Genomic DNA, 288,358 nt, shown 5'->3' with positions numbered 1-288,358 from the left:
ATGATTTAGCTACAGAAATACAAGAAATTGGATATTACCTAAATGGCTCCCCAAAGTGAATTGGTTAAATAAATGATAATATGTTTATACACTAGAATTATATGTAGACAGTAAAGATATTGTTGTAGAAATATAAGTATTGACACGAAAAGATGCTCACATTGTATTGTTAAGTGAAAAGCAAGTCATAAAAGAATATGACAGTAAGATTCCATTTTTTGTAAAAAATATGCATTTATGTAAAGCAATGTCTGAAATTTAATAGTGTTACCTCTGGGAATTGTGATTATAGGTTATTTTTCTTTTTTGTATATCTACATTTTCTTCACTCCCCTAATCTCCTGGTCTAGTGACCCTATCAAAGGATGATCCGTGTTTTTATGGGTCATACTGACTACTGCTTATTTCCTAGAAAACTTAATCTAGGAGCTCCCTTTTCTGGCCTCTTTCTGCCTCATCCAACCTTTCTGATTGCCCACCTAGCCAGCCAGGGCTCCGTCTCAAAGTTCTCCTACCCTCAGAGAAGCATCTTTCTGGCTCTTCTCTTGGCACAGCCCTTGGATTTAGCGTGACTTGCGTCCTAAAAGGTACCTGCCATACTGTTGTTGTTAGGTGCTGTTGAGTCAGGAGTCAGTTCCGACTCATAGACCCTATGTACAACAGAACGAAACACTGCCTCATCCAGCGTTATCCTCACAATCACTATGCTTGAGACCATCATTGTAGTCACTGCGTCAATCCATCTCCTTGAGGGTCTTCCTCTCTTTCACTGCCTGACACACTAGTTGACTGCTTTCTTCTGTTCCTCTCTCCCACTTCACTCACTCCTTTCCTATTTTCCCTCCCTCCTAAGGCGGAAAGATATCTCCTTTGGTTCCTAAACTCTCAATTTATAAATCACCAAACTTGTGCCCTGAGCCTTCCCTCGTTCAACTGTCTCACGTTGAGTACGCTAACATTTGTTGAGTACATTAGAGGGACTGTTGGTTCTTTTTGCCTAACACCCCTTTCCCAACTCCCTCTTCCAGTAAGAAACACTTTCCTGACTATAGACATGTGATGTCTTGTGGACAGTTTATTCATGTATTGGGACATGATACAAGTTGGCCAATCAGATCCCTTTCTGGTTAAACTCCTTTCACTCAAAAGCTGCAAAGAGAAGTGTCTATAATATGCCTGTGGTGATGTCTGCCATTATGTGTGAAATCTAGTCTGAGAGAATCAAGCTCACATACAGAAAAGAGAGATGTATGAGAGAAACAGTCCAGGTGGTATTTGGTCCCTCGATCCAGCTGTACTAATTTCATCACTACTCTGAGTTGATTATGAATACCTGTCACTTCCAACCAAGTGTTCTAATGTAACTATACCAGACCTCCCAGGACCACCATGATTTAATGTGGTCCTTTGTACTCCTCCCTCAGAAATCTGTTTTATCCATTGCCGTAATCTTAACATCCAGCTCTTTGCAGGTGACAGAAGTGCTGGGCTGGGAATAAAGAGACTTGGGATCTACTTCTGGTTCTGCTAGCAAAAGCTGTGTGAGGTTGAGGAAATTTCCCCTTTTCTGTTCGGGTTTGATTTTCTCAACTATAAAAGTAGGGCACTGAGTTACATGGGGTCTAAAATTTCTTTTAGCTCTAACATTTAATAATTTTATGATTTCAAATCCTGCATCTCCAGGCTGACTTCTCCAGAGCTCTGGACCTATGTCTTCTTGCTAAGCATTTCCAATTGCACATTCCACCATCATCTCAAATTGAACAGCTCTGAAACCAGTCATGCTTTCCTGCACAGCTTGGTCTTTGTCTCTGCCAGTGGGACCACTGTTCTTCCAGACACCAAGATCCAAATATTCAGAATGATTTTTAACTGCTTACATATTTTTACATGTATACGTAAGTGGTCACAAATTACTGTTAATTCTTCCTTTAAAAATTCTTGTAGTTACCTTGATTTGAGTTTTTATTGCCATTTGTTAAGATTTTCTAGATCTATCTCAATATATGTCTCTGTCATTTCTATATATCTGTATCTGTTCTTCTATCTACATCTATACATATCTATCTCTATATCCGTATCTGAATCACCTCTATCCCAAGTTTCAGGTCCATATCTTCAAATGTATAGTGAACATTTCTACCTGGATATCACTCAGGCATCTCAAACTCATTATCATCTCCTCCAATGTCCACTTCTCCTTGTGCATTACGGGATTGGGTAGAGCTATCACCGTGCACTCGATTCCTCAGCTGTAAACCCTGGACATAACCTTAAGTCTTCCTTGGTCCTAACTGTCCCCTCTAGTCCCATCAACTCTACCTCAGAAATGGCTCTCAAACCTTCTCCCACTCCCTTGCACTACCCTCAAATAGCCCAAGTATGAGTTTTTGTTATCTCTCACCTAAAGTACTGCCAGGGCCTCTTAACAACTCTCCTTCATATCAATTCTCACCCTGCCCTACCCATTTTTTACATTAATGCTGGAGTATTTTTTCCAGTGCACTACACCAACCAAGTCCATCTACTGCTTGGCAATTGTCAAGGCTTTTTTTTATTATCCCTTTCCTACAGGATCAAGCCCAAATGTCTTAGCATGGCCTGAAATGATAAAAAGAGGATGCTCTAAGATAGATAGGAAGTGTCTAGAAATTATTTCAGATGGTTTCAAATAAAGCTCCCAAGGGAATTATTTGTTGAGCACAGATCCATTAAGACATAAGAAAACACGGAGAGTGGTGCATTTAAAGAAAATCAAGTTTCAGAATGACCTCAGTCTTGAAAAAAATGCAAAAAAAGTGCACTTCGGTATTGGCTTCTAGTAGGAGGACCAGATTCCTCTCCTCCTTGATTTCCTCCACTCTTCTTCCTCCTCTAATGAAGATGCACAGGGTCAAAGACTGGACCACAGGTGTGGTTGCTTTTCTCTCCTAGGTTCTGTCTATGGGTGGTTTCACTGGGTTGGCAAATTGGATAAGCCTGCAGTGTTCCTCCTGCTGGGATGGGCTCTGGATCAGGGCTGCTCTGGGGTTTAGTGCCCAAAGCCTCTGCACCGTGCTCCCTCTCCTTCCCTGGGCTGGAGTGTTCAGGATTGCCCTTCTTCCATGGTGACAGCTCCAGGGCCTGAGGATGGCTTTACCTGGAAAGGAGAAGGTTGCCGAGCAAAGCCAATGGAGACCTGGCTCAGCTCTGCACTGGAGTTTGGGACAAAGTCCCAACTGGGCACAAAGGGCCTTTTTGCCTAATTTTGTCCTCTGTGCTTGTATGTCCTGTAGGGACTGTCTCTGGGCAAGTGTTGCCTCCTTAAGCAGGGCTTAGGAGATTATACCTGGGGCATTTATGTCTCTAGAAGTACCCATGAGTATTCCATTCTGATCTGGCTCTAAACTCTCATGATTAATTTTAGCCATACAAAGAAAGACGAACAAGGAGAGGACAGGCACATATTTTCTGGCAGATGGTATCTTGGAACAGACGACAGAGGGAAGACAGGTCAGTCAACTCCTACTGAAAGGAAAAATTCAGCTTCTTCTAAGACAGCAATATTCATTCTTGGAAGTATAGAACAAATGTGGTTAGAAGGAATTTGGATGTAAAAATAGGATTGAGTGGTAAGAGAGCAATTTATTGCTTTTGAAACAAAAATTTTTAATGTTAAAAATGTTTTAACTTTAAATGTAAAGAACATTTTGAAATTGAAATGTAGAAAGCAGGAAAGCCACTTACATTCTCACCATCCAAAGATAAATCTTTGTTAAAGATTATGCCTGATTCCTCCCATCTGACTTCAAATTTGCATTGTGATTACTTTTCTATTTATTTTATAAGTTACAGTTTAATATGCACAAAATTTTATTTTCTGCTTTTTACATTAACATTACAGAATAATCATGTTTATATTTTATTACACAGCTCTTATAAACCCTCACTAATTCAATAAATACTTGTTGAGCATATATCAAGTAGGTACAATGCCCCAGGCATGGGCTGGTCACAGTGAGGGGTTCTTTCCTCATTGCATTTAGGATCGAGCACAAGCAAGCCTGCAGGTACTGCAGGTACTAGAGAGTGTGATAAGAGCAAAAGAGAGGGAAATACAGAATCTGGGGCACTTAAGAAGCTTCCTGAAGGGGTAGATGTCTAAGCTGAGTACTAGCTAAGAATTGGCCAGGCAAAGAATATGGGGAAGAGAGTTTCCTAAGGTCTGTTCCTGTGCTTAGGTGCCCTCGAGTGACTTCTGACTCATAGTGACCTATGTACAACAGAATGAAACACTGCCTGGTCCTGCATCATCCCTACACTCGTTGCTATGTTTGAGCCCATTTTTGCAGCCACTGTGTCAATCCATCTCATTGAGGGTCTTCCTCTTCTTTGATGACCTGTCATTTTACGAAGTGTAATATCCTTCTCCAGGGACTAGTACTTCCTGATAACATGTCCAAGGTGTGTGAGACAAAGTCTCACCCACCTCACTTCTAAGGAACATTCTGGCAGTACTTCTTCCAAGACAGATTTGTTTGTTCTTCTGGCAGTCCATGGTATATTTAATATTCTTCGCCAACACCATAATTCAAAGGCAGCAATTCTTCAGTCTTCCTTATTCATTGTCCAGCTTTCACATGCATATGAGGCTATTGAAAATACCATTGCTTGGGTCAGGTGCACCTTAGTCCTCAAAGTGACGTCTTTTTTTTTTTTTTTTTAACACTTTAAAGAGGTCTTTTGTAGTAGATTTGCCCAATGCGGCACGTCATTTGATTTCTAGACTGCTGCTTCCATGGGCATTGATTGTGGATCCAAGTAAAAAGAAATTCTTTACAACTTCAATATTTTCTCTGTTTCTCATGATGTTGCTTATTGGTCCAGTTGTGAGGATTTTTGTTTTCTTTATGTTGAGGTGTAATTCATACTGAAGGCTGTAGTCTTTGATCTTCATCAGTAAGTGCTTCTAGTCCTCTTTGCTTTTAGCAAGCAATGTTGTGTCATCTGCATATCACAGGTTGTTAATGAGCCTTCCTCTAATCCTGATGCCATCTTCTTCTTCATGCAGTCCAGCTGCGGGGATTATTTGCTCTGCATACAGATTGAATACGTATGGTGAAAGGATACAATCCTGACACACACCTTTCCTGATTTTAAACCACACACTATCTCCTTATTCTGTTTGAACGGCTGCCTCTTGGCCTATGTACAGGTTCCTCATGAGCACAATTAAGTGTTCTGGAATTCCCATTCTTCACAATGTTATCCGTAATTTGTTATGATCCACACTGTCAAATGCCTTTGTGTAGGCAATAAAGTACAGGTAAACATCTTTCTGGTATTCTCTGCTTTCAGCCAAGATCCATCTGACATAAGCAATGATGTCCCTATTTCCAAGTCCTCTTCTGATTCTGGCTTGAATTTCTGGCAGTTCACTGCTGATGTACTGTTGCAGCTGTTTTTTAATTATCTTCAGCAAAATTTTAGTTGCCTGTGATATTAATGATATTTTTGGATAATTTCCACATTCTGTTGGATCACCCTTCTTTGGAAAGGACACAGATATGGATCTCTTCCCGTCAGTTGGCCAGGTAGCTGTTTTCCAAATTTCTTAGCATAGACGAGTGAGTGCTTCCAGTGCTGCATCTGTTTGTTGAAACATCTCAATTAGTATTTCGTCAATTCCTGGAGCCTGTTTTTCGCCAGTGCCTCCAGGGCAGTTTGGATCTCTTTCTTCAGTACCACTGGTTCTTGATCATATGCTACCTCCTAAAATGGTCTAAAAGAGAGCAAGAGCATGAGAAACTGAATGAAATTTTATCTAGCAAGCATCTAGAGGTCTGGGGTGAGCAGGGGGCAGGCCCCACAAGAGGATAAAGCAAGAGCTGAAGTTGTTGTGGTAGCAGGGGCTGGGTCATTACGGCCCTGTCAGTCTTATTAGCTGTTCTGTGGAGTCCAAACACTATTTTGAGGATAATGGGAGTGTGGAAGGGCTTTAAGCAAAGGAATGATATGTTAGGTCTGTATTTTAGAAAGATCACTTAGGCTATACTATGAAGGACAAATTGGAAGGGGATAAGCATAGTATCAAGGAGACCAGTTAGGAAACTCAGCAGTAATCCAGATGAGAGCTGATGGATTTCTGAATGAGAAAAATGGCAGTGGAGATTGAGAGAAGCCCATGGATTCAACAAACAACTGTTTGAGAATTTGGAATAACAAGACTTGGGGAGTCCTTGAGATAGAGAATGCAGGAAGCTTAGCAAGGGAGAGATGATGAGCTCTGCTTTGGATATGTTGAGTTTGAGGTGCTTGGGGTTACCCAATTGGAAATGCCAAGTAGGCAATTCCTTCTTGGAACACTGTCTTCTCTTGGCAGTCATGACACCATACCCTTCAGCTTCCCTTCTTCATGGTCTTCTTTTCCCTGTCTCTCTAGCTGGCTCCCTATCTTCTGCCTGATTTTTCAATAATGAGGGCCCTGGGCTCCAGCCTGAGCCCTCTTCTCCTTCTACATACTCTCTAGGTGAATTCATCCAGATGCTAGGGCTTTTTGTTGGCTGACAGTTCTTCACTTCACATTTCCAGCTCTAACCTCTTCCCTGAGCTCCAGACTTATGCATACAACTTCTACCTTGTCCCTTTCATTAGGATGTTGAATAAGCATCTCCAACTTAATTCTCATCCTCTTTCCCTCTAACTCTCTCTCCCCTAGTGTTCTTCATCGCAGTAAGTAGCTGAGGTTTCACCCTTCATTCTCCACACCCAATCAGTAAGTCCTGACAGCTTAGCCTCTAAAATATACACCCACTCCTCATTTCTCGACATGGTTAGGTTCCAAAGACCAGTTCTTTATGTGAAAATCAGCATTATGCAAATGGAAGATGACCATATCAGATCACAAAACAGAGGATGAAAACATCATTACATAACTGCCAAACCACTGAGAATCAAGGCTCAGCCAAGATGACACATAACCTTAACCATCACAGCCAATGTTACTCTAGCCCCATACTTTGGCATTCGTTATTGGCATATGTCATTAATGCACAAAATAGTTGGATAGTAGAATAGTTGGTTGGAGAAAGCCTTCCCCTGGAGCAGATGCCCTGAATTTGGACTTATAGCCTAGCCTACTAGGCTGTGAGAAAATAAATTTCTGTTTGTTAAAATCATCCACTTGTGGTATTTCTGTTACACCAGCACTAGATGACTAAGACAATGAGAAATGGTTGAATTAGTGTATGTTCTGCTGTGTATATTTTCAACAACACCAAAAATTAAAATAAATTATTAAAAAAGAAATGAAGTTCTGATATATGCTACAATATAGATGAACCTTGAAAATATGCTTACTGAAATAGGTCAGTCACAAAAGGACGTATATTGTATGATCCCACTTATATGAAATACCTGGAATAGGCTGTTCTATATTCTAGAATGGACGTACTGCATTGGGCAAATATGCTGCAAAAGACCTCTTTAAAGTGTTGAAAAGAAAAGAGGTCACTTTGAGGACTAAGGTGCACTTGACCCAAGCCATGATATTTTCGATTGCCTCATATGCATGTGAAGCTGGACAATGAAGGAAGACCGAAGAATTGATGCCTTTGAATTATGGTGTTAGTGAAGAATATTGCATATATCATGGACTGCCAGAAGAATGAACAAGTCTGTTTTGGCAGAAATACAGCCAGAGTACTCCTTGTAAGCAAGGATGGCGAAACTTCATCACATGTACTTTGGTCATGTTATCAGAAGTGACCAGTCCCTGGAGGATGACATCATGCTTGGTAAAGTAGAGAATCAGTGAAAAAGAGAAAGACACTTGATAAGATGAGTTGACACAGTGGCAGCAACAATGGGCCCAACCATGATTGTGAAGATGGCGCAAGACCAGACAGTGTTTTATTCTGTTGTACATAGGGTCGCTATAAGTTGGAACTGACTTGGCAGCACACAACGACGACAACAACAACAAGAATAGGCTAGTGTGTAGAGATGGAAGTTTGAGTGGTTACCAAGGGCAGGGAGCGGAAAGGGAAGACACAATGCTTAGAGGACACTGAGCTTCTTTTAAGGGTGAAGGAAAAATTTGGAAATGGTTACTGGTGATGGTTCAGCAACATGTTTAAAGTCATTGAACTGTTTATGTGAAGATTGTTGAAATGGCAAATATATTGTTACCTGTATATGTATTTTATATATTTACAACAATAAAAAAAATTATATAAAAAGAGAGAAAAGAAGCTCTGATACATGTCATGACATGGATGCACCTTGAAAACATTATGCTTAGTGAAATAAGTCAGACACAATAGAACAAATATTGTGTAATCCCACTTACATGAATTAGCTAGGTAAATCCATTCAGACAAAGAAAGATTAAAACAAAAACAAAAACATTGCCATCGAGTTGATTCCAGCTCATAGCAACCCAACTTATAGCAATCCTATAGGACAGAGTAGAACTGCCCTGTAGAGTTTCCAAGGAGTGCCTGGTGGATTTCAACTGCCAACCTTTTGGTTAGCAGCCATAGCACTTAACCACTACACCACCAGGATATCTGAAGGAAGATTAGTAGTTAACAAAGGTTGAGGGGAGAAGAGAATGGGGAATTAAAAAAAAAAAAAAACTTATTGTGATATGGACCAAGGTCGGGAGACTATAGCCCAGGGGCCAAATCTGGCTCACCATTGGTTTTTGTAAAGTTTTATTGAAACACAGCCACACCCATTCATTTTAGATGTATTACCTATGACTGCTTTTGCACTACGATGGCAGAGATGAATAGTTGTGACAGAGACCATATGGCCCACAAAGCCTAGAATATTCACTATTGGCTCTTTACAGAAAAAGTTTTCGGACCCCCGGTATAGACCACAACACCCTACAGGATCTAGCCCCTGCCTACCTCTCTGACATCATTTTCACCTATCACCACCGCCCCCCCCCTTCCTCAAGACCTTCTAGCCATAAAGGCTTTCTCTCTATTCCTTGAGCAGGTTAAACCTCCAAGTCCATTTTTTTTTTTTTTTTTTTTTCCACCAAAGCACCTTTGAACTTGCTTTTCCATCTTCTGGAAAGCTCTCTCTTCAGATTTTGGCATGACTAACTCCTTCTCAACATTCAAATCCAATTCAAATGTTATCTCTTCAGAAAGGCCTTCCCCCACCTCAACTAATATAGTATCAGTGATGGTTTTGTATTATATCAACTTGGCTGAGCTGGAACGATAATCCCCAAAATTCCCTTCAATGTACACTTCCAGGTTAGAGTGAGCCAAAAACAAATTTGTGCAACATTGGGAAGTCAAAGTGAGGTGGCAACCATTGCTCTCTGCATATCACTGTGGTTAGATGCGGAAGAGACAGAGACAGAGGTGCTGGAGGAGTTCAGCTTGTCCGTGTACTTCCCACTCCATGTCCAGTTATTCTTTCCCACTGCCAGTTCTGCCCACCACCAGGAGTAGAGGAAACAGCCTTCCACAGATTTCTCCACTACCCTTCTCATGGACCCACTCCTGGCTGGGCATGTCTGGCATCAGAGGGGCTGGTGAGTGACTCTCCTCTGATCCTCCAATGCCCCCTTTAGGATTTTTGCTTCCCTAGCTTTCCCCACAATTTTGTAACTTCTTGTTCTTGCAATAAATTCCCTATTTTATAATACTCACAGTGGCTCTGCTTCCTGATGTAACTATGATCAATGCAGTCTCCTTGGCTCCCAGTCACATTATCCATTACTCTGTTAGCACTCACCACCACATGGAATGATCTTGTTTGCTTCTATATTGCTTGTCTTTACTATACTGTTAAGTGCTCCAAGAGTAGGCACTTGATCTACCTTGTTCCTGAGAATGGTTACAGGCAAATAGCAGGTGTTCATTCTGTAGAGTGAGTGAGTGAATGAATAGAAAGATCCAATACACAGGGGAGTGATCTGGGCAGTAGATAAAGGTGCTGGAGTCACTGAAGTCATGGGAGCTGATGGGAGTGTGAGAAGACCAACAAAACGGAGCATCAAAGAATCCTGAAGAGGGCCCCCAATGGAGACCAACAAGATGCAGCCAAAGAGGTAGGAGGCAGCTCAATGAGTATGATGCATGAAGGGCAAGGAAGAGGAACATCTCCACGTGGGGAGACGGGGCCAAAGGCTGCTGAAGTTGGATTTAGCAATAAAGAGGTCATTGGGTCACTTGAAGCTTTTTCAGGGAAGTGGTGGGGACAAACGTCACACTACCATGGGTTAAGGAGAAAGCCAGGGTGAGGGAGGAAAGACAGTGAGTGTAAGTGCTTCCAAGCAGGTGGCTGTGAATGGGAGAAGGAAGCGAGGGCAGCAGCTGGAGGGCAATGTTGCTTCAACACGATTGACACTTGAACATCATAAACACTGATGGGAAGGTAAAAAATGGAATAAGGTGGCGGGGGGGGGGGGTGGTCCTAATTGCAATAGGGATGTTCTGAGAAGGGAGGATAGATGCCTGTGGGACTCCCATTGAAGATGGAGCCCAGAAGGAAAGTAGAGGTTTAGAGTGAAGAGGGGACAGCTCTCCTGTTTTGACTGGAAGGAAGACCTGAGACCAGATGAGAGGGTGAAGGCAGCCTTGTCATCCAGGGGTTGGAGTGTGAGGGACTCCACTCCACTACTTGCCTCTCACTGGGCAAGCAAAGGCAAGGCCATCTGTTTAGAGGGCTAGGACAGTGGAGGGAGAAAGTTTTTCAGCACAAGAAATGTCCCATTAGTACCTTAGATTCATACAAGGAGGTATGAATGTCCCAAGTCCAGGCTTGTACCTTGGACCAGAATGCCCATGCTGGTTGCCTTCACGAGGCCTTGAAATTGTTAATTCCCATCTGGAGTTGTTAGCCATGGGGAGTTTCCTTCTCTAAGACCATTTCTTAAGCTCTGCTGAACCTCTCCCCCTGCCTCCCTCTGGGAGCAGCTGAGGGGCCCCGTTCCTGCCCTTCCCTGACCTGTTCAATCCCTAAAGAGGACAGTATTTTCACAGGTGGCCCCTGCTTTAAGAAGCCCCATTATAAGAAGACTCTGGCTTTTTAAACTGGGGCCGATAAAAGAAGTTGCCAAGAGGTTCCTTGAAGCAATGACCTCCCTACTTAGTGCTTTAAAGCTTATTTTTACATCTTGCAGGAGAGATTATGAGCTGGGGGGCTCGAGAACTCTGGGAGGCAAAAGACCCTGAGGGTGACAGAGCCCTGGCTCTGGCTCAGAGGCCCCATCAGCTGGTAGAGGCAGCAGCTCACGGAGGGACTGAAGTCTGGGGAAATCAGATTCACAGATTCCAAGTGTCTAAGCCCAGCTATTGGGCAAAGCAAGGTCCATCTGGATTAGAACTGTTTGTTTTCCACAAGCCCAGGCCCAGCCTGGCTCAGTGTGAGGTCTGGGCCAGCTGAAGCCATGTGAGGCAGCCCATTCCCCTGTGTCTGGTAAGGATGAGCAGGCATGGGCAGAGGGTAATGGGGGTGAGGGTAGAGTGTAGAGGTGACTATGGGGAAATGGGCCTGGAGAGGTGTCAGTCCCTGTGATACTAAGGATCTTCTGCATAATTGAAAAATTATCCCATCTTTCACATTCATTCATTTGCTCATTCATTCTTTCCTCAAACCTTTATTGAGCACCTCCACAGGCCAGCTTCATTGCCTGGGACTAAATAAGTGACTGAAGTAGGTCTGGCCGCAGCCCTCCTGCGACTTACATTCTGGTAGGGGAGACAGACATTAAAAAAATAATCAGGTCAGTATGTAATTACTAATGGTGAAAGAGTTGGGAAAGAAAGAACAGTGGTCCGTGAGACTACATAACACTGTACCAGACAACATTTCTTGTGCTCCTTAGGGTTTTCACTGGCTAATTTTCAGAAGCAGATCACCAGGCCTTTCTTCCTAGTTTCTTAGCCTGGAAGCTGGGCTGAAACCTGTCCACTATGGATGACCCTGCTGGTATTTGAAATGCCAGTGGCACAGCTTCCAGCTTCATAGCAACACTCAAGCCACCTAAGTACCACAAATTGACAGATGCTATGGGAGCGGGAAATGTTGGCAAGATGCACACATAAAAAGAATAAAAAATGTAATGTGCTCCCTCAATTTGCATACTACTTCAAGGTTCAAAAAGTCATTTCCTAGACATTAGCTACTGTGAGAATTATATTCTATTTTCACTTCAAAGATGAGGAGGCTGAGGTTCAAGAAGGTTGACTTTGCTAAGGTTACGTAGCCAGTAAGTGGAGAAGCTGGCCCCAGCCCTCAGAAGCAATGTCTGTCCCTTTGAAATTTTCCATAGCTGCAGGAGGAGAACAGTGAGATTACAGGACAAGGGAAGAGGCAGCACTTGTGGAAAGGGAGTAGTAAGAAATCAGGCTGAGCATGAATTGGAGCCAAAAATTGGAAGGTTTGGAAGGCAAGGCCAAGGAGGCAAGATTTCTTTGGAGATCCCCAGAAGGCTTTTGAGCAGAGGCGGGACCCAGGTAAATGCTGGGAATCTTGTTTGGTGCTGGAATGCAGGATGAGTTGGAGAGAGTGGAGAAAGAAGAGGCAGGGCCACCAGTCCTAAGGCTGTTGTGGTTTAGGCAACCAACAGTCAAACGTGATTCCGGGGGTGCAAAGGGGATGAAGAAGGAGTAGAGGTGAGGCGTTGCTAGCAGAGGCCACAGCAGGAATTGCTGAGCCATGAGCTGAGTGTGTTGGGGCGAGGAGTGAATCCCAGAGGATTCTAAGGGTGTGAGCTTGGACTACTGATATATTGGTGTCAGGTGGGGCTGTTGGGTCACTTTGGCCATGCCGAGGCTGAGGTGCTAAGAGGACACTCTCCAGGGAAGCCAAGTAAAGTATTGGAAAGTTTCCCCTGGGACTCAGAAGAGATGAGCTCTGGAGTTAACTAGCTTATGGTTGTGACGTAATCACCAATTAACTGATCATTCCATAAGTAAAATGCCGCCTCTGTGAATTTCCACACTTCCCAGTCAAACTCTAAAACCTCAGTCTCTTTGAATTCTGGTTTGTCATTCCTGAGGTCAACCCCACCCTTGACTATCAGCGATGACAACATTAGTCAATCGTTTATTCTTCACATATTCTACCCCCTTCTTTTAGCCAACTCTGGATAGAAACATACAGAGAAACTCACCTCTAAATCCCTACCTGATGTATCCCTCAAGCTTCTCTAAGGTTCCCTTGCAACCTCAAGAAACGTTCCAGGGTCCAGTCCTTCTGTGTTCTCAAGAACACATTAGCTTGTGTTTTTTGCCCATTCTCGTGCTCCTGCTGGAATGCCTGTTCTCCTTGTCCTATCTCAGCTTTCCCAGGTGGGCAGCCAAACATTCCAGTAGGTTGAAAGCTACAAGGCTATATGAACCCTGCCCATTTTCAAGGCCCAACCCAAGTTTCACCTCCTCCAGGAGCTCTTTCATGGCCAGCTCCCCCAACAAGGCCAGCATGGTGTTGACTCTACATCATATGGACTGTTTGAATTGCATACAACATTTGCCCAATAACCTAGAACTTGGTTCTGTTTGGCCTGTTTATGTTACTCTGTGTTTATTTCACGCATGTAGACTGTGTTAGGATAAGTCAGACTCCAGCGTAGTGACAAATTCACTCTGAAATCTCAATGACTGCACATAATGCAAGTTTATTTCTTGTTCATGCTACATGTCCACTGTGGCTTGGAAGGCAGGATTCTCTGCTCCTTATGGTGGCTTGAGGACCCAAACTGATGGTAACTTGATGTCTTATAGCTTCACCATCTGGAATGGTACTGTCCAGTAGAATTTTGTGCAACGATGAAAATGTCCTGTATCTGCATTGCCTAGTACATTAGCTACTAGCCATATGTTGTTATTGAGAACTTGAAATATGGCTAGGATGACCAAGGAACTGAATTTTAAATTTGATTTAATTTTAATTAATTTAAATTGTCACATGTGGCTAGTGGCCACCATGCTGGACAGGACAAATCTATAACATGAGATCTCTGAGTTCACCTTCTAAGTAAGCATCAACAGGAGAGAGACTGTGGAGAATTCCCACTTGCTGTTTTGCCCTGCCCTTTAGGGTCGCTATGAGTTGGAATCGACTTGAAGGCACTGGGTTTTTTCTCTGTTCAGGAGTCTTTGGGCGGTGCAAAGGTTAAGTGCTCAGCTACTAAATGAAAGGCTGGTGGTTTGAGTCTATGCAAAGGCGCCTTAAAAGGAAGGCCTGGTGGTCTACCTCTGAAAGATCACAGCCTTTGAAAACCCTATGGAGCCAGTTCTATTGTGAAACACAGGGGTGGCCGTGAGTAAGAACCAACTTGACAGCAACTAGTCTGGTTTTTTTTGGTTTTCTATGTTCAGCCAAGAAATAATTATCAGTCAGAACTAGTCCCTAGGTCCCGCTTAACAGCAAGGGGGCTGGAAAATGTGGGGAAACTCATGAATATTCAGAAAGCAACAAGTAGCTTTGCCACAGAACTCTTTCAGATACAGCCAAAGCTTCCTGAGGCTAAGATGCATGAGATTTTGGGGGGACTTGGAGGCATACTGAGATGCATGGGGAGGGAGAGAAGGGAGGGGCTGAGATAGAGCAGGGGGTTTATGGCTTAGAGATGCAGAGGCCAGTCAAGAGAGGGCAGCCAGCTGGGTCAAGAGACCTGGTGTCTGTTCTCAGTGAAGTGAGAAGGGGCAGACAGGATACGCTACCTGCCCTGGGGGAACAGTGACCTTGGTTGGCAAACATCTAGCTTTTCATTCTGGGTCTCTGGGAAGGGAAGAGCTAAGAGCTGCCAAAGGTCTGTTCTCAGAGCCCTTGGAAGGGAAGGGCCCCCACAGGGCTTTCGGTTGTTAAATGGCCTTGGCTTGTCCCTCCATGAGGTGAGTCACCAAGCTGCTGAGGGATGAGCAGTGAGGCTATAACCCACATGAGGTCATCTGGGCCACACTTCCTGGCCAGGTCAGGAGGTTTTCCAAGGGCAGTGAGTTAGGGGGTCATGCCCTGGACTGCAATAGGGCAATATCCACTGAGAAGGGGTAGAGACAGGTGGGGTGGGGTGCTGTCAGGCTCAGAGGCAACTCAGCCACAGAAGGAAACTGAGGCCCAGAGAGAGGTCCCCAGGCCACTCAGGGAGCTAATGGTAAAATGATGACTATTGTCCAGGGCTCCATTACCAGGCCCTTTCTACTCCATTCAGGTAGGGGTCCCTTGAGGCAGGACCAGCGCTGCCCTGATTTTATCTTAACGGTCTCAAGGTTGGTGCCTGGTCCAGCTGTTTTTATTTTTCCTAAGACCCATATAACTCAGACTCTGCTCTCTTCTGATTTAAATCCTTGCTGCTGTTAGAATCCATTTCTTTTCCTGTCATCCCCCCAGGACAGAAGACAAAGCTCCAAATGGCAGTGAAAAGCCAACAGGAGCAAACAAAATGTTTTATCTGAGCCTGTAGGCTGGAAAGCGAGAAAGCCTCTGCTTTCCTCAAAATATAAATCTGCATTTTCAAGAAAGGTAAAGTGGGAGAAATTGTTAACTCTACGAAGTATTTTTCATTGTAAAGAAGACTTTACCAGAGAATTCCATTAAAGCAAGGAGTTCCCTGGTGTACTTTGTATGGAATATGATGCACAATGCTTCTAATTGAATAAGCAACTAGTTATTAACAACTACCATCTATGAGGCATCAAGAGTTTTTAAAATACAGCAACCAGTTAAAGGTAGGCTTATCTGTGGCTCCCTCAAACTCTACCAAAACCCAAACCAGTGCCGCCAAGTTGATTCCGATTCATAGTGACTCTGTAGGACAGAGTAGAACTGCCCCATATGGTTTATGAGTTGAAATCAACTCGACGGCAATGGGTTTAATCTTTAGGGAAGCATACTGCCACATCTTTCTCCTTCAGAGTGGCTGTTGAGTTCGAACCACCGAGCTTTGGGTTAGCAGCCGAGCGCTTTAACCACTGTGCCATCAGGGCTCGTTCTTCAAGCACTAGGGAGCCCAAAATGAGTTTGAAGTATGTTAGCCTCCAATCTGCCTAGACAAGTAGAATTTCACCTCCATCGTACAAAGGGAAAACCGATGGTGGAGTAAGATATTGGAGCCAAGGCTTGGGAGATGACCTGCCCTATCTCTGCACTGCACAAGGGAGAAAGAGTTTGGAATCTGAGCAACTGCAGAGCTTATTCCATGTCGAATCTTCCTGTGCTACCCCCAGTGTGTCCTGATGGCTTGGGCTGCTTGCGAAGTAGTTAGGTCCCACTGTGGAAGAGGCCGGTGTGCATTCCAGAAGGAAACCCTCTTTCCCTCTTTCTAATGTTGTTCAGGGATTTACCACAGCCCAAATGGACTCTCCCTCTGCTGGTATCTGTGGCAGATGGTATTTTCCAAAGATTTTCAAATATCTCTCAAGCCGCATGCTCTTCTACAGTGTAACCTTGCCCCGCCCCCCAACAGGGGTGGAGTCTAATTCCCCATTCCTGGTCTCTTGGTAGGCTTTGATTGCTTTGACATACTCTAATGTCACTGATGCTGTGTGACTTTTGAGACTGGGTCATAAAAGTTGACGCAGCTTCTACCTGTTCTCTGTAACGAGTTTGCTTGAAATCCTAATAGCCACGGAAAAGAATCCAAATATCTTCAGGCCACCATGTTGTGAGGAAGTCAAGCCACATAGAGAGGCCACATGGTGGCTGGTCCTGGCCCAGGTGCCAGACCTGTGAGTGAAGGAGCTTTCAGGTGATTCCAGCCTCAGCTACCAAGTTGCCCCAGGACTTCAGGTCTGCCCAGCTGAAGCACTATAGAGCACAGGCAAGCCATCCCTACTAGGCCCTTTCCAAGTCCTCACCCACAGAATCCGTAAGCATAATAAAATGGTTGTTTTAAACCATGAAGTTATGGAGGGATCTGCTATGCAGCCACAATAACTGGAATGATACCCTATTCTGAGGTCTAGTGGCACCTAGTATTTCCCTCCATAGCACTCACTGCAATGGTAATTAATAAACTATTCAATTACTTGTTTAATAATTCTATTTCCCATTCAACTGTAAGTGCCAGGAGGGCAGTGTTGATATCAGGCCCATCCCTATAACTCTGGGGCTTCGACTGGGGAGATGCTTGGTGAGTATTTGGTGGATGACTGATCCGAACCCTGTCCTCAGGTTGACCCCCAAACTTGACCTCAGAATGACTCTGGCCTTGGATTCAGACTGACTGTAACCTTGGCCACAGAACAACCCCTAATTTTGGCATCAAAGATCTAACCATGGTCCTTTCCAGAGCCCAAAGCCTAGCTTCAGACTGACTCCTGAACTTGACCTCAGAATGACCCCAGACCCTGACTCGGGCTGAATCCTGACCTCACCATGGCCTGGATGATCTGGGGCACCCCTCCCCCCATCCCTTTCCTGGCTCATCTTGCCTTCAGCCCACATATTCCTCCCACATTGCTCTTTTTTCTGTTGCTTGAGGGTGTAAACACTCTTTTTGCTAGTAATTCCTACTTTCCCTTTCAGTCTTGCTTAAATGTCACTTCCTTAAGGGTTGGCTAATTTAAATGAGACCCCGTTATAATGGCTCCTAACATTTCGTCCTTTATAACTACATATATGTTTGTTATTATCTGCTTGATGTCTTTTCTTCCTCTAGATTGTAAGCTCCCTTTCGTGAGTACAGGGACTGTGTTTAAAACAAACTCACTACTCTACACACAGTGCCTTGCCCAGTACAGGGCCTGGCACCTAATAAAAAAACAGTTGCCATCGAGTTTATTCCAACACAGTTGTGTCGGTGTAGAACTGTGCCCCATAGGGTTTTCAATGCCTGATTTCTTTTGGAAGTAGAGTGCCAAGCCTTTCTTCTCAAGCACCTCTGGGTGGACTTGAACCTCCAACCTTTCAGTTAGCAGCAAAACTGCACTACCCAGAGGCTCCTGGCACATAATAAGGACCTGATAATTGTGGGATGAATGAATGAACCAATGAATGGGTATTGCATCTTTTAGGAAACCTCTATATTCCCTCTCCTGCCACAGTGGAGTTCACATTCTTTCTCTGTTCTCTTGGGGCCCTGTGGACAGCCCGATGTGGGCTCTCACCCATGAACTGGGGTATTTGTGCCCATGCCTCTCACCACCAGCATGTGGCCTCCTTCAGCTCTCACACATACAGGCCCTGACGGTTCAATAAACGTCAGCTGAACTGTTGAACCAAACCAATTCCTTCTCCCCAGCCTCCTCTCTGGTCTCCTTCTCGACTGATTCATGTGAGGGGCCGTCAGGACGAGCGCTTCAAACAGAGAAGAAACATATGAAGAAGCCGAGAATAGGCGGTAGGAGACAGGCGAGACATCCATCTCCTCCTACCCGCGCGCCTCATCGCCTCTGCCCCCCCTCCTCACCCCCCCTTCACCCTCCCCCCCACCCAGCGTTTCAGGCAGTCAAAAGTTCAGGCTCCACGTTTTCTGGAAGAGGGAGGGAAATCTGTGTGTGGGGGATAAAAAAAAGTCCCCAAACTCAAATCACGCACACAGAACAACAAGCCGTAAAACAGAACACCATTGGGAGAAGATGGAGTCACATGGTGGGAATCTGTGGATTGCAGGGGGAGGCGGCACTTGAGAAAACGCAGCCTCCTCAATGGGAACCAGATGGGCTGAGCGTTCTTGCCGTCTTAAATAGAATCCCAGACTCAAAGCACCAGGAGGGAGCTGGGCTGGGGGTGCCCTCTGCTTGGCCCCTTCGTGTGCAGAGGGGAAATGGAGGCAGAAAGAGGCTGGAACAGGCCCGGAGGCCATGGCAGAGCCACTTCCAGACCCTGGCCCTCCCGGCCCTGGATCAGTGCTGGCCTCACCCTGCTCCCCTGGCTCCCAACAGCCAGCACTCTGCCAGTATCTCCAAATTAGAAGCATATCGAGAAGCAATACTGTCATTCCCTGCTTTTCTGCCCTTTCTTCCAGTTCTTTCACTTTAGAGTACAATTTTAGAGGTGCCAGGAAGTTCCCTTTGTTCCCAAACCCCCACTCTCCCTCCAGTTCCATTAACAGAATGCACGGTAACGGTAATACCTAGGGGCAGGCACTGCGCTGGGTGATTTACAGCTATTTTCATTTACCTTTGAGGGAGGTGTGAGGACATTAGTGACTGGTAGAATTCTCACCTTCCATGCGGCAAATGCCTCTCACGCACAGCCACCATCCGTCTGTCAGTGGAGGCTTTGGTGTTGTTGTGATGCTGACAGGTTTCATTCGGCAGAGCTTGTAGACTAAGACGGACTAGGAAGAAAGGCCTGGAGATCCACTTCTGCCAGTAAAAACCTTATGGATCACAACAGTCCAAGTCCCGATCAATCGTGGGATGGCAAAGGACTGGGCAGAGATTCCTTCTGTTGTACAGGGGGTCGCCATAAGTTGGGGTGGACTCAGCGGCAGCCAACAACAGCAAGGGAGGTGTTGGTCTATCAGTTCAGTAACCCATAAGGATGGGATGCAGGATCAGAGGTGAGACTGGAGCTGTTGGGACCAGATATTGCATTTTGCTTCTCATTGACATCTTAGGATTTAGGATATTAGCCAAAGACTCCTGTAGTAACAAAAGCATTAAATAAAGCAGACCCTTAGGGGATCAGTGATAAGGACGTTCATTCCCTTGTGTCCAAGGAGACAAGAGCTTCACTGACCCCTCCCCTTCCTAGCCCCTCTTAGAAACAGATCCTTATGTTAACTCTCCAGGGTCTTACACCGGCCCCCCGCAGGCTGTGTGCTGAACAGCTCCAGGGGCACATTCACATGGGTGGTGATATGAATGCCAACCTGGCCTCCCCACCAAGCTTCCCTGATGCCCATCCACACAGGACACAGGACCTCAGGCCCCCCCCCCCGCCCCAGGGTATGGTGAGGAATCCCTGCTTGTCCGGGCTTTGGAGGTGGCTATGGGGTTCTGGGATGTTCACTACTGGGAGGACTACAAATTGAGGGTCCACTTACTCTAAAATTTGGCCTGCCACAAGGATGGAAATCCTTTCTTTCTAATTCCTCCTGGGGCTAGTGTTGTCTCCAACAATCAATTAATCAATCAATCGCCTGACCAGCAGTGGCCCAGTACCCTGGGTGTGACCTGACTTGTAGGCGACTATGAGCTCGCTACATTGTTACAGGACAGACACTCCTGAAGAAACAATGCAGAAAGGCCAGAGAGGAAAAGGGTCAGGAGTGCCTGGGGGCTGATGTGGCCACAGTACATGGAACAAGAAAGAAAACTGGGAGACAGGAGACTGGAGAAGAGACCCGCTCAGGACGGGTCTGGAAGGCCAAGGCAAGGAGTTGGATTTCATTCAAGTGTGATGGGGAATCTTTGAAAGGCTTTAAGCAGTGTGACTAGTTTACATTTTCGAAATAACACTCTGGTTAGAATGAATTAGAGGGAATAGAAGTTGGAGCAGAACATCAAGAGCAGCTACTGCGGGGGTCCAGGCAAGTGAAGAGAGTGGCCTGGACCAGGGCAGCCAGCCAGATGGAGAGAAGTGCATGGCTCTGAGCGTGTGTTGGAAGGAAAGTTGGCTGGGCTTCTTGAGGAATTAGATGTTGGGGATGAAGGGCAGGGAGTGTCCTGAGTTTTGGGCCTGAAGCACAGGATAGCTGGAGGGCCCATTCACTTGGATGGAAGATCTGCCTTCTTCCCTAACTCTCCCATCCCTGACTGCCTCAACCCGTGACTTCAGCAAGTGAGTAACATGTGCTGTGGCCTCTCTCTGCTCTCTCCCTTGCAAAGCAGATGGCGAGAGAAGGAAGGAGGCCAAGACTCAGCGGCTGTGATTGTACTTTCCACTTTTAGCACAGCAGTTGGGAGCCCATGGCCTTGCCATCGCTTGCCTCCCACTCCTAGTGCTCCTAGCTCTGCTCTAAATCAAATTCAGCTCAGTATTATTTACTGAGCGCCTACTGTGGCTTTACCATGTGAAGGTCAGTGTGAGCTAAATGGAGAAGGAGCGCATGTGGTCCAGCCTCTGTGGTATGGAGAGAGCCAGGGGCACAGACAGAAGCGTGCCCAGCAGCCAGGGAAGCCTTCCTGGAGGAGGGAGGTTTTGGCTTGGGCATGAAGGATGGATATGAGCTGGGTGGAGGAGAGACAGGGAGGGGGGTCCCCATGAAATTACTTTCATAGTGGAAAAAGAGAGACCTAAAAAGCTGTGGACACTTATTTGACGTCAAACAGTGGGAACTGGAGGCAGAGCCAGCTTTTCTGACGAACTTCTGAGGCAGAGAAAGGCCAGCTCCAACTCCCCAGCACACACACACACACACACACACACACACACACACACACACACACCCCTCAGGTTCCACTTCCAGGAGGCCCCACCTTGCCACTTCTGGTCCCTAACCTCATCCTTAACATCTCCCTCTTCTCTGATGAGGTGGAAAGAAGGAAGACTGAGAGGCCGTTTTGTCCATTTCCTGGCCTGACCATCCTAAATCACCGCAGAGAGATCTTTGCAGACCAGTGATTTGCTTATCTTTACTACCTACAGGAGGGTCTGAATCTCCTCACATAGCAGGTCAGCTTGTCCATCCCCCTAGAAAGCTTCCGTGGGTCTCAAAGTATGGACCCAGGACAAGCAACATCAGCAAACCCTGGAAACTTGTTAGAAATGCAAACTCTCAGGCCCCTCTCCAGACCTACTAAATCAGAAACTACAAGGTGAGGCCCTGCGATCTCCATCCTAACAGGCCCTCGCTCATGTCTGAGAACCACTGCTGTCCTGGGCCAACACTTCCCAAGGCCAATGAGCTGGTGCTCCTCTGCTGCTCCCTCTGAGAGAAAGCACTGACACAGGCCCTCCAGGGTCTACCCCTGCCTCCTCCCCAGAAGTCATTTCCGCCCATATGGACTTTTTAGCTCTTTAAGTTTATGGCCCACTTCCACCGCCACCCAGTGCCGTGGGAGTGGAGACCAGGTGGCAGCATCTGCCTCCTTCCCGCCCTCCCCACACCCCTCACCCCAGCCTGGCCTTCCACATCCGTGAAGCATCCTCAGGGGAGCAACGGCATCACCAGAGAACATGCCTGAGCAGCTGAAGAAATGAGTTGGCTTGTGAAAAGGAAAGTGCAAAACCCAGTGTTCCCATTCCAGTTGAGTTCATCTGGCTCCAATTTTTACCCCAGAACCTTGTCCCCAGCAGTGGAGGGACACTCCAAACATACTCCTCCATGGTCCCTTTTGATTACAGATAAAAGGCTGCATATGCCTTCCAGACACAAAATCAGTTTTCTGCTGGCTCCTGGGTTGGGACAGCCTCATTACCCCAGGGAGCTGGTAGGACAATGTTATACCCAGTTAGGGGCCTCGATGTTTTCTTTGGCATCTGTGGGTGGTGCAAATGACTAATGTGCTCAGCTGCTAACAAAAAGGTTGGAGGTTCGAGTCTATCCAGAGGCACCTCGGAAGAAAGACCTGACGATCTACTTCTGAAAAAGCAGCCATTGAAACCCTACGGGCCACAGTTCTCCTCTGACACCCATGGGGTCGCCATGAGTCAGAGTCGACGTGACTGCAACTGATATGGTTTGATATGTCTTCTTTAAAACTCCAAGCAAGATCCACCCCTGAACAGATACCTCCTTCATGGAGTCCTCTCTGGGGGCAGAACCCTGTGAGGGGGCACTGGGTGGGTGGGGGGAGCTGCTTCCTGCCAGTTAGGCCCCTCCTCCCTTGTGAACATTTGGATAAATATCACATTTTGTATATCATTTTTTGCATTGCCTTAGTCATTCTCTTGTTTTTCTCTCAACAAGGGAGAGTGGACTCCACTTTCATGAACCTATGCTTGCTTCAACTGGGCAAACCAGGGTGGGGGTGGTGTTTGGTGCTGCACTGCACAGGGCCAGAGAGGAGGGGCATGATCCAGCCTCCTCACAGGAGCTGGCAGAGAAGGCTGTGTGTGAGCATGTGCGTGCTAACTGCCTACTGACAGATTGGCAGCAACAGAGAACCAGGAGGTCTTGCCCAAGTTTTGTCACCAATAGTCTGTGTGATGCTGGGGTAGTCCATTAGCCTTTCTGGGCCTCGGTTACTCATCCAACCAGTAGACACAAGATGAGGTCTGCCTCCCCCACAGGACCATTGTGGGTATCCAATGAGCTACTGTCTAAAACAGCATCAAAAACGTTGATGGCTATATAAAGTAAGGCAACGTAGTTACTAGCAGAGTCACACCGCCTCTTCCTCGAGGGTGGAAACTGTGACTTTCCCATGTTTCCTATTCCCCAAAGAACCTGGAACAACCCATGACAGGTGGTCAATCAATACTTGTTGAATGGATGAAATAGAAGACATGGTCTCTGTCTCCACGGAATTGAAGATCTAGCTGGGAGCTGGTGATGGGAATGAGAAACACACAATGGAAGAAACTTAATAAGAGTAGAGAGAGGCCCTTGTGAGCTCAGGCACCTCTAATTCAGAATTTGTGATGCTTTCACAAGGGCAGAGAGGAATTGGACCCTACTGATGGGAACATGTGCTAAACAAACTCCTAGTGGGAACAAGATAATAACGAGCTATGGGATCCCGAGCACAGGTCAGGTTCCAGATGGCAGAGGGAGCGCTGCACTCTTTGGCAACCCTGAATTGCATGAGTGCAGTCAGCGTGCCAATCATCCATGAACTCTGACCTCACCATGAAACTGCCAATACCTTTCCTTGACCGTAGTTTTAATGGCCGCTCAGGGTGACTTCATGTATTTAAGGAACATAAAATTTTATTTTGTTAGAACGAAACCATTACTGACCTCCCTCTGCCTCCTCCCAAGCAGCTCAGATACTGGTTTCTGAGTTTTCAAATACGGCTAGTGAAAAAGAGCATGCAACCAACTTACCTCCCCTGGAAGAAGAGAGGTGGGCTCCTGCTACAGTAATCAGGAGTCCCCTTGGACCTGGCAGAGAGCTGCTGGTCTGATGGGGATCCTGGGCAAGCCATTGTCCCTTCCTGGGCCACAGTGTCCTCAACAAACTGAGAGGGTTGGACCAAAAGAGCCTCAAGGTAGGGGCCTGCCATGCTGGTCATCCAGGGTTCTTGATGGAGGAGTGCCCCAGTCCTGGAGTTGTGTAAGAACTGGATGGCCCCTCTGCTGGCTGCAGCCGAGGGAAGGTGGACTCACAGGCTGGAGACAGAAGCAGTCCAGGTTGTCTTGCCCATTCCTCCTGGCCTTAGATGGTTGGACCAAGTTTCCAGTGGGGACTGGCCTCAGGCAGAGGTAGTGGCCAATTTAGCACTGCCAAACCAGGATGTGAGAGAGGAGGAGGCAGGTGCTGGGTGGGCGCAGGAGAGGGAGTACTATCTAATTTACGGGCTAGGAGTCTGCAGAAGGCCAGGCCCTAGGCCACCTTGCCCCTCTGGGAAAGTGACTTCTGGCATCCTCCTCCGTGAAGTACCTATCCTCACCCTGGGTTAGGGCAGAAACAGGGGTAAGAGGGCCAAGAGAAAGTGCAAGGGGACAAAATCTTGCTGTGGTCCTGAGGGAAGAGTTTGATCTTCCTCTGGAGGACAGCGTCCTGGGAAGGAAACATGCCTTGGTGAATGAGTGGAGGCTGGGTTAGATTTTAGTTTTTCCTCACCTCCTGGGAGGGCACCTTTGTACCATGAACAAGCTGCAAGACAAGACTTTCTGAGAGACCCTGACTTAGACTGTTTTCCAATTCTCCCTCTGTAGCATCTTCCTCTTCTCCTTTCTCTTCTTACCCTCCTCCCCCTGGAGGAGGCTCTGCTGGCATTGGTTAGCATTCTATCCACACCTATCCAGAAAGCTATTGCTGGTCCCAGCCCCAGGTGCAGCATGGCCATGTGGCTTCAGCCATGGACTGCAGCTTGGTGCCTTGCATCTCCTGGCCTACATACTTTGGGTATTCCCTGGGGTTTGGGCTTCAATGTCCAACACTCCCTGCAAAAGGAAGGCTTAGGACTTGGCTATAGCCCTGTCCCCAGTTTGGGGGACAATTTCTGAACCCTGAATAACTGGGAAAGAAGTCTAGAGATGAACTGCTTCTTACTCATTCAGTCTGGCTCACTTGCACTCCCTCATCAAGAGACGAGAGCCCCTGCTGTGTCCTGTCCCACCCGAGCTGAACACTCCCTGTAGGTTAGGGGTAGGGACGTTTACATCTATGTCTCTTACTTAATCCTTACACAGCCCTGAGACATAGGTGTTGTTATCCTCATGTCATGAGTGAGAAAACCAAGACTAGAAGAACTAGCAACTTCCTCGCAGCAAGAATGTGAACCAGGCTTTGAGCCCACACTTGTTCTTCGCCAGAGTCCCGGCTCTTTCCTCCACCCTCCTGACACCTGATATGGCCTCTTCACTCCACAGCAGACCTGAAGCTGGCCTCAGGACCCAGGATCCCAGAAAGAGGCTGGGCAGAGGGTCTTGCCCCAGGCTGTAGACCTAGAGGGATGCTGGGCATTGTTGGTGGAAGTGGGGTGGGTCTAGACCCAGCCTCACTCCAGCGGATAGCACTGCTGACTTGCAGGGTCTGTGTGGAGAAGTGGGGTGGGGGAAGAAGAAGAGGGTGTTCTACCCTAGATCTGGTCTTCCTGTCATTTCTTTTGCCACTTTCTGGCTGAGATTCTGGGCAAGTCTCTTCATATATCTTCACATCTCAGTTTCCTCATCAGTAAAGTGGGACTAATAATAACTGAAGGTTGCTGTGAGCATTAAATAATATATTCTAACATAATACAGTATATGCTAAGTGCACTCTGGTGGTGTAGTGGTTAAGAGCTATGGCTGCTAACCCAAAGATGGAATCCACCAGGCACTCCTTGGAAACTCTATTGGCTGTTCTACTCTGTCCTATAGGGTAGCTATTGAGTTGTAACCCATTCAACAGCAACTTTTTTTTGGGGGGGGGGGGCTTTTTTAAGCGCACATAGTAGGTGAACTGTTTCATTCCAGTGAGTGCTATTACCTGCAAGCCCCTGCCACTTTCCTTTCCTACCTGTCACACATTCGACTCACCTTGCCAAGCTCAGTTAAATTCCTTCTCAACCCTCTTGGAAAAGTCATTTTCCCCTGATTTCCATTCTATCAGCTTGCTGACAGCTTTCCTGTGTGGTTTATCATGGTCTGACTTGTGTAATCAGTTGTGTGCGATATGTCTGCCCTTCTAGGCAGGGAAACCCCTGAGGACAGGGGGCGTGCTTACCTAACTTGTTGGCTTCTCTTTGGCTCAGGTAGAGACAGCCCACTCTGCCTCCCTCTTCCACAGTCAGGCTTCTCCCAGGGGAGACCTCTTCTCTCAGTGCTCCGCTTCCTCATGGCCCCATTCCCTGGCCCCTGCAACCACGTCCTTGCCTATGAAGAGGTTACCAATGCCCCAATTGCTATTCTTTATTTTACTGCCTGTCTACACCTGACACTGTGGACTGCTCCCTTTTTCTAGAAATGGATTTCCTCTTTGATATCTATGTCACCACTTTCCCAGTTTTTTTCCTTCCCCTGGCTACTCTTTCTCTAGCCTTCATAGCAAAGAGGCAAAGATGGGTATTCCTAATACTTCAAGGTGATTCCAGCTCAGGGAAGTTCTGAGAAAGGTCTTGCTGTATGGAACTAACTCTCGTCCTGATCTTCTGCCTGGCCATCCTTCTGCCACATCTACATGTGCTTAAGTTTTGTTGCTGCTAAATAAAGATTTCTGAAATGACACTAAGAAGGCAGACGCAATCATACTGAACAATCAAATACAAACTGAAGGACAAAAGTAAAGTCTGTGTTTATATTCCTATAACGGCAGAGATGGTGATGTGTTCTCCAAACCCTTTTCCTCTGCTCCCTGGGCAAGACATCCCAGTCTTCCCTGGGGAGAGGTGGGGCCTGGTGACTAAGATGTGGCCAATGGGTTATGAGCAGACATGATGTATGTCATTTCAGACCTGGCCCTCAGAATCTCTCCCACAGTCTCCCACCCTCTCTGAAAATGGACAGTCCATTAGAGAACTCAGGAGCCTACAGGTTGTGTAGATTCCAGGTACCTGAGTCACACTGGGAGGACAGTCACACACCAGCAATACCTGCATTGGACTGCTACCCAAAAACCCATTGCGGTCGAGTCAATTCCAACTCATAGCAGGCCTCCAGGTCAGAGTAGAACTGCCCCATACAGTATCCAAGGAGCGCCGACCTTTTGGTTAGCAGACACTATTTGAACTGCCGACCTTTTGGTTAGCAGCCACTATTCCACCAGGGTTTCCTGGACTGCTACAGGAGGCAGAAATAAACTCACTGTGTTAAGCCATTTAAATGTGGGAGTTACTCATTAGCACAGTTAGCCTACCCTGATTTATACAACTCCACAAATATTTATGTAGCTTACATAGATATATACAGTAAGAATATATAAATAAATAGCTAAAGAAATCAAGATGGGGCAGAACAGATTGGGGAAGTAAGGTAAAATCAGGAGTCAAAGGAAATAGAAAGGTCTGGCAAATCCTACAGAAGTCAATTAAGAAGGATAATAATACTCCAATTGAAAAAAAGGGACAGAGGCTCTGAACAGGTACCTTACAAACGAGTTAACTACAAGAAAAATAAATATATGAAAAGATGCTTCTGAGTAGTTAGGGAAATGCAAATTAAAGGAACAATGAGATACCTCTTCAGCTTGGCAAAACTTAATCTGTGACGGAGCACAATGTTGGCGAGGACAAGGAGAAACGGAACTCTTGTAAATTTCTTGATGGGAGTGTAAATTGCTACAATTTCCTTGGAGAGCAACTTGATAATATCTAGTGAAGCTAAAGGTGTACGTTCTGTCTACCCAGCTCTTCCGTAGAAACTCTTACACATAAGCACGACTGATACAGACAGGCTGCTAATTTGGCTCCAAGCTTGCTAGCAGCAGAAGCAAAGAGGAGCAGAGGATTATTTACAAATTCTCAATGCCTATATAATAAAAATATAGACCCATGGCTCTGGCTTCTTGGCTGTGAGGTCAGAGAAAATTTTCTCTGTAGATTGCTCTTGGGAGCAATACATATTTAATAGACAAGATCTTAGGCAACATCCCCTTAATCCAACAACAAAAATTTCACACAATTTACTAAGTTTCAAACCACATATACAGTTATATGAAACTTACCATTGGCTGTAGGGATGGAATGCAAGCTGAGGACCAAAAGGTAGTTCTGTAACAGCAATTACAGGAGGGCTCAGAGCGATGTGGCCCAAGTATGAGCTCTCCGATGGCTTAGGATGGCCAGATTTGGTTCAGGGATGAGCTTTGTAGTATCACCAGGATCCTCACCCAGCCCTGATGATTATTTCTCCAAACGAAGTTTTTGAACAGAGCTGAGTAGCAGAGAGTTCAGTGTACAATTTCAGGCAAACAATTGAAACGAAAATATTCTCTGTTGTTGATTTAAGGCATGACCTTGAGCTCTGCTGATCACATAGGCAAGAAGGTTGCTATATTTTGATGGAAATTAAGGAGCCTTCAACAGGAGCCCTGGTGGCACAATAGTTAAGCTCTGGGCTGTTAACTGAAAGTTTGGTGGTTCAAAGCCAGCCAGTGGCTCTATAGGAGAAAGACCTAGAGATCTGCTCTCATCAAGATTATGGTCTAGAAAACCCTATGAGGCAGTTCTGCTCTGTCATTTGGGGCCATTATGGGTCAGAATTGACTCAACAGCACCCAACAACACCAGGAACAGTGTCTGGACAGACAACCTCCTAATCCAGAGGTGTGTGAAGAGAATATACATTCAAAAAGGCTGTGGTTGGCTCCTAATCACAAAATTTTGATAGGCGCTTCCTTGTAGCCCAGAGAAAAATAAACAGTGATCTCTACACAAGTTGTACTAAAAATCCAGGCACATGGAGCTCTATCTTCTATTCTTCTCTGTGAGAATACTGGTGGCCTTCTGAACGGTCAGCAGTTCGAATCCGCCAGGCCCTCCTTGGAAACTCTGTGGGGCAATTCTACTCTGTCCTATAGGGTCGCTATGAATCGGAATCAACTCAACGGCAATGGTTTACTGACTTTTAGTTCGGAACGGTCTGGTATATGGGCCCAAATGCACAGCTTTGATGGTTCATGAGGGTAAAGCTTGGAGCAGCTAGAGGAGTGAGTACTTGTCATGTCTCAGCCCAGCCTTGCTGCTCAGTGACTATGACAAAAGATCACATCCCAGAGAGAAAGGAAGGGTCTAGAAGTCAGTCCTGATCTCTCCTGTTTCATAGGGGACCCTCTTTGTCAGATGTGATTCCCAGGGAGATGTGGTGGTCATCATGGCTCTCAGGACACATTTGAGTAACACTAAAACCATACCATTTGCCCAGAAGTAGTTTTTGCCTGGGGCTCTGAGGCCAGGACAGTGTGATATACACTGGAAAGAACCCCATTGCCATCAAGTCGATTCCAACTCATAGCTATCCTATAGGACAGAGTAGAACTGCCTCAAAGAGTTTCCAAGGAGCACCCAGTGGATTCGAACTGCAACCTTTTGGTTAGCAGCCGTAGCACTTAACCTCTAAGCCACCAGGAGAGAGCAGATGGTTTTCAACAGCGACCTCTGTTGGGTAGGATGGTGTCATGGGGATCAGTGAGGGAAATCCTTGTCATTACAAATTTGAAGCTTACAAAAGAGAAGGCTGCCAATTCTTGCTAAGCTTGAAAGCAGCAGGCTGGTATGGCTGGTCCTTACAGAGCAGAGAAGTTGCCCCTTCAGTGAGGAAAAAGCCCCTGCTTTGGGTCCATCCTGCGGTTACTCACCTAGGAAATGGAACAGACAGTTTGCAGGCTGATAGCTTAGGGAAAAGTTAAAGAGCTCTGGGAGCAAAGAGGCCCTTCAGTGCCTTTTCTCAACTCTAGGAGAAAAAAAAAAAAAAAAATTTTTTTTTTTTTTTTCTCTTTAATCAATGACATTCCCAAGTGTAAAGGAGGCTGTAGGGGCTCCCCTTGCCAGTTCTGTGTACCCACACCCCAGCTTCGCTCCTGAGAGATTATGCCTTTGGAGGTCTACCCTTGGGTCACTGGAAGGGCTGAGTATTTCAATTCCCCTGGGGAAGACTAGCGTGAATGTTTGCAGGGTGCAGGACTATGACATCTCAGCTTCCTGTCTTGTCTGCAGCTTATACTCCAGAGTCCTCAGTGGGATCAGGCAGAGGCTGGGACTCCATCTGAAATCACAACCTTGCTTAGCATCTTCCTGTTCCCATCGGGCCTCCCCTACTCCTTCATTGTTTTCTCCTGGGAGCATTCCTTCCTCTTCTCAGGGTCTGCTTCTGGGTGATAAAGGTCCACCAAGGGGCTTCTCTGGGGGTGATGCAAAACAGGGGAGACACAGGGCTCTGGGGTTAGAAAATGTTTCTTTCTTGGGCTTGTACTGCTTTGTGTTCCCTGCACCCCATTCCTCCCACTGTGCCTGGGTTTTTCATGACCAAGTCCAGGACCTCCTCCAAGACAGTGGCTAGTGTTCTGGCACTGGGGTGACTGAGATGCAATGCCTTCTGGCCCCCAGGCTTCCTTTGAAGTGTTCCTCTGGGGCTGCCCTGGTTGACTTGCCAGGGAGTTTTGACTTCCCAGGGAGCCTCATAAAATAGGAATTTTATAAGCAGAGTCTCTGCTGCTCAGGTCAGGGCGGTCAGACTGCAATCAAGCAGTCCCCATCAGAGGTATGTGACCACCTCTGGAGAGGCAACAGTGGCCATGTGTCCACCCAGTCATAGGTGGCCCATGCCAGCCTTCCCAACCACCTGACTTGATCTGACTTGCTAGGTCACCCAGAGTCACCCTGTGGTGTTTAAGCATGGAAGGGTCCCCTTTCTGAGCCCTCTACAATGCCTATGTCTCAGAGAAGGCGATTATTGCATCACCAATGACACCAGCCCCTTGGCTGAACTGTGAGCCCATTTCCCATCAACATATGCCATGGGCTGCTGTTGAGCAATCATGTATAAGTTGGATTGGATGGCCCCTTTCAGCCAAGATGACTTTCCCAGAGGCGTGGCCCATGGCAAGCAGCCTTCCTAAGGCAGCGGGCCCCGGATGGGCCCAGTGGGCCTGCATGAGAAAGGCATCTGCATTTCCAGCATCTGCGTCAATCCTAGTTGTTGTGGCAATCAGGGCTGTGCTGGAATTATGGGAGGCTCAGCAGGTTTTTTTCAGCAGGCTCTCCAGGTGGGACCCTGTGCCTGAGGAGCTGCCCCTGAGCCATCGCAAAGGAAAGCAGACTCTGAAATTGGTCATGTCAAGAGCCTTCTCAGATGGGCGCAAATAGGAAGGTCCATGTTCTCCAGGGGTGGCCCAGCTACCAGCCCCAACAGGTCACCTTGTCATGCAGTGGCCAGCAAAAGCCCCCAACCCAGGGTTCTTATGAAGAGAGAAGAGCATCAGCTTGGAGAGACAGGGCTGGGTCTGGGACTCCATATGCTGCAGCCCCCACTCCCCATTCTAAGAGAGTGCTTTTAACTCTTCCCTGCCCCTGAACATGCACATCTCTCCTCCTTATGTCCAGAGGAAACAGTGACCCTCATGTTCTCCACAGCTCCATTCCTTTCTGCTCTGAGAGCCTGCCACCCAGCCCCCTGCCCACCCTGTACTTTCTTCCTTCTCAGTTTGTGGTACCAGGTCAGTTATTGTTCCCACTCCCCAGCTCCATCCTCTCTGGGATCTCCCCTATCCTCAAAACTCTGCCTTCTCCGTGGCTTCACTGCAAACTGCTTTCTCCTTCCCAACACACAGGTGTCTGCTCCCCCCCTCCGCCTGCTAAGATCTGGCCTCACTCTGTCCCCTTACCTACCAAAAAGGCTCTCACCAAGATCATTCTGGGGCCTTCTCTGCCAGCCATGGTCACGGAGCCATCTCAGCCTTCAGTACATTCCACACCGTGGAACGTGCCCCACTTTGTGACACTACCTTCTCCCTGCTCCCTCCTCCCTCTGCAGTGTCCTCTTTGTCCCTTTGCAGGCCTTTCTTCCTGAGTTCATCTCCAGGGACAGGCTGAGCCTCTCTTCACTCCACACTCTCCCTGGACGATCATGGCTACGCCCTGCACCAGCGACCATCTCTGTGCCAAAAACTCCCAGGCACTCTCTCTTGAGCTCCCCATCTGTATCTCTACAGACATTGTCTTAGTCATCTAGTGCTGCTATAACAGAAATACTGCAAGTGGATGGTTTTAACAAAGAGAGATTTATTTTCACACAGTCTGGTAGGCTAGAAGTCCAAATTCAGGGTGTCAGCTCCAGGGGAAGGCTCTCTCTCTCTCTGTCGGTTGTGTAGGAAGGCCTTTCTCATCAATCTTCCCTTAGACTAGGAGCTTCTCAGCACAGGAACTCTGAGTCTAAAGGACGCGTTTTGCTCCCGGCACTGCTTTCTTGGTTGTATGAGGTCCCCCTCTCTGCTTGCTTCCCTTTTCTTTTATCTCTTGTAGGATAAAAGGTGGTGCAGGCCACACTCCCTTTACATTGGATCAGGAACATGACCTTAGTAAGCTTGTTACAATCCCACCCTAACCCTCTTTAGCAGAAAATTACAGTCACAAAATGGAGGACGACCACATAATACTGGCCTAACCAAGCTGACACATATTTCTGGGGAACACAATTTAATCCACGACAGACTCTCCCAGGAGTATGGAAGCATCTTAGCCAACTCACTTGCACAAAGCTGGACCCATTTTCTTCCTCCTTTTCTCCCAAACCTGCTCTTCTTCAGGTAAACCCATCACCTTTCCCTTCAACCTACTCCTTCTCCCACAAAATCTCCCTGCTCAGCAAATAGCATCACCAGTGACTTTGTTGCTCAAGCCAGAAGCCTGGGCATTGCCCCCACCTCCTTCCCTTCTCTTTTTAATTCTGCACTGAGACCTGTTGATTTTCCCTAAGTGTTACTTGTCATGTCTGCCCCATCTCTCTGTGGCCAAGGCCTGGGCTGGTTCAGGCCTCATTATCAACTTCCAGTCTCCATCCAGAATGCTTTTGACTCTGCTTGCCAGGAGCAGGACGCATGCCAGTGGAGGGAGAAGGGAGCAGGACTGGGAAGTGCCATGAGCCCAGGCCCCTCCAGGAGGACTGGAGTCAGGCTGGACTCAGGTGAAGGCCCATAGCCTGTCTGGAGCAATGTGAACCCTCACTCAGGAGCCTCCCACCCAGGGCAGACTCAGTCCTGGAGGCATCTTCACTCCCATGACCACACGAAGCTACATTCTTGGGGGCTTGACTGGAGGACTGAGCAGGGAAATTTCCAACCTTGAGTGACTTGTTGAGTGAATGTGTGCTCCTTCCATGGAGCTCCTGGCAGCCCCGCGTGCCTCCCCAAGAGGTAGAAATCTCTTTCCTGCCCACCTTACCCACAGGTTTCCCCTTAGCAACACCCCCTCTTTGACCATTGCCCCCTGTGCCAGACATAGGAAGCTGAGCCACTCTGACTTCTCCAAATTGATCGTTTTAGAAATTCTGAACCACCCTTGCCCAACTCCCAAATGCCCAACTCCCTGAGAAAAGGCCATGCTCTCCTGCATACCCAAGTGAACAAAGTTAACGCAGCTAGGAGGGGAGTGGTCCCACCCTGAGACTTCCTGTATTCCCCTGCCCCCCAGGAGGGGGTGCCTATTGCAGTTTATCTTGGGGAAACTACCTCCCTCCAAAAAAATCCCTCTGATTTGTTGTGGAGGCAAAGGAACTCTGAACAGTTCCTTATTTCTCTGGGGCAAACTCTTACAAGATAAGATGTTCCACAGTCTTATCAACTGTCCTCACTAGCACCTCAGAGTAAATGGAGTTATCAGATCTTTCCCCGAGCACAGTGGCTGAGTGTGTGTATGTGTGCGCATGTGCGTGCGAGTGTAAGCAAGTGGAGAGGCAGGGTGAGCACCTGAGATCTGCAGGTTAAAGGGTGCACTAGGGGCACATTGGAGCGAAGTCCTGGGGCCTCATGGGCTTCTGGAACCCAGCATGGTGGCCTGTGCTAGCCTGGGGGAGGGGCGGGAGGCCAGTGGGAGAGAGGCTTTCAGACTTTAAGGGAACGTAAATTTTACCCCAGGCTACTTTCTCTGGGATTTATTTCTTGGTGAACTTGAGACTTTGCCTAATTACGTTTGGGTCTTTTTCAAAGCACATAAATTGCATCCAGTTCTTCTGCCTCCTTCTTAGGAATAAATTGTCCCTGTGCAAGGGGGGATCTGGGGGAGAGAGTGAGACTTTATTAATTCGACACAGAACTCTGGTCCCCTGCCCTCCCCTTCTGCCCCCCATTGAATAATAAAATAATGAAGATTTGACTTGGACCAGGATGTGTGGATAAATATATTGGTGACATGAATGGAAATGGATTTATTACATAAACAGGAGACTTCATCAATTTAAACCTGGCCTCCTTTCAATGGGCATAAATTACATTTTTTTTCCTACCAGTTGCTGTTTTTTTTTTTTTAAGAAACTGGATTTATCGGAACTGAGATTTCACTAATTTATTTCACGGAGCCTCATGCTTACTCTTTCTGCCCAACTCATTAAAGGCAGGTCTGCTTCCATTCTGAGTCTCCCTCACCCCAGCCCACATGCAGCCCTGTGGCCTGCTCAGAGGTTGGGGTGGGGGTGGAGAGCAGACTGTCTCAGTCTGGTCCTGGGAGCCCCGTGGTTCTGTTGCCTCTAGAAGCCCCCAACTCACCTTAGGAAGAGTGCAATAGGATGTCCAGACTTAGACACAGAAGCAGTGGAAGACTTTGCCTGTCCTCCAGGAGGACAGAGGGACCTGGCCCTGACCGGTCCCAGAACAAGTCAGCAGACAAGTGGCAGGGAGATTCTGCAAAGAGGAATGAAGGAAGAGGTTCAAGGGGCAAAGAGTGGAAGAGGTGGGATGAGACTGTGCTGGAGGTGCTTGGCTGGGATTCTAGGTGAGGGTGAGTGGCAGTATAGGGAGTACTAGAAGGTTCCATCAAAGACTAGTAGCAGAATGCACATGGAATAATGATTGATGTTTACTTAGCGGTTCATGGCTCAGTTTGTATGGTTCCTCTCCCCTCTCTTCCTTCCCATCTCCTACCGTTGTCTCTTAGCAAAATGGGGATTTGGATCTGTACCAGCTAAAATATATGGTTGGAGCAGGGGAGATGGCTTGAAACTTTCCTATAGTGGAAGATAGGATCTTTGGGCTCTGACTTGGCTCTTTCCACATTTTTGCTGGCATGTCAAGGCTACTTCCAGCTTGGGATTTCCATTTAAGGAGTCTCATACCTGCCTCTCCCCAGGCATCTTCCCTCGAACCTGGACAGTGCTGAAAGTCTTGGACATTTTCATTCAATAAAAGTGGTAAGAAGCTCAATATGTTGACAGTCCTGGGGTATATGTATGAGAAAGAAGTATGGCTGTTATTTTATTTAGAGAAGCTGAAGAGAGCAATGCGTTACTCAAAGAGGTGAATAATGGAGGGGATTTGGGGTACCACAAGAACCAGCTGATGAGAGATTTCTGTTCTCTGGGCCTTCCTGACACCCCTGATTTTCTCACCCTGTAAAGAGAAGAGTGCTGCCTCAGCAGTGCTGGCCTTCTGACTAGTTTAGAGGGAAGGCTGTTGTTGTTAGTTGCCATTGAGTCAGTTTAGATCCATGGGGACCCCACTTGTACCAAGTAGAACTGCTCCATGGGATTTTCAAGGTTGCTACCTTTAAGAAGCAGATTGCTAGGCCTGTCTTCCTAGGTGCCTCATGGTGGGTTCAAATCACTAACCTTTTGGCTAGTGGTAGAGCACTTAACTTTTTGTGCCACCTAGGGAGTCCAGAAAGGAGGCTAGAGAGAGGGAAGAGACTGCTTCCACCCAAACCCTCATCCTGTCACTCATCCCACCTATCTCACCAGCCCCAGGGTTGGCAGGGGGACTAGTTTCAGCTCTGCAAGCTGTCATTCACCAGGCCTGCTGTCTGCCACAGGTGTTTCTAATAAGGGCTCCTTCAGGCTTGCTTCATCCAGGAGGATGTTTACAAGAAGGTCTGATGAGAAATTGTCTCCAAATGCCGTCTTGTAAGCAAGACATTGGTGGTGGTGGTGGTGGCGGGGGGTGGGGGGGGGTAGACTATATGCCTTAGGCTGTAAGTAAGCAGGGCTCCTGGAATGGGGCCTGGCCAGTGCTCCTTCCACCCTCCAGTCCTCTTGGCCAGGACTGGCAGGCTGGGGCCTGGGCAGGTCTGGGCCCACTGCCAAGGGTGGTGAGCGCCATGGGGGTTGGGTTTCAATAAACAAGAGCAATAATGTTGGAAGAATGTCCATAATAAACAGACTGGGGCATCCCAAACCTTAAGGCCTTTTCTTTGACCCTGTGATCTGACTTAAGCCCCTCCCCTACAGGTTGGGGGGTGGGGCAGACAATCACAGACTTTATTATCATTGTAGGGAACAATCAGCACATCATCAAAGAGCATCTTCCTGGAGAAGCCAAGAGAAGGAAGGGAGGGATCCCGTATCTAAAGCATCACGCAGAAAATTCGCCAGTGTTATTAAACCCTCTGAGAAGAAATTAGGGGATGGATAGCAGGGTCAGCAAACTTTTTCTGTAAAGGGCCAGATAGTAAATGTTTTCGGCTTTGAGAGCTACACAGTGTGTTGAAACTACTCAACTCTGCCATTGTAGTCTGAAAACAGCCATAGACACTAGGTAAATGAATGGGCATAGCTGGACTTGATCCTCTAACAGTAGTTTGCTGACCCCTGATATATTGGATCAAATGAGTTCCAGAGAGATGAAGTGACCAGCTGAAATCACATAGCCTGTTGGCAACTGAGCAGGACAATCACCCAGGCTCCTGACCCCTCTGCCTGCAGGCTGCACAGACTGCCTTGACCTGCACTTGGCCACCAGGCAGTTGTGCCCCATGTGGGAGGTCAGTACGTTCATAGTTGGAGAGGAATTTGAAACAGAGTCAACATAGGGACACAAAACAGAAGGAGGAATGTAGCTGGGCTGAGCCTTTGTTGCTGGGCAAGGGCTTCTGGTACCTTCCCCTGAGTTGTAGAAATAGGACATAAAGAAGAACATCAAGGATCCAGGTCTGGGGTGCTGCTGCCAGCTGAGTCTGGAGACATTTCCTCTTCGAATGCCATCCGTGTGTGTGCTGGCTTGTGTGGGGTCACAGGGTGTCTGAGGTGAGGCTGTATTAGAGAATAAGGATGCAGTCGAACATGGGTAGTCTTTGAGGATGGAATTGTAGGCTCTCCCAGTTGTGGGTGAGGTTGATGAGGACAGAGTGAGGTTAGGTTTGGGGATGTTTTGTGGCAGGTTGGTATGTTGTGAGGATACATGGTCAGTGTGTGTCAGGATTTGAAGGTCCAGTGTAGATGGGGTTTAATGTGGCTGGAGATCAGTGACTGTGTGGGCTTGGGGTTGCCACCAGGGTGCCCTCCTGAGTAAGTGGAGGGACAGTGAGATATGGCCTTGAGTGTTCAATTTGCAGCCAGATTGGGAGTTCGTGTAGCTTTGGTTTTGGGTTCAGCATGTTTTTGTTGGATAGACTTGGGTTGGGGATAAGGCATGGATGGGATTTGAGGGTCAGTGTACAGCTGAGATAGGGCCACTCTGAGATTAAGTTTAGTGGATCAATCTTCGGTTGGGGCTGAATATGAGTAGGAGTTTTGGGGTTAGGGCGTGGCCTTGTTTGGGGTCAGAATATCTGGTTTAGGGGGAATCTCTCTGTGGCTGTGATTGAGGTTGTTGTGTGGCTGAGGCATATGGGTCAGTGAGTGTTTAGCTCAGGGCATCTATGCCCGTAGCTCTAATTGGGTAGTGAGAGTCCATATGAGGTTTGAGATAGGAGCGACAGACAAGGATTAGGACTGGGGTTCAGCAGGGATTGGAGAGCTGGTGGCCAGCACCCTCTGGGGTTTGGTGGACAAATTCTGCCGTTGAGTTAAGAGGGTTAGTACATGTACTGTTTGGAACTGCGGAGTTGGTGTGTCTTAAGAACTTGGCCCATGAGTGACTGTGTTCAGAGATGAATGTGTAGCTGGGCTAAATATTCGACTGTGGGAGTATGTGGCCAGGGATAAAATGGAAGCATCAGTGTGTGGTCAGAATTGGGGGTGGGTGTGATTTAGGGTCACTTGTGGTTGAAGATTCAAGGACTAGTTGGACTTGCAATGTGTGGGTGTTTGGTCATTGCACTATTAGGTTTGAGGGTCAGGGTGAGGCCAGCTTGGGAGGTCAGGGTGTTGGGGGATTAGAGGGTCATTAAGAGTTTCAGTTGGAGGAGTTAGAGTGTGGTTCAAGTCAGGGGTGGGGATGAATGTGTGGTCACTCAGGGAAGGCTCCCAAAGGAACAGAGCCCCATGAACATAGACTCGAATGCTGACTCAGAAATGGCTGAGGATTTGGGCTCTGGGTTCCACATGTGGTGGGGTTTAGAGGTCATTGTGTGACTATGAAGGAGAGAATGGGTCACAGGAGTGGGGTGGAAAGAGTGTTTGTGGGGAGTCAGCACCTTGTTGGAATGGAGAGTTTTGGGTGTGGACTTCTAAAACTGGGGTTCTTAGGGCACACAGAAGCCAGGGGATATTCAGGGTGGAGACTTGCTTGAATATTTGGGCAAAAACATTGCAGCAAAAGCTACTGTTATGCTGCCCATCCCCCTCAGCGCTCACATACCTTATACGCTGACAACTCTCTGCTGCAGCCCCTGTGAATCTGCCCAGGGTGTTCTTTGGCTGTGGGAGCAGGTCAGGAATGCCTGGAGTTCATGCCCCCAGCGATAGCCCAACACTCACGACAGGCTAGGGTTGGTGGATATGTACCCCACCTTCAGGTCCTCAGCAAGACTGAGCCCTTTCTGACGGTGGTCCTCTACTCATTAATGCATTCCATATGGGCTTTGCCCCTACCCCACCCAATGCCCACCCCAACCCACGCTTCCTGGCATCACCTGCCAAGTAAATGGCCTCACATCCTTGTCTCAGGGTCAGCTACTGGGGGAATGGGCCTAAGAGAAACATTTTTATAAGAAATAAATCATATATTATGGAGGATGAATTATCATGAATTTTCAAGATCAAGCAAAAAACTTGATTGTGAGTATATGTCTCAGGCAGTGTGGGCACCCTCGCTTACCTCACAAAGAGGGGATCTAATCTGGGAAGGCTCGAGCTGTGCAGGTTAGGGTCTGTGTGGCTCTGCATGGAGGTGTGACAGCCGCCACACTGGGGCTTGCCTGGGGTGGAGGGTTAGAGTAGAATCTTGTGAGCCAGGGTGCCGCTGATGCTCAGTGACTGTGGGAATTGTGGGCATGGAAGCCAGAGAGCCAATTGCTGCTCTACAGTCAAGGCCCTGGCAGGAAACACATGCAAACTCAAACGGTGACTGGGGAGGGTTTAATAAAGGGACAGTGACCTGGGAGCTGTAACCAGCCTAGGCTGGAGGGAGTAGGGGCCATAGGTGGAAGAACATGGCCAAGCTGAGGCTAGCAAGGTGGGAGCTATCCTTCAATACCCAGCCTGCACTTCCCACTGGCCAAACCAGATAGCAGCTGGAACCAGCTGGAAGCCAGAGGACAAGGGAGCCCCAGTGCAGTCCCTGGAGGTCAGCTCCCCAGGCACAGACAGGGCAGGAAAGTGGAGCGGGACTCTGGACAGGCAAACGGAGGGCATAGTTGTACACTTGGGTTTGAAGTCAGCATGTGGCCTGGACAGCAGAAAGCAGAGAGCTCTTGGGTTTTAGGTTCATGGTGTTGTTTCTTGTATTGTACACCAGCACGTGACTGAGGTGGCTTGGCTTTAGGGTTCAGTTGTACCAGTGTGATCCATGTCCTGATGACTTTGTGGGGATTAATATATAGCTGCTGGGGGTGGGGAATCAATACGTAGCTGCTAGGGGTGGCCAGAGTGCCCCAGTCTCGGTCATTATGTGGTGGGTGGGAAAATGAAAGCATGTTTGGGTTGGGGCAGATCAGCAGGTAACTGATGTTGGGAACCAGTATTTGTCCATTTGGGGCAGTCAGTATTTGCCTGATGGTGAGGTTGTGTAACTGGTCTGGGGATATAACACGTCATCGAAGTCAGGGCAGGGAGCAGGATTTATCTAAGGGGGCTCTTAGGGCTGCTGCTCATCCACGTAGCACCTTCGTGCTGGTTAAAAAAAGTCCCTGCTCTGGGTGGATGCAGCCCTGCACCAAAGGGCCAGACATGGTGGCCAGAGCAGGCTGGATTCCTACCCCCATGTGTCCTCTCACCTGGGAGCCTTTGGGCAGTGACCAACCTGCACAACTACACACTGCATCCCTGGTGGTGGCTGGGGTCTCTGGGGAAGTAGGATCCTCCCTGACACAGCCTCAGCAATGCCTGCAGCCTCCAGCCCCTCCCCAGCCTTCTCCTCCAGCTGTCCTGCTCTTCCAAGGGGAGGCTGAACAGGTTTCTGCAGTATGAGTCCCTACACCCTGAGCAGCTTGGGAGCTGGCTTCCTGGAGTGAGGGTCAGGGTCAGGGTTCGAGTCCTGGCCACATCGTATATGTGTCAGAATGAGCAATGCCTTTTTAGGTCACATATACTTTGGACTTCAACACTGCTTTATGTAGGCCGTAAAATTAATAGGTGGGAACTAGATTTATGGGCCCCGCTGGGCTGTTCTTTGCTTGTTAGGTTAAACACACTGATTTCCTGGTACAAAAGTGCTTGTTAAAATAATCTCCCCCAGCATGTTCAGAGGGGACATATCTGTCTTGTTGGGGGGATGGGAGAAGACTGTGGCGCCCCATCCCTGTCTCCCCTGCTGGCCCACCTGTCAGGGCCTCCCCCGCCCCCAGCTGTGTGTGTGATGGAATGAATGATGATGCTTCTGGGTGGGGGGCAGTTCAGGGAAGGAATGCATCTCTGTGCGGACAACGCCAGAGCCAGATGCACACTCTCATCAGCCTCCACCCACCCAGAAGAGCCACTAGTCTTTGTTCCAGCCCTATCTTGAGAGGGAAAGCTTGAAGCATGGGAAGGCATGTGTGGGGGAGGCTTGGTGTTGTTGGAGAGGAGTGGGAGGGTGTCCTAACTGCTGCTTCTGAAGACTTAACACAGTCCAGAAATGGAAGCAGGGAGGAGATACGGCCCTGCTGCCCGAGCATCTTCCAGGTCTACGTGCCTTCTGGTGACGCCATGCTTGCAGATACTCCAGGCTCTGCTCTGCATCCCTCTCGCCTCTCCGGCATCTCCCACAGTGCCGCCCCAGGGAGCAAGACTCTCCCCTACCCTTCTTCCCCTGGGGTTGTGACTGTGGGAAGGAGGAGTGGGTTATGCACAGCATACATGTAGGGAACTTCTGATAAGAACTGGGCTGCTCATAGACGTTGGGGGCAGAGCTGGGGTGGGTGGGGTTGGTAGGGGAGGCTTGAGTGGACTTGATCCAATCGAGGGCACCACAGTGTTTCCAGCAGCTCCAGGGACACACCTACCATGCTGGAAGAAAGGCCCAGGCTAAGTCAACTTCAGAAAAGTGGTTGGCAGTAAGTAGGCCCACGAGGTGCTTGCTGAACAGCAGCAGAGTTGTTGGAGTGCCCCAAATTGTCTAGTTCCTTGTTCAAACCGAGCTCATTGTGAAACCCTCTGAAGACCATACCTCTCAGGCCTCTATCATATCCCAGTGCCAACTGGTTCCATTGAGTTCAGGGGCACTCACTCAGCTCTTTTCGCACCCTCCTCTCCTCAGGCTTTTGTAGGCTCACAGCTGCCAAGCCTCCATGCCTTGTAAATGCTCCTCTCTCAGGCTGGAACTGCAGCCCCCGCACCCCCCCTACCACCACTGTCAACCAACCTGGTTAGCCTTGGAAGTTCACTTAATGCCCCCACCTCTGGGCTCCCATTGAATTTCGTATTTTATATTTGCCGTCATTTTGGCAAAGCACCTGACCTACTCCAGGTCTGATTCTTTACATGCCTTCTCCCATTTAATCCTCATGAGGAAGATATTACACTCAGTTATACAGAGACAGAAAAATGGAGACTCTGAGACAGCAATGAACTTACCCAAGGCCACCCAGCTAGTAAGTGGAAGACCCAGGACTTGGCCTTGGGTTTGTAGACTTCAGTCAGGCTGCTGCCTTGTCTGTACTTACCTCCATCATTAAAAAAAAAAAAACAAAAAAAAAAACATCATTATAGGGTATTAAATAGCTCATTGGTGAACTTTTCTCCATCAGGTAGTTGGGCTCCTGGGGGCAGGGATGATGTCTAGATTGCTTTTGCATCCCTAGCGCCCAGCACAATGTTTAATGCACAACTAGAAATTTAGTAAATACTTATGGGTTGAAGTTTGATGTTATGTCTACAGAGTTTAGGTCTGGAGTTAGGCTGCGTGGGATAAGAGTCCAGGGCTTTCTGGCTCTGTGACCTTGAGCAAGTTACTAAACCCTTCTCATGTGTAAAATGAGGCTAATAATGCTCCGTACTTCGTAGAGTTGTTGTGAGGGTTAAATGAGATCCTCTGTATGAAATGTTTACAACACTGCCAGGCACATAATAAGAGCTCAGTTACTCCTGTTTTCATCAAGGCCCTAATCTACTTGTTCCCTTCTTGTTCTGAAATACTGCCACCTGCTGGTGGGTTCCAGGTGCATCGACCACATTCCTTCAGTACCTGGAGCAGCTGAGGGCCCCAGCTGGCTCTCCCCACTCCATTTCCCCATGTTACCATCCTCCTTCCCTCCACAACAAGTCATGTGCCTCCTCTTCTCCCAAACTCTGCACAACAGCACCTCCTGCTGCGTGCTTCCTTGATTACCAACCCCACACACCAGTAGCGCAGGATTACCACTGGCTTTTCCACTCTGTCCTGCTATCCCCTATTCCTTTGGCTGCATGGATTTTGGAGCAAGAAAGATGTGGATCTGGAGCCCTGTGTCAAGGCTTACTGTGTAAAATGGGACAAGTTACTGACGCTCTCTGAGCTTAATGGTTGAAGGACCCCCAACAAATAGTAGCTACTGCTATTATTCATCTGCCCCCTTTGACTCAAGCGTGACCCAGGCATCATCCCTGTCTCCAGGCACTGGTTGCCTTCTGGTCCCCAAGTGCACACACCCTCTTGGCAGGTTCTGAGGAGTTCTCCTTGCCAATAACCAAGAGAGAAGAGAACAACATGCATGCAAGGAAGGAAGCTATCGCAAAGGTTAAAGCCCATTGTCACGGTCACACAGAAGGCCCCCGTTCCCCACTCGCTTGGCTCCTTTCTTGCTCCCCATATGTTTCATCTTAGGCTTGCTCAGAAGGGGCCCAGACTTTCTTGTCTCCCCTGACCACACCCCATGCTCTCCCAAAGCAACAAGTTGGAGGAGCTTGGCTTGCCCCAAATCCTCCTGGAGGGGGATCTCATGGGGATTGATCTGTAAACGTGGAAGCTGGATCACAAAGTCCTCCAAGGTCTTTTCTAGCTCTGGCATGCTTTGCATCTGAGTCAATCATTCTTTGACTTAACGACTTCCAAATGTCTGCTTGGGAGAACTGGCCTTTGCACCAGTAGCTGACACTGAGCACCACCTCACAGAGACCCAAGAAAACCTACTGGGCCCCTAAGATGGTAACTAGTTGCCCTAATTTTCATGGAAGACTGGCTTTTCCATTCAAATACAATCCAAGAAGGTCTGAAGAGGAGAAATAATTCAGATTTAGACTCTGAGTGGGAGAGACAGGCTTGACAATAAGGCATACAACGTGTTCTTCCCATTGCTTATCTCCAACATGAGCATGGCACTCAACCATGATGGCAGACCTGAACAGGCCCCTTTGCCCTAAAATGTACCCCCATACCTGAATTCTCACTATTGGTTCCTCTTCTTTGGGTTTGGCATTCTCCTCTAGAAGTTTGTCTTAATCCCAGCCTTGCTTCAAGAGGAATGGTACATTTTGTTTCCCAGACCATCACAGGCAGACTAAGGGTCCCTCAAGAGGCAGAAGGCAGTGGGGAGGGGCTCCAAGGGTGAGAGACTGGGAAGCAGACGTTGAGACAGCCTTCCTGTGGGGCCAAGGCTGCCCACAGGCTGGCGGATTAGAAGGGGTATTTGGTGAGTCCACAACCAGCCCGCGGCGGGGAGCTTCGCTCAGACTTTGTAGGCCATCCAATGGCCTCTTTCAAAACAGGATTTTGATGAGTTAAGTGTAAATGAATCAGAAACACATGGGTTGGATTTCCCTCCAAATGCAGTGGGGTTTGAATACAGCCCAGGGAGGGAAGAGGGGGTCTGCGGAGGGAAGACGTGGCTTAATCAAACAGGCCTTTTCTTTTTTCTGTTAACTTTTGCCACCACTGCTTATTGGCTCCTGTTCGCTACCATCCCCCCCCTCCCCACCTCATCCCCAGGGGTGGGAGACCCAGGTCTTTGCTGCCTGCGCCCAGCAGAGGACCCAGGCCAGCCCTGCCGGCGTCAGACTCAGGGGGAGCTGGACGCTCCTAGACTCCCTCCGGCTGCCGTCCAGGATGCCTGGCGGAGGCAGCTGGAAGGATTTCCTCTGGAGACAGTGCCTCTCTGTCCATGCTCGTCTTCTGAGGTGGGGGCACCCAGGGAGGAGAGGACGGGGCAATGAGGGTGCTAGATGCCAGTCTGGGTGGCACACTTGGGTTCACAGGGACTAGATCCTGGTCTTAGAATGCTATGTCTCATGAAGAGGCAAGTTTTCAGACAAGACTGTGTCTTTATCTATTTAAATCACACGTATTATTTTATTTCTTCATTATAAGCATCATACTCCTTTTTGGAAGGAGCCCTGGTACAGTGGTTAAGTACTTGGCTGCTAACTGAAAGGTCGATGGTTCAACCTTCCAGCCGCTCTGTGGGAGAAAGATGTGGCAGTCTGCTTCCGTAAAGATTATAGACTTGGAAACCCTATGGGCAATTCTACCCTGTCCTATAGGGTTGCTATGAGTCATAACCGACTCGATGACAACAGGTTTTGGATTGGACTCCTTTTTGGGAGGGTTATAAATCTTAAAACCACAGAGAAGCAAAATAAAAGCTACCTATAACCCCCCTCAGGAGTAATGTTGTTAACATTTTTATAAAGCTTCTTCAGGGCCTGTGTTGTGTGTTTTTCTAAAAAACCACAGATTTGGACCCAAGTAGGTTAGAGACAGTAGGGTAGTGGGTAGAGCTTTGTGTCTAGGGTGGACTGTTGTTGTTGTTGGGTGCTGTCAGGTCAATTCTGACTCATAGTGACCCTATATTACAGAGTAGCACTGCCCCATAGGGTTTTAAAGGCTGTAATCTTAGTTATCTAGTACTGCTATAACAGAAATACCACAAGTGGATGGCTTTAACAAGCAGAAATTTATTATCTCACAGTTTGAGAGGCTAGAATCTGAATTCAGGGCACCAGCTCTAGGGGAAGGCTTTTTCTTTCTGTCAGCTCTGGTGGAAGGTTCTTGCCTCCTTTCAACATCTGTGGACCCAACTTTCCTTGGAAATCTCCATGTGTCTTGGCATCAATCTTACCCTGGGTCTAGGAGGTTCTCAGCGCAGGGACCCTGAGCCCAAACAATGTGCTCCATTCCTGGCTCTTCTTTCTTGGTGGTAGTAAAATTTTGCTGAAGATAACTTAAAAACAGTTGCAGCAATACATTGACAAGGAACTTCCAGAAATTCAAGCCAGATTCAGAAGAGGATGTGGAACCAGGGATATGATTGCTGATGTCAGATGGATCCTGGCTGAAAGCAGAGAATACCAGAAAGATGTTTACTTGTATTTTACTGACTACGAAAAGGCGTTCAACTGTGTGGATCATGGCAAATTATGGATAACATCGTGAAAAATGGGAATTCCAGAACAGTTAATTGTGCTCATGCAGAACCTGTACATGGACCAAGAGGCAGTCGTTCAAACAGAACAAGGGGATACTGCACAGTTTAAAATTAGGAAAGGTGTGTGTCAGGATTGTATCCTTTCACCATACTTATTCAATCTGTATGCTGGGCAAATAATCTGAGAAGCTGGACTATATGGAGAAAAATGTGGTGTCAAGATTGGTGGAAGACTCGTTAACAACCTGCGATATGCAGATGACATAACCTTGCTTGCTGAAAGTGATGAGGACTTGAAGCACTTACTGATGAGAATCCAAGGCTACGGCCTTCAGTATGAATTACACCTCAACATAAAAAAAAAAAAAAAAAAATCCTCACAACTGGACTAATAAGCAGCATCATGATAAATGGAGAAAAGATTAAAGTTGTCAAGGATTTCATTTTACTTGGATCCATAATCAACGCCCATTGAAACAGCAGTCAAGAAATCAATCAACGTGTTGCATTGGGCAAATCTGCTGCAAAAGACCTCTTTAAAGCATTGAAAAGCAAAGAGGTCACTTTGAGGACTAAGGTGCACCTGACTCAAGCCATGGTATTTTCAATCGCCTCATGTGCATGTGAAACCTGGACAAAGAATAAGAAAGACCAAAGAAGAATTGATGCCTTTGAGTTATGGTGTTGGTGAAGAATATTGAATGTATCATGGACTGTTAGAAGAACGAGTAAGTCTGTCTTGGAAGAGATATAGCAAGAGTACTCCTTGGAAGTGAGGATGGTGAGATTGCATCTCACGTACTTTGGACATGTTATCAGGAGGGACCAGTCCCTGGAGAAGGACATCATGCTTGGTAAGTTAGGAGATCAGCCAAAAAGAAGAAGACCCTCAATGAGATGGATTGACACATGGCTGCAACAATGGGCTAAAACATAGCAATGACTGTGAGGATGGCACAAGACTGGGAAGCATTTTGTTCCGTTGTACATAGGGTCGCTATGAGTCAGAACCGACTCCACAGCACCTAACAACAATCTACATGAGCAGACTGCCAGCCCTTTCCTCCCACAGAGAGTTGGTGGATTTGTACCACCAAACTTTTGGTTAGCAGCCACGCTTAACCATTGCCACTAGAGCTCCTTTAGGGTAGATTATCTGGGTTCAAATCCCGGCTCCATCACTTGCTGCATCAATTTCCTAAACCCCACGTTCCTTAGCTCCATTCAATGATAATAACAACAGTCATTGCCAGGATTCAGGTAGATAATACATAGAGAACACTTAGAGGAGCACCTGAGCATAGTAAACCAGAAACCAAACCTGTCGCGGTTGAATCAATTCCCACTCATAGGACAGAATAGAATTGCCCCATAGGGTTTCCAGGGAGCGGCTGGTAGATTTGAACTGCCAACCTTTTGGTTAGCAGCCAAACTCTTAACCACTGCGCCACCAGGGCTCTGCGCCCCTCAGTAATTGTTACCTATTCTTGTTTCTATTTTTAATCCTCTTTTTCTCTTAAATATATGACTTAAATATATCCACGTCATTAATATTCTTTATAATATGATTTTAGATGGCAGCATTCTTGTCATAGGTTATTCATACAATTTTTTACTTTAAATGTCTATAACAAGTAACACTGTGATGAACATTCTTCTTCATGTTACAAAGGTACCAACTCAAGTTTGAGTTTTTTCCCACTCACGTTTCTTTTTGTATAAGTTGATTTGCATGGAGAAAATTGACTTGGAGAATATTAATGCTTATGAACGTGGAGGAGAAATAGATTTCTATTCCTATAGTTTTGCCTTTATCAGAATGCCAAATAAATGAAATCATATAGTATGTAGCATTTTGTGTCTGGCTTTTTTCACTTTGCATAATATTTTTTAGATTCCTCCATGTTGTTGCATGTATCACTGCCGTGCCCCTTTTTATTTCTGTGTAGTATGCCATAACATGGATATAAGATAATTTGTTTATTCACTACTTGATAAATTTTGGATTTTTTCCAATTTCAGGCTATTATGAATAAAGGTCCTAAAAAACATTTATATACTGATCCCTGGGTGGACATATGTTTTCATTACCCTTGGGTAAATGTCTATGAATAGTATTGCTGAGTCATCTGTATGTTTAACTTTGTAAGAAATTGCCAAATGGGCTGTACAGGCAAAGGAGGCTGAACTATTTTACATTTCCATCAGCTAGGTACAAGGGTTCCTATTACATTCCTCAGGAGTAGTTGATATTATCAGTTTTTAAAGTTGTTAAAAATTTCATTTTACTTGGATCCACAATTAACGCCCATGAAAGCAGCAGTCAAAAAGATCAAACAATGGGCAAACCTGCTGCAAAAGACCTCTTTAAAATGATAAAAAGTAAAGATATCACTTCGAGAACTAAAGTGCACCTGAACCAAACACAGTATTTTCAATTGCCTCATATGCATATGAAAGCTGGACAATGAATAAGGAAGACCGAAGAAGAATTGATGCACTTGAATTAAGGTGTTGGCAAAGAATATTGAATATACCATGGACTTCCAGAAGAATGAACAAATCTGTCTTGGAAGAAATACAGCCAGAATGCTCCTTAGAAGCAAAGATGGCAAGATTTTGTCTTGAGTACTTTGGACATGTTATAAGGAGGGACCAGTCTCTGGAGAAGGACATCATGCTGGTAAAGTAGAGGGTCAGCAAAAAAGAGGAAGGGCCTCAATGAGATGGATTGACACAGTGGCTGCAGCAATGTGTTCCAATATAGCACGAATTGTGAGGATGGTATAGAATTGGGCAGCATTTCATTCTGGTGTACATAAGATTGCTATGAGTAGGAGCCAACTCAACGGCACCCAGCGACAACAACCATAGGGGTTTAGCAATATCACATTGTGGTTTTAAGTTATGTTTTCCTAGTGATTAATGAAGTTGAACATCGTTTCATTTGTTTATTTGCTATCTATACATCTTCTTTTTTTAAGTGTTTGTTTAACTGATTTGCACACTTTTAAATTGAGTCAATTGTCTTCTTATTAAGTGGTAAGAGTTCTTTAGATATTCTGGGTGCAAGTTATTCACATGTGTTTTGTAAATATTTTCTCGAAGTCTGTGGCTTATCTTTTTGTTTTCTTAACTGTGTTTTTTAAAGAACAGAATTTCTAATTCTGATGAAGTCCAACTTATCATTTTTCCCCGTTTTTTCTTGTGCTTTTGAGGTCTTAGGTAAGAAGTCTTTGTCCAACCCCAGTAACCCCGTCACTAAGATTTTCTCCAAAGTATTTTCTAGAAGTTTTGTTGTTTTAGGATTTACATTTAGGTCAATGATCCTTTTTGACTTAAATTTTGTATGGAGTGAAGAGACACAGGATGAAGTTTTTGTTTTGTTTTTTTGCACATGGATGTTCAATTATTTTAGCCCCATTTGTTGAAAAGATCATCATTTCTCTAATAATTACCCTTGACCTTTTGTCAAGAATCAATTAACCACATATGTGAGCGTTTATTTTTGGACTGTATTCTGTTCCATTGGTCTAAGTATCTCTTTTACTACACTGTCTGGATTACTGCAGCTTTATGGTAAGTCTTGAAATAAGATAGTATGAGTCTTTCAACTTTGTTCTTCTTTTTCAAAATTATTCTGGCTATTCTAGTTTCTTTCCTTTTTCATAAAAAAATTTAGGATTAGCTCGTCAGCTACTACCAAAAGGCTACTTGGATTTTCATTGGGATTGCATTGAAACTACAGGTAAATTTTGGAAACTTTTTGGTGTCCAGTCTTTTGACCATACTGTGTCTAGATTTTATTGGTTTAGGTTTTTTTGTTGTTGTTGTTGTTATTTTTCCTCTGAGCATCTTGGAGCTGTGGTTTGTTGTCCTTCAATAATTTTGGAAAATTTCTCAACTACTATATCTTTGAATATTTCTTCTTGCCAGCTTTGCCTCTCTTCTCTTTCTGGGACTCCAATTTGATACTGCTCTATAATTTCTGTGTCTTTAAAAAAAATTTTTTTCCTCTTTGTGGTTCAGTTTGGATAATGTCTACTAACTTATATTCAAGTTCAATTGATCTTTTTTTCTTTTGTGTCTAGTTTGCTGATAAGCCTGTCAAAGGAATTCTTCACCTCTGATATTTTTTTCATAGTCATTTGACCTTTTTTTTTTTAACTTTTCATCTTTCTTCTGAAATTCTCCATCTGTTTAATTATGTTGCTCATCTTTTCCACTAGATTCTTTAACATACAAAGCACAGTTATTTTAAGATACTATTGATAGCACCAACATATGAGTCAGCTCTGGGTCTGGTTCTGTTGATTGCTTTATTCCTTGACAATTTTTTTTTTTTTAAACTTGCTTGCTGACAATTTTTTTTTTAAACTGGTTTAAAAAAAAAAAAGACTTTTTTGTTTTTTGTGTGTGTATCTTGTAATTTCTGGTTGAATGTTAGACATTATACATACAAGAATAGCAGAGACTGAGATAAATAGTACTTACACTCTGAAATGGGTATACCTATTTTTCTGTGAGACATTAGTGAGGGAGGGGGTTGAGTCAATCTAGTCAACAGTTGAACTAGATTTGAGTTTTGTTGTTGTTATAGTTACTTTCTCCACATTACAGCATGCAAATTCCTCCAACAGAGGGCTGCTGCTACCTTGTGTGGCCAACTCTTTGTTCTGTGCTCTGCCAAAGTGAAACTGTTTATGTGTTCTGTCTCTCCTCCGATGGGCCAGTGACTTTTTGAAGTCCAATTCACCTGGTTGCCTATTACATCAGTTCTCTGACAAGTTCAGGAAAAGTCATAATTTTGTAGACTACCTGGCCTTTTTCCCATTGCTACGGAAGGAATCAACATTCCTTTAGGGTTTTCTACATCCTAGAGTTAGCAGATTTTTCTTGCTATTTACACTTATCCAGATGATCATAGAGTTTTTTCTTTGACTTAAAGATTCAGTGAATTATTGTAATAGATTTTCTATTAAATAATATTTACATTATTTTAATAATGCCTATTGTCTCCAGGTATATTATTATTTTAGTGCAGTGCAGGATTTAATTTTCAAGTATTAGTCAGTAGCTTTATTTTGTTTTATTACTATATTTATTAGGTTGTTTTTTTTTTGGTATCATGATTGATCTAGGTTTAGAAAATCAAGTTGGACCTTTTGCATCTTTTTCTACTCTCTGTAACAGTTTATTTAGCATGGGAATTCTCAATTCCATGAACTTTTGAGTAATAAAACTATCAGGTCATTGCACCATTTTTTGGAGGTAATTTGTGTCAGCCTTCTCAATTTATTCCTTAATTATTGGTCTTTTAAGACTTAATACTTTTTTAATCCATTGTGGCAACTTGTATTTTCCAAGGAAACAATTTATTTTATTGAGTGCCTTAAACTATAGATTTGACTGAGTTTGTAACCCTTAACACAGAATGAGAAGAAAAGAGAACCTAGATAGAGTCTCAAGGAGCACCAAAATTCAAGAGCAGAAGAGAAAGAGGTGCTACAAAGGAATCTGAGAAGGAGCATTCAGAGAAGTAGGGGGAAACCAGGAGGCTGTGGAATCATGAAAATTGAGGGAAGAGAAATTTTTAAGATTGAACTTATAGTAATCAAGCTGGGTTCACACTTCTTTGAAGCTTAAGATATTAGAAGAAATTATAAATCTATGTTTAGAATTTTGAAAACATGAAGTTGTGATTCAAGAATTCTATATGCAAAGTAAGGTGCAGTTTGTGTATTAAATCAATAAAAGAAAATTCTTAGTAATATACATATTCAGGAAAAATACCACACATCTATCTTTCCTGGAGGGAAAAAAGAAACTTATGTAAAAATATACTCCAGCCAACCAGGAGGTAAAAAAATACAGGGAGTTCATAAATGAGGAAGTCATAATATAAAAGAATCTGTAATAATTATTAAAATAATGTACCAATAGTTTAAATTATTATAATTATTAATGTTTTCAATCAGACTGCTTTCTTAGTTGTATTTTAAAGAGATAAAAAGGTAAAAATAGTAATGATTTTACTGTGATAAAAATATCAAATCATTTCAACAAAAGTTGAGAGAAAGTGTTTCGGAAAAGAATGAGGAAGTAAACATGTACTAGTTCTCCATATTTTGTGGGAATATCTCAATATTCTTTTTGAAAATAAATTTTATTGGGATGTAATTTACTATGATAAAACACACATTTTTTAAGTGTATGAGTTAGTTAGTTTTGACAAATGTGTATAACCATGTAACCACCACCACAAAAATAGAGTATTTTAATTGCACTAGAAGGTTTGCTTATGGCCCTTTCCAGGTAATCTTTACCCTCCACCCCCACCCCTGACCTCTGGAAACCACTAATTGTTTTTTTTTATCTCTCTAGATTAGTTTTCCTAAGGTTTAATATAAATGAAATCATGTAGTATATCTGGCTTCCTTCACTCAGAATACTATTTTTTTTTTAATTCAACCACATCGTGTGCTTTTATCATTAATTTGTTTCTTTTTATTGAGGAGCAGTATTCCATTATATGGATGTACCATGGTTTGCTTATCCATTCATATTTAGGTTATTTCCAGCTTGGGGTGATTATGAATAAAGTTTCTATAAACATTCATATACAAGTATTTGTTTGGACTTACAGTTTTATTTTTCTTAGATAAATACCTGGGAGAAGGTTTATGGTAGCAGTACGTTTAACCAACTGCTATAGTGTTTTCCAAAGTGGTATGCCATTTTACATTCCCACCATCAATGTATGACAGTTCCAGTTCTTCCATATCTTCACCATTTGAGTGGAGATATGGAAAATTTCTTTTTGCATTTGTGTAGGTGTATAGTTGTGTCTCATTGTGGTTTTAGTTTGTATTTCCCTAATGACGGATGATACTGAGCATATTTTCAAGTGTTTACTGGCTATTTGTTTGTCTTATTTTGTGAAATGTCTGTTCAAATCTTTTGCCCAGTTTTAAGAGCAGAAGTTTTATGTTTGAATGAAGTCCATTTGGCCAATTTCTAGTGAGAGAGGGGTACAAAAAGCGTACCTACCTATAAAATCTATCCCAAGGTCACAAAGATTTTCTTCTATGTTTTCTTATGGAAGCTTTATGATGTTAGCTTTTTTGTTTAGGGCAGTAATCCATTTTCAGTTAGTGTTTGTATATAGTGTGAAATAAGGATCAAGATACTTTTTTCCCCAAAATATTGACATCTATTTGTTTTAGCATCATTTGTTAAAAAGATTATTCTGTCTCTGTTAAATTACCTTGGTACATTTGTTGAAAACCTATTGATAATTTACACTCAGATCTATTTCTGGAAGCTTTATTCTGTTCCATGATCTATATGTCTGTCCTTATGCCAAAAAAGAGTCTTGATTACTGTAGCTTTATATTAAGTCTTGAATCCAAGTATTTTAAGCCTTCCATCTTTGTTCTTCTTTTCAAAATCAATTTGGCTACCATAGTTCTCTTGCTTTTTCACATAAACTTTAGAACCAGCTCTTTAATTTTCATTTTTAAAAAGCCTGCTGACATTTTTATTGAGTTTGCATTGTATCTGTAGTTTGATCTGGGAAGAATATACATCTTAAGAATTCTGAGTCTTCTGTTCCATGAACATGATTTCTTTCTCTCTCCACTTAAGTTTTTTTTTTATAATTTTCATTGTGCTTTAGGTGAAAGTTTATAGCTGAAGTTAGTTTCTCATACAAAAATTTATACACACATTTTTATATGACCCTAGCTGCTATCCCTATAATGTGACCTCACATTCCTCCTTTCTACCCCGAATTTCCTGTGTCAGTCAACCAGCTTCTATCCCTTTCTGCCTTATCATCCCACCTCCGGACAGGACTTGCCTATCTAGTCTTATTTATCTGCTTGAACTAAGAAGCACACTCTTCACGAGTATCATTTTATGTCTTATAGTCCAGTCTATTCTTTGTCTGAAAGATGGCCCCCAGAATGGTTTTAGCTCTGGGCTAACAGAGAGTCAGGGGGCCATATCTTCTGGGGTTCCTCCTGTCTCAATCAGACAATCAAGTCTGGTCTTTATACTAGAATTTGTGTTCTGCACCCCACTTTTCTTCTGCTCCATCAGAGACTTTCTGTTGTTTTCCCTGTCGGGCTTGTCATTGGTGGTACCCGGGCATCATCTTGTTCTTCTGGTTTCAGGCTGATGGAGTCTCTGGTTTGTGTGGCCCTTTTTGTCTCTTGGGCTAATGTTTTCTTTGTGTCTTTGGTGTTCTTCATTCTCCTTTGCTCCAGATGGGTTGGGACCAAACGATGCATCTTAGATGGCTGTGCACTAGCTTTTAAGAGCCCAGATGCCACTCACCAAAGTGGGATGCAGTACATTTTCTTAATAAACTTTGCTGTGCCAACTGACCCAGATGTCCCCTGAAACCATGGTCCTCAGGCCCCCACCCCTGCTACACTGTCCCTCGAAGTGTTTGGTTGTGTTCAGGAAGCTTCTTAGCTTTTGGTTTAGTCCAGTTGTGCTGACTTCCCCTGTATTGTGTGTTGTCCTTCCCTTCACCCAAGATAATTCTTGTCTACTATCTAGTTAGTGTAATTTTTTTTTTTAAGCTTCTTCTTATCAGTGTTTTGTAGATTGCACAGTATAGGTCTTACAAAACTGAGTTTTAATTTCATCCCAAATATTCCATGTTTTGATGCTATTGTAAATGGTATTTTTAAAATTTCAATTTTCAGCTATTCATTGCTATCAGAAAACAAAACTCACTGCCATTGAGTTGACTCTGACTCATATTGACCCTATAGGACAGAGTAGAACTGCCCCATAGGGTTTCCAAGGAGTGGGTGGTGAATTCAACCTTTTCGTTGGCACTCCAGCACTTAACTGCTGCACCATCAGGGGTCCATTCATTGCTAATACATAAAAATACAATTTATATTTATTGACATTTTATCCTGTAACTTTTCTAAATTTATTTGTTAGTTCTAGTAAGGTTTTTTTGTAGACTGCTTCTTATGATATTTTTATGTACCTGATTGTATTATGTGTGAATAAAGAAAGTTTTATTAATTCTTATCTGAAACTATATGCCTTTTTTTTGGCTTATTGTACTGGCTAGGATCTCCAATAAAATGTCAAATAGAAGAGGTAAGAGTAGACATCATTGCCTTACTTCCCGTTTTAGAGGGACTGCATTGTTTGTCATTGTTAAGTATTATTATATGAGGTATAGGTTTTTTAATCCGGTTAAGATGGTTGTCTTTGTTACTAGTTTGCTGAGAATTTTTATCATGAATAGGAGTTGTATTTTGTCAAGTGCTTTCCTTGGTTGATTGAAATGATTATATTTTTTCAGCATTATTTTTTAAAATAATTCATTTTATCAGCTTTATTTTTAATATGCTGAAATTCATTAATTGATTTTTTGAATGTTAAACCAACCTCACATTCCTGGGATAAACCTCATTTGGTCACAACTTGTTTTTATTGCTGGGTTCAACTTGCTAGTATTTCATTAAGGATTTTTGTGAGGGATATTGGTCTATTGTTTTTTTCTTCTTGGAATGTCTTTATCTAGTTCGGTATCATGGTGATGCTGGATTCTTCTATTTTCTGAAAGAGTTTGCATCAGCTTGGTATTATTTCTGCCTTAAATATTTGATAAAAATTTGATAAAATTTGCTGGTGAATCTATCTGAGCCTGCTGTTTTATTTATGGGAAAGTTTTAAAGTAAAAAATTAATTTTTAGCAGTGTTATTTATTTGTATATTTCAAAATTTTTATGCATTTCCTATCAAATTTACTGGCATAAAGGGGTTCATAATATTACTTTATTACTTTTTAATGTGTGTAGGATCTGAATTAATATTTCTTCTTTTATTCCTAATATTGGCCATTTGCATCTTTTTTCTTGAAAAATCCAGCTAGAAATTTACTAATTGGAATTTTTTTCAAAGAACCAACTGTGTTTTCACTGATTTTCTCTCATATTTGTTTCCTATTTCATTAATTACTGCTATTACTTTTATTCTTTCTTTTTTTACTTCACCTTAATTTTCTTTTTTTGTAACTTCTTAGATGGTTAACTATGTTAATAATTTTGGACCTTTCTTTTTTTCTGACTTAAATAGTTAATCATATAAATTTACCTCTAAGCACTGCATTAGCTATACCTCACAAAATTTGATAGGTTGCTTTTTCATTTTTATTCAGTTCAAAATGTTTTCTAATTTTATATGTGATTTGTTCTCTAACTCACTGGGTATTTAGAAATGTCTTGTTTAGCAACCAATGCCACAAAATAATATGTGTATAAATTATTTAATGAGAAACTAATTTGCTCTGTAAACCTTCATCTAAAGTACAGTTAGAAAAATGTCTTGTTTAATTTCCAAATTATCAGAGGTTTTCCAAAGATCTTTCTTTGTTAATTACTAGTTTAATTTCATTGCTTGTGGACATAATACTCTGTGAGATGTCAATATTTTTCAGTGTATTGAAATTTGTTTTTAAATGGCTCAGCACATAATATATCTAGTGACTGTTCCATATGGGTATGAAAGGAGTATATATTGTCCTGTTGATGTGTGGAATGTTGTATAAATTCTGATTATGCCATGTTACTTGATTGTGTTATTCAAGTTTTCTATACACTTACTGATTTTCTGTCTACTTGTTGTTTCAACTCCTGAGAAAGCAGTGCTGAAAATTCTTATTTTAGTTGTATTTTTTTTTTCTTTTTAAATTTCTCCTTTTGGCTCTGTCAGCTTTTGCTTCATCTATTTTGACAGTATGTTATTGGTTGCAGGCATATTTAAGATTGTTCTTTTTGATGAATTTATTCTTTCGTCATTGTGAAATATTTTATCTCTGGTAATATTATTTACTCTTGAGTTAACATTGATGTTTAAGTGCCATTTCGGTTTTCTTATGATTAATGTTTGCATTGCATGTCTTTTTCCATCCTTTTACTTCTCACCTATCTATGACTTTAAATTTAAGGCAGTCTAAAAAAATTTTTTTTTTTTTTTTTTTTTTTATAGCATGTAGTTGGGATTGACTTTCTATCTAAACTGACAATATCTGCCTTTTAGTTGTAGTGTTTCAACCAGGGTCAACAAACTACAGTATGAGGGCCAAACATGGATACATTATTCAATAGCATGTTATCTATAGCTGCTTTTTGCACCACATTGGAGTTGAATAGTTGTGACAAAGACTGTATGGCTCACAAAGCCTAAAATATTTACAATCTTGCTCTTTGCACAGAAAGTTTACCAAGCTCTGGTTTATAATATTTACATTTAAGAAAAAAAAAATTACATTTAATATGATTACCAATATGACCATGGACTTTCAGAAAAATGAACAAATAAGTCTTAGAAGAAATATAATCAGAATGCTCCTTAGAAACGAGGGTGGGGAGGACTTCAGCTTGCTTACTATGGACATATCATGAGAAAAGACAAATCACTAGAAAAGTTCACCAAATTTGGTAAAGTATAGGGTCAACAAAAATGAGGGAAACCCTAAATGAGATGGATTGGCACAATAACCACAAAAATGGACTCAAACATACCAATAATCATGAAGATGATTCAGGACTGGGCAACATTTTGTTGAGCCGACTCAACAGCAATTAAAAGCAACAAATGGCTATGTATAAAAGTATACCATCATGCTATTTTCTTTCTATTTATTCTATTTTTGTTTTTTTTCCTCTTTTGAATTAATTATTTTTTAAGATGTCATTTAATAAACACTATTGGCTTTTTTTGGATTGGCTTACTAGCTATACTTATTTGTTTTGTTTTTAGAGATTGCTGTAGTATTTTTTATATATTTCTTTAACTAAACACAGCATATCTTCAAATGGCATTATACTGCTTCATGCATTACGTAAAACCTTACAATATATTTCCACGCCTCCCCTTCTTTGTGCTATTATTGGCATACATTTTACTTTCTCATATGTTATAATTCTCACAATGCATTATTTTTTCTGTAAACAATCGTATTTTAAAGAAATAAAAAAGTGAAAAAAAGCTTTTTATATTTACCCACATATTTACTCTTTCCAGTATTCTTCATTCCTTTTTGTTAATCCAGATTTGTACCTGGTATAATTTTTCTTCCATCTGAAATACTTTAACATTTCCTGTAGTGAAAGTCTATGGATCATATATTACTTCAGTATTTGTCTGAAAAAGATTTATTTGCACTTACTCTTTTAAAATAAAAGTTTGAATTTAGAATTCTAGATCGACATCTTGTTTAAAGATGTCATTCCATAGTGTTCTGGCTCTCATAGTCGCTGATGAGATGTCTGTGATAAAGCCTACCTTTTTTCCTCTGTGTATATCTTTCCTCACTGCCTGCCTCTACTTTTCCGTTTAACATGGATTTTCAGAAATTTTTTAATGATATGTTTCTCTTTTTGATACTCTTGCTTGAGGCTTGTCTTGGATCTGTAGGTTTAACATTTTCATCAAATTTGGGATGTTTTTGGTCATAATTTCTTCACTTTTCTGCCCCTCTGCTTTTTCCTTCTGAGACTTCAATTACATATTAGTATGTGTTATACTCTTTATCCCTAGGTATTGCCTCACATGTCACCAAGGCTCTGTCCTTTTCCCCCCTAATCTTCTTTCTCCCTGTGCTTCATCTCTATAGTTTCAATTGCTATACCTTCAAGTTCACTAGCTTTTTCTTCTGTTGTTTCTAACCTGCGTTACTCTCAGCCAGTAAAATTTTTATTTCAAATGTAGAGTCTTTCATCTCTAGAAGTTTCATTTGGGAACTTTTCCACCTCATTAAGTTCATGCTTTTCTTTAATTTCTTGGACATATTAATAATAGCTGTTTATGCATCATTGTTGGATAATTCTATCATTTATACCATCTGGGTCTTTTTCTAAAGGTCATCTTTTTCCCCTGGTCGCATTTTCCTGTTTTCTGTCATGTCTTGAAATTTTAGATTGGTTGCTGGGCATTGTAAATGGTACTTTGTTGAGAGCCTGGATTTTGTTATCTCCTTTTAAAGAACATTGGGCTTTGCTGTAATAGGCAAAGGTAGTTTGGTTTGATCCTTTCAAGACTTGTTTTGACTTTAAGGCTACTTTAGTCCTACTGCTAAGGTATGATTCTTCAAGGAACTCTGCTGGATGCTCTTCATGTTCAGTAACAACTCTGTCAGCTCTGCTTGATCTTTTAGAATTTTTCAGCTTATGACTCCTAGATTGTTCTTTTATCAGCCTCAGAGAGATTCACTCTACACACAATCATCTTAATTTTCATCAGAGATCCAAGATGAGTCCTCTTTTGCCACAGAGTCTGCTCCACTTGGGAACTCTGTCCCCCAGCTTTCAGCTGCCACAGACTCCCCAAATTCCAATCTCTGTTTCCTCATCTCAGTGAGGCTGTTATACTCAGTCTAGAATTCCCCCTCTTTGTGCTGTGGTCCAGAAGGTGCCTCCAGGCAGAAAGCCAATGCAGTTCTAGGTCTCTCCTAATTTGTTTTCCTTCTCCCAGGACCATAATTCTGAATTTCTTATTGTCCAATGTCTGAAAACAGTTGTTTCATAATTTTTTTCTGCTTTCTAATTGTTTAAGATGGGGGGACAAGCCCCATTCCTATTAATTCATCATCACTGGAAATGAGAGAATAGATACTCTTCTCGTTCTAGACTTGAATAATTAAAGTAATATAGGCTTAAATAAGTTATAAATATTTTTGTTGATTTCCCTGATGTTTGCTGTAAATATTACCAAACACAAAAGTTATGTCAAAGAAAATAACCAGAGTTAACAGTTTGTCATGTGCCTCACAATTTTTGTCTATACTTGGTGACACTCAGAAATATGTGCTTTATAAATTTAATTTTGTAGTGGATGGGGAAGCCTGGGGAATTAAGAAGCAAAATGAAAATAAGTAGAATAAATCTTGAAACAGAGTTAGTAATGTTATCATTACTTACAGATAATATGACTATCTATTTGGAAAGCTCAAAAAAAAAAAAACTAAAAATGGCTGGAAATACTAAGATTGTTCAAAAATATCTTTTTTATATGTCAATATTAACTAGTTAGAAAATATAATGGGGAAAAGACCTTGATTGGAATAGCAGCAAATATATGCAATATCACCTATAAATGCAATTAGGTATTTGGAAATATACAAAAATAAATTGTATGAAGAAAATTACAAGGCTCACTTTAATAACAAAATTATTTTAATAATTAGTGAGAGTTTTGTGTTCTCATTTGGGAGCATTTAATATTATAAAGCTGTTAATTTTCCACAAATTAAACTTTAAATTATTTTTAATTCTAATCAAAATCCATATGGGATTTTTAGAACCAGACAAAGTGATTCCAAAAATCACTGAAGAATAAAGTTTGAGAATGTTCAGGAAATTTTTGAAAAAGGAGAGTAATGAAATGGGAGTCTTGCTACTAGATATTAAAATTATAATAAAGTTACAATAATCACAATTGTGTGGAGCTGCTGCAGGAATGGACGAGACAGATTAGTGGAGCAAAAGACAAAGCCCAGAACAAGTCCAAAAATGTTCAAGAATTTATTACAAGATACAAGTGGCATTTCAAATCAATGGGGAAAAGATGAACTTATTCAATAAATAAATTTGAATTTACTGTCTGATACATTTACAGGTAGGGGATGTGAGGAGTTAAAATAATAGCTCATAATTTATACCGGAATAAATCCAGGTAGATTAAAGGTTTAAATGGAAAATATAAAGCTAATTGAGGGGATGGGAAACAAACACTGTCATACATCTTTGGCTGAGTGTAAATTTGTATAACCCTCCGGAGGACAATTTGACATTGTCTATTAAAAAGACTCTCATACTCTTTGACCCCTACAATTTCTCTTTTATTAATTCATTTGGTAATTCATGTAGCTATACTGGTTCATGTGCACAAATAAATATCCTTGGACAAGAATATTAATGGCAGCATTATTTATAATAGTGTAACACAGTGCTAGAATGGAACTGTTCTTGGCTCAGGACTCCAAAGTGAATGTGTCATAGACCCCTCCCTCTCTGCGGACTTGCAAAGAAACTTGGCCTAGAATCTGCTCAATGACTTTTGGAAAGCTAAACCAGATCAAACATGAAAACAAGATCTGATACTGCAAGGGTGAGGGGATTAGTAAAGAAAACTCTTTAGAAAGGGCTGTTGCCTTTCTGGGGTCCTCATCCTGCTTTGGGGGGAGCAGCTATAGAGGCCACTGTGAAGACTAGGAAGGGGGGTTTCAAGGAGCTTCTCAGAGAGTTTGGAGAAGAGTTTCCTGCAGTGGGAGACACAGAAGACTTGATGCCTACTCAAGATCTGAGGATGCTAAAGTGGACCGAGAGCTGGGGGCTGACTCACATCTGAGAAAATCAAAAGATAGAAAAAGTGGCCTCCTGGCTGTGATGGCAGAGTCTGGCAATTACACTGTGTTGGGATCAGGGATTGTTGGAACAAGGGACATATGAGTGTTCCCACGGGCCATATATGGGCCATACAGGAAAGAGAGATCTAGCATGGGATTTCCTTGGATCTGGTTCAGTAGTACTTCCCAGAGGGTCAAGAAGAACGTGGCAGAACAAGACTAGAGCTACTTCCATAAGCTCAGGCTAAGGGAGAAGTCTCGGGGATCATCAAGAATAGGTTAGGAGAACCACAGGGAAGAGGGGCTTTCTAGGGAGCCTCCAAAAACCCCACAAAGCTCTCTAAGAGAATAAGGCAGCACGAACAATCTGTCAGGGGCAGAGAGCTCAAAATCATCTACCCAAATAATAAAAACTGTCTCACCCTTTACTTTTCCCTGCTCACCATATCCCACACAGCCTGACTCTCATGGTGGAGTGAAGCAGAAACTAATGAGGGGGATGGTGACAAAGAGGTGTAGAGGCAGGGGCACCAAGGCCACTTCCCCACTGCTGCCTTCTAGCTAGAAGCCGGCTAGAGTCGGGGAAGGGGAGAAGATATAATACTGAATCAAGTTCAGGAGTTTGGTTTATTGCATGGTAATAGATATTGAAATTTCTGAATGCAGGCTGTGTTTTTGACCTAAAGCGAAAGTCCATGAGAACTGCCAGTGTTTTCAAACAAAGACAGGAAATATCGCTCTGAAGAAATACTTTTAAAGGGATGATGGAAGAAAAATAAAAAGTTTTAGTTTGATTATAAGTCGTGCTTGTTCAGCATACCCGTTATAACAGTGAAACACTGGGAAAACCTGAAGGCCCACCCAAAAGGACTGCTGTGTCCATACAGTAAAATGTTACACTGTTGTTAAAAGCAACAAGGAAGATCTTTACACACTGATAAGGAATGAACTCCAAAAAATAAAGTGGTCAGTGGGAACAAAGACAAGGTATAGGTGCTTTTAGTAAGTGCTTCACTGTATGGAAAAAAAAACGGGGGGCGGGGGGGGAGGAGCAAGTACGCGTATGATTTATGCATAGAGTATCTCTAGAAGGTTACCTGAGAAACTAGGTGTGAGAAATACAATGAGCCTCTGAAGAGGACAAGGTGGAGACCAGGCAATAGGTATGGGAAGACATCTAATTTCTACCATGTGCATTTGTTAGCTATTACAAATAAATTGTAAATAAAGTTATGAAAATACCAGAGGAAAAAAGAAACTGGTGACTATTTATTTAACCCAGATATAACCTGGGTCATGTCATAGTCCAGTCCTAACATGAAACAACAGTCAAGCAGACTCCAGACAGAAAAATATATAATTGAAAGAAGTTTAAATCTTTTCTTGCTCTCTGGAGTAAACATCAGTGGGCTGTGGTGGCAGAGCGTGCATGTGTGAGAAAAGCACATTCTTAATGAACCACAAAACATTTTAACAATCCTCTCCCCATCGCTGCCACTCCCTATAGCTTCCACATGGACAGCAGCTGGTAGCTGCAAAATTCTGTCTTTATTTTACTCTTAAACTCCCAATCAACACTCATTCTGAAACTGAGAATGTATATCCCAATTTCCCTATTCGGTCCCTTCTCCTGTGGATATACTTTTTTCCATTGCTGTAACTATTTCTCTTTCCTGTGTAAAATCTCCTAGCTCTCTTCCGAGTCTGAAACTCTTTCTACCCATTGTTTCTACCCAGGGATCTAAGCAGACAGAATATTTTTTGGTAGGGACCGAGGTAGGGAAGCTAGCAAATATTTATACATTGTTCCTCTGACATTCATGTAATCTTGGGGTAGGCACACCTTTCCAAACACAAAGCTAAGTATAAAGGAAAAAATATTATATTTGACTACATTAAAAAAAAACTTTGAAAAAAACCTGGTACAGGAACTCTTTTAATTATGTATTGTCCATTATAAATGTAAAATTAAAATAAAGTGTTGGTGGAAGGGCCGACAAATGGGGCAGTGTAAAAGAACAAAGAACCCAGAAATGGACTCACTTATATGTAGAAAGTAGATAAGACAGAAGGGGCATAACAAACCAGAGGCAAAAGTATGAACTATTGAATAAATGGTACTGGGATAACTGGTTACTGTGCCAATTGCTGTTGAGTTGGCTCTGACTCATAGTGACCCTATATGTGTTAGAGTAGAACAGTGCTCCACAGTGTTTTCAATGGCTGATATTTCAGAAGTAGATGGACAAGCCTTTCTTTCAAAACACTTCTTGGTGGACTCAAACTCCCAACCTTTTGGTTAGTTGCCAAGCTCTTAACTGTTTGCACCACCTGGGGATTCAGGATAACTGGTTAGCTACATGGAAAATAAAATTAGATCCCTACCTCAAACCATACAAAAAATAAACTCCAGGTGTATTAAAGACCAAAATATGAAAGGCAAAATTTTTTAACTTTTAGAGGAAAATATAAGAGACTATCTTTATAATTTTTGGGTAGGGAAAGTAAGTAAGATTAAAGTTTAACATATTGTTCAACAAAGACACCATAAAATTATTAAGCAAACCCCTACTGTACAGCAATCTACAACGTATGTAACTACAAAGGACTAATACAATTCAATTAGAAAAATAAACAGAAGAATGGGCAAAGTATGTGAGGTTTTACAGAAGAGGGAAACTTAATAGCCAATAAATGAGAAAAAAGATAACCAACTTCACTTTATATCAGGTAAATGTAAAAACAAAACAGTGAGCTACCACCTTTAACCCATAATATTGACAAAAGTCTGATAACACCATAAGTTGGAATAGAGAGACAATACTCACAAGAGAGTAAAATGGTACCATTGCTTGTTAGAACAGTTTGGCACTATCTATGGAAATCTGAAAATGTGCACACCAGCTCCCAGACAGTTCACATCTAGGCATGTATCTGGAGAAACTTTTGCACGTGCGCACAAAGTGTCACGTACAACAATGTTCACTGCAGCATTGGTCTTATAATGAAAATTTAGAAGAAAATTAAAAAACCTAAGTGCCTGTAATGGATTGAATTGTGTCTGCCCAAAATGTATATCAACTTGGCTAGGCCATGATTTCCAGTATTGTGTGGCAGTCCACCGTTTTGTGATCTGATGTGATTATCCTCCGTGTTGTAAATCCTAACCTCTATAATGTTAATGAGGCCAGATTACAGGAAGTTATGTTAATGAAGCAGGACTCAATCTATAGGTTAGGATGTATCTTGAGTCAATCTCTTTTAAAATATAAAAGAAAGAATTGAGCAGAGAGGAGAGGGAACTTGTTATCATCAAGAAAGAAGAGTCAGGAGTAGAGCATGTCCATTGGACTCAGGGTCACTGCACTGAGAAGCTTCTAGACCAGGGAAAAATTGATGAGAAGACCTTCCCTCAGAGCTAACAGACAGAGAAAGCCTTCCCTGGAGCTGGTGCCCTGAATTCGGACTTCTAGCCTTCTAAACTCTGAGAGAATAAATTTTTGTTTGTTAAAGCCACTCACTTGTAGTATTTCTGTTATAGCAGCACTAGGTAACTAAGACAGTACCTAACAACAAGAAAATGGATAAATTGAGTTATATGTATAAAACAGAATACTATTCCTTTGTTAAAATGGATGAATTACAGCTGTATATTCCAGTATGCCTAATGTTGAGCAAAAGTAAATTGTAGAAAAACACCTGTAGTATGATTCCATTTATGTAAAGTTTAAAATATGAAACATGCAAAAAATATACTTCTTATACAAGTATACACACATACCCCCTACATAATGTTATATACATTATTTATGGACACATGCATGTAGTATTGCTATGAAAACGTGCACGGGAATGATAATAAATTTAGGATAGTAATGAGGTTTGGAGAGAGAGGGAGGGAATGCAGTTATGGAGAGGAACCCAGAGTACATCAAGTGTAATGGAAATGTTTGGTTACTTTAAAACATCTGACCCAAACTGATAGTTAATATTTCATAAAGTCATGTGATGGGCTATACAGGTACTTATTATGTGATTTTCCATGGCTTTGTATATGCCATAATGCAAACTTTAAACAATATTTGCAATGTATATGGCAAAAAGGGGTTAATATGGTTTATTTAAACGAAATGCTTGAAATTCAATAACAAAGTTACACAATCACTTCTCTCAAAATCTAAATCTAGACAAACTATGTAAGGCAGGAGCTCTTAAAAGATGGATACAATTTCCAATAAACTTAAAAAATACTTAATGTAGTTAAGAGCTACTGTTGTTAACCAAAAGGTCGGCAGTTCAAATCCACCAGATGCTCCTTGGAAACCATACAGGAGGCAGTTCTACTCTGTCCTGTAGGGTCGCTATGTGTCGGAATCAACTTGAAGGCAATGGGTAAGAATTAAAAAAAATTCGTGTTGAAACAGATTGCTTCTTTCTCTCTTTTCAGATTGGCAAAGATGAAGAGGAATGATAGAACCAGTGTCAGTGAAGTGAAGACAGAGACACATGCCAATGAAAAGGGTAGGATTATAAATTCCCTTGTAATCTTTGGTGGGACCAAGCCACATAAATCAAATTTTTTTAAAGAACATATATCATTTGATTCACTTTCTCCGTTGCTAGGAATTTACCCTAAATATTTTTTTTTTTTTTTATGGTAGGGGACAGGGATCAGGTTATTCTAAAGAGGATTTTTATTGCAACACTATTTAGAATATCAAAAATTAGAGACAACTTCAATGTCCTGAAATAGAAGCTTGATTGAATAAATTATGGAACAAAGACAAAATAGCAATATAAAATTATACTGTAGATATTTATTATTTTTCCTGAAAATACTTTCATGATATAGTAGGCTTAAAAAGCACATTACAAATAGTATCTATTTTTATATCCATAAATTCATACATGTTTATATATATTTGCATTAAACCAGTCTAAAAAGAAAATACATCAAAGTGTCAAGATCAATGGCAAGATTTCAGGTGATTTTAAGTTTTTCAAAGTTCTCTAACATTTGTACTACGCATCCATATGTTACTTGTGTAAAATATATGTACATATACTACATGTGTACAATGTATGTGTACATATATTACTTGTGTACAAAAAGGAACTAAAACTAGCACAAGGCAAAAATGTGCTTTTTCTCTGCATTCTTGAGGGCCATGCTCTCCTCCTTGCTGCTCTGAATTTTGGAGAGGCACAGAAAAATGATCATTATTTACAGGCGATATTACTGTTTACCCAAGAAAACCAAAGCAAATCAATTACAAAAGTATTAGAAACAGTAAGACTGCACAGTGGCTTGTAAAAAAAATAAGTATACCGATCCCAGTGGCTTTCCTACATACCAAAAGAAACAATTAGGAAACATAGTTTAGAAAAATATATCCCAATAGCAACAAAATCTGTAGCTCCTTAGAATAAACTCAATAAGCATAGTGGGGCCTAGGTGACAACATACACACAGGCACACATTCTACACACCCATAATCTTTTCACACAAGTACGCACACACATACCTCCCCACATATCCACCCCCCAGCAGCACCATACCCAAAGAGAACTTTAACAAGAAATGTTAAATGAGATTTTAATACACAGATAGACATGTTATTTTCTTTGATGGGAAGTTTTAATATTGTAAAAATTGACATCAACAAATTTAATACATTCCAATCAAAATACAATTTTGGGAGGTGGAGAACTTGTCAAATTGGCTCTAAAATACTTATAAAAGAATAAGCTCATGAAAATATTGAATAAGAAGAAAAAGGAAGGGCGGCTGGCACTCTCGGATATTAAAACCTACTTCAAAACTATAATAATCAAAACAATGTGGCTGGTGTGCCAGAACAGAATAGAAAGTTCAGAAACCAGCCCAATTAAATACTAGTACATAAGTAAAGGTGTCATTTCAAATGAGTAGAAAAATTATTTATTAAAAACAAAAAACTGATGTAACCACAACTGATTAAACAGTGGAAAGAAAAGTGAAATTAGATCTTTATCTCAAATGATTAACTCCAATTATATTAAATAATTAAGAGTGAAGTTTGAAATCATAGATGACTTAGAACAGAATCTAGGTGTTTATCTCATCTCAGGATTGGAAGGCCTTTCTGAAAACATTCACAAGAGCACAAAGAAAGGAGCTGATAGACTTAACGTAAGGAAAACATGTTAGTCAAAAACAGCATTTCCACAGGTAGGCTCCCTGGGAAGCAGACTCTGAGGTGATCATGTAGGCGGTATATTCGGGGATATTCTCAGGAATATCACCCTTGAAAGGGAAGAGAAGAAAGCAAGATAGAGCAGAGTGAAAAGTTGAACTGTGTTGCAGTCTCAACAAATGTCTCAACCGGGCCAACATGGTGCTCTAAAGCTGGGATGGCCCTTCAGTATTGTCCCAAGTTGGTGGAAGCGACCTGACCATGAATTGGATGTGGGCTCTTCCAGGAATGGGACATTAAAGTATGTCCCCAGATTATTAAACACTCTTCTCTTCAAAGACAGAGTTTAATTTCCTTCCTTTGAGTGAGGGTTGAACTCGGTGACTTGCTTCTAATAAATAGAATATGACAAAGGTGATGGTGGGTGATTTCCAAGGCTAGGTCATAATAGGCATCGTGTCTTCTTCCTGTCCTTCCCTCTTGGGAGGAAAAGGAGCTACCGTGTTGTAAGGATACTCAAGCAGCTCTATAGAAAGGACTACATGGTGAGGAACCAAGGATTCCTGCCCACAGTCATTTTAGTGGGTCACCTTTGAAAGCGGATCCTCAATCAAAAAAAAAAAAACAACCCACCACCAACAACAAAAAAAAAGGCTGATTCTTTAGCCCCAGCCAAGTCTTCAGATGACTGGAGCCCTGGCCAACATCTTGACTGCAACCTGATGAGATACCCTGAGCCAGAACCACTCAGATAAGCTGCTCCCAAATTCTTAACCCACAGAAACTGCAAGGTAATAGATGTTTGTTGTTTTAAGTGTCTCTGTTTGGGGAGAGTTTGCTACATAAAAACCAAAAAAATCAAACTTAATGCCATTGAGTCGACTCTGACTCATAGCAACCCCATAGGACAGAGTAGAACTGCCCCATAGGTTTCCAGGGAGCAGCTGGTGGACTGGAACTGCTGACTTTTTGATTAGTAGCCCTAGCTCTTAACCACTGTCCCACCAGGGCTCCATAGCAGCAGATAACTAACACATGTGTGATCTTAGGCAAGGTGGCTCTGTGAGCTGACAACCTAAGGTTTCTTGCCAGCAGCATTTTCTGCAATTGAAGGACTAAGCCCTATAGTCCAAAAGGGAGACCTGCGTGGTACATCACAGTGTCCACTACAACCATAAAGAAAATACACTATCAAGTGTTGTTGTTAGGTGCCATCAACTCAGTTCTGACTCATAGCAACCCCATGTGACAGACTAGAACTGGCCCATAGGGTTTTCTAGGCTGTAACCTTTATAGGAGCAGATCACCAGATCTTTCTCCAGCAGAGTGGCTGGTGGTTCAAACTGCTAACCTTTCAGTTAGTAGCTGAGCACGTAACTGTGGAGCCGCCAACACTCTTTAATCAAATGATAAACTGGGTTAAAAAATTTTGTGCAATCCATATATCAACCCCTGCTGCTCCTGGGTATCTTGATAGTTTCGGTTGACCAGCTCAGGGAGCAAGGGGTCTGTAGGGATAACTGACTCTGATGCTTCCCAAATCCACACTCAGCCTGAGATAGTACCTTCACGTCAACCAGGGAGCAGAATTTAGCTTCAAAAGATCACTCTTACACCAAGCATTACCCCAGTGGAAATTTCTAAAGGTTTGGGGATCCAGGGAAGGTGTCATATCCTGGGATCCACACTCTGTCTAACCCTTCCTCTTTCTCTTTTTCCCATCTCCCCCTCCTGCCCTGCCTCCCAGAATTCACCCCAACTCCAAATTCCTCTCCCACTATTACACAGAGCGATTTAGCTCTTTCCTGCTGTGTCTTAGCTCATAAACAAAAATATCCCAATCCTTCCAGAGGCTCATCAAAACTCAGATTCTGCCATATAAGAGGATCCTCCCACCTTAGGGAGCAGTGGGGTCCGATCACATTTGTAACAAATGGCAGGCAATGGGTCAATATCTGTATTGTGAAAACAATAGCTCTCATGTGAACATTTGTTGCATACCAAACATTATTCTAAGCGCTTTACACAGGTAATCTTACTTAATCCCCTCATTTTATGTAGGGGGAATACGAGACATGGTGAGTTTAAGTAACTCACCCAATGTTACACAGCTAGTAAGCAGAGAAGACAGGATTTGAACCCAGGCAGCTTCAGGCTACAGAATCCCTTAACCACTGTGCCATAGAATCTCCTAAATAGATTTACTGCTAGGAAATTACATCTGAGCTGCAAGAATGAGAACCTTGTACAAAGTAGCCACAACAGAGGGAGAAAATATACAAATGTGAGAGTACTTTTTTGTTGTTAGCTGTCATCAAGTCAGCCCCGACTCATGGCAACCCCATGCACAACTGTGTGAAAAGCTGCCCATTCCTGCACCATCCCCATGATCGGTTGCAGATAGGGTGGTTGTAATCCACAGGGCTTTCACTGGCTGATTTTAAGAAGTAGATTGCCAGGCCTTTCTTCCTAGTCCATTTTAGCCTGGAAGCTCCTTTGAAACTTTTTCAGCATCATAGCAACATGACAGATGGGTGATGGCTGCACGTAGGGTATGTTGATCGGGAGTCAAACTTGGGTTTCCCACGTGGAAGATGAGAATTCTATTACTGAACCACTAATGTCCCCATGAGAACACTGTTACTTATTGATTTAAAAAAAAAAAAATTGGAGCATTTGAATAGACAAAATGAGCAAAGGACATAACAATTAATTTACAAAAGAAAAAAATACTCACGACACACATGTTCTTTGAAAATAAAGTAGCAGGAAGCAGATGGATTCTGGAAAAGGATGCAAGCATCAGAAATGGCATCTCAAGGAGCAGGTGATGTGTCAGCCACCACATGTTTTAAGCTGAGAACTGTCAAGAGTCTATATTGCAGACTGCGGGACCATTCAGAACGGGGTAGTCCATGATATGAGATCCAGCCCTTCTGAGTGCTGTGGGAGACACCATCCCCTGCCTCTCCTCAACCAGAGGCCATGGGACCTTATTTTCCTTTGGGCCAGACCAGTGAGGAACTGTGGGCAGGAGGGTCTGCAGAAACCCACAGAAAATGGGGCACTGAGGGGTGCTGGGGATTCAGGCCCATACCTGGCCTGTGAGGTTCAAGCCAGGGGAGTAGCTTGCTGGGCTTCAGTTCTTGCTCTGCCACTTACCAGCTATGTGACCTTGGGTGGGTCACTTTCCTCTCTGTGCTCCTGTTTCTATATTTGTAAAATGGGCTAATAACAAAAATCCCTACCTCATAGAGCTATTGTGAGGATCCAATGAGCTAATTCATGCAAAGCATTTAAAACAATTCCTGGCACATACTAAGTCCAAAAACACTAATTAACATTTAATATTTTATTTTATGCTTCACTCATCTAAAAGAAGATTTCTGAAAAAGACACGGAGCATCATTCCTGTCCCTACCAATCCTCCTCTCCTCCACCAATCGTTCTGTCCATCAAGAGGCTGAACCATGTTTAGCCCTTCTGGGCCCCTCTCCTGTCATTTTCCTTTTTCAAAGAAGAGGCCAATTAGCTCTGAGACACCCCAGCTGTGCTTTCGTCCATGACTGATTTGGCCTGTAGTGTTGATGGACCTGGCTTATGGGTCCCAGTCTCATTCCACAGGGCCTTCTAGTCACAGGGCTTACTCCACAGCTGGAGGGTGTGGGGTGAGGAGGCTGGCTCCCCATCAAGGAACTCAGACACGGGTTAGGTGTGTCCCTCAATGAAATCTGTCTCCTTTCTCTTCAAGATGGTCTGAGCTCTAACTTCGATCTCAAAAACAAACCTCTCTCTTTCTGTGTCTGGTCCGAGCCAATTCTCCAGATTGCTGCTGACCTCACAACTTCTGATTTTGGTTTACCATCTCCTTAACTCACTCCTTGCAGGTCCTCCTGCAGACATAGCCTGGAGCAGGAGAGACTTTACCAGTTGCCATTGAATTGGCCCCGATTGATGGCGACCTGATGTGTGTCAGAGTAAAACTGTGTTCCATAGGGTTTTCAGTGGCTGATTTTTCGGAAGTAGATCACCAAGACTTTCTTCCGAGGCACGTCTGGGTGGATTCAAGCCTCCAACCTTTAAGTTAGCAGCCAAACGTGTTAACCATTTCTACCACTCAGGAAGAGACTTTGGAGGTCAGCTATTTTAACCCTTTCATTTTATAGGAAAGACAACCGAGTCTCAGAGAGGAAAAATGACCAGCTGCCCAAGACCACGCAACAGAGCCAAGACTAAAACCCAGGCCTCAGGACTCCCAGGCCATGGTTCCCTCTGCGGAGTCTTGGGCATACTCCTTGTGGTCTCTATCTCCATCCTTCCAGCCATTGTCAAGTGCTGGGTTTCATCAACATCAATGAGCTTGCACTGGGAAGGGGATTCTTTAAAAAGTTACATGAGCATGAAATTCAGAGGGGGAGTAGGAGTGAATCATTAATCACAAGGCCAAGGCCAGGCCCTCTGAGCCAGGTGCCAGGGCCAGGAATCCAACAACAGTCAGATTCTCCAATCCTCTAAATATGAGGTCTGTGATATAGAGACTTATATGGCTGGTGGTGGGCATTCTTGGCCAGGGAATGTTGATACCTGGGCCGAGTGCCAGGGAAGGGTGGCCTGGGGTTGCCACAAGGACACCCTGCCAGTCCAGAACTGCACCTGGCCATGCCCCTCTTCCCAGTGCTGCCTGCACCTGCACTCAACACTGACTAGGGACTGAGACAGAACCAGGGGATCGGAGCTCAGGCTTAGTGTTGACCTAGATATTTGCATTTCCTGTATGATGTCCTTGATGTCATTCCACAACTTGTCTGGCCTTTGGTCGTTAGGGTTCAACATGCCAAATCTATTCTTGAGATGGTCTCTAAATTCAGATGGGATATACTCAAGGTCATTCTTTGGCTCTGGTGGACTTCTGGTGAGGTCCATGTGTATAGTCACTGTTTATGTTGGTGAAAAAAGGTATTTGCAATGAAGAAGTCATTTGTCTTGCAAAATTCAATAATGAGTTCTCCAGCATTGTTTCTACACCAACTACTGATCCTTCTTCTTCGTTTCCAACTTTCATATTCCAGTCACCAGTAAGCTGGACTGTATGAAGAAGAATGGGGCATCAGGATTGAGGAAGGCTTATTAACAACCTGTGATATGCAGATGACACAACCTTACTTGCTGAAAGTAAAGAGGACTTGAAGCACTTACTGATGAAGATCAAAGACTATGGCCTTAAGTATGGATTACACCTCAATATAAAGAAAATAAAAATCCTCACACTGGACCAATAAGTAAGATCATGATATACGGAGAAAAGATTGAGGCCGTCAAGGATTTCATTTTACTTGGATCCACAATCAGCACCCGTGGAAGCAGCAGTCAAGAAATCTAAAGACGCATTACATGGGCAAGTCAGCTGCAAAAGACCTCTTTAAAGTATTAAAAAGCAAAGATGTCACCTTGAGGACTACGGTGTGCCTGACCCAAGCCATGGTGTTTTCAATCGCCTCATATGCATTGAAAGCTGGACAATGAATGAGGAAGACCAAAGAAGAACTGACGCCTTTGCATTGTGGTGTTGGTGGAGAATACTGAATACACCATGGACTGCCAAAAGAATGAATAAGTCTGTTTCAGAAGAAGTACAGCAAGAGTGCTCCTTAGAAGCAAGGATGGTGAGACTTTGTCTCACATACTTAGGACATGTTGCCAGGAGGGATCAGTCTCTGGAGAAGGACATCATGCTTGGTAAAGTAGAGGGTCATTGAAAAAGAGGAAGACCCTCAAAGAGATGGATTGACACAGTGGCTGCAACAGTGGATTCAAGTATAGCAACAATCGTGAGGATGGCACAGGATTGGGCAGCTTTTCGTTCTGTCCTGCATAGGGTCGCTATCAGTCGGAACCGACTGGACGGCACCTAACAACAAAAACAGATATCTGCAACATTTAGTTCCAGTTTTTCTCGGAGGCCACTCTTTCTTCCTATTCTCTGCTTTCCCCTTTTCCTCTTCTTTTGCTGATCCCTGTAAGGGCTGATCTTGACAGAGGGGGATCCCTCTGCGTCTGAAATGCCTCCACTGGCACTCCCTTCCCTGGGAGCCACCTCCGCATCATCCCTCAATCCCTGATCCTGGATGCCTCTGCCCTCCTCTCTGTTGATTCTGCTGGGCCCTCGGACCCAGCCCAAGTCCCACCTCCTCAGAAATGCCGTCTTCCAATACTTACTTCCCTGATCTCGCCCATCTCTGAGAGTATATACAACTCATCATGTGTTCCACTTAGCACTGTATGATTTAATCTAATTGTGATATGTCGTTTCAGCTCTATGCAGGGGAGCAGGCAACCTTCTGGGTACGGGCCTCCTCTTTTTCCTCTGTTACCTCACAGTGCAGCTGAACACAGGGAATGCAGCTGAACATAGCGCAGCTGAACACAGGAGTGGCTAGCTAGCAATTCAGTGTCCCAGGCCCCACTCCAGACCTACGGAATCAGAATCATTGGGCATCATGCCAGGGAACCTGCTTTCATACCCAGCCCCTCAAGTAACGGCGGCACACATTTAATCCTTAGAACCCCTGGGAAGGAGGTCACAATATATTCTACTCCTGGCCACATGAATCCCAGGAGTCAGATGGTTTGAGGGACCCCTTATTCCTTGACCTCATGGTTGGGGCAAGAGGGGCTGAGGAGGTCCAGGGAAGGAGCAAAGTGAGAAAAAAAGGAAGACCGATGTTGGCACTCAGGTCTTCATTGAGAACGTGGATGCCCTGTGAGAAGGGGCATGCCTGCCTTCCCCCTTTGTGGTCAGCCCTTTGTTCTGCCCTGGGAGCTGGGAAAATGCTTTCAGGCCCTCCCAGAGTCCTTTTGGGCAGTGAAGTTGGCGCCTGAGAAAAGGCCCCTGGCTGAACAGGGCTGGCCACAGGCAGGGGGAGCTGGCTTTGGAGGAAGAGGCTCAGGAGGCTCAGGAGGAGGCTGAGGGGCACCTGACTGCTGATCCAGTCAGGGACAAATCTGTGAGGAGGGAGACATTGTTCTCCACCTCTTGAGAGAATGGGGCCTAGGGAAATGGAGTCAGATATGAGAGAAAATTTTCTGACTTGGACGAACAGCTGGGGCAGCTTCAGGATGAGTTGTGCCAGCTCTCGTTGGTCTTTCATGAACTGGAGTTTTCCTCACAGGCGGCAGGGAGCAGAGGAGGGGCCTCCCTTCGAGCACCAGGCTCCAGGGCTCCCGTCTGGTGAGCAGTGAACCACCACTGCAGACTCTGGGTGTCCATGCAGATCAGCTGGGGGGCCCTAAGCTCCTTCCCTGACCCTGAGTTCTGTGTTTGGGAACACTCTTATGCTGACAAGTAATTCTAACTGTGGAACCCCAGTTGGGCTGAGTATTCAGCTGCCTTTGTCCTTCTCTGGAGCATGCCCTGGGCAAGACAGAGACAATAGGCCCCAGACGCAGCCTGAGAGACCATCTGGGAGAAGTGCTAATCCAGAGAGAGGCAAATGCTCCCACCCTCACATCCACCCTCAGCCTGGCCACCTGACTAGATAAAGGTGGTCCTTTAGAACAGCTGCAGAAAGAAATGAGGAAAGGATGGCATCTTGGGCTGCCAAAGTCCAGGAAGGCTTTCTGGAGGAGGGGGCCAGAGTGGGCCTTAAAGTACTGACCAGGTTTGATGTAGGGATGAATAGCTCTCTTGTTTATTATTATTATTTTTTTTTCCAGATTCCTCAAGAGCAAGCCTTGGGAAAGCCACCTGTTACTGTCACTGTGCCCTTGTTTCCCCAGGTCTGTCTTTGTCACCCAGAACCCCAATGGTGCTTGGGTGGAAGAGAAGCTGGAAGTGGCAGGCCGTTTCTGGTGAGGCCCCAGGAATGGTATTTAGGTATGTGGAGGCTAAGGCCTGGGGGCAGGGCTGCTGGGGTCTTGGGGAGCTATTCCACAGCCCAGGGCCCCAGAAGACAGACTGGCAGACAGATGGACGGACAGAGAGGAAAGTCAACATTCCCAGAACAGAGCAGGGTTCTCTTCCTCCCCGCCTGCCCTGCACAAGCCTTTCTCTCTGGCAGGCGGGCAGCGTGTGCATGACCTGGGGTGGCCCTTGTTGTTTTTGGCCTCGGCGAGAGTTGGGGAGAGGACAATAGGTGCAGTGTTTCCCAGGGGCTGCAATGCCAGGCTGGGCTGCCCCTGCCCGTGCCCCTGCCCCTGCCCCTGCCAGTGTTCAAGGCTGCCCAGAACTGGGACCCTCTGTCCTGTGATGGGGCAGCGTGGAGGAGGCAGGCTGTGAGGAGGGGAGACCACTACTTTCCCCTGGACCCCTGAGGGCTGCGCCGTGGATAGGGTTCCCTCAGTCCATCCTTCCTCCGGAGGAGACTAATGGGAGGTTGGCGGCTTAATGAGTCAAGTGTGGAGCACATTCCCAAACTGCATGTAATGGAGCCGCAGCCACATCCTGACCCTAAGTGAATTCACACTGACCCTAACTTACTTCAGAATGACCCCTGACCCTGTCTGCAGGCTGGCGATTGGGAGGCTGGCTTGACATAATAGCGCTAAAACTTACATATCCTTTGCTGCATGTTGGGCACTATTCTAAGTGCCTTATATGTATTAATTTCTTTAAACCTGTGGAACAAATCAGTATGGTAGGTACTACTATCAACTGAGGCCCAGTGAAGTTGAATAACTTACCTCAGATTACATAGTGAGCAAGAGGTAGGGCTGGGGGTTGAGCTCAGGTGATCTAGCACCAGAGGTGGGCACTTAACCACCTTGCTATACTCTGCCTCCACATCCTCTCCCTGCAGCTGGGGAGGAAGGTCAGCTCACATTGGCCTGACAGGTGGTCGGTGGCCACATCTTCTGGCTAGATGACAACATACACAGTTGTTACTCAAGAGAGGACCAAAGATGGGCACACCCTTCCTGGCACCAAATCCTAGTCCCCGGGTGTCACCTGAACCCACACTTCCCAGGGATGGTAGACTGCAGCTGCTGGTGGTTGATTCTAGACCCAGGAAATCTGTCTCAACTTTTGCTCACCCGAGACTTGCCCTCACCTATCCATCGATTCAGGGAGCATTACAATGTGCCCACCCCTTGTGCTAGGAGTGGGAATGGCACAGTAATGAACGAGGTCCCGTTTGTGTCCTCACAGTCTGATGGGGAAGACAATTTTATACATACAAGTACAGAAAATTACATACATGTGTATGTATGTGTAATCTATTGCTACCGAGTTGATTCTAACTCATGGTGACTCCGTGTGGTACAGAGCAGAACTGCTCCATAGGGTTTTTAAGGCCGTAATCTTTACAGAAGCAAATCGTCAGGGTTCTCTTCTTCTGTACTGCTAGGTGGGATTTGAATCACCAATCTTTTGTTTAGTCGTTGAACACAAACAGTTTGTACCATCCTAAGGACTTTACATATATATGTATATGTGTATATATATATATACAGGCAGTCCTCGACTTATGATGAGGTTCCATTCTGATGACTCCATTATGTCAGTTCTGACATAAGTAAAATACTTTTTTTTTTTTTTTTCAAGTTTTTGTTATTATTGCCTCTACACATGAGGTTGCCATGAGTTGGAATTGACTCAACGGCAACTAACAACAATAGCTAGCTAGATGGATGTACAGATGGACGGGTGGACGGGTGGACGGGTGGACGGGTGGACGGGTGGACGGGTGGATGGGTGGATGGGTGGATGAATGGGTAGACACATAGACATAGATGACATAGTGCACACAGCAGCGCATCTGTCTGTCTTGCCTGGGAGCATGGAGGATTGGCTGGGAAGGCTTCCTGGCAGAAAAAGTCACCTTATTTGAGTCTTGAAGGAGGTTGGGAGTTAGCCAGGCGGAGGGCTGGGGCTCTGGGCAGTCCAGGAGGGGGCTGCGTGGTCAAGGCCTTAGGGTTGAGGCAGCAGGGAAGCGGCTACTCACGAGTTGTCCTTTGGAGAGCAGAGTGTGAGGAGGAGTGGAAGGGGGGAATCTGCAGGATAAGGAGGTGTGGATAAGCCACTGGGAGGACATTGTGGAACTTGCTCCTCCAGGCTGAGACAACCGCCCTCTCATGCGTTGTTTGCAGGGTCCCAGGTGGGGTTCCAGAGGTGTCCTTGGAGCCTCTCTCCTGACCCAGGAGCCCTCACAGCAGCCTGCTGGGTTCTGCAAATAGTCAGCCCTGCACAAGTCCCCACCCCCTTGGGCTGAGGGTCCTGTGGGTCACACCTCCAGCCCACAAGCCACTCAAATGCTCAAGGCAGTTTTTCCTAGGAGAAAGGAGGGGTATTTGGGAGCCCTGAGGGTGCTGAGTCTTTTGGCAGGAAGGTGCCAGGCTGCTGGGTGACCAGCCAATCTGCTTGAAAAGGGCTTTTCAGCTAAACCACAGGTGGAAGCATCTATTTGTTGCTGGCTGAGCCTTCAAGATTAACAGAATCCATGGACAGCAAAGGGGGTCTACTGCTCAGCCAGTTAGAATGAGGGACCAAACCACCCATGAGAAGCCAGGTGCAGCGGTTTTTCAGTTCCTCTGCTGCAAGGGTGTGTCTATTTCAGCAGGGTATGTTGTCCTTGGAACCCTGGGGGTGGAGTGGTTAAGAGCTCAGGTGCTAACCAAAAGGTTGGCAGTTCAAATCCACCAGCCGCTTCTTGAAAACCCTGCCAGGCAGTTCTACTCTGTCCTATAGGGTCGTTATGAGTTAGAATCAACTCGACAGCAACGGATTTTTTGGTATGTTGTCCTTAGGAATAGTTCAGGGAATAAAAAACCAAACCAAACTAGTTGGCATCGAATAGATCCTGACTCATGGCAACCCCATGTGTGCAGAGTAGAACTGAGCTCCATAGGGTATTCAAGGTTGTGACCTTTTGGAAGGAGATTGCCAGGCCTTTCTTCTGAGGCATCTCTGGGTAAATTCAAACACCAACATTTTGGTTAGTTGTCTAGTGGTTAGCCATTTGCACCACCCAGGGACTAAAAATAGAAGGAGACAAAAATAGCCATTTCTTGTAGTGCATTCATCACTCTTGGGAAGGGCCTCAAAAATTGTAAAAAATCAGTATTTTTATTAAAATGACTATTTTTGAGCAAAAGATCCTGTTGATGCTTTCCTGAAACTGCAGAAAAGGAGGAGTTTGGAAATCAGACCGAAAAGGAGGAGGGGAGAGGGAGGTAAAGAGAAAGAAGGGAAGGGAAGAAGGAGGAGAGGAGGGAGGCAGGAGGAGAGGAGGGAGGCAGGACCTTTCTGGGTATGAGACAGTCTTAGTTTCGTAGGCCCCACTCCAAAGCATATAAAAGAATTAAAAAGCACCCACATCCCACATTAAATAGAATTATTTTGCTGTAAAATACTTGGAAAGAATTTTTATAATTTTGCTTTTGGAATCAGCTGGCTGCAGTTTACTCATGGAGTTTATGATTGGCTCTGATTTCCCCGCAATCATCACGTACACGCAGAAATTTGTAAAGGTGAGAAAATTTCAGGTACAAATTGTTTTCAAATGGAAGGGAATTTTCATGAGCACCAGACTGAACAATTCATGAAGTTTGAATATATTCATTAAATATTTATTATTTCCTATTTTGCTCTTTTATATTTTGGGGCAAATTATTTTTTAACACTTAGATGAGGAAAAGCTCGTGGGTCCCAAAAGCTGTGAGGGGTTTACAACGAAGCAGTGCAGCAGGGGATGGAGGTAGGAGGGTAGGGGGCTGGGGGTGGTGGGGAGAGGAGGCTGAGCTCCATGCAGGGGGCTTGTCTCACCTGCAGGCAGGCAGGCCCACTCTCTTCTAGACATTTCTTCCTCTAGCTGCCCTGCCTGTTAGGCCAGAGCCCACCCACTGGATCAGGAAAGACCCAAGCTGGCTACCTGCCAGGGAATCTGGAAGGGGCACTATGGAAAACCTGGGTCAACCTGGGTCAACCTGTCACACCCAGTTGTGGCCCAGGGTTATGAGAATCTTGCCCCAGGTTGGAGGGACTTCTGAGGCCCCCTGGAGCCAAGCTATGGGGTACCTGCACTTTTTAACTTGGATTTCTTGTATCTAGCCCTGGGGGGACAGAGGAGGAGAGCAGAAAGCCACTTGATAGACTCCTGCTTTCGGTCACGGTCACGACAGAGGTTTTATGATCTGAGAGGTTAACTGGGGTGCAGCCACAAACTATTGAATCTTGATACTAACATACTGAACGAAAATGCAGACAAAGCATTTGTGTTTGGATTTTTTTTTTTAAAACAACAAAAGAGAAATAAAACCTCAGAGCTCTCTTCAGGTAATGGCATTGGGATTTTCGGCATTCCAGGCAGGGTCAGAACGGCCCCTGGCCTCCCAACAGCTTCCTGAAGGAAACCTTGCAGCTCAGCCTTGGTGACCCCATCCCACACAGAAGCCTTCAGAAGCCTGTCTCTGGGGCCCCGGAAGGGGGGCCTGGAAGCCCTGCTGTAGATCCGGGATGCAGGCTGCTGTCCCCCACAACCCACACCCACCACAGGAAGGCTGGGGCTCTGTTCCTGGTGGAGTATGGCTGAGGAAGTCACATTAGCAAATGAGGTGTTGTGATTAATGGGTCTCTTCTGAACGTCAGGATGATGAATGGGCTGCAGGGAGTGGGCCTGACCACGGGGGGCTGTGCTGGGACCACACCCAGCAGCTCCCCATTATGCAGGCACTTTGTGCTAAAACACAGTAGAGGCACATTACAAACGGAATGAATGGCTTATTGATGAAAACATGGCTATAAAGTCAGCACTGTGTAAGGGGAAGCCACTGGAGGGCTGGGGGTTGTCAACTCTCTTCTGAGGCACCGGGAGACAACGAGATGAGTGAGACCTTGATTCCGGAGCCCTCGAATTTCTCTCCAGTGCTCTTCCATTTGTTCAAGTCCCTCCACAGGTGCCCTCCCTCCTCACTGCCTCTCACACTGGCCTTGTGTTTAGTTAAGGTGACACCGGTGTCATCATCGTTAACCTCTGCATTTCAGTGGCTTAATTCAACTGTAGTTTCTCTCCCTTATTTGGCAGTCCAATGTGGGTATTCTTGGTTGGCCTGTGATTTTCCTCCACATGGTGACTTTTTTCATCTTGTGACTCTGTCAGCCCCCAAGGGCCTAGGAAACCTCCCCATATATCCAGGGGACAGGGAGAGTGTGGAGAAGGCATACTCTCTTTTGAAATACCCTAGCTGGGGAGTGACCTCCTGTGATGGTTAATTCTGTGTGTCAACTTGGCTGGGCACAGTTGTTTGGTCAAACAGTAGTCTAGATGTTGCTATGAAGGCATTTAGATGTGGTGCGTATGGTTAATGTGCTCAGCTGCTAACCAAAAGGTTGTAGATTTGAGTCCACCCCGAGACACCTCAGAAGAAAGGCTTGGTGATCTACTTTTAAAAATCAGCCATTAAAAACCCTTTGGAGCACAGCTCTACTCAAACACACATGGGTATCACCATGAATCGTAACGGCAACTGGTTTAACATTTAAATCAGTTGTCCTTAAATAGATTAAATTAGATTACCCTTCATAACATAGATGGGCCTTATCCAAACAGTTAAAGGCCTGAAGAGTAAAAACTGAGGTTTCCTGAGAGAGAAGGATTCTGCCTCAAAGCTGTAACATACCTATCCTGCTGGAGTTTCCAGCCCACTGCCTGGCCTGTGGATTCTGGACTCAAGACTGACAGTTTCCAGCTTGCCACCTGACGTATGGATTTTGGACTTGCCAGCCCCTAAAATCACATAAGCCAATTCCTTAAAATAAATGTGTGTGTGTGTGTGTGTGTGTGTGTGTTTCTCTGTAAAACACTTGCTAATACACCCCACAAGACCATTGGTGAGACGTAGTCCCATAGCACCACCTGAATGAAAGGGGGGTTGGGGACGGTGCCTCACTGGGCAGTTGATTCCCAGAAAATATCTTTGTTCTACAAAGAAAGACAGTGGAGGTGGGTCAGCTGTGCAACATCATGCATGTCCATTCCTGGGAGGTCTTCGTCCTCACCATCTTCCCCCTCATTATCCAAATATCTATACACGTGGTGCTGTGTACCAGTCACCCTTCTTGGTGCTTTGCATGTTTTAAATCATGTAATTCTCACAAAAACCCCATGACTAAATACTAGTCTGCTGCAATTCTAAGACACCCATTTTTTTTCACCCTGCAGCCTCTCGGGAATTGGGATATAGCCCATGACATCTCGTAATGGCTGTTAGCCAGGCAGCACTCATGGTAGCTGTGTGTGGAAGACCTTCCTCTGACACTTTCTGGTAAAAGCAGAAAGCTCAGCATCTACAGGTTTGGAAAGTGGGGCTCGGAGAGGTTTAGTAACTTACCCAAAGTCACACAGCTAATGAGTGGTGGAGCTGAGGTTTGAGCCTGGCATTCTTCCCTGACTCCATAGGACTACAAAACCCATTCTGGGAAGCCAGCCGTGTTTGCAAACTCTCCTGTCCCAGATCCCCTCCCAGGGGGCTGAGAGGGCTCCTGGCCCACCGTGGAGAGAGAAGGGGAAGTATTTCTCCAAGACCAAGATCAGGGCCCCCAAAAAGGCAGAGGCCAGGTCTTGGCTGGAGTGAAGAGACTCCAGTTACAAGGACATCTGCTGAAGCCAGAGGATGCCTGTTACATTCTTCCCTGGCTGATAATTTAATCTCTCAAAAAGCAACAAACGGAACTGGCAGGATAAACCCAATTCTGATCAACTAAGAGGCACGTAGTGGTAAAATGACAGTGATAGGAACCCGGGGAAAAAAGGACCTTATCATCTTGGCATTCTCAATGTCACAGGAAGGGAGTGGTGGGCAAAACCAGTTGTGCAGGTTGGACCTTGAGAAAGTAGTTTTTTTTTTTTTTTTTTTTGTAGAGAAAATATAGTGGCTCAGAAAAGAAGACTCAAAAGATCAATGTGGCCCTGTGAAAAACTCAAAACAAAAAAAGATAAACAAAAACTACCACCACCACCACACAAGGAATAATGTGGTGGGAGAATGGGATTCAGCCCATAGCCAAAAACAACCCTCCCCTAAAATTTCCTCAGATTAGACCAAAAAAAACCCCACTGCTGTCGAGTCGATTCCAACTCATAGTGACCCTATAGGACAGAGTAGAACTGCCCAATAGTTTCCAAGGAGCGCCTGGCGGATTCAAACTGCCGACATCTTGGTTAGCAGCAGTAGCACTTAACCACTAGGCCACCAGGGTTTCCTTCCTCAGATTAGATGGTGCAAATTATGTCAGGACAACTACAGCCAGAATGTGTCAAGGTTTGAAGGGCCTCTGGTGAGGGCAATGGCAGAGCCCTCACCACCTAAAAAAAAAACAAAAAACCCGCTCCTACCTTCCCTGTAGAGCGAGGGTCCCTGTCCCTGGGAACTATCTGCATGCCCTGGTGGGGGAGGAGGCTTAGCAACCTGACACCCAGGGGAGGCTGAGAGGATGAAGGTGTCTCTAATAGGCTGGGTGAGGTGAGCTGGGTTTCAGGCTCTGGGAGAAACTGCTGACTCCTTAGAGGAAAGGAGGAAAGACGAAAACCAGAGATGATAAAGACTCTTCTTATCTTCTAGATGGATTGTGGGAGCTATAGACAGGTAAGCCAACCCCCAGCAGTGGAATGGAGCAAATTTTCGTAATTTTGAACTGTTAGCAGAGTCCCTGGGTGGTACAAACTGTTAAGCACGTGGCTACAGACCAAAAGGTTGGCAGTTCCAATCCACCCAGAGGTTCCTCTGGAGACAGATCTAGCAATCTGCTCCTGAAAGGTCACACACAGCCTTGAAAACTCTGTGGAGCAGTTCTACTGTGCACATACGGGGTCACCATGAGTTGGAATTGACTTGACAGCAACTAACAACAACAGTGAAGCTGGACCCTACCAGCTCTGTGCAGCCCTTCCTATTCTCTCAGCCCCACCTGGCTTTTAGCCCTCCCCTCCTTTTTCCCAACCACAGTCACATGGGCACCACCTGATAGCATATCACCACAGGCCTGCGCCCTGAGCCTCCCACTTCCCACCTGAGGCATCTGGGTCCATGCTATGCAGTAGCGTTTCACCCCAGAAAACACTCACATCATGTGCAACCTGGAAGTTGGGGACAGTTAACATCATCCCGTGGGGTGAGCCTCTGATAAATTCTCTCCACTCGCCCCCAGACAGACAGCCCTGAGGGGCATTCCGTATGGCTCGTTGGGATCCCTAGGATCCAGCAACAGCCATCTGCAGCAGAGGCCAGTCCCTCCCTCCCTCCCCAAGGCATTCCCTGTCCCTCCCTCCTGCCTCCTGCACCCTGGAGCTCAGGCCCCAATAAAATGCCTCATTTCGCCTACGTCTCAGATGCTGCTGTCTGTAGAGTTACAGAAAGTTTGGGAAATAGAACGAGTCACCCAATGTCCTGTCTTCCTAACCCAGCTCCCACACTATTTGAATCCCCCTCATGCACTCATGTTATTTTATATATTTACCTCTGGGGTACACATAATTTTTTTAATTGAACTTTTAATGAAGGTTTACAGAACAAACTAGTTTCTCATTAAACAGTACGTACATTGTTGTATGACATTGGTTAACAACCCCACGACATGTCAACACTCTCCCTTCTCAACTCTGGGTTCCCTATTACCAGCTTTCCTCTTCCCTCCTACCTTCCAGTCCCTGCCCCAGTGCTGGTGCTTCCCTTTAGTCTTGTTTTGTTCCACGGGCTTGTTCAATCTTTGGCTGAAGGGTGAACCTCAACAGTGACCTCATTACTGAGCTGAAAGGGTATCCGGGGACATACTCTCAGGGTTTCTCTGGTCTCTGTCAGATCAGCAAATCTGGTCTTTCTTTTTGAGTTAAAATTTAGTTCTATGCTTTTCTCCAGCTATGTCCCGGACCCTCTAATGTGATCCCTGTCAGAGCAGTCAGTGGTGGTAGCCAGGCACCATCTCATTGTACTGGACTCAGTCTGGTGGATGCCGTGGTAGATGTGGTCCGTTAGTCCTTTGGACTAATCTTGCCCTTGTGTCTTCAGTTTTCTTCGTTCTTCCTTGCTCCCAAAGGGGTGAGACCAGTGGAGTTTCCTAGATTGCTGCTCACAGGCTTTTAAGACCCCAGACACTATTCACCAAAGTAGAATGTAGAGCATTATCTTTTATAAACTCTGTTATGCCAATTGAGCTAGATGTTTCCCAAGATCATGGTCTCCACAGCCCTCAGCCCAGCAATTCAGTCCCTCAGGGAGTCTGGATGTTGTCTATGGAGCTACTATGACCTTGCCTTTGGGGTACACATAATTTTGTAGCTTGCTTTTTCTGAGTTCTCTTTATACCTAAGTTTATTTTCCTCTGTGTTTCTACAAAGCTGTTCTTTTCTTTCTAATAATTACTGTTTTAATAGTGTGCGTGCTATTCCAGGAAGAGGCTGTCACACAATCGACTTTGCCATTTCCCTGTTTCTGGACTTTTAGATCACAGTTGTTAACACAGTCTGGGGGTTACCAGGTCTAAGAATTTGAACCTTTTTATGATTATCGATACATACTGATGAAATAAAGAAATGCCTCTGACAGAGTATTAGAGAAGGTGAAGATCTCTAGGAGCCTGCGTTGCTTTGTGAAGAGCAAATAATACCTGGCTGAACTTATTTCCCCTTCTGATAAGGGTACCAGGGACCAGAAGGACTCTGAATATTTTGTTATTTCAGCTTGTGACAGTCTCTAGTCTTACCTTGTGGACAAAATGGATACAAGTACAGATAGACTCTTAGATGGCTAAATGACCATTCCCCAGTGATATTAATTAAAAAGTTGGCATCTGCCTTATAGGGAGGTCTCCACAGTCCTGCCTGGTCCAACATTTCTATTGTGAACACGGATGAAGATGCAGAATGCCTTCGTGTCACAGTTGTGGATGAAGCAACTGTAAGAGGGATGAATAATACATGGAGTTAAAAGACTTATGACTTGAATAGATCTTGAGAAGTTAGAAGGATGGACTCTAACTCAGCAGGATGAAATGTTACATAAGGCGTTTAGTCTGAAAAATCAACTGCACATGGGCAGGATAGAAAAGCCCTGCCTTACTTAATAGCTGTTCATGTGAAACAGACCCAGAGACTACAGTTGACCTCAAGCTCAATATGAATCATCTGTGCAATGTGGCTGCCAAGGAGACTAATATAATCTTGGGCCACGTTAAGAGAAGTATAATATTGAGACCAGGGAAGGGGGTGTTCCCACCAAGCTCTGATTAATCAGACCACACTGGGAACATCAGGTCTAGTTCTCCAAGTCTGTTTCTCAGTGGAATGTTGGCAAATTAATTCCTTCGCAAAGCATTTATTGAGTGCCTACTATATGCCCAGCACTGTGCTAGATGCTAAGGATACACAGATAAATGAAACATGCTCCCAGCCTGTACAGAGCTCAGTCTGGTAGAAATAAAGGTGGTGCTGTATTTCACATAACTAAAACAAACCCACTGTCATCAAGTCAATTCCAATCATGGCAAGCCTATAGGACAGAGTAGAACTGCCCTTTAGGGTTTCCAAGGCTGTAAATTTTTACGGAAGCAGACTGCCACATCTTTCTCCCACAGAGCTTCTGATAGATTCGAACTGCTGACCTTTTGGTTAGCACCTGAGTGCTTTAACAACTGTACCACCAGGGTTCCATGTATTTCACACAGCACTTAATAATTTATAAAGAAATACTTACAAGCAAAATATATTCCGTCAGCTGTGCTTAAAACCCAAAACCAAACCCAGTGCCGTCAAGTCAATTCCGACTCATAGCAACCCTATAGGACAGAGTAGACCTGCCTCATAGGGTTTCCAAGGACAGCTGGTAGATTTGAATTGCCAACCTTTTGATTAGCAGCTGAATTCTTAACCATTTCACCACCAGGGCTCCTGACGCTTGAGAGTTGGGCCAGATAGGGCTGGATGAAGGGAATTGAGGTATAAAACCACGTGAGATGGTCTTGGGAGGGCAGGTGGAGGTGAAGGAGCCTGGATGAATTTTCTACCTCAAATGAAGAGAACTACAGTTGTTGTAGTGTGTGTGTGTGTAGTGCGGTAGTGGTAATCTATGTGATGTCTGGGAACATTTAAAGGATCCTAAGCACAGCTGAAAACACTGGTGGCATAGTGGTTAAGTGCTATGGCTGCTAACCAAAGGGCCGGCAGTTCACTCTGTCTTACACAGTGGCTATGAGTCGTAATCAAATCGACAGCAATGGGTTTGGTTTTTTGGTTTATCAAGCTTCAGATTCTTCTCAACCTGGTTTGAGCCGGAGACGTCTCAGAATTCCAGTGTCTGTTTGCTGTGGTGATGTGCTAGACCGGCCCTCAGCAGCAGTCCATTTAGAGTGGCTTACCGCATTGAGAGGCTGGAAAGCTAGCAACTTCATTTCCCATGCTCTCCTAAAGCTGTGATTCTGGATGCAAGTTAGGTTTTGTCAACTGGATATAGGATTTGGAAGGTGAGCTTGCAGCTTGCTTTGGGCAAGCGATGTTCCAGTGACAAGTTCTATCAGCCAGGATGGGCTACACTATGCCAGGATGGGCTACACTATGCCAGGATGGGCTACACTATGCTGTGGTAACCATATCCACATCTCATAGGTGCCTGGGGGTTCTGGTCCCTGACTCCCTCCCTTGGGGACTCAGGCTCATAGACCAGCCATCATGTGGAGTCATTGTAACAGAGGAAAAGAAAAAATACAGCAAATTACAGAATGTCACTTTAATCTTTCACTAGGAAATGACACATATTTCACTAAATCACATGGTCATTGAGCTCCAGGGGAGCAGGGAAGGCTAATCTTACCACGTGCTGGGAGAGAAGGGCAAATATTTGGTGAACAGCCCTAATGACCACTGCACTAGTCACCAGCTTCCTGGACCTTGAGGAGCAGCTGTTGGGTGGTAGTCCCAATCCCACAGCAGCCTCCTGCTTCCTCACCATCCTGGTTGTGGCAGAGGTACAAGATCCTCCACCCGTGTCAAGAAAGAATTTCTCAGTTCAGCCTTGATCCCGCTCCTCCAGCCCTTCCAATGATTTTTGTAATACCCTAATTACCTGTGTTAAACCCCTTTTGGTTTAACACAATTTTGGTGTCTTCCATTTTCTGCAACTGAACCTTGCCCTGGCCTTCAAGACTACCCTTTCAGCCCTACCCTTTTTTAGCCTTCAGTGCAATCCTGTGAGGCAGGTGAGACAGATAGCATCAGCTCCTTTTTTATTGAGGAATAAAATGATGCCCAGGGAATTCAAACAAATTATCCAAATTTACAGCATCAGAATGTGGCAGAACTGGGTTACAAACTGGTTCTCCTCAAGCTCGTCACTGCCCCGAGTCACATGCCCAGGCCACATTGACAGAAGTACATCACAGGGAGAGGGCCAGGGAGATCTGGACACAAGGCCTCATAAGGAACAGCTGAGGAAGACTAAAGACAATGGGGCAGGTCAACAAAAGATTTGACTTAAAATATTTAAAGGGACACTGAAGCAGATTGCTTTCTCCAAAAAATAAGAGGGAGCCTGTTATTTCTGGTTCCACTTGTTGTTCCTGACCATTGTTATCCCCCCAAGAAGAAATGGAATCTATTTCACCTCCCCTTGAACCTGAGCAGACCTTTGTGACAAAAGTGATGGTGCGTGTTTTTGAAGCTAGGTCATCGAAGCTGATACACAGCTTCTACCTGGCTCTCTTGGAATGCTCACTTTGGGAAGCCAGCTGCCATGTTGTAAGGAAAGGCCATGTATAAGTCTTCTAGCTAACATCCTCAGCTAAGGTCCCAGCCAACAGCCAACAGCCAACATCAACCTTCAAACATTTACGAGTGACCAGACCTTCAGATGATTCCAGCCGCTAGCCTTTGAACCAACCCAGCTAATGCTGGGTGGAACAGAGAGAAGCTCTCTCTACTGAGTCCTGCCCAAATTTCAGATTTGCAAATTTGTAAATGTCATTTTTGTTTCAAGCCACTAAATTTTGGTGCAGTTTTTTACATAGCAATGGATAACCAGAACAGGCATCCACATTCTAGAGGAAGTCAACTTATTCTATATAGCTGTTTATTCACTGCATGAAAAATTTCCAGGAGCTGCTGCCTAGCGTTGTTGGATCCTGGAAGTCAAGAGGTGACTAAGACATTGTCCCTCATCTCATGAAACTTGTGATCTTGTTGGGGAGATACATGGGTAATGAAACAATTACAGTCTGCTAATTGCTAAAAATTGCTATGGGGAGAATACAGAAGCAAGTTCAACTAGCTCTGATTGGGCAAGTCAAAAAAGCTTTACAAGTGACACCTTGTGCTGGCCTCTTAGGGTGAACAAGAGTTCTGTGAAAAGGGAGTGAGACAGACATTCTAGTAGTGGGGACAGCAAGTGCAAGAGCACGGAGGAGTGACTGAGCATGCCCAGAGAACAGAGATGCTCTGTTCTCACCATACTGCAGCAGACTGTGCAGAGGATGGGGAAAGATCGGAGTCAGAGAAAACAAGCAGGAGGTGGTCAAGTTCATCCTGGCCTGGGCAAGGGGCAAAAGTGACTTTGGAAGGAGAGTCAAGGTAGTTGGTGACATTTGGATGAAGGGCATGAAGGAGAAGAAAGCAGGATGACTCTAGCATTTCTGTTGAAAGAAATTGTCATTTGCTAAGACAAGGAATTCTGGAGGAAGAATGATTTGGGAGGGAGTTAATGAGTTTATTTTTGGATTTGTTGAATATGAAGTATATATTACAGTAATTTCAGTACAGGAAATAGAATATCAAACTGTAAGCAGTTTCATATAGAGACATGTGTTATGTAGTAGGTTCCAGGGTTAAATATGTCACATAAACAATGATCCAGAATTTTTCTATGTTTTTGGTCTGCCTTCCTCAGCTCATTGATTTGGTACCTGGGGTTGCCCTCTCACGATCACAAAGTGACTGCTGGAGGTCCAGGCATCATTTCTAGATGCTAACTTCTGGCCAAAGAGAGCAGTTTCCAAACCATGAGCCTCATAATAGAGACGAAAAACTTTCCCAGAAACACCTAGTACTTTTGGTCAGGATGAAGTCACATGCCCATGTCCTAGGCACAAGGGAGGTTGGGATAACAGCTAGAAGGCCTTTATAGCTCCTGTGTGCCTTTATAGCTCCTGCGTGGGAAATGGACTTTGACAAAGATAATAATAATAAGGACAGTGAGAGAAAAATTACTTGGGCGGTACCAACCAGGTGTGCCTGTGGAGCATTCAGGTAGAGGTGTCAGGTGAACAGTCATGTATGCAAGTCCGACTCTCAGGTTAATGTTCTAGGCCAGAGATTTTAAAGGTAATGTTGTGTATGTGTTTTTCCAACATTTGTTGAATGCTGTGCTGAGCACTTTACATGATTATTTCATTAATCCTCTTAATGCCTTGGGGAACTTGAATCCCAGGCAACTTAAGGATTTATGCTTTTTTGAGCCTATGTAGTTTGGTTTTGTTCCTCTGTAGAGCAGATGGAAAAGGTCTCTGAGGAGTTCAACACTCCCATAGGGGCTTCCCCTCATCTGCCTGCCCTGGATGGGTGAGTCTGAACAGACTTTCTTGTACCTGTGTCCCGAATTCAGTGAAATTCTGGAGGCAGAAAAAGTGAGGCCTCTGAGTCAGGGTTATGGGTGGGGTACTAGGGAAAACAACTTATACCTAGACCACTGGGGAGGCCTGGAGCCCAGGTGCAAGGATCTGTGCTCAGGAATATAGAAATCAGAGAAGTAGCTATGGTGCTGGCCAAGGGAGGAAGAATTGATTGAACCAGGAAGGGAAGAGTGAGAGCTGGTACCCCTCTTGCCTGGGGACAAGCTGAGTTGAGGCAGTAGGCTAGACTTCTAATTACCCTGAAGTCTCTCTTTGTGCTCTCGTTGCCAATGAATGGGGAATCTGCTGTAGTCTAGACCATTGTAGGGTAGGGGTTAGAGGAGACAGGAAATCATAGGAGCTTTCACTGAGAGCTTTGGAAGCCATCCCTGTGGGTGGTGGTCACAGAATGTTACCTAGAGAAGTAGCAGCTAAGGGAATATGACTTCAAGACCTTTTGGTTAGTAGCCGAGCTCTTAACCACTGTGCCAGCAGGGCTCCTTGGACTAGTTTGAATTACATCACAGGGTTCTTCTTCCAGGCTTATCTCAGGCTGAGCTTTAAGTTCACACCAGCTGAAGGAGCTCAGCCTGGGTAGGCCTATTGCAGAACCCAGAAACCCTGAAGAGTATCATAGTGAGACAACTTCCCAGGAGGCTCAGGAACTTGTTAAGGGTCTGGCTTGGCTGAACTCAGTGTCTAGTATCATGCCTGGCTGTGGCAGAGACAGTGGTACCTGCCAACATTCTACCAGCTCTTGGCCAGCAGACACCCCCACATCTCCTGTCCCCTTGCATGTGCCCAGTTCTGACCAATGAGTTAGTGAGCTGTCTTGTCACCTACCTCAGTGAAGAAGAAGTATTCTAATGAGGGGACAGAGGCCCAGATTCAGAGCAACCTGAATCAAGGGTGGAAAATGGTTTCCCTGAAGAGACCAGATTATAGACTTTGAATGAGAGAAGAATAAATTTTTGTTGTGCTAAGATTTGGGGGGTTGTTTGTTACTGCAGCATAACTTCACTTATCTTTACTAATACACAAGCACACAATGTATGCTCAATACACAACCATTTAAGTTATAGCTATTGACTTGTTACATAACCTTGGGCCAGTCTTTTCCTCTCTGAGCCACACTTTCTTCATTTGAAAAATGGGAGTGGTGATACCTGCTTCAAGGGATTGTTGCAAGGACCAAACATGACAGTACTTGGCTCACTATAGGACACATACTAGGTATACTATACTCATTAATTTCACTTCCCCTGTGAATGAAATGGGAACCCTGGTGGCATAGTGGTTAAGAGCTACGGCTGCTACCAAAAGGTTGGCAGTTTGAATCTACCAGCAGCTTCTTGGAAACCCTATGGGGTAGTTCTTCTCTGTCCTATAGGGTTGCTATGAGTCAGAATCGACTCGACAGCAATAGGTTTGGTTTTTTGTTTTTGTTTTGGTATGAATGAGACATAAAGAGGTGGAAGGAAAAGACCCTAACCTGGAGGGGATCTCATTGAGGGCACCAAGTGAAGTAGGATGTGTAACATTCCTTACAGTCCCTGAGAATCACATGGGGCTGAAGCCTCCATTCTGGTCCTTCAACTGGTGGGTTTCAAAAGACAGGAGGAGGTAAAGTCTGTCCTTCCTGCCTTGGCAGGGCTCCCCAGAACTCTATTTCCTCATCTGAAAAATGGGTGAACATCAAGAGGTCTTTCTAGTTGGTGGCCACTTTGCTCCTTTGCCCTCCCACCTTTGGAATGGAAGCCAGTGGCTCCTGGCTGTCCCAGGCTTATAGGTTATTCTGGAGATCCTTCCTGAGAGGTGAGGGACAGGTCCAGGGGAGATCTGCCAGCACCTGGTTGTGCTCAGAAATTCTTTGCTCTGAGTCTGCTGCTGTTTCCATGTGTCCAGGTGTGGGTGCAGAGACAGGAGAGGAAGGAGACAGCCAGGGCTCCGATCACTCCTTTGCAGGAGGGGGTGGAAGAAGGGGCTTTGGGTGATTCCGGGGTCTGCTGACCTTTTGGAGGTGGTCTGTGAGCATGATGGAAGTGAGGGGTCCTGGGACTAGGCTGAGAGGGAGAAGCTACCCATATGGCACAGGGCTGGCCCACAGCCCACTTCCACATGGCCCAGGAGCATCTGAGTGACCCTGTAGGGCAGACTTAGGTTCGAATTCTTTCCACAGCCCTTTCTTTTTGTGCGACTTTTGTTGTTATGACTTCTGTTTTCTCATCTGTAAAAGGGAGAACACACTCGTCTCACAGGGCCATCAAGTGGAAGGGCTGTGTATGGTACCTGGCATGTGGTGGGCATCACAATGACAGACAAAATCTGCAATCTGATGGGGCATCCCACTGGGAAGGGCACCCCAAGCTGGAGTCTAGGACTAGGGGTGGCTGATGAATGAGCTCTGCTCAGGGTGAGGACCACAGAGCTGGACTCCTAGACTACAGTGAGCAGGCGGGCAGGATGGGACGGCTTGCTTCTTTGACACTGGGCATCCCTTCTTCGCATTCCACTTGGCCTTGGGAACTGGCTGCTACTTTCGGGCCTCCCTCCCCAGCTGTTCCTCATGCTCCCAATAAATTGTTTCCGCCTGAGCACCTCTTCCTCCCCCAGGCGTCTTCCTGTTGCAACACCTCGACTGGGCAGTAAACACCGGCCCTATCTGTCTCCATCATGTCCCTGGCTCCTGGCCAGCCGGCCACAGGCTCACCCTCCTCCAGCCCAGCCCTGGCCACATGTGCCCATGGCTCCCACAGCTGTTCATTTGACCCCTGAGTCAAAGCTCCTCTGTCAAGGGATTACCCCCCCGACCCCCCCCCCCCCCACACACACACAGCAGGGCCCTTCTCCACCTTCCTATAAGAGCAGGAATTTGGACTCTGGGGCTGCCTTTTAATTGGTTTTCTTTCCCACCCTCCACTTCTTAGCAGTCTCTGTATACTCTTGCCTTTGGCAGCATTATGCTTAGCAAGATGTTCATGTTCATTGTGTCTTCACTGCCCCCAAACCCTGCTTCCTAGATTCTTAGGGCTTATCTCCCTCAACAGGTACCCAGACCCTCCAAGTGCTCTAGACTTTTCCAGACTAGTAGGAGACAGCCTGAGAAGCCATATGAGTGTTCCAAACTCAACACCCTGCCCTCCTAGACTCCACGTTCCTTTTAGGGTCTCCATGTGGACTCATCTTCCCATCGGTGGGGAGATGTACCCCCACTCCCTCCTGCCCTGGCTTTGGCCCCATCCAAGCTCCCTGGAGGACTGAAGCTCCATTATCATCCCCCCGGGGAGAAGAGGGCTTCTGTTCTCTTCTAACTTCAGTAGGCTGCTGGTCCTCGAGTTAGGTGTTAAACAACAAACAGGGACCATTTCTGGTCCCTGTAGGAGTTTGGAGATGCTGATCCAACCCTTCTGTTCTTCCACATTCTCACCTTAGCCTCAGACCTCTGCTCCATGGCTGCCTCAGGTCCCTGGTAGGCAGCAAGAATGCTCATACCTGTCTGCTCAAATGACCCAGATAGGACATTGATGGATACTCTCAGATACAATTTCAATCTCTCTCTCTCCCTTTAACACACACACACACACAAACACACACCAGTATGCTAGGAGAAAAGGAAGGGAAGCATCACACTCCATCTCCTCTAATAGTGGCATTTTCTACAATCTTTATGTATGTGTGGGGTAAAAATATATCTGCCAGTTTGCCAATTTCACAATTTTTACATGCATAATTTGGTGACTTTGATTATGTTCATCAAGTTGTACAACCGTTACCACTATCCATTTCCAAATTATTCCACCACTATCAACAGAAACTTCAACAATCTTTTAAGATAACTATTTGACACAATGGCCATTAAGACCACGGTGGAAAGATGACCAGGGGAAATGGTGTAAAAAGAAGGATCCTCCTGTTCAGGCTACAGTGAAAATCAGAGCTGTCAGACTGAGCACGGAAGAGAGGTGGTCATAGAGTGAGGCCCTTTCTCTGGGCACTTCCTCCCAACAGTCAAGGGCTTATCCCTCCCCAGATCCACCCCCTGAGTCTGAGGTCCAGGGCTGCTGCTCCCACACCCAGCCTTCCCAGAGCTCACCTTTGCTCACCGGTAATCCCTCTATCTCATGGCAAACCCTTCTCTCTAGCCCTGGAAATCTTTCCGCAATTCCTTCCCTGCAGGTCCAAGGCCCTGAACTGATTGCTCAGGATAAAGAAGCTGGTAAGAGAAAATAACAGTTAGAGAAACGGACTTAGAAGTCATTTTTGTCATTCTCTCTCTCTCTCTTTTTTTTTTTTTAATAAAAGATATAACTGAGGCCCAGAAGTAGTAGCTGGTAATGACAGTAGCTGAAAGTTACTAAGTATTTCCTTTGTGCCAGACATTGAGCTGAGCATTTCATATGTATTACCTCAATTAATCTTCAGAATAATCATCTGAGAAAAGTACTATTATCATCCCTATTTCATAGACAAGAAAGACGAGGATTGGCATGGTTACATGACTTGCCCCAGGATACCCACTAGTAAGTATTAGAAGCAAGATTCCAACCTAGATTTGTCTGACTTCAAAGTTCAATACCTTAAGCCACTCACTGTAGTGCCTCCAGTGTAGAAAAGAAATTTAAGAAGCAATTTTTCCAAAGTTACACAACAAATTTGGGGCCCATGTGGTCCCAGAACCCAGGTTGTCATCACTTGCTGCCCATCCTTAGGAGCCAGGATCTTGGTAAGCAATTGCTAAGACCTGAAGGTCTGAAGGCTTCCTGTTGTCTCTAGCTCTGTTCCCTTTCCTCTCCAACCCTGCTCAGCCCTGAACTGGGAGAATGTCTGAGCTGGGAGGGACCTGAGAGTTCATTTTGCTGAACTACTCACTGTGACTTGCTCAGGGTCACAAGTGAGCTGGGGATGGAGCTTAACTCCAAGACTAGCCCCTCTCCACCCTGGCTCCATTCTCTGACCCTTGCACTGATGAGCCAGGCCTCCCCAAGGCCATATCAGCTCCAAGAATATTTTGGTGGTGAAAACTTGTGGCCAGCCATAACTAGAGAAGCATCTGAAGTTTGATCTATGACTTTACAAAATAGAATAGCATTATATTTCCTGCTAGTCTCTCAAGGAGGAGTTTGTGCCTTAATAGATGAACATTGCTGTGTTTATTAATATGCAGTCTGAGGTTTTGCAGGATGTAGTTGCTGCTGAGACACATGAAAAGGAATTACTGATCCCGCTTATGTATAAACACCTCATGGGATTTGTTTCCTTTGTTCAAAAACCTTAGGATCATAGTTTCATGGGTTATTTCAGTCAATTGGCCTAATATTTTTCTTAGTGTTTCTGTTCTACCTCCTAGTTCATTGTATAGTGCCTGGAGTCTTAAAACCTTGTGAGCGGTCATCTGAGGTGCAACAATTGGTCCCTATTTATCTGGAGCAGCAGAGAAAAAGGAAGAGTCAGGAATCAGAGAAAAGACTAAACTATATGTCTGAATATCTCCATTAACAACTATCTCCTTCTGAGACCAGAAGAAACAGGATGGTGCCCAGCTACCATTATTGAATTTTTTTTTTTTTTTAAATCAAAGTTTCTATAGCAGAATCATGATCAAAAGGAGGGAATGATGAAAGAGTTTTAATTTTCTGGAATCCAGATTCCTGGCTCTCATGGAAGTTGGGGTAACTCACATAGGCCATTGCTCTTAGATGTCCTTTTCAACCTGGAGCTGTGAAAAAACTAATTTCTAAAAGCCACCTTTGAGTCAAACAATGGACTGTTTTGCTTTGGGTGTTATGCTCTTTGAAGAATTCAGTTTCAGGAAACAGATTCTAAGGGTAAGATTGAGAGCTATGTTTAGGGTAAATTTGTAATTATTCTAATTGTTTCTTCAAGACAGTGCTGTACGAAAATATTTCCTGACCACAAATTTGATTATCAGTTCTGTTCCCACCGTTTTTTTCATGGCAATGCCAATAAGATTTTGGTATAAGAATTTTGGAAGTTCTTCTTATCTTCAGAACATTTCTGACACTCTAGCTGAAATGTTACCCTGATTTGCAAATCCTCTTTTCAATAAGCTTCAATCAATTTCTAAAAACGAAAAAAATAAAAATACTTGGTGGCAAGTCCCAACAAGTCCTCTCTGAGGAGTTAAGATTAGCACAGGGACCTCAGCTATGACTCATAGAGGTGGCTGGGGTCAGGCCAATCTGGCTCCTGTTACTGCTCTCCTCTGATTCACCAGTGGAAAAAAAAAAGTGGTCCAAGACCTTTTTCCAGCTGCCAGCTTCCTCCCTCTGCTTCTAACTGACTGGGCTTTGCAGGGTGGGGATGGGGCCTTGCCCATTTCTCAGCCTTGGAGCCTGGGTCACCAGGAGCAGCTGGGAAGCTGGTTGGGGTTTAGGGAGTCCCTTCTTTGTGGTTCAATCTGATGTTCCCTAAACCTCTTATCTTATTTATCCTCCCCAGCTTCCCCAACATACACCTGAAGGGCTTATGCCCACCAAGATGCAGCCTGGGTAGTTAGGCTCTGCCTACCCTTTCAGTGACTCCTCAGATCTCACTGACCCTTCTGAGGTCTGCTGGCCCCACTGCTAGTGTAAGGGATGCACCATTTGTGCATACCTCATGTCACTGTCACAATGGTAAAGCCATGGAAGGAGTCAACACCTCATGAGTTAGCTATAGGGGTGAAGGAGGCCAAGGCCCATGCCTGGATGTCCCACAGGGACTCCAGGGTCCTGCTTTCAGAAATTCCAGCTCAGGGCCAGCAGAACTCAATTTCCTAATCTGTAAGATGGGAATTTGGATGGGTGCCTATAAGTGTCTCAGCCCTGTATGTCAGATTTTCCTGGGCTACTTTTCAAACATATTGCCTCCTGGACTGCACTTGCTCTTATCAGACACAGTGCCCTGGCTTGGCTCCAAAATAGATATTCATCATATTCCTAAGCTCCGTTCTCAGCCTGCTTCCTGGAAGCACCTGTGAAGGAGGAGCAAAGATCACCAGTGTGTCCCTGGTCGTCGCTGATCTTGCATTAGGGCAGGAAGGAAGAAGCAGAAGGAGGGGGAAAGGTTGATTTCCCTGAAAGCTGTGTGATTTCTGCCAATAACCAATCAGCAGCTGAGCACCCTAGCCCCGCCCACAACCCAAAGGCTTCTGGCGGAAGCTTGAGCGATGGTTAAGGTTGTATGTCAACTTGGCTGGGCCATGATTCTCAGTGGTTTGGCAGTTGTATGACGTTGTGATCACTTTCATGATGAGGTTTGATAAATGTGATCACCTCCATGATGGGGTCTGCTGTGAGTAGTCAATCAGCTGAAAGGGAGTTTCCTTGAGTGTGTGGCCCACATCAAGTACAAGTGGACATTCTGGAAAGGCCTGTGGGCTTTTCCTCGCTCTGGATCCTGCAGCTGGCTCCTGTTCATCTGACCTCTGGTTCTTGGGACTTTCACTAGCAGCTTCCCTGTGGTTTTGCCTGCCAATCTTGGGATTCTTCAATCCTCACAGCCTGTAAGCAAGAGCCCTGCTCTCTGACCTGCCTATCTTCAGTTCGCCAGCCCCTGCAGCTACATGAATCAGAAGCCTCTGTTTTGACCCGGGACATTCCAGCCTCTACAACTCTACGTAAATATGAAGAAGATAACACCAAAAGAAGAAAATAAGAGTATGAGTCTGTTTGAGAAGAATTTCGAATAAGAATGGGGATTTCATACCACCAAGAAAGCAGCACTGGGAGCAGAATACCTCCTTTGGACACAGGGTTCCTGTGTGGAGAAGCTCCTAGATCAGGAAAGATTGATGACAAGGACTTTCCTCCAGAGTTGACAGAGAGAGAAAGCCTTTCCCTGGAGCTGGTGTCCTGAATTTGGACTTCTAGCCTCCTAGACTGTGAGAGAATAAATTTCTCTTTGTTAAAGGCATCCACTTGTGGTATTTGTGTTATAGCAGCACGATATAACTGAGACACAATGACACCCCCTTTTTCTTCTCTCCTTTTCTTAATTAAGAAACATGGCAGGATGTGGTCGCTGACAGAGCTATGACTCGTGAATGGAATAATCCTCTTTGGAAGGACTTGGGGACCAGGATATGCTGCTCTGTGGCCATCAGTGGGGTTGCCATGTGAAGGGAATGGTTTTTCTCCCTCCCATGACTGGAGAAGAAGTGACCAGGACCATCAGGGAGTAGGCCTTTCCTCCATCCTGGCCCTCCAGCGAGGTGGGGTAGGTGGGGAGACTGGGGTGGGCCTGACAGGGAGAGTCGGTCAGCCTGCCATTGGCCTAGAGTAGAGCAAAGCCAGAGGGAGGCTGGTGAGAGCTGAAAGCTATCTCTGTAGCCACAGCCCCTGGGACCCCCTGTCCTGGAGCCTAAAGATTCATTAACAGAAAAAGGGACAGTGCCCCTTTAAGATGCTGCAACCCTCATAGACACAGCAGGCAGCAGTTAAAAAATCAACAAAGAACATGAACAGATTCTTCAGATGGGATAGGATCCTGATCACACTGGCTGGGCTGTGGCCATTGCTCAGGCTGAGCTGGAAGTTGTCAGCCAGCTGGTAGGGGATAAGAAGATGTGCCACTCCTTAGGGGTAGGAGATCCTTCGAATCATGTCACGGGTAGGGAGGGAATGCCCTATAGAAGGAAGGACTATGAGGGAACCATACGTACAGAGGGAAAAGAAGGTGCTACGATGGGTTGAGGCAAGTTTACTCATACTGGGCACCTCTCAACCGTGGAGCTGTGTCCTGTTGGTCTCTTCAGCCCCCAGTGACTGCACGCTAAGGATACTGAATTGTTGGGTGCTGGCAGGGTGCAGCCTTGGTGGGTGGCTGCACCCTGCAAAAGCTGGGCTGAGCTGGGATTAAGGCGGCCGTGTGCTGGGGAAGCTGTGGCCGCGTACTGGGTGGGCCCAAGCCAGGGCAAGAGGTTGCCTTTCTGGCTCACCCTAAGCCTGCAGGATAGGTCTGGCTGTGCTGCCCAAGGCCACCCCGTGTGTGAAGAGCACAGCTGGCCTTCCCAGAAGAGTCCAATATGTTCTGTATCCTCCCCACTTCATTCCTGCTGCCCCCGGGGACCAGTGGGGCCAGCTCAGGTTGTTTCAGCTGACATCCTTCAGCAAACAACACCCTACCCCCACCTCCCTGGGACTTGTTTACACTGCAACCTTCCATTCAGAAAGCAGGGTCGAGGCTTGAGGGGGACCTTATAATACTGCCTAGGAGGAAGCCCACCCCACAGCCCCTTCCCAGAGCCAAAGAGTCTCTCTCCTACAATGAAGGGTATGGTAGGTGGGGGTTAGAGGGTGTCTCTATAAACCCATGCATCTTTAGCTCTGCTTTCAATGGGCTAGTACCAGGGTGGGCACAGCAGGACTGGACCAGAAGTGTCTTGTCTGCAATCGAGATGGCAGAGGCCTCTTTCACATCTGAAGGAAATCTCTGGGACCACTGTTGCCTGCCAATCTCTGTACCTCCTCCACAGTAGGGGGTTCCCACCCATCCACCCAACCACCCACCCACCCATCCATCCATCCATCCATCCATTAACTCATGCTGCATTCTGTTGCTCACCCCTCCCTTTTCCTACTCTGGCTCCAGCCACACTGAACTTCTTAGTACCTTTTGTTCCATGAAGCTTCCAGACCTTGACGCAGCTGTTTCCTACCCTTGGGACACTGGTCTCCCACCCCAGCCCCTTTTGCCTGTCTACCCTCTACTTACCCATCCAGGTTCAGCTCACACATTACTCCTTGCAGGAAGACTTCATGGACTGCCCTGCCCCACCAAGTTTGTCGCAGACGATTTTCCTTTGTGCTTCAAAGCCCCCTTGATGTCTCCTATTGTAGCATTTATCACATTGGGTTATCATTGCTGAGAAGAATAAATGAACTATGTATTACTTGCCTGTTGCACTGTGAACCCTATGAGGGTGTTCAGGACAGAGTTTGCAGGGAGAGGCAAGTACCTAAGTACTGTTAGGACACAGTGGCCTCATTCACCCCTGTGGTCGATCTGTCTTCAACTTTTGTTTCAGTTTTATCCCCATCTTCTTCATCATCACCTTTTTTTCACACTTTTATTGAGGTATAATTGACGTACAATAAACTGCATATATTTAAGGAACTCAATTTGATAATTTCTGATGTACCCATGAAACCATCACCAGTATCAGGATAACGAGCATCTCCATCAGCCCAAAATTTTCCTCATGCTCCTTAGTAATCCCTTCTTCCTGTCCCCGCCCCACTCCCCATCCCCAGGCAACCGCTGCTCTGTTTTCTGTCACTATAGATTAGTTTGTATTTTCCGGAATTTTATATAAATGGAATCATACAGTACGAATTCCTTCTTGCCTGGTTTCTGCCACTCAGCATAATTATTTTGAGATTTGTCCAACTTGTTGCATGAATCAGAAATTCATTCATTTTTACAGCTGAGTAGTGTCCTCCATTGTAAGGACGTAGCAGAATGTGTTTATCCGTTCACCTTGTCAATGGATATTTGGGTCATTTCCAGTTAAAGGCTATCACAAAGAAAGCTCAGCATCTGTGTATAAGTCTTTGTACAGGTCTTTGTGTAGACACATGCTTTCATTTCGTTTATCACCACCTTCATGTACTGAATCTTCCAGTGTGGGGGAGGGGAGCCTGGTATAGGACAACAAACTGAAAGGGAAAGGGGAGGAGCAAGGCAAGGACAACACAACCTGACTGGGCTGAGGCCTTGCCACAGGTCACCAGGGGCCGTGAGAGGATGGGTCAGGCTTCCTGACAGGTGTCTTCTTGCACACAACCCTCACACCCCGCAAAGGCTCCTGACTGGTCATCACCAAAGTCCCTGTCCCCATACCTGGCTGTATATGGAAAAAAGGTTTTAGAGGCTTATTAATTCACCAGTTTAGAATGGAGAAGTAGTGACCAGCACGATTCTATTCCCACTGGGGCAGAGGACAGGGAAACTGCTTCCCTCCCCACATTCTACCCCTTCATTCCTAAGTGTGTACACACACATATACATACGCACGCACACACACACCCATGCACAGTGCAGTCCTCTGCAGCTCACCAGAAGCAGAGGGGCTGGGAGCTGAATGGCTGAAGATATAGAGGGTAGGAGGTCCCTCAGGTCCTGAAAGTGGGCTTCCTGGCTGGGAGGGTGGCCTTTCTGCCTTCACCTGGGATGGCGTTGCTCTGGCCTGACCTTAGGTGACCATGGGACCACTGGCTGAGGGGGCAGCTGAGACACTGAGTTTGAAAAACCCACTGGTATCAGAGCTGCTTTTAATCCCTTAGCCCTGCTCCCTCCCACTTCCCCTGGACCTGGGCTCAGCTGTCTTTCAGGCCCCCAACCCTCCCACACTGGCCCTCCCTGCATGCTTCCCCCGACTTAAGCTCCTCAAATGGCCAAGTTAGCTTTCATCCCCTTCGTCCCCTCAGCCCTCCCTGCCACAAGCCACACCACTTTCCCCTCAGGGCCTCCCCATCTTCACAAGAGCCATTTCTGTCCTTGAGCCCCATTCCCAAGGCCTCTCTCACATTCCTCCCCCCTCCAAGAAGGTTCCTTTGATCGCTCAAGTCACTCCCTCAACCTAATTTACCAACCTTAGCCCTTTTTCACAAGCCTTGTGTCCCGAGGTGACCCTACTGCAGAGCCTCAAGGAGAGAAAACAGGACTGTCAGATCTCCAAGCCTACCCATTTGCCCTCCTCTACCTGCAGCCTGAACTGTGCTGGGCACGGGGGTAAGGAGGCTTATCTTCTGTTGCTGGTAGGCTAGGCCTACTCCATCAGAACCAGCGACACAGAGTCACCAGGGTCTGGTGAGGAAAGAAGAGAAGCAGGAATGAGCATTCCCTCATATTTAGAAACTAGGAAAGAGCCAAGGACCTTGATTTCACATTGGGTGCTCCCCGAAGTCAAATATAGTCAGCACATTTTAAATAATGTTCACCCATGCCTCAAATGGGGGTATTAGTAGCTATGGGCCAGAGAAAGCCCAATGAGATGCCAGAGTTGCTTTCTGGGAGTTTGCAGGTCCTTACTACCCAGCTGTGAGGGCACTGCAAAAAAAACTATCAGGACATATAGAATGCAAGAACTAGATCTGTCTGATACCAAATACATTGTTCACAGTCTGCGAGCCCAGCAAAGGAAGAGGGCCCTGAGGTCTTGGGGGCCTGGGAGTGCTTCATGGATGAGACAAGGCTGGAGCTGGCCTAGAAGAAATGGGAGATTGGACCTGGCAAGTGGTGTGGAAGGCACTGCACGCAAAAGACCTGGCTCCCACAGAGGGACAACAGGCTGGGCTTGAGATCACCCTGCACTTCTCCTTCTCATCAGAACCCTCAGTCTCAGCCTTCTGTCTTCCTTCAGGTTGATCCATTCAGGTCTCTCCTCATCCTTCCTCCGGCCCCCCCACCCCCCACCCCGCAAAGGTCTCCTCTCTAGGGCATTGGGGATCAGTGTGGAATCATGTCTAGGCAAAAAACACTGGGCACCAATACTTTCCGTTTCCCTTTTGGACATCAGATCTTTATTAGGAAATGACCATCCACCCATGCCCGTGCTGCAGCCTGCATCCCACCTCTTGGCCTCTCACACCATCCAGTCACCTACAGTCCCCAAGACCCTTTGGGTGGAGCAGGCGAAGATGTGCTAATGTGGAAATATTATTGCCTTCCGCTATAAATACCCGGGACCCAGTGGCAGAGCTGGGGGTTTCTGAATATAGCATCTATTCGTGACTCTTGACAGTCGAGTTTTTCTTGTGTGTGTGTGTATGTGTATCAGAATCACCTTGGGAGCTTATTAAAAATATACGTTCCAGGCCCTGCCCTGGACAAACTGAGTCAGAATACCTAGGACATGATGCAGGGAGATATGTTTATATTTTTAACATTCCCTGGTTGAGTCTGACGTCCTTCTCACAACCTTATTTTCCTCTTGAGTTGAAACAAAAGAGGATAAGGAAAGGGGAGGGCTTCACAGATCTGGCCATCGTCAGCCCTTCTCCATCCAGTTAGAAGCAGTCTGGAGACCGAAGCCTCACCTGGCCAGGCCAAAGATATGAAGGTGTCACGGGTTTCATCTTCTTCACTGACTGCAGGGCCATCAGGCCCTCCTGCAAGGGGCTCCATAGAAACAGGCTTTCTCCCCCTTCAGGTTCATAGTCTTGTCTCCATTTATTTCTCACTCACTGTGAAATGCTTGTGAATCCCACAGCTTCAGACCCTGTAATTGGTGTCCTGTTTCTGGTTTAACTGGAACCATTTTTGAATACAGCTTTTGTTTCCTTTTTTGACTCTGGGTTAGATTCTCACTCCAGCTATTCTGGGTTACACTGCCTTTCTCCCCCAACTCCCTGCTCTCCTTCTCCCAGGACTGCTTTTCCTTAGGAAACCCTCCAGCAGGTGGTGATGGGTTTGAAGCATCTACCACCTCTGACACCATTGCCACCCCCTGTCACTGTGGTCATCCTCGCTGCAAACACAACCACCACTGATTCCATCCTCATCACGCTATCAGCCTAGCTTTCGTCACCAACATCATCACTGCTACCACCAGCATCACTGTGATTTCATCACCATCACGACCACTGCCAGCATCAGCAACACTGATACCAGCACACCACTGCCAAGGTTCTCATCTCCATCCCCATCATCATCCCACCACTGCCGCCACTATCAGGTATCACCACTATCTTAACTACTAACACCGCAATCACTATGAGGTCTTTATAAAATCTGCATGAGCATGGGCTGACCTTCCTATCCTAACCTTCAACTTGAGCTTGACTTAGATTCTTGGTTGACACCTTCACCTTCTATGACTATTATTTTCTCAGAATTGGCACAAGTTTCTCAGTCTACTGAGGGTGAAGGTCCTCAGGGGTCCTACACTGCTGGGGAAGGAATACTCTCAAGGACCCCACACTGAAGGAGTGATCTATTCATATGATTAGTGACAATGATGGAGACCCCTTAAGGGAGATATCCCTTCAGAGAGTCCCCAGACTGTTGGAGGTGGTATGGTATTTCCTCAGGGATTCCCAGCTTGCTGAGGGAGACATTCCCTCAGGAAGTCCCCTTCCCATATTGATGGGAAAGGGAATCTTTCAGAGACCCATGTCTCACTAATGGAGAATTTCTTTAAAGGAGCCTTTGACCAATGGGTGAAGGCCAGGCCCTCACAGCGATCAGAGAGTGCTGATAGAAGCCACAGTACCCTGAGGAAGGGGCCAGAGAGAGAAGGGAGATGCTTTACTGAAGCTATCATTTGAGAAAGCAGAGCTAAAACACATACCAATATCATACTAAAAAGTGCCAGGAAACGCTGTGAATGAGCCTTGGGTCTCCTGCAGCTACCAGGTGGGGTGACCATGATGGGGAGTACTCCTGGAGAAGGTGGCTTTGGGCTAAGTGGACTCTTTGCTACTCTCTGTCTAAGCCTGTAGCTTCCCAGTGACAACCCAGCCACTCTCCAGCCTAGGAGTGGCTGAGGGGTGTGTGCCAGGCTCACATTGTTTCCATTGCCACTCCCTATTTCCAGGTTGTGTCCACCCTGCCTGGCACCAGCCCCTCCCCGGCAGCCCCAAGTGCAGACACAGGGCCCAGAGGCACTCAGGGCCAGGAATGTGTGGACAGGTGTCCTCGGCCAAACCCAGTGGAGAGTCCTCATCCCCCACAGGGAGCTCAAGTGTCTTCCCTTCTGCTGTCTCACCTAGGAGGAAGTCCACTCTTGTGTCTGATGATGAGCTGGACCCTGACAAGGAGGCACCATCACTCTGGGACTGTCAGTTCCTCTCTCAGTATTATTACCTTTTTATATTATTATTGCATTTAATTGTTTCCAGCTATTCTTTCTGGTCTCTCAAGGTTTTATTCTGCCTTACCAGGTTTCCCCTCCGAAGTCTCACTAGAAGCTCATCCCTTTCAAGAAATCATTCTTGGATTATCATTATTATAAAATTTTTTCCCCCTTAGGAGACAGAGCTCCAACCTTCAAGGGTGCATTTCTTATGTGAGCTTATAGTCACTCTGCTTCCAGCTACAGACTAACTCCAATCCTGATCTCAAACAGAGCCTTGACCATGATCTCATATCGACCCTAACTCTGACCATAGACTGACTCTAACTCTAATCAAAGAGAGACCCTAACCCTGGCTCAAACTCATCCCCCAACCCTATCTTCTGACTTTCAAAGAAAGCCATTGGTTGCTAAGGGGAACCAAGTAAGAAATTATGGTGGCCTCAGCCCCTCTGCAGTGGCCATAGTTTTTACATACAATAACTGCTTCCAAGAAGTGTGTGCATGTGTTTTCTTTATTCTATTTAGAACCCTTTTCATCACAATTGCATCCCATCTTCTCCAGGGAACCGAGAAAAGAGGAAATGATTCTCAGGTTTCAGGGGAGAAATTCTTTGCTACACGTACACGTGCAGTTCCAGAAGAAGACCGCAGCCGCCTAGTGGGACCCGGATGTCACTGCATCAGCTGCTTATCTCCCTTCTCCCACACTCAGGAATGGGCTTAGAATTTGAGTGATAATGTTTTTTTTTTTTTGTAAGTGGAAGGCAGTCACTGGGATTGCCAAGTCTTTGGAGCTTCTGTTCATCACCTCAGACAGTAACCAGAAGAAATGGAACCTTGTCCAATGAGGATTCCTCACCACCAGCCCAGCCCTTCATTTCCGCAGCCTTTCTCCTGCCCTCACGCCACGTCATCTCACTCACTCATTCTCTTTCCTCTCATTCTTCCTCTCTCTCATTTTCAGCTTTTCTCTACCTTTTTCACATCCTATCTCTCTCTTTCTTTCTCATCCAATTTCTCTGTCTCCCTCTTTCAACCCCTCCCCATTTCTTTTCTCAGTAAAGCCTTATGGACTCCATATTCAGTTGTGAAGTTTAGTCTTAGCTCATATTATAGGTCTCAGGCTGTTGCAAGTGTAAGTCTTGCTTCTTTAACCAGGAATCTGAGTTGTGCCTACTCTTGTCTCTTCCACAGCAGAACCTGACCCACTGAAAAATCCAAAACTGCCAGCGTGAGGAAGGTCTTAAAGATTTAACACCCTCATTTAGCAGAGAACGAAAATGGAGACCCCCCAAAAGAAAGGATATTTCCCTAAGGAGACCAGCCTGTTAGTGATAGAGCTAGAAGCCGAACCAGTTCCTACCTCCACCTGCCTTTTTCTCTCTGAGGAAATATAACCAATAGATATGTTCATCCATACATATTGGTTTCCACTGAACTTAATTTAGTCCCCATGGGCTGGCCAGTGATGTGGAAATATAGTATCAGATAATCCCTAGGCCCATGAAAACATGTCCAGAACTATGGGGTCACATTCCCATTACAGAAAAGAGAGGACAAGACTAAGCAAGCAGAGTCAGAAACAAACAGCAGGATGCTAAGATTTGGCCCAAACTACCGAGGTTTGACCCTCCTGGACAGTTAACTAGATGAATGGGCAGATGGACAGACCAATAAAGTTCTGAGTAAGGTAGTGATGATAGCTCAGATGTCTCATTTTCCTTACCACCCACCCGTATCACCCTGAGATTCTCACCGAAATGGTCAAAGCTTTAGAAACGTGGAAAAAGTAAATGTGCAGTATCATTAAAGCAGAAAAGAGTGCCATTCACCTCCGGAAAATCAAGAGAGTTCTGTAAGATCACAGATAGAATGGCAGCAGTAAAACCAATTTGCTGTGGGCCCTCCTGAGGAGCAGCAGCCTCCTGGGGAAGTGAGCAGGAGAGAAACTGCAGACCCTACCACAACTCCCTGATTTGAGGGACAAGGGTTAAAGGAGAGGGTGGACTGGGAAGAGATGAGGAACAAACCACATGAACTCCTTCCACACATCACAGCAGCACCATGTATGAGAGGTACTGGGAGGCTCCAGGTTTTGAGTAGCAGCAACATCCCACAGAAAACCTGCAAAGTGGAGTTTGCCCTGACAGAGTAGGCAATGACCCGTGGAAGAAGGCTGGCCCAGCTGTGGTCTAGCTTGGTATGAAAGACAGACCTAGCAGGAAAAATGAGCAGAAAACAGCTTGCCCAAACCCTGAGCCAGCATCCCAGAGACACAGTCTATATGTATGTGTGTGTGTATGTGTATACACACAATATACACACATATACATGTATATGTACATGTGTATATACATGCGATATATGTGTAAATGTGTATATACATGCAATATACACATGTACATATGTATATATACATATATGTACATGTACATATATGTATGTTGTGCATAGAGAGAGAGAGAGAGAAAGCAAGATTATCCAGCCAATGAAGAACTCAAGAAATGGGTAGGTGGTGTAGTATAGAAGGACTGGCAATAAGTACTGAAGCCAGTTAAATATAGATTTGAATCAAAAGTAATTGTGGTTAACGTGCTTTTTTTAAAAATGACTGCATCTGTCAAAACTTGAGCATGAGATACTTAGGACTTACATGTCTGTTTCTATGTGCAACTTCTATTCTGGATTCATTAGTTCTTTGAATATAAAGAATTGATCAAAGCCATTAAACTGACTGATGCAAATGGTGTTTATGTGGGTATCTATATGTAAAAATTCATTAAGCTATACACTTAAGATTTATACTTTTACTGTGTGAAAATTATACCTCAATTAAAAAAAATAAATGAAAAGAAACAAAAAATTCACTTACATCAAATGCATTGGAACTCCTACTACTGGAAAAAGAAATATCATTACATGGGTGCCCTTTAGGGTACCACTTGTTCATATGATTAAAAAAAAAAAAAAAAACCCAGCGCCGTTGAGTCGATTTCGACTCATAGAGACCCTATAGGACAGAGTAGAACTGTCCCACAGCGTTTCCAAGGAGTGCCTGGTAGATTTGAACTGCCAGCCTTCTGGTTAACAGTGAAGCTCTTATCCACTACACCACCAGGGTCTCCGTTTGTGCAAATAGGGGTCTTTAAAAAATTTAGTAATAAATATACAAAGCTTTGATAGCTATAATGAAATAATATCTCCTCAGCTATGGTGTGTTCGTGAAGTATACAACCCACACAAACCTATGGTTTAGTCCTGGCTGTCCTGCCTCCTTCAATCCCTTCCCCCACAGCCTCTGCCTCCAATTCTAGATGAAGTCTCTGCCTCCATCTAGAGTTGGAGATGATGGCTACTGAGCTGTTTTCTTGCCTGGTTGGCAGAGCTCATAGACACTGGCCCATTCTTTATTTTCAAACTTAATTTCTGGAGTAATATGGTAGATTTCTCTGCACAGGGGAAGTGTGCCAAAAGGTTCATCCAGAAATGAGTGGGTGGCTACCACCTCTTAAGACTCCTGGAAGTTCCTTGCTTTTTCCTAAATCTACCCCACATATACTGACACTTGCTTGGGGCTAGGGCATAGGTCTACAGTTGGTCACACCTGTCCTGTTTGTGACCAAACACTGTAACATGGGGAAAAAAATAATGGGCTTCATCTCCATAGAGTCCCTGGGATTGTTCTGGGAGGCCTGCTGACCAGAAGCGTGATGCAGCCCACTCCCCATACACTGTGTGAAACCAGGTCCCCCATCAGTCCTCATGCAACTTGTCCTCACCTTAGTGTTCTATCTGTCCTCTAAGGGCAGCCAATGCCTCCACATTCTCTTTGTCTTCCTGAATTAATGACACCAATTGTAAGAATGGGAGTGACATCTTTATTCTCACGAGCTATAAGTTCTAATCTTCACTTCCCTTTAACAGGTCTAAAGCTCCTGATTCTTACTATAGAATGAATGGATAGATAGATGATGGATGGATGGATAAATGGATGGGTGGATGGGTTGTTGGATGGATGGATGGACGGTTGGATGGATGGATGGATGGATGGATGGATGGATGGATGGATGGATGGATGGATGGTTGGATGGATGGATCAATTCTCTTTCAAGGAATAAATGGGATTAATAATTTTTTAAAAAGGCTTTTTATTGTAAAGAAGTATGTGACACAAGAATCTGTGTGACCTTTCCCCAAAAGTGAGTTTTATAGATTGCAACAAATAAAATGTGTAATACTGACAAAATTCTTGTAAAAATTACTGTTTCCAATTCTCCTAGTTTGTTAAAGGTTGCTACTAAAGAAAACAGAAGGACTCATCCTTTATCCTCAAATAATATAGTAGAGTTATAATTGACATTCCCCAAGGCCAATAGCTTCAGCCCCAAGTTATAAAAAAGATCAAAACAACTCCCACCTTTGAAACAAATGACTAGTTGTGTGCAAAGTCTTCTGTGTCCATCTTTGTTGCTGATGTCAGTTGCCATCGAGGAAGTTCTGACTTGTGGCGCCTCTGTGTGTGTAGTGTAGAACTGCTCCATATGGTTTTCAAGGCTGTGACCTTTCGGAAGCAGATCTCCAAGCCTGTCTTCTGAGGGGCCTCTGAGTGGGTTTGGACCACCAACCTTTCAGCTAGTAGTCAAGTGGTTAACTATTTTTGCCACCCAGGGACCCCTGTGTCCATCCGGTACCTCCAAAAATGGTGGCAGGGAGATAGGCTTATACCTCATTTAAAAAAGGAAAGAAGGAAGGGAAGAAGGTGGAGAAGAGAGGGAGGGAGACAAGCTTACAAGCATGTGGTGTGGTAATATCTAAATGTTATGTAACATATGAGGGACAACAAGGTAACCAATGACTCGTCTTTAGTCTCTTTGGTATCCTGAAATTTTCTTCTTACTGCTTATCTTAAATGGTAGTTCTCAACTGGGGGTTATTCGATCTCAGGGGGACATTTACAAATATCTGGAAACGTTTTTGGCTGTCACGATTGGGGAGAAGGTGCTACTGGGTAGAGACCAGATATGCTACCCAACACTCTACAATGCATAGGACAACCCCCTTGCCCTCCTGAGAGTTATCCAGCCCAAAAATGTCAATCAGCTGAGGCTGAGAGACTCTGCTTTAAAAGAACAAGAATTAGGCCTAACTCAGAGAATGGGGTCACCTCTGATAAAGACAAGCACCAAAAACACATTGGAAAGCTCCATCCGAACTCTGGCAGCAACTTGCTCCAGGTGGCTCTAATTTTACAAACTCTCTCCCTCAACACCTGACTATGTGGTTTATAACAACATCTCTCTTCTCTCAACATCTGTGTGGAGGTCTTTTCTCCATCTTGTTGGTTGTGGTCAGAAACCTTAAGGGCATTCCAGTACCTTCCCACATCACCACATGCCCATCCAAGGGCCGGCAGGCCTCATGCCTGCCACAGATGGAGAGGCGTTTGTGGCTCTGGGACAGTTTATGTCCCTTCTGTCTGACCTAGCAAAATTCTGGTCAGAGCCCTCTGCCTCTGAAGCAAGCATCCTAAGTTATAACCACATTCCAAAGTCCTCTCACCCTCTCTTGGCTGGGCGATCTGACGTATGGTCCCGGCTTCTGCAGGGCCGACTTATCCATTAGACATGGGAGGCACAGGGCTGAGGGCTCACGATTATTTTAGAGACTCACAAAAGTGTTTTAATTTTAACTACTTTTAAAATCAGAAGATATGAATATGATAATAATGGCATTGTTATGTGAATTGTATTAATCTTCATACCAGTGAAGTTGTAAAATACAATTTTTAATATTTTTACGGAGGTAGGGGTCCATAAAGGCAAAAGTGCCTCTGGTCCATGAAAGTCATAATGGGCCCTGAGTTTCTGGAAACATGTAACTTCGGCTTCAGCTCCACGGACAGCCGAGGGCAGGGAAGTGTGTCAGCAGGTGAATTGGGGTCATGGACCAGAAATAACTAAAGAAACTCTGGCAGTGTTCTCTCTTCCCCTTCCAGGAAAGACTAATTTTTAAAGAAATTGTTTATCTATCCAGGCCTGCTGTTTTCACCAGGGAATCTCTTACACTTAGTGTTGTGAGTTGACATAACCCTGCCTGACCTTGGTTCTCTTTCTGAGGCATCTGATATTGGATGGAGCCACCCTTAAAGGTTGTAAATCAAGCTAAATGACTGCTACAGCTTCCTTCCAACTGTGAGGCGAATTCCAGGGCCCTCTGCAGTTCACACTGGGCTAGTCTCTTCTTCAGGCATCACTAGTCCAAGTATTTAGCTTTTGCTGTGAGGATGCACTCCTGAGTCCCCACCTTGGATGATGATTTAATTTGTGTCATGTCTGGGTACTTCCCTTAGGTTAAAAAACCTGAGCAAACCTCCAAAGTATGCCCCAGACATGAGCCATTTTCAGATATAGCCTCTCTTCTTGCCACACCGACTTGAAGCCAACGTGGGAAAAAAGAAAGGCAGCTTTGGTGCAAGCAGCAAAGGAAAGCTATAAAGACCATGGAACAGAGAGCGGCCCCAAAGGGAACTGTAAACAACAAGAATGGAGTATTACCTGTCTATGATGACACAAATATGATAATAATACAATTATACCCCTGGGCTGGGTTTATGCCAATTATAAAAGACACACATATAACTAAGTGTCACAGAAGACTATGAAGAAAAAAAAAGAAAAAGGATTCATAAAAGTAAGCCAATGAAATGAGGAAAAAGAAACAGAGCAGAAGTATCAACAATATAAAACAGAATAATTTGACTGGACAAAAGGGTCATGTGATAATGCTAAAGGATACACCTGCTTCAATACTCATAAACCTTTGTACACCTATTAACGCAGTGTTGAGATTTATAGAGCAAAATCTGCTAAATACGCAAGCAGAAATTGACGAGAGTATAGCATTATGGGAAACTTTAACCACCCTGCCTCAACATTAGACTAATGAAATAACTATAAAAGCAGCAGGGTAGAACAGCTGGATAAAAAAGTTAATAAAGTAGAATTGTTGTTATTGTTAGGTCTGCTCAAATCAGTTCCAACTCATAATGACCCCACGTACAACAGAACAAAACACTATCTGGTCCTGTGCCATCTTCAAAATTGTTGTTATGCTTGAGACTATTGTTGCAGCCACTGTGTCAATCCATATTGTTGAGGATCTTCCTCTTTTTGGCTGACCCTCTACTTTACGGAGCATGATGTTCCTCTCCAGGGATGTCCAAGGTATGTGAGACAAAGTCTTGCATTCTGGCTGTACTTCTTCCGAGACAAACTTGTTTTTTTTTCTGGAAGTCCCTTGTATATTCAAGATTCTTTGCCAACACCATAATTCAAAGGCATCAATTCCTTCTCAGTCTTCTTATTCATTGTCCAGCTTTCATATGCATATGAGGCCACTGAAAACATCATGGTTCGGGGCAGGTGCACTTAGTCCTTAAAGTGACATCTGTGCTTTCAAACACTTTAAAGAGGTCTTTTCCAGCAGATTGCCCAATGCAATGTATTCTTTAATTTCCTGACTGCTACTTCCATGGGCATTGATTGTGGATCCAAGTAAAATGAAACCCTTGACAACTTCAATATTTTCTCCATTTGTCATGATGTTGCTTATTGGTCCAGTTGTGAGGATTTTTGTTTTCTTTATGTTGAGATGTAATCCATACTGCAGGCTGTAATCTTTGATCTTCATCAATAAGTGCTTCAAGTTCTCTTCACTTTCAGCAAGCAAGATTGTGTCACCTGCATATCACAGATTGTTAATCAGGCATCCTCCAATCCTGATGCTGTGTTCTTCATATAGCCCAGCTTCTCTGATTATGTGATCAGCAAACAGATTGAATAAGTATGGTGAAAGGATACAACCCTGACCCACACCTTTCCTGATTTTAAACCAGGCGGTATCCCCTTGTTCTGTTTGAACAACTGCCTCTTGGTCTATGCACAGGTTCAAAACAAGCACAATTAAGTGTTCTGAATTTCCTATTCTTAGTAATGTCATCCATAATTTGTTATGATCCACACGGTCAAATATCTTTGCATAGTCAATAAAACACAGCTAAATATCTTTCTGTTATTTTCTGCTTTCAGTCAAGATTCATCTGACATCAGCAATGATATTCCACCTCTTCTGAATCTGGCTTGAATTTCTGGCAGTTCCCTGTCAATGTGCTGCTGCAGCTGCTTTTGAATGATCTTCAGGAAAATTTTACTTGTGTGTGATATTAATGACATCGTTCGATAACGTCCGCATTCTGTTGGATCACCTTTCTTTGGAATGGGCACAAATACGGATCCCTTCCAGTCAGTTAGCCAGGTTGCTGTCTTCCAAATTTCTTGACATTGACGAGTGAGCATTTCCACCACTGCATCCATTTGTTGCAACACCTCAGTTGGTATTCTGTCAATTTCTGGAGCCTTGTTTTTCACCAATGCCTTCAGTGCAGCTTGGACTTCTTCCTTCAGCATCATCGGTTCTTGAGCATATGCTGCCTCTGGAAACGGCTGAACATCAACCAAATCTTTTTGGTTCGGTGACTCTGTGTATTCCTTCCATCTGCTTTTGATGCTTCCTGCATCATTCAATATTTTGCCCATAGAACCCTTCCATATTGCAACTTGAAGCTTGAAATTTCTTTTCAGTTCTTTCAGCTTGAAAAATGCCATGTGTTCTTCCCTTTTGGTTTTCTAACTCTAGGTGCTTGCACATTTCATGATAATGCTTTACTTTGTCTTCTCAAGCTGCCCTTTCGAATTTTCTGTTCAGCTCTTTTACTCCATCATTTCTTCCTTTTGCTTTAGCTGCAGTACGTCCGAGAGCAAGTTTCAGAGTCTGACATCCATTTTGGTCTTTTCTTTCTTTCTTTCTTTCTTGTCTTTTTAATTACCTCTTGCTTTCTTCTTGTGTAGTGTCCTTGATATCATTCCACAATTTGTCTAGTCTTCAGTCATTAGTATTTCGTGAGTCAAATCTATTCTTGAGATGGTCTCTAAATTCAGGTGAAATATACTCAGTGTTGTACTTTGGCTCTCGTGGACTTGTTCTAATTTCTTCAGTTTCAACTTGAACTTGCATATGAGTATTTGATGGTCTGTTCCACAGTCAGCCCTGGCCTTGTTCTGACTGATGATATTGAGTTTTTCTATCATGTCTTTCCACAGATGTAGTCAATTTGATTCCTGTGTATTTCATCTGGCGAGGTCCATGTGTACAGTCACCATTTATGTTGATGAAAAAAGTATTTGCGATGAAGAAGTTTTTGGTCTTGTAAAATTCTATCATCAGATCTCTGGCTTTGTTTCCATCACCAAGGCCATATTTTCCAACTACTGATCCTTCTTCTTTGTTTCCAACTTTCAAATTCCATTCACTAGTAATTACTGATGCATCTTGATTGTATGCTTGATCAATTTCAAACTGCAGAAGTTGGTAAAAATCTTCAATTTCCTCATCTTTGGCATTAGTGGTTGGTGAGTAAATTTGAATAATAGTCGTATTAACTAGTCTTCCTTCTAGGAGTATGGATATTATCCTATCACTGACAGTGTTATACTTCAGGATAGATTTTGAAATGTTCTTTTTATCCTTTTTATGATGAATGCAATGCCATTCCTCTTCAATTTGTCATTCTTGGCATAATAGATTGTATGATTGTCTGATTCAAAATGACTAATACCAGTCCATTTCAGCTCACAAACACCTGGGATATTGATGTTTATGCATTCCATTTCACTTTTGATGACTTCTAATTTTTCTAGATTCATACTTTGTACATTCCACATTTTCCTATTATTAATGGATGTGTGCAGCTGTTTCTTCTCATTACAAGTTGTGCCACATCAGCAAATGAAGATCTCAAAAGTTTTACTCCATCCATGTCATTGAGATCGACTCTATTTTGAGGAGGCAGCACTTCCCCAGTTATATTTTGAGTGTCTTCCAACCCGAGAGGCTCATCTTCCAGAACTATGTCAGAAAAAGTAGAATTAGTAGTATGTTTATTAATCCCCACATCCTGCAAACAAACAACACATGTCCTTTTTAAGCATTCATAATGCATTAAAAAAATGATCACATTTTAGGCCACAAAGAATACCTTAATAAAATCTTCAAAGCAGAAATTATACAGGCCATAGTCTTTGACTACAATGCAACAAAACTAGATATTAAATTGAAACGAAAAATTGCAACTACTTAGGAATTTTCCTTCTCCTGAATAACTGTTAGTATAAAGAAGAAATAAATTATGCAATTACAGATTATTTATGAAGTAATGACTATAAGAAAGCCAATATATCCAAATTTACGTATACCATATGATCATAATCATGTTTGCAAATTCCCTGGCTAAAAGATGGAAAGGAAATGCATGAAAGTCTTAACAATCCTTTTCTATGGGTAAAATTAGGGTGAGTATCTGTTAGGAGCTGGGGGACATACACTGTTGCTTCATTTTATATTCCCGACCCCTTGAGGTAGGAATTAATGCCTATTTTTATATAAGAAAAATGAGGCTCAAAGTGTTTAATGCTTTGGAAAATATCACATATTTAATAAATATGAAGCCAGAATTAAGACTATGTCCAAAGCTACACATCCAAGTTCTCTTTCTTCACCACACTTCCCTGCACTAGGGCCCTAGTTTTCTCCAAGTAAAACTGGGGGGCTATAAATAATTTCTAGGAACCCTTCCACTCAGCTCTTCTGAGAATCTAAAAAACTAAAGAAGAGACAGCGCAGCCCTAAAATTGCTTACTATCTAGCTGGGAAGATAAGGTTTACAGCCTGGAGGAACTCATCAACTGGTGACTGTGTTTTCAGGAAGGCACACCTGGAAGGGATCACAAATCACTGTGAACTGGACTACACATACTTCAGTCTGATCCTACTGGACACTTATTAGGTACCACCTGTATGTATCAGCACTGGGCATAAACAGGTGGGGGTCAGGGATAGAGAGGGCAAAAGACCATCTGCCCTCAGAGAGCTCTTCGAGGGGAGCTGGGAAATTTTCCAAATAACTTAATAAAACAAAAGGCACACAGTGGTAAGAGATATCCTGGAGCCTCAGGAGATTGGAGGATGCAAGACAAGAGCTGGTGTCTGAAGATTGGTACAGAACGGGGAAAGTTAGTCCAGCTGGAGTAGTGACATGGGCAAAGTCTAGAGAACTGGGTTCAGTGCAATACTCACTGAACACACCCTGAATAGAATTGAAGTTGTCTGTGCTTTCACCTAGTTGAGAAGTTCATATCCAGTCCATCCTCATTATTCACAGTAGTTATATTCTAGTGCAAACACTCATCCTGTGAACGCTGAGACATTGCTCCTAGGGGAAAAAAAAGGTTAGGTTTCTGTGAGCCTTTGGTCAGATTTTTGTCAACTGATCAATACATAATCTTGTTTTATGTATGTTTCTACTTAAAGACACCTTATTTAATGTATATAGATGATTCATTAATGTTGAACTCAAGGCCAACAGTACTATTACTCAGGCCTGAATGAGTTTATCTAACACATATTAAAGGCACATCACAGTCCTCCTGTGCTTAGGAACACTAGATAGGGCTTTAGCACTACATTTGGGGGCCAGTTTAAAAGTGAAATCACCAAAAAAAGCATAACAATGTGGAAAACATGGCACTAAATAGACCTTGAAAAGGACACTTGTTTACAGTATAAGAGCTAAAACAAGAAGGCAGAGCATCACCTTGTTCCACCTCAGCTGGGAATGTGCACATCAGGCAACTCAAATTTTTCTCTGCACTGTGCACATCTGAGAATGACCATGGAAGTACCATGAGTACTGATTTGGGGTTACAGAATCAGCGAATAATGAGGGTGAGCTGGTTTTGGATTCTGTTGTTTCAGGGTAAGACCCCACTCTCACCACCCACAGGGCTTCATCTTACCTATGCAAAGGCATCCGCAAAGAACAGGACGTCTCTAACAGCTGTGTATTCTCATCTTCTTTCAAGTGTTTTTGCCAACTTTCATATCACATAGTGCTTTTAGATACTATTAGTGTTCAAGGCATACTTTTGAAAACATAAAAATTTTTCTCAACATGCTTGATGGGATTAAAGGATTCAAAACATCTTGTGACCACAATAGTAGCTGAGGGTGGAGCTATGGGGGGAGGGGTGTCTCTGGCTCAGAAAGAGCTCAGCTCCTGTCTGTAAGGCCACTATACACCCAAGACCTCCTGGCTTCAGAGGTAGGGCTTCCCCTGCCATTCATCCCTTCTTGCCTGCTTTTGAGGAACCAAGAAGGCCCCAACATTTAGCATCAGATGTTAGTCCCCTGGGGCTGGGACTACGTCTCGATTGCCTGAGGCCTCCTGAGGAATCTTGTAGTCTATATTCTCTCACACTCGTTGGCATGGTTCCACCCACAGCTCCCTCACATTTTGGAGAAAAGGACTTAGCATTGCAGCTCCCAGACCAGGAAAGCAGGAACATTAGTTTCATGGCATGTTAGCGATCATCTGGCCCAGAATTTCCCAACCACCATCCACAGACGGACATGGGGCCAGAGCACATTTTTGACTGGTCTGCACAATTTTCTTCCCCACATTTCCTACCTCCTAAACCTTATAAACTGAAACACATCCAAATGGCTCCCAAGATCCACAGACATAGCCAGGGAGCCTGTGGCAATTGTGGCCCATTATTGCCTTGGTACTGAGCCCAAATCATGTCCTCTTCCTCCAACATGTCAAGAAGCCTGTGGAGGCTCATCCATCTCCTCTCCTGACTACAGTCCCCAGCCCAAGTCAAGATTTGCCTCACCTTCAGGATTTTGCAAAAGCTGTTTCCTTTCTTTACTCTTATCTGAATGGCAAAGTCCTACTCACCAGCGAAGACTCAGCCCAGGCGTTACCTCTTTTGGGAATCTTCTCTTGACCAGCTTCCCTTCTCAAAGGCTTAGTTGGGTGACCCCGTTCCATGATCCCATCTTATGCTACCCACCCCCTCACTGCACATACACTCACAAACATACACCCACACAGCTGTTATGATTCTGCAGGTGTGTTTTCTCCATCTTCCTCACCAGACTGCAGACTTCTTGAGGGCAGCAACTGGGATTGCTTCATCACTATGTTCTCAGGGTCAGGCATGGTGCCCAGTAAATGTTCTTTGAAAAAACAGGTGGATTTATAGATGGATGGATGGACGGATGGTTGAAAGGTGGTCCAGACCTTAGTATCTGTGGTAGTTAAGATTATGTGTCGATTGGCTAGGCCGTGATTCTCAGTAGTTTGGCAGATATTATGTAATTATCCTCCATTTTGTGATCTGATGTGAACAGTCAATCAGTTGAAAGGGGAGTTTCCTTAGGGGTGTGGCTTGCATCCAATATATATGTATGTTCTGGCAAAGCTTGCTCTCTGGATCCTGCATCTGACCCATGATCCTCTGACTTCCTGTTCTTGGGAGAGCCAGCAGCCTGTGGCCTGACCTAAAGAATTTGAGTTCGTCATCCTGTGTAATCTCTGAGTCAGGAGAAGCCTCCAGCCTGACACCTGACCCACAGATTTAGAACTTGCCAGCCTCCACAACCGTGTGAGCCATTTCCTTGAAATAAATCTCTCTTAAATATACATAAAAGCTTCACTGATTTTGTTCCTCTAGAGAGCCCAGCCTATAGATAGTGTCCATGCTCTAACAGGATGAAGATGGAAGAGAGTGTTTCTGGCTGGGACCCACTCAGGGTAGTGTATATATCCCTTTTTCTCTACTCCATGCTAAGTAAAAATTGTACCCTGCAATCAAAGTTGAAAGATTTGAGGACCATGTGCTTATTACTTCCCTCCCTTCTCCCCTTCAAGAGGGTATGATAGCAGCAAAAGTGGCAAGGGAGAATTTAGGATCCACTCCTTAGTTTCTGGAAGTCCAGAGGTAGCTACAGGTCTTTTGATGAATATGGTCTCAGTATCCAGAACATTAGTGTGCATGCGTGTGTTTGTGTGTGCGTGTTTGTGTGTGTGTGTGCGTGTGTGTGTGTAAATGGTCATGTATATGGGGCATAGAGAAGAACCTCAGACCATCCTTTTGTCCCAAAATGGTCTCAGGATGTTGTCAATCCTTAGTCATCCTTCCTTGCTGTCCAGTCTTTCTAATCAGCTATTTTCATTTGCTGGGATTCCTATTCCCCAAGTGTAGGTAACCACTGAGGAGCCTTGGGGTACTGATTAGAAACCCTTAAACACACTCAAACACATTTACACATTCATAACACTCACGTACACTAGTTCTCACACGCACGTTCACACTCACACTTTCATGAACACATGGGCACACTCACACACAGTTACACATACTCACGTACCCATGCACAGGTACTCTCTGGTTCTAACCAACTGGGTATCAAAGCACAGGGTCAGAATCCTAGTAATTCTCAAGTACAGAATTCCCTGGTTGTAGCTGCATCAGGGAACAGAGCAGAATGTCCTACCTCTTACCTGAGTTGAGGCAGAAGAGCTGAAGAATGACATGGCCTGTGCAGTGCAGTGACCTGACCCTTGTTAAGGGGCCCCATGGACATCAAGCTCTCATCAGCCTCACAGATCAGAACAGCCCCTCCTCATCCACTCTCCATATCTTCACAATGGTGGAAATTGCTACAGTATAAGACAATTAGATTAGCAAGCATCATTTTTCTGTTTTTTTGCTGCCTTATTGAGGTATAGTTTGGATGCATAAATTCATCCATTGTAAGTATACTCAATGATTTGTAGTAAATTCATAGAGGTGTGCACCCATCACCACAATCCAATTTTAGAACACTTCCATCACCCATCAAGTTTACCAGGTTTAGGAAGTCCCCCTTTCTTCCTAGTTTTTTTGAGCATTTTTTCACAAATGGGAGCATCTTCTTTTGGGAGCATAATGAGGCTCTTAATCGTTTATACCTTGGGGTAGATTAATTTAATACACTGCTTTTAAAAATTCATTAAGCAAATATTTAATGCTCTTTCTACCATAGGCAGGTACAAAGATAGGTATTAAGAGATTATCTCAAAGAGCTGAAGATTGATAGAGACAATATAATTATTACACAGTAGCCATGATGCCATTTGAAAAGTATTTAGTGGGTTAATAGAGGTACAAAAGGACAGAGTGCTATAAGTTCAGAGAGAGGAGAGCTCCATTCAGGGCAGGTGAGGGCAGTGGAATGTGAAGGCCCTGAGACTGGGGAGCTGAGAATCAGAGGTCTGGGAGTGGGAAAGGAGGCTAGGAAGTGTGATGAGGGTGCCAAGCCTACTGGAACATTCTGATGAAGCTCCTCCTATAAGCCAACCCCATCCTGTAGGTTCAGCCAGCCCAGACATTTTCCCTGTTTTCTCAAGGGGCTCAGATTCTCCTGTGTTCTTTGGCCAGCTCTGATGGACAACGGGACCCACTCAAGGGAAGGCAAGGCTGAGAGCTTGCCCAAGCCCAGGCCAAGACAAGACCTGCCTCTAGACATTGTCACAGGGGAGATGTGGGCCAGGAACCCTTTGAACATGACCTGACAAGACCCACTGGCATGACCCCAGAGTAGTCCCCAGCAAAGCCAGCTAATCCTTGTCTCCTTCTTCCTTTGGTTCTCACTCTCCTTCCGGGACTTGGTTCCATCTCATTTTATTTTTTTCCGCTATCCCTTGCCCCCACCTCTGCTCTCATTTCCTCTTTCCACAGTGCAAGGGAATTTCGGTTGGAACAGCCCGCAGTGTGTGGTGGGCCTGGGGGGCATCCAGAGGTCACTGGAGCCGGGAGGGCCCCAGGCAGGGGCTGAGCAATGTGTCACTGCCAGGGCTTGGCAGGGGCTGCAGCCCTGGGGGGTTGGGAGCAAGGGAGCGCCTGGGAGGTGGGAGGTAGAGGGCAGCTAGGGAGGGGTGAAGACTGCCAGAGCAGAAGACCTGAGGTGGGGGGTCAGGGAGGCCATCTGAGCTTGGAAGGGAGACCCTTGCTGACCACATCCTGTCCAAGCTCCCAGGGTCTTTGGTGGGTCTCCTGGCTTGGGAGGTACCACCTCAGCCAAGAATTCTTTCTTTTTTTTTTTTCATTAAATTAAATAATAAAGGGACTGTGTCTATCTCTATTTCATGTAGCCAAGTCTGAGACTCGGCTGATCCTGGAAGCCAACCAGGTACGTGGAAAGAGGAAAAAGCAACAGCCAAAGAAAATGAAGCGATGCCTTGAAGGCCAGATGGAGACCATGGGCAGGGAGCTGCAGGAGGCCCTGGACTAAGGAGCTAAGAAAAGGGGGTTTGTCTGGCTTCAGAGCAGAGGGGTAACAGCAAGCTGGGAGTGGGCAGCTGGGGGCTTGTAGACAGAGGTTGGATCCAGAACATAAGCAGCCAGAGCATGGATGACCCTATGAATGGAACTTCCTAAGGTTTCTCGTGGGATCCACAGACAGCAGGGAGATCACCAACCTGGATGGAGGGCAGGATGGAGACAGTGCTGGACTGGCCTGGTGGGAGGAGGGAATCATTCAGTACTTGAACCTTGACCCCCCAATCTGGAATCCCTGGCTCTGCTCAGTCAGGCTTAAAGCTCACTGTGACCTCTAGCTCTTTGCCCTGACCTCCCCTCACGCCTGTCTCCCTGTTACTGGCTGAGTCCTCTCTTGAAGAAACTTAGGCCTGGGTCCCAAGAAGGGAAATATGATGGTGGAATGGAGAAAGGAGCAGTGACTTCGCACTGCTGACTCTTTCTGAGAAGATACACATCCTACAACGTCTATGCCTTTAACTATTCTCATCTATCCCTTCTCCCAAACTCACTGCTCCAGCTTGAGATATGGCAAAGGCTAAACCTGGTACCCAAACTTGTTGTACGTGTTCCAGCCACTCAGACTCAGTCTCCACATCACAGCCAGAGTCACCTTGCTTCCTTGAAATACCACTCCCTGCCTCACATTAAAACCCATCAATGCTTCTCCGCAGCTCTCAGGTTTGAGCCCGAGTTCCCATGTATGGCTGGGAATGTCCTGCCTGACTGACTACCTACTACTATTTCAACACATGTTTTGACACCTCTACCTTGCACTCTTTCTTGTACCTACTTGGCACCACTCAGAACTCCCCAAGTGTTCTGTGTCCTCCCTGCCCCTACACTGGCTACTCCCTCTGCCAGGACAGTACCCTCTGCAGTGCACCTGGTAATGCCTCTCACCCCAGCACCAAGGACAGCGCCTGGCACAGAAAGTACCCAATAAATAATGATGAATTAATGAGCCTTTCAGGCTCTGCCCTCCTTCCCATCCCTCAGGCTGGGTTAGGCACCCGCAGCTGGGCTAGGCTTCTCTAGCTCTTATCATTTTACATTAAAATAGCCTGACCACTTATTTACATGATCATATTTTAGTATCTTCATTGATATACTTTTTCATCCCAATATTTCTCCCTCCCCCCTACCCCCCGCCATAGCTTTCTCCCATTCAAGTTAGATTGTGAGGCATCCAAGCCTCAGGGGAAGATATTTTCAGTAGAAAGGCAGAAATAGACCTCAGAGAGTTCAAAGCATAGACCTGGAAGGGATGGAAAAGTGAAGAGTCTACATACGATGCCCCAGATTAGAGGAAGGAGAGAAAGGGAGATGTGGGAAAAGAAGTGAAGCCTGGCCAGGAAGGAGGGCACTATATCCAGAAGAACTGTGTGTCTAGGGGTGGAACCAGTATCCAAAAATGCCCAGCCTCTCTCTAGTAGGCATCTTTCATGACCAACACCAGGCAGCCATGTGAGAGCCAAGTTGGTGCAACCGCAAGCTACCTGATCTCCATTTGAGTGGGCCCCCTAGGATGGCCTCCCTGGTATCTGGACAAAACCTGCTATAGGCAGCAGGCAGAATGCTGCCCATGGACCATCCAGAAAAAGGGAAGTGTCTCTCTCTGCCCCATGTCCACTTAATCTCCGTCCAACTCATCCCCTACCACCATTGTAACATCCCAGGGATGTTGGTCTCTGAACGGGAACATAGGAATGGAATGATGGGAAAGGAAGGTGGGAGACAGAACAGAGCCCACTCAAGATGTCCCTCCATGCAAGATAGCACCAAAGAACGCACTTCCCTGTTATACTCATCTTGCTTCCACACGAGACCAGAAGCCCTGGGCCAGCTGTATCCCCAGCTCCTAGCACACTCCCTGACACATTGCAGGTTCTCAATGGCAGCTATCTGCCCTCCCCCCACCCTTACTAACAGAACCTTAGGTCTGTTCAGGGAAGCAACGTAATTCATTAAAAAATTCACCTTCCTAGAATCCCTTGAAGCTAAAATGGCATTAGGAAAGTGTTCTAGATAATAAAATATATGTGGGACATTAAAATGAGAAATTATATAGCGAGTGGGCTTCTGAGAAAGCTTATTAAAGGGGCAGACTCAGCTGGTATACTCCTTTTCAACTTCTGTACTTCACCCAGCATCCTTCACTTTTTCCCTCTCTTCCTGCCTGGAACATGAATCTGATGTTCAGAGGTATAGGAACCAGCTTGCAATGATGAGCACAAAAATTTCGTACACTATGAACAGCAAAGCAGAATGCTTGAAAGAGCACGGGTCTCTAACAGCATTATGGAGACACTATATCAATCCTTGGACTTCTTATCTTCTGACTTCTTGGTAGTGAGTGTATCAGTTAGCAATTGCCTCAACAGTGCTGCATAACCATCGTCCCAAAACTCACTGGTTTAAGACAACAGTGACCCTCATTCAAGCATCTGAGAGTCAGCTGGTCTTGGGCCCAAGCTGCAGATTTTGTCTAGGTCTAGTCCTCCGTGTGTCTCTCATCCTCCTAAGACTACCACCTACCCTGGGCATGTTTTTCTTTTGGTTATAGCAGAATGACAAGAGGTCAAGTTCAATTGTGTAAACACACTTCAAGTCTCTGCTTGCATCACATCTGCTAACATCCCATTAGCCAAAGCAAGTCACATAGTTTTGAGTGAGAATTGGGGAAGTACACTCCACTTCTAATGAGAGGAGCCAAAAGTTCATATGGTACAGGGCATGACTATAAAGAGAAGTCAAGAATTAGGACAAATTATTACAAAATGTTTGCTGAATAAATAAATTTTGAGTGCCTGGTATGTGCCAGACACCATTTTAGGTGATTTGCATTTGTCAATCACCTCATTTAATCTTTGCCAACAATTGATAAGAATCAGGTTTAATCACATTCACTTTGCAAATTAAAAAAAAATTGACTCAAAGAAATAATACATCAGTTGTCAAAGGCTGGGGCTGGGACCGAGCCTCAGTTCTGAGCACCCCAATGCCAATCTTTATCCACTACGTCGTGGGTCCTCACCTCCTTAATTCTTTCCTAGGGCTTTCTGGAAAAGAATAGGTGCCTGGTGTGGGAAGGCAGCATTGGCTAGAATGTCACCTTGGCTTTTTTTTAGTGTATATCTGGATGGGAAGCCAAGGAAATTCCAAGGCACAGGTGAACCTGGGCAAAGAAAGGCTCTGAGAATACAGACTGTGTCAGCTGCAAGCAACAGAAAGTCTGACTGATTTAAAAAGAAAAGGAATTTAGAGAAAGGCTATTTGATGTCTCTCAGAATTGTCCAGAAGGGTGAAAAGACAGGCTCAGAAAACGGGTGGGAACAGGGAAGGCTGAAAAGCCAGAGCACAACCCAAAGCACCCACCGAAGGGGTCCTAAGTCCTACTAGCCCTGCACACTGGACATCGGAGCTGGTCCTGCCGTGGCTGCTGCCTCTCAAACCAGGCCTTGTTGTTGTAGCGGCCACTAGAGTTAATTCTTCCCTGTCCAGGGTTTGAAGTACAGGCAGGGTGTCTCCAGTTGGCCAGCACCAGTCAGATGCCCATGTCCCAACTGCAAGGGAGACTGAAAGTGAGTATCTGGCTTTGCATCCTTAGTGGGAGATGGGAACTGTCTCATTGCCTGGAGTGGATTCCAACTCAGAGCGACCTTGTAGGATAGAGTAGAACTGCCCCGTAAAGTTTCCAAAGAGCTGCTGGTGGATTCCAACTGCCCACGTTTTGGTTAGCAGCTGAGCTCTTAACCACTGTACTTACACGGAGACCCATGAATTGAGGATTCCCCTAAACACAGAAGGGGCTCAGAGTCTGGGAAACCAAAAAAAAAAAAAAAAAGACATTATGTCCCTGTACAGACTCAGCCACCAATCAGCTGTTAGTGTGGTCAGTCAGTGTGTGAATGAAAGGGAGGCCTGCCCCCCACCCCCGAATCCCATCCCCCATTCACACACCTCTGCAGGGGTTGGGCAGTGTTGAGGCAGTGAGATAGGTAGGGAACTGGAGCCTGAGGTCCTAGTCTCCAGGTTCTAGGCCCTGTCCTGCGGAGTCCTTTGATGCACAGCAGGAGGGCAGACGGTGTTTCATCCAATGATAGCTGGTTAAAGGAGCTTTAGGCGCCCTCGATCTCTAAAAGCCCAAGGCTGACGACGCTGGACTGCCGTTAGCCTTCGAGAGGGGATCTTGCCCTGACGCCCCCAGCCAGGCATAGCTGGTACCCCGAGCTCCTGGGGCCGGAGTGCGGACACTTTGCCCTGTCGGGTGCGCAGCTTCAGGCCCTGGGCTGCGGTCTGCTCTCCCAACCACCGACTGAGCAGCCGGGCAGGCCCAGCCGCTGCTCCCCCTCCCGGCCCGGGTCCCCAGCACAGAAGCCCTGTCAGGGATCGCTGCAAAGCACCACGTGGAGATCTAATCTGGGGCGGGGGCGCCGAGCTGAGGCGGGGTGGAAGGGGTCGACGAGAGGAGGAAATTAATGATTAAATAATGGGTTCCAAATGTAGCGGCTCCAGCGAAATCCCCAGCCGCAAGCCGGCGGGCTGCAGGCTCTCGGCGCGGCTCCAGGAGCCCTGAGGAGGCCGGAGCAGGAGGCTGAGACGCTGGTGGCGGCGGCGGCAGGCGGGCGGTCAAACGGTCCCGGCCCGGAGAGAGGGGTCAGCGGGGTGCCTGTGGGGCCCTGGTGATTCCTGATGACAGGTGGGAGCCCCGCCACTTGGAGGGCGTCCGCTGGCGGGGGCCTAGCGGGGGACCAGGCAGGCCTGAGGGCCGGCTTGGAGGACTTCTTGGCTGGTAGCTTGCAGCTGGGGCCGCAGTCCCTCTTGGCCTCCATACCCGGCACCCCCATCCCCATTCCGTTTCATCCCTTCAACGCCCCGGCTACCCTGCTCTCTTCTCTTCCTAGAGAAAGCCCCGGAACGGATTGAGGGGATCCCCTGCGCCAGACCATCACTCCCACCCTAAATATTCCCCTATGGTTGTACCCTCTTTCCTATGTCGTACTAGAACGCTTTGTGCCTTGTGTAGGGGGAGACAGTGCTCCACACTAAAACTTTGATCTTGACTAGAGCAATTTCTTTTGCTTCGCTGTGCCTCAGTTTCCCTCTGAACACCTTCTTCTAGGAACTAGAAAGGTTTTGCATGTTCCTCTCCCTGACCGATCCATTAACCCTTCACGGGGCGGGGTGGGGGGGGAGGGGGGTGGCGGTGAGTGTGCAGCAGCCCTGGGTTCTATATGTTGTTCTCTTGGAGACGACTACCTTGAGCCCTTGACACACTTCCTGCCCTTGGTGGGAAGACTCAGGTCTGGGAAGCTGGGGACAAGCATCTTGGCCAGTTGCTGTTTTCTGCCCCCTCTGGAACCCAGCTCCGAGTCTGAAATTTTCCACACTGAGCCTTTGGCTGCGTACCCTGGAACTCTTGCAATTTCCTGACTTAATAAAAACTGCTCTCCCACCCGGACGCCCTCCACCACATCCCCATAAGTCTTGTGAAGGTGGTCATCTCACCAGGGGCTCAGGGCCCAGTGGTTGGGAGCACAAGCCCAGGTCTTCAACCTTGACATTGAAAAGTGTACTGTTTGGGGCTGACTGGAAGCTCCCATGCCATCCCTCTGCCACTGTCTGCCAGTCTCACCCAGGGCCTCCCAGGAGGATGAGAGGTTTCAAGGCCCAGGAGAGTGGGGACAGGAAGGGCAACAAAGAAATCAATCTCCAGACAAGTTGGACTGAATGGTGGGAATAGAATTTCTGTGCACAAGCCCAACTATACAGAACAGATTTGACCTAGAGTTTGGGGTCATTGCCACCCTCAGCAACCAGATGGGGATGCTGATGGATGTCTGGGCCTGAGAAGGTGACACATTATGAGCCTGGGACCGGGCCAACTCTTGGAAAAAACTAGAAGCCAAGGAGTCCAACTCTGCTCCCAGCAATGCCTATATTGCTGACGCTGTCACAGGCAGCCTTGCCTGCTTCAAAATGCTGCTGCTTGTGGCCAGGGAGAGCTGCCAAGCAGATGGTTACCCTGCAGGTAAGACCCAAGAGGGTCTGGGCCCTGCCTTTTTTCCACCTCTGAGGCTCTCTAGAATGTTTCCTGTACTGTCTGGGGGCTGGTAGCCCAGAGCCCATCCCAGGCCAGCCCTGGACCTTGTCTCACACCCTGAAGAGCTTTGTGACACCAATCTCATGTCACTTTTATTGACTTCCATTCTTTACTACTCTGGGAAGGCAGGCCAAATAAACACCAGGCCGAATGAGCCCGAGGCCTTCCTCTCCCTGGGTCCCCCACACCGCCCCATCCAAGATCCACACACCATCCAGGATTGTGCGTGCAGAAGAATTTTAATAAAAACAAGCAATTCTGAAGGCCTGGCGGGGCAGGCAGGCTGGCCATGTGGACTCGGTGCTATTCCTGGGCTGCTAGGCCAGGAGGCTCTCCTAGGAGCAGGCGCTCCCAAGATAAATATGGAGCAACAAGAAGGCTTTGTCTTCTCCCTTTGGTGGTGGAGTGTCCAGGCTAGGACTTGGCCACACAGGAGGAGAGGAGAGGGCCTAGAAGAGAGGGGGCAAGAGGGGGTCAGAGTTGACAGGGATAAGGCATAAGGGTTCTTGTCCCTTAGGAAGCTCCCCGAGGGCAGGTGTTTAGGTTGAGTGTAGGCGAGCTTAATGGGAGTACATTTGAGTTGACTTTGCCACCTGTCTGGCCTCATGTCGTCACCTCGCTCAACAACTCCCCCACCAGCTCCATCAGGAACCTGCTGTTCCCAACATGAAAATCGGTCACTCAGCATCCCAAGAACAGACAGGGTGAAAACAAAAATTGAAAACAAAGCAATAAAAACTCGTAATCCCTTGGATCTGTGGAGATGGATCTTTCAAAAAGGAATTTAATTAATGACAGAAAAAGACCAACATAAACCAAGAAATCACACACACATGTAAAAAGTGTCATCAAGACCTGGAGTCCTGGCCTAAGAGAAGGGAAGTCTGGGCACAGGGTTCTGGGCCATCAGAAGCTGGGTCTGTGGGGGGAACCTTGTCTGCAGCAGTTTTAAAAGGTCTTGGGGAGATCTCAGCCCTTTTCAGGGTATGAGCCAGGCAGTCCCATCACCCCAGCTTAGCGATACCCCAAAACTACCCAGATCCAGTGTCATGACCCTGGCTTCCTACCTCAAGACACAGCCTCTCACTGCAGGGCAGTGAGGGTAGACCTCCCTAGTACCAACCAAAGCTCAGGTAATAATCTCTGCCCTTTCTGGAGAAGTATCTGACCTTTCTCACAGGTGCATATTTGTCTTTTTTTTTTTTTTTTTTAGCAAATACAGATCTGTTTTTGAGATTTCAAATTTTGACAAAATTCTCTTTGTCCAAATCCATCCAGTGCACTGCAGCAGGCAAGTCCGCCCTGCCCTACCCACCCCCACCTCATGCAGCCAGCACCAGCCACATCACAGCTCTGGTCCAGAAAAGCTCTCTAAGCCCTTTTTGCTCCCCTTTCTGACCTGATCCCAGTCTTTTCAGATTTTGATATTGTGACTTGTCTTGTCCCAAAGCCCTTGTCTCATCCTTCAATCTTTGCTCAGCTCAAGCTGGTGGCTTCTCTCTGTGACCAGGATGAATATTCTGCTGGCCACAATGCTGCTAGTTACCCTGGGGAAATGTCTGACCCACGTCAGCCTGACCCTCTGGGTACAACCCCTCCCAGGCAGCCCCTTTCTAGGTTTACCAGGGTTTGTAAGTGAGATCTAATTAATTAATTAATGTGATGGTGAACTCCTATTCTGTCCTCCCACTCTTGGGAAGCCTTTCCCAAACACCTAGGTAGAATCACTTACTCCGTATTAGCCCTTTCTTCGTAAGCATTATTTCACACGTGTGCCAATGGGCAATAATGGTCTAGCATTGTTTAACTCGGCACATAGTAGGTGCTCAATAATTGTCTGTAGAATTAGTGATTGTGATGTAAGAGTTTTCTCAACCTGGGTTTTGATCTTTCCACCTTCTGCACCTGTGGCTCTCACATCTAAGCTTAGGTGTCCTCTCTTTCCTTTCCCCATCAGGGTCACTCAAGGTTTCCCTGGTGACATCCTCTTAGGACTCTAGGGCTGTGAGGGCCTCTGCCTTCTCAAAGGCTGTGATCTTCTCAAAGGCAGGAACCTAACATTTTTATCTCAGTGTCCCCTGTCATGACATGGTACCTGGCACTCAATAAATAACTGTTGGATGAATGAATGCCTGAATTATCAAATGAATATTTTTTTCAGGGCCTTAGGAAATCTCCCTGGCTATGTAGTGGTCATTATTCATCGGGATTCTTCTCACCCTTATTTTTTCTAATTAACTTCTTCTTACTGATCAGAATCATGTCCAAGAGTATTTCATTTCCCTCAGTTGCTTTATAGGCCTTCTAGAAGATGAGTTTCCTCTCCTCTATTCACTTTTCATCCTTTCCCCACAGAAGGCACATTAGAGTTAGCTTGGAATCAGTCAGGATAGGCCGGGTTATAATATATAACAATGTCCCTCAAATATCAGTGGCTTAGCATAACAAAGTCTGAGTGACACTCCAGGGCAGGGCCTTCTGTATAATATCTTAATGTTGCACCTCCAATCAACAGATGCTTCCACAGCTGCCATAATAAGAGAAGAGAGAGAGGTGGAGAAATGAACACAGTCCATTATTTTCAACCAGAAGTGGTGCACTTCACTTCTGCCTACATTTCATTGGTCAAAGCAAGTCACGTGGCCACTCCTAATTTCTAGGGGATGAAGCATCTTCCCAAGTACCTGGAAGGAAAGGAGAAACAGATGTTGGGGAACAGTAGTGATACTTTCCACACCAGCATTAAGGTCAAATTCAGGCTGCAGAGGCTGTTAGAGGTTCAGTCCGTGGCTGAGTAGAGGGGATGAGAAACAGAACAATGGGACCTGAAACTAGGACCTGGATTTCTCAGTCACTCTAACCAACATTTCAGTCACTTCCTATGATTGTTTGCAGGATCCTTGAGTGATCACAGCTTCATAGTCACCATCAAGGAAAACTTTGTCAAACTCAGGCCAGTGGTTTTCAACTCATGTCTGTGAGATTGGGACCTGGGACCCAGGGCTTGAGTTCCTTCCCCTGGGAACCTCTCATATAGGCCTTGCCCCTGCTAAGGGGATGCTCCAGGGAAGAATGACTGGAAGGAGATAATTTGTTGGGTTGGGTCCCCTGTCCCATTCAACGCCTGCTGTGGCCCTTCCCATCCTCTGCCTCCTTCCTCCCCTTCACCTCTATGCCAAATGTTGTTATACGTATCGGTGCCTCTTCCTCTCTGGCTTTCTTGTCCAAGCCCTATGGTCTAAGTTTCTGAGATGAAATGTAGTGATAGGGCAAGAAAAGCAGACTTGAGCCCTGATTTAAGAAAAAAAAAAAAAGGAGAAAATTAAGCCCTCCAATCAAGGCAAGACTGGCTAAAAATCACAATATGAGTTTTGCTCCAGGGTCTTTTAAGAATCCTCTGCTGGTTATTTGAACCAGCTGTCCCTTGATTCTCTCCTCATGAGCCCTGCCTCCTGGCTTCTCTGCTGTCCTTCATCTCTTTCTCAGAGTACCCAGTGGGCTCCTTCCAGCCACTCTTCAGGGACAGAGTCCTGGGAACAAACTCACTTGGAGTCCATTATCCTAATGCCTCAGATAAAAAGGGAGGACAGAGGGTCTACTTCTCTCACCTGCTGCCTGTGGTCCTTCATCATCACTCCCCCTGAGGACATGAAGCCTGGTGGAGCTCCTCTCTCATCCATGATCTGGGATGCAAGGAATGGGAGTCTCACTTCTTGGCTGTAAATACCATAGCCTCTGACTCTCAAATCTGCTGTCACACTCAGAATAGTCTTCTGAGCTCCAGACAGCCTAGCCGATGTCTCTACTTGAATGTGCCACAGATCCTTCTATTTCAGCATGTCCAAAACTGAGCTCTTGGTCTTGCCGCTGCAACTGTTTCTCCTCAATGTCCCCCATTCCTGTAACAGACACCTCTGCTTCATGCCGAAAACCCATAAGTCATCCTTGACTTCTCTTCCCTCACCTCCCCCATCCACTCCATTACCAAGTCCTAGTGACTCTACCTTCCAAATGTATGCAGAATCTATTCAATTCATGTTTCTCCATCTCCACTGCCACCATATAGTCTAAGCCACCATCATCTCTTGCCTGCACTGCAATTCCAGTCTGCTCTCCACAAATCAGAATCTATATTCTTAAAATAGAGATTAGATCATGTTTCTACCCTGCTTAAAATCATTCTGTAAGTTTCCATTTGTCCTCAGGATAAAGCTCAAACTCCTTTACATGGCCCTCAAGGCTTTGCATGATCTGGTTCCACTTACCCCTCTCTCCAGTCTCACTCAAGCCATGTCAGCAAATCTTCATTTATTTCCTATCTTAATGCCTTTTCCCTTGCTGTTCTTTTACCTAGAATGTTTTTTTTCTGCCTTTCATCCCCTGGTTCTCATATTTTCATTTTTTAGGTCTCAAACAAAAGGTCATCTCAACAAAAGGCTCTCCCTGATCCTCACTCTAAATTGGGTCCTCTTTCTGTTCCCTCCCACCAATCATCTGTCAGTTTGTTGTACTGTGGTGGCTTGCATGTTACTGTGATGCTGGAAGCTATGCCACTGGTATTTCAGCGGAGCTTCCAGACTAAGAAAGACTGGGAAGAAGGACCTGATGATCTTCTTCTGAAAAAGTTAGCCAGTGAAAACCTTATGGAAAGCAGCAGAAAATGGTCTGATGTATTGCTGGAAGATGAGCCCCTCAGGTTAGAAGGCACTCAAAATACAACCGGGGAAGAGTTGCCTCCTCAAATTAGAGTCAAACTTAATGACATGGATGTAGTAAAGCTTTCGGGGCCTTCATTTGCTGTTGTGACACAACTTTAAATGAGAAGAAGCAGCTGCAAATATCAATTAGTAATCAGAACACAGAATGTACAAAGTATGAATCAAGGGAAATTGGAAGTCGTCAAAATTAAATGGAATGCCTAAAAATCAACATTCCAGGCATTAATGAGTTGAAATACACTGGTATTAGCAATTTTGAATCAGGCAATCATATGGTCTACTATGCCTGGAACAACAAATTGAAGAGAAATAGTATCACATTCATCATCAAAAAGAACATTTCAAGATCTGTCCTGAAGTATACAACACTGTCGGTGATAGGAAGACCTTTAAGGTCTTTCTTATACGCCTGTATGGAAGACCAGTTAATACAACTACTATTCAAATTTACACACCAACCAGTAATGACAAAGATGAAAAAATTGAATATTTTTACCAACTTCTGCAGTCTGAAATTGATCAAATATGCAATCAAGATGCATTGATAATTACTCGTAATTGGAATGCAAAAGTTGGAAACAAAGAAGGATAGGTAGTTGAAAAATATGGCCTTGGTGATAGAAACAACTCCAGAGATAGCATGAAAGAATTTTGCAAGACCAACGACTTATTCATTGCAAATAACTTTTTCCAACAACATAAATGGTAACTATACGCATCGACCTCACAGGTAGAATACACGGGAATCAAATTGGCTACATCTATGGAAAGAGACAATGGAGAAGCTCAGTATCATCAGTCAGAACAAGGCCAGGGGTGACCGCAGAACAGACCATCAATTACTAATATGCAAGCTCAAGGTGAAGCTGAAGAAAATTAAAACAAGTTCACAAGAGCCAAAGCACAACTTTGAGTATATCCCACCTGAATTTAGAGACCATCTCAAGAACAGATTGGATGCATTGAACGCTAAAGACAGAAGACCAGACGAGTTGTGGGATGACGTCAAGAATATCATACATGAAGAAAAGATCATTAAAAAGACAGAAAATAAAGAAAAGACCAAACTGGATGTCAGAAGAGAATCTGAAACTTGCTCTTGAACATAAGACTAGCTAAAGCAAATGGAGGAAATGATGAAGTAAAAGAGCTGACCAGATTTCAAAGGGCAGCTCAAGAAGAAAGACAAAGTAAAGTACTATAATGAAATGTACAAAGGCCTGGAGCTAGAAAACCAAAAGGGAAGAACACACTCGGCATTTCTCAAGCTGCAAGAACTGAAGAAAAAATTCAAGCCTCGAGTTGCAATATTGAAGGATTCTGTGGGCAAAAAGCTGAATGATGCAGGAAGCATCAAAAGCAGATGGAAGGAATAAACAGAGTCACTGTACCAAAAAGAATTGGTCAACATTCAACCATTTCAGGAGGTAGCATATGATCAAAAATGGATGGTACTGAAGGAAAAAGTCCAAGCTGCACAGAAGGCATTGGTGAAAAAGAAGCCTCCAGGAATTGACAGAATACCATGGAAATGTTTCAACAAATGGATACAATGCTGGAAGCACTCACTTGTCCATGCCAAGCAATTTGGAAGCCAGCTACCTGGCCAGCTGATTATCTGGCCGAGAGATCTATTTTTGCATCCATTCCAAAGAAAGGTGATCCAGCAGAATGTGGAAATTATCAAATAATATTATTAATATCACATGCAAGTAAAATTTTGGAGAAGATAATTCAAAAATGGTTGCGGCACCACGTCAACATGGAACTGCCAGAAATTCAAGCTGGGTTTAGAAGAGGAAGAGGACAAAGGGGTATCATTGTTGATGTCAGATGTTTACCTGTGTTTTACTGACTATACAAAGGTATTTGATTATGTGGATCATAACAAATTATGAATAACATCATGAAGAATGGGAATTCTAGAACACATAATTGTGCTCATGTGGAACCTGTACATAGATCAAGAGGCAGTCATTCAAAGAGAAAAAGGGGCTGCTATGTGGTTTAAAATCAGAAAAAGTGTGCGTCAAGGTTGTATCCTTTCCCCATACTTATTCAAACTCTATGCTGAGCAAATATTCTGAGAAGCTGGACTATATGAAGAAGAATGCAGCATCAGAAATGGAGGAAGACCCATTAACAACCTGTGCTGTGCAGATGACAGAACCTTGCTTACTGAAATCGAAGAGGACTTGAAGCACTTACAGAGGAAAATGAAAGTCTACGGCTTTCAGTATGGATTACTCCTTAACATAAAGAAAACAAAAATCCACACAACTGGACCATTAAGCAGGATCATGATAAATGGAGAAAAGATTGAAGTTGTCAAGGAATTAATTTTACTTGTATCCACAATCAATGCCCATGGAAGCAGCAGTCAAGAAATCAAATGAAGTATTGCATTGCTCAAATCTGCTGCAAAAGACTTCTTTGAAGTGTTAAAAAGCAAATATGTCACCTTGAATACTAAGGTGCAACTGACCAAAGTCATACTATTTTTTGTTGCCTCATCAGCATGCAAAAGCTGAACAATGAAAAAGGAAGACTGAAGAAGAATTTACGCATTGAATTATGGTATTGGTGAAGAATATTGAATATATACCATGGACTGCCAGAAGAATGAACAAATCCGTCTTGGAAGAAATAAAGCCAGAATGCTCCTTTCAAGTGAGGATAGTGAGACTTCGTCTTACTTACTTTGGATGGATGCTAGGAAGAACCAGTACCTGGCAAAGGACATCATGCTTGGTAAAGTAGAGGGTCATTGCAAAAGAGAAAGACCCTCTATGAGATGGATTGACACAGTGGCTGCAACAATGGGCTCAAACATAACAATTGTGAGGTTGAGGATGGCACAGGACCAGACAGTGTCTCTTTCTGTTTTACATGGGGTCGCTATGAGTTGGAACTGACTCTACAGCAGCGAACAACAACAAGCTGTTCCCTCACATAGCACCTGGCCCCTGTCCTTCCTTCATGCCTGAAATATGAACTGACTAGTTTGTAGGTAAGATTGTTTATTGCTTGGCTCTCTTACTCAATTGTAAACTCCAACAGGAAGGGACCGTGTCTGGTTAAGCTGTGATTATAAACCCAGTCCCTCAGACAGTGCTTGGCACATTGTAAGTGCTCAATAAATATTTTGTTAGTAAATAAATGAATCACTGCCATTACAGATGGACAAACTGAGGATCAGATTGGCCAGGTGATCTTCACAGTGTATGAATGACAAAGTTAAGGCTAGAACTCAGTTCTCCTGAAAGGCTCCTGTTTCTCCTGTATTTCCTCTCCCCCAACACTACCAGATTTTTCATGCCACCATTGCTGTCACCACCAAGCAACTGGTTTCCAAGGATGGTGGAAACATTGGTGGGAAAGAGGCCACAGAGAGAAGCTCACCATCTAATGTATACACCACACCTTCCTGATGGCCCAGCCTTCCCGACTCCTCCTTGCACCCCGTGCACTACTCATCACTGCCAATGGGCCCTTGGAGAAAGGCTTCCCCACTTGGCATGCCACTCCCTCTTCATGACCCCAAACTTTCCCATTCCTTGGGATTCCATGGAAGGCTCACCTACTCCAGGAACTTCTTCAGCTATTGAGGTACATAACTCTCCCGCCCAGGGCTAAGCTGTTCTCTAGTCCCTTCATGAATGTAGGTTTCTCCCTCCCCTGAAGACTGTGGGTTTCTAAGGATCCCGGGTTGTCCTTAGAATCATTTGTACCTCCTAGGTTGTCCTTAGAATGATCTGTACCTCCTAGGATAATTCGTGTGTGTTCCGAGCACTGTTTGGATGCCAAGGATATCATAGGACATGACACAATCTTTCCTTCATGGAACTTAGATTCTAGTAGCGGCAGACAGTAGATAAGTGAACTAGTAAATAAATATTGTAATTTCCAAAGGTGATAAGGGTGTTAGAGAAGATCTGCTTTAGACCCTGGGTCCCTGTGAGAAGGTGGTATCTGAGCAGAGATTTGAAGGATGGAAGGCAACCAGAATGGCTGGGGTCAAGGACATGGGAAGAGAGGTTATCCTTTGCCAGGAGAATGGTTTCCTCTGCCTCTGACCCCAGGAAAGGGGGCAAGGAACTACAGGGAAAGTGCCAAGGGAGTGAGAGAAGACACTTGAAGGTAGGGAAGTCTTCTTCCCTTGTTTCTGCTACAAATAGCCTAGCAGAGGTGGCCAATAATGCCTTGTTAATTGATTTCCAGTAATGCCCTTTCTTGATCTAGCCTGAATTCATGCAGCTTCTACACAGTTTAAATCTCTGGGCTTGATGGCAGAGTTGCAGGGACAATTCTTCAAAAACCTAACATACTTCCTTTCTCCCACACTGCTCCCTGCCCCTCCCTCTAACATTCTTATCTTTATAGAGCTGCAATGTTATCTTTAATCATTTTGCAGAAATCCCCTTTCCTCCCCAGGGCAGGCTGGGTCCCTGTCTCTGGAACGGGTAGGAAGTCATCCTAGCTTGATGCTGGACCCAAATCCCCGCCTCCTGGGTATCCTGACCTTGCTCCTGCTTCTTGGTAAATTCTGACACATCCCCGTCCTGCGCCAGAGCCAGACCCAGAGCCTCGGGTGGTTCTGGCTTAAGTGTCTGCCGGTGAGTTTGGGGTATTTATTGGTAGGAGTGTGTTGCTTGTATCATCCCAGCCAGCAAGAGGGTGAGATCAAAATTAAGGACCTGCAACACTCAGAATCCTTCCCAACCCCACCAGGATCCCCAACACATCCCGAAGGGACAGAGGGGGAAAGACCACCATGAGTCAGGGTAGCTCAGTGGAGAAGACTGGAGCAATGCCAGAAATTTGGGAAATGCCAGATCCACTGAGGAGAGTGGGCCCTGGAGGGGCTCTGGGCTGACAGAAGCAGACTGGGTTCACCAAGAGATGCTGATGGGCAGGCAGGCCTCTAGGGCATGGGATTCTAGGTGGTACTGGCTTGGAGAAGCCTTGTAAGGCTGCAGCAGTGACAGAGACCTACCAGGGGCAGAAGGTGGAGTTGTTGTGCTCACGTTATAGAAGTGTTCTTCAAGGTTCTGGTTTATTACTTGCTCTTTTTTAGAGTAAAATTTCCCCTTCTTCTCCACCCATGGTTCTTGGCCTCACCTGCCTCAGCTTAGGTTTCTGGAATCATATTCCTGTCACTGACTTCCATCCACATCTCTATGCCACTGAGGACTCTGCTTCCTCCCTCTTCTGGGTGTTCTGCTCAAGTGGCTTCAATTACCCCTCCCCCCGCCCAAAGCTTGTAGTGAGAGTCCAGCATCTTCCTTCTGACACTCAAAACTCACAACAAGCAGGCTCTATCTTATTTCTCTTCTGGTCATCTCCAAAGCCTTTTCATTAAACCACCATTTCCTCACCCTCCTTGATGGGCAGGGGCTCAATCAGGTCTGGGGACAGAGATAGAGCATTGCCTGGCCCTCCAGAAGCTGGCAGTCTGATGAAGTAGCTGACAAGGGTGAACAGCACTAGAAAGCAAAGCTGACTATAACTGTGCTGGAAGTTCATTTTAGTTTGGGTCTCCCAGAAGCAGATCCTGAGACAAGGATTTGAAAGAAATAGTTTATCTGAGAGGTGCTCCCAGGAAACTTCATTACTGGAGTGGGGACATGAGATAAGGAAGAGAGAGCAGTCAGCGGGTGCTCTGACAAGCCAGCTACCATTGTAGGCAACTAGGGTTTAATTCTGCTGGGGAATCTCTGAGGCCAACATGAGACATTTGCTTAATTACTCTACCCAAAGTGAGGGAGCTGAGTATTTATTGGTTGAGTGTTGTTTTCAGGGAGTGTTAATACCCTCGTACTTCTAGCCTGCTGTACAGGAGACAAACCTACCAGTAACCAGATAAAGCCCTTAGGAAAATAAACGTGGATGCTGGTAGTTAGGAGTTGAGCCAGAATGCACTAAAGTAGAAAGGGCAAGAGGATATGGGCACTAACCACGTATGTAGCAATGTACTGAGAGTTTGTTTAAAGAAGACAGAGATCAAGATTGGTTTCACAAAGGAATTAAATTTTAGGTAGACCTTAAAATTCGGGTAAGATTTTGAAAACCAGAGATAGGGATAGAGGAGAACAAGGAGAGTAATTCAAGGAAAGGGGAATAGCAAGAGAAACGTTATGGAAGTGAGACCACAGGAACAGTGGAATCTTAGAATGAATAGTGGGCTGAGAAATTTTGTTAAATGATGCACAACCAATGGAAAATATGAGAAGACCACAGTTTTATCCACAGATGGGAAATAATGGAGTGTTGTCTTTGATGGTACCAAGGAGGTTTTAGGAGGAAGATAAGGAGTAGGGGCCTGGGTACATTGAATCTGAGGTCTTTGTGAGTCATCCAAATGAGATGTCTGGTAAGTGGATGGACATAAGGGCCTAGAGCTCAGGGGAGAGGCCTGGGCTGAAGATGGAGATTTGAAACTCACTTGCTTAAAAGTAGTTATCGAAAAGGAGAAAAAGAAGAGAAGAGATTCAAGGATGAAATGAAGAAAAATGGAGAAATGCCTACACTTATGAGATGGAAAGGAAGATGAGATGTAAAGCAGAGGAGCAGAAGAGGAATTAGCAGAACTCATGAAGCCAAAGGAAGAAATGTTCTAAAAAGGAGTCAAAGAACAACAGAAAATCCTGCCAAAGTCAAGGTCGATGAGGGTCATAAAAGTAGCATTTGGGAGGTGCATTGGAGACCAGAGCAGAAGTGGTCTTGTGGTACAATGAGAGAGGAAGCCTACTGTAAAGGGGCTTGAATAAGGGTCACAGTTCACCAGTCTTTCAAGAACCTTCGTCTTGGGATTAAGTTGAGAACTAGGGAATTAGCTATGGGAAGCATGGATGATAGAAGGCATTTTTTAAAGATGGAACAAGGCAGATTTCAAAAAGTGTATACAGTGAGAGAGAGCTTGAGCTGTGGCATCCATCAAATTTGGGATTAAGACCTATCTCTGCCACTTACTAGCTGTGTGACCTTGGACAAGTTACTTAAGCTCTCTGAGCCTTCATTTTCTCATACGTAAAAATGAGGATAATATCTTTCTGTAGTGTGATAACGATAGTGTCAGACCTCGTCTAACTTCAGGGAAAATGAGAATCATCATCAACATCAGCCCAAAGCTGATTCCTATGAGATGGAGGTCAGACATACCGCCACTCTCCAACATTTTTACCGGGTCTGACACCAGCTGTCCTCCCTACAGCATTCTATTTCTCTGCTGGGTTTGATAATTCCTTGTAATGGCCACACAGAACTCACACACTATACTCACAGTTATATGGTTTATTAGGGAAGTAACATGAAAGCAGAATTAACTTGGCAGGAACAGAACCAATGTCAGGAATCCCACAGGCAAGGTCTGGAAGGCTCCCCCAAAGTGAAGAGCACATCCTTCCCTTCTTTAGTGTAGGACAGCTCTCTCTCTGTCTCAGGCGGCTTTGCAGGCCTCCTCTCCACCCACTCAGGACAGGCCTTCTCTTGGCCCCTGCCCTGCTCAGGCAAGCATTATAGTTCTTTTAACTTCACCAACAAGTACCCAGAAGCACCCCACTCCAGCAACAAGCCTTCTACCCTACATTCCTCAACTCTCTCACTTTGTGGGTTGTGTAGCCATCTTGCTACACGGACTGTCTCACACCGGTCTCCTGGTTCTGCTGCCACCACTTCAGCATTACAGCTTTCTCTGTCTCCTGGGTCTAGGAGGTTCTTAGAGCAGGGACCCTGGGTCCAAAGAACACACTCTGCTCCAGGCTCTTCTTGATGGTAGTGAGGTCCCATCAACCTCTGTGGGATGGCTGCTTATATAGGCAAATGGCTCATTCTTTTTGAAAACTTTTTTTTCACTATTTGCATAATAGCTGGCCAATCCCCTCACTGGACTAAAATCGCCAATCCCCTCACAGTGGCTCCATCTATTTGCATAATAATTGATGTTTTTTTCCAACAGGGACTGGCTACTTCCCTGGGCAACTGTAACAACTCCTCAAAGCGCAGGAGAAAAGTCTCCCAAGCTGTTTTCTTTTTCTATCTTTCTCACAGAACCAAGGCAAAAGGCCACATAAAGAAACTCATTATACCACACTTCCTTTAAAGTTGTTCTGAGAATTAAATGGAATAATGCTTACACATATTCAGCAGAGTGTCTAAGCTATCTTTTAAAAAATTAAGTTTTAGTCTGTTTGTCTATTTTTCCATCATGTGACAGAGGTTGGTTAGGTTTTCACCAAGATAAGAGGTTATGTTTTAGATAGTTTCATAATGTATATTTGTTTCTCAAACTCAGAAATCAAGAAGCTTGGATTCTAATGCCCATGTGGAAACAGCAGATAAGATATGGGCCTATGAGAATTAGTAAATTGGAATTTGTCCTACTGGGTAATGCCGTAATCTTGGAGCTATACCCTTAGTGCAAGATAGAGTAGAGTAATATTCAACTACCTGTTTTCTCTTTCTGTGTTAGTCTGGAAGCTCTGTTGAAACCTGCCCACCATGAGTGACCTTGCTGGTATTTTAAATACTGATGGGATAGCCCCCAGCATCAAAGCAACATGCAAGCCATCACAGTATGATAAACTGACAGACAGGTGTTGGTTTAATAAACCCATTGCCATTGGGTTGATTCTGACTCATAGTGACACTGTAAGATAGGGTAGAACTGCCCCATAGGGTTTTCAAGGCTGTAAATCTTTACAAAAGTAGGCTGCCACATCTTTCACCCATGGAGCAGCTGCTGGGCTCAAACTGCCAACTTTTTGGTTAGCAGCTGAGCACTTAACCACTGTACCAGCAGGGGTCCTATATAAGCAACATCATGATAAACGGAGAAAATATTGAAGTTGTCAAGGGTTTCATTTTACTTGGATCCACAATCAACATCCATGGAAGTAGCAGTCAAGAAACCAAACAAAGTTCTGCATTAGACAAATCTGCTGCAAAAGGCCTCTTTAAAGTGTCAAAAAGCAAAGATGTCACCTTGAGTACTAAGGTGCAACTGATCCAAACCATGGTATTTTTGATTGCCTCATATGCATGCAAAAGCTGGACAATGAATAGGAAGATCAAAGAAGAACTGATGCATTTGAATTATGGTGTTGTCAAAGAATACTGAATATATCATAGACTGCCAGAAAAATAAACAAATCTGTCTTGGAAGAAATAAAGACAGAATGTTCCTTAGAACCCATGATGGCAAGACTTTGTCTCACATACTTCAGGCATGTTATCAGGAGGGACCAGTCCCTGGTAAAGGATGTCATGCTTGGTAAAGTAGAGCGTCAGCAAAAAACAGGAAGACCCTCAACAAGATGAATTGACACAGTGGCTACAACAATGGTCTCAGACATAGCAATGATTATGAGGATGGCACAGGACCGAGCAGTATTTTGTTCTGTTGCATGTAGGGTCACTATGAGTTGATGATATCTAACAACAAGATTTTTTCTGTCTGTGATCTAGGTGTGAAAAAAGAATTCTTTGAAAATTTTTAATCACTGGCCTGCTATCATGCAGTTTGTGCTTCATGTTTATGCTTCTTACTGGATCCTGAAGAAATGAAGTTCTATCCTAGTATTATCCCTGGGGTGCTTGGCAGAAGCAAACACAAAAGCCTGGAAGAGCAAATGTTCAACCCGGAAAGCACTGGATTCCCACAAATAAAGACCCTCTGAAGATGAAACTCACAAGGCAAAAACAATCTGCCATGAGTAAGAGTTAGAAAACAGAGTAAGCAGTTCAAATAATAGAATTGTTGATAGATAAAACAAAAATTCTGTCTAAAAAGATTAGATGAATTTGGAAAAGAACGAAGTGAAACTTCCAGAAATAAAAAATATAAATAAAATATAAATTAAAAAATATATACATGGATGAGCTAAACAGCATATTAAACACAGCAAAGAGAGAATTAGTAAACAGGGAGATAGTTCGGAGAATATTACTCAAATTGCAAGACAGAAAGATAAAAAAATGAAAAATATAAATGAGAGTTTAAGAATGTGGATGGTAAAATTAGAAAATACAACATGTTTCTAATAGGAGTTTCTGAAAATAAGAACAAAGAATAGGGAAGAAGCAATATTTGAAGAGATAATGGGTAGGCACTTCCCATGTTCTTGATAAAAGACATGACTCTACATATTCAAGAAATAAGAATCCCAAACAGGAGAAATAAGAAGAAATCCACACATCATAGTGAAAGTGAAGAACCTCAAAGACAAATAACCCACTAGAGGATATTAAAAATAATCAGAGAAAAAAAAGATTGGCAAAAACAACATTTCAACTGATAGAAGTCTTTTCATCAACCAAAAGCAGATGACAAATTGGACCAACTTCAAAGTACAGAAGGAAAGTAACTGTTAACTAAAGTTTCATACATAGCAGAACTAAATAATTCAAAGTGAGAAATAATGATATTTTCATAAAAACATAAGAAGTACACTACACAGAGGTCCCACTGGAAAAAAAAAATACTGAAAGATTCTTTTCAGGAAGTAAAAAATTGAATTGGTAAGTTAGTAGTGGAATGCAAGAAGCTACAGTGAATAAAGAAATTGGTCAACTGGTAGATAAATCAAAACAAGTATTGATTCTATGAAACAATAATTATTGTGGTGATTAACTTTGGGGTGTTACACAAGTGGGAATTAAAATATTGGAAAATAACATGTAAGAGTTAGGAGGTGGTTGGGCCTATAATATGTAGAAAGAGAGTAGATATCTTGAGTAACTTTAGACTTTGTTAAGTATTCAAGTAAAAATGTAAGTCTCCATAGAAATAGGAAACAAAACATTCATTTTCCAAATAAGTTAAGGAATAATATGGAATATCAAACCCTCCAGTAACCCAAAAGAAGGCAGGAATAAAGAAAAATATAAAGCTAAAAAAGTGTAGAAAATGAGAAGTTCAAAATAATAGAACTAATCCAAATGAATTAATAATCACAATAAATGTAAATGAACTAAACTTGCCAGCTGAAAGAGAAAAGTTATTACCATTTTATATTAGATTTTTAAAAATGCAACTAAACTGTTTACTAAAAGACCCACTGTAAACATAAGGACACAGGAAGGTATATATAAAAAAAAAACTAGGCAAATATTAACTAAAAGAAAGCTGCTATGGCTAATATTTTCCCACCTTGATCTAGATAGATTATTTTCTTAGTATGTTTTGTTTTCTTTTTGTCAATCCCCTCATACTTGTGACTCAAATTAATTATAATTGAAAGTTATATTTTTTATATGTTTTATTAAGCCATGTTTTCCTAATGTTATTCTTATAAATTTGGCTTTTTAATTTTTGAGATATAAGTTAAATGCCCAGATCTTAAGTGTACAGTATGATGAGTTTTGACAAATAATACACCGGTGAAAGCCACACTTCAGTCATTATACAGAATATTTTCATCACTCCATAAAGCTCTTTCATGCCACTTTCCAGGTGGCCCTCCTCATTCCAGCCCAGAAGCAATGACTCTTATCATTTCTATAATCTTATTTTTGTCTGTCCTTCTACTTTATATAAGTGTAATGGTACAGTTTGTACTCTTTTGTGTCTGGATTACTTTATTCAACATAATATTTTTTTGAAATTCATTCATGTTGCATATATTGGTAGTTCACCCTTTTTTATTGCTGAGTGGTATTCCACTGTATCATAACACAATTTATTTATACATTCATCTGTTGATGGACATTTGAGTTTTTTTCATTTTGGGGGACTTAAGAAAAAGCTTAAGAAGGGTTAATGCCTTTGAATTGTGGTGTTGGTGAAGAATATTGAATATATCATGGACTGCCAAAAGAACAAACAAATCTGTCTTGGAAGAACTGCGGCCAGAATGCTCCTTAGAGGCAAGGATGGTGAGACTGCATCTTACATACTTTGGACATGTTGTCAGGAGGGATCAGTCCCTGGAGAAGAACATCATGCTTGGCAGAGTACAGGGTCAGTGGAAAATAGGAAGACCCTCAATGAGGTGGATTGACACTGTGGCTGCAACAATGAGCTCAAGCATAACAACGATTGTAAGGATGGCAAAGGACCGGACAGTGTTTCATTCTGTTGTGCATAGGGTCACTATGAGCTGGAACCGACTCAACGGCACCTAACAACAACAACAACAAGAAAAAGCTGCTGTGAGTTGTGAAAAATCATATACAAATCTTTTTGTTGATCTGTGTTTCATATCTCTTAGCTAAATATTTAGAAGTGGAATTGCTGGTCAGACATTTCTCGTATGTTTACTTTAGAAGAAGCTGCCAAACAATTGTCAAAATGATTGCACCATTTTACACCTCCACCAGCAATGAATGAGAGTTCTAGTTTTTCTATGTGCTCACCAAGATTTGGTATTGTCAGTCTTTCTAATTTTAGCCATTCTGGTGGGGATGAAATAGTATCTTATTGTGATTTTAATTTGAATATATTTGATGGTTAATGGTGTTGAGCATCTTTTCACGTGCTTATTGACCACTTGAACACCTCCTTTTTTGAAATGTATGTTCAAGTCTTTTGCCCATTTTTAATGGGTTGTTTGTCTTTTTATTACTGATTTGTAGGAGTTTTTTTTTTTTTTTCAATTCTGGATATGAGTCCTTTGTCAGATAGATCAGATAGATAGATGGACAGACAGATGGATGGATGGAAGGATGGACAGATGGACGGATAGACAGATAGATAGATAGACAGACAGGTATTGATAGTGAGATAGACAAAGTATTTTATTCTAGTTTGTGCCTTGCCTTTTTATTTTCTTAATAACATCTTTTGGTGAGCCAAAGTTTTTAACTATGATTAGAAGTCCTAATTATCATTTTTTTTCTTTTATACTTACTGCCTTTTATTCCCTCTGTAGGAAATCTTTCCCCAAGGTTATAAAAATATCCTACCATGATTTCTTTTATGATATGTATAGTTTTAGCTTTTAAATCCAGGTATATAGTCCATCTCTAATTAACTTTCGTGTTAGAGGTCAATATTGATTTTTTTTTTTTCCACGTTTCAGCACCGTTTGCTGGAAAAACTTTCATTTTCCCGTTGAATTATGTTGGCACCTTGAAAGAAGTACCAATGCACCCAACTAAAAGCTATGTTTTCCAGACTTTCTTGAAACTAAATGTGGTCAAGTGAATAAGATCTAGCCAATAAGATATAACTAGAAATATCATGTGGCACCTCCAGGAAGACCCCTTAAAAGAGAAGAGTCATCTATTTATCTTTGCTTCCATGTTCTTTCCTTATATCTAAAATGAGGATGAAATGACTGGAGTTCAGCTTCTATACTAGAACATGAAGTGACCTTAAGGATGGAAGATAGTGCGATGGAGCAAAAGGTTTCAAGGAATTTGGATTTCTGATGACTTTGTGCAACTTCTCTACCAACACTGGGCTGCTTACCTTTAGTTTCTCTCATGGTGGAAAATAAACTCTTTTTTATTTAAATCATTAAAGCTGGAGTCTGGTAGAAACAGTCAAATCTAACCTTAACTGGTATAATTGTTTAATTCTATTTCTCACCATTATACCTTAAGATACAATATGAAAGGGACAATTTCTGTCTTATTCCCACCTATATTTTGGAACTTGGTGTGGTGTTGTACAAATTGGGCACATATTGGTTGGAAGAAGGTCTAGAAAAGAGGAAAGTGGAAGAAACAGAAGGAAGAGAGAGAGGAAGGGAGGAAGGATATCTGTATATTCTTAAATATCTAAATGATCAAATCAAAGAGGGTCAATTAATAAATCAATGTCAGCCTGAAGAAGGATTTTAGTGTTTAGTCTGTACTGATCCCTGACTTCCTCAATAGCTTGGATGAGAAGACTGATTAGATACTAATCAATTTGGCAGATGCAGTAACAGGAATACCTAACACATTAGATGATAGAATCAGGATCCAAAAATATCTTGACTGGCTGTGTTAGGTAGAATGATGGCCCCCAAAAGATGTCCATGTCCTAATTCCCAGAGCCTGTGAATGTGTGCCTTGCAAATGAACTTTGCAGACGTGACTACATTAAGGACCTCAAGATGGGGAGATTATCCTGGATTAACCAGTAATCCCAAGAATCTTTAGAAGAATCAGAAAAGGAGATGTGATGGTGGAGGGAGAGCCAGAGAGAGATTTGAAGATGCTATTTTTTTTTATGTTGCTGACTTTGAAGATGGAAAAGGAGACCTTGAGCCAAGGAATGCAAGTAACCTCCAGAAGCTGAAAAAGGAAAGGAAATGGATTCTCCCCCAGAACCTCCAGAAGGAACACAGGTCTGTTCACATCTTGATTTTATTCAGTGAAACTAACTTTAGATTTAATAAATTTGTGTTGTTTTATGTCACTAAGTTTGTAATAATTTGTTACAGCAGCAATACAAAGCTAATAAACTGGCTGAAATGATAAAGTGAGTCTAATAAAATCAAATATTTAAAATATAGGCTTAATGCAAAATTCTATATTGAGGTTAAAAAAAACTAGATTGTCAGGATTGGGGAGACTATTTTAATGCATAAAGAGTCTAAAATTTTAAATTGACTACAAGATCAATAGGAAACAAACACACACACAGAGACACAGATTGTGCAGTCTTGGAATGGAGAAAAAGAAATGCCATGTCATCACTGAGGAAGGGTCCTGCAGGGCTCCATACTGTCACTGATACATGGGATTTGATTGTGAGTTCAACACTTTAAAAAGGATGTTGACAAACAGAAGGGGCCTCTTGATGGTGAAGGATCTGGAAACCATGTTTAAAAAAGAAGGAACTGGGCATGACAATTTTACCAAAAGAAGAGAAACTCTGAGAAGATATGCATTTCCTTAAAGGGTGTGAATTATTCTATGTTCCGAACAGTAGAACTCAAACCTAGGAGCTCCAAGAATATCTATTTCAATTCCACATAAAGAAGAAATATTTAGGGAGAGGTGAGACCAAGACGGTGGAGGAGTCAGATGCTTCCAGTGGTCCCTCTTACAACAAAGGCCCCCCCCGCAAAAAAACAAGTGAATCGACCATATATGACAATCTAGTGGCCCTGAACATCAAAGGCAAAGTTGAAGAATCAGACTGAGTGGCAGGGGAAGGCAGAGATGGTTCTTAAGCAGCAAGGAGTTCCCAGAGATGACCCTGCAGGCTGGATCAGCTGGTGTGCAAGGTGAAGCCAGCAGGGCTTTGGGGCAAGTTTTCCACATCAAGAGAGACCAAGCGGCAGAGAGTCTACTCAAGCCTCCAGAACCAGGGAAAGGTGACACTCAATCTGCAAAAGATGAGTATGTGCATCTAACCTACCACACAGATTAAAAAACACCCCATTTGGGAAAAAACTCTCTCCCATTTGCTCCCTCCCTCCTCTTCACCAGTCCCAAGCTGGCTTCAGAGATTGCCACTTCCCCTGGGCCAGAAGTACAACCCATCAAACATCCTCAGCCATTCTCCCAGGTTTGGAGAGGGAAAAAATTAACAAACAGGAAAAAACAATCTGCCAGCTCCCCTAAACCAGCAACTCAGGGCAGGCACACCTCCTTTGCCTAGGCACAGGCATAAGGGGTCCAAGGACTTTGAATGCCTTTCACCCCACATAGACCTGTGTGGGCCCATTTCAACAAGGAAAGGCCCTCATTAGCACAGCACAGCAGGGTATATACCTGAAGCCTATCTTCAACTGTATCACCTGTGTGGTGGAGTGGCAGGTTCATGACATTTCTCACCACTCTGTCCGTTAAGCAAGGTCCTCACCTACCCACATCAGGTGCCTGAGGACTGGTGGCTCCACCCACACCACGTAGCCACCCTCAACAGGGGTCCAAGAATACCTCCCAGTCCTTACAGCCAACAGCAATGGGTGCCCATAGTCTGGCTGCAAAACCACCCACCTACGTACTCTAGGGACAGGAAACATACTTTCCTTCCAGACACTCAGGGGCAGCTGTCAGCCCCCTGCCTTGCTCAGTGCATAACCCCCTACTGCAGCCAGATACCAGTGTCTACTCCAACCACCCCTGGCTGACAAGGACTGTTGGTGGGAGCCTGCACCACACACTTGGTGACCGACTACCTGGACACCTAAGCTGAATCCATACAAGAAAAGTAAATGGACTCCTGGGCTCACACACCTAGTAACAGATCTAGCCACCTGGTAAGTTAGAGCTTCAAAGGCACCAATAATCAAACTAGCTCACACAAACAACCTATTTGTGTGAGCTAGTTTGATTATTTTGCATATCAAAAACAAACAAAACAAGAAGCTAGAACACAGTAAGCAAACATAAAATAAATATAATAACTTATTGATGGCTCAGAGGCAATAGTCAGTATCAAATCACATAAACAGGCAAACCATGATGGCTTCAGCAAGCTCCCAAAACAAAAAATAGAGAAATCTTCCTGAGGAAGATAACTTCCTGGAATTACTGGAGGTAGAATACAAAATTTTAACATACAGAACTCTTCAGGAGATCAGGCAAAATGCAGACCAAGCCAAAGAACACACAGACAAAGCAACAGAGGACCTTAAGAAGATTATAGAAGAGCATAATGACAAATTTAACAGGCTGCAAGAATCCATAGAGAGACAGCAAACAGAAATCCAGAAGATTAACAATAAAATTTCAGAATTAGGCAACTCAGTAGAAAGTCATAGGAGCAGAATGGAGGCAATGGAAGTCAGAATTAGTGAGATTGAAGATAAAGCACTTGCACCAACTTATTTGAGGAAAAATCCGATAAAAGAATTAAAAAAAAACCAGAGAAACCCTAAGAATTATGTGGGACTCTATCAAGAGGAATAACCTGTGAGTGATAGGAGTACCAGAACAATGGACAGTAACAGAAAATACAGACAGAATTATTGAAGATTTGTTGGCAGAAAACTTCCCTGATATCCAAGATGTTCATCAAACCCCATACAAGGTGAACCCCAAAAGAAAGTCAAGAAGGCATATTATTATTATTTTTTTAGAGAAACTTTTTTTAAATTGTACTTTAGATGAAGGTTTACAGAACACAGCAATTTCTCATTAAACAGTTAGTACACATATTGTTTATGACATTGGTTAACAATCCCACAACATGTCAACATTCTCCCTTCTCAACCTTGGGTTCCCTATTACCAGCTTTCCTGTTTCCTCCTGCCTTCTACTCCTTGTCCCAGGGCTGGTGTGGCCCTTTAGTCTTGTTTTGTTTTATGGGCCTGTCCTATCTTTGGCTGAAGGGTGAACCTCAGGAGTGACTTCATTACTGAGCTAAAAGGGTGTCCAGGGGCCATACTCTCAGGACTTCTCCAGTCTCTGTCAGGCCAGTAAGTGTGGCCTTTCTTTCTTTTCTTATAATTTTGTTCTACGTTTTTCTCCAGCTCTGTCTAGGGCCCTCTACTGTGATCACTGTCAGACCAGTCAGTGGTGTAGCCGAGCACCATCTAGTTGTACTGAACTCAATCTGGTGGAGGCCATGGTAGATGTGGTCCATTAGCCCTCTGGACTAATCTTTCCCTTGCATCTTTAGTTTTCTCCATTCTTCCTTGCTCCCAAAGGGGTGAGACCAGTGGAGTATCCTAGATGGCCTCTCATAGGCTTTTGAGATCCCAGACACTACTCACCAAAGGAGAATGTAGAACATTTTCTTTATAAACTGTGTTATGCCAATTGAACTAGATGTTCCCTGAGACCATGGTCCCCACACCATCAGCCCAGGAATTCAGTCCCTCAGGGAGTTTGGATGTGTCTATGGAGCTACTATGGCCTTGTGCTGGCTTCTCTGGTATTGTATACTGTCTTACCCTTCACCAAAGTTACCACTTACCTATTGTCTATCTAGTGTTTTTCCATCTCCACCTCTCCCCTCACTTGTAACCATCAAAGATTGTTTCTTTTTGTGTGTGAAACTTTTCAGTACAGTAGTGGTCTCATACAATATTTGTCCTTTTGTGACTGACTTATTTCACTCAGCGTAATGCCCTCCAGATTTATCCATGTTATGAGATGCTTCACAGATTCATCATTGTTCTTTATTATTGTGTAAAACTCCATTGTGTGTATGTACCACAGCTTGTTTATCCATTCATCTGTTGATGGGCATCTAGGTTGCTTCCATCTTTTTCCTGTTGTGAGCAATGCTGCAATGGGTATGCACATGTCTGTTCATGTGATGGCTCTTATTTCTCTAGTATAAATTCCTAGGAATAGGATTGCTGGATCATATGGTATTTCTATTTCCAATTTTCTAAGGAAGCGCCATATTGTTTTCCAAAATGTTTGTACCATTTTGCATTCTCACCAGCAGAGCATAAGAGTACCAATCTCCCTGCACCCTCTCCAACATTCGTTATTTCTTGTTTTTTTGATTCGTGCCAGTAATGGCAGAGTGAAATTGTATCTCATTGTGGTTTTGATTTGCATTTCTCTAATGGCTAGTGATCATGAGCATTGCCTCATGTGACCAAGACATATTATAATCAAACTTGCCAAAACCAAAGATAAAGAAAGAAGTTTAAGAGCAGCTAAGGATAAACAAAAAGTCATCTACAAAGGAGAATTAATAAGACTAAGCTCAGACTACTCAGCAGAAAACATGCAGGCAAGAAGGCAATGGGATGACATACATAAAGCCTTGAAGGAAAAAAAAAATCCCAGCCAAGAACTATACACCCAGCAAACTGTCTCTCAAATATGATGGCAAAATTAGGGCATTTCCAAATAAACAGAAGTTTAGGGAATTTGCAAAAACCAAATCAAAATTACAAGAAATGCTAAAATGAGTCCTCCAGTTAGAAAATTAATAACATCAGATAACAACCTAAGACTAGAACACAAGATACAGCAACCAGGTATCAACCCAGATAGGAAAGTCACAAAAATAAACCAAAGCTAAAACATTGATAATAGAGAATCAGAGACGTCAATATGTAAAAGACGACAATATTAAAACAAAAACAGAGGGACTAAAAAAGTAGTCATAGATCTTTAACTTGGAGAGGAAGTCAAGGTGACATAAAGAAATAAAAGATTCATTTAAACTTAAAAAAATAGGGGTAGATATTAAGGTAACCCCAAAGGAAACTAATACTCTTACACATAGAAATGAAAAATAATAATAAAAAAAGAAAAACATAAAGACTCAGCAAATACAAAATCAACAACAATGAAAATACATAAAGAAAAATGACTCAGCCTAGAAAATTAAGTGGAATAAAGACACCGTCAACAACACACACACACACAAAGACATCAAAATGACCTATCAATAATTATGCTGAATGTAAATGGACTAAATGCACCAATAAAGAGACTGAGAGTGATGGAATGGATAAAAAAACACCATCCATCTATACGCTGTCTACAAAAGACACAAACTAAAACTCAAAGGATGGAAAAAAATATATCAAGCAAACAACAATCAAAAAAGAGCAGGAGTGACAATATTAATTTCTGACAAAATAGGCTTTAAAGTTAAATCCACAACAAAGGATAAGAAAGGACACTATTTAGTGATTAAAGGGTCAACACACCAGAAGGACATAACGATATTAAATATTTACCCACCCAACGACAGGGTTCCAATATACATAAAATAAACTCTAATGGCATTGAAAAGAGAGACAGACAGCTCCACAACAGTAGTAGGAGAACTCAACACACCACTTTGGGTGAAGGACAGAACACCCAGAAAGAAACTCAGTGAAGACATAGGTGACCTAAATGCCACAATCAACCAACTTGACCTCGTATACATCTACAGAACACACCACCCAACAGCAGCCAAGTATACTCTCTTTTCCAATGCACATGGAACATTCTCCAGAAAAGAACATGTATTAGGCCATAAAGCAAGCCTCAAAAGAATCCAAAGCATTGAAATATTACAAAGCACCTTTTCTGACCATAAAAGTAGAAATCAATAACAGAAAACAGCAAGGAAAAAAATCAAACACATGGAAACTGAACTACACATTGCTCAAAAAAGACTGGATTATAGAAGAAAATAAGGACAGAATAAAGAAATTCACAGAATCAAATGAGAATGAAACCACATTCTACCAGAACCTTTGGGACACAGCAAAAGCAATGCTCAGAAGTCAGTTTATAGCAATAAATGCACACGTCCAAAAAAAAAGAAAAGGCTCAAATCAAAGCATTAACCTTACAACTCAAACAAATAGAAAGAGAGCAGCAAAGGAGTCCTCAGGCATCAGAAGAAAGCGAGTAATAAAAATTAGAGCAGAATTAAATGAAATACAAAATAGAAAAACAATTGAAAGAGTTAGGAAGACCAAAAGCTGGTTCTCTGAAAACATCAACAAAACTGATAAACCATTGGCCAAACTGACCAAAAAAAAAAAAAAAAGCCTGGAAGCAAATAACCCAAATAAGAAACGAGATGGACAATATCACAATGGACTCAACTGAAATTAAAAGAATCATAACAGGATACTATGAAAAATCGTATGCTAACAAACTCCAAAACTTAGAGGAAATGGACAAAGTTCTAGAAACACACTACCTACCTAAGCTAACACGAACAAAGGTAGAACAATTGAATAAACCTATAACAAAAGAAGAGGTTGAAAAGGTAATTAAAGAACTCCCAACAAAAAAATGCCCAGCCCTGGTGGCTTCATTGGCGAATTCTACCACTAAAAGTACTACTACTACTATTACTAAAGGTACTTCAGAGCATAGAAAAGGATGGAATACTCCCAAACTCATTCTATGAAGCCAGCATATCCCTGATACGAAAACCAGATAAAGACACCACAAAAAAAGAAAATTACAGACCAATGTCCCTCATGAACTTAGACTCAAAAATCCTCAACAAAATTCTAGCCAATAGAATTCAACAATATACCTAAAAAAATAATAATTTCATACAAACCAGAAATCTCACTCCTCGGAATATACCCTAGAGAAATAAGAGCCTTCACACAATCAGATATATGCACACCTATGTTTATTGCAGCTCTGTTTACAATAGTAAAAAGCTGGAAGTAACCAAGGTGTCCATCAACGGATGAATGCTTAAATAAATTGTGGTATATTCACACAATGGAATACTACGCATCGATAACGAACAGTGACAAATCGATGAAACATTTCATGACATGGAGGAACCTGGAAGGCATTATGCTAAGTGAAATTAGTCAGAGGCAAAAGGACAAATATTGTGTAAGACCACTATTATAAGATCTTGAGAAATAGTATAAACTGAGAAGAACACATACTTTTGTGGTTATGGGGGGGGAGGGAGGGTGGAAGAGGGTTATTTACTCATTAGTTAGTAGATAAGAACTACTTTAGGTGAAGGGAAGGACAATACTCAAAACACGGAAGGTCAGCTCAACTGGACTGGACCAAAAGCAAAGAAGTTTCCGGGATAAACTGGATGCTTCAAAGGTCAGCGGAGCAAGGGCGGGGGTTTGGGGACCATGGTTTAAGGGGACTTCTAAGTCAATTGGCAAAATAATTCTATTATGAAAACATTCTGCATCCCACTTTGAAATGTGGCGTCTGGGGTCTTAAATGCTAACAAGCGGCCATCTAAGATGCATCAATTAGTCTCAACTCACCTGGATCAAAGGAGAATGAAGAACACCAAGGTCACACGACAACTAAGAGCCCAAGAGACAGAAAGGGCCACATGAACCAGAGACTTACATCATCCTGAGACCAGAAGAACTAGATGGTGCCCGGCCACAAACGATGACTGCCCTGACAGGGAGCACAACAGAGAACCCCTGAGGGAGCAGGAGATCAGTGGGATGCAGACCCCAAACTCTCATAAAAAGACCAGACTTAATGGTCTGACTGAGACTAGAGGAATCCCGGCGGTCATGGTCCCCAAACCTTCTGTTGGCCCAGGACAGGAACCATTCCCGAAGACAACTCGTCGGACATGGAAGGGACTGGACAATGGGTAGGAGAGAGATGCTGATGAAGAGTGAGCTACTTGTATCGGGTGGACACTTGAGACTGTGTTGGCATCTCCTGTCTGGAGGGGAGATGGGAGGGTAGAGAGGGTTAGAAGCTGGCAAAATTGTCACGAAAGGAGAGACTGAAAGGGCTGACTCATTAGGGGGAAGAGTAAGTGGGAGTAAGGAGTAAGGTGTATATAAGCTTATATGTGATGGACTAACTTGATTTGTAAACATTCACTTAAAGCTCAATAAAAATTACTATTAAAAAAATTAATTAATAATAATAATAATTCACCATGGCCAAGTGGGATTCATACCAGGTATGCAGGGGTGGTTCGACATTAGTAAAACAATCAATGTAATCCATCACAAAAATAAAACAAAAGACAAGAACCACATGATCTTATCAATTGATGCAAAAAGGCATTTGACAAAGTCCAACACCCATTCGTGATAAAAACTCTCAGCAAAATAGGGTATAGAAGGGAAATTCCTGAACATAATAAAGAGCATGTATACAAAATCAACAGCCAACATCACCCTAAAAGGAGAGTCTGAAAGCATTCCCCTTGAGAAGGAGAACCGGACAAGGATGTCCTTTATCACCACTCTTATTCAACATTGTGCTGCAGGTCCTAGTCAGAGCAATTAGGATAGAAAAAGAAATAAAGGGCATCCAAATAGGTGAGGAAGATGTAAAAGTATCTCTATTTGCAGATGATATAATCTTATACACAGAAACCCCCAAAGAATCCACAAGAAAACTACTGGAACTAATAGAAGAGTTCAACAAAGTATCAGGATACAAGATAAACATGCAAAAATCAGTTGGATTCCTCTACACCAACAAAAAGAACTTCAAAGAGGAGATCATCAAATCAATACCATTTACAATAGCCCCCAAGAAGATAAAATACTTAGGAATAAATCTAACCAGAGACATGAAAGACCTATACAAAGAAAACTACAAGACACTACTGTAAGAAACCAAAATAGACCTACGTAAGTGAAAAAACATACTGTGCTCATGCATAGGAAGATTCAACATCTTGAAAATGTCTATTCTACCCAAAGCGATCTACAGATACGATGCAATCCTGATCCAAATTCCAATGGCATTTTTTAATGAGATGGAGAAAAAAATCACCAACTTTGTATAGAAAGAGAAGAGGCCCAGACAAGTAAAGCATTAATGAAGAAAAAGAACAAAGTGGGAGGCCTCACACTACCTATTTTAGAAACTATTGTACTTCCACAATAGTCAAAACAGCCTGGTATTGGTACAACAACAGATACATAGAACAATGGAACAGAATTGAGAATCTAGACGTAAATTCATCCACCTATGAGCAGCTGATATCTGACAAAGGTCCAGAGTCCATTAACTGGAGAAAAGGCAGTCTCTTGAACAAACGGTGCTGGCATAACTGGATATTCATCTACAAAAAAAATGAAACTAGACCCTTACCTCACACCATCCACAACAACTAACTCAAAATGGATCAAAGACCTAAATATAAAATCTAAAATGATAAAGACCATGGAAGAAAAAATAGGGACAACACTAGGAGCCCTAATACATGGCATAAACAGAATACAAAACATTATTAACAATGCACAAATACCAGAAGAAACACTAAATAACTGGGAGCTCCTAAAAATCAAACACTTTTGCTAATCCAAAGACTTCACCAAAAGAGTAAAAAGACAACCTACAGACTGGGAAAAAATTTTGGCTACGACAAATCCGATCAGCATCTAATCTGTAGAATCTACAGGATACTTCAAAACCTCAACAACAAAAAGACAAATAACCCAATTAAAAAATGGGCAAAAGATATGAACAGGCATTTCACCAAAGAAGACATTCAGGTGGCTACCAGATACGTAAGAAAATGCTCACAATCATTAGCCATTAAAAAAATACAAAAAAAAGCCATTAGAGAAATACAAATCAAGACTACAATGAGATATAGCATTAATCCAAAAAACACAAAATAATAAATGTTGGAGAGGTTGTGGAGGGACGGAAACACTTATACACTGCTTGTGGGAATGTAAAATGGTACAATCACTTTGGAAATCAATTTGGCACTTCCTTAAAAAGCTAGAAATAGAACCACAATACGATCCAGTAATCCCATTCCTTGGAATATATCCTAGAGAAATAAGAGCCCTCACATGAATAGATATATGCACATCCATGTTCACTGCAGCACTGTTCATGATAGTAAAAAGATGGAAACAACCTTGGTGCCCTTCAACAAATTATGGTATATTCACACGATGGAATACTATGAAACAATAAAGAACAACAATGAGTTCTCAAAACATCTCAAAACATGGATGAATCTCGAAGGCATTATACTGAATGAAATTAGTCAGTTGCAAAAGGACAAATATTGTATGAAACCACTATCATAAGAACTCAAGAAAAGGTTTAAACATGGAAGAAAACATGCTTTGATTGTTACGAGGGTGGGGAGGGAGGGAAAGGGGTATTCACTAACTTGATAAAAAAAAAAAAACTTGATAGCACATAAGAATTACCTTAGGTGAGGGAAGGACAACACGCAGTACAGGGGAAGTCAGCACAACTGGACTAAACCAAAAGCTAAGAAGTTTCCTGAATACAATCAAACACTTTGAATGACAGAGGAGCCGGGGTGGGAGTCTGGGGACCAATATTTCAGGGGACATCTCGTCAATTAGCATAACAAAGTTTATTAAGAAAATGTGCTGCATCCCATTTTGGTGAGTGAAGTCTAGGGCCTTGAAAGCTAGCGAGCAGCCATCTAAGATGCATCAATTGGTCCCAACCCACCTGGAGCAAACCAGAATGAACAACAAAGACACAAGGAAAATATCAGCCCAAGAAACAGAAAGGGCCACATAAACCAGAGACTCCACCAGCCTGAGACCAGCAGAGCCAGATGGTGCCTGGCTACCATCAGTGACCACCCTGATAGGGAATACAACAGAGAGTCCCGGACAGAGCAGGAGAAAAGTGGAGCGCAGAACTCAAATTCTAGTAAAAATACCAGACTTAATGGTCTGACTGAGACTGGACTCTCTGTTAGCCCCGAACTGAAACCATTCCCAAAGCCAACTCTTCAGAGATATTAGACTGGACTATAAATATGAAATGATACTCTTGAGGAGAGTGCTTCTTAGCTCAAGTAGATACATGAGACTAAATGGGCAGCTCCTGTCTGAAGGCAAGATGAGAAGGCAAAAAGGGAAGGGAGCTTGCTGAATGGACACAGGGTGGAAGGGAGGAGTATGCTGTCATGTTGTAGGGAGAGCAACTAGGGTCACATAAAAATCTGTGAATAAATTTTTGTATGAGAAACTGACTTGAACTGTAAACTTTCACTTAAAACGTAATAAATTATTTTTTTAAAAAAAAGAAGAAGAAGGAGTATTTCACCCTCCAAGGGGTTCTGAAATAGGATGGATTTCTTTAGGAGGAGATATCTTGGGAGCTCTGCCCCTAGAGGTGACTGAACATATCCTGGAAGTATCTTTTAAAATACCCACTGGCCTTCAGAGACTCTGTCCCTTGAATAGGATCATGGAAAAGAGAGATGATTACTTTCTCACCCAGTCCCTCCTACCCCCACCCTAGCCCCTATTGCAGAAAGAAACCTAGATTGTTAGAATTCTGGCTCCATCTTGGAAAGCCCAAAATTCTGCAGATAGAAGAAAGAATTTCAAGCCCTTGCTAGTATTCACTCTGACTCCCACCTCAAGGATCCGCCTCCCCTCCCTTTACCAGAACAATAAAACAAAAAGAAAACTTGTTGTTAAGTCAATAGTACTTCTCACAATCAATAAAGTCTCAGAATTTAGGAAATGCAGTATTTTATGCGCTTTTGTGTCAGTTCTCAGAAAAAAAAAATTGGGGCACCAAAGTGAACTCGCTGTTCTATTCATCATAGAGCCTAGCTCCTCTTGATCATGGGGAAGAAGGAAGGCCCTTCCCCCAGCTCTTCCCTTCCTGGATACTCTGCACCTATTCCCTTAGGAACCACAGTCTTGCGGGAGACACGTGGACCCTACCCTGGGGGAACTCCTTTCCCAAAATGAGGCACAGCTCTTAACCTCAGGGATGACTCGAGGCTCTGCCTTCCTTTCACTGGGTCTCAGCCTTAACATCTGCATGGGGAGGGGTCAGGTGAGGGACACAGATTGCTGAGAGGGTGGACAGCCCAAGCAGGGTCAGGCCCCTTTCGTGATCTGGGGAACAGAAGGTCTTTGGGTGCAGAGGGATTCTGGGAGGGTGGGGGGACAAAGAATGCTCTTTCCTGGAATGGATTTAAAGCCACAGATTAGTAGCTTCAATCCCACGTATGGCATCCCCCACTGCTGCCAACTTTAAGGGAATTTCCATTTTCCCTTTGCCCCTCACCTCACCCCCCTCTGCCCAGTCCCCAGGACGGGTGGGAAGGAAACTGTGGAAATTCCCTTTTTAGGAACATAGGGGTGACCCAGGGAGCAGGGGGTGATAGAAACAAAAGAAATACTGAGAACTGAGAAGGACCCCTCAACTTCCCGCTCCCACTTTTATTCTCAGCCAGGCATCCTCTGAAAGGAGGGGGGGTTCACCAGCCCCATCTGCAGGTGCTGAATTTTCCCAAGGCCTCCAGCCCACACTCCTCTGGTCCCCCAGCCAGCCCATCTCACTAGAGAGTCAGAAGGCCCAGCCGACAGCTGCATTGTGCAATCAGCAGCCCAGATGTAGCTGGGCCTCTGGCTTGTAGCAGCTGCCTCTGTCATCACCCAGGGCCTATGACCTTCATTTCACCCTTGAGCTGTACTCTAGCAACATTCCTATTCCCATCCCAGACAGTCCCCACCCCAGCCACCATCCTCCTCCAACAGCTCCAGGGAACACTTGGTGGCTGAGACTCACAGGCCCAGCTCACCCATGCCATGCAGTACCACCAGTAGGAGACCTTTACCTTCCCTGGGCCGTAGCAGGTAGGAGCCAAAGCTTGAGCCCTAAGTGATATACTAATTTTTCTCCTCATTCCTGAGGTCCTTGAGGCTAGCAATGAATTTATTGGCTCCTACAGAAACTGAATAAGATACAAAACCTCTTTTATTGCCCTTGGGCATTCTAAACAGGGCAAGGTCACATCCCATTCTGCAGCTACCATAACCACTATTTCACGAAACTTTGGGTGTGGTCAATCATCCAGGCAACACCATTGACTCTTTGGCCTCAGAACTGGCAGTTGATCAGACTTACAATAATCTCAGCCTACTCTCTACTTCATTCATGGAAGTCTGACTCAGAGCAGATTCGCTATAATTGTTTGCTAAATGGAAAAGTGAGATGACTGTCCAGAGAGGTGGAGAGAGTTCTCAAAGTCACGCAGAAAAGCAGTGGAAGCAGTGGCAGAGACAGGGCCAAAGCTCAGGTGTTGGGCCTTGCAATCCAGATTCCTTTCCCCTGCACCAAACTCCCTAACTTCATAATGGTAATGGGGTGTTAGTGGTGGTAATGATGGTGGTAGTGATGATGGTGGTGGTGGTGGTAATGCTGATGTTGGTGATGATTGCGGCAATAATGAAGCTGGTAATTGTGGTGACAGTGGTGATGATAGTGGTGGTATTGGTGATGGTCATAGTGATGGTGGTGATGATGGCGGTAGTGATTGTGATGGTGATGATGACTGCAATGATGGTGGTGGTGATAGTGTTATGTGATTAGTAGTGGTGAATGTGATGGTGGTGGTGATGATGGTTATAACGGTGGTGATGGCAGCGATGATGGTGATATTGGTGCTGATGTGGTTATGTGATGATGGTGGTGATAATAATGGCTAAGCTGGTAATAGTAGTGATGGTTGTGATGTCCTTTGGAGATAGTGATGATGGTGGTGGTAATGGTGGTAATGATGCCTTGGTGTGATAATGAAGAATTCTCTTCTCTGAAAGAATTCTCTTTAGGAATACGTAACTCATTCCAATACTTTTGAATCTAATTCTTTAACTTTGGAATGACTCAGAGTCTGAGTGAGTCCTTGCTCAAATCTTCATTCAGCAGCAGAAGCTAAGCCTGGTCTGGCAGCCATGAAAACACACTGCTTAGAACTCCTTCTGTGGTGAGCATATTGACAGTTGGCCCCAGCTGCTGCTCTTCTGGATCCATCCAGCATTCGTGTGAGGCCATGCTTCCCATGTACCACTCCAGCCACTGACCAAGCACAGCAGGGTACTAATGCTGGCCCATTCCTGGGGATGAAGGACTCTTGAACCAAGTGACTTTGACTCAGGGACTCCCATCAGTCTTGTGGAAACTTTCTTGGAACCACACTGCTGTATCAGACACTACTTCCCCAATCTTCCTCCCATCTCTCTTTCACAGGGTTCAGAAGTGCACTGATGTCTAAAGGTTTTCTTCACCTTCCCCCATTCTCCCTCCTTTATCCTTTACAAGCATTTCCCTCAATAAATCTCTTTCACATCTACTCGTGTTTTGTTTTATGCTTTTCAGAAGACCCAAACTAATAAGTACCTAGTGATCACTACCACTAACATTGCTACCATCACTATGACCACCACCAATACTACTGTATATAGCATGATTTGGTAATACCTCCTGGTGAAAATATAAATAATAGATAAAACATTAAAAGAAATGAGACTGATTTTCTTCTCAGACTTATAAACTATCTCTGAGGACACCTTCAGACTGGGCTTTGAGAAATGAAGGAAAATTTGCCTTTGGATGACTAAATCCCTGTTAGGAACTTGAAATATAGAATATGGGAAGAAGGTTGGGGAACCACAGGACAAAGACCCTGAGACAGGAATAAGTTTAATATATTCAAGGGATGGTAAGAATACCAAAATGGCCAGACTGAAGGAGAGGAATAGGGGAAGAAGAGACACTAAAGCTGAACAGGAAGAGGGAACTAGGTGAGGACTTCGAAGCCAGGGAGAAAACTTAAGACTTGATAAGATAAGAAAAGAGGTGACGCAGAAGACTCTTGAATAGGTAGGAAGTGGCAGTAGAGAGGCAAGGTAAGAAGGTTTTGTAGGGTAGAATCTGCTGCGGTCATCTAGCCAAACAAAGAGGAGAACTGGGGTTATAGATGTAGCATTGACACAAAAGACAGGTTGGGAAAAAAATGGCTCAGTCTTGTTAACTGGACATGAGAGTTAAAGAAAAGATGAGGTGCCTCAGAAGGTTCAAATCTATAGAGGAGGCTGGTGATGCCTTTGACAGAAACAAGATGGGTGAAGGGAGTTAGAATCTGGAGGAGAGATTATAAATTTGTGTTTGGTTGTATTTTTCTAGTAGCATGTCCACCAGGGACTTGAAACTACAGACCAAGAGCTCAGAAAAGAGGATTTAGATTGGGATGTGGGTTTAGGAGGCAAAGGAGCAAATAAGATCTTCTCCAAGAATGATTGAGGGTGTACTAAAGACACAGAAATGGAGAAAACAGAGGTTTGGAAACCATCCACGGTGGTGGCAAAGAAGGGTGAAGAAGAATCAGCAGTGGAGAGAAAGTGAGCAGAGAGGTACGAAGATAGGGAAGGCAAAATCTGCTGTAACCAGGGGTGAACCAAACGCTTGCAATCCTGAAGGCTACATGCTACACCCAATGTCCCTCCCCAGTGTTCTAGCCTGAGAGTGCCCATGTTGACCCTGAGGAGAGGTGGGGGCAGCCATTTGGGGCTGCCCACAGACCTCAGAGAAAACCTTCTCTGGGGTGGTGCCAGAAGAGAGAGGTTCTCAGGCTGCTGCTCCTGCCCCAGGGGGCTGGGGGGGAGGCACCCCACAAGCTGCTCCTGCGTTCCAATGGACACGTCGCTCTCATGGGGTCAATGCTGGGGCAGCTGCGCCTCCGTGTGAGGTGGTGGTGCTGGCATCTGCTCCCCTGGAACCGGGACTAGGAAAACATATGACCTCAGGCTGAAAGCTCTTAGAATCGTTGCTCAGAAGAGGGCGGAAAAGATGAGCTAAAAATACATGCAGACCCACATTCTCTACCTCTCCGGAAAAAATTCTAGGCAGAATGTCCTACAAATGTGTCCAACGCAGGCCCCTGCAATCGATCGTTTCTTCACCAGCCTCTTCATCATACTCTTCTGTGGCACACTCACCCTTCCTCTACCCAGGCCTGGTTCCTCTCTGTGCCCAGTGCAGGCTGGGCTCCTCCCCACCTCCCAGCCTGTGCCTACGTTCTTTCTTCCCTCCATCTCTTCTCCCCTTGGATTATCCCTCTGTCACCCATGACTCATCTCACCTCCTCTGGGAAATCACCCAGGCCACCCAGACCTGGACTGATCTTCCACTCCTGAGCTCCTCTAGATTAAAAATCTGAACCACATGATCTCCCATTGGATGGTCTACCTTCCCCCGCCCCCCGAAAGGGTTAGACTTATCTCTTCTAGCCATAATAGAATCTCCTCAACAGGGAGAGGGGACCTTGTATTTTTTTCCTTTTCTTCTGTCTTCCAAAGCACCCAGCCTAAAATTGAACACCTACTTGGTGCTTAATAAATGTTCCCTGCGGTCCATTGAATGAATAGAAGGGCTCAGTTCATTTGAATATACTCAGCTTCTAAGGGATAGGGAAGAGAGAGTGGGAAGGGCTCAGGGAGGGGATGTTGAATGATAGGAGATAGATGGAGCCCTTATCTCACAGTGTGTGTGTGTGCGCACGTGTATGTTTTCACGTGCCTGCCCTTGTGTCCTGCATGCATGGGAGACTGTGTACTAAGCCAAAGGAAAGAGCCAGATAGTTTGGAATTCCTGATCAATTTCTGGGGTTCTTGAGATGGCCCTGGACACCACGAAGAGCCAGGGCCCCCATTTTTGTGCTATGGTGCCTCCAGCTTCGCCCTGAGTCTCCCCACTGTAGATGGAGATCAGGGGGCTATGTTGCCAGGATTACAAATCAGAGGCTTTGGTTCTGTTGCTGCTATTGTGACTGAGTTTTGTCCTTTAGTGGTGGGGTGAGGACACATGAGTCAAGGGTGTGTCTGGGGCTGACCATGTCTTTACAATTGTACTTTTGCTCTTCTCCCAGCGCCTTCTCATTCCCACTGTCTCTGTCCAGCTGAGACACTCCTAATTTGAGAGCCTCTGAAATACAGAATTCTGTTCATTTCTCCAGATCCTAGCCCAATATCTGGCCCACAGCAGACACCTAAAAGTTGTAGGTGGGTGGGAGGAAGAAAAAGAAGGAAGGAGAAGAAAATTCATTTTCAGATGTAGAACTTTGGGCAGAAGGAGGGTAATGGGAAAATAAGGAATAAATGCATAGATTTTCTGTATGGTGCATGATTTGGCATAACTACAGGGCACAGACAGCACGGTGGCTCTCAGAAACATCAGCCTATCTCAGTTTTAACAAAGGGATTAAAGATTATAATAAAAAAAAAAATTAGACTTCCCCATATGCTGCGGAAGGGGACAAGATTCTGAGCCCCACAATTCAGCTTTAACTCACACAGGGAGGATGCCCACTCGGCTTGTCTCCACTCAAGGGACACTTTGACAAGAAGGAACAATCTTGGCCTTCTCCTCATCTTCCTTCTGCTCACCCCTCACAAGGACATTCTCTTGGCCAGGTTTCACAGTGGATGGGTCTCTTCAGGCACCACCCTCTCTCTTTCACTTCCTGGAAGACTCTGCCTTCCCAGGCAGGCCTGCTGGCCTTCTACCCACTCTCTCACCTCCTGTGCTGTAACATGGCTTCCAGAGGCAAAGGCAGCTATATCCTTCACAGCTTGCCTGTGCCTCGGTGATGAGGCAGGCTTGGCCTACAGCTGGTTGGGAAAGTGGCCTCGAAGGCTGCCTCACAGGACTGGCCCAATGAGATACTAGATGCTGGGGACTTGGGGATAGGATGCTCCCCTTAGACTCCCAGGCACGAGCGCCCTGTGCCAGCCCAGCTTATCAGAGGGGCCCTGCTTTCTGGGAGTACTGGGCATCCATCCAGAGATTAGTAAAGTAGTACTTTGTTTCCTTTTTGGTTTTTATCCTTATGTTTACGACTCCTTTGGCTGGAAACCTGGAAGGAAGGGAGGCAAGCAGTAGGATCCAGGCCCCAAGCCTCCCTGGAACCCCTAACAAGAAGGCAGCCCAGCGATAACTCAGCAAAGATGCTTAAGATGCTATTCTCAAGGTCACACTTTCCCCATATCCTATCTACCACATAAAGTCCTGCCCATGAGGCATGTGACAAGGTAGAGAGAACAAACTAGGAGATAGAAGAATACAGATTCCATCCCACCTCTGGCCCTGAGGAAATCTTTCTTTCTGCATAGCTTTGATCTTTCTCACCTGCAGAATGAGAAGATGGACCTAGAAGAGCCCTGAGGACCTCTCAGCCTCTCCTGTTAGGCAACTCTAGGAACTAAATTCAGTTTGGTACCTACAGCCTTGTGTGCTGGACAGAAGCCGGCAAGATCCCAGGCCTTATGGAACTGAGGACTGGGGTGGTGGTGTAGGGAAAGAAAACGCACATGTGTGAGCCAACTGTAGAAAAACGCAAGAGGGAGTTTGATTGAATGCCTGAGTTAGCGGATCAGACCAGCAGTGCCTGGCTTGTGGGCTGGAACTTTTGCAAGGGATCTGTGCATCCATATGCCCTACAAGCATCAACCGAAGGCTGAATAAAGAATACAACTCGCATGTGTATGTGTGACTATTTTCCAAAGCATCGATGCTGCTGTCACGAACGAAACACAGATTCTTTCAAAAGTGGTACTTAGAGCAGACCACCTTTTAATTACTATACGTGCTCTCAAACAACAGACATTATAAAGGCAACGGCTGTTTACAGGGGAAATGAAACGGTCTCTGGGCCTTTCTTTCAAATATTCAAGGAAGAAAAGGCAGTGGGGTAGATGAAATCAGAATGACAGACTGTTAATCGTTATCGGAGCTGGCTGATGAATATATGGGGGGAGGTTACGCTGTTGCCTCTACTTTTGGATGTTTGACGTTTTCCTTAATAAAATTTTTTTTTTTTTTAAGTATATATGCTCTTACGTGTCATTCGTGGAATCTTTTGACATTAAAAAAGATTCTTTGTGGACAGCTGTTCACACTACATTGTTGAGTGGGGAAAAAAAGAAACAGTTCTATAGCCATACGTAAGTACGACTTCGATTTTTTTCTTTACAATAGTGATGGAGTCTGTGTGTGCAAGTATGTGTGTGCATGTATGTGCATGTACACTGTGTGTATTCATAGAAAAAGGCCTTCCTTTCAGATCCTTAGGCAGATGTGAATGGCGGTGGCCTCTAGGCAGAGGGAATGGAGTGATTTTTATGTCCCTTATTTTGTTTATCTGTATTTCCAGTGAACGTATTTTGCCTTTGTAATAAGTCCAAAATATTATTTTTTGACAGTAATAAGTGTGGTTAGAGTCAAAGAGGCTGGGGAGCCCTCATCTGGTTTCTTGAATGCTGTAGGAATTCAGGCTTCAGTGAGACTGACATGGGCGCTAGGTGCTGAGGAGCCATCATGGCAGACGGCCTTTGCAGGGTCTTGGAATGGGCAGGGTTTAGAAATTCCAAGGCGAGTGGGAGGGCATTCCAGGAAACATAAAAATAAGGACATTCTGTGTTGAGAGAGTGGCCTTCCCAGAGCAGGGGATGAGTCCAGGGTCCACGGTGCTGAGGAAGGAGGAGCAGGGGTGGAAGGGCTGGGTGGGGCAAGGTTTTGAAGAGCCATGGGGTTCTGGGAAAAGAGGAGCCTGAATGTCTGGCTAAAAATTGTCCTGGTTGTGTGTGTGAGTGTGCACACACATATTAACTGTGGCATTCAGAACAAGGGATAATTGGAAAAACATGACCAATGCTGAGCCACATGCATTTGGGGATATGTGGCTCCGGTTCTGGGGTTGTTTGTCATTCCTTATTTCAGGAAAGCAAGAAGACAAAGGATGAAGCGTCAAATGCAACGAAGACTCAGATGTCACCAAAGAGTCAGTGTGGGGCCTGGACGGCTGAATATCAGCAGTCAGCTCTCGGGGCTGCCACCCACCCTACGACAAGCCCACCACTGGACTACCCATGCACAGTGACAGCTGCCAGTCAGAACCCAGGGCCCTTCGCTCGCCAATCTTTGGCACGCTAGGAGAGGGAATGCTGGCACCTTCCCAAGGGTTTGCCGGAAGGGAGCTGGAGGGGCAGACGGATGGGGAGGAAGACAGCGCATTACAGGCAAACTGGAGACAACCCGGGAAACTCCCAGAAACCCCAGCACAAACTGGGGAGAGAGCCTGGGTGATCCACAGAGGTCTACATGACCTCGAGAAGACCAGAGTCCACTGGCTCCCAGGAGGTTTGATGGCACAGGTCTCTGCACTTTTCTGTCTTAACTGGCAACTAAAGCAGAGGCATGGGAGGGAAGGCATGCTCAGATCAGACCTGTAGGGAGGCAGGGAACTGGAGAGGGTGGAAGACTTTAGAGCATTTCTAGCCTAGGCTGGGGAGGTGCACTGCTGCTCGGATGACCAGCAAGGGCATGACCATTCAACACACCTTGAGCTATGTGATGGAGAACAGGTTGCTAACTGCTAGAATTGGGCTTTTCTGAGTTCCTTTCACTCACTTATACCTAGGAGGCCTTGGCTTTCCAACTAGTGTGTAGAAGCTTAGCATTTTAGAATAGGATGCAGCATTACCCAACCTTGCTCTAACCTTTTCAAGAACACTGAATATGGTGACTGGCACTGAACAGGTGCTCTACAAACATGAGTTCCCTTTCCTGTCCTCATCCTAGCCCCATGTTCCTGACCTAGCCCTCCACCCAGCCTGGCTCACCTCCTCCTATCAGGCCTAGATGGCAGCCGTCACCAGGAGTGCAATAGCTTCCTCCTTGCTCTTCCAGCCAAGTCCCTTTCCCTCTTCATGTTCAGCCAAATAAGGTTGGACTTCTTCAAAATGTTTCCTAGGAAACTAAGAAACAAGCATAACAAAACTGAAGGCAAGCGACTTAAGTTGAGGGACTATTGCAGAATCTCAGAACCCATCAGCGATCTCGGCTCAAATAACCCAGCCCAAAACCCCAAGGATTTTTTTCTTTAAAGGACTGCTTATTTCTTTGTCTCATTCCTCTTTTGTTATTCTAATCCTCAATCTCTTTATTCGCTTTTGCTAATATACCATGTGCCAAGTATATTGCAATGTGATGTACGGATATCACTTCATCAGGCTCAGGGGGGTTAGATAATTTTTTTTTTTTACTTTTGTGTGTGCGCTTGCGCATGCTTTAGGTGAAAGTTTACAGAGCAAATTAGTTTCTCATTAAACAATTAATACAAAAATTGTTTCGTAGCATTGGTTGCCAACCCTGCAATGTGTCAACACTCTCCTCTTCTCCATCCCAGTTTCCCTGTTGCCATTCGTCCAGTTCTCCTGTCTCTTCCTGCCTTCTTGTGTTTGCTTTGAGGCCCACGTGCCCATTTAGTCTCGTATACGTAATTGAACTACGAAGAACGTCCCTTACATGTATTATTGGTTACCCTATAAACCTGATTAATCTTTGGCTGAAGGGTGAACCTCAGGAGTGACTTCAGTACTGAGTTAAAAGGGGGTCCGGGGGCCATACTCTTGGGGGTTTCTCCAGTCTCCGTCAGACCAGCAAGTCTGGTCTTTTTTTTTGTGAATTTGAATTTTGTTCTACTTTTTTCTTCCACTCTGTCCTTTTTTTCTGTCCAGGACCCTTTATTGTGATCCCTGTTAGAGCAGTTGGTGGTGGTAGCTGGGCACCCTCTAGGTGTTCTGGGCCCAGTCTGGTAGAGGTTGTTGTAGTTGTGGTCCATAAATCCTTTGGACTAATCTTTCCCTTGTGTCTTTGGTTTTCTTCATTCTCCTTTGCTCCAGCCAGGATGGGACCAGTAGTTTTACCTCACACGTTTTTAAGACTCCAGACGCTACTCACCACAGTCGGATGTAGGACATGTTCTTTATAAACTATGTTATGTCAATTGAGCTAGATGCCCCCCGCCCCCGAGACCATGGTCCCCAACCCTCATTCCCTCAGGGAGTTTGGATGTGTCTGTGAAACTCCTGTGACTTTGCCTTGGTCAAGTTGTACTGACTTCCCCAGTATTGTGTACTGTCTTACTCTTTACCAAAGTTACTACTTTATCTCTTGTCTATAGCATTTTTTCTTCCCCACTCCTACCCTCCCTCATAATCATCAGTGATTGTTTCTTTCTGTGTGGAAACCTTTTCATGAGTTTTTTAAATAGTGGCTTCATATAGTATTTGTCCTTTTGTAATTGACTTATTTCGTTCAGCATAATGCCCTCCAGATTCATCCATGTTGGGAGATGTTTCACAGATTCATCATTGTTCTTTATCATTTCATACTATTCTACTGGGTGTATGTACTACAGTTTATCCATTCATCTGTTGATGGGCACACAGGTTGTTTCCATCTTTTTGCAATTGTGAATAACGCTGCAAAGAACATGGGTGCACACATGTCTATTCATGTGACTGCTTTTATTTTTCTAGGATATATTCCTAGGAGTGGGGTTGTTGGATTGTATGGCGTTTCTATTTCTAACTTTTCAAGGAAGCACTGTGTCATTTTCCAAAATGATTGTACCATTTTGCATTTCCACCAGGAGTGTATAAGAGTTCTAATCTCCCCACAACCTCTCCAACATTTGTTATTTTCTGGGTTTTTTTTTTTTTTTTTTGATTAGTGTCAGTAGTGTTGGGGTGAGATGGCACCTCATTTTAGTTTTGGTTTGCATTTCTTTAATGGCTAGAAATCGCGAGCCTTTCTTCAAATATTTGCTAGCCACTAGCATGTCTTCTTTGGTGAAGCGTCTGTTCATATTCTTTGCCCATTCTTTAATTGGATTATTTGTCTTTTTGTTGCAGAGGTGTTAGATTTTCCTGTAGATTTTAGACATTAGACCTTTGTTGAGTATGTCATAGCCAAAATTTTTTCCCCAGTCTGTAGGTTCTCTTTTTACTCTTTTGATGAGCATAAGTGTTTAATTTTTGGAAGACCTCAGAGAGGTTAAATAATTTGCCAAAAATCACTCCTTTGGAAAATGGCGGGACTGGACATTGAAACCAGGCTCTTTGACCCCAAAACCTATGTACCGATCACCCTCTAGGATTCCTGGGTTGTGCAAATGGTTAACATACTTTGCTGCTAACTGAAAGGTTGGCAGTTTGAGTCCACCCAGAGGCATGTCAGAAAAAAGACCGGGCAATCTACTTTCAAAAAATCAGCCATTGAAAGCCCTATGGTGCACTGTTCTACTGGGACACATATGGGGTCACCATGAGTCAGAGTAGACTCAGCAGCAGCTGGTTAATCACTGTCTCCCCTGCCTCTCTTTGACCATTCAGCCAGACCCCTTCTTGTGACACAAAGCATCTTAAGTGAGGGAGGCTTGTCGGGGGCACCTTGCAGCCCATTTCTGGCCCAGGTCAGCTTCACACAAAAGCTCCTAACACTGGCTAGGGAATATTTTTGCAACCTCAAGAAGACAAATGAATGGGACCACCTTGCATTTCCTTAACTCTTTTTTCTTATGGACCTCAGGTGCACAATCGAATAATTGCAGTAATAGCAATCTTATTTTATGGCACAGTGCCATTATTGGTTCACACATTGTTGTTGTTGTTAGGTGCCGTCAAGTCGGTTCCAGCTCATAGTGACCCTATGCACAACAGAAAAAAACACTGCCCGGTCCTGCGCCATCCTTACAATCGTTGTTATGCTTGAGCTCATTGTTGCAGCCACTGTGTCGATCCACCTGATTGAGGGTCTTCCTCTTTTCCGCTGACCCCGTACTCTGCCAAGCATGATGTCCTTCTCCAGGGACTGATCCCTCCTGACAACAAGTGCAAAGTATGTGAGACGCAGTCTCGCCATCCTTGCTTTTAAGGAGCATTCTGGTTGTACTTCTAAGACAGATTTGTTTGTTCTTTTGGCAGTCCGTGGTATATTCAATATTCTTCGCCAACACCACAATTCAAATGTGTCAATTCTTCTTTGGTCTTCCTTATTCATTTTCCAGCTTTCACACACATATGATGCAATTGAAAATACCATGGCTTGGGTCATGCGCACCTTAATCTTCAAGGTGACATCTTTGCTCTTCAACACTTTAAAGAGGTTCTTTGCAGCAGATTTACCCAATGCGATGCATCTTTTGATTTCTTGACTGCTGCTTCCATGGCTGTTCATTGTGGATCCAAGCAGAATGAAATCCTTGACAGCATCAATCTTTTCTCCATTTATCATGACGTTGCTCATTGGTCCAGTTGTGAGGATTTTTGTTTTCTTTATGTTGAGGTGCAATCCATACTGAAGGCTGTGGTCTTTGGTCTTCATCAGTAAGTGCTTCAAGTCCTCTTCCTTTTCAGCAAGCAAGGTTGTGTCATCTGTATAACGCAGGTTGTTAATAAGTCTTCCTCCAATCCTGATGCCCCATTCTTCTTCATATAGTCCAGCTTTTCGGATTATTTGCTCAGCATACGGATTGAATAGGTATGGTGAAAGAATACAACCCTGACGCACACCTTTCCTGACTTTAAACCAATCAGTATCCCCTTGTTCTGTCCAAACAACCGCCTCTTGATCTATGTAAAGGTCCCTCATGAGCACAATTAAGTGTTCTGGAATTCCCATTCTTCGCAATGTTATCCATAGTTTGTTATGATCCACACAGCCGAATGCCTTTGCATAGTCAATAAAACACAGGTAAACATCCTTCTGGTATTCTCTGCTTTCAGCCAGGATCCATCTGACATCAGCAATGATATCCCTAGTTCCACGTCCTCTTTTGAAACTGGCCTGAATTTCTGCAGTTCCGTGTCTATATACTGCTGCAGCCATTTTTGAATGATCTTCAGCAAAATTTTGCTTGTGTGTGTTATTAATGATATTGTTCTATAATTTCCACATTCGGTTGGATCACCTTTCTTGGGAATAGGCATAAATATGAATCTCTTCCAGTTTTTTTTTTTTTTTTCCAGTCAGTTGGCCAGGAAGCTGTCTTCCGTATTTCTTGGCATAGACAAGTGAGCACCTCCAGCACTGCATCTGTTTGTTGAAACATCTCAATTGATATTCCATCAATTCCTGGAGCTTTGTTTTTCACCAATGCCTTCAGAGCAGCTTGGACTTCTTCCTTCAGCACCATTGGTTCCTGATCATATACCACCTCTTGAAATTGTTGAACATCGACTAATTCTTTTTGGCGTAATGACTCTGTGTATTCCTTCCATCTTTTTTTGATGCTTCCTGCATCATTTAATGTTTTCCCCATAGAATCCTTCACACTTGCAACTCGAGGCTTGAATTTTTTCTTCAGTGCTTTCAGCTTGAGAAACACAGAGCGTGTTCTTCCCTTTTGGTTTTCCATCTCCAGCTCTTTGCTCATGTCACTATAATACTTTACTTTGTCTTCTCAAGCTGCCCTTTGAAATCTTCTGTGCAGTTCTTTTACTTCCTCAATTCTTCCTTTTGCTTTAGCTGCTCGACGTTCGAGAGCAAGTTTCAGAGTCTCCTCTGACATCCATCTTGGTCTTTTCTTTCCTGTCTTTTCAATGACCTCTTGCTTTCTTCATGTACGGTGTCCTTGATGTCATTCCACAACTCGTCTGGTCTTTGGTCACTAGTGTTCAATGCGTCAAATCTATTCTTGAGATGGTCTCTAAATTCAGGTGGGATATACTCAAGGTCGTATTTCAGCTCTCGTGGACTTGCTCTGATTTTCTTCAGTTTCAGCTTGAACTTGCATAGGAGCAATTGATGGTCTATTCCACAGTCAGCCCCTGGCCTTGTTCTGACTGATGATAATGAGCTTTTCCATCGTCTCTTTGCACAGATATAGTCAATTAGATTTCTGCGTGTTCCTTCTGGCGAGGTCCATGTGTATAGTTGCTATTTATGTTGGTGAAAGAAGGTATTTGCAATGAAGAAGTCGTTGGTCTTGCAAAATTCTATCATTCGATCTCCGTCATTGTTTCTATCACCAAGGCCATATTTTCCAACTGCTGATCTTTCTTCTTTGTTTCCAGCTTTTGCATTCCAATTGCCAGTAATTATCAATGCATCTTGATTGCATGTTCGATCAATTTCAGACTGCAGCAGCTGGTAAAATCTTCTATTTCTTCATCTTTGGCCTTATTGGTTGGTAGGTAAATTTGAATAATAGTTGTATTAACTGGTCTTCCTTGTAGGCGTATGGATATTATCCTATTACTGACAGTGTTGTACTTCAGGATAGATCTCGAAATGTTCTTTTTGACGATGAATGCAACACCATTCCTCTTCGAGTTGTCATTCCCAGCATGGTAGACTATATGATTGTCTGATTCAAAATGGCTAATACCAGTCCATTTCAGCTCAGTAATGTCTAGGATAATGATGTTTATGCATTCCATTTCATTTTTGACGATTTCCAATTTTCATAGATTCATACTTTGTACATTCCATGTCCCGATTATTAATGGATGTTTGCAGCTGTTTCTTCTCATTTTGAGTCATGCCACATCACCAAATGAAGGTCCTGAAAGCTTTACTCCAACCACGTCTTTAAGGTCAACTCTACTTTGAGGAGCCAGCTCTTCCCCAGTCATCTTTTGAGTGCCTTCCAACCTGGGGGACTTATCTTCCAGCACTATATCAGACAATGTTCTGCATCTATTCATAAGGTTTTCGCAGTTTTTTAATGCTTTTCAGAAGTAGACTGCCAGGTCCTTCTTCCTAGTCTGTCTTAGTCTGCAAGCTCAGCTAAAACCTGTCCTCCATGGGTGACCCTGCTGGTATCTGAATACCGGTGGCATAGCGTCCAGCATCACAGCAACACGCAAGCCCCCACAGTACAACAAACTGACATATATTTGTTTATTTCTAAAAAAATGAAAACCCACGGACCACCACCCAACACAAGAAATAGAACATTGCAAATAACTTACAACTACTTATGTTCTTTCGCTACCCTGTCCCCTGACTCCTTCACAGAGTAAGCAACTATGCTGAATTTTGTGTTTATCATCCCCTTACTTTTTTAAAAAAGTAGTTTTATTGCATATATATATGTGTTTAAACATAGTGCTTTTTAATTTATCTGTATTCAAACTTTGGGAATTATGACTGAAAAGACCAGAAACTTCTGGGATTTCTTTTTTTTTTTTTCACTCGAAATTATGTTACCAAGATTCATTTGTGTCGTTATTGTCTTTGTCTTTTCTTTGATTCCATCGTCAAAAACAAAGAAACAAACAAGCTTATCAACATATTCAGTATAAATCTTGAATTTGGTTTTCTTCTTAAAAGACACTTCTAAGAGTGCCTTCGATGTGGATCTTTCGTTGGTGGTCATCTGACCCCTTGTCTAACTAAGAATATTTTTATTATCCTGTTTGGCTGGATATTAAAGTCTTTGTTCAAAGTTTTTCCTTTAATACTTTAAAAATATTGTTCAATTATCTTTTCTTCTCTGGTGCTACAGTTCAGAAATCTGATATCAATGTTTCTGGCTCCATTGTTGTTGTTCACTTCTTTCTCTCTGGAAGCTTTTAAAATATTCTCTCCATCTTTGATATTCTTAAATTTTACTGTAATGTACCTCCGGGTAGTTTTCTCTTCCCTTTCCTATTTGTACTTTATTGATCCTTTTAATCTGAGATTATTAATTTTTTTATTCTGGGGAATATATTTTTATTATTTCATCAAAAATTTTTTTCACCCCATTTATATATTTATCTTCTTCTGGGACTCCTATCTTGATATTAGTAATTCTACTTCTATTCTTCATATTCCTAAACTTTTTTTGTGCGTATTCTCTTTCTTTATCCTTTCCTGCTACCTTCTGGGAGGCGTCCTTAATCTAATCTTCCAATTAACTAATTTGTTCTTCAGCTGTATTCATTCTGTTATTTATCTATCATGTTCTATACTTCAACTATTATATTTTTAATATATTTCCATTTGGTACCATTTAAAATTTTTTGTTCTTGTTTCATATTGCATATGTTATTCCCTAGTTCCCTAAATGTATTTAGCTTAAACTTTTGGTTCATTTTTCTAAAACATCTACTTCAGAGGAAATGTGTAGTCCAGTTGTGATTCTTTTCTTGAGGTGGTGGCATTCCCTCAGGAGTTTAGTTATTTTGGCACATCTTTCTCAAGAGGCCTCAGTTACTGTCTGAGAATATGTGCTAGAAAAAGATGAAGGAATACCATACCACAGTCACAGGGCAGAGAGCCCCAGGCAACTGTTTGCCATCATACCACAAAGCAACTTCTCATGCCAAGGGGCAGTCTCCCTGGATGTAACCCATCAGCCTGAAGTGGAAGAGGGGGAGGAAAGAGTGCACAACTGTGCTGAACCTGTTTTCCCCAACTACTTCCTCCAGCGGAGTCTGTCTTCTGCCTTGACACTACTACCCTTGTGGACACCTGCATGAACTCCTCAGCCACTGTCTTCAAAATCTGAAGTAAGGGGCACAAAATGCTTGTGCCAAAGCAATGTAAGTGAAAGGTAAGAGCAGACTTTAAACTGAATTTTTCACTAATTTAATCTCTCATTGTCACCACCAGCCTCCTGCCATCCTGGCCCTTTCCACCTACACCCAACACACCAATTCAAAACAAACTTCAGTCTCCCTGGACATTCCTCACATTTTTTGTCGTGGTGGTGCTGGTGATGGTTGTTGTTTCTTCGATTCTGTGTTTCTCTCTACAGGTTCTCCGGAGCTGATAGGCAGGAAGGAGTCATCATGCCCATGAATATTTACATCTTGGCAGAAACCAGAAACCTTTATTTTTACCAATTCTTTGTTTAGGTTCTCACCTTGCTTCTATCTGAGCATTCTTGTAAAACAGAATATCTTTAGTTCCTTTGTTATTTTTAAGTGACGTTCCCCTACCCCATCTACAAAACTAAAACATACTTAAAAAGCAGAATGCTTGAAAAGCACACAAGAACACAAAGCAAAAGCCATCTGCAATCTTTCCACCCTGAGATTTCTCATGTGAATAGCTCAATGCTGATGGATCCTGCCACGCCCTCCAAGAAGATGGTAACAGTGTACATGCCAACCAGGCTTTGAGGCTGCCTATTTCCTAACATCCCTTATGAATGCTGTAAAGGGAAACCTGTGAGAGCTGGAATTCAAGGGGACAGCCTTGTTTTTTCAGGTCTTGGAAGTTTTCCGTCTTTGATGGGAAGCAGTCATCACTTTCCTATCACTCCCTATTAGTGGAAAATGTTTAGATTTCCTTCTCTGACAGGTTTCTGCCTTACACAGGTTCCAGGTTTCACAAGTTTTACTGTATATTATTGACTTTTTTAAAGTCTTGCCAAACTGATGGTGCGAAAAAAAAAAGTATTTCCCTGTTGATTCAACTTATAGACCCAGATCTTCAGAATGTTTGGGCATTGTTTTATATGTTTATTGGCTGCTGATACTTTCTTCTGTGAAATGCTCATTCTTACTCTTTGTTCAGCTTACTTTTGAATTGTTTGGTTTTTTTTTTCATTGATTTGTAGGATTTCCTTATAGCTTATTAATATTTATCCCACTGTATGTGGATCAAATATTTCCTCCTCTAGAGTAGAAGGAAGATGACTTTTGTTTAACTGTGTTTATGTTGTTTTTTTGAGAATGCAGATGTTTAGAATTTCTATGTGGTTGAACCTTTCAATATTTTCCTTTAATTCTTCTGAGTTTTGCACATTGCCCGGAAGGGACTTACCTACTCCACAATTTAAAAAAATGAAAGCAAAAAAAATTCTCCAAAAGTTATGAATAAACACTTCTCCAAAGCAGATATGCAAATGGCCAAGGCCAATAAGCACATGAAAATATACTCAACATCATTAATTATCAGGGAAAGGCAAATCAAAGCCACAATGAGATACCACTTCACATTCACCAGGATAACTATAATAAAAAAGATAGGTAATAGAAAAAACTGGATAAATTGGGCCCCTCATACGCTGCAAAATGGTGCAGCCACTTTGGAAAACAGTCTGGCACTTCCTCAAAAGATTAAACATGGAGCTACCATATGACTCAACAATTCCAGTCCTTGGTATATACTCAAGAGAAATGAAAATATATGTCTACATAAAAGCTTGTATACAAATGTTTACAGCAGCATTATTCATAATAACGAAAGAGTGGAAATAACCCAAATGTCCATCACTGATAAATGGGTAAATAAAATGTGGTATATTCATTCAAAAACCTAAGAACCCACTGCTGTTGAGTCAATTCCAACTCATAGCAACCCTACAGGAGAGGATAGACCTGCCCCATAGGGTTTCCAAGGCTGTAATCTTTACATAAGAAGACTGTCGCATCTTCCCCCCGTGCAGCTTCTGGTGGGTTCAAACTGCCGACCTTTTGGTTAGCAGCCAAGCGCTTAACCACTGTGCCATCAGGGCTTCTACATCCATACAAAGGAATATTACTTGATAATAAAAAAGAATGAGGGGCTGATTCATGCTACAACGCGGATGAACCTTGAAGACATTATGCTAAGTGAAAGGAACCAATCACAAATGATCACATATATGATTCCATTTATATGAAATGTCCAAAATAGGAAAATCTATAGAGACAGAAGGTAGATCAGTGGTTGCCTAGGGCTGGGGAGAAGGGTTAGAGGGAAAAGGAGAGCTACTACTAATATGTTTTTTTGGGGGGGAGTGATAAAAAAAAAAAAAGTCCTAAAACTGATTGTAGTAATGGTTGCACAGCTGTATGAATATACTAAAAACCATTGAATTGGACACTTTTAACAGGTGAATTGTACAGTACATGAATTATATTTCAATAAAGCTGTTATTTAAAAATAAAACTCATATTTTATTCTAATTTTTATGGGATTTGCTCTATAAATCTTGAAATCATATGGAGTTAATGTTTTGTGTAGGGTGTGAGGAAGGGATTTTTTTTTTTTAGTTGGGTAGTTAGTTATTAGTCCCAACTCCATTTATTGCATGAACTATCCACTTGGCACCACCTAGAAATGAAACTTTTATCATATACTAAATTCTTAAATATATACCATTCTGTTTCTAGACCCTGTATTCAGTTTCCTTGTCTATTTGTCCTTGCACCATATTGCCCAGTTTTGATTAGTGTAACTTTATAGAGTACTCTGTGTCCAGCAGAACAAGTCTTCTCATTCTAAAATCATTCTCATCATTTGCTCTTCCGAATGAACTCTAAAACCAAATTACATTTCCTTAAAAAAAAGAAAAAAAAAGGAAATTGGGAGAAAGGGGGTAAAGGGGGGTTAAAGGTTATACCACATTGATTTAGGGTAGGGTTGCACAGCTAGTTATTGTAATTGCTGTCAATAAGCCGTACACTTGTCAAAAGTTGAATTGGCAAAAGTTGTGTGAAAAAAAGTGTTTTTATATCTTTTAGTGAAATCTATGGAATTCTTTACAGGTCTTGAATATTTATTGAGAAACGTATGGTTTTGGTTACTGCTGCTAGTAAGAGATAACGTCGTTTCATTTTCTAAGGATTGTTTACAACATATAGGAAAGCTATCAATTCTTATATGTTTATCTTCTATCTGGTCACCTTAGGGCATCCTCATATTATTTATAACAACTTTTCAAGTGAGTCGTTTGTATTTTTTAGGTAGATGTATTAGCTAGAAATCTTTATATTTTGAGTGGAAAACAAATAAAAGTAAATCTGCCTTAAGTGAAAAGAGAATTTATTTGATCTCAGGATGGAAAGTTCAGGGGAAAGACTGACCTCAGCAGAACTTGGTTTTCCTCCTTCTCTCTCTTTGGCTTTTAGATGTGTAAGATTCATTCTCAGGCTCTATGTGATTGCTCATGTGGCTATCACCACAACCTTGGTTCCCAAGGGCATGGAGTATGTTGATTGGCTAGGCCTGAGTCACATGCTTGACCCCAGGATCTGAGGGGGGAACTTCATTCAGGTTATATGGATCCTCAAGTGAACTCTGTAAGCTGTTACAGAAAGAAGAGGCAACAGATGCTGGAGAGACAAATAATACATTTTCAATATGAAGGCAATCAAATCATCTGAAAATAATAGTGTTTTCACCTCTTCGTTTCCAATATTTATGCTATTCAGTTTTTATTTTCTTTTGCATTGTCTAAGATATCTGAACTACTTTGAAATATAGTAGTGATACTTAACTCCCCGACTTTAATGGGAATGTCTATAGCATTTTACCATTTGGGATAAAGTTTGATACTCTTTACCAAGTAAAAAAAAAAAAAAAATCACTCTAAGTTCAGCTGACTAAAATTCTTCAATTAAAAATGAAAGTTGAATTTTATTAAATGTCTATTGATATGATCATGCATTTCTCTCTTTTATTTATATAATGAACTACATGAATAGACTTCTTCATATTGTACTGTTAATGCATTTCTGTCAATTGCTTTCATAATGGGGGAGCGATGAACAGAATATGTTTCCTTACAGGAAACAACAAGTAAGTTATGGCATTTTTTCTACTTCAGGAGAGAGATTGTGGGGTCTGGGTTTGGTAGACACCTATAGAGGGCAAATATGTGCAAAGAATCAAGGATAGGTCAGCTGGTTGTATTGTCAGGCCCAGGCACTGACTGAAATCATGTTAGAGGCAGGTGCCCAGGATAGCCAACCCACGAACTTCTCTTTCCACATGACCTATTAGGGAGGTCATGGGGGTAATGCACAGAATCAAAATATGATGAAAGGGCAGAGGCACTCAGAAGACAGATGAGGACACTGAGGCACGCAGCCAGTGACGTGCCTACAGTTATTCAGGATTTAAGCCCAGGCAGTCATCCTCCAGATCTTGAGCTCTTAGCCAGTCTGATTGATATAATGCCCTGGAGGCTGGCCTGTACTGCTTAGAACAAGGGTGATAAATGACTTGAAAGTACTGAAAAAGAGGGAACAAGCCCCTTCTCCTTGACAGGATCTGAGGCTTCTTCTGGGTCACAGGGCCCTTTTCACCAGGATTACCTGCCTGGTCCCCTCTGATATTTCTGCCTAAATATGTTCTCAAAGATCAAGTCTTCCTATTCTCGTACCACATAGATTTTTCTAGAGAGGGAGAGTTTGTAAGAAAAGAAAAATTATATAAATTCCAGCCAGACTCAGGCTGGGAAAGGATTGGCACCATCACAAAGTTCATGCAACTAACAGCTCTGTGTTCAGAATGGACATCAAAATGTGGAAACTCACAGGGCTTTGGTAACCCCTGAAAAGCTGGTTTGTCTTAGATACAATAGAGGGAGGCTGAGTAAACTGGGTACAAACCTCAGTAATAACTTAAGACAATGTTGGAAGCTCTTGGGATTAACCAGCTCTTCTCAACCAAGAACAGCATTGATTTTGTAGGACTATTTTATATGTATGGGGAAAATAACATTCATCCATGCTTTTGGTGAAAACTTATCTAGGTCCTTCTGTGTGCAAGGCAGCCCCTCAGCTGTTGGGTATACAGTGGAGAACAGAGCAGGCCTGGTCCCTGAATTTCACAGTTTACAGCGTGGCAAAAGAGATAGATAATAAGCAAGAAGCAAATTTCAAATTCTGCTATGAAGGAAAAGTGTGCTGTGGGATGGGAGAGAGAGGTGCATGCATGGAGATGTCAACAGTAGGAAGAAGCCATTCATACGAAGAAGCAGGACAGCCACAAAATGGGCTAAGTCTTGGCAGTAGGAAGGGGTTTGGCTTGTTCAAAGAACTAGAAGACCTGTGTATCAGGAGCATTGTGTGCTGGGGTAGAGGCCTGTGAGATGACGCCGAAGACATATCAGGGCCAAACCATGAAGGTTCTCTCTGGCTATGTTAAGGAGTGTGGATTTTGTTCTAAGTAAAATGTAACACCATTGAATGTGTTTTAGACAGGCAAACAACAGAATCTGGTTTTTGTTTTTTAAAAAATTACTCTAACTTTTATATGTATAATAGACAGAAGAGGGCAGAATAGGAAATAGGGAAATTTGTTAAAGGCAAATTCCCAGATAAGAAATTACAGAAGCTTGAACCAGGATGTCAGTGGAAATAGAGAGAACTAAATGGATTAGAGGTGGATTTTGGAAGAAGAATCAACAGAAACTCTCCATGGAAACAATGTGGGCAATAAGGAAGAGGGGGAAATCCACAAACACTCCCTAGTTCCTGGATGAAGCAACTTGTTGGATGGTGATACCATCTTGAGATATGGGAAAGCCTGGAGGAGAAGTAAGTCTTGCAAAGGTAAATTAATGGTTCTATTTAATGCATGTAGAAATTAAATATTTACCTTTTCAAACTACCTCTACTTAGGGCCACATACTTTAGAGCTTCATCTCTAGAAAGACCCTACGCTGGTGGGGTGGTATGAGCCCTACAAGTCAAACACACCAAGGACTCTGGAGCACAGGAGGGCCCTAGAATGCCTCATCACCTACTCTTTGCCCTAGCCTCACAATGACTGTTCGCCAACTGCCTCATGGGGAAGAGCCCAAACACCCTCACCACCATTTCTCCATCTGGATTGGAGGAAGGAGTTGGCCCTGGGAGTGTCTCCTGGCCTCCACTGGAGAGCTGGATCCCAGAAACATCCTCCCCCATGCATCAGTCTTCTTCCCCTAAATGTTTCTCATCTCTCCAGATGGTCTCCAGATACCCCGCGCCCTCTCTTCTGGGTGCAATCATCATTCCCAGGGTCAGTCCAGATCCTTGGATCCCTCAATCTAGGGAAAGCCATGAGTCTATCTGTCATCACCCACCCCCACCGGAGACTGAAGAGGGCAGAGAGCCAGGCCAGTGGGCAGAACACATCTGCATCGTCTTGCTCAAGCTCAGCTCTTCTAGTTAACCTGTGGAGAAGTCCAGCTGAGAAATCTACAAAAAACTCAGGAATCACTAGTTTGAGCCTTCAACCATCACATACACAATCCCACCCTCATGCATGCCCTCCTCATCATCCCCAACTTAGTTCAAGGGCCACCTGTTTTCGGAAGCCTTCCTAATTTCCAGGCAGAACCAGTCACTCCCTCCCTTCTGCTTCTTTGACCAGACTACAATGTCAGCATTGATTGAACCGAAATGTAGTGACCTAGTCATTTGTGTCTCTTTTCCATTAGGCCTGTGCTGTCTAATATGGTTGCCACTGATCACATGTGGCTATTTACACTTAAGTTAATTAAAAGTTCAATCCTTCAACTGCACTAGCCACATTTCAGGTGCTCAATAGCCACATATGGCTAGTGGTTCCCATATTGGACAGCACAGATTGAGAACATGTCCACCATTGCAGAAAGTTCTATTGAGCAGCACTGCATTAGTCTAAGGGCTTCCTTAAAATCTAACTGAGTCAAATTCACCTTTGTGCCCCTGGATCCCTGCATAGTACCCAGAACAAAGAAGATGCTAACTAAGTGGGTTGAATGAGAGAATGAAGTCTGGACACCAATATCAAGAGGAACATAGGCAGCCTGTATGTAGCATGTTTCAAAGAGAGGATCAGGAAAAAATATACAGTAGGTGAAAGGCAGAGAGGACAACTCAGTGTGTGGCAGCATGGTCTTTCCTTTTCTTGAGACACTAGGATGTTGATGTCAATGCCCTCCAATAGAACAATTACGGCTGTGCATAACCACACAGAAGTGCCCATTCCTACCAATCTCTTCTCCACATCACTTCTTTTCGCCTCTCTGCCAATCCATGCCCCACCATTGTCCTTGCAAGCCCCTGAGTAGGCTCTCCTATTCATCTCCAGCTGGTCCCATTTTCTCTGTGGCTTGCCCAGCTTTCTTCAGGACTGCACTGAGGGACTCCATTTAGCATCTGTGATCACTGTCCATTTTTGTGCTGAAGTGTATATGTCTTATATCCAAGATTTTTCTCTTTCCATTAGGCTGACCAAGGAACCCCAGAAATGAGGCTCCATAACACCTGGGACCCTCAGGGGCAGGAACTGTATTTTACTGATCAGGATGGGTAGGAACTCCCCCAAAACTAGTGCCCATTTCCTCACCAGGGAAAGGATTTATAACGGAGGGGTCATAAGGTCTGACTAACTAGCAACTTGTCCTCCATGGCAGACAAAAAGCAAGTAGTTAATGAAGTTGAAGATGACCCTGTATCTCCTCCACAAACTCAAGTGAATTTTAAGCATCAATTTCTCCTCAAGGCAGGTAGCAGGCCCTGGGAAAAATGGGGGACGCAAGACTGAGCTTTGAGGATTTGAAAAGCTGAATCTACCCTCCTCCACTTCCTTGCTGTTCTTGTTTTCCTGTATGAGCTTGTCTTTGAGTACCTTGAGCCCATCACCTTCTTTTGCTCTCTGAAAATACATGCCTCTTCCTGGCAGTTGGATTGGGTAGTCCTGTAGCTCTGGTTTGGCTCTCTAAGTGTTCTTAACTAACCCTGGAGTTATCTGTGCATTCACTTCTTTATAGAGATGGTTCTAGCATCAGGAAGGGCCCTTTAGCCCTGGGGTCTTAAAGTCTTGCTCTCACCCTGGGCCCATTTCTCTGTGGCCCCCTGGAATCATTCTGGAGTTTATGTACAAGGTTGGTGGTAGTACAGTTCTGTACTGCCCTTGAAGACAGTTCAAATTCTTCCTCTACCAAACCTGGGCCATTCTCATCAATAAATCCCAAAGCCCAAGATGGGAGCCCCACGGAATCCAAGGTTGTGGAGGGTGATGTAGTATTTGCAGTGTCCTCATTCACTCTGTCCTTTCACTGGGCTTTCAATGCCAGCTTCTTTTACCCAAGCACCACCCCTTCCAGGTGACTGTAGCTGCATTCTTTGGCCCCTAAAAAAGAGTCTAGTCCTCAATAGCTCATCCTTGTAACCTATGCCCCATGTACTGTCCCTTCGTATTGATTCTGGGTGGCACTTCTTATATTAAAGGGCAGTCTTTTATAATTATCATTTATTATAATTATCATTCATCATCTCAGCACCTGTACAGGAACACACACCATCTCTGACGAGGCTTGTTCTTGCACAGTGTGGTGTGAGAGGTCTTGAGAAAACATTTCTTATCTTCAGATGTGTTTTAATGTTTTCCCATTAGATTCATTCCCTTGGATTGAACCTTGCCTTCCCCAGGCCCTTCTTTTAAGTTGCTTTTTAAATTTCTGCCTCCACTCAGAGCCTCCTCTTGAGGAGGGCACAGAGGGAGAACTTTGTGGATGCCAGATGACCTCTGACCTTCCCCACGAAAGAAAAGTGGGAGCAGGTAACTGTCCTAAAGACTGTCCCTGTGCTCCTCTTCCCTCAGTTGACACGTCTGAGAGTGTAGACTGTCTTTCCCATGTTCCAAAGGAGGAGAAGAGCTGGAAGTCATCAGGGTGTTGTTTTTGCCAGTGGAGCCCTTGAAGTGGAGACAGGAGAAAAACAAACAAGCTCATGTCATCTCCCCAGGGCCCTGGAAGAGGCCCCTTTCACAGCCAGGAATGTGACAGGGGATGAAGTCAGCCAGGAGGCTGCCTGCAGAGGGAGGGGTACAGGCAGCCGTTGGACTGAGGGTAGGAGACCCAGAGCTGGGGATGGGACCAGAGTGGGGGGGATCTTTGCCACCCACACCCCAGAGGAAGGGCATTGAGCTAGCCAGAATGAGTGGTACCCTGAGGCTGGAGGGCCCCATGGCAGAGAAAGAGGGTGAATCTCTGCAATGCCACTTACAATCTATTAAAGGCATCTAACAGATTTTCTCTGGAGGCCGCTTTAGTGGTATACATGAGGCAATAATTATACCAATTGGTAAGGAAAATCATAACCAGAAGAAAAAGAGGGTCAGAAGTAGGGACACAGAGAGAAAAGAGGGTACAGGGAGGAGGCAAAGTGCCAGAGAAGGGAACCAGATTTGGGCTGAAAAACAGAGCCTAGAGAAAGGACCAACTGGGAGAGACTCGAGGTTATGCTAAGCTTGACCAGCTGTCTGAAACCAGGGGAGCACTGACAGGACCAAACCCGACCATCCAGGCCATGCTGCTGCTGTTTCAGGAGCCTTGACCAGGAATCACATGACGTGTTCCACCCTCATCTCTTCAATGTGGGGCCGGGGCCACCACCAGGCAGCCCTTGACCCAGGCCTCATTCTCAGCCCACCACAGTCCCTAGGAACCAGGGAGAGAGGAGGCAAGAACAAGATGTGGGGTTTCTTTACACATTCTCCTTCCTCCTCCAAACCATGCATTGAAGGTCCCCCAGACCACAGCCATCCCCTTGAGACCACAGGGCTCTGGCCCAACCTACTCTTCCTTTCCCCACCCCCGATCCATTTGATAGAGTCTAAGAAGACCAATTACTAGAAAAGAACATTGTGGTTGGTAAAGTAGAGGACAGCAAAAATAAGGGAAACCCTCAATCAAATGGATTCACACAACAGCTGAAACAATGGACTGAAACATTCCAACGATCATGAAGATGGGGCAGGACCAGGCAATGTTTCTTCTGTTTCCATGAGTCAGAGCCAACTGAACAGGAACTAACAACAACAAGGTGGTTCTACGCTCTAACCCCTGCTCTGGGTCCCTGGCCATGTGAATGAAGATGGGTTAGAAGTCACCAGAGCTGGCATCAGGCCTAATTCTAGAATCAACTCTCCTTGTAACATGAGGCTCACACTGAATGGGTCAGGTACTCCATTTGCCTATTTGTAAATCCCAACTCCTCACCTCACAGGCACGGTGGGGGGTTAACATGAAATCACGGTGGCCAGAGCACCCAGGAAACAAAATTAAGCAATTTGAAGCATTCTGAAGAAGGGCCTCGCTTTGGGGATCTTCTGCTAAAAATTATGAATCTTTCACCAACCTGAAATCAGACTGTCAGAGCTTATCTGGTCCAACTTCTCAATGTATAAATGGGGAAACTGAGGCCACCTAGATCAAACAGCCTGTCTGTGTTGGTTTTGGGGTTTTGTTGTCATTGCTGTTGTTGTTTTAATTGCTCTAACTTCTAGGTGTGAAATAAATATGAGAGGGTAGCATAGAAATTAGGGAGACAAGTTAAAGGAAGGAAGTGTATGTATGGGGAGAACCCAGCCCATCATCTGGCAGCCTTGACCTTGTGCCTGCAGTGTGATAAATGGGTTCTGCCTTGTACCAAGACCCAGTTCCCCAAGTCTGACACTCCTCCTTAAGAACCTCTTAGCTTTCCATTCATTTGGAAGCCCAGGCCTGGGACTTGCTCTTGCTTCTCCTCACAGAGGCCCCAGTACTTCTCCATCTCTGCTCCTATGGCCAGAACTCCCTCCCTTCTCCCAGATTCCCTGATGTCCCCTGCCTGCCTCTCCTCCTGAATACCTGATCTCTTACTAGAATGTGAATCCCATGTGGGCAGGGATCTAATTTTGGTGTCTCTTGTTCACTGATGCATCCCAAGCTCCTCAAGAAATGCTAGAATAAGGGGAACACTCAATTTTGTTGAATGAATGAGAGACTGTGCAGAGGCCTGGATCCACTATAAAAGAACTGGTGAGAAAATGGAGCCCATTTCTCCACTGATAGGAAACAGACAGGAAAAGACATTGTGGGGTAAACACCTGCTGGCTTTCCTCCTCTGTCCCCCACCCCCCACAGTTTGCAGCCTCACCAATGTTTCCAAAAGGCACCAGCCCATCACACAGAGGACCACTTCCCTTTACCAGACAAACTCCTGTAGCTCCTCACTGCCTGGTTGAATCCTTCGGCCTCTTCTTCTCTTCCTTGGTGCCCAGAGTCGACCACAGCCTTGTGGATGGTTCCCCTGGCCCTTCAGGACACAGGCTCACCATCCATACAGGCTCCATCTGGCAGCTCCTTCCTCCTAGCCCGTGATACGGGTGTTTATGGGTAACTCCTATCTTGAGGTTGGCCCAGAGTAGGGGAGGCCCAGCTGGGCCCGGTTCCCAAAACCTATTGAATATTGTCAAGGGAGTGAATTTCTCCAGCCTCCCTTATATGTACATCCCCAGCTCTGCTGCCCTAATTCTCTCTGCACATCCTAGCACGCCTTCCACTTGCTGACTTCCTAGAGGGTCCAGATCCAACATCACTTCCCCGTGCCTCCACCCAGAGCACAAGGAGGCCACTAACTCCTATGCTGGATTCTGGGTCCCAGGGAAGGCTAAGACCTTGTGTTCCTCATTGCATTCCAGGCCAAACTATGGGAGGAGTGACAGGGAGGCCACCAAGGTGGTCTGGGCTCCCAGGAACGGCCTGGTTCCTTTCTCACACCCAATTCTGACCTCCTACCACCTCTAAGCTTTTTGGCTCCAAGTTGCCTGCAGGAATCTTGGCCCAAATCTTCACAACCCCTCCTTCCGTCTCCTCCCAAGGCCAACTTATTTTCTCCCTCCGAAGCAGGGCCCTGAGCACCCTCACTCACCCAAGAGACTCCTTATCCCCCTGCCACTTTTCTTTTCTGTCCCTGAAAAGTATCCCACTGACACAGAGATTTTAACAAGTTCTAATGAAGCTGGAGCCCCAAATTTTGACCCTCATTTAAGGGGTGTAACCTCTGCACTGTTCCCTTTACCTCACTACAGACAGACTCATAAACCAGGGCCAAACCCAGAGACTGACTCCTAACCATGACTCAGGCTGGCCCCCTAAGCCTAGCCTCAGACTTCCCTGTCCTGCACAGGTTGATTCCTAACTGTGATCTTCACCTGACCTCAGTGGTACCCTCACAATGACCCTAAACACCCTCCTTCTTGAGTGTGGTATGTGAGAAACTTAAGAGACCAGATGTTTAAGGCCTCTGGTGACCCTGCTCACAGCCCAGCTTGGGTAGAAAAGGGCTGGCCTCCCAAAACTCACTGTTTCACAGAAACTCTTCCGCAATCAGGAAGAGCTCTTTGGCTCTGAGACTTAGAGGCCTACCCTCACTCTGTGCTCGTTTCTCCTTAACCCCATTTCCTTGTGTGAAGCTTATGCACAGACAAGTGACAATTATTCCTCCACAAGAACCTGGGCCATTCTCATTGACAACCCCAAAGCCCAAGATGATGTCGCCATTGACGCCAGGGTTGAGAGGGTGATTGTCTTGGTTATCTAGTGCTGCCATAACAGAAATATCACAAGTGGCTGGCTTTAACAAAGAGAAACTTATTTTCTCACAGTCTGGTAGGTTACAAGTCCAAGTCCAGGGCATAGGCTCCAAGGGAAGGCTTTCTCTCTCTGTCGGCTCTGGAGGAAGGTTCTTGTCCTCATTAACATCATAGAGGCAGGATTTACAACATATAGGAAAGTCATACAGTACCGGCAATCATGGCCCAGCCCAATTGATACACACATTTTGGGGGGGACATAAGTCAATCCAGGACATTGATGTAGCATTTAGTGTCCTCAATCATTCACCCTATCCTTCCACTAGGTAGGCTGTTAACACCAGCCTATTTTATCTAAACACCATCTCTTCCAGGGAACTGCATCTGCACTTCTCTCCTAGGCCTCTCTTAGGACTCTGACACTGTTTAGATCTCCAGGGGTTTCCTGGGGTCTCTGAGCCCTCTCTCCCTTGACCCTCACCTGGATCCCCACCAGCACTCCAAGTCTCTCTGCCATGGGAAGTCTCCTCATTCATATTTCTCTCAACCCTGGAGACGATGTGGGCTTCTGAAACTCTAAGTCATGGCCTTGTCTGTCTGAATAAATTTGGGTCTTTAGGGGAATGGGTCCAAAGAAGGGCTTCAAGGGGGCAAAATGGGAGTCCCTGGCAGTATTGAGTCCAGAATTGCTAGTACAGCCCTAGATGACCTCTGCTTTAGCCATCCCTTCAGCCCCTTCCCCAGCACACAGTAACCTTATAAATGAGTTCCCTAGGGCTGGTACGGAAGCCCTGGTATTGTAGTCATTAAGTGCTACAGCTAGTAACCAAAAGGGCGGCAGTTCAAATCCACCAGGTACTCCTTGCAAACTCTATGGGGCAGCTCTACTCTGTCCTATAGGGTCACTGTGGCAACTGGTTTGGTTTTTTTTTTTTTTTCTTTTAGGGTTGCTGTAACAAAGTACCACAAACTGGTTGACTGAAAACAACAGAAAGCTATTGTTTCACAGTTCTCAGGGCTACAAATCTGAAGTCAAGCTGTCAGCAGGGCCATGTATCTCTGAAAGCTCTAGGGGGAGATTCACCCTTACCTCTTCCTAGCTTCTGGTAGTTCCTGGCAATCCTTGGCATTCCCTGACTTGGAGATGCATCCCTCCACTCTCTACCTTCATTTTCACACAGCTGTCTTCCCTCTGTGTCTGTCTCTGTGTTTTTTCTCGTTTCATAAGGGCAGATGTCATATTGGATTAGGGCCCACCCTACTTCAGTATGACCTCACATTAATAGCATCTTCAATGATCCTATTTCCAAACAAGGTCACATTTACAGGTACCAGGGGTTAGTACTGCAACATATCTTTTTGAGGGACACAATTGAACCCGTAACACCTTGGAAGCTGGGAAGAGGTACATCAGGAAGTGGAGAGGGTATTGTAGGGGTGTCTGAGACACCTGTGGCCAGAAGCACTGGGAAAGGTAATCTCAGATGCTGAGCCCAAAACACCTGCCTTCTTGTGCCCTGACTCTTTGCCTTCTCTTTCCCCAGTTGCCTTAAAATGTGCCACTTATGGGTTTGTATGAAAAATAATCATTTTATTTTAAAATTGCAAACACTTCTACAAAGGCTAGGCCTCATTTTCATGCACATTGTGGAGTTAGCCACTCCTGGCTGAGACTATGTCCTTGAGGGGGGCATGAGAGGCTTGGGAGGAATGGTGGGTAGAGGAGCATGGTAGACCTTTGGAAGTCTGAGGTGGAAGTGGGCATAGCATTGGGCCTACGTGGGCATGAGAAGGAGGCCTTCACAAAGGGAAGTGAGGGCAGATCAAAGATGAATGGGCTTCTTGAAAACTTTACCTAGGGCTAGTTCTTGATTGGGTTTTCCTTTTCCTCTTTCTCCTTTTCCTCTTCCCCTTCTTCGTCCCCTTCTCCATTTTAACCTTATAGGTCTACTCCCCTGACCTTTAGAGAACACTATTAAACTATAGGAAAATAGAGCATCTCTATTGCTGGTTTTCATTAACTCCATCTTCTGTTTTTCCTACTCTCCTTCATTTGCCAAATATTAATGAGTTCCTGCAATGTACAAAGTGCTGGGTTCTGTCTTTTTTCTCCATTAAAAAAAAAAAAAAAAACTATTATAAGGCAGAGTCAGGGACCCCAGCTCAAGATGTAATCTGACCAGAGATAAGGCTAGTCCAGACCAGATCTGGGTGGGAATTGATCTTGGTGTGCAGAGTGGAGAAACTTCCAAGAGCCCCCTTTGAGTTAGACAAGACCCCAGCCAGGCCCTTTCTTCTACTCCACTATAGCAGTCTTTCTAATCAAACCACCATCAACTGGCCTCCCTACTTCCACATCCCCAATCCATTTTTGCTTACCAGGCACGGATATTGTTCAGAACACAAATTCGATGATGTCACTGTCCTACTTAAAATCCTTCAAAGATATTCCAAGGCTCTTAAAGACCAACAGCCTTCATGATACCCAGATTTCTGCATGTTCTGGCCCCTGACTACCTCTCCTCTCATCTCGAGCTGTACCTCTTCTTGCTTACTACAGCCACATTGGCTTTTTTCAGGATCCTTCAAGCTCCAAATTCCCTCCTCCTTCATGACCTTCACCCATGGTGATCCTTGGCCTATCACACTTTTCCCCAGCCCCACTCTCCTCTTGCAAACTCTTACACATCCTTCACATGTCAACAGAAATGTCACTTCTTCAGAAAGGGACATCTTACCTTACCTTCAGGCAAAGATAGTCCCTGTTATATGCTGTCATCGTTACCCTTAGTATCATCATATTTTAATTACTATTTATGTAATAAATGATTGTATTAAGCTTTATGAGAATAGGGACCCTGTCTCTGTTGGCTGTAGATATTGGGTTGACTCAACTAACTCCAGGCCTTTGTGGGGAAGCGCTCAGAGGACACTGCTCCAGTCTCTGTCTAACTGAACTGTGGAAGCCTACATGCAGGATCAGAGCAGCAGGGATGGAACCAACCTGGGTTGAAGATAACACTTCATGTGCATTTAGACCAGGTCTCCCACTAGCCTGTGCAGTGCCTTTGTGATTAGAAAAAGATGGCTTTTCTTGTGGGTGGGCTCAGTCCTATACTAAGGCACAGGCCTTGATGACTGGAAGCTGAGCTACTGCATTTCAGCTCCAACTCACCCTTGCGCAAGTGTCTTTTTGCAGAACATGACCTGATTAAGACCCAGGTACAGAAATGAGCTAATTTTCAAGCTAGCTAAAGACATGGACCCATGTTCTGAAACTGCAGTTTTCTCAAGACCCAAGTGGGGCTCAAGAAATTGCATCCCTCTTCTCCCCAACAGGTTCATTGTAACCTCTCTCAGAGATTTATTTCCTAGTCTGGCTCTGCAGACATCCCAGAGCTTCCCACAAACTGTAGCCACTTCCCTCTTCCTTAAAACCAAACCAAACACGCTGCCATCAAGCCAATCCCAACTCACAGTGACCTTATAGGACAGAGTAGAACTGCCACATAGGGTTTCCAAAGCTGTATATCTATGGAAGCAGACTGCCATGTCTTTCCCCCGTAGAGTGGGTGATGGGTTCATACTGCTTACTTTTTGATTAGCAGCCAGGCGCTTCACCACTGTGCCACCAAGGCTCCATTCCCCCTTTCTTACTGCTTCCCAAATCAGTGGCCCTCCCCTCCCCTGTCCCCACATCTGCTGACACCTGTCATTGGTTTAACGTAGAATCTTGTTTGAGGAGGTGAGTTTGCCTGTGGACAAGACATCCCCAAACCTGCATACTCCAGCTACAGCTCTGTGTTTAGTGATGGTAAGGAGGGCAAAGACCTACTCAATTAGGGAGAATCATGGTTATGTATTTCCAGAGCAGAGTCCTGGAAACAAGCAGAGAAACAAGGACTGCATCCAACTGACCATCAGAAGGGCCTGCTCTGGGTGATAAAACCACGACAGCATTCTCGGCTCTCAGCAAGGTCTGAATGACCGGTCAGTGAACAGCTGCTCTGCAGCTGGGACAGCTCTAGCCTGCCCTGTCCTCCCCACATTTGACCTTCACATGCCCCCATGGATCATACTGCCCCCCAAGCCAGTAGTCTGTCATCAGCCTCCAATTTCACTCTCTCCCTATCCTCCGGTTCCACAGCTCACACTCTGAGTGGCTGGGGCAGAACAAAGCAACGGTAGGCTCTTCCCACCACAGGTGGCAGATGAGAGGCACTCCCAACCCATCATGGCTGTCTTTGAGGCTTGCAGACATTCTTGAGGCTTTCGCCTCACATTGCCATCATGGCCCATCCTTACTATGCCTCCCTGTCTACCAGGCTCTCTCCAGGGGGGATAGACCATGCCATTGGAGCTCCTGGAGACCCATATCTGGGATTCTAGCTTGAGGTAGTGTGAGCTCTGCCTTCTCCTCCTTCCACCAGCTGACCGATCTGTCTGTGTGCCACCATATGCCTTTTTTCTCCTTCTGCCTTCAAAGAGGCAGCCAATGCTGACAGCATAGGCCCCTCTTTCTTCTTCCACTTCTATCCTGGCTCTGGTTCATCTGCTCTTGTGAAAAAAAGAATTGGATTCAGGAGTTTCCAATCATCCCACCTCATATAACATCTGCAGCTAGCAACATCAATTGATTGTCATCAGAACCATCATCTGCGTCACCCTGATCATTGCCACCAACACCATGGTCACCACAACCATTACTACCATTGTCACCATCCAATAAACAGCATCACTCCCATCTGCATAACCATTTCCGTTGTCTCCACCACAATCATTGTCACCATCAACAACAGTCACCACCACCAACAGTCACCACCACCATCACCACAATCATCTCCAATTATCATTACTGCTATTATTAATATCTCCATCACAATCATTGCCACTGTCATCATCATCCTTACAGACATCATTAACTTCCATCATCATAACCACCAGTATTATCATCAAGGCCACAACCGTTACATCATCACCATCTCCTTCACAAACATCATCACCACAACTGTCACCATCACTAGCATCTCTATCACCAACACCTTTACAAACATGATTACACACTGCCATCATCGTCATCACCACTACTATAACCACAATCCCATAACCATCAATACCATCACTAGTATCAACATTCATCACTACCACCCATCGTCACCATCCCCACCATCATTTATCCTTTTTATTCAGCTGTCTTTCTCTGTAGTGAACTCTACGAAATTCACCTCTGTTCTAAAAATTTTTACTAAACACTTTTTTTTTTTCATTAGTTCAACCCACAGTGGGTTAAGCTTTGCTGCTTAACAAACAACCCAAAAACTTAGTGGCTTATGAAAACAATCATTTTATTTGGCTCATGATTCTTGGGTCATTTGGGCAGTTTTTCTGGTCTGAGCTGGGTCAGCTGATCTCCGCTGGACTTTCTCACCGGTCTTTGTTCAGCCAATGGGTCAGGCAGCAATTGGATGAACTAGAATGGTCTCATATGTCTGGCAGAGTACCTCAGTTCTCCTTCATGTGGCCTCTCATCCTCCAGTAGACTAGCTCGGGTGCATTCACACAGCGGTCTCAGGGTCCTAAGTTCAGCAACTGGGCAAGCCCCAATGAGCAAGGGTGCTTTTTGAGTCCCATTTGTATTGTGTTTGCTAGTGTCCCATTGTCTAAAGTAAGTAATATGGTCAATACAGACTCGAGTTGAAGAAACAGACTCCACCTTCTGACGGGAACATCTGCAGTGTTACATTGCAAGGCGATGGATTCAGGGAGGGGAAGAATTTATGACCACTTTACAATCTACCACACAGGTGGACATAGAAAAAAGAGAACAGTTATTCTTTACAGCCAGGAGCATACACGGCCAAAAAAAAAAAACTGTTACTGTCGAGCTGATTCCGACTCATGGCTACCCTATAAGACAAAGTAGAACTGCCCCATAGGGTTTCCAAAGAGCAGGTGGTACATTCAAACTGCTGACTTTTTGGTTAGCAGCCATAGCACTTAACCACTGCACCACCACAGCTCCATACACTGGCTAAGATACTCACAATTCAATGCACCTCATTAATCAGAGGCTTGCCCTTAGAGTCAGTTCTAGAACTAGAATACCTTCCCACACAGAATCACTGTCCTTCCACTTTGTCTATTCCAAATTCAGTGAAACTCTACATTTCCCACATTCACCTTTTCTCACCCAGAGTTCCCTCTTCCCTGACTTTCCAGATTTCTAAGGACACTAAATTTCTGCCAGGACCCCTTCTTCCAATTCTCCTCCTCCAGGGACCATCTCCATTTGTACTGGGCAGATCTTATGCACCTTCTCAGATTCTCTTAGGCCTATGGCCACAGTCCTCAGCTGCCCCCACAGTCAACTGACTTCCAGCATACCTATGTGGTTTTGCCATCTGAGGCTGACCCGCTCCCCTGCCAGAGCCTCAGGGTCCTAGTGCACTTCCAACTTGGAGGAAGCATCATTATGCACAGCATAGGACCTGGCTTCCTAAGCAGTTGCTGAATGGGCTGAATGGAACAATCAGGAAGTTCAGGTTAATTAGCTCCCTATGAATTGAATTGAATTGAATTTTGGAAAAGATAGAGAGGAACTTAGGTAATATTCTCTCTCCCTGCCCCCTCTAATGGACTGTTCTGAGGCACATTTTTTCTACACAGCCTACCCAGAGATGTCCCACCTGGCTGAGTGGATGTAGCTACATATTGGGTAGTTGTGTATGTCTTTTTGCAAGTTGTCAAGAAGCAATGGCCAGCGAAATAACATATTTTGCACAGTTTCCTATCCTTTACTGCCTCATTTCCATCTTGCCACCCCGAGTTTGCCTGTCCCACTGCCATCAAGTCAATTTTGACTCATAGTGACCCTATAGGACAAAGTAAAATTGCTCCATAGGGTTTCCAAGGCTGTAATCTTTACAGAAGCAGATTGGTCACATCTTTCTCCTCCAGAGCAGCTTGTGGGTTTGAACCTCCTACCGTTCTGTTAGCAGCCTGGCTTTTAAACCTCTGGGTCACCAGGGTTTCCAAATAAAGCATTAGCACCTAAGCCTTGCCTCAGGCTCTGTTTTCTAGGGAGCCCAAACTAACACATCATTTTAAAGGAGTTCCCAGCCAGGACCTTCTTGGGAAGAAGCAAAGGACATCAGGAGGCCAAGTGGCTATGACTTTTAATAAAGAAGTTTCTAGAATTGACAGAGTTTTGTTGTGTTATTGGGAGTAGAAGGTGGTGGGGCACCCCTTTCTCCCTCCCCGCCCCCACCCCAGAAAAAAGCTAGTAACCCATTTCCAGGAGGCCAAGGCTTGGGGCTGAGGGCCCAGGAACTCAAGTCCATGTTGTTCCAGCTCCCTAGGAAAAAGACCCCATTTTCTTCTTTTGCCCTGCCACAAGCATTGAACTACTCTCTAACACTTGTGTCTCTGCCCTATATCTGAGTCAATGGATATGGAACTTCCCAAGTCGAGGAACTACCTCCTATTAAGACTGACATCTCTTTGACAACAAAGACTCCTCATTGGGCTAGGGTTTCCCACGATAAGGAAATGCGTCCCCCTTAAAATCCAGCCCAGGATGACACAAGTTGGTCATGAGAACACAGCCTGAGCCATCAGGTTGAGGTAGGCACTTTGTCTTCTCTCATCTCCAAAAGAATCCTGGTGGTGCAGTGTTTAAGTGCTTGACTGCTAACCAAAAGGTCAGCAGTTTAAACCCACCAGCCTCTCTGAGGAAGATGTGGCAGTCTGCTTTCATAAAGATTTACTGTTTTGGAAACCATATAGGGCAGATATACTCTGTCCTGTAGGGTCGCTATGAGTTGGGATCAACTTGCCAGCAACAGGTTTGGTTTTCTTTCATCTGCTAATACAGAGTCCTTCCTCCCAGCTGTGTCCCTGCCTCCCCTCCCCTCATTTCCTTCTTCCAGGGCCCAGTTCTCATTAGATTGCACACCGTCCCTGTGTCAGACTCCCCAGCCAGGGATTAGGTCACATTCATATAATTGTAGCCCCTTTTGTCCTTGTGTGTGTGTTCACGAAATAGGATGATTGAATTTTCAACATGGTTGGGAGATGGAAACATGCTAGAAAGTAACCCTATAAAGAAATTTACACAGTGGGACAATGTTTTCACTTGGAGAAATTGAAAGCCCTCCTCCACCACCAAACCATTCAAAATCTAGAGGTTTTCAGCAGCGGAGTGGGCTGTACCATCACCACCACTCAACCCCGACCACTTTGCACTGGGTTTGCTGAAATTCCCAACAAACAGCCAGGTTCATACAATGCTTCAGTCATCATGTTGCCGGACTGAGCCTGTTCACAGGTCATTCTCCAGGCCTGGAGAGGATCAGGACGTCATTCAGCCCAACTAGCAGTGCACCAATTCCAAGTTGTCTCCTGAGTAGGTGCCTGTCTTTAAAGACCAAACTAAAAAACCAGATCCACTGCTGTCAAGTTGATTCCAACTCATAACGACCCTTAAGACAGAGTAGAACTGTCCTGTAAGATTTCCAAGGCTGTAAATCTTTATGGAAGCAGACTGCCACATCTTTCACCCACGGAGCAGCTGGTGGGTTTGAACTGTCAGCCTTTCAGTTAGTAGCCGAGTGCTTAACCACTGTGCCACCAAGGCTCCTGTCTTTGAAGACACTTGAGTCTAAAAGAGAAACAGAAAATATTACAGGCTGCCCATTTCTAGCAGTGGTCCAGGAAGTCTCTTTGCAACTCATCCAAACCCTTCTGGCTGTAGTTCAAGCTTGTTTCTACCTGCCAATTCACAGTGAAAGCTGGAGCTCTGCCACCATGCTATACTATATTCATTTGCATTGTTTGCCGTGGCATGGCAATATCCTCAATACCAGGGCACAGGGATTAGCCCAGTTCTTGGAGCTCTGGTTAACTTTGAGTTCTATGTAGTATGCAGTAGTCCAGGAGCACTGGGACAGGAAAGGCTGAGTTCTGCACTTTATCCTACTTGGAATGCTTTCACCAGATGTGATCACACACTTGGTTGCCAGTTCTCTCAAGGGTAACTCCCTGGGGAGCACTCATGGGCCGCCAGAACCCCTCTCCAAGGTCATGCAGCACCTCTGGAAGGGGCAACTCTGTGTTCTCAGGTCCATTGTGAGATTCAGTCCATCTCACAATGATATTGAGTCATGAAATCTAGTGCTCAGGACACAGAGAGGTTCTGTATCCCCCTCCTTTGCTGAAAGCCTCTAGGATCTGAATGGTTTGGCATAGAGGGCAGATACCAGAATCCTTCCCTCAAGTCCTCAGTTGCCCTTTTCTGGCCAAATGGCCACCTTCAGCGTAAAACAAAGAAGATGTACAAGGACTTTGTCATTGAAGGAAAAGGTAGGGAAAAAGAAGGGCACGGACCATTTAACGAGCCTTTATTATGCACGTTGTCCCAGATAGTGCCCAAATGGGCCCAGTGAGGCAGCTGGTAACCCCCATTTAGTTTCAGAGGCAGTCTCAGACAAAGCTTACAGCTCTTCCCTCCTTCTTGAAAGGAAGAGGAAGGAAGGGAGGGAGAGGTCTCTGGTATCAGGCAGCCCTAGTTAGCAGCAGCAGTAACGGCTACTCCAGGTACCATTCCAACCCTCACCATGCCAGGTAGACCATTTTTAGCTGAAAATAACATGAAATCCCATCTCCAACCAGACCAAATGATGAGCGAATTGATTATTGCATTTTTTAACAAGACTCACCGGGTTCCAATGACACATCTCTAAGATGCTGTTTCTCTTCCCTCCTATGCACCAGCCTCATCTTCAGGCACTGCGAGGACCCTATCTAAGCATGAAGACACCTAAAGGCAGGAAAAGAATTATTTTCCTGTTTCTCTCTCTGAAGTACCATTCCACCTCAAGGAGTTTTATGACAAAACAAAGGAAGGCTTCCCACCATCCTGCCTCAGGCCCTCACAGTCCAACAAGGTTATAAGACAAAAACAACACAGTTGGGTGACCAACTAGGCAAAACTCTCATTTACTCCTTTCCAATCCTCTGGAGGTAGAAAACCAAAAGGGAAGAACACGCTTGGCATTTCTCAAGCTGAAAAAACTGAAAAAATTCAAGCCTTGAGTTGCAATAGTGAAGAATTCTATGGGAAAAATATTAAACAATGCAAGAGGCATCAAAAGAAGATGAAAGAAATACACAGAGTCATTATACAAAATGATGTTCAACCATTTCAAGAGGTAGCATATGATCAGGAGTTGATGGTACTACAGGAAGAGGTCCAAGCTGCACTGAAGGCACTGGCAAAAAACAAGTCTCCAGGAATTGACAGAATATCAATTGAGATGTTTCAACACAAGGATGCAACACTGGAAGTGCTCACTCATGTATGCCAAGAAATTTGGAAGAAGTTACCTGGCCAAACTGATTGAGATTCATGCTTACACCTATTCCCAAGAAAGGTGATCCAATCAAATGCAGAAATTATCCAACAATATCACTAATATCACACAAAAGCAAAATTTTGCTGAAGATTATTCAAAAGTGGCTGCAGCAATATACCAACAGGGAGCTGCCAGAAATTCAGGCCAGATTCAGACGAGGACATGGAACTAGGGATATCATTGCTGATGTCAGATGGATCCTGGCTGAAAGCAGAGAACACTGGAAGTGTGTTTACCTGTGTTTTATTGACTATGCAAAGGCATTCAACTGTGTGGATCATAACAAATTATAGACAACATTTCGAAGAATGAGAATCCCAGAACACTTAATTGTGCTCATGAGGAACCTGTGCATAGATCAAGAGGCAGTTGTTCAGACAGAACAAGAGGATACTGCGTGGTTTAAAGTCAGGAAAGGTATCCGTCAGGGTTGTATCCTTTCACCATACTTATTCTGTCTGTATGCTGAGCATATAATCCAAGCTGAACTATCTGAAGAAGAACAGGGCATCAGGGTTGGAGGAAGACTCATTAACAACCTGCGTTATACAGATGACACAACCTTGCTTGCTGAAAGTGAAGAGTACTTGAAGCACTTACTGACGACGATCAAAGACCACAGCCTTCAGTATGGATTACACCTCAACATAAAGAAGACAAAAATCCTCACAACTGGACCAATTAGCAACAACATGAAAAACGGCGAAAATATTGAAGTTGTCAAGGATTTCATTTTACCTGCATCCACAATCAACACCCATGGAAGCAGCAGTCAAAAAAATCAAAAGACACATTGCACTGGGCAAATCTGCTGCAAAGGACCTCTTCAAAGTGTTGAAAAGCAAAGATGTCACCCTGAAGACTAAGGTGTGCCTGACCTGAGCCATGGTATTTTCAATTGCATCATATGCATGTGAAAGCTGGACAATGAATAAGGAAGACCGAAGAAGAATTGACACCTTTGAATTGTGGTGTTGGCGAAGAATATTGAATAGACTACGGACTGCCAAAAGAACAAACAAATCCATCTTGGAAGAAGTACAACCAGAACGCTCCTTAGAAGCAGGGATGGCAAGACTGTGTCTTACATATTTTGGACATGTTGCCAGAAGGGATCAGTCCCTGGAGAAGGCCATCATGCTTGGTAAAGTAGAGGGTCAGTGAAAAAGAGGAAGACTCTCAATGAGATGGATTGACACAGTGGCTGCAACATTGGGCTCAAGCATAACAATGATTGTGAGCATGGCACAGGACTGGGCAGTGTTTTGTTCTGTGGTACATAGGGTCGCTATGAGTCAGAACTGACTTGACAGCACCTAACAACAACAACAAGCTTCTGCCAGTAAGTTCTCTGGAGTTAGACAGGAAGGCCCTAGGCAAAGCCTAAACAGCCTAAAAGAAAACATTTCAGCCAGTGCACTAAATCACCTAAGCAAAGGCCCAGAGGTAGGACTGGGTCAGGCACTCGGAGGACAGTAAGAGGAATAGGGAATAGAGAAAGCTGAGATTAGGAGGGAAGGTAGAAGCAGGTGGGAAAAGAAGGAATGCCCATAGTCAAAGAAATTCAGTTGTACTCCCCTTAGGTGTTTCTGGGTAGTACATCTTCCCTCTCCCATACTCTCCATAAAGGTCTTCCCTGAGTAAGTCCCTGCGGGGAGTGGCAGGCCAGGAAGGAGACTACAGCCAAATGCCAGTACAGGAGAAGGACGCAGGTGGAAGTCTGGAGATGGCCTTAGACTAAGAAGCAGATAAGCCAGTCCCCCCAAGAAGCCCCTGAGCAGCGGAGGAGGCACCAACACTTCTACTCCTTCCTTGAGGCTTGAGCAACTCCGGTAGAGAAAGGAAAACTAGGCAGAGTGTGCCCCCCACTGGTCAGCAGGGACAGAACCAATGGCCGATGTAGGGCCCAGGGCCAGGCTGGAGAGGCCTTCAGGTCTCAGTTCATCTCCCCCAGAGGTGGCCCAGCCTCAGAGGGACAGCCAGTGCCCAGGACACTGTCTTCCTGGCCTTGGAGAGGGCCTGTGGGGCCTCTCCCTCTCAGGAATGTAACCTGAGTGCTCCCACTGCTGCTGCCCAGGCCTTGTTCCTGTGGTCAGAGAGCCTGGAGTGGAATGGCCTCTGTGCACACTCTCAAAAGGGGTCTCTTGGGAGTCCCTGGCCTTCCCCTGATATTAGGATCGGCATGGTTCCCAAGGATTTCAGGGCTGAGGGGGAAGAGGCTGGCCCTTTAGAGGGCAGGCACTAATTCAGGAAGAGGTCCAAGCAGAGTGGGAGGGGAGCACGGTCCCAAGGAGTTCCCAGCCCAAACCCAAAACCAAACCCATTGCCGTCAAGTTGATTCTGACTCATAGTGACCCAGAGGCCTCTAAAAATGAGACCAAAACTCATGTCTTTCCGTCTATTATGGATTGAACTACATGCCCAAATATATGTGTTGGAGCTCTAAGCCCTATACCTGTGGTTGTAATTCTATCTGGAAATAAGCTTTTCTTTGCTATGTTAATGTGGTCACATCAGTGTGGGTATGTCCTAAATTTAATCACATCAGAGACAAGCAAGTGCAAATGGGGGAAAGATAGATGACCTTGGAAATCACCAAGGAACTGAGGAATCCCGAGGCTAGAAAAGGTGAGACAAGGATTTTCCCCCAGAGCCAACAGAGAAACTCCCCCTAGAGTCACTGCCCTGAATTCAGAGTTCCAGCTTCCTGGACTGTAAGAAAAGAAATTTCTGTTTCTTAAGGCCACCTACTTGTGGTCTTTCTGTTACAGCAGCACTAGGTAACTAAGACACCATCCCTAACGGGATCAGCCTTCCCTACAGTGCAGTAATGACCTTCGCACTTGAGAGGCTAAAGGTAAGAGTTGTCCAGCCTCTGGATTTCAGCTCCTGAGGGACCCTGAGACAGTGGCATCGCCAGCAGAGTGCAGGGGGTGTGGACTACATGAAGTGACCCTGTCAGAGAGGGTGACACCAAAATGACCATCTATAAAAATATCCCTGTATTTAGTTAAAATGACAAAAACGTTTTTTGTAAACACACCTGATATGTATCAACATACCTACAAGGCTAAAACTCTATGCTAATTTACTCTTTGAACCTTCTAATGTGCACCACTCAGACCTATCATAACTACCCAATTACAATGACTCTTCCAATCACGTGGTTTCATCTGCACACGCTACAAGCACTCGCTGGTGTTTTCATTGCTGCCAGGGTTTTTACGGTTGCTGATTTTATCAAATTTTCTGGTATTTTAGCTACAATATTGTGGTAATTAGTATTTGTGAACCTATGTCAATAACTTTTTTGAGAACGAAATAGTAATTAAAGAAAAAAAAACCTGTTGCTGTGGAGTGAATTCCGACTCATAGTGACCCTATAGGACAGAGAAGAACTGCCCCCATGGAGTTTCCAAAGAGCACCTGGTGGATTTGAACTGCCAACCTTTTGGTTATCAGCCGTAGCACTTAACCACTACGCCACCAGGGTTTCCAATTAAAGGAAAAGAAGGAGTGAAATACGGGAATTACAATTTATGAGTAACATTTGTACGAAAAACATTACTAAGAATTTTGTATTACGGGAAGAGGTCCATGGGTGGGAGGGTTGACACCATGAGTTACTGCACTGGGTGACACCAACCCTAGTAACACCACCGCCTTGAGAGTTGAATCATATGGGGTCACAATGAGTCGGAATTGACAGCAATGAGTTTGGTTTTTGAGAGTTGAATGAATCCATTCTTTTCTTGTTTTCAGGGGATAGCACGCCTTTTTAAAAGATTTCTGAAGACTTTCCTAATGCATAATGTCGTTTCCCATCGCTTTCTTGTTCTTTCTCACCTAAACCCCTCCCACTGCAGTTTAAGCCTGTGGGAACACAGTTATGTGCAGGTCCCAAAGGTCACAGAGGAAGAAGCATGGCTCCCATCTGTGATGGCCCCCAGTGTGGAGAAGGAGGTCCAGCAACTGCTCCAAGAAGATACGCTCTGAAGCCTCTTGTCCTAAGGAATCTGCACCTTCTGCGGAGGACAGGCCAGGCCCCCCTCAAAGGAAAGAGGTCTGAAACAAATATACGAAGTAGAGCAGAAATCATAAACACATTTTATTTCTAAGTAATTTTAAAACCACTGGCATTGTAGCAAATTGGAATATAGTTCCAGAATCGACTCAAAGAGATTTTTTTTTTTTTACAGCAACATATGAAAAATGTCATTTAAATATCCACCAGCAGCTGCCGCACATGTTGGGCTCTTAGGAAAACACTTTCATTCCTTTCATCAAAGTTCATTGATTAATGTACCACTTTTCTTTGACACTTTTGCCATAGTTTTAAAAAATCAAAGGTTGTAGTATTATCCGGAAGAAAATTAAACTGATAAGATTTAATGTCTGCTATTTTTTTTATAGTCTACAATCGCGGCAAAAAAATACAGTTTAGGCCTTGGGCCAAACGCAAACGAATGTCAAAGAGAGAGGCATCCCTACGAGGGGCTTTAGGCAGATGCGGGGGCAGAGAGGGCCTGGGAGCGGGCGGCGGTGGGAGCGGCTTGCGGGCAGGTCTGCAGGCGGCCGGGAGGTGGTGGCAGGAAGAGGTAATTTTCCTGGCCGAGGGTCCAGGGAGCTGGAAGGGTCGGCTGGGAGACGCGCTTTGGAGGGAATGGCAGCGGTGCCCGTCCGCGACTCGCAGCGGGGCAGTGGGACGCTGCTGGGATTTTGTGAATGGGACACCAAAGGAGGCAGCTGACAGGGGCAGAGGCGAGAGGAAAGAGTGGCAGGGAGTGGGGGGCGGGGGAGGCGGAAGCATCAAGACGTGAAAGTGCGCCAGTAGGAAGGCTGGGCAGATGGAGTGAGGGGAAATGGCAGCGTGTCTGGCACGGCAGCTGATGCCATAATTTAAAGGTCAACCTAGTGGAAAAGGAAGAGAAAAAAGGGGGAGGGGGTGGTGTTGAAAAGACTTTGCCTCCACAGCATGGCAGTTAACCCCTACCATTCCGGTGCTGCTTTACTTGGCCTTTTCAGCCACTTGAAGGTGCTTGTTCTGTTGACTCGATGGCCTCTAAATTCGGGGTCTCCCCCTACACCAGCCTGAGCCTGAGCTCTGGGGGCCGGCAGACCTAGCTGTCTATCCTGGCCCCTCTCCTTACCTCCTCAGAGTAGAAGGGATTTGTTCTCCCTAGCCTCAGCTTCTTTATTCATAAAATGAGATGATAATGCCTAATCTCCCCCGTTTACTGTAAAAGTGAAATTGTATAGTTGGCATAGGTGCTGGAAAAGGTCATTTAAAAGTTGCAAAACTTTCTGGGCTTCCGTAAAAGACCAAAACTCACTGCCGCGGAGTCTGACTCTTGGCGGCCCTATAGGACAGAGTAGAACTCCCCATAAGGTTTCCAAGGCTGTAAATCTTTAAAGAAGCAGGCTGACACATCTCTCTCCCACCGAGCGGCTGGTGAACCAGCCAACATTTTGGTTAGCAGCCAAGCACTTTAACAATTGTACCACCAGGGCTCTTCCATTCTGTAAAGGAAGTGCCTTGAATTTACCTTTCAAAAAAAAAAAAAAAAGAAAAGCCCCTTTGTTCTGGGAAAACCACCATTTGGACAAATAAAAATCAGTAGCCTTGGTCCTAAGATACCCATTGTCCTTGGAGCAAACTGATGTCACCATTAGATCGAGAATCTGTGAGCGTCCTGTCTAGTAAATGGGTATATCGTTTCGTGGAATTTCTCTTCCTCTCTGCTGGCTGAGTTGCTTCTTGGGGAGGAATGTTACTTTTCTCTGCATGGGATTGAGCTGTCCTGTGCCTATGAATTATGGCAAGTTCTTGGGGAGCTGTGAAAGTTTTTGTTGGAGTAGTTGGTTGCCCGACGACTGCAGAGGAAACCCCAGGGGCTGTAGGAAAGACCCGACAGGCATGGATTTCAGCTGTGTACGGTAACTGAACAGGATCACAGACTTCCTACTGTGGTGGTGTTTAAGGATGAGAAACCCTAACTGAATCAACACGGAGTTACTACATGTGACGGCCATGAGACGAACCCACACTGCCAGTGGCCTATGGTGGGACGACACAGGAATCAAGTGGGGGTATGCAGCCTGTTCCAGTGATCCCCATCCTGAAGATGCTGGATGGCTCCACATGCCGGTTTAGTGTGCCCTTGTCTCATGGAGTTGGCCAAGGGCTGGCCTCAGTCTCACTGGCTCCCTCGCTTCCCTTACATTTTCCCTAAATGTTCCCCGATTCTTATTTAAAGCCACCATCCAGACTCTACTCTCCTGTTCCTCTTACCCAGATATGGCCTTGAAAGACTTCAGTTAGAAAGATGGTGAAGATGGCCACCATGGTATGGCTCGTGATAGGGAAGATGAAGCATCCTCCTTCAGAGCCACCTCTCTGGGGCTGCAGGTAGACAGCTGTGTTCATAGCCTAGACACAGACGGGAGGTGCACCCCTCCGCCTGGCTTCACAGGCATGATAAAGGCCCAAGACCCTTCAGTCCAGTGCAGCTTTGCTCCCAGGCTGGGCCATCCAATCAGATTGGGGGTGGGGGGGAGGACAGCTTGATTCCACTGATTCCGTTGTCCCTCCTCATTTCCTGGTCTCTTCTCCTGCCCTATAGGGAAGGCTGGGCCTCAGCGAGAAAATGAGGACTCTCAGCACAGGGAATCTTAGGGGCACCCTGAACACTACGCCGGCTGGTTTTGTGTGTGCCAGAAGTTGGCAGCAGGGAGTGGGGTGCCCAGGAAGCAGTCCCCAAAGTGGTTCACCACAGAGAAAGGCTGTTAGGCCTTGATCTAGACCCTTGGCCTTATGCCTGGTGAGGGGCACAAGGAAACTCTAACTCATGGGCTTTTGCTAGCTGCAGGGCTAGGCACAAGCGAGCCTCTGCCAAGGAGATAAGCTTCCTTTGTCCATTCAAGCCCTGGTGGTACAGCGGTTAAAAGCTTGACTGCTAACCCAAAGGTTGGCAGTTCGAATCCACCAGCCATTCATTGGAAACCCTCTGGGGCAGTTCTACTCTGTCATATAGGGTCACTATGAGTTGGAGTCCACTTGACAGCAATGGTTTTTCCTTGCAAGGGCTGGACGAGAACCCCTGGGAAGAGCAGCTTAGCATCACAATGACCACCAGGGGGCTCAGAGGAACCCTGAGAGCGCTGCCTCTGGAGGAGAGCCTGCAGTGACCTATGGCCTGGACTGGGGACCTAGAGCATTTGAGAGAGCCTTCGATCAACTGACGGGTAGTAAGCTCCCTGTTGCAGAAGATATGTGATGGAGGCTCAAGGCATTAGCTTTCAACAGGGAAATTTCTTCACTGTTCAGAAGGTTGACACAGTTCCACCAAGCTCCAAGATCCTGTTGACATGGCCCAAGCAAACTGACACTACATTCCTCTTAGCTGATCAGCACACATAGCACTCTGCCATCAGCCCTCCAAACCACCCCCCCATCCCTGAGGAGCAGTGATGGCTAAAACCAGCTGAGACCACGAGAGACAAACAAATTTCATTCATTGTCTCAATCTAGCCAAATGTTACTTTTGGCAATTCTGTACAGATAATTAAAGAGACACTCACGTATGCCTAAAATAACTAAAGAATTGAAGAAATAAAACCATTAGTTCCAGGGCAAAGGATACTGGGGGGTTATGATAGGTCAACATGTCATAAACCAAAGAGGGGCCTCTCTGAGGGCAGAGACAGCATCTCTCCAGTTGGTGATCCATCCCACCAGCCTTGTTGGGCCAGGACACTCGCTGAGGGTGTCAGAGTGAAGCTATAGCTGAGGGTAAGGTGCTGGGGGGGGGTATCTTGGGGGGAAGGAAGGGACAGTCAGAATCAGGCCTGTCTGGGTCAGAGCTGTCAGGTTGGTTGAGGGTGCTGGGCAGATCCTGGGAAGCAGGAGGGAAGGGAGGGAGGGCACACCAGTGGCCAGGCTGGGGTCTGGGGTTCAGAGAGGCAGCATCGTGAATCAAATCCACATTGAGCTAGAGAGCCTCACATCTGGGTCTAGCCCAGGCTCCAGCACTCACTCACTCACTTGCCCTCTCTGAACCTCAGTTTCCTCCCCTGAAAATTGTAAGAATAAGCATCTCTACCCTGCCCCCTTACAGGTAGGGAACACATGAGATGTAAAGACTGTTATGAGTGTAAAAGCTTTTATTCTTGAGCTCCCACTTACATGCCTCCAGGACAGAGAGCTCACTATTTCTCAGATGACCACTAAGTCTATTGAGTTAGTATTTTCACAGAGTAGTTCACCAGAATCATACTGGAGACCCAGAAGAAGAAGGGCGCTGAGTCAGCTCAAGGCTACAGTTGGAGACTGTGACTTCATTAAAACCAATACCTTGACTGAGCAGAGGCCAAGCCCTGGAAAGCCAGAAGGTGATGCTCTCCCCTTTTGGGGCCTTTCCTGAGTTACTCCCTCAGCACTGGCCAAGGACCTCCTGACCTGGGCCTGCTCTGCCTTAGGCTGGTGGCCCTCAGTACATGTGCCAAGGACTGGGTCTGTATCAGCCACTCGGAAGGACACACATCTGAGGTGCTCAACAGATACTGCTGAGTGAACAATGGTTTTCCCCTGAGCTGGTCCCAGGCTGGCCAAGGGACACCTCCCCTCACCCCAGGAGACCAAGCCCCTGAGACTTCCCCCCAAGGAGGAGTCCCCTGGGAGTGAGGGCATTTGGGGCAGCTCGGGGGACTGGGATGAGAAGCAGCTGGCAAAGGCAGGCGACTGGTTCAGACCCATGGCAGGAAGTCACAACCAAGATTCATCCTGGAAAAATGCAACTAACACTGCACAGCTGGAGCCCGCTAATCAGAAACACAGGCCCAGAGGTGGCAGCAGGGACAGGCCTAGAGGGCAAGCCCGACGGCAAGGCGATAATTGGCAGCAAGCTTTCGGTCCCTCTCCCCACCCCTCTCTAGCTGCCGTTTGGAGACAGACGTTGTCACATTGCAATCTTGGAGGGGCAGGTTTGTCTCCCCCTGCCCTGCTTGCCTGGAGGCGCTAACATCAGCCTAAACAATTGCCAAATCTTTGGCCACTTCTCCAGAGGAAGTTGCAGGATATGGGGACCTTTACTGCTGGAGTCCCCTTCCCAGGTGACCAGTTAAACCAGTTGCTGCTGAGTTGAGTCCATACAACTCATGGCGACTCCATGTGCATCAGAGTAGAGCCCAGGCCTGCTGATTTTTTTCTTCAGAAGTAGATCACCAGATCTTCCGTCCAAGGCGTCTCTGAGTGGACTCAAACATCCAATCTTTCAGTTAGCAGCCAAGCGTGCTAACCATTTGTACCACCCAGGGACTCCCAGATGACAGCCCTCCCCAAACCCTTGGGGCCTATCTCCCTGCCCCAGCACAGGCTGCCAACAGGAAAAGTTCTGAGATCAGCATTACCGTCCTCAGTGGGGAAAGAAACCACTGGCTCCCTCTCTTAGGGGCTTCACCATCTGGGTGCAGGCTGAGTTTTCTGGAAAAGGGGTGGAAGGAAGGGACTCCAGGACTGAGGTATGGGGAGAGGTGAGGGACTGGGCTGGACCAATGCCTCTGAAAGTGGAGTTCAATTGAGTTCATCAAGCATTTGTTAAGCTCCTGTGTGCCAGGCACTGGGTTACAAGGTGAATACTTCGTATTCTCTATCCTGGGCAAACTCACAGTCTATTTGGAGAGACAAACAAGAAAAGAGGACATTTCAGTAGAGACAAGGGTGAGGACAGGGGAGCCACCTGCTAGGAGAGAGGTGCTCAACCTAGGAATGAGAGGCAGAGCTGCTCACTCTGATCCTCCAGAACGCCAGAGTGCTCCACTGAGTTCTCATTCCACTCTCTCCCTCCCCTTTTTCCAAGCTTTCCTTCTATCCTCTGCCATGTCAGCCTCTGGGCAAGCCCTCTAGGCTAAAAAGATGACTCAGCCCACCCCCAAGGTTAGATGATGGTGAGTTCTCCCCAAAGAGAAGAGGCCAGGCCCTGCAGACCCCTCCCACCCTCAGCCCCTTGCCTACCTGTCTGGCACCTCATGGAATCACAGAAGCCAGCATATGGGAAAAATTTGAAAGGCCACCTAGCCCACTGACACCCATGCCAGGAGGTGCTCTGGGCGTTCCCGTATGGAGACATCCAGCTTCTACTGTAGCACTTGCAGTGTGTTATGGATTGAACTGTATCCCCCTAAAAATGTGTGTCAACTTGGCTGCACCATGATTCTCAGCATCCTGTGATTGTCCACCATTTTGTCATTTTATGTGATTTTCTTACATGTTGTAAATCCTACCCCTATGGTGTTAATGAGATGAGATTAGGGGCAGTTATGTTAATGACGCAGGACTCAATCTACAAGATTATGTTGTGTTTTAAGTCAATCTCTCCTGAGGTATAAAAGAGAGACTCAAGCAGAGAGACAGGGGAACCTCATACCACAAAGAAACAAGAGCCGGGAGAATAGCACGTCCTTTGGACCCAGGGTCCCTGCACAGAGACGCTCCTAGACCAGGGGAAGATTGCTGACAAGGACCTTCCCCCAGAGCCAACAGAGACAGAAAGCCTTCCCCTGGACCTGACACCCTGAATTCAGACTTGTAGCCTCCTAGACAGTGACAGAATAAATTTCTCTTTGTTAAAGCCACCCATTTGTGGTATTTCTGTTATAGCAGCACTAGATGACTGAGACAAAGGGGTACAAAGACCTGCCTCTGAAGCCATCTGGAAGCCACTTTTAGGCAGCTCTGCATGGGCCAGAATCAGCCTCCCTGAATCCTCCAGCCTTGGCTTCTACTTCTAGGCTCTGGAGCCTCACAGAAAAAATACAGAAGAACAGAGCTCATGTGACACCAGCTACCTTAGGATCAGGCTGCCACAGAAGGTTGGCCCACTGAGCCCTGCTGCCTCAGGGACCTGCCAGTCCACCCTGCCCTACCTGGCCCTCATCCCTCTCCTGATCCCCAGGCCCCTCACTGCCCTTGGATGGGACCCTTCAGACTTGCCCCACTCTAGCCCAGGCACATCCTCTGCTGTAGCCCGAGATCATGGGTTCCCAAATCCAGGGTGGGGGGCATCAGCCCATGTGACAGCAGAGTCCACCATCTTCAGGATAAGCATTAGGCTCTTAGGCTTGTCTCAGGTGGTCTCTGTCTTGAATTCACTAGAGCCTTGGAGCAGCCTGGTGGTGCCTCCTATTGGTAGGATCCTTTCTTTTCACACTCAGACTGTCTACCAGAGCCACCCCAAAGCCCAGAGCCCTCTGAGCCTCCCGGGTACATGGTTGAAATGCATTAGGTCAGCCTCAACCTGCCCCCTCCCCAGTATGTTCCCAAGTACTACATCCTTCTACTTCTTGCCACACTGTGCGTGCAGAATTGGCTCTGAGTGGTAAGACGTGGGGTTCAGCTACCTCTCCCAAGTCAAAGAAGGGGAGGTGATGCAGGGGGCTCCAGGGGTGGAGTGAGAGAAACAGGGGTGGAGGGAAAGGAGGCTACAGAAGTGAGATTTGGGCCAGTGGGTGAGAGGGAATGGACGGCGGCTCTGGAGGGCACACAGTGAGGAGTCAGGGATTGGGCGTGCTAGCCAGGAACAGAAAGGGAGGAAGAAGCAAGGCTCAGAGGCGGAAAGACAGGGACAGGAGATGGGGAATCAAATGGCCATGGCGAGAGCTGCCACAGCGGAGGTTTCCTTACTGCCTGAATGTTTGCCATGGAATTTCCCAGTCTAATAAAGAGGAATTTAAATAGACCGCAAGTTGCTTAACGTCGACTGTACAAATAATCCAAATCCCCAGCTCCTTTTGTTCCACAGGCTATTTGTGTCGAGAAAGAAATGGGCCGGGGGGGGGGGGGGGGCGGGAAAGAATCCGACAAAAGCCGCCATCCCAGGTGGCGGGATCTGGGGACTCTCTGTTCTTCTCCATCAATGTCCCAGTGGAGCAGCAGTTGAAGCCTGGAAGAAGGGTTTTGGTTTCCCAGCCAAGTCTTCCATTCGTGAGCACACACAGAGAGGCACGTAATTGCCACAAAACTCACATGCATTCATGTACATGTACACGTGTATACACATGAGCACATTACCCCTACACTGACTCACGGCCTACACAGGCTGAGCCATGTTCACACATAAAAAGCATGCACTTGTGTACAGACACACAGAAAATCCCAGCAAGGCTCAACTGAAGGCTCCAGTCACAAGGTCCTCTCATGTGTCAGGTTGCGGTCACTTCCCTTTGCCTAGTTTGCTACTGAGCTACCCTGCAGGCAGTACCCTTGGGGCACATAGCCGAGGAATAGGAATTCTTCAGAATCCTATTGAGTGGGTGGCAGAATGGATTTGGTCACACTGAGTCACTCCCAAAGAGGGCTCTTGTTGGAAGAACACCATGAAAATCCTGTTGACAGCCCTTCTCCAAACCCCACTGTTTGCTAGCGATCAACGGGGTCCATCCCTCCTCCCAGACATGCCCAGTCCCACTACATCCAGCTATGGTGAGGAGTCACAGGAGAGGGAGGAGACAGCCTTCAAGCAAGGTCAGTAGAAGGACAATTGTGATACAGCACTGGTACCACCCCATCAGAGGTACAAAGAGGGAGAGGAAGGGAGGAAGAAAAAAGAGGGTGGGCAAGAGAGAGAGAACGAATCGGGCAGAAACAAAGAGGCACCCCAGAGCTGAACTGTAGTTGCTAATGCCTTGTGTCCATTCAGATTGCTCCATTCTCAGGCTGGACCAGTGTTCAGTATTTTAATTTCTTTCCTGCATGTGCTCCTGAGCAAAGTCACACACACATCATACAGAGCAGGAAAAAGTAAGGTCTCAGGCATAGGGGGGAGGGGGCGGCCTGACTTCCCACATATTCCCTGTTAGAAATCCTTGCCCTAGTCTCAATTCTGCTCTGACTCTGAGCCTCAGACCTTTCCTAGACAAACAGACATGCTCCCACCCACCTCTCTCCTCTCCTCACTGCTGGCCCTGCTCACAGGGACACAGCTCAGACTGAGACAGTTATTCACACCGCTGTGCCCAGCAGCAGCCCCAAGAAAATCCCAAGCCCAGGATATAGGAACTTTTGTGGGGGTGAGATCAGAGCTCCTCCTCCAGGAAGCCCCCACTTAATTCCATGCTGAGAGTTAGAGAACAACCAGCGAGCTAAGAGTAGCTGTCCCAGGTAACCCAGTATAAGTCACTGGCAGAAAACCATGAATCAAATGGAAGAGCTATAAAAAAGAAGGCTCTGAGTACAGAGGAAGGAAAACACTGTGAATTAGAGCTATTCATTCATTAATTCATCCCTTCATTCATTTATTGAGTATCTACTATACGCAAGCACTATGCTAGGCACTGTCTTCATAAAAATGTATGTGTGTGTGTAGCCCTGTGCACATGCACCTGGGTGTGGGAAATGAGTTTCCTGATTGGCCCCAAATCAAGCTGAGCTTGGCAACATTTCCTATCATCAACCGCATTCGCCCTCCCACAGTCACCCCAGCCCCTCAAACAGCAGTGTGGTACACACTGGTAGGGACTGCCGAGTGGGAGGGGACAAGGGGAAAAGCTAGGGGAAGTAGCCAGGTCCCAGGCAGGTGGTTCTCACTAGAGCCCCAAGCCCCAGCCTGGTCCCAGGAGCACAAGGCCACTGAGCTTGGGCAGTTTGGAGCAGCCCAGGCAGGGAACATCTCTGTGACAGGAGCCTGGCCCTTCCTCCCAGCCAGTCTGCAGGCTCCAAGGAGTCAGCCCATCCAGGAAGGGGTCTCCACACACCCAGTTACTGCCCAGTTACTGCTCAGCTATCCTTGCCACTTGAACGTGTCCCCAGGGCCCAGGGTAGCATTCTGGCCTGGTCTCCCACTGCCGCCATTCTCTGGCACAGGCACAGGCACAAGAGCCAGCTGTGCCCTCGGGCTACACTCCTCCTTGCTTCACTTTGGGCAGGGGCACTAGCCCTTCCTACTCTGAACCAGGAGAGCTACCCCAGCTACTCCCCACCTCCCATGGGCAGACAGACAAGAGCAGCATCTTAGAGCCACCTCCCTCCCCTGAACCAGTCTTGACTCTTGGGTCTAACGGAACACCAGGGAGGGCAGAGCCCTCTGATCTTTGCAGTTCCTGACAAGCTTTTCCTGGGTCCATCAAGCCCAGTAATTGTTTTCCACGAGATCAGTTGCCTTAGTTCCATGAAGCCGCTGCCCAATTTTCACCATCCCTAGCTCAGGCCAGGGCTTGAGGAATGAAAGGCAGGCCCTGCCAGCTTCTCCTTTTCCGGCAGGCTAGGTGGGGGCTCAAGGCCTGGGGCTGCCGGCAGATGGTGTGCAGCTCCCAGGCTTCCTGGGAGATGGACAGGAAGGGAAGCAGGGCTGTCCACACGCCCAGAATCTCTGGGCTGTCACCAGGTCCCCTTGATCCTCCTTCCAAGAAGGAAGAGTGGGAAAAACGTGTCTTTCCGGGCCCTAATCCTCTCCACATGGGCGGGCACCACAGTGAGGCCAATGCACGCAGGGCAGCAGGAGAACCAGCGCCACTCAGCCCTAAGGGACTCGAACCCAGGGCCTGCAGGTATGGGACTGCAGGTGCCTTTACCTTACCTACAGGGCCTCCATACCGCCCACCTCCCTCCTTCCCAATACTGTCTTCTGACCTCCTCCCCCTCCCCCTGCATACTTCAGGCCAAAGGGAAACCGAGTCAGTGCCAGCTGACAGACATCTAGCTGGAAGGAGCCAGGCAAGAAATGGTTGGCCCTGAGCTGAGGTAGCCACGTGGACTTGAAGCCAAAAGTGTCACAGGAAAAGATGCCAAGGAAAGATGGCTGGGGGAGTTTGGGATCCACTCTTACAAATTCATGTAGCATATCAAGAGGGGCTCACTGCAGCCCTGGATGTACAGAGTAGGGCCTTGAGTCCCCACCATCACTGAATGAACACTGGGGCTAGTTCCTTGATGGGGCCCAGACCAGTGGTCACAAGAGCAGGGGACTAAAGATCCCCCAGGATGGAGCCCTGATGGCCAGTGAGGGGCGCTCAGGGGTCCTTTGGAGAAGGGCGTGTGTAGGGGGACCTCCTCTAACCACCCCCAAAACCCCTCAAGCTGCAACCCTGGGAAGGGCCAGCTGCATGGCCAATGTCATAACTCTTTCTTACTACAATAGCTGGACATCTGGCCATCTCTACCCACAGGGTGCAGCTCCCAGTCATGGCTCTTGCAGTTGATTTGGGCTACACGGTGCCCAGCTACCCATGGCCTGGTCATTAGTGGCCCCCATGTCCAGTCCCTGGGTTCCTGAGGACACAGAGACAGTGTGACAAACATTTAAAGGAATGAAAACCAAAAGTATAAAAAAGACATTTTATTGAATAACTAAATCCGTACTCAAAACAAAAACAGTTGCCATCGAGTCAATTCCAACTCATGGCAATCCCATGTGTGTCAGAGTAGAACCATGCTCCATAGGGTTTGCAATGGCTGACATGCGTGGACCGCAGATGCGGGCTGTACCAACAGCTGCAGCCCCAGAGTGGGAGAGGGACCACATCCCGGCCCCTCTAGCTCACTTTGGAGCTACCATGGGTGCCAGGCTGCCCTGCCCTCTCCAGTCACCAGGACCACACAGTCCGGGCCCTGCGGGTAGGGAGGAGCTGCCAGGAGGCCTGCTGGGAGGGCCCGCCCCTGCTTTGATCTAGGGCATCAAAGGCCAGGAAATGCAATCAGCTCTGAGGAGCACTTGCTGTCTGGACATCCCCAGCAGGCACAGACTCAGCCAGACCCCTCCCCTTGGGCCAGGCTGGACCCCAGCAGGCGGTCAGGCCAAGGCCCTGGGCAGGGGGTTAGAAAGTCCACCCCCTCCCTCAAAGCAATTCAGTGGAAACTATTTTAATATGAGCTAATTCTGCTGACATGGCATCTTCCCACCCCACCCACTCCCCGCCCCCCCATTTCTGTCTGTTCCCCTCCCACCCCACCTCCCATCCACCCCCACTGGTTTCCCCCCTGACTTTTATTGTCCCAGACATTTGCGTGAAAACAGGATCTTTGTGCTCTGGGCTCCATCTGCTCCTGCTTATTTCTCACTTGGAGCTGCAATCCCTGGTCACAGGCCCCCTCCCCACCATCCCCATTCCTTTCTTCTCAGACTGCCCCCAAGTCAGGGACTCATGTGGTCTCTGAGTCCCTGCAGCAGGTCCGTGTGCCCCTAGAGAGTAGCCTTCTATTTGGGCCCCTGCTGAACCACGCTGTGGAGGTGGACACAGTGGCCTTAGGAAGTAGAGACTGAAAGCAGGAATCTGGAGCCTAGATTTTAACACCCCCTCTCCCAGAGTCCCCCATCCCCACCCCATGCCCCTCTCTGCCTCCGAAGAGCAGAAAACTTCCCTCCACAGCCCTGAGCAGCTTCGGGGTGTCAGGGAAGGCCTTCCAGATCCCAACAGCATTGTGTGTGAGAAAGCTTGGGTTTACAAGTTCCTGGGATCTCCTCCCTGAACGGCCACAGCAGGAGTCAGAAGCCTGAGTCAATGCCAGCCTGCATTACTCAAAGGAATTAAAACAGATAGTACAGAGAAGACATTTTATTAAATAAGTAAATACACACATACATACATAAACCTCTCATGTGGCACTCACTAGGTGTCAGGCATTGTTCTAAGAACTTTACAAATTATTATCCACTTAACCTGGTGAGGTAGGTGCTATCATAATCCTCATTAGACAGGTGAGGAGCTGTGGCACAGACAAGTAACTTCTCCAAGGTCACACAGTTGGGAAGGGTGACAGCTGAGATTCAAGTCCTGGTAGTCTGGCTCCAGAGGCAATGCACCCAACCACTGCTCAGGCTGCCTCTCTGCCCTAGGGGCTCCCCACTGCCTGACCCAAACCCAGTACCAGCCCCTCTCTCTAGCCTTAAAGGCTGGCCAAGTATAACCCAAGCTGTACTCCCTTGATCTCCAGCCAGGCCAGCTTCCTCAATAACCCAGTTGGCGCCCACCCGCCTCTGAATCTTTGCTCGTGCTTTACTCTAAAAGGTTCTCCTTCCTCTTCCTTCCCATCCTTCAAAGACCATTTTCATCTTCGCCATGAAGCCTAAGTGTTCTTGTCCCCATTTTAAAGATAAGGAAACTGAGACCCGTCACAGTCACTGTATTTACTGTGAGATTTTGCAGGAGGCAGAGTGCCATCTAAAACAGGATTCTCTGGTTATCTAAAAATTAAAAACCTCTTTTTTTTTTGCAACCTGTGGAGCTGGTAATTTTTCCTTCCAAGCTGGCTGGAATCAGGTGCCCTAAGATGCCAAGGGAGTAGATCAGGAAACAGAGCAGCAGGCCAGCCTGTAGGTCAGGCAGACAGGGCCATCTGAGTAGGGGGTCAGCATCAGTGGGCTCAGCCCCTGGCCCTGAAGACCACATCTCCCTTGGCTAGTGGTCAGTCCCTCTCCCCAGGGTCTCTGACCCTCAGTTTCTGTCAGCTTCTGCACCCAGGCAGCACTTCGGTTACGTCAAATCCCACACTGTGCCAGCAGACCAAAATCTGGAGATTCTCTTTGGACCTTTGCTGTCAGCCTAAGGAGACAGGCACAACCAGATGGACAGGGTATGAGGTTGACAGACCCCTGGACTGGGGAGAAAGAAAGCTGGGTTCTAGGTCTAACCCAGTTTGCTCTTTAAAAAAAAACCCATTGTCATCCAGTCGATTCTGACTCATGGCAACCCCATATGTTTCAGAGTTGAACTGCTCCATAGGGTTTTCAATGGCTATAAGCTTAAGCGATGTAGACTGCCAAGACTTTCTTCGAAGGTGCTGCTGGGTGGGTTCAAATCACCAACCTTTCTGTTAGTAATTGAGCGCAAATCGTTTGTGCTACCCTTTGCCCTTAGGCAGGTCATTTATCCCTTCTGGGTCCTAATTTCCCATGATGTAAAATGAGCACTCTTCCAACTCAGACTGGATAAAAACAGACAGCAATTGCAGGTAGACCAACAGACCCTCTACTCTTGGTGGAACAGAACTGAGGAACAAAGGCAAGGTACGTGTGTCACAAAGGATGCAGAGAGGTGATTCTGGAAGGCTTCCCGGGGGAGGTGAGCTGTCACTGCAGACCTTGGAGGAGTGAAGGGAACCAACTCTGCAGTGTGTCACTCACAGGGCCTGCCTGAGCCAGGGCCTGGGGAGCTGGTGGGCCTGGTGTGCCGTCAGCCCCACAGGAAGCCCCAGCTTGTTGTTGGGTAACTTCTCCTCCTGTTTTCTGGGAACAAGCTATTTGGAACAGAGGGGGAGGGAGATCTTAAAGGTTTCCAGATGGGGGGCCCTTCTGCCCAGACCTGCTGCTGCAGCCGCCACAAAGTCTGTGAAGTGCTTTCTAAGAATCCCAGCAAATTTTAGCCAGGCAGGCTCTGGGGAGGTCTTCTGAGCCATTCCCCTGCCTCTGTGATCCCCACCTCCCTGAGCTAAAAGGATGCCATGTCCCAGTCTTTATTATTATTTTATTGAAAGGCGGCATAGGCAGAGACTTTGTCTCATCTTTGTCGCCCTCGTCCTCCCCCGAGACGCTCTGGCATCCACTCCTGGAGGGATGGATGGAAAGACCTTCTCTCCCAAAACCAGGGGAGGCCACCTCCAGTTCAAGAGAGGAGAGAAAACATAACCTCCATGGAACTTCCAGGGCTGGGACTGGGGCAAGAGACTGGAGGAAAGGGAGAGCTGAAAACAAGGCTTCCTGGTGGAAAGAAGAGAAGAATGAGGGTCAGCTGAGGGCCACCTCCAGTCCCTCCTCCAGAATTCCTCTCCTGGTGCACACAGCCAGAGTTTGCTGCTGGAGTGGGGGGTCTACTCTTCTCCTGGCCTTCCCTAGGTTATTGCTTAGGAAGGCAGGTGATACCCACTCTCAAGGACAACCCCCTTCGCTCTAATCATCTTGGCTCCAATCCTCTCTTCTGGACCATCCCCACCATCAGCCTCTCTCTGGGCTGGGGTGGTCAGGGCACATCACCCTGACCTGGGAGCAGCTTGTCTCATCTGCGTCGCCAAGGACAGAGTCCTGGCTCTCGGACATCAGTGTAAAGGCCCTGTCTGTTAGGGGCCCCAGCCCTCTGTCCTGATTTGCTCACCAGTGTGCAATGGGGTGGCCATGGGACAGGGTGGGTAGGTTGGGGACTGGGGTAATGAAAGGAGATATTGGGAGGAAGGCTCTGTACCTGGGGCCAGACAGGAGATACAGCCAAGTACAGCCAGCCCTCTGCATCCTGCCCTGGGAGATGAAGGAGGGAGCTCCAGGCCTGGATACATAATGGGCTGGCCTGGCTCTAGGAGGAATCTACCCCAAGCCCATTAGAACTCTGGTTCTCAGAAGGAGCAGCAAGCCCCTCCCCAACCCACTGCAAGATTGCTGTCTTAGTCATCTAGTGCTGCCATAACAGAAATACTGCAAGTAGATGGCTTTAACAAAGGGAAATTTATTTCCTCATACTCTAGTAGGTTACAAGTCCAAATTCAGGGCATCGGCTCCAAGGAAAGGCTTTCTCTCTCTGTGGGCTCTAGAGGAAGGCGTCCCCTGGTCAAGGAACTTCTCAGGCACAGGGACCCCATGTCCAAAGGATGCCCTTTGCTCATGGTGTTGCTTTCTTGGTGGTATGAGGTCCCCAACTCTCTGCTTGCTTCCCTTTCCTTTTATCTCTTGAGAGGTAAAAGGTGGTGCAGGCCACACCCCAGAGAAACTCTCTTCACCTTGGAACAGGGAGGTGACCTAAGTAAGGGTGGTGTTACAATCCCACCCTAATCCTCTCAACATAAAATGACAGTCACAAAATGGAAGACAACCTCACAATACTGGGAATCATGGCCTAACCAAGTTGATATACACATTTGTGGGGGGGGGGACATAATTCAATCCATGACAGTTACCCCCCCCAGACTCTTGCAACACAGACCTCTGATAAGAGGGCATTTTTATGAGTCAAGGGAAACGCAGGAAGCCCACATCACAGGGGTGAGGGAGGAGCAGGAGAGACAGGGGAGGGAGCAGACATGTAGAGTCAGGAGGCCACCTCCCTGGGCAAAGCAGCTCTCTGACCTGGTCTAGGAACAACCCCGGATCCAGCTGGAAGCACAAGGTCCCATCCATGGGGCTTCTACTCAGAGGATTGGGCAGGGCCTGAGTTCTAGGGAGGCAGAGCTCACTGGCCCTGTCCTGGCCCTATCTCCCCCTGAAAGCACAGAAAGACCTGAGCTTTGGCTCTAGGGCCCTGCCCTGAATGGAAGGGGAACACAAGGAAGGGGCTCAGTGGGCAACCACTCTTAGTGAGGGTCTGTCAAAAGCAGCCCAGAGATGTCAGCACTGAACCAATGAGTAATGCTCTAATGGTGGGCTCTCAGGCACAGTACTGGCTGAATTGACTGTGGTGGGGAAGGTCATGCAGGATAGAAGAATTTGGCTAAACTCTATGGGACAGTTCTACTCTGTCCTATGGGATTGCTATGAGTAGGAATTGACTCCATGGCAACAGGTTTTTTATATGGCTCCACCGCATCCTGGTCCTTCCCGGTAGTTTGTATCCAGACAGGGGTCAGGTCATGACTGGTACCAGCCTGAAGCAGAAGAAGCCAAAGGGGCCTTGGTTTATATGTTCCAAACCCCTGCCCTCAGCCTGCCTCCAAGCAGCACCCTTTTCCTCACCTCTTCCCTCCAGAGCTCCCCACCCCGCTGCCCCTCCCTTCCACCTCCCACAGTCCTAAGGGAACCCATACCAGTCCCAGGACTGGCCTTTGCTCCCCTCTACTGCTCCCAGCTCTGTGGAACCTTCCTGACAGATGTCCTTAGGCCTCCTGGTATGTCACTCCCCAGCCTGTGCCTCTCTCCTGCCCCATCCCCTTCCCCAGGGCCCTTCTGTCCTCTTTGGCAGCAGCTCATCTTACCTCTCAGCCTAGGCAAAGCTAGAATCTTCTCACTGTACCTCATCCCATTCAACTTCTGACTGCTCAGCCCTGTAAAACACACCCTTCTATGTAACTCTTGCCTGGTCCCAGCCCCCACTCGGCTCCTTCCGCTGTGCCAGGAACAGGTCCCTGTCCCTTCCTGGCCTCAGTTTCCCCTTCTCCAACAAGAGTTGGGACTACAGAAACTGGTTCCCAGCCAGCTCCAATTCTGTGAGTTTCAACACAGGCAATTTGAGGGATAAATATATGCAGATGGATATGCAAATTGGCATCTCCGAGGATTTATGGGTGGCCTTAATTCCAAGGGGAGGAGGTGGGGACTGGTGGAAGGGGCCTTTCAATGAGGCAGGCCTCAGCCTTACCGGGCCCACTAAATCCTGGCCGGTGTCAGCGCTGTAAAGCACCATGATGAAGGGCAGGCAGCCCGCGGAGTGGAGGGCCGGTGATTTATAGCTGCTGAGCCTCCTCTCGGCGGCGTGCAGGCGAGCCCCGTGGGACAGGGAGGAGGCAGGATTTATGTCTCCCCTTCCCTACCCCAGCAGTGCTGAGAGCAGAAGAGCGGGGAAGGTGACTTTCACCTTCAGCGCCAGCTGACTCTGGTGGAGGAGGCCGAGCCCTGCAGCCTGTGTTCTACCCTAGCAAAAGAAAAGGAGCGGGCCCAGAGACGTTTCCAGCCTGACCCCTGCCCAGCCTTTGGTCACAGTTGTCTCTTCTAGGTGGCCCTCTACCAACCGACGGGCACCTTTCTTCCATGGGCCCCTAGCTCTGCCTGCCAACTCTTCTTAGCTGTCCCCAAGCCTGAGAAGGTTCTGCACTGAAAGACTGGAGAGAGCTGGGTCCACTACATTTTCTTTGCTGATCAGAGGACAGTCTCCCGGAAGTCTAACCTCACTCCCTTATGTCTGAAAGGGAAAGGACAGTACATTTTGATACATTTTTGGTAGCAAAGGAAGTTGGTCTCCCTGTGTTCACTTGACTGAAGAGTGCATTCTGTAGCCTCCCCCTTCCCCACTTCCCCAGCCAGCAGGTGAAATGCCCTGTTGTTGTTAGCTGCCGTGGCATCCTGGCACGACAGAAGCAAATCCTGCCCAGTCTTGCACCATCCCCAAGGCAGGTTACTGATAGAACCTTTGTGATACATGGGGTTTTCATTGGCTAATTTTCAGAAGTAGATCTCCAGCCTTTTCTTCCTGGTCCATTTTAGCCTGGAAGCCCCACTGAAACCTGGTCAGCATCATAGCAACACCCAAGCCTCCACTGACAGGTGGGTGGCGACTGGGCAGGAGGTGCATTGAACAGGAATCAAACCAGTCTTCCACATGAGAAGGGAGAATTCTACCACTGCGCTCTGAAATGCCTGTGGGGAGGGGGACGTATTAAGCTGCAGACATCCCTCACTCTACACAACCACTGGATTCCTGAGGTTGCTGGTAAACTCCATCTGGAAGGATGACCCTGCTTCCCCAGTGACCCAGTGATTCAGAAATGATTCTTCTATCACTCAACCAGTGTCACCCACACCAGGGAAGTCCTACTGTGTGCCCAGGCAGCACCACTGAGATATGGCGGACAGAAACTCAGAGGTGAAATTCTCCACCACCTTGGTTATCAGGGCTGCCCACCCACTAGCTCCAAGGGCCTTCCTGTCCCCACCCAGCCTCTGAGTATTAAGTCTCCATAAACAAAGTTTACACATCCGGTTCTCATCATGAAAGGAGCTCTGCCGAAAGTCCCTCAGGTAAAGAGGGTGTAAATACAGAACTCAAAAGGCCGCGTTCAGTTGAGTTCTTCACCTACTGAATTGTGTGTTTGGAGCTGAGACGGCCTCCCCTGAGTCCGTTTCAGGCAAAGCTGCCCGGGCCTTCTGTATTTTTGTGCCATACAAAGCTGAGGAAGGACATTCTTCCTTCTAAAGAGGTGCTTCCCTGACCACAGGCTTCTCCTCAGAAACCCAGCAACACTTCAGACAGTCCTAAGAACATGTCTGTAGCTCCTCAGCATCTCCTCTGCTATAAACCGTAAGCTCTGGCTGTATTTCCTAAGACCCCCAAATATTTTGTGTCCCTCTCTGGCTCCCCCCAAAGATCAAATCCAGTTGCCATAATGCTATTGTCTCAAGTACATCTCTGTGATACTAAATTATTTCCAAGAAAAACCCTCTGCCGTCAAGTCGATTCCAACTCATAGCAACCCTATAGGACAGAGTAGAACTGCCCCATAGAGTTTCCAAGGAGCACCTGGTGGATTCGAACTGCCGGCCTTTTGGTTAGCAGCCATAGCACTTAATGACTACACCACCAGGGTTTCCTTATTTCCAAGAGGCAGACTATTAATTTAAGCAGCATTCTTTATGACTCAATACAGACACCAAACTCCCAAGGGGTTTCTTCCTATAGGATTTGACCTGGAGATTGGTGCTCAAGGCCTCACAGACCCTAAGGAACAGGTGGTGATGGGTTGGGGAAGTTGCGAGAACACGCAATAGGGCCACAGGGGAGAGGTGATCACACACAGGACCCCACTGACAGAGATATTTACCTCTTACTTGCAACTTGATTTTGTTCAGCATGCTTTTGTTGAGCATTTCTTGTGGGCCAAACAAAACCATTACAAAAATTGTCATCCACAGCCTGCAGGTCCCTCTGAAAGGCTGGGAAGGAAGAGCAGAGGCATCCTCAAGAACCTCCAGAGGGGCCTCCCTTCTTGCCCTCAACCCTCTGCACATGCCCCTGGTTCACTAGTCTCATTTCTATTTCTCAAGCCTTCCGTTCCAGGTCACTACCCCAGCCCCACCCATCTTTGCCCCCCCTGTGACCCCACCCTAACTGCCCTTTATCCAGCAGCCAGGATGCAAGGCCAGGCCATTCATAGCCCACAGAGAGAAGACAGTGCCACTTGAGCTAGTTCCATGCATCCTCCAAATGACATTAGCTCTAAAGCAGTGCTCACTGAGGGAAGATCTGAAGTGGAGAGGATCACTGACCTTGCACTCCTCGTCCAACTAAAAACCAAAAACCCAGTGCCGTCGAGTCGATTCCGACTCATAGCGACCCTATAGGACAGAGTGGAACTGCCCCATAGAGTTTCCAAGGAGCATCTGGTGGATTCGAACTGCTGACCCATTAGTCACTATCAATCTGGACTTAAAACCAAGACATCAGGCAGCCTTCCATCACTTGAAGGATAAAGATGCATCCCAAAATCAGTCAGCAATGAAAATGGTTGGTTCTTATCACCCACCATTTTGGATGATCTAGGTCAGGACTGGGTGTGGGCAGGGTTGAGGCAGCATCTGCTGGTTTGTCTGCTCAGCCAGGGGAGCCCATTGCAAGCAAGGACTCCTTGCTATGGCTGGGAGATCCACCTTTTTCCACCTCAACTTGAAGTTATGTTCTGTTATTCTGTCCTGTGGCTTCCATGCTGCTCATCTGAAAGATGGGCCTTCCTCAGCTTCAACCTCCAGGGTCATCAAATCTCCTCACTTCCTCATGTCCACTGCCCAGGTCAGGCCTTTGTGGCTTCTGATCTGAACTCATACAGTCCTCTCCCTGAGGCCTGCCTGCCTTCCTTCTCCACATCTCAACCCTTCGTTCCTACCAGTTTAAGTCCTCAAGAGAGCAATTATTTGTTGAATGCCCGCCTAGTATGTGCCAGAGGCCACTGTAACTAAAGGTAGAAAAGATCTGTGTTCTGGTAGAGACAAAGATGTGAACAAATGAATCCAGTCCAGAGCTGCCCTGTGGTCCCAAGGTCACAGAATACTTTGGGGGGGGGATGCATTCCTGGGCACTGGAAGATGCATTCCTGGGAACTAGAAGATGCATTCCTGGAAGCTCGGCTAGGCTACCATGGAGAGGCAGAGTGTTCTAGGAAGGGGCGGCCTGTGCAAAGACTCAAGGTCTTCTGTGCTCTGATCACACTTACCAATCGTGCTGGTCGAGGCTCCTGTGGCTGTATGTGCCCAAAAGTCCACCTCTAGCTGACTTAAACAACAAAGCGAGCATGTTGACTCTTGAACCAAACTCAAGAGGTTGGTTGATCCAGAGACACTTAACCCAGCTGTTCAAGTGAAATCACAAAGAACTCAGTTTCTCTCTCTCTTTCTTGTATCCTTAGCTCAACAAGGTGGCCCTTCAGTACCTTTCTGCCTCCCCTCCTGGAGGCAGTGCCAGGCCTGATACTTCACAGTCCATGAGAAGAGAAATTCTGTGCCAATGACACACTCACTTGCCCTCTCCTCTCTCTCTTGCTGCAACTCCACTTTCCTCATAAATTTCAACAAATGTTTCCTAGCAGCTCATTGGCTCTGGCTGGGTCAAGTATTCATCCCTGAATGAATCACTGAGACCAGGGGAATACAATTCTCTAATTGGCTCTGGCCCAGGTCATGTGATCCACCCTTGAGTATCCAAACTAAGAGTGGGGAATGAAGGGCACCATTACCAGGAAACTGAGGGTGGACACAGGGCTGAAGAATAACAAGTGGCCAAGGCACCTGTCTTCTATGTGAATGTGGATGAGAGGGCCACCTGAGATTTGCCTCAAGCCAAATAACAAGTCAACTTGAGAAAGAAGACTCTAGGAGACAATGGTGGGCTCCCAACTTCTCCCAAGTTTCTTTTATCCTGATTTATCTATTCCATATTACCTAAGTCTCTCAGTGATGCAAATCTCATCCCCAGATAGAGCAATCTTGTGTATATGCGTGTGTGTCAAAGAGACAAAGAGAGAGAGAAAGAGCCAAAACCACTATATGCATATAGTCTTCATTGTTGTCCTCATCTTCCTTTGGAATATAGGGAAGTTTGGGTGTTTGAAAACCCTTCTTTCCAGACACTATACAGTCATAGCCAAGAAATAAAGACCACACATAAAATGTTATGCTGACTCTGAATCCAGCCTTACCTGAGAGGCTGCCACCACTGTGCAGGGCTCCAGGAGAGTGAGGCACCTCCCTGTGGACACACAACCAATGTACACCTGGAAAGAAATGGGACTGGGACTGTGGGCACCTGTCATGCCCAACTCATGGTCAACCTCTCTCCTCCAAGGAAGAGCCCACAGCCCCAGACCCTGGTACTAGCAGGGACAAACTGAGGTGGGTGGGGAAGTCTGGAAGGGTCTCCGGCCTCCAACTCCACAAATCATCCTGTTTTAATGTAAACTGTGATTGCCAAGAGTACAGCATGTTTTCCTGTGTCAGCAGCTCAGTGACTAATGCCCCAAGATAAATGGCTTTGTTTTGCTTGTTTAGAGTGATTCTGTAACCCTTCCTTCCTTTCTGCTGCAGAGTAGACTCTCCAGCACACTCCCTGTTACACTCTGGGGCTAAGGAAAACAAAGGTTCATGGCCTCCATGTGCAATGAGAGGCCAGAAACTTGTTGCACTATGGAGGCTGGCTCCCAGAGAAGGGAGGCCATGTTTCATGAGTCAGGGGCAGTTGAGAGTCTGGGCTAATTGGGTCTGAAGCAGATCTGTCATGTGTTCTTAGCAAATGACCATAGAGGAACTGAGAACAAGCTCTTCCCTCCAGCCAGACTAGAGCTGGGATTGGAAAGAGGCTCCAGGGGACCCAGGACTATCAGAGAGAACTTTGGGGCCTGGGATAGAAGGGGGAGATGAATGCCTAAGTGGCCTGGGACAAGGGAGACGTTAACTACCACATTGTGCAATGTGTATATCATTAAGCCAGACTTTTGTTTTTGTTTTTAACCAGGGAAGACATGGGGTTTTGATAGAAACATGAGCTGTGAGCCCAGATCCAGGTAGCTGGGAATATTAGCTCTAACACATATTAGCTGTGGCACATTGGATGGAATTGCCATAGAAGAAACTGAGGCTTAGAGGAGCTGAGCAATTCACCCAGAGTTACATATGTAGCTCATGACAAAATTCAAAGTTAAACCAGGGCACACAACAAGCACAGAACTCACTTTCTAAATGTTTTGCTATAAAGAGGAACATAGAAATGAAGTAACAGCTGGAAGAGAGAATAATTTCAAGAGAGGGATTTTCCTAAAGAATGAGATGGTAAACATGTTGGGAATCAACCAGCAGAGAAGGAGAAACAGAAGATGCAGAAAGAGTGATAAACTAACGGAAGTACGCCCTGGAAAAGGCAAAACGGGATGGGAGACACAACCACCACCTACTGCCATGTAGCCTGGGCACTGCACAACTCCGGGGGCACCCATCACACAGACTGAAATGGGGTACAATGCGGTGGCCCTGGATGGGGGGGTCCTTAGCACAAGTAGAGGGATGAATCCTCGTTGTGGGCAGGGAAACTCCTTCCATGATGACAGAGTATGGCCACGGAAGACAGGTATGGCTGTAGTTAGACTTGCAGATTAGTGATAAATGAGGGGTTGTGATGGGCTCTCTTATCTTTCAAAGAGCAATGCAGTGAGAGCATGAGGTGAAAGGGGAAGAAAGGGAGTCAGAGATTTAAGAAGAAAAGGAGGAATGAAGATGGGAAAATCCATTACCATGTGTTAGTAATAAAGAACAATTCCTTTATTTAAAAAAAAAAAAAATTAAACCAGGGCAGTCCAGTCCCTAAGTCATTAAGTGTGGAATAAAGTGGTGACTGGGGACTAAATCTCCCCAGGTACCCACTGACCTCTGACACCCACTTGAAACCCCAACCCCTTACCATTCCAGAAATGTGCCCTTGCCTAGCCACACTGCAAATCCTGTGGTTTACATTTCCAGCTTTTCCCTTTCTGAACACACTTCCTGGCCCCCTTGCAGTTGGCGATCCATGTGATGTGTGTCACTCCCAGGGTGGAGCATTTAATTGTCAGTGTGAAGCTCTCCAGGGCACTTTCGTTCTGCCATAGCAATCATCAATGTTCCCAAATGACTGCTCCATCAGCCTACATCCTATTCGGAGCAGGCCTCCAGCCAACCCACTATGGACATGAAGCGTGAATGAGAAATAAACTTTTGTTGTTTTAAGCCACGGAGACTTGAGGCTGTTTGTTACTGCAACATAACTTACCCCATCCTGACTAATACTTCTCCCCTTCTAGGAGGAGGAAGGAGGTGAGTTTTTATAGATGGACACCGGAATGTTCAGCAAAGGGGAAGGACAGGGAGCCCATTTTTATCAGCTATGCTATCAGGTGTCAGAGAAGCCAAGCAGGGTAGATATAAATGAACTAAGGATTTCAGGGTCCCTGAGCCAAGATAGCTTTCAGACTGTAGGAGGGTCATCTGGCCAATCTGAGGCCAGGGGAGGTCTCAGTCAGGGAAGTCTTCTCTTGCACAGCCCAGACCAAGACTGGAACCTGGAGCTGCCCAGGTCTCAGGCAAGACAAGAAAGAGCTCAGCCTTGTGTGGGGCTGGCTCTCAAAGTGGCTGCAGAGGGTGCTCTTGGCAGACAGCATACTGTACACAGAGCCTCAGTGGGCATGAGCCCTGGGACACAACATTGCTGCACCAAGGGCTGGGCTGCACAGCTCAGTGGAGAAGTCTTCTGTAAGTGGGCCTGAGCTCTATGCAGAGATGGCTGTTAATCCTTCACTTGGATTATTTTCTCTCCTCCTCCAGCATAACAGAGCTCTGTTCACCCCCACCCCACATTTCTAAAAGACAGCTATAGGGAAAGCAGTTAGAGTATAAAACAGCCCCTCCTGGCTAAAGGAAATTCTGGGTCTGGCTGTGAACTAGGAGAGATCCTGGGCCCCAGCACTCAGAGGTGACATCTGTACAAGTGTGGAGCGGGGGCAGGAGGGATAGAGAGCCTTTTCCCTTGGATGGCAGATATCTGATTGGTGAGTGGAAGGGCGCCTCAAGGCACGAGTCACCCCTGAGCATCTTTCTACCATTTCCCCCTTCCCTCCAGTCAGGGTTACCCTTTACTCATTCTTCACTTGACCATCTCCTCCTCCCAGTTTGCTAGAACCCTCCTCCCCACCCCACCCCCAAAAGAAAAGCTTCATGAAACATCTGATCATCCTTCTTATGCAATGCACAGTCCCTTCCAGAAGACCCATGAATTGCTGTGTCATTTCCTGGGAGAAGAAGTAAGTTGGGGAAAAAAAAAAAAAGGTAAGTTGTGGAGTCCCTGCTAAACTTTTGGAGCCCTGGTGGCACAGTGGTTAAGAGCTTGGCTGCTAACCAAACGGTCAGCAGTTCGAATCCACCAACCATTCCTTGGAAACCGTATGGGGCAGTTCTCTTCTGTCCTATGGGGTTGCTATGAGTTGGAACTGGGTAGTGCAAACGGCTAATGCACTTGGCTGCTAACCAAAAGGTTGGAGGTTTAAGTCCACTCTGAGACACCTTGGAAGAAAGACTTGGAGATCTACTTCGGAAAAATCAGCCACTGAAAACCGTATGGGGCACGGTTCTACTCGGACACACATGGGTCACCATGAGTCAGAATCAATCTGACAGCATCTGGTTTTTACTGCTCTCTAACTCTTTCTTCCTAGCCAAGATGAGCAATTTGGAAGTTACCATGGAAGTTGACATCACATCTGACTCCTGTTATATCAGTCAGTAGAAGGATATTTAGCTCAGCCTTTGAGAGCAGACCTGGGTTTCATTCCCAATGCTGCCAAGTTCTAGGTGTGTGAACTTGGGCGTGGGATTTAAATTCTGTAACCTTCGCTTTCCTCATCTGTAAAATGGTGATAGTATTAGTCCCCACATGATAGCATCTGTGTAAGAGTGGCGTGGCATATACAAGTTCTCACTGAATGATGTTTAGTATTAGTGTGCTGTAGTGAGTGGGTGAGAAGCAGAGAGCTTCCTGTGAGCCTCAAAAAGCAGTTGGTGAATTTGCTGTACTCAAAAAAGCAGGAAGATGGTTGGAAAAATGTGCAAGGGGCCTGGGTAGGACCCCATAAGCCTGGTCAGCTGGAGCATCCAATTACTGAGCACCCTGGTCCCAAAGCCCACAGACAGGGAGGACAGACAGACCCTGGATGTTCTTCTAGCAGCAGCTCTGGAGCCAGCTCAGTGCTACCTCAGGCAAATGTCTAAACCGTTTTGTTCAGTGTCCAGAACAGTTCAAAAACCAGTCCTGGGAAGAGGTCTTCCTTAGTTTTACCCCCATCCATCCCTGTCATTGCTCTTTTGTTTCTGCTATTACATTGTTTTGTTCCCTTTTTTGACCTTCAAGCTGCTTGTGGGTGTTTCACGAGATGCTGTCAGGCTTCCCCATTCAGGCCAGTGTGAATGAGGAATAGAGGCAGTGGGGATAGTCAGGTCCACTAGTACAGTTCAAAAAGATCAGGGAAGCCACATAAGGAACAAAGAAGAAGGCATAGCATTTAGGGCTGCATGAAGAAGACAGGGCTCCCCCGTCCTGGAAGAGAGCTTCCCAGAGGAAGAATTGACCATAAAGTGTTCCAACATGTGTCAGTCATTTAGCTCCAGTCTAACTTATGTATGAATTATTAATAAGGGGCTTTCAGGTCAAGGTGGCAGAGAGATCATGTGTCAAAACCTCCCTCCTCCATCCCAACATATAGAAATGACAGATACATTTACTAATTTAGAATATAGTCATCTAATTGCATTAAAGAGAATAAAGAATGGAAGATCTCCATAGACCAAAATGGGGAAGGAAACCAAAGTGGGGAGAGAAGCTGCAGTGCAATAAGAACTGGGAAGATACGTGGATCATTGGAAATAGGATTGCTATGCCAAGACTGGGATCCTACATGAAGCTGGGGAGCCAAGAACACATAGCCCACCTGCCAAACGAGGCTGGATTCACTCTGCTCACCTACCTGGGGATGTGTCTGGAAAAATGCTGCTTGTCCAAAAAATAGAGATATAGCCCAAGAAAGAAACTAGGTTCTTGTCCTGCTCCCTGTGGGGGCATGAAGTCCTGAACTACTCCATCCTCTTGGAGAAGACCCCTAGACAAAATTGTTTATGTAATTCTAGTTCACAATTCTGAATTCAGTGGAATAGGGGCTAAAGTAATCCACAAGACCCCCCCATAGGGAAGACGATTTATGAGAACACGCTTGTGAAAGATGAACTCGCAAATAAGATTATTCACTAAAAGAATAGAAATTAGAATGTATAATTTCCTAACATGTAGAGAAAATATAAAAGATCGAAAATTCAATTCAACAAAAAGCAGGGATGGAGGAGAAATAAAGATCCAAAGAGACAGCATAATAAATAGAAACACAAATGGTATTGCAGAAATGAATTCAAACATATTGCTATTCGTGATACATGAATACAAACTGTTTAAGCCTTATTAAAAGGAAGAGAGTATAGCATTGACTTTTCTTTCTTTTATTCATCTATATGCCATTTATAAAAGAAACATCTAAAATTGAAACACAAAAAGCTTAGAAATAAAGTTATACAAAACACACATTCACAACACATACACTAGTCCCCAAAAAGGGACTGGTGAAATGTTAATTAATATTAGAAAACATTAATTTTACAGAAACAAAGAAAAACATTTCCTAGTCTTATAAAGAACTATCCATAAAAATGATATAACAGTAATGCCTTATATACAGCTAACAACACAGACTCAAAATATATATTAACAGTATTGAAAGAAGAAGTTGACAAATCTGCAATTTTAGGAGGCTACTCTCAGAAATTAATAGGTCCCACAGGCAAAACTTGTTAAGATTATAGAAGATTTCAATAAAATCATTAGAATAATAAAATGAGAGATGGTTTGATATAATAGATCCATATAGTACTTTGTACCCAATAAATAAAAAATACATATTCCCTTCAAGTGATAAGGGTCATTTACAATATTTAACCTTGAACAGCATGTCAAAGGAAGTTTTATCAAATGCCAAAAGACTCAATATGATATAGACACAATAAAACTTAAAGCATTAAAAAAGTGTCTTGTAACAAAGCCCCCATATATTTGGAAACAAACAAGAAAAATATCCAACTGCTAAATACTTTCCTAGGTTAAAAAGGAAATCATGAGAAAAATTATGATCATCTTAGAACTGAACAATGACAAGAGCCTGGCATATCAAAAATTGTAAAGCTGTACTTAGACAGAAATGTTTAGACTTAAGTACATTTATTAGAAACTGAGAAAGATTTAAAATGAATGAAAAGAGAATTCATTTCAAGAAGTTGAAAATAGAATAATGAAGCAACCTCAAAGGAAGTAGAAAAAGGGGAATAATAAAAAAAAGCCAAAAATAATAAAATAAAAAACAGAAAAGAACAGCAAAATGAAAAGTAGTCACAGGAACAAAATAGAAACGTATGAAATAGATAAACCTCTGGTAAGTTTGGAAAGAAAAAGAAAGGAGACTCTAATATTATTTACTGTTATTGTAAACAATCAAGGAGTCATAACAACAGATATAGTAGAGTTAAGGCTACTTCCCCATTGTCATTCCAAAAGGAGAAAGAGGAGCAGATGGGCCAATGGAGAAACATGAGAGCTGGGCAAGATCTTTAAGGGACAAAGATCCTCTGAAGGACCAAGCACTACTAATGAAAGAGGAACCGTACCTAAGAATTTTCTGGTGAAATTTTAGGATGCCAGGGATAAATTTTAAAATCTTTAAGCTTTTGAGGGTGGGCTATATGTCAAGGTGGGGAGGATAGACTTGGAATCAGATTTCTCCTCTACACCCCTAAATGCAAAAAGAAGCTATAATAAATGTAAGAATATCTACAAACTTCCAAAAGGAAAAGATTGTATAAAAAAAATTCTATAACAAGGAAAGCTATAATTCATTTGTAAGGTCAATGAATAGATATTTTTCAAACATTTAAGCTTTCAGAGGGTGTATTACTCACTCAGCCCTACTGAAGAAATGTATGCCGAGAAATTCTACAGCTGAGCAAGAAGCAAATAAGAATAAAGAGCTCAAGAAAGAGAAAAGCCTTGGTATAAAAAAATGGCTATGACCAAGAAAATAAGGAAAACTTCTGTTAATTTATTTAAAATTGATATTAACATGATTGAAAAAGTAATGGAAATTTCCAAAACAATTACTGAAACAGAAGGTACATGAACCAGTTCATAATAATAAACTTAATCTAAAATGTCATTGTATCATTAAAAGCCGGAAGGTAGAAGTGGGAGGAAACTTAAAAACATGAGATCGTCTTACATAAGGGGAATAAATATATACTACTTTCTTTTTGAAGTGATAAAGAAATAAACCATAAATATAGCACCTATATCTATAGGTATATGTGTGGGGGCATGGGTGTGTATTTAAAGGGACCAGTTGTTGCTGTTATTAGTCGCTGCTGAGTCAGCTCCGACTCATGGTGACATTATGTATAACAGAAGGAAATGTTGCCCAACTCTGTGTCATCTTCATGATAGTTGGTATGTTTGGACTAGTAGTAGACTAAAAATAGAAAGTATGACTCTCTAATTTCTAACTATTAAAAATTTAAAAAAGCAAACTTGAGCAAATAGGAAAATAAAAAAGTGTAATGGAAAATAAAGAAAAGAAAACATTTTCAAAATGGGGTGAATGATTAAACTACTCAACTCCAGAGCCTCAGGAAGAGTGGCACTGAGAGTCCCATGCTATTAGAAATCCTTCCTGTCTCTCATCTCTGGGTCTCTTCTGCATCTACTTCATTTTCCTCATTTACACCACTTAGTGTCCTCTGTTTTCCAGTCTGTCTGAAGGAAGATGGCCATGGTGCAGCAACCAACTGTGTATCTCCTTAATCAAGAGAGCTGCAAAGCCAGGTGAAATCCCTTAGTCCCAGTTACCAGTACTCAGGGCAGATTCTATCTGGCCCCGTACAAATCTAGATGCCCATCTCTGTGGTTGGGGGCAGGGTCTTACAGAACTCCATGTAAGGTAGACTACCTTCTGGGAAAACGGTAGACAATCTCCTACGTGTCCACTATCCAATCAAAGGACAAACAAAAAGGAAGCAATATTAATATCTGACAAGGTAGAATTCAAAGTGAAAAAGCATTAAAAGGGAGGAATCCTATATTAGTAAATGGTACAAAATAAATAACAATATGAGAACCATGAATCTATGTGCGTCGAATATTGCATCAAATGTACAAGACCGAAGAGGTTGGGAATTAAGGAGAAATTGAACAAAACCACAGTCATCATAGAAAGTTTCTCACCATTTCTGAGAGACCGAGTAGACAGAAATTTAAAAATATAGAGCGGTTGAAATTTACTTATTAAAATTTTGACTTAATCTATATCAAAACGTCTTCCCTAAAAACAAAGAATACATAACCATTTCAAATGGCCACGGAACAGTTAGAAAATTTGATCATGTCTTAGGCCACCAGGAAAATATCATTAAAATCTAAAAAGCAGAAATAGTACAATACACAAACTCAAACCACAATGCAACAAAACTTGAAGTTAATAACAAAAGAAAAAAAACAAAGTAACAAAGCCGCTCAGGAGGGGTAAAATAAAACTTGCATTAACAGCCCTCAAGTCAAAAAAGAAATCAAAACTAAAGGGAAGGATTGTTGAAGAAACAATGGCGAGCTAGAGCAGAGGGAAAACATAAACTCCAAAGTGCAGAAAATATATAGCTTTATATGTTTTTCTCATTAAACAGAAGAGAGAAATTAAATGAGCTAAGCATTCAACTCAAAAAACAAGTAAAAGAGGAAAAATGTAAACTTATGGAAAGCTAGAGGAGGAATTTGAAAATGAAATAGAAGATGATAAATTAAAAATAACAAAAGCTGTAGATCTGAGAAATCCTAGAGCTGGACCTTTGAAAAGACTATAATTGGAATAATAATAAAACTCACTGCTGTCGAGTCGATTCCAACTCATAACGACTCTATAGGACAGAGTAGAACTGCCCCATAGGGTTTCCAAGGCTGTAATCTTTTTTTTTTTTTTTGTAAATAGGTTAATCCCTCTCTGTTCCTATTTTTCTGAGCACTTTTATCATGAATGGGTGCTGGATTTTGTTGAATGCTGTTTTCTTTTTTTAACCTTTTTTTTTTTTCAATGTACTTTAGATGAAGGTTTACTGAACAGACTAGCTTCTCATTAAACAGTACATATATTGTTTTGTGACATTGGTCACCAAGCCCATGACATGTCAACACTCTCCCCTTCTCCACCTTGGGTTCCCTGTTACCAGCTTTCCTGTCCTCTCCTGCTTTCTAGTCCTTGCCCCTGGGCTAGTGTGCCCCTTTAGTCTCATTTTGTTTTATGGGCCTCTCTAATCTTTGGCTGAAGGGCGAACCTCAGGAGTGACTTCATTACTGAGCTAAAAGGGTGTCAGCAGGCCATACTCTCAGGGTTTCTCCAGTCTCTGCCAGGCCAGTAAGTCTTTTTTTTTGGCGGGGCGGGGGGGAGTTAGAATTTTGTTCTACATTTTTCTCCAGCTCTGTCCGGAACCCTCTATTGTGATCCCTGTCTCAGAGCAGTCAGTAGTGGTAGCTGGGCACCATCTAGTTGTTCTGGATTCTGGTGGAGGCTGTGGCAAGGCTGTAATCTTTATGGAAGCAGACTGACACATCTTTCTCCCACGGAGTGGCCAGTGGGTTGTACTGCCAACCTTTCAGTTAGCAGCCAACTGCTTTGACCACCAGGGTTCCTTAGGATAATAATAGCAACCTTACACTGGGCATTCAACTAATGACCAGGTAACATGCTAGGCACTTTAACACTGGCACATTTAATTCTAGCAATCACCCCATGAGGTAGGCAGTATAGATATGCCCATTTTATAGGTGGGAAAACTAAGGCTTTGGAAATTCCATGTCTTGTCCCAGGTCTGTCCTATAGGGTCCCAGGTTTATCCAACCCCAGAGCTCATGATATTAGTCATCATTTAACTGCCTCTAGCAGGGCAAATCAAGGAGCAAAGAGATGGCAGCCACTGATGTACTGCACAGTGAAAGAGAAAGGCATGCAACCACTACGGAGAATTAAAAATGAGGAGAAAACACTACACACAATGTGACAGGTAAGATAACTTTTTTTCTCTTTACTCTTATTTTTATTGACAAGTTTCACTTGAGATAGTTGGGATCATATATTCCATCTGATTTTATATTCTTCCTTTTTTATCTTTTTCTGTAGAAATAATTTCAAACTTAAAGAAAAGTTGCAAGAACAGCTCAAAGAACTTTTTTCTCTAAAGCATTTGAGAGTAATTTGCCAATATTATGCCTCCTTGGCCCCCAATACTTAAGCATTTAGTTTCTTAAAACAACAATACCCTCTCAATCGGAATACAACAATCAATATCAGTAAAATAGTATCAATACACTGCTGCTGTTGTCACTGTTGTTAGTTGCCACTGAGTCAGCTCTGACTCACGGAGACCTCATGTACAACAGAAGGAAATATTACCTGGTCCTGTGCCATCTTTATGGTCATTCGTCTTTGAGTCCATTGTTGGGGCTATTGTGTCTATCCATTGCATTGAAGGTTTCCCTCATTTTCACTGACCCTTACTTTACCAAATATGATGTCCCTTTCTAGCAACTAGTCTTTCCTGATGACATGTCCAAAGTAAGTGAGCCAAAGTCTCACCATCCTTTCTTCTAAGGAGCATTCCGGTTGTATTTTTTCTAAGACTGATTTGTTCATTCTTCTGGCAGCCCACGGTCTCTTCAATATTTTTGGCCAACGCCACAGTTACAACACATCAGTTCTTGTTCTGTCTTCCTTTTTCGTTGTCCAGCTTTTGCATGCATATGAGGCAATTGAAAAGACCATGGCTTGGATCGTACCATCTAATCCACAAACCTCATTCAGGTTTTGCCAGCTGCCTCAATAATGTTCATAAGCAAGTGGGTCCAAGCCAGGATTACGTATTGCATTTTGTTTTCATTTCTCTTTAGTCTCCTTCAATCTAGAACAATTCTTCAATCTTCTCTTGACTTTCTGGACCTTGATACTTATGAAGATAAACCAAAAAACCAAACCCGTTGCAGTCGAGTCTATTCCGACTTGTAGTTACAGGTCAGCTATTTTGTTGAATGTCCCTTAATATCTAGTGTTTCCTCATGATTAGAATAAGGTTATGCATCTGGAGCAGGAATTTCACAAGCTATGTCTCTTCACTGCATCCTATCAAGGGCCACACAATTTCAATTTGACCTCCAGCACTTAATTAAGAACGTATCTTACTGTCAAGTGTCTCTTCTTCCTTTTGTAATCAGTAAGTATCTTGTGGTAAGGTATTTGAAACTATGTAACTATCCCATTTCTCATCTAAACTTCTACCAACTAGTTTTAGTATCCACTGATGTTTCTCAGTTGAGTCAGTTATTACTCACTACTATAATGGTTGTCAAATGGTGATTTTCTAATTTCATCATCCCCTCTGCATTAGTTGACATTCTGCTCTTAAGGAAACGTTTCTCTTCTCCCCATTTATATATTCATTTATTTATATCAGTATGGCCACCAAATTCCTACTTTTTTCAGTGGTAAAATTCTGTTACAATTCTCTTTTATTTTGTCAAATTGTCCCAGATTTGGTTCAAGCAAAAAAGGTTTGGTTAGAAGCCCTTTAATCTGGCTTCTATGTCCTTTTGACCTGTACCCATCCTTAGTTCTGGCACAACAAGATGTTCCAGGCTTATCTTATACTTTTTCTGCTTCAGTCCTGGAATCAGCCATTTCTTCCAAAAGCTCTGGTTCCTTTTAGTGGAGAACAGTAGTTAAAAACAAAGATCTGGGGACTAGGTGTGCTCATTGCTATTAGGGTGTTGCTGCTCCAAGGTCGTTCAGTGGACAGGGTTAAGAAATCTATCTACCTGTCTGTCTATGATAGGTAGCACCAAGATTGCTTCCAAATGATCCCCATTTCCTGGCATTCAAGTCTTTACACAAGCCCTTCCCCTCAAATGTGGACTGGACCCAGTGACTCCCTTCTAACAAACAGAATATTGGCAAAAGTGATGATATGTCATTTTCAAGTTTAGCTTACAAAAAGGCTACGACTTCCATCTTAGACATTCTCTCTCACTCTCTCCCTCTGAGGGAAGCCAGCTGCCATATTTTGAGCTACTCTACGGAGACCCACATATGGCAAGGAACCAAGAGTGCATCTAGCCAACAGCCAGTGAAAGAATGACTCCTGGGAGCAACCACATGAGTGAGCTTGGAAGCAGATCCTCCCTAATAGAGCCGTCATATGACACCAAAACCCTGGCTGACAGTTTGATTGAAGCCCTGTGAGAGAACTTGAGGCAGGGGACCCAGCTAAACCGCTCCTGGATTCCTGATCCACAGAAATTATGAAATAATGAATATGGGCTATAGTTTTAGGAAATCCTGGTGGCGTAGTTGTTAAGTACTATGGCTGCTAACTAAAACGTCGGTAGTTCAAATCCACCAGGCATTCCTTGGAAACCCTGCGGGGCAGTTCCACTCCGTCCTGTAGGGTCATGACTATGAGTCAGAATTGACTCAAAGGCAATGGGTTTGGTTTTTGGGGGGTTTTGCTATTGTTTTAATCCACTAAATTTTTAGTTAATGTGTTACACAGCAATAGAAAGCTACCCACACACACAAATAAATATACATTTATTTCTGTGTCTATTCTATATACTAAAAACAATGAGTTCACACTCATACCTTCAATTCTAATCCAATACTACTGGGCTAACCTAGTTCCCCCCCACCCCTTTTCGTACTGTAGCTCCCTCCTCTGAGATATCTGACTCTCATTTTTCTTAATACACCTGCGTATTGGTGCAATTCCTCCTCTCTTGTAACCAATTTCCTCTCTCTGCCACAATGCTTTCCCCCCATGCAGACATCCTCCTCACCCTGATCAGACCCTGACGCACCCCTGCCCCTGTGTGGACCCTACCTTGTCCACTCACACACAATGGCTTTTGGAAGAATTATCCAGGAAGGGAGGATGGGAAAGAAGCAGGGAGGCTGGGAGGCAGGCAATATAGAATACTAAAACCAATTGTTAAAAAGATAGAAAAAATAGAGAAATCAGCTTGAAAGGAACTGAGAAATCATTAGAGACCTATCCACCAAAAAGTGCTAGTCTCAGAATGTGACCCAGGCAAAGTCTTTCAGACTCTCAAAGGATAAGTCAATCCTGAACTTTTTAAACTGTTCTAAGACTCAGAGAAAGAATTAGGTAGTTCCTCAAATCATTCTACAAATCCAGCAAAACCCTGATATCAAAACTCTGCATAAATAATAGTAAACTGAATTCAAGAGTGATGTATGATCTAGTAATCTAGTAGATTTCCCTCCAGAAATGTGGGGACAGGTCAACATGAAGAAATTCCTTCGCTTTAAATTCATAGGTAAAAGGAGACATATGGAGTTGGCAATTGATATCAAGTAGAATCTTTTTAAAATTCAGAATCTTTTCTGGAACTGTAAGTTGGGATTTTTTTTTTTTTTTTTGGTTGTAAGTAACAGAATCCAAGTCAAGGCTAAGCAGACAGGAGTATCTCATGGAAGTCAATAAATCAGAACCAAAAAGAATAAATATTGGAAAGAAAGAAGCAACACCATTTTTTATATCTGTTCATTACAGAATAAGTATTCTAAAATCAATAACTTACCCATAAATCAACAATAACCAGCTTGAAAACCTAATGGGGAAAAAGTCAATTTATGGTATCAGCAAAAGACTACATGAAGTACCTAGAGGATTAAACCTAGTGAGGTGCATCCATTGAAGAAATATAGAATCCTCTACTTGGGGACATCAAGGGAGACCAAGTAAGAAGAGAGACATGCATTGCTCCTGGTAAGAAGACATATTATACAAAAGCTCACCTGTCTTAAATGAATCTATAAATTAAATGAAATCCCAATAGCACGGTTTTTAAGAACTCGACAGTACAATTCTAAAATTCAAGTGAAAGAATTAATTTGCAAGAATATTCAGGACATTTTTGCAAAGAAAAAATTCAGATATTGTCTACCAGATAATAACTTAGTTACCAAAATACAAAATCATTTACTGTCGAGTCGATTACAACTCATAGCAACCCCTGTGTGTCAGAGTAGAACTGTGCTCCACAGGGTTTTCAGTGGTTGATTTTTCTGTATTTTGCCAGGCCTTTCTTCTGAGCCCTGGTGTCCCGGTGGTTAAGAGCTCAGCTGTTAACCAAAAGGTCTGCAGTTGGAATCCACCAGCTGCTCCTTGGAAACCCTACGGGGCAGTGCTACTCTATCCTACAGGGTCACTTTGAGTCAGAACTGCAAGGGTTTTTTTGTTTATTTATTTTCTTCTGAGCCCATTAACAATTTTCACCACCCCAGGAATCCTAGCTACTAATAACATATTGTGTGCTTACACTGTACATAGCACTGAGCTAAGTGTTTTACGTGCATTGTAGATTATATGTATTACCCCCAACAACTCAGTGAAGTACAGTTACTTACAGCTTAGAGATGTTTGGAAAAGTTTGTGCCAGTATGACAAAAAAAAAAAAAAAGCCAACCCTTTGCCATTGAGTCAATTCTCACAGCCACCCCACAGGGCAGAGTAGAACTACTCTGTAGAGTTTCCAAGGAGGTTGGTGGATTCCAACTGCCAACCTTTGTGGTTAGCTGTAGCTTGCCATAGCCCCTAACCACTGCACCACCAGGACTCCAATATGATATTAAAAAAGTCTGTATTTGAACATAGGACTCTCATTAAATCTGAGCTTAAAATTTAACTACTATGCTATTTAAACATATTACAAAGCTAAAGAAATTGAAACAAGCTGGTATTGAAAAGGCTCAACTGAACAAACCAATGGGAGGAAAATATCTGTATTCCTATCTCACTCCTAACATAAAAATAAAATTACGGATTTATTTTTCTTACACTTTAATTTTTCCATGACTTATTGCAGTCGTCAACAGTATGAGGGGAAAATATGTGAATTTCATTACTTTTTTCAAAGAAAGAGTTATTGGATATATTTATTGACTCTACTAGTTTTCTTTTTCTAATTCATTGTTCCCCTTATTACTTTTTCCTTTGCTATTTCCTTTGCTGCATTTTGTTCTAAGCTTATTGAGTTGAATGCTTAATTTTTTTATTTAATAATGAGGCACTTCTGGCTCATTTATTTTACCAAGTGAACTTTGTATTCTCTTTAAACTCTGAAAAAAATCCTGCAGGGACGTTTATCAGAATTGTATTAATGGTATAAATTAATTTGTGGTAAAAAATGACATTTTTACATATTGAATCTTCCCAGCAAGGAGCTGTCCCTCCATTTATTCAAGTCCTCTTTTATGTCTTTCAGTAACATGCTATAGTTTTGTTCCTGTGGGCTCTGCACATTTGTCAATAATTCATGCCAAGGAAATATATTTTTCCTCAACTAGTTACTGCTATTTTATTAAAAACAAAAAACAGAAACTCTTGACTTTGTTAACTGAGTTTATTTTGTATGTTTCCCTTTATAAACTCCCTGGCAGTTTCCCTAGGATTTTCAAGGTAGAAAAATGTATTGTCTGCACATCATGATAGTTTTCTGTTTCTTCCTTTTAGTTTTTCTTAAATATTGCATTACCTAAAACTTCTAGAACAAGGTCAGCTGAGAGTGGCTACAGTGGGTATTTACGTCTAGATTCTGACTATAATGGACAATAAAAAAAAAGCTATCTCTAATGTTTCATTTTTTTTTATTATTGTACTTTAGATGAAGGTTTAGAGAACAAACAAGCTTCTCATTAGACAATTAGTACACATATTGTTTTGTGACATTGTTACCAACCCCACAACATGTCAACATTCTTCGTTCTCGAACTTGGGTTCCCTGTCACCAGCTTTCTTGTCCACTCCTGCCTTCTAGTCCTTGCTCCTGGGCTGGTGTGCCCATTTACTCTTGTTTCATTTTATGGGCCTGTCTATTCTTTGACTGAAGGGTGAACCTCAGGAGTGACTTTATTACTGAGCTGTAAGTGTGTACAGATGCCAAACTCTCAGGATTTCTCTGGTCTCTGTCAGGTCACTAAGTCTGGCCTTTTTTGTGTGTGTGTGAGTTACAATTTTGTTCTACATTTTTCTCCAGCTCTGTCTAGGACCCTCTATTGTGATCCCTGTCAGAGCAGTCAGTGGTGGTAGCCGGGCACCATCTAGTTATGCTGAACTTGGTCTGGTGGAGGCTGTCATAGTTGTGGTCCATTAGTCCTTTGGACTAATCTTTCCCTTGGGTCTTTGGTTTTCTTCATTCTCCCTTGCTCCAGACGGGATGAGACCAGTGGAGTATCTTAGATGGTGCTTACAAGATTTTAAGACCCCAGGCGCTACTCACCAAAGGAGATCGTAGAACATTTTCTTTAGAAACTATATAATGCCAGTTGAGCTAGATGTTCCCTGAGACCATGGTCCCCACAGCCCTCAGCCCAGCAATTCAGTCCCTCAGGGAGTTTGGATGTGTCTATGGAGCTTCCATGACCTTGCCTTGGACAAGTTGTGCTGGCTTCTCCGTTATTGCTTACTGTCTTACCCTTCACCAAAGTTACCACTTATCTACTGTCTATTTAGTGTTTTTCCATCCCCACCCCTCCCCTCCCTTGAAACCATCAGAGATTGTTTCTTTTTGTGTGTAAACCTTTTCACAAGTTTTTATAGTAGTGGTCTTATACATTTGTCCTGTTGTGATTGACTTATTTCACGCAGCATAATGCACTCCAGAGTCGTCCATGTTGTGAGATGCTTCGCAGATTCATCATTGTTCTTTATCTTTGAGTATTACTCCATCATGTGTACGTTCCACAGTTTGTTCATCCATTCATCTGTTGATGGGCATCTAGGTTGTTTCCATCTTTTTGCTATTGTGAACAATGCTGCAATGAACTTGGGTGTGCATATACGTATTCATGGGACGGCTCTTTTTCTCTAGGATATATTCGTAGGAGGAAACCCTGGTGGTGTAGTGGTTAAGAGCTATGGCTGCTAACCAAAAGGTCAGCAATTCAAATCCACCAGGTGCTCCTTGGAAACTCTACGGGGCAGTTCTACTCTGTCCTATAGGGTCACTATGAGTCAGAATCGACTGGACGGCAATAGGCTTTATATTTGTAGGAGTGGGATTGCTGGATCATATGGTATTTCTATTTCTAGCTTTCTAAGGAAGCGCTATATCGTTTTCCAAAATGGTTTTACCATTTCGCATTCCCACCAGCAGTGCTTAAGAGTTCCAATCTCCCCACAGCCTCTTCAACATTTGTTATTTTCTGCTTTTTTGATTCATGCCAGTAATGCTGGGGTGATATGGTATCTCATCTTGGTTTTGATTTTCATTCCTCTTTTTAATGGCTAGTGAACGAGAGCATTTCCTCATGTGCCTGTTAGCTGCTTCAATGTCTTCTTTGGTGAAATGTTCAATTCCCTTGCCCATTTTTTAATTAGATTATTTGTCTTTTTTGTTGTAGAGGTGTAGATTTTCCTGTAGATTTTAGAGATGAGAACTTTGTCGGATTTGTCATAGTCAAAAATTTTTTCCCAGCCTGTAGGTTCCCTTTTTACTCTTTTGATGAGCATAAGTGTTTAATTTTTAGAAGATCTCGGTTATCTAGCTTATCCTCTGGAGTTTGTATGTTGTTAGTTGTGGTTTGTATACTCTTAATGCCATGTATTAGGGCCTCTAGCCTTGATCCTATTTTTTTTCTTCTGTGATCTTTATAGTTTGGGGTTTTATATTTAGGTCTTTGATCCATTTTGAATTAGTTTTTGTGTATGATGTGAGGTATGGATGCTGTTCCATTTTTTTGCAGATGGACATCCAGTTTTGACAGCACCATTTGTTAAAAAGACTTTCTTTTCCCCATTTGGTGGATTTCGGACCGTAGGTGGATAGGTTTACATCTAGGTTCTCAATTCTGTTCCATCAGTCAATGTATCTGTTGTTGTACCAGTACTAGGCTGTTTTGACTCCTGTAGCTGTATAATAGGTTCTGAGGTCAGGTAGTGCAAGTCCTCCTACTTTATTCTTCTTGAATAGTACTTACTTATCCAGGGCCTCTTCCCTTTCCATATAAACTTAATGATTAGATTTTCATCTCTAAAGAAAATCGTTAGTACTTGAATCAGGATTGCATTGTATTTGTAGATTGCCTTTGGTAGAATTGACATTTTCACAATGTTGAGTCTACCTATTCATGAACATGGTATGTTTTTCCATTTAAGTAGCTCTCTTTTGGTTTCTTGCAGTAGCATTCTGTAATTTTCTTTGTAAAGGTCTTTGACATTCCTGGTTAGATTTATTCCTAAGTATTTTATTTTTTTAGAGGCTATTATAAATGGCATTGTTTTCCTGATTTCCTTTTCATCATTCTCTTTATTAGTGTATAGGAATCCAACTGATTTTTGTATGTTTATCTTATACCCTGCTACTCTGCTGAATTTATTAATTCCAGTAGTTTTCTCATGAAGTCTTTTGGGTTTACTGTGTGTAGTATTATAACATCTGCAAATAGCTACTGTTTTACTTCTTCATTACCAGTTTGGATGCCCTTTATTTCTTTTTCTTGTTTTATTACTCTAGCTAGGACTTCCAGCACAATGTTAAATAGGAGTGGTGATAAAGGGCATCCTTGTCTTGTTTCTGCTCTCAAGGGAAACGTTTTCAACCTCTCTCCATTAAGAATGACGTTGGCTGTTAGTTTTGTACAGATGCTGTTCGTTATGTTGAGGAATTTCCCTTCTTTACCTATTTTATTGAGAGTTTTTATCAGGAATGGATGTTGGACTTTGTCAAATGCCTTTTCTGCATTGATCGAGATGATCATGTGATTCTTTTATTTTATTTATGTGGTGGGTTAAGTTGATTGATTTTCTAATGGTGAGCCATCCTTGCCAACCTGGTATGAATTCCATTTGGTCAGGGTGTATTTTTTGTTTTTTTTATATGATGCGGAATTCTATTGGCTAGAAGTTTGAGAATTTTTGCATCTATATTCATGAGAGGTATCAGTCTGTAATTTTTTTTTTTTTTTTGGTGGTGTCTTTGCCTGGCTTTGGTATCAGGGTTATGCTGGCTTCATAGAATGAATTTGGAAGTATTCCTTCCTATTCTATGTTCTGAAATAGTTTGAGTAGTACTGGTTTAAGCTCTTCTCTGAATGTTTGGTAGAATTCTCCAGTGAAGCCATCTAGGCCAGGGCTTTTTTTTGTTGGGAGTTTTTTTAATTACCTTTTCAATCTCTGCCTTGTTATGGGTCTGTCCAGATTTTCAACATCATTTTGCGTTAGTATGGGTAGATAGTAGTTTCTAGAAATTTGTCCATTTCCTCTAGGTTTTCAAATTTATTGGAGTATAGGTTTTCGTAGTACTCTCTTATGATCCTTCCCCCACTCCATTTCTTATTTGGCTTATTTGCATCCTCTCATGTTTTCCTTTTGTCAATTTGGCCAGTGGTTTGTCGATTATGTTGATTCTTTTGAAGAACTAACTTTTGGTTTTGTTGATTCTTCCTATTGTTTTTCTAGTCTCTATTTCATTTATTTCTGCTCTGGTCTTTATTATTTCCTTTCTTCTGGTGGCTGTGGGCTTCTTTTGCTGTTCTCTTTCTATTTGTTCGAGTTGTGTAGCTAATGCTTTGATTTTGTCCCTTTCTTCTTTTTTGATGTGTGCATCTATTGCTATAAATTGACCTCTGAGCACTGCATTTGCTGTGTCCCAAATGTTTTGGTATAATGTGTTTTCATTTTAATTCTAGAAATTTTTTTATTCCATCTTTGATTTCTTCTATTACTCAGTGGTTTTTAAGCAGGGTGTTACTCAGTTTCCATGTATTTGATTTTTTTTCCTTGCTCTTCTTGTTGTTAATTTCTACTTTGATGGTGTTGTGATCAGAGAAGATACTTTTTGTATTATCTCAATATTTTTGGATTTTGTTGAGCGTTGCTTTGTGGCCTATGTGATCTATTCTGGAGAATGTTCCATGTGCATTGGAAAAGAACCCGTACTTTGCTGCTGTTGAGTGGAGCATTCTATATATGTCTATGAAGTCAAGTTGTTTGACTGTGGCCTTCAGATCTGTATCTTTGTTGAGTTTCTTTTTAGATGCTCTGTCCTCTAATGTTTCATTTTTAATTAAACTTTTTGTTTTGAGATAATTGTAGATTCATTTGCAGTTGTAAGAAAAATAGAGAGACACGTCATGTACCCTCGACCCAGCTTCTCTCAATGATAACATCTTGCAAAACTATAATACAATATCATATCCAGGATATTGATGTTGATACAATTCACCAATCTTATTCAGATTTTCTCCATTTTATTTGTATCTATGTGTGTGCGTGTGTTAGCTCTATAAAACTTTATCATATGTATGTGTTCTTGCATTCACCACTACAGTAAAGCTACAGAACAGTTTCATTATGATAAGAATCCCTTGTGTTGTCTTTGTATAGCCACACCCATCCCCTCCTACTCCTAACCCTGGGCAACCAGCAATCTGTTCTCCATTCTTATAATTTTGTCATTTCAATAACGTTATATAAATGAAATCATACGGTATGTAATCTTTTGGGATTGGCATGATTTCCTGGCAGTTCATCTAAGTTGTTTGGTGTATCAATAGTTCATTCTTTTTTTATTGCTCAGTAGTGTTCCGTGGTATGGAGGTACCACAGTCTGTTTAATCAACTGGGTTGTTTCCAGTTTAAAGATATTAAGAATAAAGCAGCTATCAGTATTCACGTACAGGATTTTATGTGAAGTTGCTGGCTGGTATGGTAGTTGCATGTAAGAAATTGCCTGTTTTCCAGAATGGCAGTTTCATTTTCCATTCCCATCAATAATGTATGAGTGGTCCACTGTCTCTACATACTTGTCAGCATCTGGTGTTGTCACTGTTTTGTTTTTTGTTTTTAGCCATTCTAATAGGTGTGTACTGAGAACTTGTTGTGATTTAAATTTGCGTTTCTCTAATGGCTAATGATGTTCAACATCTTTTCAGATGCTTATTTGCCATCTGTACGTCCTCTTCTTTTGCCCATTTTCTAACTGAATTTTTTTTACCGTTGAGATTTTAGAGTTTTTTTTTTACATATTCTAGATAGTATTCTTTACCAAATAGTAGTTTGCAAATATTTTTGCTAGTCTGTAGCTTGTATTCTCATTCCCTTTGCGTGGGCTTTCAACACAGCAAAAGTTTTTAATTATGATGAGAGCCAATTTATCTTTTCTTTTTTCTTTCATTTTATGGGTTGTGCTTTTGGTCAAATCTAAGAATGTTTTGCCTAGCCCAAGATCCTGAGATTTTCTTCTAATTTTTTCTAAAAGTTTTCAGGTTTTTGTTTTACATTTAAGTCCATGATCCATTTTGAGCTAAATTTTGTATAAAGCGTAAGGTTTAGAAGGTTTAGGTTGAGGTTATTTATCGTTACCTATGGATATCCAATTGCTCTAGCATCATTTGTTGAAAAAGCCTTTTTCCTCCATTGAATCATTTTTGCATCTTTGTCAAAAGCAGTAGGGCATATTTGTGTGAGTTTATTTCTGGGATTTTTATTCCATTCCAGCGATCTATGTGTTTATTGCCCTGCCAATACCACACAGTCTTGATTACTATAGCTATATAAGTTTTGAAATCAGGTAAAGTGATTCCTCTCACATTATTCTTTATTTTCAAAATTGTTTTAACTATACTAGTTCTTTGGTCTTTCCATGTAAATTTTAGAATAATATTGTTTACAGCTATAAAAAATCTTGCTGAAATTTTGATAGGAATTGTGTTAAGCGTGTATACCAATTTGGGAGAACTGACATCTTTATTATGTTGAGTCTTCCAATCCACGAAAACAATGTTTCTCTATTATTTAGATCTTTTTTTTTATTTTTTCATCAGCAGTGTGTAATATTCAGCATACAAATCCAATAGATGTTTTGTTAGACTTACACCTATTTCTTTTTTTTTTTTTTTGAGGATCACAAAGGGTATTATTATATTTTAACTTCTGTTTCTATGCATTCCTTGCTAGTATATATAAATGTATTTTTAAAATTATCTTACATCCTGCAAAATTGCTGAAATCATTTATTAGTTTGAAGAGGGTTTTGTTGTTGTTGTTGCTGCTGTTGTTAGGTGCTGTCAAGTTGGTTCCAACTCATAGCAAACCCACATACAACAGAAAGAAACACTGCCATCCTCACATTGTTGTGTTTGAGCCCATTGTTGAAGCCACTGTCAATCCATCTCGTTGAGGGTCTTCCTCTTTTTCACTGACCCTTTGCCTTACCAAGCGTGATGTCCTTCTCCAGGGAGTAGTCCCTCTTGATACAATGTCCAAAGTACATGAGGTGAAGTCTCGCCATCCTCACTTCCGAGGAGCACTCAGGCTGTATTTCTTCCAAGGTGGACTTGTTCCTTCTTCTAGCAGTCGATGGTATATTCTGTATTCTCCACCAACACCATAACTCATAGGTATCAATTATCCTTTGGTCTTCCTTATTTATTGCCCAGCTTTTGCATGCATGTGAGGTAATTGAAAATATCATATCTTGAGTGAGGTTCACTGTCATGGATTGAATTGTGTCCCCCCAAAAATGTGTGGCAATTTGGCTAGGTCATGATACCCAGCATTGTGTGATTGTCCACCATTTTGTCATCTGTTGTGACTTTCCTATATGTTGTAAATCCTATCTATGATGTCGATGAGATGGGATTAGTAGCAGTCATGTTAATAAGGCAGGATTCAATCTACAAGATTGGATTGTGTCTTGAACCAATCTTTTTTGAGATGTAAAAGAGAGAAGCGGGCAGAGAGACATGGGGACCTCATACCACCAAGAAACAAGAGCCAAGAGAATAGCACGTCCTTTGGACATACGGTCCCTGTGCTGAGAAGCTCCCTGACCAGGGAAGATTGATAACAAGGATTTTCCCCCAGAGCCAACAGACAGAGAAAGACTTTCCCTGGAGCCAGTACCCTGAATTCAGACTTCTAGGCTACTAGACTCTGAGAGAATAAACTCCCATTTGCTAAAGCCATCTGCTTGTGTTATTTCTGTTACAGCAGCACCAGATAACTAAGACACACACTTTAGGCCTCAAAGTGACATCTTTTTTTTTAACACTTGAAAGAGGTCTTTTGCAGCAGACTTACCCAATGCAATACGTCATTTGATTTTCTGACTGCTGCTACCATGGGCATTGCTTTTGGGTCCAAGTAAAATGAAATCCTTGATAACTTCAATATTTTCTCCATTTATCATGATGTTTGGAAACCCTGGTGGCGTAGTGGTTAAGTGCTACAACTGCTAACCAAAAGGTCAGCAGTTTGAATCCGCGAGGTGCTCCTTGGAAACTCTACGGGGCAGTTCTTCTCGGTCCTATAGGGTCGCTATGAGTCGGAATCGACTCAACAGCAGTGGGTTTGGTTTGATCATGATGTTGCTTATTGGTCCAGTTGTGAGAATTTTTGTTTTTGTTTTATGTTGAGATGTAATCCATACTGAAGCCTGTAGTCTTTGATCTTCATCAGTAAGTGCATCAAGTCCTCTTTGCTTTCAGCAAAGAAGGTTGTTTTCAGCAAAGAAGGTTGTTAATGAGTCTTCCTCCAAGCCTGATGCCACATTCTTCTTCATATGATCCACCTTCTCAGATTATTTGCTCAGCATACAGATTGAATAAGTATGGTTAACAGATGCAACACTGATGCACACCTCTCTTGATTTTAAACCATACAGTATCCCCTTGCTCTGTTCAAATGACTGCCTCTTAGTCTATATACATGTTCCCACGAGCACAATCAAGTGTTCTGGAATTCCCATATTTGCAACGTTACCCATAATTTATTATGATCCACAGAGTTGAATGCCTTTGCATAGTCATTGAAACACAGGTAAACATCTTTCTAGTATTCTTTGCTTTCAGCCAAGATCCATCTGACATCATCAATTTTCCACATCTTCTTCTGGATCTGGCTTGAGTTTCTGGCAGTTCCCTGTAGATGTACTGCTGCAACCACTTTTGAATGATCTTCAGCAAATTTTACTTGGTGTGATATTAATGATAACCAAAACCAAACCAAACCTGTTGCTGTTGAGTCCATTCTGACTCAAAGTGATCCTATAGGACAGAGTAAAACTGCCCCATAAAGTTTTCAAGGAGCACCTGGTGGATTCAAACTGTTGACCTCTTGGTTAGCAGCCGTACCACTTAGCCTCTACGTCCCTAGAGTTTCCAATACTAATGATGTCATTTGAAAATTTCTGCATTCTGTTGGATCACCTTTCTTTGGTATGGGAACAGATATGGATCTCTTCCACCCAGTTGGTCAGGTAGCTGTCTTCCAAATTTCTTGGCATAGACAAATGAGCACTTCCAGCACTGCATCTGTTTGTTGAAACATCTCAGTTGGTATTCTGTCAATTCCCGGAACCTTGTTTTTTGCCACTGCATTCCGTGCAGCTTGGAGTTCTTTTTTTTTTTTTTTTTGCCACTGCCCTCCATGCAGCTTGGAGTTCTTCCTTCAATACCATCGATTCTTGATCATATGCTACCTTCTGAAATGGTTGAACATCGACTAATTCTTTTTGGCACAGTGACTCTGTATATTTCTTCCATCTGCTTTTATTACTTTCTACATCATTCAGTATTTTGCCCATAGAATCCTTCAAAACTGCAACTCGAGGCTTGAATTTTTTTCTTTAGTTCTTTCAGCTTAAGAAATGCCAAGCGTGTTCTTCCCTGTTGGCTTTCTAACTCCAGGACTTCACACTTTTCAATACAATACTTTTACTTTGTCTTCTAGAGCTGCCCTTTGAAATCTTCTGTTCAGCTTTTTTACTTCATCATTTCTTCCAATCTTTGGTGAATGGGGGAGGGTTTTAGGTTTTTTTTTTTTTTTTTTAATAGGTGATGTGAGAATTTCTATATAGAACATAATGCCATTTGCAAATAGGGACAATTCTATTTCTTTCTCCCCAGTCTGTATGCCTTTTATTTTCTTTTCTTGCCTGTTTGAGTTGACTAGAATTTCTGTGCTACTTTGAATAGCGGTGTTGAAAGTGGAAACCCTTGCATGCATTGTTCCCAGTCTTATGGGGAAAACATTCAGTCTTTCTCCGTTAAGTATTGTGTCATCTGTAGGTTTTTGTATTTGTTCTTTATCAAATTGAGTAAGTTCCCCTCTATGCCTAGTATTCTGAGAGTTTTAATCGTGAATAGTTGTTGAATTTTGTCAAATACTTTTTCTGCATTGATTAATATGGTTATGTGATTGTTCTTTATTCTGACAATATGACAGATTATACCAACTGAGTTTCAAATATTGAACCAGTCTTTCATCCTAGAATAAACCCCACCTGGCCATGGTATATAATTCTTTTGACATGTTTCTGAATTATATTTGCTAATATTTTATTGAACATTTCTGTGACTACATTCATGAAGGATATTGACCTGCAGTTTTCTTTCTTTTTTGTACTGTCTGTCTAGTAATACTGGTTTCATAAAATGAAATGGGAAGTGTTCCCTACTCTTCTATTTTCTGGTTTACATCTTTAAATGTTTGGCAGAATTCTCCAGTGATACTATCTGGGCCTGAAGATTTCTCTTATAGGAGTTGAAATATAAATTCAGCGTCTTTAATTGTTATACCAAACCCATTGCCGTCAAGTCAATTCCAACTCATAGTGACCCTGTAGGACAGAGTAGAACTGCCCCACAGAGTTTCCAAGGAGTGGCTGGTGGATTCAAATCACTTACCTTTTGTTTAGCAGCTGTAGCTCTTTACCACTATGCCACCAGGGTTTCCTTTAATTATCGATTTCATAATGGGTTAGTTGGGGTAGTTTGTACTTTTTGAGGAATTAGTCCATTTCAGATAAGGTGTTAAATTTATGTGTTCATAGTATTCTCTTTTTATGCTTTTGATGCCTGCAGGGTCTGTAGGGCTATTTCTTGCCTATTTCATTTCTAATATTAGTCATTTGTGTCTTCTTCATTTTGTTTTTTTTATTTTTTGCATTTGCCTTGCTGGAGGTCTGTCAATTTTACTGATCTTTTCAAAGAACTAGAATTTTGTTTCATTGATTTTCTCCATTTTTTTAAAATTTTATTGATTACTACTCTTATCTTTATTATTTCCTCTCTTCTTACATTGGGTTTATTTGTTCTTTCTTTAGTTTCTGGGGTAGAAGCTTAGATAATTGATTTGAGACGTTTCCTCTTTTCTAAAGTAAACATGTAGTGCTATAACTTCCCTCTCAGCACTGCTTTATCTGCATTTCACAAATTTTGATATGTTGTGTTTTCATTCAGTTCAGTGTAGTTTTCTGTAAATGTCAATTAGAGGAAACCTACACCTTCTACCACCACTGATTAACAAATAATAATCAATAGCTGCTTGAAGAAAATCAGTATCCTAGAAGAGGGGCATTTAGATGAATAAGCAGGGCAACTGACCATGTATAATATACGAAAAAGAAGAAAAGGCTGTTAAGAAAAATGAGCACTAGGAGAACAAGCAAAAGTTACCAGAAATTAAAAACAATTGCTGAAATAAAAAAAATAGATGAGCCAAACACAGTGATTTTTGTTTCACTGAGAGTTCTTTAAAAACACAGTGCTTCACATCTTGATGTCTTACTTCAGATGGGTGGTATTAGTGGAGGGATGGACACATAGATCAATCGAACAGCATAGAAATCCCAGAAACAGACCCATACAAATATGCCCAACTGATTTTTGGAGAAGATGCAAAAGCAATTCAGTTGGGGAAAGACAGCTTTTTCAATAAGTGGTGCTAGAACAATTAGATATCCATAGGCAAAAAAAACCTCAACATGAACTTCACATTTATACACATAACTATATACACAATAAATATGTAATGAATCTGTATGAGCTAACAAATATATGTTTATACATACATCAGATAATTCTGGGAGAAAAGGATTGTTTTGTGGGCATAATTGTTCTGTGAGCTTTTATCACGTCCTTCTCAGACTTTGATGTGCCAAGGAGATAGAAAATACAAGTTGAAAAAGATAATTGTTAAGTTTGGATATTTGTACCCTCTATATTCCAAATTTCAACAGCCTGTGCCTACAAAATCAGATTTGCTTCCTAATTGTGGTGTCAGTCCCTGTTAATATACTTGTTGGAAAGTAACTGTCCTCTTTGGGACAGATGATCTACCTGATTAATGGACAGGTGACAGCTGGTTGATGGACACATTACTCACATCAGGCCAGTGAGAAAGCATCCCAGAATTTTTCAGAAAAGTTGGGAAAAGACAGTCAGCCTCTGTCTGGAAGCAAACCTAAGGTGTGTGGGACATAGATGCAGCAGATGGCTGCATATCTGGCCTGTGGAGGAATCTGGTCTAGGAGAACAGAGTTAATATGCCAAGGGAGGAAAGTTCTGGGTCCACATGGCTCCATTTTCAGGTGTTTCTGAGACCCAGCTCTATCCTAAGTTTCTTTCCCATCCTTTCTTTGAACCTATGATTAATTCCCAAGTAGGTTGCCTGCAAAGACTACTGCCACAACTCCCAAGCCTGTATACATAGGCAGCTCCTCTCATCAAGAAGTGAAGACTATGTCTCTCCCCTTGAATCTCCTCTGGCCTTATGACCTGAAGTGATGTTATAGGATTTTTCAATCCTAGGTCTTAGGAGGACTGGCAGCTTCCAGTTCCTCTCTTTGGGGATCCAGCTTCCATATAAAAAAGTCAAGTCATATGAGGGACAGGAGGGCCCCAGCCTTCTGTAGCCACCAGGTGCCAGATGGGTGAGTGAAGCCATCCTGGACATTCTAGTTGCAAGCCCAGTTCTTAACTGAATCCTACTGCCTCATGGAGAACATCCCACACCACGTGGAGCAGAAGAATTGTCCAACTAATCCTGCCCAAATTCTTTCCCAGGATCCAAATAGTGTGTTTTAGGTCCCAAGTCTTAGAGTAGCCCATTACGTAGCAATAGGTAACTAGATACATTCCCACATCTTACCTAGTTCTTTTTTTCATCTCATTTTGCTGTCTTTTAATCTCATCTTGGTCTTCCTCTCCTTACAGTTTTCTTTAGCTGTTAGCTGTTCATAGAGTCCACATTTTTTGCAACCTATTCAGGGTTCCAAGCAATTTTTCTAAAATTGTGTTCTAGTTACTCTCTGTACTTCTGAGTCACCAGGATGAAGTTTCCTTTCTCATGTTCCGCAGTTTGTCTTTTTTTTTTAATAGACCAATTTAAATGTTTTCCCTTTTTATTCCTCTTCAGAATAAAAGAGATGTATCAAGACTGGTTTTGAAACCAGACAAAATATGTAGCTATTCCTTGTTCCCACCACTCTTAATTTGGAGTCAGATGTACCCTTTCCTCACATCTATAGCAAAAGAATTTTGGAGGACTCTATGTCCTATAGGGATTTCAGCCCAACTCCCAGAACCTGGTTCTCAGGCTTTTGTTTAGTATAGAACTGCTTTAGTATGGTGGAGCCTTGTTCCATCCCTACTACATGGCTTCTTGAAATGGTGAACCTATGATTCCCAGCATGAATTGCTACCAGGTCTGTTAATGTCACCTACAGGCATGCAGCTACACATGTGGGTATACCTCCTCTACCACCATTGGGGTCGTCCATGTAGCACTGTTCTTTTCCAGCTGTTGCTGTCTCCAAATGAACGTAGGAACATTAGTGAGAAAGCAGAATAGGCAGCACCCACACAGTAGTGGGACAGCTTCCCAGTTTTCTGATTAGTTTGACCCCAGAGTGTCTTAGGGCAGCCAGAGGAGAAGGAAAAAAGTGTTCTGCTTTATTTCAAGAGGAGCATGAATATGCCACTTGTTTCTGGTTCTGTGACACAGCTTTATCAGTAGTATTTAATAAAAATTCCTCTTATAATCTGACAAAATGCTGTTTATCAGCCTTGGTTTTCAATGATGTTATGCATTTTCATCTCTTTCTAAGTCAACATAAGCTTTTAGAGGGAAGGTCATAAAGGTCATATCAGTGGCTGCCATTTGAAAGTCTAGATTTATTAGTTTTAATTAATTGATTAGAGAGCAAGGGTAAGGAACCATTCTGAAATCAGTTGACTGAATGAAAATCCGCAGATTAAATCATACGATGCAACCTAAAGTTGGTTCATTCAGAAGCCTAGTGCCTTGGTGGGTCCAATTAGTAGGCTGGACTCAGCAGGGAGCTGGGATGGCTAGGCCTCTCTCTCTCTGTGTTCTCTCAGGATCACTTCCCCTACACTTGTTCTCTACTTTGTCTCTTCGTGCAGTCTCTCCACATGGCTTCTCCAGCAAGGTCGTTATTGCTGTTAGTTTCTGTCTAGTCATTTCCAACACCTGATGACTTTATGTATAATAGAATGAAACACTGCCCAGTCCTGTGCCATCTTCATGATTGAGCCCATTGTTGCAGCTAACGTGTCAATCCGTCTTACAGAAGGTTTCCTTCATTTTTGCTGATCCTCCACCTTACCAAACGTGATGTTCTTTTCTAGTAATTGGTCTTTCCTGATGACATCTTCAAAGTAAGTGAGCCAAAATCTTGCCATCCTCATTTCTAAGGAATATTCTGGTTGTATTTCTTCTAAGACTGATTTGTTCATTATTCTGGCAATCCATGGTATATTCAATACTTTTATACAGCACCACAGTTCAAATGCATCAGTTCTGTCTTCTTTTTTCTTTGTGCAGCTTTCACGTGCATATGAGGTGATTGAAAAGACCATGGCTTGGGTCAGGTGTACATTAGCCATTAAAGTTACACTTTTGCTTTTTAAAACTTTAAGGAGGTCTTATGTAGCAAATTAACCCAATGCAATATGTCATTTGATTTCTTGACTGCTGCTTCCATGGACACTGATTATTGATCCACATAAAATGAAATTGTTGATAACTTCAGCTTTTTCTCCATTTATCATGATGTTGTTTATTGGTCCAGTTGTGAGATTTTTCATTTTCTTCACACTCAGGAATATAATCTCTACAGAAAGCTGTAATCTTTGACATTCACCAGTAAGTGCTTCAAGTTGTCTTCATTGTTAATAAGAAAGGTTGTGTCATCTGCATATGGCAGGTTGTTAATGAGCCTTCCTCCAATCCTGATACCGTGTTCTTCCTCATATATAGTTCAGCTTCCCGATTTGTTCAGAATACAGATAGAATAAATAAGGTGAAAGGATACAGCCTGGCTATACAACTTTTTCAATTTTAAATCATTCAATGTTCTCTTAATCTGTTTGAATGACTGCCACTTCATCCAGCAAGGTAGCTAGGTTTTTACATGGTGGCTCAGGGAGTCCCAAAAGTACAGAAGTAGAAGCTCTGGGCCTTTCTAAGCTTAGTCTCAGAACTGATTTGGCATCACTTCTACTGTATTCTACTGGTTAGAGCAGTCGCAAAGGCAACCTAGACTCAAAAAAAAAAAAAGGGGGGGGAGGGAAAATAACTCTGCTTCTCACAGGGGTAGAATCACAAAGGCTTAGTGGCCATCTCTGATGTACCACACACCCCCAGTTCCAGAGTACCAGCAGTCTCTGTAGGGTATAAGCAAGAGTATACCATAAAAAGAGAGAGGAAAATGGAGGATTTTTGTGGTAAGTGGAGAAACTGAGCCACTTCAAAGGAAAGATATACAGATTTTCTGGAGGTCCACAACGAGGGACTCTGAGCTAACAGATTACTGTCTACAAGCCCCACGTCCTTTCAGAGATTTTGATCAGCTTTTTAGTTCTTACTCCTAAATATAAGTGGACAATCAAAAATTGTCAGACATTTGAGGGACATTCCTCACATGCAAGATAGAGAGACAAATAAGTTAAAACTTAGAAGAAAGCGATAACAAAGTAAACAATGGAACACTTCAAAGAAAACATAATTAATATTTTCAGAGAGATAAAAGAAAATATGACATCCATGAAACAAGAAGAGAATCTATAGAAAAGAGCAATCATATAACAATAAAGAAGTCTTGAAAATTAAATATATGAATCAAAAAAAATCAGCAAGAGAGTGGAAGGATAAAATTAACAAAAATAAAGTAGAGCAAAATGAAAAGGAGATAATAGAAAAGTTATGATAATTAAAAAATAAATCCAGGAGACCCAACTTCCAACATTTAGGAGTCCCAGGGTAAAGAAAGAAAGTGGTTCAGAAGTAATTGTTGAAAAGGAAGAAAGAAGGGAGGTAAAGAGGAAAGGAGGGAGGGAAGAAAGGAGGGAGAAATATTCTCAAATTGAACAACATGAGTCTCCAGATTGAAATGGAATTTTTTAAAACACTCATAACAGGAGCCATCGTCATGAAACTTTAGAACACCAGGGATAAAGAGGATTCAATTCTAAAAGCCTTTTGAGGGAAAAAACAGCCCAAACAAAGGAGTGAGAATAAGAATGAAGCCGGATTTTCCAACAGCAACAATGGAAGCCGGAAATTCTGAGGGAAATTATTTTCAGCCTACAATTGTCTACCTATACTCAATCCGGCAAGTGAGTAGAATAAAGATTTTTTTAGACATTTGAAATCTCCGAACAATTACCTCCATTGCACCATTTCTAAGGAAGCTACTGGAGGGTGTGGAGAGCAAAGGAACAAACCAGAAAGAGAAAGACATGACATGGAATCAAAGCAACAAGGAATACGGTGGAGTGAAGGGAAAGAACACGAAGAGGCTGTGCAGTGGGCATAGAGGGAAATCAGTCCAGGTGGAGCAGCAGGTCTGAGGGTGCCAGAAGACATGTCTCAGAAGGTAGAAAATTAATCTGGTGAATTATTTTGTAGGCTTGAACCATAGGGATTTTGTATTGAGTGGTGTTTTACACAACTGTGAAAGAGTGTGAAGTTCCTGAGTCAGATATTCAAAGAAAACTAAAAAAACAAAACAAAAAAAATGAGGCAAGTACTAACTCCAGGAAAATTTAACAGTTGTACAAGGCTGACAATTGTATGATGCCATTTGTCGCAGCAGTGAGTTAAATTTGTAACCATAATAACAAAAACTCTGAAACTGATTTTAACTAAGAATTGAAATATAATTATATTAGGAGAACAGAGGATGCAGAAGAGAGTGTATAAGTGAGTTTAAATTTTCATCCATCACAACAGAAAATCAATAATGTGTAAATTGATGAATAAAGATAAAGCAATGTATTCATTTTAGTTGGAAATAGGTTATAAAAACCAAAAATAACCCTGAAAAGTTTTAAATGTTTCCTGCTGGGGAATGGGGTGGGAGGGGTGCTTATAAGTGACAGCTGTTTTGAAAGCCTCTCATGGCTATTAGACTTTTTAAACTATTTACAATTTAAAACCTTGATATAAATTTTTAATAATTAATCACACTTGTAGTTTAATTCAACTCTTATCATTCTAAATAGTCTTGAACACCTACTGAGTTCCGTGTCCTCATGTGTATTTTCTGTTGCTGTTGAGCCAACCTTGACTCATGGTGACTCCGTGTGTGACAGTAGAACTGTGTTCCATGGGTTTCCAATGGCTAATTTTTTGGAAGTAGATGACCAGGTCTTTCTCCTGAGGCATCTCTGGATGAACTCAAACCTCCAAACCTTCCAAAAGCAACTGAGCTCATTAGCCCTTTGCACTACCCAGCGACACTCATGTGTATAGTACGGCTTCATCTCCTCACATCCCTACAAGATAAATGTTATCATTCTTATTCTGCATGAGGATATGGGGCCCCAAAAGGATAAAACTTCTCCAGCTTCACATTGAGCAAAGTGGTAGCAGTGAATCAAAACCCAGGTCTGCAGATCCCAAAGCATGTGTTCTTTCGAGCAAGAGGACCTCAGGCAGAGTTGGGGAGGACTCTCTCTGAAGGAAGTGGGCTCCTTCACTGCCTGCCTTTAGGAGAGAAGCTGGGGGGTCAGCAGCAGTAAAGGAGGAGGGTCTGTGGGGGTGCAATCTCAAGTCTCAATAGGACTCCCTGCTTTATCATCCAAGTAATCTGCTCCTTGAATGCAACACTGGAAGTGCTGACTTATCTCTGCCAAGAAATTTGGAAGGCAGCTACCTGGCCAACCAACTGGAAGAGATCCATATTTGTGCCCATTCCAAAAAGAGGTCATCCAATGGAATGCAGGAGTTATCGAGCAATATGTAAGTAAAATTTTGCAGAAGGTAATTCAAAAACAGTTGCAGCAGTACATCAACAGGGAACTGACAGAAATTCAAGCCAGATTCAGAAGAAAATGTGGAACTAGGGATATCATCGCCAAAATCAGATAGATCCTGGCTGAAAGCAGAGAATGCCAGAAAGATGTTTACCTGTGTTTTATTGACTATGCAAAGACATTCAACTGTGCGGATCATAACAAACTTTGGATAGCATTGCAAAGAATGGGAATTCCAGAGCTTACTTGTGCTCATGCAGAACCTGTGCATATACCAAAAGGCAGTCATTTGAATAGTACAAGTGGATACTGAGTGGTTTAAAATCAGGGAAGGTGTACATCAGGGTTGTATCCTTTCACCATACTTATTCAGTCTGTATGCTGAGTAAATAATCTGAGAAGCTGGACTGTATGAAGAAGGACAGGGCATCAGGACTGGAGGAAGACTCATTAACAACCTATGATATGCAGATGGCACAACCTTGCTTGCTGAAAGCAAAGAGGACTTGAAGCATTTACTGATGAAGATCAAAGCCCACAGCCTTCAGTAGGGATCACATCTGGATATAAAGAAAACAAAAACCCTCACAAATAGAGAAAATATTGAAGTTGTCAAGGATTTCATTTTACTTGGATCCACAACCTATGCCCATGGAAGCAGCAGTCAAGAAATCAAACTACATATTGCATTGGGCAAATTTCCTGCAAAAGACTTCTTTAAAGTATTAAAAAGCAAAGATGTCACTTTGAGGACTCAGGCACACCTGACCAAAGCCATATTATTTTCAATTGCCTCATATGCATGTGAAAGCTGGGCCATGAGTAAGGAAGACCAAAGAAGAACTGATTCATCTGAATTATGGTGCTGGAGAACAATATTGAATATACCATGGACTGCCAGAAGAACGAACTAATCTATCTTGGAAGAATTCAGCCAGAATGCTCCTTGGAAGTGAGGATGGCGAGACTTCATCTCACGTATTTTGGACACGTTAGCAGGAGGGACCAGTCCCTGGAGAAGGATATCATGCTTGGTAAAGTAGAAGGTCAGCAAAAAAAGAAGAAGACCCTCGATGAGATGGACTGACACAGTGGCTGCACAAATGGGCTCAAACACAGCAATGATTGTGAGGATGGTGCAGGACTGGGCTGTGTTTCATTCTGTTGTACACAGGGTCGCTATGAGTTGGAACCGACTCGACAACATCAACCTGCTCCTTTCCCCACACCTCTTTCCTTTTACAGCCAGGCATTACCATCCTAGCTCCCTGCAACGCATTTCTACCCTGTTATGAAACCCCTTCCTCATGACTCCCTAAGTTCAGATGCTACCTAGGCCCAGACACCCTCTGCTCAGTAAGCACTTGTAAGTCGTTGAGACAAGGGTGTTTGTTGCCTGCAAGCCCCAGGAGAAAGTGCAAATGAGAAACTATTAAAAGAAGAAAGATCTGGAGACCAGTAAGATCAGGGAAAAGGTTTTTTGGGATAAAGCCCAGGAGGCAAGTAGACAGTCACACTTGGTTTTAAGTTCTGATAAGATTGTCAATATTGCACAGTCATGTTTGCTGGTTTCCCCTTCCTTCCCAAGTCCATCCTTCAAGTCTCCGCTCCAAGAAATCTTCCCAACCCTCACCTGCAGGGACAGCAGTACCTTCAGACAGGACCAACTCCCAGCCCATCAATGTTCTGGGTGTTTCTGCAGCCAGACAGCCAGGTTCTGCAGAGAAAGCACAGACTGTACCGATTCCATTTATTTCAATGCAGCAGTAAGCCCAGAGTCAGGACCTTTATAGACCCTCAGAAGAGGCTGAATTTGTTTAATTGTTTGATTCAAACCACAGCAAATGCCAGGTGTCTGCCCACACATCCTTCTCTTCCCACCTGAATCACCTACTATCTACCAGAAGATAATACCTGCCTCTTCTCATACCTGTGCTCCCAGCTCAGAGCTCAGCAGGGCCACTCAGTAAATAGCCACCTTTTATTGAACGAATAAATGCACTGAATGACTTACATATTTTACTGATATTTCCTTCTTTTTTTTTTATTGAGTGATATTAACACAGCAGAGCTTGGTTAAAGTGTTTGGAAACCTTGGTAGCATAGTGGTTAAGAGCTACGGCTGCTAACCAAATGGTCGGCAGTTTGAATCCACCAGGCACTCTTTGGAAACCGTATGGGGCAGTTCTGCTCCATCCTATAGGGTCGCTGTGAGTCGGAATTGACTCTACGGCAATGGGTTTGGTTTGGTTTGGTTTAAGTTAGTGTTTCTTAAGGTGTGGTCCCAGACCAGCAGCATCAGCATCACCAGGGAACTTGTTAGAAATCAAATTCTCAGGCCCCACCCCAGATCTCCTGAATTAGAAACTCAGGTGGGGCCCAACCCTCTGCATTTTGACAAACCCTCTAAGGAATTCTGATGCAAGCTCAACTTTGAGAACCTCTGTACTCAGGCTAAGGAGCCCGGGAGGCACAGTGGTTAAGCACTCAGCTGCTAACCAAAAAGTCGGGTTTTAAGAAGCCAGCCATTGCCTTCGAATGATTCCGACTCATAAAAAAATAGCAACCCTATATTAAAAAAAATAGGACAGGGTAAAACTGCCGCATAAGGTTTCCAAGGCTGTAATCTTTACAGAGGCAGACTGCCACCTCTTTCTCCCAGTGAACAGCTGGTGGCAGTTCTACTCTGCTCTATAGGATTACTGTGAGTTCTACTTGACTGCTACTCGGGCTATATCTTGCTCTGCATTTCCTCACACACAAATAATAGTGAATGAGGTTACGCAACCACAGCAATAGGCAAGACTAGCAGAGGCTCCCTCTGGACTTTGTGATCAAGACCTACCACTGCCTCAGGGCAGGACTTCAGGCAGATCATTTGTTCTGAAGAAATGTGATCTGATATTTCTAAGTTGCATTAAGAATTGCCTCAGGCAGGAGCTGCAGTATAAGGGATCCAAGTTAGACATGAAGAGAAACTTCCAGAGAGGAGAGCTGTTGGACCAGAATAACCAAGAGAGGACACAGAGTCTCACCTGCTGAAATTCAAAGGAGGGGACAAGATGACAGAACAGGGTCTGTTCAGGTTGCTGAGCTCTTCTCTGGTTCTGGCTGCTGTCCCTCCTCCCTCACCACCCTTCCCACTGTCGTTATCCTCCAAGGCAGAGCAGGCAGCAGCACCAGGGGCAGATTTATGGCTGCTTGCCATAAATAATGCAGCAGCCCAGCCCTTGAGGCAGAAGCTTCTGGGCAGCCCATAAATCACTGCAGACGCTGTGCCAGGCTGCTTAATCAACTGTCCCCAGGGCACCTAGACAGAGGAAAGGAGGGCACCCTGGCCACCTTTAATACCCCATTAATAAGGCCCAAGGCTACAGCAGCCTGCCAGCTCCCTGCTAGCCTTACAGCCCCCACACACCATGGCCTGACAGAAGAGAGACCCTCCCCAAGAAGGGGTAGCTATGGGACAGAGAGGAGAGGAGAGATACAGTCTTTGATACAGGAAACCATTACACAGCAGCTCTTGTGCTCTGGAGTTTGGGGCCAGAATGCAGGGTTGTACAGGCCGTGCATTGCATCAAAGCCCTGGCAGGAGGGGCACAATGGGGGCTGATATCCAGCCCAACGTGCTCACTAAGCCTTGCCCTCTAGCTCAGAGCTGTGCCCACCCAAGAGCCACCTTCTCCTGATTTGGACACAGACACTCTCTTTGCTCACAGCTGCCACGCTGGGCATCACCTAGGCTCCCGCCTCCTTTCGAGCCCCACCCTACCTAGTTCTTGGCACTGGTTCTGCCTCCTCCTAGACTCCCTCGTTTAAAAAAAAAAAAAAATTGTTGCCATCAAGTCAATTTTGACTCATGGCAACCCTATAGGACAGAGTAGAACTGCCCCCCATAGGGTTTCTAAGGAGTGGCTGGTGGATTCAAACTACTGACCTTTTGGTTAGCATCCTGAGCTCTTAACCACTGCACCACCTAGACTGCTATTCTCTCCTGTTTCACCAGTTGCTTTTCCTGTTTTCCTACTGCTGGCCTGCAGGTTGAGCCCCCTCCAGTCCCTCTGACCCACAGGCTCTAGTAAATGGCAGGATTTTTTTCAGTGCCATCTGTCCCAGGTTCCCCACTTCCAAGCTACTAGGAGTGGGAACCCTGGAGCTGACATGTGCCCACAGATTGCTGTGGTCCTCAGATATCACGATGCTGACTTTCTCTAAAACAGCTGGCCCCAGGGTCAGGCAGACCAGGGCAGCTATGAGTAACCAGACAATATTTGATCTCAACCAAAAGCAGAGTGTTTGAATTCCTCCTGTATTTGAATTGCAAATATTGTGCATTTCCCTCCAGGATCCCTCAGGCAAGTCTTAACCAAAATCTAGCAGAAAGACTTTCTCAAATCAAGGAATGGTTCTCGATCAACTGACACTCTGATTCCTGAATCTATGAGTGATTCTTGTTTTCCACTGGCGAGGACACCCTTCACACTCAAAGAGTATGTTTAAGAGGGAGACTATGCTCAGGGGAGCAGGCATCTGAAAATAGGGTTAGGCATTTTAGAAATGCACGAAGTTCCCAATCCATGTCTCCTATCACATGACCCATGCGGTGTCTCCGGAAATCTCACATGGAAAATTGGACCCAAGCAGCGAGACACAGCTTCCCCAGGGAGGCGGGGAGGCGGGAAGGCGGCGAGGCGGGAAGGCGGCGAGCCGGAGGCTCCCTGGGAATGGCAGTTCCCTTGGACATTCAGTTTATGAATGAGCCAGGTCACCCACTCTGGGAAGAGCCTTGAGGCTCCACAGGCCTTCAGGCCAGCCTGCCCTAGCCACACCAGGCCACTTCCTGCCTTGGCCACCCTCCCATCCTCAGCCACTGCTGATCCCAAGTGTTACATGACTCAGCACCCGGAGCCACAGGCCCTTGGGGAGGCCTAGGCAACCAGAAGCCCCCAAGTTCACCAACATCCGCTGGCTTCAGTGAAACAATGCCCTTTCCTGATGGGGAAAATGCAGCCTCTACCCTTAGGGGTGCCTGGCCTGTGTCCATCCTCCTCAGCTGGCTACCACACCAGGCACCCTGCATAACCTTGAGGACAAGGGGAGCCAGGCCTGTGGTCCTTTTTCTGGCTAAGAGTCAAACAGTCATTTATTCATTTGGCAAGTCCATCTGAAGCCTACTGGGTGCCAGGCCCTGGTGTACAAAGGAAAATAAAGGCTGCTACGGTGGCATAGTGGTTAAGTGCTACAGCTGCTAACTAAAAGGTCATCAGTTCGAAGCCACCAGGTGCTCCTTGGAAACTCTATGGGGCACTTGTACTCTGCCCTGTAGGGTCACTATGAGGTGGAATCGACTCAATGGCAATGGGTTTGGGTTTTTTGACCACTTGCAGATGAGGTATTGGTGGTTCAGTGGTAGAGTTCTCATCTCCCATGCAGGAGACCTGGGTTCAATCCTGGGCCAGGGTACCTGATGCACAGCCACCACCCACCTGTCAGTGGAGGCTTGTGGTTGCTACCATGTTGAACAGAATTCAGTGGAGCTTCCAGGCTAATATAGACTGGGAAGAAAGGCCTGTCGATCTACTTCCAAAAGTCAGCCAATGAAAACCCTCTGGAACAAAGGGGACATTGTGATCCACAACCAATCGTGAGGATGGCGTATGACCAGGCAGCACATAGTTCAGTAGTGCATAGGGTCACCATGAGTTGGGTCTGCTGGATGGCAGTTCACAAGAACAGCCACTAGGAGGGCATTGGTGGGCCCGGCACTCTTCTAAGCATTCTATATGTGTCAGTTCATATAAGCCTGACAACAGCCTTATAAGGGAGAGATTATATTATTCATATCATCCTTATCTTACTGTAAACTGAGGCACAGAGAGGTTAAGTAGTTTGCCCAAGGCCACCTAGCAAAGTGACAGAGGTTTCAAACCCTGACCACCTAGTTCCAGAGTTCAAGCTTTTGGTGGCAGCACACCTCACTCCCCCTGCAACACCTCTCCTCTCTCAAGAGCTCACCATCTATGACAGAGTTGGACAAGGAACCCCATAATGATAACACGAAGCATCCAGAACCAACGATGCTAACTCTGCAGGGGCCTGGGGCCTGACTCGGCCTCACAGTGGATTCTACCAGGGGCAGCAGGGGTTTCCCAAAGAGGAGATCTAAAAAATCTCAGAGGAATAAGAACTTGGCATTGCCAGGAAACAGCAAGATACCCTTCACAGCTGTAGTCTAGAGAACAGGTGAACGGTGAGGCTGGAGAGTCTGAAGGCCCTCAGGGCTGGGTCGGGGTGTGTGGCTTTCCTTGTGAGCAGTGGGGAGCCCCTGAAGGTTTCAAGCAGGGCAGAGACATAAGCCCCCGTTCAGCGAGAACCGCTGCTGCAAGGGTGAGCCATCTGTGGCCGGCGTGAGCTTCCTGGGCCTGGAGTGGCCTCTGCATGCCCTGGGCCTGAGGCGGGGCCGAGGGAGCCGGCCGGCTGTCTCCAGATGATTAAGAAGCTGGCAGCAGCTCCTTGGTCCAGGAGACTCCAGCCAACAAAGTACAGTTTTCCCTCTTTTCCTTTTGGCACCGGGCGGGCCTATTGATGTTTATCAGCCCATGTTTATTATTCTTAACGCTGTTCAGGATGTTCCTCCCAGCTGGGGAGGGTGAGGCAGGCCAGCGGGGAGAGCATGGGGCCGAGACCTTGGCCTCGCTGCCACCCAGGGTGTGTGTCATAGCCGAAAGGCTCACAGCTCAGCTAGCTTGCCCCTCTGGTTGAGAGATAAATTGAGACCAGAGAACCAGTACTGGTTGCTGTCAAGCAGACTTCGACTCCTGGTGACCCCATGTGTGTCAGAGTAGAACTGCTCCATAGTTTTCAATGGCTTATTTTTGGAAAGTAGATCACCAGGCCTTTCTTCCAAGGCACCTCTGGGTGAATTCGAATCACCAACCTTTCAGTTAGCAGCTGAACACATTAACTGTTTGCACCACCCAGGAACTCTAAGGCCAGAGAAGGGAGCAATTTGCCCAAGATCACAAGCAAATTAGGTACAGAGGACTAGCTACAAAGAGAACCAAGCCTGAATTCAGATCCCTGCAGCCCCTGGATCAACACTGGCTGTTTTGTGCAATAAACAATTACCACTTGCCTATTATGTGGGGACAACACCTGAGTGGCCTCTGAAGACTGAGTGGGATGGATCCAGGTGATGAAGGCTGAGACGGAGTTAGGAAGCTGGGGAAAACAGTTCTCTGGACTGAGAAAACAGCTGGAGCAAGAACCCGGAATATGTAGATGCTTCCAGAGCGGGGGGCATGATGTGAACATTAGGTGAGGGGGGGCCAAGGCAGGAAACCAGGGTGAAAAGACCAAAAGTAATAGCTTCTTTCCAAGCTGGAGAGCTCTCTGAACGGCATTCCTGGGCATGAGTAGTGTGCAAATAATTCTCGCGCTCATCCCTGATGCCTCAAATTCCGCCAGTAGAGCTGCGTCTCTCAGGGTCTTTTTCTCCCCCAAAATGCAATTGCTCCTGCACGGGGTAGGGAGGCAGAAGGTGAATGAAGCTCTGTCTTCTCAGTAAAAGACTCTGTGTCTCTCTCCAGAGAATGGGTTTGATAGGGGAACAGGGGTAGTGGCATGGGTTGGATCAGGGCTGGCACAGGAGGGCCATGGTGGGGAAGCCTGCTTGTAGGGAGGTAATTTCCCTCTGGAATCTAAGGCAGGTGAGGCTGAGGGCTCACAGTCAGGCTGCTCCAGCCCAGGGCACTAGTCTGAACGGCTCCTCTAGGCTGAATCTAACTCTCCCCCCACCCTTCTCACCCACCTGTGGTTCACAGAAGGTGCTCAATTCCCCAAGCCCAGCATGGAGATACTCAGTCCCATTGCTGATGGGGTGAGGGCATCCTCCCAGCCTCTGTTCCTCCTCTCCTCCCAGGCCATCTCTGCCCTGAGCCCTCCCAGAGCTTGGCCACACCTGATTCTGAGAACACTTAAATAGGGAACTCCAGAATCAAGCTGAGGCTGGATGTGTTCTCCCTCCCTGATGAGAAAGTACCCATCACCTGCTGAGATGGATGGGCCTGTGCTGACTGCATGCCAGGCTCTCTGACCCTTTCTGAGCCCACCAGAAATTGGCAAAGAATCAGGGAGGCACCCTGATGTCCTTCCGCCTTGAATCAGTCCCAAGAAGTTGATTCTGAGGTCCAAATGCATCCTCCTCAAGATTGCGGTCTCAGGTGTCCCCCTACCCTGAGTTAGGGTGTCCATGGGCCCCAAGCACCAGGGGCTTGATGGGAGGCAGAGGACTGTCTGCAGGGAGAAACAAAAAACAGAACTGGAAACCAGCCGAGAAGATTTGGAGAGGCTGTGGGAGGCCTCAGCTCCATGAGAGAGATGTGGACTGGCCCAGGGCTCTTGGGGCCTGAACAAGTCGGGCAGTGGCAAGACAGGACTAGTCAGCAATCCCAAAAGCACTGAGCTTACCAGCGAGCACTGGACCACAAGTCAGGAGCCTAAGTTTTCCATGCTGCCTCTCCCACCAGCACGGGGGACTGTGGACCAATCTAGTGCCTCCAAGGGCCTCATCTGTTCAACGAAGGGTTTGGTTCCCAGGATCCCTATGAGGTTTCCTTGTCTGACAATTTGGGATTCAGTTTGGTTTTAATGTCCATGTTCTGTGATTGAAGTGGACTCAGAAATACAAGGGAGGGAATGCATGTCCAGCCTCATTGTCTCAAAAACCAGGAAACAGCATTCATAAATCCTCATGGCCTTCATGCACTGTCTGAAATGCCCAGTCTAGATCAGGGTAAAAGAGTGAAGTCTTCCTAGTAGCAGAGGTAGCAAAGATCAAATCACCAGCCCATGCACGGAGCTTCTGTTAGTCATCTGTGCTCAAGGCCATTGGCATTGGAGACCAGATGAGGCCATGAAAACACTGCCGGTTCAGAGCAGGGAGGCTGGCTCAGCATGCATTCCTTGCTGTGCCAAGGGCTGTCACAAAGGCAGGGCTGATTATTTCCTTCATTCATCTCTCAGTCATTCATCATCCACTCCTCGAGTTCCCCTGGCTGCATTTGGGTGGCAGGGTCTGTGTGCCTCAGGAGGATTAGATGAGTAAGAGAGTTCCTGCCCTGAGTAGTGCCCAGTCTGGCCAGGGACATGGGCATGTAGAAGCTGTTAAGGGCCACCAAGCCTCAGGAGGTGTCTTCTTGGATGGGGGCATCTCTGAGGGAGGAGCACATGGAAAGAAGTGCTGGTGCTGGGCCCTGAGGAGTGAGCAGGTATCTGGCAGGTGAGCAAGGAGAAGTCAGGAAGTCTTAATGCCACAGAACCAGCAGGCCCACACCAATGAGGCTGCAGAGTTGGGAGGGCAGGTTCCAGGGGCCAGGGCACCAAGCTGAAGAAGATGGATGTTACCCAGAAGACAATGGGAGGCCATGGAGGAATTGGAACAGCTGGGCACTCCTGACCAGCGCCATCAGTGGAGGGATGACGGTGCCCTGAGCCAGGGCAGGGGATGCAGGTGAGGGAGCAAGTGCAAAGATGTTAAAAGGAGAGCTTACACAGGGCCTGGCCCGGCTGCAAGGAGAAGAGGAAGGCGGAGCATCATCCTAGACCCAGGAGGTTCTGAGCAGCAAGGGAGCTGCTGATGAACACACAGGAGCAGGTTCGGGGGAGACTGTGAGTTTTGCTTTCTCTGAACCACACATGGCTGGGTTTCTTCAAGCATAAGAGGAATCATCAAAGGTCTGTAGCTGATGTATTGTGCCTCCTGCTCTGCATCCTTTGACTCCTAGTTGCATATATGCAGAGACAGCGAGAAGCACAGAGACAGGGAGAAAGACCCAAAAAGAGGCACAGAGAGGGAGTCCTTCTCTCCCTTTTTTCCCCAGCGTACCTCTCCCAGATGTGGGCTAGCTCCATGTGCCTGCACAGTACCTACCTCAGCTCTCCCACCTCATCCTGACAGCAGTCCTGGAAGGCTTGCGAAACAGGGCTCCAGGAGGGGCCATAACTTGCCAGAGGTCACACTCACAGGCAGTAAATGTTTCCTGATGCTCTCAGAACTGTGACCACCGAGGCATGCGGCCCTGCCTCCCCTCATGGCCACCAGAAGCATCAAGAGGAGGAGAGGGAGCTGGCAGGGCCTGGTTAGCAGCAAGGCTCCATCTTGGCCCATAGAATGGGTGGCAGGGGGATGCCCCTGGTGGATGCATCAGGGGTCTCTACCCCAGAGGAAAGGTTGAGAAGATTAAAAAAAAAAAAAGATCTGAATTCCTGTAGAAGTGTCCCTTGACCTCTAACGTGGTGTGGGTTTGAGTTTTCCGGAAACCAAGCCCCCAACTAATGATTCCACTCTCTTTTCTAATAAATATGTGGCCCTGGGCCCAGCTCCCTTCTCTAGTTTGTCATGAGGGACCCGTTATTTATGACTTGGGGTGAGTCACAGGTCTTGGCAAGGAGCTCACAACTCTGGGCCCAATGTATTTTTCCACTCAGTAGCAAGTGAAGGAGGACACTTGTAAATTCTCCTGTCGAAATAACTGTGTAGATATCCTCACAGGGATGCTCCTCCTGGCTCAGCCTTAAATCTTCTCCCTGTTGGAGGTTTGTGGTGGTCCTTGGCTTCTTCCTGGGAGAGTGGGTGAGGACTGTTATGGACTTCTGGACTCAGCTCCCACCCCAGCTCCTGGGCCACACAAACAACTATGTACCCCACAAACTGCCTCATCTTCTTGGGATTTTTCCAAGGCACCTTGGGGCACAGAGAGTTGGGGAGGTGAAGGGTTCTGGAGAGTGAGTCCTAGAGGAGATTAGGATGGAACATGGGAGAAATAGGCAATAGGGTATACGGGCTCCCAGGGCTCCCCATGACCCACAGGGCCCATTTCTTCATTCCTTCATTCCTCAGCCCAGCCCTCTTACCTCTGTGTTGGGCCTCCCCTCACCTACCCCAGAACGTCCCTGAACACACCGCATTCACTCTGGCCTCCTTGATTTGCTCCAGTTCTTCTTCTACCTGCCTAAAGTACCCTCCCCTCTCTCTAGCCCACCCACCTTCAAAGCCTCCATTGAGGAACTGTGCTGTTATGAATTAGACAATGCTGTGGAATTTTCTCCCCACCCGACTCTTTTACGCAAATAGATGTTGAGCTCTTGAGTGAGAAGCCTTATGCCTCTTTTCATCACTTACAGAACAACTGGGACCTTGAGTAGCAGAGGGGTGTGTGTGTGTGTGTGTGTGTGTGTGTGTGTGTGTAAAGAATTGTGAAGGGGCTGAGGTTTTACCCTGCTTGCAAGCTAGCAAGTTAGGTTACCACAGATTCATGGCTACTGGCAGAAGAAACGAGACTCCTGGATCAGAGACAAAGGACAATTTACCACTCACAGCAATAGTACTATCTGGAGAATCAGAATTTTGTGCCAGTTCCATGAATGCTAACTCCCACACAATGAGGCAAAGAGCGACAGGTAATACCTGCACGTGCAATGGGTTACTTTACAGCAGAGCAAACTTGAGCTTAGGGAAACTGAATCTTCAACGACTGACAGTAAGCACGCCTAAACTGTGACAGACAGGAGGACATTACCTTTATTAAAAAAAAAAAAAACCCATTGCCTTCGAGTTGGTTCCAACTCATAGCAACCCTATAGGACAGAGTAGAATTCCCCCACTGCCCCATAGGTTTTCCAAGGCTGCGAATCTTTACATTTGAATTACGGAGTTAGCAAACAAAATTGAGTATACCATGGACTGCCAGAAAAATGAACAAATCTGTCTTGGAAGAGGTACAGCCAGAATTCTCCTTGGAAGCGAGGATGATGAGACTTCATCTCACGTATTTTGGACATGTAATTAGGAGGGACCAGTACCAGGAGAAGGACATCATGCTGAGTAGAGAGTCATCGAAAAAGAGGGAGGCCCTCAAAGAGATGGACTGACACAGCAGCTGCAAGAATGAGCTCAAACATGGCAATGATTATGAGGATGGCGCAGGACTGGGCAGTGTTTCATTCTGTTACACATAGGGTCATTGTGAGTTGGAACCAACTGGATGGCACCTAAAAACAACAACAAATCTTTACAGAAGCACACTGCTACATCTTTCTCCTGTGATTAGCAGCCAAGCACTTAAACACTGTACCACCAGACTCCTTATCTTTATTATACTAGACAGTAAACAAACCTCCTCTTTGGCCCAGAGGGAGACACCTTTTCTATCTTCCAGTGCTGTTAACTATACAAATAACCTTGAAAAGATAGTCTGGAACAAAACCAAAGAAAAAAAAAAAAAAGCCCAAACCCAGTGCCATCAAGTCAATTCCAACTCATAGTGACCCTATAGGACAGGGTAGAACTGCCCCAAAGAGTTTCCAAGGAGCGCCTGGCAGATTCGAACTGCCAACCCTTTGGTTAAAGCCGTAGCACTAGAAACACTCCCTTTATTGGCTTTTTCCTTTCCGTGTCTCACTTCTGCACTCTGCCAGGGCTTTTTAAGATCACATTCCTACTTGCTCTCAAATCCTCCTCTCACAGACTGTGTCTAGGGGATTTCATCCTAAACACTAATTAGCATCATAATATGCTATGTTTAAAAAGTGAAACATATTTAAGGTATAGAAAGTAAAGCTTAACATACTCGCCTTGACTCATGGAGATATGCAAAAGATAGCAATGATTCTTTCAAAACCCAAAGACCCACTGCCATTGAGGACACAGTAGAACTGCTCCACAGGTTTCCAAGGGGAAATTGGTGGATTCAAACTGCCAACCTTTTTGTTAGCAGCCAAGCTCTTAACCACTGCACCACCAGGGATCCTGATCCTTTCAAAGGGAGAGAAAAATCAGAATGAAGGGCAGGAAAGGATTAAAGAGGCCTAGATACTCTAATCTAGACCCCGTGCTGACTCCTGGGAACACAGTAACTGAAACTACAGCCAACATAAAACGGTGGGACAAAAAAAAGGAGACATCTAGGGACCTTTGACCAAGGGGAATTTCCTTGCAGTCTTCCTTTTTGTGGAGCTCTCCTTTTACTATCTAACTCCAAGTCTACCCCTTCTTAGTCCAGACTCTTCCTCCAAAAGAAATCTCATTCAGACACAGATGTGAGTATCTGAGAATCACTATGAATATGAATGGGATCTCTGGGACACTGACATTACTTCAAGCCTCAAGCCTTAAGCTAAGTAAGGAATGCCAAGAAGGGGAAAGGGGCAGGAGTCAGGAGCATCAGAACTAATGGGGAGCTGGTCCAAACCACACACCTAATGATTTGGAGACATCCCAGGAATGAATATTTCCAGTTCAGCCACATCACTGCATCATTTACATTCTGCTCAGGACCACTCCACACCCCTTAACAAGCAAATGGAAACATATTAGGAAAGTGCTAACATTAATTAGCAAGTATGGTTGTTGCTATTTATTATCATTATCTCTTGATGTAGAGCACCTCTTTGTACTTTTCAAAGCTTTATCACATTGATATGTCATTTGAGCCGCTTCCTTTCCCTCCCCTACCCATAAGATAATCACAAAAGTAATATTCTCCTGTTTTAAAAAGAATGAAACTTTGACTTTGAGAAGAAAACTTCATTCCTTCATTTTACAGATGAGGAAACAGAGGCTCAGAGAGAGTGGCTTGCCCAAGGTCACACAGCATGTTAGTGTCACAGAAAGTAAGAGAAGCATCTTGCTACCTCCAGTTGTATGTTTACAGTGTGCCAGGTGCTCTGTGCTAAGTACACGCAATGCACCATTTTTGTTAATCCTCATGCCCACCCTTGCAGGTTGTTGTGTGCCATTGAGTCGATCCCAGCTCATAGCAACCCTGTAGGACAGAGTAGAACTGCCCCACAGGGTTTCTAAGGCTGTAATCTTTACAAAGGCAAACTACCACATCTTTTTCCCACAGAGCAGCTAGTGAGTTCGAACTGCTGACCTTTCAGTTAGCAGCCAAGTGCTTAACCATTGCACCACCAGGGCTCCTTCCCTTTGCAGATAAGTGCTCTTCTTATTCCCATTTAACAGATATGGGTATCAAAGCTCGTTGTAGCTAAGTGCTTTGTCCTCAGGAGGGAAGCAGTGTCTCTAAGTGATCCTGGCTGAAGTGGGTACAAATGTGTGTGGAGTTAGACTCCCTGGCCTGCCAGCTCCCTCCAAGCATTTGCTTAATCAGGTCTGTCAGCCATATGTCTGGACCAGTGACGTCAAGGCTTAGGACAAACGGCTGGGGGGCAGCCAAGCTCTGGTTGGTAACCCCCACCCAGTCAGCTTCCCGTGTGCTGGTAGCCACATGGGAGTCAGAGTGAAAGTGTGGTTGCTCCTCCCTGCTGCAAACACCCTGCTGATGGGCTGGGGACCTGGTCTTTTTACACCAAAAGCACCCATGTATATGGGTCCCTGGTTAGGATGGGCCCTTGGAGAGAGTTGGACCCAGTCCTTGCAGCCCCAGTTCCAGAGAAGGCAGCTCTACCTCCTTGTCTCCAGTAGAAGGGGCCCCAACGACTGTCCCATCCCTTTTGTTCCCAGCTGAGCAGTGAAAGGTGCCTTCCTCTTCTCCATCAAACTTTCTTCTCTCCAGCCATGATGACTGGCCATCCCCTTTTTCTAAGATCCGCTCCACAGTCTCTTTTCAGAAGACCATTCTCGCTCCTCTCTTAGGCCTGGCCCGTGACTCAGAACATGCACCAGGCTGACCTTACCACTTTGCTTCAGGGGTGGTTTGGTTTGAGTGCCAGGCAAAGCCTTGGGTTACTGGTAATGTCCATCTCCTGTAGCGTGCCTTTCCCCAAGCCCTGACAGTTTCCCTCCAGCAGCAGCCCTTGAATCTTCCTCAGTATGCACGTGTTTGGTGTCCTCCAACCTGGCTGAGGTCCAGCCTCACAGCCGTAGCATTAATGAATCATGTGGGCATGGAGGCTTCTGCTGGAGAAGATGGAGGTCAGTTTATTTAACTCAATTATAAACAAAAGCAATAATTAGCCTGGGGGAGGGAGGGAAGGGAAAAAAGAATAAATCAAACTTGGGCTCAAGAAACACCTGTGGACAGAGCTCCGTAGCCTACAGGAATAGAAGCTGTAATAAACAAACCACAAGCGACCTTGGCTCACAGACTATTAATTTGCTGATTGTTGATGGGTTTACACAGCTTGAGTGGGAATAAAGCCCTGGTCAGGTGGCAGCTCCATCACCCTGTGTGTGAGCAGGAGTCACTGAATTAGCAAAGGTAGACCAGCCCTGATCTGGGGCTGTGGACCAGGAAGAGGAGGAAAGACTTGGACCCTACCACAATGGGGTACACACAAAGCCCAGTGGGGGAGAGGGGGGCTACACTCTCTACAGACTTGGAGACAGATTGGGGGTGGAGGTCAGGTTTGCACTCAGCTATAGCACTAAGCAGAATCAACTGTGACCATCAAGGCAGGTCTGTAAAAGACTAGGGCAGTTCCCTCCTTTCAGTCTTGTGGGTGGTGAGGGCAGCCAGGAAGGGAGAGTTTTCCAGGTGAAGGGAGGGGCTCTAGATGTCAATACCACACCTATATACTGCAGAACGTAGACATTAATGATAAAGAACTATAATGGTAGTTTGAGAAGTAGGAGTGCAGAGAAAAGAATATGTGACTGAGTTTCACAAATCAAAGAAGGCAACAGGAAAGTGAGATTTGAGTGTTCAATAGGTGACAAAGTGGAAAAAGTCACTCCAGGCTAAGAGAAACAAATGCCAAAAGACACAGGAGCTTGAGAGTACAGGAGTATGACCAAAGCACAGGGTGCCTGGGTAGTGGAGTAGGAGTAGAGCCTAGAAAACCCAATGGCCCCTACCATGCAGGGCCTTGGGTACCTTGGTAAAGGCCTTGGACTTTCTTGTGTAGTCAATGAGAAGTCACTGACTTGAGCCAGAGCAACCTGACCATTCATTCAACAAACACTTACTGGAGGCTTGTTATTTTCCAAGCGTTTTGCTTGGAGCTGGGGATAGGGAGGAGGAAAGTGCATGGTCTTGCTCTCAAAGGGTTCCTGGGCAGATGAGAGATAGATGCAGAAATGGAGTGTCATAAATCTGGTCCTGGGGCAGAGGCACACTGAAGTTACTGGCAGGTCATGGGCCAGAAGATCTGACTCAGTTCCCCCAAAAGGCATGAGAGGGGCTGAGGAGGTTTCTCAGAGGAGCCGATACTTAGGCTGAGTCCCAGGAGCTAAGACATGTGATTGAGGAGATGGAGAGAATGGGACGGGATGGGCAACCCAGGCAGATGATCAGAATATGTAGTGTTCGAAGGTCACAAAGCCTTTAGAATGGCTAAGGCAAAGTATGAATAGGAAGCAGCAGGGCTGGGGGCTGCATGGAAATACAGCAGCCAGCTGGGAAGGGCACCTTAAGCAATAAGGAGCCATGAAAGGCTTATAAGCAAAGGATGTGATTAGGTGTGCATTTTAGACAGAGAGTCTGGCTACACTGTAGACCTGGGGAGGCACATGCAGGTTGAAGGCAAGGGAACAGGTGAAGAGGAACTGGATTGAGGCAAGAGAGGTGAAGAGAAAGAAACTACTCTGATGGAGGTCGAGGGATGGATTACACAGGGGATGATGGAGAAACCTGGGGCAGCAGGGAAAAGGGGTCAAAGAGCTGATGGTGCCATAAAAAAAAAATTTTTTTTTGGTGCCATACATGGGAGCAAAGACCTCACAGGAAGAAACAGAGGTTTAGGAAGAAAATAATGAGTTAGGTTTGGGGCATATTGATTTTGAGTTTCTAGTGGGACCTCCAAAATGAGGTGAAAATATGAGTGTAGAGTCAGAATTATGAGGTGAAAATATGACCGTAGAGTCAGAAGGTGCTAAAAGTAGAGAAACGGGAGTCCTTCCTTCATAGGGAGGAATACACGGAGGGCTCAAAGTCCCTATGGAGAACATATATAGAGAGAAGGTGGTAGCCTACAAAGAGGACCCTGGGAATTCCCACATCTTAAGGGGCAGGCAGAGGAAAACAGCCCATGAGAAAAATCAACAAGGAACCATCAGAGATAGCTGTTCTCTGCCCTATATTCGATTGCATGGCTTCCTGGCTGGGGATCATAGCCCCCAGACAGGTGTGGCTGCATGCCCGTGTTCTGGCCTGTGCCATGAGAGCTGATGTTAGCTGAAGTGACGACGTTGCAGTTTCTGAGCCCTGCCTTTAGAGGGAAGCTGCATGGCTTCCCCTTCCTCATCTCCCACTTGTTGAAATGTGGATGAGCCTTCTGGGACCAAGAAATGGCAGTGGCACACTGAAGACAGCAGAACAAATAGAAATAGCCAGGTCTTGACACCCCCAAAACCACCACCCCAGCCTTGAGCCCACCTTTTACTCAATAGAGAAATAAATTTCTATCTTGCTTAAGCCACTGTATTTGGGGGTCCTTTGACTCAGAGGGGTAGTAGAAAAGACAAGGAGGAGAGAACACCAAGGAGGCAGGTAGTCTGCACAGTGAGCTACCACAGAGGTCAAAGGAGGTGGGGTCGGAGAAGGCCACGAGGGCACTGGTGACTTCAGTGAGCCAAGGTTCTGTGGAATGGAGGGGCCTGAAGCCTGAGTGGAGCAGGCCGAGCTGTGAATGAGAGGTTAACTTCAGAAGCAGGTACAGACAGCAGCTTCAGGAAGGCAGGCTGAGGGTAAGAGCAGAGAGGTAGGCTGAGGGTTGGACTGGGAGCAGGGAGTAGACGAATGATAAGATGTATGTGGTCGAACCTAACTCCAAGGGAGGCTGGGAAGTGTAGTCTACATATTTGTCCAAATCAGGAGAGATGAGGCTTTGAAGAAGAGTTACCAGTTGCCGTCACGTCAACTCTGACTCATGGAGACCCCATGTGTGTCAGAGTATAACTGTGCTTCATAAAGTTTCCAATGGCAGCTTTTCAGAAGTAGGCAACCAGGTCTTCCTTCCAAGGTGCCTCTGGGTGGACTTGAACCACTAAACTGTTTGTACCACCAGGGAATTCCTCTTTATGACCAAAGCCAAAAAATCCATTGCTATCAAGTTGATTTCAACCCATAGCAACCCTATAGCACAGAGGAGAGAACTGCCTCGTAGCGTTTCCAGGGCTGTAATCTTTACGAAAGCAGACTGCCACGTCTTTCTCCTGCAGAACGATTAGTGGGTTCAAATCACCAACCACTTGGTTAGCAGATGCACTTTTAACCACTGCACCACCAGGGCTCCTTCTCTTCATGACAACTCTCCTCAGATCTCTGAAGGAGTAGGTGAGGTGTAGTGGGATAGAGGAACCTCTTGGTTACGCAAATGACTTTGAAAAAATAAGCCATGGGCTAGAGCATGGTGGCCAGGTTAGCCAGATAGGAATGCACATGAGAGGTGTTGCCCATGCCACAGAGACCCTCAAAACACCCTAAGATCATGAAGGAGGCTGGGAGAAAGGGAGGAATCACCAAGATGAAGTGGCTTCTTTGGGCTGGAGAGAAGTTTGGACAAGGGTTGGGGTACAGTGTTTCATGAAGGGTTTGGGAAGGAGAACAGAAGCAAAGTTCCCAGAATGTTCAGTCAGTCAGCACTCCCCGGCAGCTCTGAGGTCTGCCTGCAACTGCCTAAGTCCCGGTTTTCATGCAGCCCTCAGTGTCACAGTGTCCAGGACACCGGTTCTGTCTGAGCTGATGCCTGAGGGGAGGTCAAGGCTAAGGGTGCAGGGGTGGGGCTAGGGCCTCATGAAGAAGAGAGGAAGGCAGAAGGGGAAGATATGCCAAGCAGAAGAAAAAGGAGGGATCCTTCTTTTTGTCCTGGACTTTCCATCTTTGGAATCAGAAAAGTGGAGACTAAAAAGGTCTGGGTCAGGAGGAGGTGCCGAGTGGACAGTGGGGACACGCTGGGCTAGAGACTCCCCTGGAGAGTAGCCGGGAGACAGAGGGTCATGAGCTCTGGTTCTCATGTCCCCAGGGCTAGGGGGAGCACGGCTAAAATGCACCACAAGCCAAGCGTCCCTCCCCCGGGGCAGCCAGTGGAATCTCCAGCCCTGAAGTCATCACCACCAGAGAAGCCGGGACCCCGCCATGGAAAAAGGGTCCCGCAGGAGCACCCGGCGCCAGCCAGCACCGATGAGCTCATAGATGGTTGCTGCCTCTTCACCTCTTTTCCAGGCATCTCAGATTTCTGGATGTCAGGCGCATCCAATAGGCAGGAGCAGAGGGCAAGAAGGGGGCTGGGATACAGACCCAAGGTGGGATGTTGAGGAGTCAGTGGCTCTCCCCTCCACCCAGTACTGCTCCTGCCTCTCTCACTTTGTCCTAGGCCAGATTCAGGAGGGCTGCCCTCCTTATCCACTTCCCATTCAGGTGTCAAAGGAGCCATGAGTGACCAAGCCCCTAAGAAAATGCACCTGGGTTTCCTGGAGGAAATACTGCACCTCTGTCTTCTCCCATTAGCCCAGACTACTTATCACATATTTGCTTTGGACAGGAGAGGCCCGGACCCAAAAGGAATAGGAGAAGGAGGGATAGTCAGGGTGGCAGGAGCCTGGTGGGGCTGGGGGCATCGAGGTGGGAGACAAGGAGCTGTCACACGTTGCTGTACACAGAGCACTGGTGGCTCTAACACCTGCTCCACCACTTTACAGCTACATGACCCTTTCTCAGGGCCTCAGTTTCCCCTGTGTTAAATGGAAATGCTACCTGACCTTAGGGTATTTTAAGGATCAATTGCAAGCATGAAGGTGTGCTTTGAAACGTTAGAGCTCGTTGCACTCAGAGGGAGCATACTACGAATACAAATAAAAAATAAGAGTAAGGCTGCTACATTGCACAATCCCAGGGGCACCATTCACATTGTAGCCTTTAAGCATGACACCTCCTGGAGAACATGTCCATTCACAACTGTGATATGCTCTCAGGAGCGGTGCAAACTTGCAGATGCCATCCTATGGCTGGGAAAATTGCCCACAAGCGTCCCTGGGTAGGAGATGGGGCTGCCCTGGTCACCTGATCATTTGGGTGGCTCTTTGGGAACCAGATCCCTGCAAAAGAACAGCTCTGCTCACGATATCAAGTCTAAATGAGTTCATGCTGCTTGCATAGGGCTGGTGGTAGGAGGAAGCCAGCCCACTGCATCTTGCAAAGCTAAGCCAAGAACAGACAGACTACGAAGCAACAGGGATACCCCAGCCAGGACTGGCACCTGGGAGGCTGACTGAGACATCCCTGGAGCATTTTTCTCCACACCATAGTTGATTTTATCAACTATGAAGATTAGGCTTCCTGTTCGTACCAGGGGACATCATACTGTCAGCGTCATTGCCATTGTCAGTCACAGATGTTATAGGCCAGAAGTGGCCTTAGAAGGTAAACACTTGGGTCTGACCCTTCCCCAGGGCAGAGTCTCCTCTATGAGACCCTGAGGAACAGGGGGCCCTACACTCCAGGAAGCCGATCCTGCAGCTGCCCAGCTCTCCCCCGGCATCCAGAACTCGGGGCCTCATGGTGGTGTCATTTCACCTGCAGAGAAGGAGAGGAAGGGAATTCTGGGAGTAGGAGAGAGGGTTGAGACTGAGCAGCATGGTAGCAGTGGTGGCCAATGAAAACCAGCATGGAGGTGATGGACAGACTTTTAAGAAGAATAAGGTATAGAGATCACTTTTTAAGCTGTCATGTGGGCTGTGCTTGCAAGAATCTAACCTCAAAAACATTACCCCCAAAGTGTAAGTAAAGGCTACCACACATGTGGCCCTGAGACACTGGTACTTTGGAATATGAAGGAATTTGAGAAGGGCGAGGTACCCATCAAACAAGGCTAAGGACCAGTGAGTTGTTGAAAAGGTATAGAGGTAAGGATTAACACCTTCGCTCATTTCCTCCTGTTCACAATTCTGTGTGAATTTGGCATTACTATCCCCTTTTAAGGAGCCCTTGTGGCATAGTGGTTAAGAGCTCAACTGGTAACCAAAATGTTGGCAGTTTGAATCCACCAGCTGCTCACTGGAAACCGCATGGGACAGTTCTACTCTGTCCTATAGGATTGCTATGAGTCAGAACCGACTCAATGGCACTGGGTTTGGTTTTTTGGTTTTTGGTTTTTTTTTGGGGGGGGGCTGGAGGTCCCCTTGTGATGAGGTGGAACTGAGACCCAGACAGGTTAAGCAATGTGTGAGGTCATACCACTAGTAGTAACAAAGGCTTCCCTGATTCTGAAGCACTCACCCTTTCAGTAGTCAACACTTCTAACCATCAGAACTGTTTGAAAATGAAATGGACTGCCTCCATAAAAGGGGAGTGCTCTATCACTAGAGGTTTTTAAGCACAGATGTTGAAATTGGGACTCAAGCTCCAGGGTGGATTTGGACCCTGAGGTCCCCTCCAATCCCAGTAGTCTAGAGTGAAGTCAGTGAGATTGGTCAAGAAAGCCCTTGCATTCACATTGGTCCTGATTCTCCTCTCAGAAGCAATACTGAGAAAGTCATGGCCTTTGTTCACATTCAAATCCTTCAAATATTTAAGAAGAGCTGTCACGAACAGGTCATTAGCTGCTTTCTCAAATCTTATCTCTTTTGATTAGGGCAAACATATGGACTACACTTCCCAGCCTCTCTTGGAGTTAGATGCATAACTAAATTATCTCCAATGCAATTTGTGCACCACTTCCTAGCCTGGCCCATAAAAGCCCCCCAGGTACCTCTCCTTGTTTTTTCCCCTTCCTGCTGACCAGGATGGTGACAGCCAGAGTGACTTTGGAAGTCATGTGTTGAGGGTGGCAGAGGTACCATCAGTTGGATTCCCTGATATGGAAATTCATATACAGGAGCGGGATAGAGCATGCAACATTCCTCAAGCATGTTTGATAATGGAGCATTTCATTTGCTGTTATGTTGAAAAAGATCTCAATATGTCATTCAAAGACCTCCATGCTCTGGCCCTAGTGGACCTTCCCATCAAATTTTTGCTGCTTCACTCTGTGAATCCTGGGCTTTAAACAAATGTTCCTGGGTTCTACTGGATTTCTGAGAAACTGGAATTACCAGGCGGACTGAGGACCAATGGCAAGCAAGACTGGAGATGAGGTTTGCGGACTTTGCCATAACTTGTCCTGCCTCTTATAACTGGTGTTTCCTCCCTTTAATCTGCATTCCCCTAAACTCTAATCCCCACCACACTGGCCAAGTCCTTCCTCCGTCACATACCAGCCCTCCATCACCCTCACTACCTCCTGCATTCTAAGAGCAAACTCATTGCCTTCGAGTCGATTCCAACTCATAGCGACCCTATAGGACAGAGTAGAACTGCCCCATGGGGTTTCCAAGGAGCAGCTGGTGGTTTTGAACTGCCGGCCTTTTGGTTAGCAGCTGAACTCTTAACCATCAGGGTTCCAACTCTAAGAGCAAATAGTGCCTATCATCATCATTAAACAGTTCATAGCCTGATACAGACTATGATAGGTGAAAAATTTATGTTGAGAAAATAAGTCAGTCATAAAAAGACAAATACTGTACAATCCCAATTATATGAAATACAGGTAGTCCTGACTTACAATGTATTTGAGTTACAATGAACTGCACTTAAGACCTTCTGTTTCTACACCTTATAGTTAGTAATATGTACTGTATACAATGTTGCAGTGTGTAATTTGCTGATTTTATTCTCAGATGTTCACTTGCCAACCCCGAAAGACAAAAAAGATCAGATTTATAAAGACACTGATAATAAAAGGCAATAACAATGAAAATTAAAAAAAAGAGGTATTTGATTTATATCAAAACTGACTAATGACAGAGTCATCGGAACAGAACCCTGTCGTAAGTCAGGGACTTCCTGTATCAGAATAAGCAAGTGTATAGAACCCAAAGTTTATTACTGGTTACCAGAGCCAGGCCAGATTCAGAAGAGGACATGGGACAAGGGATATTGTTGTTCATGTCAGGTGGATCTTGGCTGAAAGCAGAGAATACCAGAAAGATGTCTACCTGTGAGGATCATAACAAATTATGGATAACATTGCAAAGAATGGGAATTCCAGAACACTTAATTGTGCTCTTGGGAACCTGTACATAGAACAAGAGGCAGTTGTTCAAACAGAACAAGGGGATACTGAGTAGTTTAAAGTCAGGAAAGGTGTGCATCAGGGTTGTATCCTTTCACCATACTTATTCAATCTGTATGCTGGGCAAATAGTCTGAGAAGCTGGACTAAATGAAGAAGAAGGTGGCATCAGGCTTGGATGAAGGCTCATTAACAGCCTGCGACATGCAGATGACACAACCTTGCTTGCTTATGAAAGTGAAGAGGACCTGAAACACTGATGAAGATCAATACGGGTTACACCTTGTCTTAGTTATCTTGTGCTTCTATAACAGAAATACCACAAGCGGATGGTTTTAACAAAGAGAAATTTATTCTCTCACAATCTAGGAGGCTACAAGTCTGAATTCGAGGTGTCAGCTCTTGGGGGAGACCTTCTGTCTTTGTCGGCTCTAGGGGAAGGTCCTTGTCATCAGTCTTCTCCTGGTCTAGGAGCTTCTCATCACAGGGATCTCAGGTCCAAAGGCCGCACATGCTCCTATCTTTCTTGCTTGGTGGTAACAATTTTCCCCTGTCTCTCTACTCACTTCTCTCTTTTATATCTCAAAAGAGATTGGCTTAAGACACAACCTAATCTTGCGGACTGAGTTCTGCCTCATTAACATAACTCTAATCCTGCCCCATTAACATCGTAAAGGAGGATTTACAACATATTAGAAAATCGCATCAGATGACAAAATGGTAGACAATCACACAACACTGGGAATCATGGCCTAGCCAAGTTGACACACATTTTTGGGAAATATAATTTAATCCATAACACACTTCAACATAAAGAAAAAAAAAAATCCTCACAACTGGACCAATAAGCAACATCATCATTAACGGAGAAAATATTGAAGTTGTCAAGGATTTCATTTTACTTGGATCCACAATCAATGCCCACAGAAGCAACAGTCAAGAAACCAAGCTAAGTATTGCATTGGGCAAATCTGCTGCAAAAGACCTCTTTCAAGTGTTAAAAAGCAAAGATGTCATTTTGAGATTTAGGATGTGCCTGACCCAAGCCATGGTATTTTTAAGAATCTCATATGCATGTAAAAGCTGGAAAATGAATAAAGAAAGCCAGAGAAGAATTGATGTCTTTGAATTATGGTGCTTTTGAAGAACATTGAATATACCATGGACTGCCAGAAGAATGAATAAATCTGTCTTGAACAAAGTACAGCCAGGATGCTCCTTAGAAGCAAGGATGGTGAGACTTCGTCTCTTGTACTTTGGACGTATTATCAGGAGAGACCAGACCCTAGAGAAGGACATCATGCTTGGCAAAGTAGGGGGTCAGTGAAAAAGTCGAAGACCCTCAACAAGATGGTTCGACGCAGCGGCTGCAAACAATGGGCTCAAACAGCAATGACAGTGAGGATGGCGCAGGACAGGGCAGTGTTTGGCTCTGTTGTACGTAGGGTCACTATGAGTTGGAACTGACTCAACCAACAGCATGTAACAACAAAAACAACAGGGGCAGGCAGGAGGGAGTGGGAAAGGGGGACTCACTGATAGGGGGATACTGAGCTTCTCTTAACTCTGATGGAAAAATTCGGGAGTGGTAATGGTTGAACAATATGATAAACATATTTAATATCACTGAACTGTATGTGTAAAAATTGTTGAAATGTCAAATGTTTTGTTACCTAAATATTTACCACAAAAAAAGTAAAGAGAGAGTTCGGAAATATTCTAGTTCTCTTTCCAGCTCCCTGGATGATTGCCTTTCCATGCCCATATGAAATTAGTCTCGTAAAAAATACAGTCAGAAAGGATATGTGTCAATTTAAAACCAAGCATATGCTTCATCATTTTCTTTTCCCTCTGCCACAGGCTGGCAAAGTTCCAGATGGAGGCTGCTCCACCAGCCGGGATCCCAGAGTGGAAATGATGTGGCGTAAGCTGTAGCCGAGCCCCCCATCCCATCCCCCATATACATGTAGTCTGAGTGAGAAATAAGCCTCTATTGTTGAAAGCCATTGCAACTGTGAGGTCTTTTGTTACCACCCCACAACCTAGTCTAAGCTAACTGTATTGGTTTTCTATTGCTTCTATAACAAATTACACAAACTTAGGGGCTTTAAATAACACAAATTTATTCCCTTACAGCTCTGGAGGCCAGAAGTCCAATATCAGTTTTTTTTTTTTTTTTTTTTGGCTTTAACAAAGAGAAATTTATTTTCTCACAGTCTAGTAAGTTACAAGTCCAAATTCAGGGCGTCGGCTCCAGGAAAAGGCTTTCTCTCTGTCTGTCGGCTCTGCAAGAAGGCCCTTGTCCTCAATCTTCCCATGGTCGAGGAGCTTCTCAGACACAGGAACCCTGGATCCAAAGCAGCACCAGTGCTCTGCTCCTGATGCTGCTTTCTTGGTGGTATGAAGTTCCCAACCCTCTGCTTACTTCCCTTTCCTTTTATCTCTTGGGAGATAAAAGGTGGTGCAGGGCCACACCCTGGAGAAACTCTTTTACCTTGGATCAGGGAGGTGACTAAGTAAGCTGGTGGTATATTCCCACTCTAATCCTAGCAACATAAAATTACAATCACAAAATGGAGGACAACCACACATGGCCTAACCAAGTTGATACACATATTTTTAGGGGGACACAATTCAATCTATGATGTTCTACCCTTTGGCCCCCCAAAAATCACATCCTTGCAACATGTGAAACATATTCATCCCATCATATCACAGCAAAAGTCTTAACTTCAAGTCCAAAATCCCAAAATTCCTCTTCATCTGTGAAATCTAGAATACCAGTTATCTGCTTCCAAGGGTACGATGGCAGAACAGGCACAAGCTAGACATTTCCATTACAAACAGTAGAAACTGAAGGGAAAGAAGGCATAACAGGCACAAAGCAAGTCAGCAGAACACATTACATTAGCCCTCAAAGCTTCTAAATTAATCCTTCGTTCTCTAAGACAATTTGCATGATAACCCTGCCCTCCAGCCTCTAGGCATTGGCCACATTCTCCAGATTCTGTGTGGAAGCCCCTCAACCCAGGCTTCAGCTCCGCCTTCCAGATCCACTGGTGTGGCAACTCTGCTCCCTCAGGTTTAGGCGCATTATTCTCCTAGTCCACCTGAGTGGCAATTCCCCCTTAGAAACACCAGAGGCCATGGCTCCAACCTTTGAAACTCCTGAGTTCCTGGCCATACCTTTTGAGACTCGGCAGCTCAGCTACTTGCATTCCTTGTCTCTTCAGCTTCTGTTTCCTGGTTTTTTGGCCTCTTGGCTCCTCGGGCCTCATGCCCGCATCTGCCCTGCTGCTGCAAGTGTTCCAAAGCTCTGTAGCTCCACCAGTAAGTGCCCGGAGGCACCCCACTCCCCCAGGAAGCCTCAGGCGCACAGCACTCAGCTCTCTGGCTCCATGGGTCGTGGGTCGGCAAGCCTAGCTCCACCAATAAGTGCCCGGAGGCACCCCACTCCCCCAGGAAGCCTCAGGCAGACAGGCACTCAGCTCTCTCACTCCATGAGTCGGCCCCTGCGCTGTTCTCCTGGTTCTGCTACTGCTGCTTCTCCGCTGTTGCCGCTTCTCTGCCGCTGTAGATTCTCTGCTGTGCTGGTCCTCTGCCATTGTCACAACTCTATCTATTCACAGTTTCAAAACCGCTTCCACATTTTAGGTATCTGTTAGAGCAGCACCCCACTCTCTTGGTACCAAATTCTGTCTTAGTCATCTAGTGCTGCCATAACAGAAAAATACCACAAGTGGATGGCTTTAACAAAGAGAAGTTTATTTTCTCACAGTCCAAATTTGGGGTATCAGCTCCAGAGGAAGGCTTCCTCTGTCAGCCTTCTCATCAATGTTCCCCTGGACGAGAAGCTTCTTCACACAGGGACCCCGGGTCCAAAGGACATGCTGTTCTCCTGGTGCTTCTTTCTTGGTGGTATGAGGTCCCCAACTCTCTGCTTGCTTCCCAATATCAGTTTTATTGGGCTAAAGTCAAGGTGCTGGCAGGGCTGGTTCCTTCCGGAAGCTCTAGAAGAAAATCAGTGTCCTTGCCTTTTCTAGCTTCTGGAGGGCACCCATATTCTTTGGCTCGTGACTCCCTTCTCTCATCACTCCAACCTCTTGCTTCCATAGTGATACTTCCTACTTCGCCTATAGTCAAATCTCCCTCTGCCTCACACTTATAACGACACTTGTGATTACTTTTAGGACCCACCCAGATAATCCAGAATAATCTCTTCATCCCAAAATCTTTGATTTAATTACATCTGCAAAGTCCCTTTTGCCATATAATATTCACAAGTTCAGGGGTTAGGATGTGGATGTCTTGTGGGGCCATTAGTCAGCCTACCACACTGACCAATACAGAACACAACTGCGAGGGTCACCACATTCTCATCTTACTGTTTGTTGTGGATTGAACTGTGTCCCCCCAAAATATGTGTCAATTTGGCTAGGCTATCATTCCCAGTATTTTATGGTTGTCCTCCATTTTGTAATCAGATGTAATTGTCCTATGTGTTGTAAATCCTAATCTCTGCCTTTGATCAATGAGGCAAGATTAGGTTATGTTAAAGAGGATTATAGTGATATGCAACAACTTTACTCAGGTCATAGCCCTGAACCCATGTAAGAGGAGTTTCTCTAGGGTTTGTCCTGCATCATCATTTATCTTACAAGAGATAAGAGGAGAGAGAAGGGAGCAGAGAGAGGGAACTCCTATCACCAAGAAAGAAGATTGGTAGAGGTACGTGTCCTTCGGACCTGGGGTCCCTGTGCTGAAAATCTCCTACTCCCAGGGGAAGATTGATACCAAGACACATGGAGATTTCCAAGGAATGCCGGGCCCAAGGATGTTAAAAGAAGACAAGGACCTTCCCCCAGAGCTGACAGAGCAAGAAAACCTTCTCCAGGAGCTAGCACTCTGAATTTGGACTTATAGCTTCCTAGACTGTGAGAGAATAAACTTCTCTTTCTTAAAGCCTCCACTTGTGGTATTTCTGTTACAGCTGTGCTAGATAACTAAGACATTGTCACAGTGACCCTAAGAGCACGATGAATGGATACTACATCAGTATGCGTCTGTGGGTAAATATGAGAGTAGAGCCTTCTTCCAACACATTTTGGACATGCAGTATGAAAACTGGAGTCCCTGCGTGGTGTAAATGGTTAACATGCTCACCTGCTAATTGAAAGGCTGGAGGTTCGAGCCTACCCAGAGGCACCTCCGAAGAAAGGTTTGGTGATCTACTTCCAAAAAAACAGCCACTGAATATCCTATGGAGCACAGTTCTACTCTGACACACGTGGGGTCACTAGGAGTCAGAGTAAACTTGACAGCAACTGGTTTTTGGTTTTTAAGTATGAGAACGAAACTTTTTCTGTGCAAGTTCCCTAAGATGTGGGGGCTGTACATTACTGCAGCATAACCCAGCCTATCCAGACTTGTGCATTGAGATGCCCTACATATATGTCTGCCTTATGATCTTGATTATTATTGCCTATACTGTTTCTGTCATTGCCACATCTACCATCATTGCCTCCATCATCAATACCAGTATTCTTACCATCTTGGCCACGATCCCTTCTTCCATCCCCACCACTGTGAAATCCATCAGCCCAGCCAACATTTCCACCACTACCACCTCCTGCATCACTGCCCTCATCACGTTTTCATCCCCACCGTTATCAATGCCACAATCACCTGCACCATCCCCACCATTATCACAGTTAAGTTCCACCACTAACACATCCACCTCCATTGCCGTAATTATGGATGCCATCCACGTTAGTATCACCTCCCTTTACATGAACCCCACACGGTCATCATCCTCACTGTCATCTCTATCTCCACTACCACTGTCACCACCATATCACTTCCACTGTCATTGCTAACACCCCCTCCACTCTAGTCTCCATCTTCACAGCCACTATCATATCTATCATCACTAATGCAATTGCTTTCACCATCTTCTCCACCGCTGCCAATGTCATCACCAATATCACTTTCACAATCACTAGAATCATCACCTCCCCTGTTACTCTCACTATAGAACCTCCACTGCCATTGACACTTTCTGTACCTTTATCAGCTCCAGTATCACATTACCACTTCCAGCTTCACTGCTGCTATTACTATTGGATTCTAAGAGACATTCACAGCTCCCCCCGCTCCACCTCCTTATTCTATCCTCTAGGGGGAGTGTTACAATGATTACTCAGGCCTGAGAATGTCTTAGGGTATACTGTGCAAGATAAGGAGATAACGTGCCATACTGAATGTCTAGCCCACATGGGTGTGGTATAAGAGCTGGGGCCTGCTCCCCCACAGAGAAGGCCCAATCATCTCTCTTTTTTTGCTTGAAACTTTTCTCCCCAGCCCTCTCTTTCCCATGTGGCAGCCACATGGTCCTGGAAAGGCTTGAGTAATGGAGCAAATGCAAGATATTTCTGTATTGCTTGAACTCCCTTTTGTGGCTTTCTGGTGATTCTGGACACATCCAAGACTTGGATTTGGACCTAGCGGCAGTAGATGGAGCAGGCCTTTCAGCTGATTTTGGTTCTGAGCCACTTGGACTGTCTAACTTGGTCAAGAAGTTCTCCACATGATCTAGCACGGCTCACTAGAGTTCTCATTTTTATGTTCTATTTAAGTCTTTATTTTTTTATCAGAGTAATACATGTACATATTTTTGAAAGTCAAATGTTCTACAAGGCTTATAATAAAAAACAGCAGACTTCTGTTCCAGTCCTGATCGCTTCTGAGTCCTACTTTCCTGAGGCAAGCACTTTGCACTATTTAACTCTTTCTTCTAATCCTTATTTCCGTATTTCTAAATGACATGGTAATTCTGATATTTCTAGCTTTTTTTTTTTTTCTTTAGTTTTAAGTTGACCTTATGCTGTGGAAGGTGAGGATGAGAATTCAGCTTTCTTACGTCACCACCCACACACACAAACATGTGCTCATGCATGTACACATGTGTGCATGCATGCACACACCCACATACACACAAGCAATATTGATATTGGTCTCAGCAGTATTCAGAGTTTGCATTACTATTACTATAAAACCATTATTCACAGTTGAGCTACTTTTCCTTTCTTGCACAACTTTTTTGTTCTCTTGGAGTTACTAATTTCCTTGTTTTGCCATTTGCGTAAGTTTTTCCCATGTGCCGCTTACTAATTTATCTCTCCAAACACTCCAACAGAACAGAAAATTTTCTTTGAATGTACATTACTATCAGTTTCATTTTCTTCTTGAAGACCTCCTTCCTGAGTCCTTCATCCACCCGGCCAATCTGTACTGACATCTTTTGCATGATCGTCACAACTATTATTCTGAAGTTTTCCTTCACCACAGTCCTGGGACTTCCCTTTGTCTCTATCCTGTTTGCTGGATCCTTTGTCTCTTTTCTCTTCCTTGGTTTACTCTCTAATTAAAGTGGCTCACATTCTTCAATATCCTCCCAGAAAAAGAATGCTTTAGAGATAATTTTTTAAGACCATTCATGTCAAAAAAAAATCTTTATTTTTATCGTCCCACTCAATTGCTAGTTTGGCTGGGTATAGAACTCAAATTTGGAAATCATTTTCCCTTAGAATTTGGAAGCTGTTTTCCATTTTCTTCTATCTTAAATGATTGCTATAGAGAACTCTGATGCAACTCTCATGCTCAATAATTCGTAAATAAACTCTTTTCTCCCATTCTGAAAACTTTCAAGCTTTAATCTCCAACATATAAGATTTCACCCTGTTTTTTTTTTTTTTTAGTTCAATTTTCCATGCACTCAGAGAACCTTTTCAATCTGTAAATTTGAGTCCTACAGTTTAGCAAATTTTCTTGGCTTTTTTTGGGGGGGGGGTAATTTAATCCCTTCCTTTATATTATTATTTCTCTCTAGGACTTATATTTTGAGATGCTGCTCCTGGATTGATCATCTAAAAGTTTTCTCTCAATTTTCACTTCTTTGGTATTTTTGCTCTATTTTTTAGGAATTTGTCTTGACTTTATCTTCCAACTCTCCTTTTGATTTGATTTTTTAATCAAATGTGGTTATCATATTTATATTTCCCAAGAACTTACTTTCTTTTTTCTGCTCCTTTTTTAAAAAATAACCTCTTGCTCTCATTTAAAGAAGGCATCATTTTCTTTTATCATTCTGAAAATGTTAATCATAATTTCTGTGTTGTTTTCTTCTTCATTGTTTCGCCTATGTTCCTTTTTTTTTTTTTTCCTCTTAGTTTGTTCTGATCTCTGTCTTTCATGTCATAGGACTTCTTTACAACTTTATAACTTCCAAGTGATTCTTAGCTGTCCACTCATATCTAAGTGTGAGGCACTAAAAGGCTGATTGAAAGTTCTGTGGTAGGATAAGACAGACAGTTGTCTGATGGGCTTCACCATAGGGTAATTGAATGAGACTCCCAATTTCACCAGGAGACCAAATCTCAATATATGTAAATCTTTTCTCTTGGGAAAACCAGTTTTCCCAGGAAAGTCTCCAATCTCTTGCCTGTGTGGTATTAAACTGGCTGCCAGTTCTGGGACTTGAAAGAAAAAGAGAGATTAGAGGTTCACCTCTCAGGAAACAAACTTACCCTTAACCTGTTATTTTCATATTGACTCCTCACCCTTCCGTCAGCAGTGTCTGGTGTCCCTGTGTCCAGAATCTTTTTGGTTAAACATCTCAGAGCATCAACTTTTTGTCTTCTGCCAGCTTGGGAGAGGATGATCACATGGCTATATAGGGTAGAGTAAGAAATCTGGGATGAGGAGATCTCTACTACTTCTTTTAAAAACTTGTAACTAATCCTTCCATTTTCACCCTAATTTTGAACCCCTACCTTCAGAAGTAAACAATGCCTCCAATTCCCAGGCCTCTCTGGGATGGTGTGGCTAGAAATGTCTGGCTACCTGTTGGCTCCTGCCATCTACCCTGATACTCTTACAAGCTTGAGTTTCAGCTTTCTGTGGTCTGCTAAATCAGGTACCATTCATCCATTCACTTTCTAAATTCCAAATTGTTGACTTCTCATATACTGCTGTTTCCTCTTCCATTCCCTTTTTTTCTTGTGGGTTTATGCTTTTTTTTTTTTTTTTTTCCCTCCTTCTTCAAATTCCATTAATGAGATTTTAGTGAGGTTTCTGGAGGTAGCCAAGATAAACATGTGTGTTCAATCAGCTATGATTAAAAAGTCAAATACTCTCTATTGGAGTTTAAAGCCAAAGTAACAGTTAATCATAAAGCATTCTTTCACCTTGCTTTGCCTGCCTCCTCTGTCCCTTTATCTGGTGGCATGGATAAATAGATGAAGGTAGTTCTGATTTTTTTAAAAAATCACCATATCTCACCATGGCTACAAATCAATTATAACATAATCCATAATCCCAAACAATACAAACATCA

General features: G+C 44.6%; 1 long non-coding RNA gene across 2 annotated transcripts; it reads right to left on the bottom strand.

Annotated features, from left to right (window-relative positions):
• Positions 1–127,246: 127,246 nt before the first annotated feature.
• LOC111751574 (uncharacterized) lies at positions 127,247–287,999 on the bottom strand. 2 transcript variants are annotated; one of them, XR_010317949.1, is made up of 3 exons: positions 287,550–287,999; positions 166,450–166,584; positions 127,247–127,465 (listed from the first exon to the last, which is right to left on the bottom strand). It is a non-coding gene; the product is annotated as an uncharacterized LOC111751574 (long non-coding RNA). The 2 variants fall into 2 exon arrangements; XR_010317950.1 differs by lacking the exon at positions 287,550–287,999 and adding an exon at positions 177,400–177,813.
• Between the last annotated feature and the right edge of the window lie 359 nt (positions 288,000–288,358).

Source organism: Loxodonta africana, chromosome 15 (genome assembly GCF_030014295.1).
Source record: "Loxodonta africana isolate mLoxAfr1 chromosome 15, mLoxAfr1.hap2, whole genome shotgun sequence".
Taxonomy (NCBI): Eukaryota; Metazoa; Chordata; class Mammalia; order Proboscidea; family Elephantidae; genus Loxodonta; species Loxodonta africana.
This window is presented reverse-complemented; position numbering and strand designations above follow the sequence as displayed.